Raw genomic sequence first — 288,358 nt, 5'->3', positions numbered from 1 at the left:
ACACTGGGATCGGGTCTCAAGTCCTCATGCTTACATGGCAAGCATTTTGCCCACTGAACCGGGTCCCTCATTTTCCCCTTCTTAGGAATATTTTTGGTCAATATATTCCCAAGGAATGAGACTGTGGTTACAATGCAGTATATTGAGTGGCTGGTCCTTTCTTCAGTAGGATAAGGTCCCTCTGGCTTCCAGAGTAATTTCTAAAATATATATTCCTAGACCTTTTATCCTGCTCTTTCATTTGCAAAATGCTGCTACCAGTATTGCACACTATGATCATTTAGATAGCAAGAATAAACTTGAATATCTGACTGATGTGGTCCTGGGAACCAAACCCGGGGCCTCTGTAAGGGCAGTCAGTGCTCTTAACCACTGAGCCATCTCTCCAGCCCCACAGTCCTCTCTGAGTACATGCTTCCAGAGGCCTAGAAACCACCCTTTAGGCTCTGCCTCTCAAAGGCTGTGTTATCTACTGACAGCACCATGAGCTGAAGACCAAGCCTCTAAGACATGACCTCCGGGGAAATTCTAGATGTCAGTACTCCAAGTGGTAGTCCAGGTGTTTTGGAGAGTCATAGGATATTTGACTTTTCATTTCCCAAACACATATATACCTGTTTTCCTGTTCCTTCTCCCTCTTCTTCTTTTCTCCTCCTCCTCTTTTCTCCCCCTCTCCTCCCCCTCCTCCCCCTCCTCCTCTCCCTCCTCCACCTCCTCCTTCCCCTCTTCCTCCTTCTCTTCTTTTCTCCTCTTCTTCCCCCCTCCTCCCCCTTCTTCTCTAATTGTACTGACTGGCACTTCTAGAATGGCACTGGTTAAGAGTGACAGCAGCATCGTTCCTGCCTTACATCTGATTGAAAAGAGAATGCTTTTATAGCAATGTTTCCCTGAGTTTCTTAAGGTGTTGTTTACTTTAAAAGTGAAGAGTCCTGACTACAGCTGCCCCTCTCTCTACTCCTCCCAGTTCCCCTCCCATCCGGATCCACTCCCTTTCTGTCTATCATTAGAAAAGAACAGGCTTCTAAGAGATAACCACAACACATAACAAAATACAATATGATAGATAAAACAAAAACCGTCACATCAAAGCTGAACAAACCAAGCCAACAGAAAAATAAAAGAGCCCCAAGAGAAGGTCCAAGAATCAGAGACCCACTTGTTCACACACTCAGGAGTCCCATAAAAACACTAAACCGAAAGCTATGCTATATGTGAAGAGGACTGGGTGCAGACCTGTGCAGGTCCTGTGCTGCTCCTCAGTCTCTGTGGGCTCATGGGAGCTTTGCTCAGTTGGTTTAGAGAACCGTAAAGAGTCTGAAATATCAGTAGAAAAGAGATGTGTGGTTAGCTTCTGCTTCTGCTTCCCAGATGCCTTTAGTAATCATGAACTTCTCATCCATTTTGTCTGCAGTATTTGCCTGACCAATCCCAACATGGCTAAGCATTCTATTAGCTGTTACTTTTTGTTTGGTTGGTTTTTTTGAGACAGGGTTTGCCTGTATAGCCCTGGCTGTCCTGAAATTCACTCTGTAGATCAGGCTAGCCTCAAACTTTGATTCCTATTTGACTACAATTAAATTCTAAATTTATCAGATATATTTTTAGTTTTTAATCAAGATGATTGAATATCTTTTTCACTTGCCCAATGTGCTCAATCATATTAGTATATATTTGTTATTAAACCATCCTTGAATTCCTAAAAGAAACCATTCAATGATTGTGGGTTTTTTTCCCTTACTGTCCCTCCATATTTTGCTTACTACTATTATATTTAAGGTTTTCCAATTCTTACAGTTGGAAGTTATAATAATCTCTAGTTTTCTTTGATATGTCGATATCAGCTCATACCAGCTTCATAAAATGAACTAGAGATTTCCCACACTTTGCATAAACTCCATGGGGCGTCAACAAGGTCTGGCACATGCCAGATCTCACTTCATCTTAACTCAGTCACATTTGCAACTTGGTTTGTCCAGTAGAATATGATGGGAGTAATATGTGCAGTTAAAAAGCCCAGACCCTAAATTGGCTGGTGCATTTTCTTCTTATTCTTAGAAATCTGCTGTTTCTATGTGAATCACCCAAAGCTGGCCTGCTGGGAAATGAGAGACCACATGAAGTAAGCCAGTAGCCCACCCAAGACTGTTCTAGACCAGCCTGGAGTCAGACACAGCCTAAACAAGATCCCAGAGCTGCCTAGCTAGCCAGTGGGAACTGCATGGAACAGATCACCTGACACACAGGAGCAGTAGTATGCACATTGCCATAGCTGTATTTGTTATGCAGCAGAGGCTTGCTAATACAGTTCCGTGTCTTTAGAGGAAAAGCCTTTACATAGAGACTTGAAAGTGCATTGCAATACTTTCATCTGACATTTTCTTATGAGTTTTTACAGTTTTTAAGTGAATTACCCTTCCCGGATTCTAATGGTTTTACTTGCTGAGCTTTCTGTGTGAGTACACATTTATTCCAACAAAGTTTTGTATGGTTTTAATCTTTAAAAAAAAAAACAACCAAATATATGCCTATCTATAATTTATCTATATCAAACGTAGACTTCTAATATATAATTGTTTGCTATTTTTAAAGATTTATTATTTTTATTTATTTTATGTTCTAAATAAAATTTTAAGAAAGAATAAATTTGTCATTTTTACTCTTGTGATTTATTTTGTTGCTGTTTTTCAGAGTTTTGGGTTAAACAATAGCTCCTTTTTATACTAAAAGTACATTAAAACTATAGATTTCACTTAGTTCAGCTATGGCAGAATCTCATGTTTAAAATTTAAAAACTACCATCTTTCCTCCATCTCACTACACTTGGTGCTCACCTGGGAAATACAAAAGCTTGCTGGGAGGTAACTATAAGTATGGCATAGGACAGTTGTGGACTGACCAAGTGTGGGATTCTGCCAGCGGGGCTTCCTGGGGGAAAAGTTCAAGGGTTCTCCTGTTGAAGCCAACTGGGAAGTCATGGGTTTTAATGAGAATATGTAGGTATCAGTAAAGTCCATTGATACAAGCAGCCCACAGACGACTTTTCATTTTACTCCTGGGGGTGTTCATATCCACACGGCTGCCTCTCCTGCAGGCTGGGTTCCTGATCTCTGCAGATGCGATCCCAGGCGATGTTTTTGTTGTTAGTCACATCTTTGCCAGAAAAGACTTGATGTGAACTTCCCTCAGAAAATCACAAAGAATTTCAGCTTTTTTCACTATCAGTAATGTAATTAGTTTACACAAAATTTTTGACATGCCTTCTCCAATTTTGCGAGGTTTTAAAATTAATAAACACTGGAAGAAAAGGGAATTAGTGATGGTCTGTTGATCAGCTGGGGCAAACCATTGCTTGTCAAAGTGATGATGTGAAGGAGGAAAAATGTTTTGGGTAAATAAGTATATTGTGTAACTGTAAATCTGCATCGGATTCTGACAGAGATAGGAGGGGAAATGTTTCTGATTTCTATTGGAGAGGAAGCATTCTGACACACAGTAAACCACTGGACTACCCATGGTGTCTGCTTGGCAAGGTGGAGTTTGTGACTTTAATATGCTGCATTCCTCACTAGGGGTAGGGTGCAAGACTCCTGCCAATGTTGGGTTGTATTGTTTGGTTTTTTTTTTTAACCTACTGGATGCCCACAAATATGGAAGAAAATGCTCACATGTTCAATAACCCTCTTTATCTGAGGTAGAAATCTAGAGCCCAAAGGGCTCGCTGAAGCAAGCCTTTTTGCTCAGTCCTGGTCACATAGATGGTGACAGTTGTGTACATGCACTTTAGTTGTGGGCTTCAGGAGCATGTGTGGCACTTGTCACTGTCACCTGATGAATCTATGACATGTGGCTTCCTGTCTGTCAGGGTTTGAGTGCAAGTCATAGACATGACCCTGCAGAGGGTCCTGTGTTTGATGATTGCCCCACTTCCCTAGACCACGGGGATGTTTCTGTGTGCCCGTCTCCCTTGTCTACTGGTCTTTGTCGTAAATACCTGTGCTTCCGCAGCGGACTGCCCTTGGAGCCCTGGAGTACTCTGTCAGCACACAGCACCCTCTCCCTCTCTTCACTGTGGCCGGCGGCGGCAGATGATAGTAAATTTGAAAGCCCCACTCAGCTGAGGTCCGTCTGTGAGCTGTAATTTGCCCTCCAGAGGACTTCGGTGGGTATGAGCTGGGGCCAGAGCTCTGCCTAAAGTCATAACCTCTCTCAGCTTCTTCCCTTTTCCATGGTCACATCCCCTGTCCCCTTATGGGTCACTCATGGAAACGTCTCCTCAATAAGTCACATATAAATTTTTACTTCAGAGTCTGTTCTGGGTACACTGACCCAAGGCATGGCTCAAATCACTCAAGAAAGGGGGTGCCCCAAGGCATGGCTCAGGTCACTCAATAAGAAAGGGGGTGACCCAAGGTATGACTCGGGTCACTCAAGAAGAGAGGGTCCTTTCAAGACACTGGAAAGGATCAAGAACCAGAAGCCACTATTAAATTTAAATTATAATACCATAGTCATAAACCAAAGCTCAGGAAGCTTCTGTCACCGTGGTCGCACCCACTTCTGGTAGCCAAAGCTATTGACTGGCGCAGAAGCACGCACGTGCTCATGGTTATGTAGATCTCCACAGCTGTAACTTCCTAGAAGGCACAACAGCAAGGTGGTGTCCTAAAAGGTTCCAACTCACTCTTGCAAACTCAGCTAACTGGCTGAGCCAATTTCAAATGTAGAACGTAGCTGCAAGGGAGTTTGGGGGAACATTTTCCTTTCCTGTCTATGTAATATAAGGAAACACTTCGAAGGAATCGGGCATTGAAGCTGATTGCTAGTTAGTCTTAACAGTGGCAGAAGGCAAGAGAAAATGGCATGTATTCACTTTAGCAACGTTCAATATTATGTTTCTTTGTTTGTTTGTTTGCATGCAAAGTTGTCTCTTGTTCTCAGTCCCTGGTGGGCCACAGATCTGGTTGTGTGTGTGTGTGTGTGTGTGTGTGTGTGATTCATGTGTGTGTGTGTGATGCATGTGTGTGTGTGTGATGCATGTGTGTGTGTGTGTGTGTATGTGTGTGATGCATATGTGTGTTTGTGTGCAAGCACACGTGTGTAGGAGTATGAATGTGTACATGCACCTGTGGTAGCCAGAGCTTGCTAATAGGATGTCTTCCTCAGTTGCTTTCTATGTTTTAATTTGTTTATTTGCTGAGACAGGGTCTCACTATGTAGTCCTGGCAAGCCTGGAATTTGCTCTGTAGACCAGGCTGGCCTCAAACTCACAGAGATCTGCCTACCTCTGTCTCCTAAGTGCTGAGGTTAAACATGTGGGCCACTATATCCAGCTTCCACCTTATAAAGACAGAGTCTCTTCACTGAACCTGGAACTTACCATTCCAGGTAGGCTGGCTGAGAGCTCCTGGGAGCCACCTGACTCTTCTCCCCTCCACTGGGATACAGATGCTCACAGATGACCATGTGAGCTTTTTCTGTAGGTTCTGGGAATCCCAGGCTCTCATGATGAAATAACTTGGAAAGTATTCTTTTTTGGGGGGGGGGGTTGGGACAGAGTTTCTCTATGTAGCCTTTGTTGTCCTGGAACTTGCTCTGTAGAACAGGCTGGCCTCGAACTCACAGACATGCGCCTGCCTCTGCCTCCCAAGTGCTGGGATTAAAGGTGTGTGCCACCACTGCCTGGAATGGAAAGCATTCTTTAGGGAGTAATCCCTGATCTATGTGTCACAATTCTCTTTTTAAATTTAATTTATTTTGCATCCCAACTGCTATTTCCTCTCCGTTCTCTTCTCCTGTCCCCTCCCCCTTATCTTTTTTCTTCCCCCTTAACCCCATCCCACTCCTCTGTTTCTGTTCAGAAAGGGGCAGGCCTCCCATGGGTATAAATAAAGCATGACATATCAAGTTGTGGTCAGACTAGGCACCTCCCCTTGTATTAAGGCTGAGCAAGGCAATCCAGTAGGAGGACTAGGTTCCAAAGAGCCAGGCAAAGCATCAGGGACAAACCCGCTCCCAATGTTAAGAGTCCCACAAATAGACCAAGGTACACAACTGTCACATATACGCAGGCTCCCTGGTTGTTGGCCTAGACTCTGAGTTCCTATGAGCCAGATTAGTTGTTTCTGTGGGTTTTCTTGTGATGTCCTTGACCCCTCTGGCTCCTACAATTCTTCCTCCCTCTCTTCAGCAGGATTCCCCAAGTGCAGCCTAATGTTTGGCTGTGGGTCACTGCATCTGTTCTATCAGTTACTGGATGGAGGTTTTCTGATGACATTTGGGGTAGTCACCAATTTGGTCACAGGAGATGGTGAGCTCAGGCTACATATTTACTATTGCTAGGAGTCTTAGCTGGGGTCATCCTTGTAGATTGGTGGGAATTTCCCTTCATCAGGTTTCTACCTGACCCCAAAGCCTCCCTTTTCCAGTCATCTTTTTCAGTCCTCTACCCCCAACCCCAGCTCAACTCAATCCCTCAATTCCCATCCCCACCCACTCCCACTCCACCAGGAGATCTCCTCTATTTCCCCTTCCCTGGGAGATCCAAGCATCCGCCCTTGGGCCCTCCTTGTTCCCTAGCCTCTCTGGGTGTGTGGATTGTAGCATGGTTACCCTTTACTTTACAGTTAATATCCACTTATGAGTGAGTACATCTTTTTGGGTCTGGGTTCCCTCCTTCAGGAAGATTTTTTTTTCTAGTTCCATTTATTTGACTTCAAATTTCCTGATGTTACAGCCAAGTAATACTCTATTGTGTAACTGTACCACATTTTCTTTATCCATTCTTTGGTTGAGGGGCATCTAGGTTGTTTCCTGATGCTGGCTATTATGAATAAAGCTGCTATGAACAAAGTTGAACAAGTCCTTGTGATACGACTGAGCATCCTTTAGGTATAGGCCAAGAGTGGTATCACTGGGTCTTGATTCCCAATTTTCTGAGAAACTGCCATATTGGTTTTCAAAGTGGCCGTACAAGTTTGCACTCCCACCAGCAATGGAGGAGAGTTCCCCTTGATTCACATCCTCTCCACTATGAACTGTCATTTGTGTTATTGATCTTAGCCATTCTGACAGGTGTAAGATGGAATCTTGGAGTCATTTTGGTTTGCATTTCCCTGATGGCTAAAAGTGTTGAACATTTCTTTAAATGTTTCTCTGCCATTTGAGATTCTTCTGTTAAGAATTATCTGTTTAGGTTCCATTTTTAAATTGAATTATTTGGTTTTGGGTTTTTTGTTTTTTGTTTTTTTTTGATGTCTGGTTTCTTGAGTTCTTTATATATTTTGGAGGTCAGTCCTCGGTCAGATATGGGGTTGTGAAGATTTTACCCTTCTGTAGGCTGCTGTTTTATCTTATTGACAGTGACCTTTGTCTTACAGAAGTTTTTCAGTTTCAGGAGGTCCCATTTATTAATTGTTGATCTTAGTGTCTTTGCTACTGGGGTTCTATTCAGGAAGTGGTCTCCTGTGCCAGTGCATTCAAGGCTATTCCTCACTTTCTCTCCTATCAGGTTCAGAGTAACTGGATTTATGTTGAGATCTTTGGTCCACTTGGACTTGAGTTTTGTGGTAGATATGGACCTATTTGCATTCTTCTACGTGACGAAGTCTAGTTATGTCAGTACCATTTGTTGAAGAAGCTTTCTTTTTAACATTGTATAATTTTGGCTTCTTTGTCAAAAATCAGATGTGCATATGTAGCAGGCTTTCTCTTTTAGGCCACCAACCAGCGCCCAAATCATGACACAGAGATTCTTATTAGTTATTAATGCTTGGCTTTGCTTAGGCTCATTTCTGGCTAGCTCTTTTTAACTTAAATTAACCTGTTCATCTACCTTTTGCCTCAGGGCTTTTCACTTTTCTTTCCTTCTGTATATTTTACTTTCACTGCTTCTCATGGCTGCCTGGCTGGTGGCTTCTTGCCTCAGGTGTATCCCTCCCTTTCTCCCTTGTTCTCTTCTTGAGCCTAGATTTCTCCTCCTATTTATTCTCTCTCCCTGTCAGCCCCGCCTATCCCTCTTCTGCCTAGCTATTGGCCATTGGCTTTTTATTAGACCAATTAGGTGTCTTAGGCAGGCAAGGCAAAACAAATGTAACACGTCTTTATGTAATTAAACACACATCCTTACATCATTAAACAAATGCACCATAAACAAATGTAACATACTTTTACACAGTTAAAGAAATATTCTATAGCATAAACAAATGTAACACATACTTACGTAGCTAAAATAATATTCCAAACATGCATAAGTGTGTGGATTTATGTCTGGGTCTCCCATTTGATTCCATTGACCCACCTGTCTGTTTTTATGACAATACCATGCTGTTTTTATTACTATAGCTCTGTAGTAGAGCTTGAGATCAGGGATAGTGGTACCTCCAGCAGTTCTTTTATTGTACAGGATTGTTTTGACAATCCTGGGCTTTTTGTTTTTCCATATGAGGTTGAGTGTTGCTCTTTCAAAGTTTGTAAAGAATTGTGTTGGAATTTTGATGGAGATTGCATTGCATTGCTTTTGATGAGATGGCCATTTTTACTATGTTAATCCTACCAATCCATGAGCACAGGAGATCTTTCCATCTTCTTATCTCCTCCAATTTCTTTCTTCAAAAACTTGAAGTTTTTGGCATACAGGTCTTTCACTTGCTCAGATAGAGTTACCTCAAAATATTATTATTTTTATTTTTTTTTTATATTTTTTTTTTTTTTTTTTTTTTTTCGACAGGGTTTCTTGTTACTTTTTTTTTCACTTTAGCCAGCTGTCGACTCACAGAGATGCTGCTCTGCTCATGTATTAGCGTGTACCTTCAAAATATTTTATATGATTTGTGGCTATTATGAAGGGTGTTGTTTCCCTGACTTCTTTTTCATCCCTTTTATCATTTGTATATATGAAGTCTACTGATTTTTTGAGTTAATCTTGTATTCAGCCACTTTGCTTAAGGTGTTTTTCAGCTGTAGGAGTTCCCTGGTAGAATTTTTGGGGTCGCTTATGTATACTGTCATGCCATCTGCAAATAGCGAAAGTTTGACTTCTTCTTTTCCAATTTGTATCCACTTGATCTCCTTTATTAATTATTAATATTGTTTAGCAAAAATCATAAAAAGTGATTATGCAGCAATAAGAAGTCATGTTGGAGCAGGATCCTGATGCTTGGAACTGTTTTCTAGCAGATCTCTTCTTTCTCTCTCTCTTTTTTTCTTTTTTTTTTCTTCTTTTTTTTTTTTTTCTTTTTCTCTCTCTCTCTTCGCTCTTCAAGACAGAGTTTCTCTGTATATATATTGGCTAGCTTGTATATATGACTTTAATACAGAGATATGTTGCTAGGTCTGTTGATGTGCCACTGATCTCTCCATGACTTTTATCATGAAGGGGTGTTAGATTTTGTCAAAGGCTTTTTTCAGCATCTAATGAGATGACTGTGTTTTTTTTTTTTTTTTTCTTTTGGTTTGTTTATATGATGGATTACATTGACAGATTTTCATATGTTGAACCATCCCTTCATCTCTGGGATGAAGCCCACTTGATTATGGTGGATAGTTTTGATGTGTTCTTGGATTCAGTTTGCCAGTATTTTGTTGAGTATTTTTGCATCAATGTTCATGAGAGAAATGGGTCTGTATTTCTCTTTCTTTGTTGAGTGTCAGGATAACTGTGGCCTCCTATAAAGAAGTTGGCAGTGTTCTTTCTGTTTCTATTTTGTGGAATAATTTGAAGAGTACTTGTATTTTCTCTTCTTTGAAAGTCTGGTAGAATTCTGTGCTGAAACCATTTGGCCCTGGGCTTTTGTTTGGGAGACTTTTAATGACTGCTTCTATTTCCTTAGGGGTTATAGGTCTGTTTAAATTGTGCATCTGATCTTGGTTTAACTTTGATAAGTAGGATATCAAGGAAATTTTTCATTTCTTTTAGATTTTCCAATTTTGTGTAGTATAGGTTTTTGAAGTATGACCTAGTGATTGTCTGGATTTCCTCAATATCTGTTGTTATGTCTCCCTTTTTATTTCTGATTTTGTTAATTTGGATATTCTCTCTCTCTCTCTGCCTTTTACTTAGTTTGGATAAGGGTTAATCTATTGTGTTCATTCTGCATTCTTTGTATTGTTCTTTTTGTTTCTATTTTATTGATTTTAGCCCTCAGTTTGATTATTTCTGTATTCCTGTCATCTTGGGTATGTTTGCTTCCTTTTGTTCTAGAACTTTCAGGTGTGCTGTTAACTCCCTAGTATGAGACTTGTCCAAATTCTTTATGTAGGCACTTAGCACTATGAACTTTCCTCTTAGAACTGCTTTCATAGTGTCCCATAAGTCTGGTTATGTAGTACATTCATTTTCATTGAATTTAGGATGTCTTTAATTTCTTTCTTTAGTTCTTTCTTGACCCTTTGGTGATTCAGTTGAGAGTTTTTCAGTTTCCATAAGTTTGTAGGTTTTCTGTGGTTTGTGTTGTTGTTGAACTCCAACTTTAATCCATGTTGATTTGATAAGATAGAGGGGGTTATTTCAATTTTTTTTTGTATCTGTTGAGAGTTGCTTTGTGACCAAATATGTGGTCCCTTTTGGAGAAGATTCAATTAGGTGCTGAGAAGAAGGTATATTCTTTGGTGTTTGTGTGAAATGTTCTGTAGATATATGTTAGGTCCATTTAAGTCATAACATCTGTTAGTTCCATTATTTCTCTATTTAGTTTCTGTCTGGATGACCTGTCCATTGGTGAGAGTGGGATATTGAAGCCTCTCACTATTAATGTGCAGGGTTCAACATGTGATTTAAGCTTTAGTAATGTTTCTTTTACAAATGTGGGGGCCCTTGGTTTAGAGCGTAGATGTTCAGAATTGAAACATCATTTTGGTGGTTTTGTCCTTTGATGAGTATGAAATGTCCTTTTCCATCTCTTTTGATTAATTTTGGTTTGAAGTCTATTTTGTTAGATATTAGTATAGCTACACCAGCTTGCTTCTTAGGTCTGTTTGATTAGAAAATCTTTTTTCAATTCTTTACTCTGAGGTAATGTCTTTCTTTGATGTTGAGGTGTGTTTCTTGTATGCAGAAGAAGGATGGATCCCTTTTCATATCCTGTTATTCTGTGTCTTTTTATTGGTGAATAGAGACCATTGATATTAAGAGATATTAATGACCAGTGATTGTTAATTCCTGTTATGTCTTGGAGGTGGTGGTAGTGGTGGTGATGGTGGAGGTGGTGTGTGTGTGTCCACATGCGCACACACATGTGTGTGTGTGTTTGTGTGTGTATTTCTCTTCTTTGGGTTTTGCTGGTGTGGGATTATCTATTGCCTGTATTTTCATGGATGCAGCTAACTTCCTTGTTTTGTAGTTTTCCTTCTAATACCTTCTGCATTTGTAGATAGATATTGATTAAATTTTAGTTTTCATAAAATATCTTGTTTTCTCCATCTATGATGATTGAAAGTTTTGCTGGGTATAATGGTCTAGGCGGCATCCATGGTCTCTTAGAGTCTACAAGATGTCTGCCCAGGCTCTTCTGGCTTTTAGAGCCTCCATTGAGAAGTCGAGTGTAATTCTGATAGATCTGCCTTTTATATGTTACTTGGCCTTTTTCCTTTGCAGCTTTCAATATTCTTTCTTTTATTTTGTATGTTTAGTGTTTTGGTTATTATACGGCAAGGGGACCTTTTTGTCTGGTCCTGTCTATTTGGCATTCTGTAAGATTCTTATACCTTTATAGGAGTGTCCTTCTTTAGGTTGGGAACATTTTCTTCTATGATTTTGTTGAATATATATATATTCTGGGTCTTTGAGCTGGGATTCTTCTTCTATTCCTATTATTCTTAGGTTTGCTTTTTTTTTTTTTTTTAGTGTCCCAGATTTCTTGGATGTTTTGTGTTAGAAATTTTTTAAATTTAACATTTTCTTTGACTGATGAATCTATTTCCTCTATCATATTTTTAATGGCTGAGATTCTCTCTTCCATCCCTTGTATTCTGTGGTGATGCTTCCATCTGTAGTTCCTGTTTGCTTACCCACATTTTCCATTTCCAGAATTCCTTCAGTTTGTGTTTCATTATTGCTTCTATTTCCATTTTCAGGTCTTGAACAGTTTTTTTCTCATCAACCATTTGGTTTTTTTTTCTTGGTTTTCTTGACATTTGTTAACAGAATTATTGATTTCCTCCAATTTTTGGTTGTCTCTTCCTCCATTTCTTTAAGGGAGTTTTTTCATTTCCTCTTGAAGGACCTCTATCACCTGCATAAAGTTATTTTTAAGGTTATTTTCTTGTGCTTCAGCTGTGTTGGAATGTTCAGATCTTGCTGTCATTGGATTGCTGGATTCTGGTGGTGATATATTGTCCTTCTTATTATTGATTGTGTTCTTACACTGGCATTTAGGCATCTGGATTTGGGATGATTATAGATCTAGGTGTTGATTCCTGTATTTGTCTTTGTTAGATGGGTGTTTTGCTCCTTGATTTCTGTTTCCTCTCTGGTCTTTTGGCCTAAGTGGTCAATAGTGGTGACTGTTGAGTCTTCAGGTCCAGTAGGATTTCTCCACTGTGGTTTTGGGAACTTGGGTCTCCTGATTAGGTCTGGCCTCTGGTAAGGCTAAAGTCTTCTTGGGTCTTTAGATCTTGCCTGGCCTCCAGTAAAGCCTGAGTCTTCTTCTGGGGTACCTAGGACCAGTCTGGCCTCTGGTAGAGCTGCTGGGGCTCTTCTTCTGACTGGTGTGGACTGTATGTGGGCCTATGGAGTCTGCTGGAGTTCTGGAGAAGGGTGATTGTGGCTGGTGTGGTCTGTGCTTCAGTGCCAGAAGTCTGCTAGGGTTGGGGGCATGGCCTAGCAGCAGCGGGGCCAGGGACTAGCTGGGATGGTGTTGGCCTGGGGCAGGGTTGCTGGAAGCAGAATCCAGGGAGGGGTCTATGTGTCACAATTCTTAGCACAAACACACATTTAGATGTGTGCCAAGTGTCTAGAGCACATTGTGCCAGGCACTGTGGTAATCTGGTTTTCTGTAACCTTACTACGAGTTCATAGTGACCTTTTCATAGATCTCTTGGATGGACACAAGGGAAAGGGATTCCTTTTTGTATTGTTTAGTCACTCAGGAATAACAAACAGAGTTAAGATTGGGAGCAGAAGCAAAGCAGCAGAGAAGATGAGACCCCAGCACAGACTGGTCAGGTCCAGGGAGAAAGACCCTCCTGAGACAAACAGAGGAAGACAGCCTGAGCTGCACAGAAGGCATAGCTCTACCTCACTGAGAAGGCTTGCCCCTGACTTTACAGATCTCGGCTGTATGCAGGAAGAATTCAAGCCTGTGTGCCTAGTTCATTGAATAGACAGTTCATACATGTGATTCCATGTTCTTTTTCAATAACCTTTTTGTATCTTTATATATATTGAATGTGTTCATGTGTGTGAGTGCATGTGGAGGTCAGATGACAGATTTCATTATCTTCGAGACAGGGCCTTTTGTTCTCCACCTCATGTACCAGGCTACCTGGTCCACTAGCTTCTTGGGATTCTCTCTGTGTTTTCCAGCTCACGGTGTGAGCACTGGGGTTTGAGATGCATGCTACCTGTCCAGCTTTATGTGGTTTCTGGCTATCCAGTCCTCACGCTTTAATGCTTTACCTGACTAGCCATTTCCCCAGCTCCCAACGACTCTATGTGATCCCTATTGTCTCGACGAAATGAACTCTTTAATAGTGTTTCATGTAGGTTTCTATGCAAATGTATTTCTACCAGAGGGGGGAAAAACCTCATGAGCATGGCCAGTGAACACACTCTTTCCCCTCAGGGAATTCCATTGGCGAGATGTATGCAACCAGTTGTGTTATTTTAAAATATCCTGAAAGTGAATGGAGTAGTGATTGGAAGATATATTGAAAATAGTAAAGCCAGTATATTTTAAATTCTTTTTTTTTTTGGTTTTTCGAGACAGGGTTTCTCTGTGTAGCTTTGCGCCTTTCCTGGAGCTCACTTGTAGCCAGGCTGGCTCGAACTCACAGAGATCCGCCTGGCTCTGCCCCGAGTGCTGGGATTAAAGGCGTGCGCCACCAACGCCCGGCTTAAATTCTTGTCCTGTACCAGGGACTGTGCTAGGGATATTATGCCATGAAATTCTTACCATTCTGGGGGTTTTAGCTGAATTTTACAAATCAATGTCCTCAGAAGAATGGTGAGTAAATAACCCCGTGTTCAAGAGGTAGACAGCACACAGCAATGACTCCAGCCTTGCTCTGTCTTGTTCTCAGTTACTCCACTGGCCAAAGCCAGTGGTGACTAATTGTCTAATCATGTCTCTAGCCCTTAATTGTTGCTTTCTGTTTCCTTGTGGCCAGAGATTGGTTTTAATTTTTCCTGTGGTTGATGGTCCATGACATAAGATTCCACAGTCATATACTGTAAGTGCAAATGCTTAGGTGGATGGCCAAGAAAAACTTCCTTTTCAGATCGTAATCACTTGAGACATTTGCCATTACAGACCAACCTTGTATTTACTGTTGGAATGGATAAACATTCTTAGTTATTCCTAGCTGTTCTTTTATTTTAAAAATGTTTTAAGTATGTTTCAGGCAGAGTTCTGGACACTGGCGATATTGGCAAAGCTCCTTTCATGGGGCTTCCATTCCCACTGGAAGAGGCACATGAATAAATTCTATATCAGGTCCATCTGGTATGAAAAGTTGGCCTAAATGCAGTGAGAGCAATGTTGCAGACAGCAGCAGGTTCTTACATTCATCGAGTGCGTCAGGTATCTTTTGGAGGTGGTTCCAGAAAGCTCTAGGATCGGGTGGCATCTAAGCAAGGACCTAAAAGAAACTGAGGGAGAAAAGTCCCATTGGCAGCACTTTTTGGCAGAGGTGTGCACAGGTGTAAAGGCCCTTTGAGAAGAGCAAGAAAGCTGCTTAGAAAGCAGCGGTGTGAAGGGGTGGGCTGGGGTAGAAATGGCTTGAGTTGATAAAGGCAAGATCATAGGGGGTCTCATAAGCCCTTCTAAAGACAAACTTTACTCAGAGTAAGACATTGTGGGACATGTTTAACAGGGGTAATGTGGTGTGGCTCACTTTCCAGGAAGGTCACTGTAGCTGGGGGGCTGGGGGAAGTCTCATTGCACAGCCCTGGCTAACCTGAACTCGCTATGTCAACCAGGCTGGCCTTGAACCCCCAGAAATCCACTTGGCCTCTGCCTCTTGAGTGTGTTGCCACACTTGGCTCTTTTGTCGTTGTTGTTTGAGACAGGGTTTATGCACTTGGCTTTTTAAATTTTTAAATTTTATTATATTTTTGTTAATTGACACATAATAATTATGCATATTTGTTTGATAGAATGTGACGTTTCCATATTGGTGTACGGTGTGTACCAATCACATTATAAATTCTTATTTGGCTTTAAAGATGGAAGAAATGATAGCATATTGATTTGTTAAAGGGATCCGTCTAATAGAAGAAAACTTCCCTTAGATTGGAGTGTGGATTGTCCACCTTTAAGATCTCTTGTCCTGAGAATCCGCAGTTCCACTGTTTTTTTCATTAATGGCTGGTCTGTTACTGACTTTTCTGTTACTCAATCCCCTGGGGATAGAGCCAAGCACATGTTTTTAGCATTCAACTATTTCCCCAGCATCCCAGGAAATACAAAGTATGTCACGTCACAGAGGCCTGATGCATGCACCATGGAATTCACTTCATTTAGACATCAGAATTTGTTCTCTCAGTGAGAAAACTCGCTCTACTTTCTTATTCAGCTAAGGGCAAATGGGTGATTCTCCTGAATCTTCTAGTTCTGAAATTAGACCCATATACTTAACTCCCCATCACCAACATGTACATCTAGTTCTAAATGTTATATGGTTTCTTTTACACAAGTTATTTGAAATGAATCCACATAGCATTGCCTGTTGTTGGTTGTTTCTTACTCTTTTGGGGACCCCACCACCCAGCTCCCAAATAAATCACACATGGAGGTTTATTTTTAATTATAAATGCCTGGCCTTAGCTTGGCTTGTTTCTTGCCAGCTTTTATTAACTTTAACTTATCCCATCTATCTTTGCCTCTGGGCTTTTATCTTTTCTTACTTCTGTATATCTTACTTTCACTCTTACCCTGTGGCATGCTCTATGGCTGGATGGCTGGCCCCTAGTGTTCTTGTCTCCTCGTTCTCTGGCTCTTTCTCCTTTTCTTCCCAGTTTTCTCCTCCTATATATTCTCTCTGCCTGCCAGCCCCACCTATCCTTTCTTCTGCCTTGCTATTGGCCATTCAGCTCTTTATTAGACCATCAGGTGTTTTAAACAGGCAAGGTAACACAGCTTCACAGAGTTAAACAAATGCAACATAAAAGAATGCAACACATCTTTGTGTCATCAAAACAAATGTTCCATGGCATAAAAAAAATGTAACACATCTTCAAATAAAATTCTACAACAATTGATTGGGCATCAGTTGATTCTTGCCAGGCAGACTTCATTAATTGTTCAGCCTCATTTTTTTCTTCCTCCATTGAACTCCTTAGGCAAGATGTCTTATTCAGAATTTTCAGACAAGCTAATGTAGGTAGCACTGATAATAAACCTTTGAGGGAAAAATCATGGGATTTATGTCTTGAAATTCTAGGACATCAACTCACAAGAATAGCAGGCAAATTCCATGTCAGCCATTGGAATAGTCTAATTTAAAAGGCCCATGCCAAAAAGTTTCAAGACTTTAGCTGTCAACCCCCCCCTGCACCCCCACTGGACAGAAAGAGTCAGTTTGACATAATGTCACATTTTAAGATTGCAATGAAGTGTTTCAAGGTCCTCTCACCAGCACTTGATGTTCTAGAAACTTCCCTGCCTCTTCTCATTCACATCCTTTGGACTGGGTCTTGCCAACTCGTCTTTCTCTTTGAGCTTCCCATTTCAATTGTCTCTGTTAAATCAACTGGCTAATTGTGCTCAAAATACGTGATTAATTTTTATGACTATTTGTCACTGAACTGAGTCCATTCTTTTCAAATGATACGAAGTAAACCCAGCTCGGTGTCTAGTAGAGAAAGGTGGCTGCCTTGGAGGACAGCAGGGCGGGTGACAAAGACCCTACATTCACCCTGCAGTTCTTCCCAGTGAGTCTAAGAATGCTGGGCATTAAATAACATCTGCCATTTCCCACACCCAGCAAACGGTGGTTAGCTCATTTGCCCCCATAAATCCAGGAACAATTTTCATTATTCTATTCAATTACTTTAGCTGTAAATCCCCACAAGGACCTTCAATATGTCATACATTTTCAAATATTTAGGCCATTTCCTGCAGTCCTAGCACCATTTCTGAACTGATGTTTGCAGATGCTAATAGTCTGACACAAGTATTTCTTGCTGAAATTTGAGAAACTATATTATATCTATAATTAAACTATATTATAAAGTATTTTAACATGCTAACATATATGTTTTTAGGAAAGCACTCTACCCCCTGACTCACATCCCGAGCCCTCATATGTATGATTTAAAAGGATTCATTCTTAAATGCTCGGACTGTGTCTACTAGGACATTTCTACACAACCCAGCATGGTGAATTTATCAATAACTAGTTTTATTATTAATTTAAAAAGTACAATTCCACCAGCTGGGCAGTGATGGCACACACCTTTAATCCCAGCACTGCAAGAGGCAGAGGCCGGCGGATCTCTGAGTTTGAGGCTAGCCTGGTCTACAGAGTGAGTTCTAGGACAGCCAGGACTATGCAGAGAAACCCTGTCTTGAAAAAAAACAAAACAAAACAAGACAAATCCAAAAAACTACAATGCCATGTGTGTACTATTAAGAACTAATAATTCTCAAAGCTTTGTATGTTACACTTTCTTGATTTGTTTGCAGGTGTACCAGAATTCTGCTGGTTCAGCTGCTGAGAGACTGTCGAGGGACTCCAGAGAATGTCACTAAACCCCAAGAGACAGGGCTGTGGACTGACCTCTGCCTTAGGCATGTCATCACCCCCTCCACTGCTCCCTTTCTTGCAGTCTTCTCCTCTGGAGCTTTTTATTCTTTTTCTTTTGAGAGTCAGGACAGGCTTCCCGCCCTTCCTGACCTTTTAAATCTTTGACAGGTTTTGAGATTCTTATTATAAATGTCCTGGGTCCCATCTTCCATGATCATTTTTTTTTCTTTATCTGTGTTGTATTTTCCACTCTTGAGTACCCATTTCTGTTACTAATTTTTGGTAGACATTTAAAAGGAAACTTTGGTGCTGTATTAAGATCTAGAGATCTGAGCACACATAGAAGATGACCCTGGTGACCTAGTTTATGTTGTGTGCATGAGGCAATCACTAATCATGAAGGATGGAGCCTGAAGAGATTATAAGCCTTGATAAACAACCAATGTTCTGTTTATCAGAAGAGATAGGGATTCTAAAGGCAAATCAAATCATTAGGGTAAGATGCGGGGCGGAGGGGTGGGGCGGGCAGGGGAGAGGCACATGCAGATTCTTGATAATGAATCTGGAAGTTAAGAATTAAAAAAAGAAGTGGTATCCCTCAAGCTGTGCAGAATTCCAGGGGCTGGATTTGTAAGGCAGGAATTCAAGAATAAAGCAGTAACATTCATTTCTTGCCCCAACGTATGAAGGGGCTGTTTGAGGCGTTTGGTAATTTATGGAGTCCCACCATCCCAGTCTGAGGAGAAAGGGACATCTCCGTGGCTGTTGGTGGTGACACCTCACAGAGAGGAGTGGGGACAGCCAGGGAGCCCACAGGTGGGAAGTAGGAATGGCAGTTTTCTTGGTTACATTTCCAAAGAAAGGCAGCCAACAGGGGAGTCAGGCTGCTGCTTCTGTCTGCAGGTTTGCAGGATGATTTGGCTGACTGGGGAGGCCACCTAGAGGTATAGTCCTCACGAGGAAGCTATTGGGCACACACCAGAAACTGAGGAGCTGTAGAGTCAGGGTATTGTGTCTCCCTCCCAGTCTGTCACTCAGGGCCTGTTGCTTAACTCGCCTAAAACTGATTTCAATTCTGAAGTGGGAATGTTGTCTGGAATGAACATTTGCACGTAGAAGGCACGGAATACATTTTTAAAAACCTTCAAATGTCTTGAATTCAGCTTGGTTTAAAGTTAAACAAGAAATGCAGTTATCCTTCTAAAATATTGTCTATTTACTCTTTGAGAATTTCATGCATACATCCAATGTATTTCAATTATATTTACTTGCCCCTCCAGCTCCTCATGGCCCTTCCATATTCTCTGAAAATTTCATGTCCTTTTTTTTTTAAGTCCAACTAGTAGCGTCCATGTATGTTTGGATATGGCATCATCCACTGCAGCGTGGTCAAACTACCAGGGACCAAATCCCACCCCAAAAGAAAACTGACTCTCTTTCCCAGCAGCCACTAACTGTGACTAGCTAAGGGTGAGGCTTCATGGGCCCCTTCCCTCTCCATGCTGACTGGATTGAGCTCATGCAGGTAACCACAGCTACTGTGAGTTCACAAGAGCAGTGGTTATATCATGTCCCAAAGACACCATTTCACTTGGGTTCTCCCTAACCTTGGGCTTTTACAATTTTTCTGTTTCCTTTCTCCCAATGTTCCCTGAGCCTCAAGGGAAGGGGGGTATGATGCAGATGTCCCATTTGTGGCTGAGCACTCCATATATACTTATTCCCTATACCTTGACTATTTGTGAGTCTGTGTTAAATGCTGTGCATTGCACAGAGGAGCTTTTCTGAAACTGTCCAAGAGCTGCACTGATCTACAGGTAGAGAAATGTGAATTTAGAGGGCAGTTTGATGTTACATCCATTTAGCAGAATAGTAGTAGCAGTTTCCCTCCTCAGACCCAGGGCTTCCCTAGTCAGGGGTTCTCATTCAGGTTTACAGTACCAGACACAAGTTTCCTCCAATGAAGAACCCCAGTTATTTTTTAAGTATCAAACCTTTTAGAATCTAAGGAATGCCATGAACTAGAAAACCAATTAATTAGTCATAGCCTTTGTTTAGATTGATTACATATAGCAGATATTTATATATACCACTGACCTTAAACCTTAATCTCTGTATTGTAATTGGAGAATGTCTGTGTAGATCTGTTTTAAAATATATTGAAAGAATTTTTGTTTGTTTTTCTGAGACAGGATCTCACACTGTAGCTTAGGCAGGCCTGGACTTCACTTCATAGACCTGAAAGGTTTGTTTTGATATTTCTAAGGACTATTGAATTATGGTTAGAAATGCTTATTACTGAAAATTGCATTTGTTAAAATATGTATGTGGAAACTTTTCCATTAGAAAAGCAATCATAAAAACGCTGATCTCACCTGCCAGTCACAGTAAGATCTGCCCACTTACTATGTCTGCTAACTGTAAAACTTAAGTCAACTCATATGAAGAAACTAAAAAACTCTTAGACCTATAAACATATCGAATAGCATATCACTTTGAAATTTACCTGACATATACAACTGATATGGCTACAACAGAGAGACAGGAACATTTGAGGCAGGAGTCCTGCTGTGGATTATGTTCTTTGTTAACAATAAAGCTGATTGGATGATATCTGGGCAGGAAGAGATTGTGCTCGAGAGTTTAGACTAGGAGAATTCCAGGAAGAGGAAAGACAGAGTCAGAGTTGCTGGCAGATACAGAGGAAGCAAGATGAGAATGTCATACTGAGAAAAGATACCAAGCCATGTGGCTAAACATAGATAAGAATTATGGGTTAATTTAAGTGTAAGAGCTAGTTAGTAATAAGCCTGAGCTACTGGCTGAGCATTTATAATTAATACAAGCCTCTGAGTGATTATTTAAAAGTGGCCATGGGACAGAATGGGACAGAGAAAAGCCTCTGTCTACAGAATCCTCTTTTCCTCAGTAATCAGTGATCATCTGGCTTTTCCATTGAGTCTTCAGATACCCCTTTCTTTGAAAAGTTATAGTCCCAACAGTTCACAGTCCCACCACACCCCCAGAATTTTAAATTAAATCATTTCTTTTCTTCCCTGCCATATGCACTTGCTTTCCCAGGGCTATCCTTGCTGGCCAGGCATGATTCCTGCCTTGGAAGAGCCATTCTAATTTATCTTAGGAAGAAAGACCAAGTAAGAAGAGCTCTGAGGGTTCAGGACAGTCCTAGCCCACACCCTCCAGCCATGTCCTTCCCTTATGCCCAGATGTTTTTATTGCCTCTGGGTTTGCTGCCAGCTTTGATTTGATAGGCATCATCTTCTTGTTAGGGGGATACATGGGAGCTAAGCCGATGTCTTCATGCCCAACCAGTGCTCCTGTTCATCGTTCTAATACTCATGTTCCCTCCAGCCTCTCTCATCCCTAGTACAGCCTGTGAAATGGCCCATACTCAGAAGTTACTGAACACATTGGGGGTCGGTGTTATAATCGAAACTGAGATCCACAGGTGGTAAAGACAATGGTTGTGTTGGTGTTCACCAGTGGGCATTTGTATCACTGCTTATCTTTCAGCAACCCCTTCCCTCCAGTAACGAGAAGGCCAAATAGCTGGGAAATCCTATCTAGGTACCTGGAGGGATGGCATGCTGCTGACTGGGTGAATCCTTGCCACAGCTCCCTGTAATTCTCCCTTCCAAGGCTACCTCCTGACTCTTTCCACTTCTCTCATATTTCCTGAATAACATATGAACCACAGCAGACCCCCTGAAGACGTTTGGAAGTATTTCATAATTGTGCCTACATTCGTCAGCTTTATGAAGTCAGCTGGGGGCTTTGAGCTGTTGAGTCATTTGTTTTGGTGTTGGACCACCTAAGAGGGTACTGGCTTTGCTGATATGTAGCATTTCCTATCCTCCTGGGGTGTCTGGCTTTGACTGACCTCAGAACATGCCCCCTTAAACTTTGTCCTGACCACCCAACTGCTAGTTTGAACCAACACTTGCTTCAATATCCTTGGTGGCAAGATTTAACAAGTAGATTTTTATTAATTCCTAGATAATAAAACAAAAAATAAGTCCTTAGATACATTTTAAACTGTGTCATATATTATTTTAGGCACATGAGATATGAAATAATGGCAATAATGATGTGTTTAAATCCATTAAATCATGGGGCCAACTGAAAGCACTCCATAAAGTAGAGTAGGAGTAATAACTATATTCAGACTGAAGTTTGAAAGATGACCACACAGGGACCAGGGAGACAGATGTATCTTCCTGAGGCGGGAACCATGGTAACTGAGTCCCTGAAGCTCACAGAGGAGATGTCTGTTTATAAAGCAAAGATAGCTTGATGGTCCAATCACTTAGTAATGGACTCCCCATTTACAGAGGACAGCGGGCAGTGCTGGTCCTTCCGTAAGCTGGCCATTTCTACATGTAAAAGAAGCTGCTTGGTTGGAGAACGCGGTGTGTGTTTGCTCTTGGGTACTCTTAATAGCAACATCCCAGTCAGTTTTCTAGTAAACCCTAGTGATGTACGCAGAGTGAATAGTTCTCTCACCCCACAGATGAAAATTGAACCCCACTAAGTATCTCTCAAACCTTAATGAACATAGAAAGGACCTGACGTTTCTGTCAAATGCAGGTTCAGCTACAGCAGGTCTAGAAAGGAGCTGGGAAAGGATGCATAGCTAACATGCTGCCATCTGAGGTTGCTACTCTGTAAGCCCTGAGACAAAACCAATGCACCCAGTTTGCTTGGCCAAGAAAAATCACGAACTTTCAAGGCATTGTGGAGAAGGAAGTGGGCATCGTATGTTTTCTAAATTGATAACTTTGTGCTTCTGGCTAATCTTACTTAAAAATCAGCATGTGGGCTAGAGAGCTGGCTCAGTAGTTAAGAGAATTAACTCTTCTTGCAGAGGGCCTGAATTCCATGATGGCTCACAACCCCTGTATCTCCAGTTCCAGGGGATCCAATTGTTCTCTTCTGGACTCCTCAAGCTCCTGCACACCTATGGTGCTCATAAACTCACACAGACACACATATACATAAAAATAATAATTCTAAGGAAAGAGAAAAAGAAAAGACCCCTGTAGCAGAATTTGTTGCCATGTTTATGATGACTCTATGATGTACTATTAACATCCTCACCTTCCAGGTCAGGTACTTGGGGCTATACAGGATCACTTATAGCTGGTCCTAGAGCCTATACATGTCTTGTTCAGGACAGAGGCCCCATCTTACTGCTCTTGGTCCTTTAACTGTTGCTGCAGAACTGACCTGGGGTGGCTTCTACTTTTGTGAAATGGAGACTTAATCCAAGAGGCAGCTGAATTTTCTAGTAACGATCCCAACCATAGACTAGATAGCCCTGACAGAGTGTCTCTTGAACTAGAAGGGTAATGGGCTGCTCAGGAGTTTTCAAGCTGTGTTTTTACAGAATTGTTACAGAGACAGTGTCAGGAGGGAAGATCAGACCTGGAAACTGGGTTCTGGACTTTTCTCTGCCTTATTCTGTCTGTGTAGGTTGTGCTTGAATATAATTTTCTGATGCTACACAATATGTTAAAAGACTGTAGGCTAGATGACCTCAAGACTCTTTGAAAGCTAACATTGAGTGATTTGAGCAAGTTGGTGAGTGCTAGAGTTTGAATCAGACCTGGACCAACTGCTCTTTCAGCCATGCCATCCTGAAGCCTGAGAATACTGGATTAGTATTCTCTTCTCTCAGTGGTCCACTGACAGGTCTGTTCCCAGACTGGGTGGCTTAGGAGAAAAAACTGAGAACCAAGGGATTTTAACATCAAGTGTAACTCTCTCACTAACGAGCCGTGGGAACTTGTACAACCACTTTTTTTTTTTTTTTAAATCTATCAACTGTTTGTTTTGCCTCATCAATTGGGTGCTCTTCTGTGCACTAAAAATGGTATGGTAAACAAGACAAGACATAGTATAACTCCCACCAGAATCACATGTAAATGGTGATACAGAGATAAATATAAAGGATGATTTCTGCCAGGAAGGACCATCCCATGGTCACATACAGCCAAAACATGGGATCATGGCAGGTGGCCTGGAACCACTTCAGATAGGGCAGTTAACTCCCCTTGATATTTGGGCTGAGACCTGAAGGAAGAGAGTTCACATGGTGGCTTGGGGCAGAAAACTTCTAAGGATTGGGGTGGCATTATATCCAAGACAAAGCATAGGTACAACTTTTCACATTTTGAAGAACAAAATGTACAAAAGTAGATAGGAAGAAGTTTGTAAGGAGAAAGACTGGAGAGGTGGGCATGGCCAACTTTTCAGTGCCAGGGTGTCCACACTGGCTTTGCTTAGAGTGACATTTGCCAGGAGGATAGGATGAGACACAGGGAGGGCTCATCTTGGAAGTGAGAGTGTGTCTTGGGCCAGAATAGATGTTCATGAACAGTCATCTGTTTTTCCACCCTCCAACAGCAGGAAAATCCCCTACAGACAGAAAGGAAGTGAAGATGTCCAGTATCTCTTTCCGATCAAACCTCTCCACCCCCCTCCCGTGTGTGTTCCTGGACACACTCAATGGGGAGGAGCCAACACGATGAGAACTTCTGAGACTCCACTTCTGGAAACCTCTGCTTGCACGCACTCAACGGAGGCATGCTCAGAAAGAACGCCCCATGCATAGCTGCAAATTAGTCCAGGCCCCTTCCCCCATCCCTGGTTTTCACAGCATGCCCAAGTACTGAGGAAATCTCACAAGAAGTAAAGATGAGGAACTCTTGGGACTTCCGAGAACAGAAGGTCTTATGGAAACTATCCATTTTACAGATAAAGAAACGAGATTCCAAGAGATCAACTAACGCAAGTCATTTGATATATACAAGTATCTAGAAACTTGGGTCTCATGGTTCCTGGTGTAGTGCACTTTCTCAGTGAACCACATTCTCACCAGTTCACATATGTGTTCTTCGTCTAACTGAAATGGGTTGTACAGTGCACCTGTGTGAATCCTTTGGGTGCAGCATTGGTTCTGATATGAATTCCTCTCATCCATTGGCACACTCGTCTACCCAGCCATTGTTTGCATGAATTTAAGACTCTAATGCAGAGGGTCCCCAAGATGCCTCCCAACCCTCCCTGTGCCTGACCCCAAGTCTTTTCTCATCAGGCGTTTGGACAACAGACAGGATTCCTGATGGTGAGAGAGAACCTTTTGGACTGCCTTACCTCCTTCTGGCAGGAACACCACCCATCAAACCAGAGGGGAGTAAGAAATCACAAAAGTTTAGTCATCTAAACTCAGAGAGGCCAAAGTCTGAGTAAAGACAGACTCACTCAGCTTATTAAATGTAACTTCTCGGAAACCACCCGACAAGATCAAGATGGTGAGCCCCTTAAGGGCTGGGAATAAAGGGCCCCTTTTAGCTAAGACTCCACCCTTTTGAGGGAGACCCTTGTATCACACATGCAGAAAGTATGTGAGGCTGGAACATGATGTTTTCTGGGATGGCAGCATCCCAGCAGGTCCCATCTGAAGCTCGGCGCTGGGAGGGGTGCGATTGGCTTGGCCTGGAATGAAACAGTGACTCTGCATGCTTCAGGGAATTCTAAGGATGAGGTCACCCCGCTGTGCCGGGCGGGCGGGCGCTCTGCACGCAGCATGCTATCTGTTAACAGAGGGTTAGAAAAGGCAACTGTCAACATTCCAGCAAGCCTTTACCTTGCCCCGGAGTGACACTCTTTTCCCAGCCACGGAAGGAGCCTGTTTGTGGAACGCTGGCTCCAGATGCAGGAGACTTTATTTCCCATTCTCTGCGCCGAGATGTAAGACTCCGCCCAGTTCTGCAAAGTGACCCTTGTGGTCTGAATGCCCACCATCCTTGTCCGCTCACTCATTTAGTTGCTTATTTAACAGACAGATGTATTTAGTGACAGCATTCTAGTGCTTAGGACTGATGGGCAAATCAAGAATAAAAGTCGAAAAAAAAAAAAAAAAAAGAATAAAAGTCACTGGCCTCATGGGGCTTATGTTCTCGCTGGATTATAAAAAGGTCTAAGGTTTTGCCATTGTTTTCTAAGCTACTGGCAGTCTTTCATTGGCATTAAAGTTTTTTTTTTCAAGTTTATTTCTTTTATCTGTGTGAGTATATACATGCCATGTCCTTCACACGTGGAGGAGAAGGACAACCACGCGGGAGTCAGTGTTCTCCCTGCGCTGTGTGAGTTCCAGGGGTTGAACTCAGGCTTCGAGACAAGCACTTTCATGGGCTGAGCCATCTTGCCGGCCCATACCCTGTTCATATTTTACTTTGCTTTCACTCAGTCCGTGGTTTTTAAACGGCCTCTCTAAAGTACGTTGAAACTCGATTGCCAGTGTGAGATGTGATGATACTAAGAGGTGGGGCATTTGAGTGGTGGCTAGGTAGTAGTAGATGCTGTTCCTTCCGGTACAGATTGCAGAGGTGAGCTGGTTAGAAGGGTGGTAGTTGGACCCCTCACCCCTCACCTCTTTTCCCGGGTGTTGTCTCACCATGTGATGCTTTCTACTGTGTCATGATGTAACAAGAGGGAGTCCTTGGACATGTCAGCTTCTAGAACTGTGAGCTGAATGAACCTCTAATTCATTATAAATTACCCCGTCTCTTGTTTCTGTTACAGCAACAGAAAGACTAAACTACATCATGTCGACCACGACTGAATAACAAAAATACGATTTTCCAGGTTGTTTTATTTCTCCAATCCTGTATCCCCTAGCTTTGCCATGCAAAATGGGTCTTTTCAGCTCTCTCACTTGTATCAAGATGTTTAAAAATGGCCTAGTTTCTCCATAACTAGCGGTGTACCTACTTCTGATACCTTTGTTGCCAACACCAGCCTCCCTCTCTCAATTTCCTGGTTCCACTGGGACCCTGTCTTCCCGTGTCTCTCTCCCCAGCCAGCGAGTCTGCTGACTTCTTTGACCCGTTCCTGTATCTTTGCTCTCAAGGTCACATCCAGTTCCTCATTGGATGGTACATTAGCCTCTCAGGAAACCTCCCTGACTTCAGGTGTCAGCCTCCCCCAGTCCATCCTGCATGTGGGCACCAGACAAATGTCCCCAGAACATCCCAGGGGACATTGGTCCTGCTGCTCCCTGCTTATAGCAAACAAATTTGTTGGGGCCACTGCTGTATGCAACTCCCCCTCACCAGTCCAACACTGTTCTCCACTTTCCTCAGCACATGAGCTCTGCTCCTCATCATGCAGGGGTGATATCCCTCAAAGCACAAAATTAATTTCATGTATGTTCATGCCCTTCCTCCCAGGCCGGCAGCATCCTTCCTCCCCTAACCTCAGTGGATCACACACTCCCTGAAGTGCCGCCTCCTCCCTGGGCCTTCACTGTCTGATGGCCTTCTTCCCATGAGTTTTCCCAGGACACTGTACTACACTGTACAGTTCTCTACACTGCACTCAACTCTACACTTTGGTACCCAAGGGTGGAATATAACTAAGTGGAGACAGAGAGATTTTCAGAGGGATGTAGCTAGAGTTTTCCTGCCTTGCCCACAGTCAGGACAAATCTTTGTCACCCGCCAGTCCCACAGCCGCTCAGACCCAACCAAGTAAACACAGAGGCTTATATTGCTTACAAACTGTATGGCCGTGGCAGGCTTCTTGCTAACTGTTGTTATAGCTTAAATTAATCCATTTCCATAAATCTATACCTTGCCACGTGGCTTGTGGCTTACCGGCATCTTCACATGCTGCTTGTCATGGCGGCGGCTGGCAGTGACTCCTCCCACCTTCCTGTTCTTTCTTTTCTCCTCTCTGTTAGTTCTGCCTATACTTCCTGCCTAGCCACTGGCCAATCAGTGTTTTATTTATTGACCAATCAGAATAATTTGACATACAAACCATCCCACAGCAGAGAGAGGATTTTTTTTAAGATGAAGTATAAGAGAAAGTTACCTTCAGAAAGTGTGTTTCTTTATTTAACTGTCAGATAGATAGAAACTTATTTCTAAATACCCTCAGATAAAAAAAAGTTTTCTAAAGTCCCATTACTCTGAGGTCTTCTGTTCACTGTCTTGGAGCAGTTCTGGAAGCTGGCCTCCTGGACTGCATTAGAGAGATAAATGAACTTCTCTCCATTTACCCAGGTGTGGGTGCTTTGTTATAGCCACACAAACTGACCAAGACGGTTCTGACCACCACGCACCCACCATCGAATATGCTGCTGCCGCACTTGAGGTTCCAAGTTTGAGTATGTGGACACATTATATGTTCCCACGCACAGCGGCTTTGTTCTGGTGCTTCTGACCACATAGTTTATATTCACTTGAAAAACGTTAACTAAATAAGAAGCTGGGTTCTTGCTGCACATGGGAGCAGTGGTGCACGCCTTTAATCCCAGCACTTGGGAGCAGAGGCAGGTGGATCTCTGTGAGTTTGAGGCCAGCCTGGTCTACAGAGAGAGTTCCAGGCCAGACAGGATTATATGATGAGACTGTGTCAAAAAAAAAAAAAAAAAAAAAAAAGACAGAAATAAAAGAAAAAAACTGGCTCTTAAAATATCTCCTAGTAATCCAGTCTTCTCAGAAAAAAAGCAATTAGTCTACTGGAGAAGTTCAGGCAGCTTTAAAAAGGTGTCCTTATGTCAAAGGGTTAAGACTTCATATGTATGTACATAGGAGAGAAGTCATATTGTGACTATGAACATGGAAAGGGATCTGCCTAGAAGAAATGGAATATGGCCCTAATCCCTTGGTGATATATTTAGCCTCCAACTCGATGAGCTAAAAAAAAAAAAATCTGTTCCTTGGTGAATAGAAATTGACTGTCACGAATCTGAGTGCCGGATGGCTCTGTGTTTATTTCTGTCTTCATTCGTGGGCACTATGTATTGTACAACATGACTTCAGATGTTGTAATCATCACGTGTCACATACGAGATACAGAAAACAAACCACAAGTGTCCCACTAGGTATCAAACCCAGCCAAGTCTAATTATCTTATTTTAAATAATATGCAAACCTCAGAAACTACTCCAAATATTTGAATATTCTCTTCTATAAAATCAAAGCATTGCTGTTGATTTATTATCTATAATTTTAGTTTATATTTTTGTCCTTCTTACTTTTTAATATCGCTTTGGAACAATTTAATGAATGATATGCAAGGCAATCCTCTCTGAACTTGAGCTGACTCATGAGATGGGGGTTACAGGGGCTGGTCATCATTTTAGTTCACTGTTCTCCAAAGTCAAAAGGGTGAAAGTGTGCTCCTTTTCATTCCACATGGGAGAGAAAAACCTGCCCACCTCCACCCCCAATCAGTCTAAGGCACACTAAGATGTCTGGTTATTTGAGATTTGCATGACCTTGAAGAACACCAGACCCAGAACTTGGTGGGACACAGAAGAGTGCATGATGTGGCTTGGCCACTGTGTTCTTAGTGTGGGGTGGTTATAACCACAGAGGTCAGGCGAGAGAACATGAGCTCTGGCCCATGCCTTTTTGTTCACACCCCTTAGTCTCCAGGGCCCAGGCGCTGTAACACATGCCTTTACCATAGGTCCACCCCCCCCCCGTGACACATGCCTTATGAACCCCCCACCTTCCCTGTGAACCTCAGAGTCTAGAACAAGGATCAGAGATCTGCTCAGGGGCCCTGGGTGAGCTACCTTGTGTCTAGAATAATTCTGTGCTACTCTTATGCCAGGGAAGAGGTGAAGGGCAGAGGGCCAATCAGAACTTGTCACAATCAAACCCAAAGCAGCAGGAACAAGAAGCCCTTCTCCTTAAAGGTCCTCTCTCCTTCTGTCACCAAAGCAGGGCCTCAGGCTTCCTGACCCCGATACCTCTGCTTAGGAGTAAAAACCTGGACTTGGCAGCCTGAAGCGCAGATGTTTCCTTTGGTACCTGCGGCCACCAAGGAACCAGTGGCCAGTGAAGGGCTCTCCAGCCCGCCTGTATGCAGCAGCTGTTCTTTCCAAAGTCATCTTGCCCCAGGCTTCTAGAAAAACGAACAGTCTCATGGTAGCTGTGCCCTGAGCCTTCCCAGATGACCCAAACACAGAACACTCGGAGAAGACTTTGCCAGCCTGAGCTGTAATTTTTGCCCTTTGATGACAAAGTTCTTGAAATATGAACTCATTTTACCCAGAAACGGCTCTGTCTCTGCCTCCCAGGGTTTACAAGGAATCCTGACACATTTTTGGAACAGCAGTCACTGAACAATGCTTTTCTCCTGATGTTACAATTCATAGACATGGGACAGATGAAATATTCTGTCGGTGGTTTCAAGACAATATTGAGGTAGCAACAAAAACGGACGTGGGTGGACAGTTGTTATTTGTTCTATTGACCTTGAAAGTTCCCATATTGGACATTTTATCTTTCTGGAAAGTTCCCTCAAATATCAAATCCCCCTGGTTTTGTTATAGCCAACTTAACATCTCTCTTTTGAACTAAACTGAATGTGAGTGATTTATTTTACCTGGCAAGTAATATAGAAAAACAGTGGGACAGTGCTTAGCAATCAATAGTCAAAAGACTTCAAGAACGAAAGAAACTCAGCTGTGGCTTTCACAGGCATAAATTCAAATGAATTATTATTTTTCTGTTAATTTATCTTTAGTGCATCGTGCCTGTAGCAAATCAGTGAGAGCAGTGGTTCTCAACCTTCCTAATGCTGCGACCCTTTAATACAGTTCCTCATGTTGTGGTGATCCCCAACCATAACATTGTTTTCACTGCTACTTCGTAACTGTGACTTTGCTACTGTTATGAATCATAATGTAAATATCTGGTCTACAACCCTGTGGGGGTCGTGACCCACAGGTTGAGAACCTCTTATTTGCTCAATGAAACCATCTAGCCCCACTATCATCTTATCACAAGGCAGTGTTTTGCCATGTGCTTTCGCCGTTCGCACTGTATACATGTGTATAGTCCTTGCTCTTGAATACATTTGCATGGTGTATTTGTCACTTCTAATAGAGGTTAGGGGAGGAAAGATATGCTTTGCTTCTAGCTTCAGGTTTTAGCCCATCATGGTGAAGAGGGCATGGTAGGCAGAACTGCTCATGGATGCAGCCAGGAAGCAGAGAGATGGAGAGCCCTTACGAACCGGGCTTCCTTCTTTCCTCCTCTACTTTGTCTGGGGCCCCAGCCTATGAGATGGCACTGCCTGCATTCAAGGCGGCTTCTCTCCTCTGGTTAATATTCTCTTCTCAGGAAAGTTTCTCGCAGATAGGTCCATAGGTGTGCTTTGTAAGTCTCCTAAGCCACTTCATGCTGACATTAGTGTAGTCACGCTAACAGTCAGGATCAATCATCACATATGATGCACTTCTGACTTTTTTACTCACCACTGTATTATGACCATTCCTCCACATAATTAATAGTTTTCTAGGATACGACTAAAACTAGCATATAAGTATTTCACATAGATTTAACTGTTGTCTTTTTATTAGCAGTAAGACTGCTAATAATATTTTAGTATTAGAAACACTACTTCTGTGAATATCTTTACATAAAAATCTATGATTTTGATTTATGATCTAAGGACTGATTTCTGCTGTTAAAATTCACACTTTAGGACTTTTTTTTTTTTTTAAAAAAAACTATAACAACTTAATGCATACAGAAGAGTAAAGTGACCCAGTTCTAAGCAGCACTCAGCTCAGTGTGGATTAGTCAGTAGCTAAGCTTGCTACTCATTCTCTGTGACCCATGGTCCCTCCTAGGCTATTCTAAGAAGATGCCTGGTGACTGGTCATTCCATCTGGAACTCATCTTTTCTTCCTCAGGTCCCGCACATTCAGTCTATCAGAGCATCCCTCTGTGCATCCCCCATGCATCCTGGCATGTCTACCCCCTACTCCACCATTCCCACCTCTCTGGATTGGCCACAGTTGCTTTACACTTAAGCTCAGCTGTATCCTCAGTGGGGTTGCCTGCTTCTGTCCTGGACCATCTATCTTGAGAAAAAGATCTATTACTCCTGATTATGCTTTTAAGACCATTTCTCACAATGACTCACAACAGATTTATCTTTTCCAGTTCTTTCTTTCTTTCTTTTTTTTTTTTTTTACTGAGTTTATTCTTTTTCAAAGAATTGCAAAATGTGGTCTGTTTCAGAGAGAGGCTATTCTCAGTGAAACATCAACACATTTCTTTCTCCTTCCTCTCTCCCTTCTCCACTCTCTTCTCCCTCCTAGGAAATAGATAGACAATTAGACACATGTCTCTAAATCTATCTGTGGCTCTTTTGTGGGCATAGAGATAAAATACATGGTTGACATGAGCCACTAAGTAATATCTAAAATTGATGTGTATACGGTTTATACAGTTGAGGGATAGTTCTGTCTAAAGAAACGACATTAAGCAATTCACTAAGGTTCTTCTAGATATTATTTGAAAAGTCCTTGACATTTCTTGATACGATATAAATTTCTGGTTGAAAGAATAATGAGGAAAAGAAACTCTGACCATTCCCCTTGCTCTCATTCTCTCCCCTCTTTGTGTTCTGAAGGGGTTTCTCTTGGTGGTATTTTATATTCCTGATTTAATATTTAAAAAAATTTTTTTTGAAAATTGTTTTATATGTATGGGTGTTTTGAATGCATACATGTCTGTGCACCACATGCAAGTAGAACCTTCAGAGGCTGTCAGATCCCCTGGAACTGGAGTACAGATGGTTGTAAGCCACCAACCATGTGGGTGCTAGGATTTGAACCCAGGTCCTCTGGAAGAGCAACCAGCGCTCTTCACCACTGAGCCATCTTCCAGCCCCCGACTTAGTTTTAAAGTTATTTCACCACCAGTTCTGAGTGATAGTGACTTCTGGAGTTGACATTGGCACTTGCTGACTAATGTAAATTTGAAATATGGAGGATCACTACAACCCAGAATGCTGAGGGACTCCAGGGAGGGGGGGCATTCATTCAAGTCTGGGGTTATGACAATGGGGACAGAATGGCAATGAGGGGGTGCTGATGGCTTCCTTGAACAGCATGAACCACTAGCTACATCACGGTCACTGCTGTGTTTCCTTGAGATGTGAAGCTGCTATCTCACAGGTATCCCCTTCAGCACCCACGGCACCCACGGCACCCACGGCAACCCCTGCTGGGACTCCCTTCCTTTTCAAAGCTACTCTTGCTACTGGACCTAGGTTCATATGGGTCAGAATCCTTCAGGTTGGACAATACTACTTCATTTGATTATGGCCTCCACCCCACCCTAGGAATGAATAGTCGTGGACCTAAGCAATCTCATTATTTCAAACTAGAAGAAACTGGCTCATAGACAAGTAATTTATCCAAGATAAAAAATTTGGGTCATAGTAAAGCACTTTATAACTTTCTCTTATTGGTAGGAGTTAATTCACTTTGACAATGGCACTCCAAAAAATATGATAAGGCAATACAAAACTTTTTTTTTTTTTTTTTTTTTTTTTTTGTTTTTTCAAGACAGGGTTTCTCTGTGTAGCTTTGACAAAACTTTTAATAACTTAAGCTAGGAGCTGGAAAGATGGCTCAGAATGTAAGAGCACATGTTACTCTCACAGAGGACTCATATGACAGCTTACAACCATCAATAACTATAGTCCCAGGGGATCCAATGCCCTTTTCTGAACTTCAAGGACACCAGGCATGCACATAGTGCACAGACATACATACATACAGGCAAAACCCTCATACACATAAAAAAACAAAATAAGCAAATCTTCAAAAAACCAAACCAAACCCTGAAACTTAACTAGGCTTTTAGGGACGTGCTCAAAAGGCACATGCAGCATGCTCAGCCTCCGCTCTGTGTAGTGTTGTTCTTCCTCTTCCCTTAGCTCTGCTACCTGTGATGTTTTACCAAGAATCCTCTGCTCAAAATCTGGTCTCACCCTTGTACAAGAAAAGTCTTTATGGGGCTGGAGTGATGGCTCAGAGGTTAGGAGCACTGGCTGCTCTTTCAGATGACCCAGGTTCAATTTCCAGCGTCCACTTGGAGATTCACAAATGTTTGTAACTCCAGTTCCAGGAGATCTGCTCTCTGGCTACCAGGGACACATGTAGTACACTAGCATACACGCAAGCCAAACACTCATACACATAAGAATAAATACATAATTGAAAGAAAAGTAGTTATGAATGTTGAAAGTTATTACAAAAAGTGTATCTTGAATTGTAGAATCTGGAGACTCTGGAAGCTAGGCAGGAGGAGGTTGGGTTGGAGACTGGAACTAGCAGCCCTGTTGCTTGTGGAAACTGTACCTCTCCAGTCCTCGTCTATTGTCACAGCTCTGCTCAGTGAAATGAGGCTCCCTCCCATGTGCAGTGATCTCATACTGGCTTTTATCTCAATTCCCTTCTCGAGTCACAGTGTTGGTTGAATTTTTGTGTGCCATTTACCCAAGCTCTTTTGTGAAATAGAATATCTTGTACATTTAAAGAATTAGATTCTTTTAAGTAAATTTCAAGTATTCTTTAGTCCTAGCTATTCTTTTTTTGTTGTTGTTTCTTTTGAGACAGAATCTTTCTTTTTTTTGAGACAGAATCTTTCTTTAGGCCAAGTGAGGCCAAGAATTACTCACTATGAGGACAAGGCTGGCCTTGAACTCATGGCAATCTTCCTAGCTCTACTATTTGAGTGCTAGGATCACAGACTACAGCATCTGGTGCAGAAATTCTTCCCTCACTAATTCTTGTTGCTTCCAAGTAGGTGCGGAGGTCAACTCACTGCTGGAGCCTGTGACATTGCTCTGGTATGAGATACAGAGCACCCTTCCCCCAAATCAAAGCTCTCCATCTGTGTCTGAGGGATGGGGAAAGGAGTCTGTCTTCCCACTGAAATTTGGAGAGAGTAATATTGGTGGAATAGAAATGTCTCATCACTGTGACAAAATGCCTGGTGAAAGCTCAGAGATCCAGGGGGACAGTCCACTGTGGCAGGATGCCTGTGTGTGACAGGAGCAGGAGGCAGCTGGCCAGATTGCCAGCATAATCATGAAGCAGAGAGTGATGGATGCTGCTGCCCAGCTGGCTTTCTCTTTTTATGCAATCCAAGTGTCTCCATTGTAGAATGGTACCTTTAGGGTGGGTCTTCCCACAGTAATTAATCTAATCTAGGTAATCCTTCATGAAAGATTGTTTCAGCGGAGATTCCAAGTCCACCAAGTTGACAATCAAGATTGAACACCCTAGAGGTTATTACTGAGAAGGACTTTTGTTGCGAGGGCACGTGCGTTTCCCCATTCTTCGATGAGTCTAATGACTTTTACCACTTAAGCCTCTGGATTTGAGCTGTCTGCAGTTCAAGGTTCACATGTTCCACAAGAGATCGGTAAAGAAACTCACTGGGAATTTACCACCTTGTTTTCCCTTGCGTCCCGAAGCCTGTCTATATGAAGGTCACCTTTCTTTTGCTACATGTTCGAGACTGTGTGTACCTGTAGCTATGACATCTAGGAATATTTTTAGTTGTAAGAGGAAGAAGCTGAAAGGAACAGCCTGAATGATTTTGGTGGACACAAAAATCAAGGCAAACAATTTTGAAATAGAAGTTTTAGAGTTACAAGACTTACACTATCATGAAATAAACAAAATGTGATGATCAGGGAAGTCCAGAAATACTCCACATGTGTATCAACTGCTGATTTTTGATACAAATGCTGACACAAATCAGTGAAGAAAGAACAATTTTGCCAATAAACGTTACCAGGACACCTGATAGTTCTGTGACGAAAATGAGCACTGACCCTTCCTCATATCATGAAAAAAAAATCAACTTGAAAATACTTAGGCTGGTTGGGATATGGCTCAGTTGGTAGAGCGCTTGCTTAGCATACATGAAGCCCTGGTTCTGTCTACAGCATGAATAAAAGCAGATGCTATTACATGCCTGTAATCCCAGTACTTGGGAGGTGGAGGCAGGAGGATCAGAAGTTCGAAGCCATCCTTGACTATATAATGATTATTTTTATTAGAGAATCTCTTTGTGACTTTTCTTTTTTTTTTTTCCAGAAAGGAATACTGTAAGGGAGAAAAAATAGTAAGTTGAATTTCAACAAAAATAAGAACTTCTCTGTTGAGAGACCACTCAGCAGTTAAGGCTTGCTGCTCTTCAAGAGGACCTGAGTTTGGTTCCCAACACCTATGTCAGATGGCTCACGGCCACCTATAACTCCAGCTCCAGGGGGTTCCAGGGGCCAGCTCTCTGGCCTTCTTGAGTACCTGCACACACATGGTATATAACACACACACACACACACACACACACACACACACACACACACACGAATAAAAATAAAAATACACTTTTAAAGATTAAAAACTTCTGCTTGCCAAAGACATCAACAAAATTAAAAGGCAACAGAAGAATTGGTTGTAATATACATGGTGTAGAATTTAGAATATTTATGACCAAAGTCAGGTGTGGTGGTGATGCAGGTCTCTAACCCTAACACTCAAGTAATAGAGCCAGGAAGATTGCGTTCACAAACAGCTTGGTCTACATGGGGAGTAATTCTTGGCTGCACTTGCACTGAGCTGGGTATGGTGGGTCAGGATAATCAGGAGTTCAGGCTAGCCTTTGGGTTGTAGCAAGCTCAAGGCCAGCCTAAGCTACATGAGTCTCCCTGCCACAGAAAAGGCATTGGAAGGGCATTCTATCACTATTAGATTGAAAAGAGACATAGATAGGCAAACAATATATTTGGGGACCTTAGTACTCCATCCCCTTTCAACAATTGCTAGAATTACAAGACAGAAAATGTTTGGCTATTCCAGGTCCTTTATTTTTTCCTATATACATTTAATTCCACATTCTAGTATGCATTTCTGTTGCTAAGATATGCACCAACAGCAAGAGCAACTTAGAGGAAAGAATTTATTATAGCTTTCAGGTTGGAGTCCCTCACTAAGGGAAGCCAAGCAGGAACTCAAGGCTGTTTACTGGCTCACACTCTGGCTCACACTCAACTATCTTTCTTATAATATCCCGGACCATCTGCCTAGGGATAGTACTGACCACACTGGGCTGTGCTCTCTTACATCAATTGCCAATCAAGAACATGCCCCATAGATATGCCTGCCCACAGGCCGACGGATGGGCAATTTTTTTTTGTTTTTTGTTTTTTGTTTTTTTGAGACAGGGTTTCTCTGTGTAGTTTTGGTGCCTGTCCTGGAACTCGCTCTGTAGACCAGGCTGGCCTTGAACTCACAGAGATCTGCCTGGCTATGCCTCCTGAGTGCTGGGATTAAAGGCGTGTGCTATCACCGCCTGGCCTGATGGGCAGTTCTTTAGGAGGGGTTTCCTTCTTCCCAGGTATGTCAAGGTGACAACCAAGATAGCCGTCACACTCAGTCTTCTATTTATGCATAAAACTTCACTGTGACTCTAATTGGAATTATATTTGTCTGTGGGTTACAGATCTGTAGATCAATTTGTAGAAAGAAAGGTGACCTCAGTATGAAGTCTTTCAGTCTCCAGACATCTTTCTATTTACTTAGGTTTTCTTTAATTTTTTTAGAAGTATTTTTATTATTTCCATGTATAGATATGCTACATATTTTGTTTTTCCTAAGCATTTCACCTTTTGTTTGTTTGTTTTTTCAAGATAGAGTTTCTCTGTGTAGCCCTTGCTGTTCTGGAGCTCGCTCTGTAGACCAGTCTGGCCTCGAACTCAGAGATCCACCTGCCTCTGCCTCCCAATTGGTGGGATTAAAGGCGTGCACCACCACCACATGGCTAGCATTTCACATTTTAAAAATAACATTTTAAATGTTAATAAAATACCTTTAATTTATCTTTCATCCTTGCTGTATATTTTTGATGGGTATAGAACTTTGAGCCACTAATTTCTTATTTTTTATTCTGTGTGTGTGTGTGTGTGTGTGTGTGTGTGTGTTCTTATGTGTGTTGGTGCAAGTGTACTATGTGTGAATACATGTTGAGGCCAGAAGTCACTGTTTCGTGTCTTCCTCTATCACTTCCCATGTATTGCTTTTTTTCCCTCATTATTTTGTGACACAGAGTCTGTCACTGAACCTGGAGCTCATCAATTGACCAGTGAGCACCAGGAATCCTCCTATCTGTGTCCCCCTGGCACTGGGGTTATAGGCATGTGCCCATTGGGCCTGGCTTTTTAACCTGGTTTCAGAGGACCTGAACTCGGGTCCTCAGGCTTGTGTGACAAGCACTTTATGGTGTGAGTCATCTCTCCAGCTCCCTGAACTAATGTGTTTTTCCTGTTATTGTTCAGCAGTCTAAAGATGTAACCTCCTGGGCCTGGGAGATGGCTCAGTCATAAAGCCCTTGGTGCATAGCATGAAAACCTAAGTGTTATCTCAGTGTTATCGAAACAGCTTCATGTGGCGGCACAGGCTTTTAGTCTCACACTGGGGAGGTGGAGGTGGGTAAACCCCTGGGGCGCTCTGGCCAGCCAGCTTAGTCTTTCAGAGAACTCCAGGTCATGAGAGACCCTAGTTTTTTTTTTTAAGTGGATAGTTCCTAAGGATTAGCTGAAAGCTCACATCCTTATTGGCAAATGGGAGGCAGAAAGAGAGAGAGAGAGAGAGAGAGAGAGAGAGAGAGAGAGAGAGAGAGAGAGAGAGAGAGAGAGAGAGAATTTGGGAATGGATGTGGATGTGGGTGTGGGTGTGGGCTTTTGGAACTTCAAAACCTATTCCCAGTCATATACTTCCTTCAACAAGGCCACACCTCCTAATCCTTTCCAAATAGTTCCACTAACTTGGGACCAATCATTCAAATGTATGAGCCTATGGGGACCATTCTCATTCAAACCACCACAGATGACAATATCTATTTACATCACTCTTCTTCTGTATGAATATGTCACTTATTTGGCACCTTTCAATATTATTATTTATATCAGTTTTATTGAAAAGCAAGTGGAATTTTCTTTTTATTTATTGGTCTTACATTTGGTGAGTATCTATAAATAGAGCTTTCCAAACAAGAACATTTTCTTGTACAAAGTTATTAAAATTTCTTTTATACTTTCACTTTCTTCTCCTCTCTCTGTAACTTCAAATGTATGCATGTTAGACCTTCTGGTATGGTATCATAGGTCCGGGAAGTTCTATTTTTCTTTGAATCTTTGCTCATTTCATTCACTGTCTTCATCTTAGATCATTTTTATTGATTGATATTTAAGCTTCCCGGGTATTCTCTCTCTCTTTGTTTAAAGTTGCATGTTTATTTGCTTGGGAGAGTGTGGCATGTACATGCATGCCATAGCATGGTTATGGAAGTCAGAGGACACCTTGAGGGGGACGCTTCTGTCCTTCCACATGTGGGGACCTGAAGATAAAACTCAGGCCACTGGGCTTGGTGGTAGCCTCTCTGTCCACTGAGTCAGCTCACAGGCCCCTCTCACCTCAGTTCTACCATTTCGCTCAGCTGGTACACTCTAAGTTTCTGCTATTGGATTCACCATTCTAGCCTCTGGTTCTTTCTATGGTATCTAGTTCTCTACCTTCACATTCATTATTATCACACTTTCTTACACTTTACTAAATTCAAATAAAATAAAAATAAAACAAGTTGGGGAGTGTTTGATCTACTTCTATTTTCTGAATGAGTTTTGTGAAGCTGTACTATTTCTCTCTTTAGTGTTTAAGTGGCCAGGAGCTATTGAACCAGGGCATCATGCTTGCTGGGCAAGAACCCTCTCACCGACCTATATCCCAGCCTTGGTGAAATATTTTTAATTACTAGTTTCATCCCTTTAAAGGTCCCTTTATCCATTTTACTATGTTTTCATCCATTTGGTAATTTATGCCTGGTAAGAAATTTTCCTCACTCCTTTTTAGTTGCCATATTTATTGTTTTATGTATATAGGACTTTTAGTAATGTCTCCATTTTAAATTCTGACATTGGTAATTTATGTTTTATCTCTTTTTAATCTTAAAGTGTTGAGTTATCCATAATAGGCTTTTAAATATTATTAAATAAAATAAAAAGAAACTGGGCCCCACCCTCAGGGCGTCATCTTGGGTTAGGTTAGGCAGTTCTCTGTGGCCAGTGTGGTGGTGTTCGGTGAGGGACACAGCTGGGAACTGTTAGCAGTTAACAGCCCAGAAGATGGGGGATGGGCTCACAGACCCCGCCGTGCAGATCTTGGCAAAGAACAGCACTATCTATCTACTTAGGAAAGAAAACACATTCTGAGTCTCAGATAAGGTTTGAGTAAAAGCAGGATGCTCAGCAGAACGGGATCTGTAGAAACACAGAGTGGGGCTTGGTGGGGACCAGAGGGCAGAGAAATAACTGTGCAAAGGGTCACTAGGGGAGCCAAAGAGGCTCATGATCCTAAAAACAGTGACAAGTTCCCCAGACTAACTGCTGCTCATATCAGCATCCGTTATCTTGTGCTAATAAGCACGTAGGTAATAGAAATAAACATTTCTTTCTCTTTCTTTTCCTTTTGATTTTGGGGATTTTTGCATTGATTTTGATTCTGGGTCATATGCATGCTTGGCAAGCGCTATACCACTGAGCTGTGTCCCCACACCTCTTTATACTTATTTGGGGATGGGGACTCGTTACATGACCCAGGCAGGCCTTGAACTTGCAACTCTCCTGTCTCTGCCTCCAGAGTAGCTGGAATTACGAGACTGCACCGTGTCCATATTCACTTCTACTCAGCAAATACGAAGCATATTTCTAGGTACCCAGCCATCAGGAATTCTGTTTATAACTTCTTAGTGTATATTTATTGTACAGAACAGCGGGTTCCATTAGGAGGTTTTCTATGGGTTTGTCACGCACTCTGACCGCATTCATCATTCCCTTGCAGTAATTCCAATATAGACTCAAATCTTAAATTGAAAACTCAAAATGCACCTGTGTAATTGTGTACTTTAGGCTAGTTCTAAACAAACAATTCTCTCTTCAAAGGAAAGGTGCGAACATCTTGCTTTGATTGGTAGTCTTTTGGGTTACCCACAGGCAGCTGTAGTATTTCTCATTCACAGGTTATCCAGAAGTGGATGTGATACAAAACAATACCTTATCACCTCTCCTTCTCTAGTTCTGTTGTTCTAGGTGGAGACATGTCCGTCTCTTGTCTTTTTCTCGGCCAGCAGTAGAGGCTGTTTCTGATATTTGCAGGGTGTCCCTTCTTTACTTCATAATTACTCAAAATTTCTACCCCTCACCATGAGAATCTGAAACTCAAAGAACCAATTTTGGCTGTCAAGATGGTCTTCTCTTCCAGGTCCGTTTGCAGGATTAACACAAATCAAAATACGGGGAATGCAGTTGGAAATGGCTGGTAAATACACTTCACAGATGCTTACACAGCCAAATCCCAAGTGTCTCTGCAAAGACCGCATTGCCTCTGTCTACTGGCAAAGTTGACATGTTCTCCTAAAGCCGCTGCCTTTCCTCACTGGGATCTCCTCAGAACAGCCATGGAGCACAGGGCAGACTCATCATCTTCCTTCCAAGTTCAGTTTCTCCCGCCTGCATCTCCTCCCCATCCGCTCCCCAGACGGCTGGTTTCAAATCTGTGTCAACGTTGGCTTTCCCTTGTCCGTAGCTTCTCAGATTCAATTATTCACTCAGCCATCTCGGCTCTACTGTGAAATTGAACTATAATTTCCCATTCTTTTTTCCTGTGTGCTGTCACATACTTGGAGGACATTCTCACCACTAAGACTCAATGCTGGATTCACTTTCTTTCTTTGTGTGAGATGCATGCTCAAATGTTCATAAGTCTGTCTATCTGTCGTCTGTCTGTCTATCTATCCTTTATCTATCCATCTATCCATTTATTTATCCATTCACTGTTTTTACAGACACAATCTTATGTAGCCCAGGCTGTCCTCAAACTGGTTCTGTACCTGAGATGACTGCTAACACATGATCTTCCAGCCTCTTCTCCCACCTGCTGGGATTATAGGCAACATGCCATCATGTCCACCTGTCATGTTCTAAATTGTTTTAAAAGTATGTATACCGTATTCACTTATTTTTTATGTATGTATGTATGTATGTATGTATGTATGTATGTATGTATGCACTTGTGCTGTGGCATGCATGCAGAGGTCAGAGAATGACGTGTGAAGTCAGTTGTCTCCCACCATGTGGGGCCTGGGACTGAGCTCAGAGGTGTCAGGCACCTCTCCTCAATGAGGCATCTCCCAGCTCTCTGAATTCCTTAGTGATGTGTATTTCCCTACATTCTTCAGTCTTCTGGCCTTGACCCTCTTGTAATCGTCTCTCATTCTTCTTTGCCTTTATGAAAGCCATCTGGTGTTGTCCCTGGATTTGGCCTTCCCTTGTATAAAAGCCCTTCTTCCTGTGAGAGAGGGAGGGCTCTACTGTCCAGCTGTAAATGATTTCTTCAGGTTGTCATCCCTCAACCCCTCTCTCTCCACATACACTCTTCCGGTCACTGGACCATACCGTTATCTTTCCCTTTCTGAACATCTAGAACTCAGATCCTCTGCCTTCTTGTATTTATTGCCCCAGGTTACTACCCACCCCCACAAGCTTGTTCTGGCTCTCTGCCTTTTGCTAGACTTATGGTCGAACCCATGCCAAGCAAGTGCTCTACCACTGAGCTACACACCCAACTTTCTTTTTACTGTTTATTTGTAGACAGGGTCACACGAATCTTCCCAAACTTACTTAGAAGCCCAATCAGGGCTTGAATATGTGATCTTCCTGCCTCCACCTCACAAGTAGCTGGGTTTATAGGCCTGCACTATCAGACCTGATTTTGGTGCCCATTTTCCTGATGTCCAGGCTTAAAAATCTCTTAGATGTCACTATGACCTCATCATGTTCCTTACTGAAGGTAGATCCCAGGCCAAACTTTTTCTTGAGAAGAGTTAATACCATGATAACCAAGGGCTGGTGGCTGGGTGGACAGGCTGAGTGATGCTAGGAAACAGGACAGCAGCAGAGAAGAGGCCAGGGTGCAGGCAGGTGAAGTGTGGGTCTGAAAGATTTGGAGAGAGCCTTGAGGGGCACTTGGTGTTTCTACAGCCCAGGATAAAGTCTCCCTGTGGCCTCAATGGTTTTCTCCCCTTCAGCCAAGGCCTTTAGTAAAGATGATTACCGCCTTTTACTTTTTGCTGAAGATTGTCAGATGTTTTCTCATTAAAACATCCTGTTTCCTTTGGATGTGACACTGTGTGGAGACAGGCTTTTAGGGGAAGGTAAGGAAGGCATTCGCTCCCTGCCCCTCTCTTGCTCTCTCCTCCTCTTCCCCCTCCCCCTTCCTCTCCCTCCCCTCATCATATGTCATTTGGGGGACAATATCTTGCATTTATTAATATCTTGTGGATGTCATGCACTATGATGAGTTTAAGAAGCCCGTCGTTGAGTTGGCTGTTTGCCTGTGACATTCTTCAACCTTTATACCGCTCTTTATCCAGTTCCTATGGAACTGTCATGGTCTCCAGTGGAGTGAATCTACCTCAGTGACTACAAAGAGATCCATCAGGGTTTGGGAAGAAAATGAAATGAGAACAAAATGAAGCATGGGTGCACATACCCACAAAATACTCCTTTAAGATGTTTGTATGTTTTATAACTTAATAGAATTGATGTCTAATTACAAACTGCTTAGCAACAGCAGAATAGAACAGTAAAAAGTCTTTGAGCTTATCTAAACCACAGGTTTCTATATCTAGATATTGTTCAAGGAACTAGGCACTCCAGATTCCTAAGGCATGGAAGACCCTGAATAAGTGTTGGTGTGTGTTAGAGACAGCATATGAGACTTCATCAAGCTGATTAGTTCACCCTGAAGCTACCTACCCATAGCTCCACTGTCCACTGAAGTCTAAGCCTTAAATTTTCTTGAAGGGGAAACAAAGTCTCCTCCAAGGGAAATGCCAAGACCACAGCAGATCACTAGCAAGGCAAGGATCAGGTCTTCTGTTCTCTAGTCCCAGGCTTGCTCTAGTCCTATTCATGTGGTTGACTTGCAGATGATGGGAAACATTTTCCAGTATTTCCAGACTCTCCTCATCCCCTGTTCTATCACTCTGGACACTTCCCAGGGGTTTATTATCTATGGAAAGATACCCAGTATGATGTCATGAATATGGTTGCTAGTAGAATTTTGCAGAAATTGAGCAAGATCAAGTTATAGTACAGACAGCTTAAGGTCCAGATGGAACACACAGGGAACAAATTAAGACTACTAAGTAGTGTCAATTATGATTAAAAAATAGTTAAAACAGCTGAGCTTGAGTAGATGTGAAAAACACAAATGAAGGCTGTCTGAGACACCCCTTATCAGCATAGATGAGTACATGGTGGTCCTTACAATTAAAAGATAGAATTCAAAAGAAGGAACATGTTTAGGCTTCTTCTTTTTAATTTTTTTTTTTTTTTGGCTTTCAATTTTCTAAGACAGTAGTTCTCTGTGTAGCCCTGGCTGTCCTTAGAACTCCCTCTGTAGACCAGACTGGCCTCGAACTAGAGATGTGTGCCTGCCTCTGCCTCCTGAGTCCTAGGAATAAAGGCATGCGCCAGCCACCACTTCTCAGCCATATTTAGGCGTATTGCTTAGTAATTGTTATCCATTTCTGTGCAGCAAATGGCCTCAAAATCCAGAGGCTCCAAACACTCATTTTTATTTTTTCATAATTTCTGTGGGTCATGATTTGAGCACTGCTTTGCCAATTCTTTGGTTCTTTGACTTCCATTAGCTGGGGTTACAGTGGTGTCTGAAGATGCCCAAGCTCCCCATGTGGTCCTTAGAACACAGCTCCCAGAAGGCTGTGCCCCGGGAACTCGGGTTCTCAGTGACTGGTGGCTTCTTCAGTTTTGTGCTACTGGGACTTTCTAGGTCAATTCACAACAAGGCAGCTGACTCCGTCAGTCAGTGTGACTGGGAAGAAGAGCAATGAGGGAAGAGCAGCATGGAATCCAGAGCCCCAGTGTAATATGAGAAGTGACAGCCCCTCGATTCTGCCCCACTGAGAAGAGAGGGGACCCAGCAGGCCCAGCCCATGCTCAGGGGGAGGGGATTATCTCAGGGCATGAGCACCTGGGTGGGAGTTTGGAGACCGGTTCAGAGGCTGCTGCACAATGACTTTGTCCCTGGGAGGAGTAGATGGAGGCATCCAGCAGGAACTTGGACAGCTGCATTGAAAGCTCCAGGGATACTGGGGTGGAGATACAGACTTGGGACTTAATAGTATGTTATAAGCAGGGGGTGAAATCATGGGAATAGATAAAGTCAGCTAGGAAAAAGCATTTTTTATATCCACTAATTACTAGTATCCACTAATTACTGTTAGGAGAAAATGGAGATTGAAAGTAAAAACAGATGTAGACAAAGACAGTGTTACTAGCAAGACTGCCTCACTCCTAACTGAGCTGGACTTTCAGGTTGCCCACGAAGTGGGTTAGGGTATGCGTTTCCTGGTTTAAAGAGACTAGTATTAGGGTCCTGAGAAAAAGTTCATTCTCTATTAAAATTTCTTAATGTAGGTGACTAATTGAAACCCAGGGGAAGCTGAGTGTAGTTTGCCCTCCATCAGTTTGAACACAGAGGTCAGATGGGTCTCAGTTCTTCCAGGTCTCAGTGATGGAGATAAGTATTCATGTGGTGTGATTAATCAGTCATTTAAGAAACAATACCCATGGGTCCACAGTAGCCTGCTGCCCTTCATAGACACTCAGCCCAGGGTGTGTCCCAAGGAAGGATGGGAAAATACCTCATCTGTCTCCTCTGGCCCCAATTCTTTCCTCCCTTCCTGCTTTTGCCTCCTTCTCTCGCTGTGTCTGGAATATTCTCCCAAGACCGTTCTGTGCAGCCAAACCCTACCCCTCCTTTCAAGGCACCTCTCAAATCCCATCTCGTCCATTAAATCTTCCTGACCCGACTAGTCATCCCACCCCACCCACCTCTCTCCTCTGGGGGCCCCTGTTTTGGTGACACCCAGCTTTGGGAGGATTCCTCAAGCCATTTTCTGTGCTGACCTTTGTCTTACAGGCCAGGTACTGGTAAACTGCTTACTGGACACCCTCACTCCAAATGCCTGTTTTTATATACTTGGGAGCTGTATACTTTTACATCATTGAAAAAAGATCAACAGAATGCTTCATTGCTTAAGAAAATTAAAGGAAACTCAAATGTCAATCGAGGTCTGCAGATAAAATTTGAGTTTTTGCCTATAAAATGCTTGAAGACATTTACTTTTCTTAGCCTCTTAGCTTATTGTTTGCCATTTTTGGGGACTTTGCAGATGTGGAGTCCCTTTCCCTCTTCTGAGAAAAGGTGAAGCACCCTGGAAGGGGTTTTTGGGGGAGGGGTTTTGGGGGGGGCAGCTGCAGGATTGACCATGGCATGGCACAGAGCTGGTGTTTAGTAAACATGTGTTGAATGGCACTCAGGGAGGGCATGTTTTTAATTTGTGATGGATCCAATGTTGTATCCTTTCTTGCTGGCCAGGCCTCTTCTTTATTCTCCTCTGCTGTTGGGCTGGTATCTGTTATGTCTGGTAGAAAAAAAAAAAAAAAGACAGGCAATACCAGGGTGGGACCCAGAACTCATGGAAAACACAAGCGAAATGAAGACTGAGAAACAGAGCTTTTGTTTTGGGTGGAGAGGAACTGTTGGCTTTGGGGGATTGAGGTAATGAAAGTTATTTCAATAACATAATTCAACAGTTGTACATGCTTTCTGCCAGAAGTATGGCTAGGCGAACCTCACCCAGGGACCCTCATCTGCAAAAATGCAAAGGTTAAGCCTGAAGTGTGAACAAATCCTCCTCTCTGTTCCGCAGAAGACAAAACTATTCTAGACTCCGTGGTTATGACTATGTCAGATGTACTGCAGAGACAAAGACTCGTGGGAAACGGAGAAAAGTCAATTAGTTGCTAGAATGGTGGGATTATAGGAAAATACTTAAACATTAAGTCGTTAAAGATACTTCTTCAATAAAGGAAAGTTCTGAAAAATGATGGAAATATAAATCGTCTCATAGTTGATATGGTGTTTAACAGGTGGTACTTGCCTGTGGTCAAATTGGTCAAATGAATAATGAACTAAGTAATAAAATACATACATTGGCTATCAGCCAACTTGGTTTTACTTGAAGATTCATTTCATTCACTCCCAAGGAAGTAGTGGGACAACTGAGGCACCACCAGGTACCATCAAGGCTGTCAGTGGCTAGAACTGTGTTGATCCTTTCTCTAGCACAGAGAATAATAAGGAAGGATGGGGTGAGGGTTTAAAGTTACCATCACATCGCTCTAGAAAGCAAACCCACTGGCTCATTTACCGAATATTTATGGATCCCTATGTAGAAAAAGTCCTGGGGAGGAGGAACTGAACGTGAAAGGCAGGCACACCGACTGTTGCAGCCCCTGCCAGCCCTCCACTTACTGGGGAGAACTTGGTGATCCTGAGACACATGGAACTCCTGTTGGGGTTTGTTCTGGGCTGCCAGGGTAAATGCCTCTGAAGAGCCCTGCACCCAGCTGTCCCTGTCGATTATGTTGCTGAGTGGCAGCCTCCAAGAGAGGGTCACATTGCCTCTTGCATGTCATCTGAAAACAGGCAGTTTCCAAAACGCACAAAGGGTGCTGAACAGCCCGGATACATAGGAGTCAGGCCAAAATCTTCCTTGACCTCCAGAAGCCTAGGTTCTGCTAACCCATGGTTCCTCTGCTGGGACCCCTTTCCCACCTCTTTGTATCTGGGGAACTTTGAAAAATATCCATGTCAAGTTCGACTACAGACTTTAAAAAACAGAGCCTCTGGGTCCTTATATCTGATTATATGTATACATATATATGTATATATATATCGTATAATACATAATTAATATATATCCATAATATATATAAACACATACACATTACATATGTGTATACCCTAGATCCTGTGTCTATAGTTCAGAATCCTTGCTCTCTCTGTAAGTAGTCATCATGCGATGACATTTTCCCCAGGAACGCCTTCCCTATCAGCCCTAGCTTAGGTCTAGTCACCCTCATATATACCCTCTAAGCAATGCCCTGTATTTGCTGGCATGCAACATTTGAGCTATCATTTGTTTCAAGCCTGCCTTCCCTGCAGCCCACCTGCTGTCTGAGGAGCCTGAAACTCCTGGCTTACCTGCAAGTAATTCTGATTCATCCAATGATAAGGTGGCATGGATGGTGTTCAGTATCTACTTCTTGAGCGAATGGTTATTTTATTACATTGTGTGTGTGTGTGTGTGTGTGTGTGTGTGTGTGTGTGTGTGTGTGTCTGTGTACTGTGCACATGTGCATGAATGTGCTGAGTACATCGATCAGAGGACACATTCAGGAATCTTTTCTTTCCTACCATCATGTAGATCTTGTGATAGGACTCAGATCATCAGGCTTGGCGCTTGATCTGCTGAGCCATTTCCTAGCCCTTGAATGAATGATTCTTTACTCAACTGAGCATGTCTAATCAAATCTCTGGTACATAGATCTGCTAAGAGGATTTTTGAAGGTAAGACCTTAATCAAGCCAGACAATATATTTTAGGAATTGTGAGTTTTAATTAGTGTTTTCATCTTCCCATTCATGTCTCGAGGCAGTGCAGTAAGGCCACCGTCATGAAATGTGTGGTCCATCCTGAAATGCAGATCAAGTTGCCTTGACTGCTATAATCTCATATCTGGACACAATGTTGAAAACAAGAAAAATCACCTTCAATAAGATGCATGCATTCTTAGGGTACCTGTTTGTCCTGAGCATGACAGTTGGTGATTGGGAATCCCTGGTTCCTGTGGTAGAGCCTAATTGGGTTCCCAGACCAGCTAAACTCTAGTGCAGGCGATATTTGGGTACTTGTGCATTCTGGTTATTTCTGTCTTTCTGTCTTTCTCTCTCTCTCTCTCTCTCTCTGTCTCTCTCTCTCTCTCTCTCTCTGGGGGGGGTTCTCTCTCTCTCTCTCTGTATTTGTGCTCTGTATAGTGCATGTACATGTAAAAATAGGGTTCTTCCAGGAAACCCCAATTTTAACTGAGGGTTAGGCAAGAGGATTGCTGGAAACCCAAATCACAGGCCCGAACTCAGACTTTTGCAACATCCTGGATTTAGCCCAGGCGAATGGCTTGCCCTGAGCCCCTGAAGAACCACTCCTCCAGTGGGCTCCAAAGAGCCAGTTCATGGGCTCTTGACATTGACAAGCCCCTTCCTCCACCAACCCTGTTGGTTGGCTCAGGGATCGTGGCCTTGTGACACGCCCTGCCTGAGCCTGGGGCCTGCAGGACAGCAGAGGCACATGAGGCTGGGCACCTAAGCGAGGGCCACTGCCACAGGGCCCTTCTCCATCCAGGGCCTCCTGGGCCTCGGTGACCAAGGTGTCTAGCACGCATTCTCGGTGCAGGTGGCACAGCTCTCCGCGCTTCTGATCTCGGGAATCTCGGGTCTAGACCTCCAGCCGCAGAACGGTCCAAACCGCTACTCCACTTCTTCCCATTCCCTCGCTTCCCCACCCTGGGACGGAATATCCCGGCCTGGCAGGACTGGATCACCTCCGCCTCCTCCCACTGCGCTGATCCTGCAAGTGAGGGAGGCCCCGGACCCGGGCGGTGGCTGGCAGAGGGGAGTGGAAAGGGAGGATAGATGGGGCCGGGGGTGGGGTGGTGATGGGGGAGGTGGGGGTGTCATTTTCTTTTTCTTTCTTTCTTTTTTTTTTTTAAAAAAAAGTATTTCTCTCGCGAGAAACCGCTGCGCGGACGATACTTGAAGAGGTGGGAAAGGAGGGGGCCGCGGAGTTGGGGCAGAGACTGTGGGTGCCACAGGCGGCCACGGCTGGGACAGCTGCGGAGCAGAGCAGCCAACGCCGCCCGGGAGTCCGAGCCGCTGGTCCAGTGGGTGTCTCGGGGTCCTGCCGGGGTCAGGCGGCAGCCGGGGGCTGGAGGGCTGTTTGCGCGGCACCTAGGGCATGAGGCCGGGCAGGGTGAGGGGCTGTCCCGAGCATCTGCAGCTGGCCCTCTTTGCCTGACAGCTGCAGGACCTGGGGCTGCGGTGCCCGGCTCCACGTTGGATACAGGGGACTGGCGGGGGGTGGCCGTGGCCGGGTGTCTGGGAGGAGAGGACCCTGTTTGGGGGAGCGTCAGCCCTCACCGTGCGCAATCAGTGCCATTAAGACGGTGTAGGCAGCCGGCTCGCGGGACTCTTGGGCTCCCTGGGGACACTGTACTTGGCGCCGTGAGGCCGCAGGATCCGAGAATCCCGGTCGCCTGGCTCTGGCTCTGTAGCCAGCTGGGATCGAACGGTCCTTGCTCATCCGAGTAACTGCGCCACGCGCAGGCGGCGCGCGGGCTGGGCTCGGCGGCGGCGGGGTCTGCGAGCTCCAGCATCCCAGCGCCCTGAGTGTTTCCCCCCCGCCCGCCTTGGGGACTTGTCTGTGTTGCAGGGCAAGGGCTGCCCGAAGCGGGAGCAGCGTCGGGAAAAGAAAGCAGTAGGAGCCGGGCGAGGACACCCCTGCGGCGGGACAGCAGGACCAGCGGGACCCCGGAGGCTCGGGGCGCTGGAAGGCGCAGCGGCGGCGGCGGCGGCGGCGGCGCGAGTAGCGGCCGGCGGCACCATGCGGCGAGGCGGGCTGCTGGAGGTCGCGCTGGCGTTCGCCCTGCTCCTCGCGTCCTATACGAGCCATGGGGCGGACGCTAATCTGGAGGCTGGGAACCTGAAGGAGACTAGAGCCAACCGGGCCAAGAGAAGAGGCGGTGGAGGACACGATGCGCTGAAAGGGTAAGGGAAGCGCTTAGCTGTTTCGCCCTTCTTGGACTTTAAGACCCACAGCAATTTACAGGGCCGGTTCTGGCCGGTAGAGGACCCCGGGTGAGACCTCCTGGGGGCCGCCTGTAAGTTCCAAGATTCCTTGGTCACCATCGCTTGTTCAGATAAATCGCCTTGTTCCTGCCCCAGAGGAGAGGTCCTGGTTGGAGGGAGTCCTGGCCCATTGTTGAGGCAGATTTGGGGAGGCGAGAAGGGCTCCTTGTGGAAGAAGGGGAGGAGCTGAAACCCAGAGAAAGGGAGAAGCCCACTGCTTTTGCTGCATACCGATTCCGGCAGAGTGCAGGCAGAAGTGCTTTCCGTGTGGGTATCAGCTGTTTGGGAAGCAGCGAGGAAAGGAAGACTCCAGAGACGGAGACAAGACGCATGGTCATGCTCATGAAAATCAGGGCTGTAGCGTCTGGGCTGTGTGAGCTCTACATGTCACTGCTGGAGTAACGTCGCTGTGGCTGACCCTACACGGGTTGATGTGGTGTCTACTTGGAAAACCCTTGTCCCACCAGCTTCCCACGCCCTAGTCTTGTAGCAATTTAAATTAGACAGGTTGGCTCTCTGAGGCTTGGCAGTTTCGGAAGCTGAAGGAGGGTGGAAATACAGTTCCTTTAAGATTTTTTTAAAACTCCTAATAATGCCAGTCTCCGAGATTAAGTTCAAGCCTCTATAGAAGTGGTCGGATGGAAATTGATGGCCACTCTTCTCTCCCTTGGAGGAACCTGCTCAGTGACCCCAGGCAGTGCATATGCTGAGGTTTCTTGTCATTTTCAGGGTACTTTCCCCCAAGTGGTCTGTAACTTATGTGGCCCTGGATGTCATGATGAAGGTGTTCATTGTATTTTGTATGTGTGTGTGTGGGGGGGCTGTTTTGTGTGTATGTAGTGAATCTTGTGTTTGTATGGCTTCAGTACAAGAAGCAGAAGTGGGGTGTATGGAACAGTTTTTGAGTCCTTGTCTGGACGAGGGACCAGATGAGCATCACTGTAAAGCGCTTATGCTGTGGTAATACGTTTGTGATGGTTTGATCCCCCAAATAGCTAGAATCAGTTCTGTCTTGACCTTTGTGGGAAACGGACCCAGAATGTTGTTGGGAAACAATCCAACAACATTGGCAATAAGATCTACTGATCCCGACCAAGCATCAGACAACAGTTGCCCTGTGTAGAAGGCTGGTGGAGAGTTCAGGAAATGGGTGGAAAAGCTGATTTTTAACATGTTTCAAGAGGGCTTTGTTTGGCTCAGCATTTTTCTTTCAGACTATCATGTTGGTGCATACTATCATCTTAGTATCTATTGTGATGGCATTACTCACATCTATACAAACAAACGCACATATACATATGTGTACATATAAATGAGAGATTGTAGTTTTTATAAATCTTTTTTAACCCATAGTATTAGTAGAACAGCCATTATGAGCATTCCTAGTTCTTACGTTATCTATAAAGTTTTCTGTTTCTATTTCTATGTATGGATGTGGTAAAAGAATTTTAAAGGATATACAATTAAAAGTATTTCCCTCCTACATCTCAGATACCTCAATTATATATTTTACATATATTATATATTATTATATATTATATATACATAGCCACATATGCATTGCATATATGCATGTTATATATACACACACACATATATGAACATATATGTGTGCACCTGTTTTTTTACTATGTGGATGTACTATATATAATATGGGCCTTCACTTTTTATACATCTTCAGTGTGTCCATCTGTTAACTTGTGTTCTCTTGGCTTGTAGGTTCCCATGATATTGTGGAATAGGTCCCAAATGACAGCTCTTGAGATTATAATAAATATTTTGCTATTAACAACATCTTTCTGTATACTTACATGTATGTGCATGAGCTTATATGTGGCGCAAAGTAATATAGGTAGAGCTGCTGGGTCAAGGTTTTCTTACAGATTCTAAACACACTCATTCTGATGCGGACTTCAAAATCTCAAAGTCTCTTTGCTCACTGCCGTTAGTCTCACAGGATGGTCTTTCAGCCTTGCTGTGCTGCGTAAACCATCAGAAGAGCAGGCTGTGCACGACGTTTGCACAGTTGTGACTTAAAGCTTCTATGTGTGCTCACTAAAGTTGTCCAGTTCACAACTAACCCCTGACTGTGCTGATACCTGCTCCCTGCTTTGATGGACATGCTGGGCTTCTGAAGTGCAGGTGGTCTGTAGTCCCCAAGGCTTGTGTGAGGCGGGGGCTATGACTTTTGACACCTTGCTGGTATCCATGCACCGAGGTCTGGCACACGGTGTCCTGTTGCCTTTGGCTTTTCCTCTGATGTGACAGGTGCTGGCCTTAACACCCGTGTCCTTTTCCTGTCATCTCCCTCGCTCTGCAGACTGGAGGGCCCGGCTTCCCTCACTAGGTGTGCCGCCCCAGCTGGCTTCTCTCCTGCATCCCAGGGCAGGTGTTTTCTCCCTTTTTCTCTTCTCACTGGGCATCAAGCGTTGTTCCACTGTGGAAATTTAAGGATCCTTAAAATTTTTTCCCAGCTTTTGCTGTGTTTTCTTAGTAAGTTGCCAATTTCTGCTTTTACAGGAAATCCTCTATTTTTTTTTTTGAAAATTTAAAAAGATGGAATCAACGTGTTCTCCATTCGCTCAGCAAAACAATGTTTTTCCTCAGTTTTTCCAGTGAAAATTTGCATGTTTACTTATTTTTACATTCTGTTTATTTATTATATGTGTGTGTGTAATACAGTGTGTGTGTGTGTGTGTGTGTGTGTGTGTGTGTGCGCGCGCGCGCACAGAGGACAATTTGCAGACATCCGCTCTAACTCCATCATTAGGTTCTGGGTGTTGAGCTCAGGCTGACATGCTTGGCAGTAGGCACCTTTACCTGTTACAGAGCTGTCTCGCTGGCCACAAGTTTGCAAGTTTAAAAATCATTTTCCAATAGTAAACACATATAGGAGTTTTCTTTTGCCTGGCCATTGCTTAACATGTGTGAAATGACTTGATGAGAAATAATGCAGTCCTAACTGCATTTCAGCTCATAGGAATTTTCTTGGCTAAACTTTAATACTGCAATTAGTCAAAAAAAAAAAAAAAAAGGAAGATGGCTCAGTAACACACACACACACACACACACCACCACCACCACCACCACCACCACCATCACCACCACCATCACCACCACCACCAGTACTGCTACCACCAGCAACACCACCACCTCCATCACCAATAAACCAATTCTAGTTAGAAAGCAGTAGTTATGCACCCTTTCTTTATGATTGCCTTATTGCTTTAACGCCCAAATAAGGAAATATTACAGTTTCATGTCAAAGGGAAACATTCCTTAAACTGAAACTTCTTTTCCCAAGTCTCCAGTAACAGGGAATGAGTCTTGTGTCCCTGTTGCTGGTTCATGAGTTTACAGGCTGACAGGTTGATAAGCTGACAGGCTGACAGGGTTGATAGATTTATAAGTTGACAGTTGACAGGCACAGGGGTCCCATTGTGGTTTACAAAGTTTGTCTCCCTTCTCATGCTTCTTTCTGGTCTTTGTTTATTTGTTTACATTGTTCAGAATTCTTATTACCAGAAAAACACATATGAAACAGTTCACAGCCAGGGTAGATTATGTGATGGCAAACTCCCAACTTCTTAATTATGGAAGTCTTTCTCAACGAAATTGGATGGGGAGAACAGAGGATTTGACTCAGAGCTCACTTGACTCACAAAGACAACTTGAAGACTCATCTGAAGTCACAGTCTCCTCCTTACACATGGAGGAAGCTCCTGACAATGGCATCTTTGGTTTTCACGTTAATGAAAAGAGGAAGCTAACATATTGGGACACGATTTAAAAGACAGATTTTCTTAGACTGAGGTTTATGTAATTCTACATTTTAAATAAAAAGAGATGAAATATTTATTTGATTTTTCATCTATGCCTTTTGGACAAAGAGATAATTTAAAGAAATGAGTAAGCTGTTAATGAGGTAAATGAATAAAAACATATGTCAACATATACAGTATCATGATTTGAGAGTGGAAGTGAATGGAAGTACAGACCTATCTTCACACTTAATTGGAATTTTAAATAATATTGAAAGATTCCCTTGTTAAAAAAATCAAAGCATTATATTTATAACCTATAATTACTCAAACAAAATGCTAAACAATTAAAATATACATTCAAAACCAAATAATTTACCCAAGACACTCTGGGAGCTTTAGCTTTGGTTTTCAATGTGAAATGCTTTTTTGGAAGACAAGTAAACTATTTTAACAATTTCTTTGATTCTAGACACTGCCCAGCAAATGGGCTTACTTTAATAGCATTCTTTGAGAAAGCTGAAATCAATAATATATCAAGCCTGTCATAGAAGGTCTGAGAACATTTGTTGTTTCATGATTATTAAAACATGGTTGTCTCTTGTGTGGTTATGTATGGGGATGTGTGTGTTCGTGTGTGTGGGGTGAACAGGCGCATATTGGGCATGTCTATGGAGGCCAGAAGTCTGCTTAGGGTGTCATTTCTCAGGAGCCGTCCACCTTATATTTTGAAGCCCAGTTTCTCCCCAGGGTCTAGAGTTCTCTGATTAGGTTACACTGACAGTCCAGTAAGCGCCAGAGAACCATCTGTCTCTGCCTCCTGGTGCTGGGGTTACAGGTCTGCACTGCCCGTCTGGCTTTGTAAGTTGGTGCCAGGGATGGAGCCGAAGCCCTCACTTCACTCTGAGACCTATCTCCTGACCCCCTAGACTCGATTTCCATTTCCCACTAATCTGTAAAATCGTCCAAGAGGCAAGAGTCAAATCGTAAGCATTTTACCACTAATATCATTAAATGAATCTCAAAGAATCACTAATTCCAGAAGCCTCGATTGACCAGTCTTTACTTAGCTGAGTGGAACACCAGAGATGTGTAGTGCATGGCTTGGAAGGGGCTTCATGGTTTACAGAAGACCAAGAGCCACTAACAGAGAAGCAGCCAAAGGCACAGGGTCTGGTGTTAGGCTAACCAACCACAGCTGCAGCACCAGTGTGCCTTGATTTGATGCATCTCAGCCCCGATAAATGCTGCTAAGAACTTGGAGTCATATATTGGTCATTCTCGGGAGGGGGAAATCAAAACTCAAAATGTGAAGTATAGTTTTTATTAAACATGTACCCATTTCACAGCATTATAAAGTAAGAACACCATATCTCTAAACAGTGGCTCAGGACCCTGTGTAATAATACTGTATGAAGTGATGCTTCGATAGTGTTTCTGACAGACACAGCTCCATATATGTTCTCTGTATAGTAGTTCATCTAATCCACACTGTGTTTCCAGGTGGGCCGTTTAATCCATTCCTCCTGACAAACATGAGAATGTTTTAATATTCAAGTTTCTTCACTAATTAATTTTAGTTACTGCATCTGGAGTTTTCTCCAGTCCTGCCTGGTCCACAGTCAGGACAAATCTCTCTCACCTGCCAGTCCCACAGCCACTTTGACCCAACCAAGTAAACACAGAGACTTATATTGTTCAAACTGTTTGGCTGTGGCAGGCTTCTTGCTAACTGTTCTTATAGCTTAAATTAATCCATTTCCATAAATCTATACCTTGCCACGCGGCTCATGGCTTACCAGCATCTTCATATGCTGCTTGTCATGGTGGCGGCTGGCAGTGACTCCGCCCACCTTCCTGTTCTTTCTTTTCTCTTCTCTGTTAGTCCCGCCTATACTTCCTGCCTAGCCACTGGCCAATTAGTGTTTTATTTATTGACCAATCAGAGCTATTTGACATACAGACCATCCCACAGCAAGTTACAGTTTTGATTTCTTGTGTCAGTGGGCTAAGATATAAGATGCATGACTAAGATATTGGTGAAATTCCATTAAACACTTCTAATATTCTTTAGTAAGAGTTAAAAAATCCTAAGTATGGTTAACTTTATTACTTGGTTAAATAAAAATGTTTTCTGAGACTTCAGCCAGACATTAATAGGACAGAAAGGATCATATGATGTCAGGGTCATCAGGGACCTTGGATGGTGCATGTATTTTATTTTAATATTAGGGCTGTGTTTTCACTAAGGTGGAACTATCACAGGTACAACCTTCTGTACCTTCCAGTTTCTGAGCTGAGAGTATTATGTACTAATTATATCATCCAGAATCTCTTGTTTTCAAATTCTGCGTAAGAAATGTTTCTTAGGTAGAGTTATGCAACATATATCTCTTTCCAGGGAGGCTGATGTGTATCTCACATTCTTGCTGGCAAATTAATTATTTGCTTCATTTTTTTTTTTTTACATTTCTTACCTGTAAAAATCACAGCCAATTTTTAAATATTAAATTGAGCAATTATTGTTAAAATAGCAAGCTTTGGTGCATCCATGACGATTGCACTTTGACAGTATTAATCCCTTAATACACAGCTCCTTATGAGGGAGATTAAACGTCTTTGCACATTGAACAGGTTGGAGACAAACAAAAACAGAAACAAAGAATGTAGAGTTCCAGTCATTACCCTAGGGAAATCAACTAGAGTTAGGAAACCTGGCTTCACAGAACTTTTAACTTAGCATTTTGTTGCTTCTCGGCTAAATTAAGTTTTATAGCTGGTAAATTCTTTCTTTTATCCTCTTGACACCTTCTTCTCCTGGAACGTTCTCCTGTGGGCACAGCTCAACATTTGTTGAAGGTGTCTCCTGTTACAGGCCAACAGAAGCACTGTTGGAAAGGGATTAATCAGAAAAGATGCGATAGTAGAAGATCCCTGGTCTGCAGACCATGGACCAAGCTGTGTTTGAGAAGGACGTTTTATTGCCGCATAGCCCGGACATCTATCTGAGCATGCGTTAACTCCAGTGCCGCCTGTCTTTGCAGCACTCGAGTGCTGTAGCTCTGACAGACACGACGGAACAGAATAACCGAAATATTTGCTGTTTGGCCCTTGACAGTGAGTTCCACGGCCTCTGGTTGTACAATAAAATGGTGGCTGTCCACCACAACCGAGAACCCCTCAAGGATGGGGAGGGAGATGCCTCGCATATTTTATTTCTCTGAGGACTCTTAGGAATCGGGTGTAAGGGAGGTGTCAGTAGATGGTGGTGGATGGTCAGTTGCAGATAATTTTGACTGACTGACTGGGTAAGGTCAATTATATGAATTAGGGGCTAGAGGAAATGGAAATTTGAAATAAAGGGGAAAGATGAGGGAAAAAGACACAAGGGGAGGAGGATTTGAAGTGTTTGGGATGGTGGGCCATTGGGCCCAGCGGGCAGAGTTTGTGCTAAGGGATCTGACTGGCACCGTGAAGTGTGGTCTGAGGACTGACACCTTGTGAGCCGGCACAAAGAGATGACGCCATTCAGGGCAGAGAGGGGTCAGTGGAAACATCGTGCTCCTGACTGTTGTGAGGATGAGCCGGGCTCCAGGATGATCCAGGCTGCAGGATCAGCCCCGTGTTACCGAAGCAGTGGTGTGAAAGCCGTGTGGTTAGTGCAAGGAAACCAGAGGCAGGGAGTTTAAGGAGCCATGTGGGGTTCACATAGAATAGATGGTGGTCTGAGCAAAGGCAGGGAGGTTGATGATGAAGAAGAAGAGGTTCAGTTGTCCCAGACACAACAGAGGTGGTACAACTGAGCAGTTGGTGTGAAGAGGCAAAGGGGAGGAGGCATTTAGAATGCTCCTGCCTACATGAAAATGAGAATTCCTCACACATGAAGACATACTGGCCCATCTCTGAGAAAAGAACAGGACACAGATCACCTTGGGCTCCCCACTCCCAGGAGACACCGACTCTCATTGATGTTTTGACTGTCTTTTGCTCTGTACGAAGTCACTTCGAACAACTTTATGGCTTCTCAGTTCTGTGGGTCAGGAATTTAGACAGAGACTCTTGTCCCTGTACCTCACAGTGTCTGTTGGTCAGGGTGAGTGATAGGAGGGCGCTTCCATGGAAGTGCAGGCCTGCCACTCTGTTTACCTTAGTGTGACTTATCTAAATAGAGAGATATAAGTTTGGCTCTGGTGAGGGTTTCTCGGGTTTTAATTCTCTCTCGTGTAGTCCCCTGCCTGGGACTGCCCCTTAAGATGAAGCCTTTAAGTGTGTTTTTGTCAATGGGAAAACTGAGCCCCTGATTCAGTTGGTAGGCCTTGTTCAAGGTTGCGTCTGTCGGGGCTGTCTCTTGGTGGCATGTTGGAACCCCATATCTCTAATGTAGTATGACTCAAATGGCTTCAGGCTGGCTGGCTGGGCTTGGATGGGCTCATGTTGAGTGTTTCCTGAGTTCCTCAGTTCACTTCCTGTGGTCTCCGTCTGTCCTCCATCAGTGGCCTTTCTGCATGATCTCCCAGAAACAAAGCCAGGCTCTCTATGCAGAGGTTCTGGATCTCCTTCTCATGAGCATGAAAATGGAAGCCACTAGATTCTGCTCAAACTTAGCCTGCAACGGTATGCCCTGGAATTCTTCGGGAGTTGCAGGCTGCCTTTGTTAGAGTTTTACTGCTGTGAAGAGACACCATGACCACAGCAGCTCTTATAAAGGAAAACATTTAATTGGGGCTGGCTTACAATGTCAGAGGTTTAGTCCATTATCATCATGGCGGGAAGCATGGTGATATCCAGGCAGACATGTGCTGGAGGAGAATGAGCTGAGAGTTCTCCATCTTGATCTGCAGACAGCAGAAGGAGACTGCCACACTGGGCGTAGCTTGAACATAATATGAGACCTCGAAGCCCACCTCCACAGTGACACACTTCCTCCAACAAGGCCGCACCTCCTCCACCAAAGCAACGCCTCCTAACAGTGCCACTCCCTATGGGCCAAGCATTCAAACGCATGAGCCTATGGGAGCTACTCCTGTTCAAACGGCCACACAGGCTTTGCCCAGATTCAAGGGCATGGGCAGCAGATGCTGCCTTTGCATGTGAGGAGCAGTGTGCTCTGCAGCGTGAGGAGGAACTCTTGTGACCACTGTTGGAGACGAGTGAGCAGAATGAAGCAGTGGGCTTTGAGGGGGATAATGCAACATTTCAGGTTTAACTCCAGCTTGATCTAGTCTGCCTGGCCTTGTTCTCCAGAGGCGGTGAGGATGAGGACTTGTCATTGTATTTTGCTGTGTGGTGTCGGAATAAGAATGCTCCATGGATAGCATGGCAGCACAGTTCAGTTGGATCAGCGTTTAAGAGCGGTACTCTCTCCTCACGCACAGCTCCCCGCTGAAATCACATGTGGCCATCAGAAATGAGATTGCAGTCAATGACCGGGTGCATTTATTTACATATGAGCACTAAAAACACAGACCCCCCTCCCTTCCCTTTAGAGTTGTGAAATTCAGTGAGAACTTTGATGTGCAGCCACTCTGGTTTATTAACTTAAATATTCAGCATTTTTTGTGCTTGCTCCTACAGGGATTTTACCTTCATTTTTTTTTTTTTTTTTTTTTTTTTTTTTTTTTTTTTTTTTTTTTTTTTTTAGCCACATTTTTCTACATTTGTTGGATAATCGTCCCATTTTGTTTTTGTTTATGTTTTGGTGTTGGAACCAGGGGTTGTGAAAAATAACCAACTATAGGTCTGCAGTTGCCTGTGGAGTTGAGCTGAGACCGTCAAGGAGCTGAACTGCCCCACGCTTGTCTAAAAGGAGTCGCCACATTGTCACAGAAGAAAACCAGATCAGACTTGGGTTGTGCCAATTCTACCCCGCAGCAAATCTGGCTTTAAGTTTCCTGTGACTTTGCAACTTTCTCAACTAAGTGGTATTTTTGGTTGAAGTTATCACTCAGTCTGTTTACTCAGCCCCCTCAGAGCAGAAGGGAGAAAGGAAAATTCCCCATCTCCACCATTTCCAGCCAGAAATGTATTCCAGACAGAGCAGGCAGGGTGGGAGAACTGCCCCCTTAGACAAGTGGTTTGGGTCAGTGTTTTGAAGGGCTGTGAATTCCTAGACCATCAGTCATACTTACATTCAAATATACACATCGAATTCCAAATATAGTATCGCCGTTTATGACACTGGTGTCGGGAGACAGGATTTATGTCAGCCCTATGGATACACTTGGCCTGTTGTTAAGTTTTATGACAATCTCTATATTAATAAAGCGCCCATTCCCAAGGACGTTTTTCCTTTTTGTTTTTCGCCTCTTCCTCATCACTGTCTTTGTTCCTCTATTCCTTCCACTTTCATCCTTTTCCTTTTTTAAAAGACACATTATCACTATGTGGGCCAGGCTGCCTTTGAACTCATGACCCTCCTGCATTGACTTTGCCAGGCTGAGTGTGGTGACAAGCCCGTAATCCTAGGCAGAGGCCAAAAACAACAGTAACAAAGGTGGCCGCACAAAACCAGCCCAGTGCTGGGATTGCAGACACCGCCTCCCAGCCTGGATCTGCCTTAGCTCTTACATCATCATCCACATTGTCTTCATCTCCTCTTTCTCTTCTTTTAAAAGTAACTCTATAACTGCAGCTACAAATAAAATAGAGCAGAGAGAAATATTAGAGTTTGAAAATTAAGAAAAATAAATGCATCTTAAGTAATAGGGAAACCTATTTATGTGGGAAACTTGGAATCTCCCAGAAGAAAAATACAAGTATTTTGTTTTGTTATAAGTTTTGTTATAGGAGGGAAGGGGGGAAGCTAAGGGAGGCTAGAGGAGAAGGTTCTGGAGTGAGAGCCTCTCAGCCAAGGGCTGGGGCTGGTCAGAACAGAGGCCTAGTTTCCAGGGACAACTTCCTCACTCCTGGCAGTGACCTGTGGCCTTCAGCCTTTTTAGGGCTTCTGAAGGAGAGTCAGTCCAAAGCAGAAAAGATTCCATGCAACTACCCAGAGGAATGCAGTGGGAAGGCAGGCTAACCCATGGCTTATTATGCACCTGTGAATGTGGCCCTGTGTAAATAGTGCTGTGGGCAATGGCTGATGTCCACACCTAGCTGTGTCCTCTCAGTGATGATTTATAAGGTGGCATGCCAGACCTCCACAGGATTATGTCCTTGTGAATACCTTTAAAAAGATTCCTTTAATTTTTAATCATCAGTATGCGTATGTGGCTGTGTACTTGTGAGTGCAGGTACTTAAGGAGTTCAGAAGAAGGCATGATCCTGTGAGTCACACAATGTGGGTGCTGGGAGACGAACTTGGATCTCTGTAATAGGTGCTCTGAACCGCTGTGCTCACTCTCCAGCCCCCTTGGGAATACCTTCAAAGTCTTTCTTGGTGGCATTTGTGAAAAGCATGTTTACAAATGTGTTAGAGAGAGATGAATTTTAGGAGCTTTTAGATGCTAGCCAAGACCCAGAGAAGGGCCATTCAAAAGCACCCGTGGTACAGATTTTCTTCTTGAGTTCATAGCTGTAGAAACCACAGTGGGACAGATCTGGTTTAAGTAGAAGCATGATGTTGGGTAGTGCCTCACGTCTTTCTGTGTTCATATTCCGGACAGTTGACTGGTGTCTTCAAGTCTTCTCATATTCTAGGTATGAGATAACCTCTGACATAGTGAGCATGTCACTTTCCTTCTTTTCTTTCCCTCCCTCCCCGTCTCTCTCCCTTCCCCTCCCCCACACCTCTCTCTCTTCTATCTTTCTGGAAACATGATCTCACTATGTAGACTAGACTGACCTTGAACTTGCTATATAGACCAGGCTAGCCTAGAACTTGCTGTATAGACCAGGCTGGCTTTGAACTTGTCAGCCATCCCCTTGCCTCTGCCTCCCAAGTGATGAGATTGTGTGTGACACTATGCCCAAGTGTGCTTGAGTCGTTCTTCCGTCCGTCCGTCCCTCCCTCCCTCCCTCCTTTCCTTCTTTCTTTCTTTCCTTCTTTCTTTCGCAGTGTAAACTCTGTAGGTGACATTTGGTGGGAGAGCATTCTGCAGTAGTTTTTAGATATTTACTTTTACCTGCCCATCAATGGAAGGCTCCATTAAGTAGTCTTGGGAGGAAGAAGGGTTTCTAAAGGAGCCTAGTTTAGTAAAGGCATCAGGGAGAGAGTTCGACAAAGGGAAGGTAGGAGCCATCTCTTGGAGTCGAAGGAGTGATTCGCCCCTCTGTGTCCCCACCCCACCCTCGTACTTCTCATTGACAGGTGAGGGATCTGGAGATCTGGCGTGGGCTAAGACAATTCTGGATTGCAGTGAAGCACAATCTTTTCCTTTATAACTTGCATACTCAGTTATCCAGTTACTGATTTATGCAGTTAGATTCTATGAGATAAATATGCCAACATGAAAACATTGCTTTCTGCTGTAGCCCCCCCCCCATAAGTTTAGAGAACACCTGCTTAATTTTAATGACAATTTTATTGAGCACTAGCTGTGTTTGAGTTGGACTGAATCCTTAGCTTTCAGAATGAACACACTTCTCAAGCCATTGATCGTACTCTTCTTTTCAACAAGTCTGGACAGACCTACCATTTAGAATATCGCTCTCTAGGCATATGGGTAAAGTCAGGGATGATGTGGACAAGGGCCAGGCAAGGGGAGAACCGACGTCCACCCTTCAAGTCCACAAGTAGTTTGTGATCTCCCCGGACTGCTGCTGTTTCACACCCGAGAGTGTAGGCCCCGGACCTCGAGTTTGCAAATTGTATATCCCATTACCACCCCGTGAGTGCTCTACTCCCCAGGGCCACACAGTGGACGTTTTAGCTGGAATCCGAGAAAGTGTCTGAACATTTCCTGCAGAGTTGGCTAGGAGTGATTTGGCAGTTCAGTCATAAAACCCCAGAGCTGGTGGCTAGGGGATATGCTGTAATTACCTCACACTGTTTCCTGTTTGAGCCTGGTTGTGGGTAATGGGGTAGAGTGGTATTGCTTGTGGGACTATATTTTAAAAGATAGAGGAGTCATTTTCAATGAACACTAATCACCGTTGGCCATGCTTTCAGGGAGGCTTGGGAATGTGGGGATAGACATGCTTGGGTCAGATCCTGGCTCCACCACCTACTGGGAAGAAACCTCAGACAAGTGGTGTGACCTCTGTAAGCCTCATTTATTACCTTGTAAACAAAATTATAGCACACACCTTTTGGTGTTGTCCAAGATTTAATGACACGGTGCGGGACACATTCCTAGTACAGTGCCTGGTGTGTCTCTGTGTGGCAACGAGGGTGGGTAGAATGCTATTATAGGTAACCAAATGACAATCAACATTTATTTAAAGACAATACAAAATATAAAAGCAAATATGAGTATTTTCTGTGCTTCATCAACTTCCAGGAGAAAAATGAACCTAAACTAAAATAAGTATTTCCTTTAAAACTTTGAATTTTTTTTCCGTACTCTTATAAAAATATGTAAGTCATTGTATCCTTTTGTAAGCAATCTAGACATGGCTGAACATTTGAAAGCAAGACTCTTTGAGCTCAGGCTGACTTATCTTCTCATTTGTTTTTTTCCTTGAAAACAAATTATTCCACCTTCTCACTCACCGAAGTGTCAGGAAACATTGGGGATTCCTTGCTGAGTGATGCCATCCTGCACATTTATATTCCCTGTGACTGTAAACTATGACCACTTCCAGGTACAGAAAAGCCCAAATCCATCCCCTCTAGGCCTAACACAGACTAATGTCTTTCCCTTCAAATGCATTTCTTAATGAATGGGTTCATCATTGAGAAAGATAGAGGGTGTATGTGAGAATGGATCATGGCCAGCATGCTTAAGGACTTGCACAGGTCTGCTCAAGCTGTTTGTTCTTGGGTTCCCCATCTGGTCAGCATCATCCTCACAATGGTTAGTTCTTATCAGTTGTTGGAGATGGTTGACTTGGACTCTTGTCATTTCCAGTCTGGGTCTTGGTCCCTCTCAGGACTGCTGAGGCATACACCAGATACAAATGGTTTGTCAAGGAAAAGAAGGAAGGAAACAGGCGAGGAGCTGATGATCTGTCAAAGACTGTGGCAGTCAGGATGGACCAGATGATACCGCAAAGTCACCGTGTAACTTTTCAATGTGAGGACTGTCAGGTTTGTTCAAACCTAGGGAGGAAGAGGCAGTGACGTCTTAGCTTCCCATTTCTCAATTAAAAGTCAGACTTGGGGGCTGGGGAGATGGTGCCACAAGTGAGAGCGCTCGTTTTCCCATCATGAGGACCCGAGTTCAAATCCCCAGAGCCCACACAGGAAGCTGAGTATGGGTGCATACACCCGATGGAGAATTGCTGATGCTTGCTGACTACCAGTCCAGCTCAGGTTTAGTGGGTGAGCCCTGTTCAAGGAAGTCAGTGGAGAGTAATAGAGAAGGACACCTGATATTCCCCTCTTGCTTCTGCATGTATGGGCATGGGAACTTGTGTCTATATACATCCACAGGCATATCATACACAGGTATACTGCACTTACACAACTTACATGCACACACACACACACACACACACACACACACACACACACACACATGAACTCATGTAGTTAATCTTGTTTCATCTACTCATGCTGCCATAAATTATTTTGAAATGAACCCCTGAAACATTCTTTTGTGTGTCTGAGTGTTGGTGTGGGTATCTACGTTTATGTAGAGGCCAGAGAACAACCTTGGGTGCCATTCATTAGATGACACCCATCCCTTTTATTTTATTGGATTGAGGTCTTTCCTTGTCATCAAAACTTGCAAAGTAGCCTAGACTGGCTAGTCAGCAAGCCCCAGGGAGCTTCCTATGTGCTGTTCCCCAGCTCTGGGATTATGTACACACACTACTATGCCTGGCCTCTAATGCAAGTACTGGGGATCCAACAAGGTCCCCACGTTCCCATGCAAGCATTTTATAGACAGTGCACTTTCCACATGCCCACCACATTTCGTGTATTTGTTAATATTTCAACCTCTAAAAGGTGAGCCTCCCTCAAGAAACATAAATACAACACCAATATCACATTTAACATTAGTTTTTAAATATTATATCTGGTGAGTTTTAAAATCTCCTTAATTAAGTCATACTTTTTATTTTTATAGTTCATTGAAATTGGGGTCTAAATAGAGTCCATATTTTGTAATTGGTTTATGCATCCTTTATGTATTTTTTAAAGACTTATTTATTTATTATATTTACAGTGTTCTACCTGCATGTGTCCCTGCATGCCAGAAGAGGGAGCCAGATCTCATTACAGATGGTTGTGAGCCACCATGTGGTTGCTGGGAATTGAACTCAGGACCTCTGAAAGGGCAGTCAGTGCTCTTAACCTCTGAGCCATCTCTCCAGCACCCTTTATGTATTTTTTAAAATGCAGATTGGCTCGCTCTCATTTTCTCCTGATAATCTACTTCTAGAAGAAAGTGGTAGCAGTAGAGCTGCTTACAGTGCCAGTCTGCCAACCTTTATTGGTCATCTGAGAAGAAGGATGTGTCTAGGGGTAAAGTCACTCTGCACTGAGAACATTCTTCAGTGCAACTGGCGTCTTCCCATTGTAAGACTTTCTCAGTACAGAAAGGTGACTTCCGTTCCAGCCCAGACTCCTTGCATGACTGGAGGGTGGTAGTGTCTAGACTGTGGGCCACTCACTCTTGGAGTGTACTGCTCTGGTGCCTTTCCTAGCCTAGGCATTGCATTCCTCTGATGTGGGCTTATTGTGTTTGCTGTGAACTCTGCAAACTTTTTGTTAAGAAGACTTGATAAATGGGTTGTGCTCTTTTTCTAGGAAGCACTGTTGTAATGCAAGTCTTTCCCTCCATGACTTTAGCCATCGATGTTCATCTTCTAGAACCACTGATTTATTCGGGAAATGGAATGGAAATGCTCTTATTCTGCCATTCTTTGCTTGTTTATTAATGCTGTAAAGCTTGTAAAGGAGTTTTGAATGTACACTCAAGGTTCACAGCCGGCCAAGTTTGCTTTTTCGGATCCATGACCCCCAAAGGATATAGAAAAATTGCAAAACATGGAATAGTAATGATTGGCTATCACAAGGTTGAAGATTGTGGGAAGTTTCTAAAGGGTGAACCTGGCACTTGAGGGACAAATGAAAGGAGATAACTCTGCGGAGGTCTATTCCATAGCCAGAATCCTTTGGTTTTTTGATCTTCTATAACTGTCAAAATGGAAACAAGGTTTTATTTATTTTAAAATTAGTTAATTTTGAGAAAGGGTCTTGCCATGTAGTTCTGGGTGACCTTAGTCATCTGAGTACACTATGTAGCCCAGGCTATACTCAAACTCATGGTAATCCTCCTGTCTCAGTCTCTTGACTACTGTGATTACAGATGTGTAGCACCACTCTGGTTTATTTTTATTTTAAGAGAAGGGGTTTCACACAAGGATGCTATAAAGAGTTGGCAACTGTTTTTCACTATAGTTGGAAAGAAGAGGTTTTTAACATAAATTTCACTCAGTGTCCAGAAGGAAATGTTTATACCCTCATTTCAGCATTTCTGCCTCAGGAGTTGAGATGGTTTGAATAAAAATGGCCCCCATAGGGAGTGGCACTGTTAGGAGATGTGGCCTTGTTGGAGTAGGTGTGGCCTTGTTGGAGGAAGTGTGTCACTAGGGGTGGGCTTTGAAGTCTCAGACGCTCAAGCCAGGCCCAGCAATTCACTGCTTTCCTGCTGCCTGTCAATCCGGATGTAGAACTCCCAGCTACCTCTCCAGCACCATGTCTGCCTGTGTGCTGCCATGCTACCTGCCATGATGATAATGGCCAAAACTCCTGAACTGTGAGCCAGCCCCAGTTAAATGCTGTCCTTTATAAGAGTTTGCCATTGGTCATGGTGTCTCCTCAAAGCAATAGAAACCGTAAACTAATTAATGCCTGAGTATAGCTTTCGTGATTTGAATGAGAGATTGCAAAATCCACCTGCACAGCCAGCCATCCTCTGTTAGTAAAGGACATGAGAGCCAGAGCCATCCAGGAGCTTCCTTGAGTGTTGGTGAGGGTAGTTTGTGCCTGTGCTAGGTACACTGTCTGTGTGAGGGCTGCATCTTGCAGATGGACATTGTTCCCAAAGGCTGGAGGCATGTCTACCATCCGCTGGAAAAAAAAACTCTCAGGAGATACCAGGGCTCTGTTTTTTTGTTTTGTTTTTGTTTGTTTGTTTGTTTGTTTTTCCCAGTGGGTATGACTACAAAGATTTGGAAACTCCAGAGGCATGTGGACTAATAATGTCACATTAGTCAGTGGACATTGCTTTGTTGAAGCTTTGCATTTAGTTTTCATTCAAATGAATTGTAGTTTGAAATATAAATACTGTCCCACGTGTCTTGGTCCTGGCACCTGTGGAGGCCAATGCTGCTACCACCTGGGTGAGAGAAAGCTTTCATGTTGGATTTTAGGGGAGATCTGTGGTCCTGGCAGTGGGTAGGAACTCTGATTTCTCATGAAATGGGTCACCACGACTTCATGAGGCCCACGGTTTTCCTAAGCAAGGTTAGCTAGCTGCTAGGTCACTGGACAGCGTGCCTGCCTCTACTTTTCCAAAGACAAGTCAAACTCTATGCTCAAGTGGGTGTCAGTGGGCGTTTTGGAACCAGCTGAGAGCAGATTTTGAATCATTATATTGCCTCCTACCCACCCAGACACTTGTTGCATGTTCCTCAAACCCTTACCGTTTGAGAGTTGGCTAACATTGTTTTTAATCATGGGAGCTGGCCGTGTACTCACCCTTGCAGGAACCATGTTAGTAACAGAAACACGGATCTACACCCTTCACATCAACCCCACCACAACACACGTTGTATAATCAGCCTAAGAAGAAGTGGATTTTGTTTGTTTTGTTTTGCAGACCTAATAAAAGAAAACCAGAGCACAAAAATGTTGCACAGATTAGTGAAAAGCAAGATACATCTTCTTTGGACTATTAGAGAAACATCTTTCTGCTCTTTGCTCCAAAGCTCTTCAGCACAAATCTGGCAATGTTTTATTCATAAATTCTTTTGCCTTTTACTTGGTGATTTAAGTCTCCATAGTGTAGCCTTTAAAACAAGTTATGTCCTTAGTATAGTTTTCCCATTTCCTCATCTGCAAATGAGCAGGACAGTGTGTTTTTCTTATAGGGTTTGGGGAAAAACTCATGTTATAAGTTATAATGTTCACCCAAATTTGCTAATTACTGTTTTTATTTTGTAGCATAACATGACAGGAGCTGGATAAATTGCTAAGTTAATCAATCCCCTTAAAATGTACACTACTTTTATTTCTTTTCCATATGCATATATGTAAATGATTACAACTTTACTTTTAATTGCAAGGATGAAAAAAGAGCTGTCACGTTTTAGACCATAACAGTATCAAGTGCTAGCTTCAATGAAATAATTGTGCTAACTGGAAGCCCCTCAAGACTCAGGTGGTCAAACTCTGCCATAACCGGAAAAAAAAAAGCCCCAAGATCAGGCCCCAGATTCCCACTAGTCCCAGGCCACCCTGGAAAGCTCTGCCTCTAAGAAACCCTGCATCCTGCTCAGTTTTTTGCTGATTCTCTCCTGAACAGAGGCAGCTACTCTCTTGCATCTTTCCCAATAAATCTTAAGTGAGGTTTGTTGTGTGGTGTGACTTTGGGGTATTCCTTGGCTCCCAGTTGACAGGACACTTTCTCCTTCAGAGCTGTGACACTCATACTAACTGTGAGCCTTTACCTAACTTCCTCTGACTTTTTAGAAACTTAATGTGAGGATCTGTAAACATCTCCCCTCCCCCAACCCCGTGCCTCAGGTTATAAGGACAAACCAAAGTCCCATCCCATCACAACTCACCTTGGGGAACCAAACAGAGTATTGTGCTTATTTACAGATCATGGGTGAGGGGCTACTGACAGCAGCATGGTGACCCCAAGGCAACTATATTAGAAGTCATCACCCAGCATGAATGACGGCTTCTCCACGGCAATGCACGTGGAGCCCTTTCTCATGGTCTGCCCCAGCCTGTGTTCTCCTGGGCCCATGTGTTTACATGGCCAAGTTTCCTTCAGGTTCCCTGCTATGGAATGTTTCCCACAAAGCGTTGTAAGCTGTGGTTATGTTCCCAGGGCAGCCCACAGTGGTCTATTTAGCTGATAAAGTAGCCGAGAGCCTGCTGTTTGTCTAGTCTGGGGACCAAACCACCACCTACTCCCACTGTTTCTCTTGGGAAGGCGGTTCCAACCTTCGGATACCAATAGACAGAAAGAAAGTTTTAGGGCCCCAATCTGCTCAGCAGCCAGGAGCTGCTAGCATTCAGAACTAAAGCTCGGAGTCACCTTGCACTCCTATAATCTCCTAGAATCTTGAGAGATACAACTTTGAGACTGCCTGTTTTTCTGTTTTTTAGGCAAGCTTTCCTTACCCCTCAAGTGCTAACTAGTTCCTGTTTTGGGGCTAAAATTCCTGTCTGTGAACTTGATGTGAGCTCCTTTCATGTGTCCAGAGACAAATCTGCACTCCAGAGGATAGGCCCCAGAGCATAGCAAATTAATTGTTTTCTGCTTGGACGTTGGGAGAGACTCAGGTGGCCCAGGCATCTGAGCAGAGTCCTATATTCTTAGGACTATTTATTCCAGAGAACCAGAAGCAGAAAGTGCTCGACACCTCAGAGGAATCAGGACCTGCTGCACCTAGAGACTTTCTTTAAACATCTGGACCGCTGCTTTTCACGGCCCAGCTTCGTGTTTCCTGTTATAATGAACCTCGGGGGCGTTTTGAGCTTTAAATTCTTCCTTTCTTTCCCCCACGAAAAACACGTTCATGTGGATGTTCCAATCACCGAGAGAGGTTCTAAAAGGATTAAATTAGCTGTCAGTTGAGAGTGGCCTCCCAGGTTTGGAGAAGCTGTTTGTGTCTCTATCTTCCAGGGCTGTATGGGCCAGGAGTGATGGCCTGGTGTGTGTCCCCTGTGAATAGCATCTTGCCTCTCAGGGCACATTCATTGCAATCAATGAACAAGTACTGATGCATAGTCACTTCATTTAACTCCATTTTCAGTTCTTTCCCTTGCCTTTTGCCTAATGATCCTGCTCCCATCACATCTTACCATACTACATCTTACATTTAGTCAGTACCATATTACATCTAACATTTAGTCAGTGTGGCTTTTCAAGCCACAGAGAATGTTTAAGCTCTGTCCTGTTAGTAATGACTGTAGCAGCACTGAGGATGGTCACGTGTTTCATAGACTGCCCCTTCACTGGAGTTCTTTCATGATTTCAGTCATGTTGGCACAGATGTGTTTTGAGGGATGAGAGCACAGACCTGGTTCCACGCTTGTCATATCACACTCTTGACTGGCTTTGTGATTTGGGGCGAAGTGGCGAGTTGATCATGTATCTGATATTTACATGGTGGTGAACTTGCCGACCGCACAAGAAGGTGAGCTGTGTGATCTTGGATTCAGGGAGTTGAAGGTGGTAACAAAACATTGCATTCTAGATGTCCTGAAAATGGACACTGAGGAGAGAAGAAAAGGGTCTGGTCAAAGACAAGGAGGGAAAGAGGCCGAAAAGGAAGGAAGGGAAGGAGGAGAAAAAGACACCAGGCCGTAGTTTGGGAAGAGAAGACACTGGCGTCACTAGTTGACTGGCGCCAGAGAAAACAAGCAGGGGACAAAGGATTGAAAAACCAGAGCATCAACTAGTCTTCCTGTTTGTTTTTAGGTTGTTGTAGAATAGTATTTTTGATTGATTTTTGTTAAGAAAAAGTTCTTGAAGTAAATCGGAGAGGTTGGTTGGCTTGTACCGTCCAAGTAGGAAGTCAGGGTTGTCTGTGTCCGGGCCGTGTCGGCTCAGACAAGCCAGAAGTGCGTCTCTGATCCCGAGCGTCTGGCTGAGGCCTGAGGCGGTCATGGAAGCTGCCTCCATTACTCACACTGTTGTGACTGGCAGATGGGCTGGAACAGTTACATGTGGTTTTCACATCATTGCAGACTTGACCTCTGCTTTCAGCCCAGAGGATCAGGATAAAGGTGTTAAAATAACAAAGGGAGGTGTTTGGGATGGGGGAAGCATGCTGGGCTGTGTGCTTTATGATGCGTAGTTGACTATAGACGGAACCACTTCCGGTGTTTTTATTGCTCCACAATCTAGGACAGTTTGGAGAGTGAAAGGCTCTAACTCTGAAGCTGTATGACATTAAGATATGATCTTGGTACATGTCACATGGGTCCTGGGCACCCTTTGTTACATGACAGTACAGATTTCTTGACTGTTCTTTGTGTTTATACTCAGTGGTCAAAGTGTGCTTCTTTAGAGGTCAAAATAGCATGTAGCTTGTGGCACAGAGTCAGCCTCATTTGCCCTTACCTTAAGCAAGTATCTAATTGCTGCAGAGGCTGGGAAACTCTTACATGACATAAAAGCCCTCTGACTTTGTTTTTATTACACCCACCCTATTTGGAAAAGGCTTTGCACTTGGGAGAGGAGGCAGAAAGGCTATCTTGCTGTTAGACAGGCCGAACTTGCAGAAGTGGGTTCTGGCTAGAGGAATGTGGACATCTGCAGACATCTTGCACAGAGGCCAATTCCTGCAATGATGTGGTCAGACGTGGTAGAGCCCAGCTGTTTGCTCTACTGAGAGAGGCTTTAGTTAGCCCACACAGCCTCCAAGTGCTGTGTCTGAACTGGCTCCAACAGTGAGCCTGTTGAGGCTCACCATCCCCCAGGGTAATGGAGTTGGGAAAGAGAAGTTACAGATGAAGACCTAACTATTTTTTTTTAAAGTATCCCAACGATGAAGTAGTATATATACACATTCCCCTCTTATTCCATGGACTGTAAGAATACAGGTAAAAACCAATTTATCCCTTATCTCTAGTCTGTCAGTAGATATGTTGTGACTTTTATTATCATTGAGTAGAATATCATCTTCCTTTCTGAATACATCTGTGCCCTAATTTGTTGGTTAAGAGAATAGACCCAAGTACAGACTTCCTGAGTTCAGATTCACCCATGACGCATTTCTAAGATACGGGATGTTGGTAGTTGGTTTAACCTTCCTGAGGCCCTAATTTCCTCTGAGTAGAAGATAATAACAACAGTACTCACCTCAAAGAGTTGCTATGAAAATGAAACATAAGAAAGGAATCCTAGAATTTAGTGGAAAGTTCTGTTCCCTCTGAATTTTAATTCTCCTTAACTTGTCAAAGGCTAATAATCTGCACAGAGCAGTTAGCTGTGACGTTCAAGGAGATCAGATGAGAGGATGATGGAAAGAAAGAGAAAGTCATGTGCATGCTATACTCACATTTACACAAGAGTGACTTCATTAAAAATGTGTCTTCTTTATAAATGGTGTTTGTACTGAAATCTTAGAGTAATAACCTTTATAAGGAAGATAGCCCAGTGTGTCTCCTTTTACATGTCTTACTGCCTTCCAACTAAAACAAGACATTCATTAGTTTCTAGATTAGAGCTTTTTTTTGTCTGTGTGCAAGTAGAACAAATTCTACCCAGCATGTTTAAGAAATTTCTCTTAGTTCGCAGTTCTCCAGACTGAAGTCACAGGGAAGAAATTGTATATCTATAACACTTTCAGATTAAAAACTGTCATTGGAGAACTGAAAATGTAAAAGTATGCTATTTATTATAAAAGATAAAATTATTGGCTGGGCAATAGTGGAGCACGCCTTTAATCCCAATATTCAGGAGGCAGAGGTAGAAGGATCAATGAGTTTGAGGTCAGCCAGTCAGTCTGGTCTACAACGTAAGTTCCAGGATAACCAGGGCTACACTGAGAAACCTGTCTTGAAACAACAACAACAACAACAACCAAAACACAAAAAAGAAAGTAAAAATAAAATTACCAAACAAAAAGTCATGATGTGAATTAAGCCAACCACAATCCAAAATTCTGTAGATTTTAAAGGAGCTGTTGTAAAATGATGGGATGCTCTGTTGAAAGGGCTTGGAGAAGGAAGCAGGACTTTCCCCCCTTCTAATAAAACATAATGTTCTGCCGAGAGGTGACCGCATTCACAGTTTAAAAGTAACGATGCCTGGCTTGAAGATGAGGGTCAGATTATTAGCCGGATAGTTAAGATGTGAAGCGTGCGCAGCGGTGTAAGGGCAGTGAGTGAGTGGCGAAGTACACGGTCCTCCCCACTGCCTCCCTGGCACTCTTTCCTGTCTTCAGTTCTTGCACATGTCTCTGTGGTGGCATCTACTACGCCTGCGCCACTATGTCTGGACTCAGTAGCCATTGATTTCTTACAATGGAATGTGACAGCTTAGCTCATGGAGGGATGCATACTTTATCCCCTCTGCTTCCTTTCTTTTGGTGGGGTGGTTTTTAGTGTTTTTGTTGTTGTGGCGGGGGTGGGGGGTGGGGGGGTGGGTGGTGTGGGGTAAGAGGATCTCACTGTGTAGTCCTAGCTGGCCTGGTACTTACTATGTTGACCAGGTTGGACTCAAGAACATAACTTTCATTTATCTGTTGTTCTTAGATACCATGTAATATTCTTAGCACCTGTGGTGCTTGGCTCAGTCGTCTTACTGATTTCCAAGCCTTTCTTTCCAATTTGTTCCTGAATTCATGCCAACCACGCCCTTATTTATTTATTAAACAAGTTTAATGTGTGAGTATACTTGCGGCGTATCTGTCTGTGTGCCCGTGTGTAAAGGCCAGAGGAGGATGTCGAGTGCCCTGCTCTGTCACTGTCCCCTTCGGTCTGTTGAGGTGTCTCTCACTGAATGTAGAACTAGACTGGCGGCTGGCAGGCCCCCTGGATCTCCCGTCTGGGCCTGCATCAGTGCCTGGGGGCACAGGCACGTGGGTGGTTCTACCCAGCGTTTTATGGAGATTTGAACTCAGTTTCTCCTCCGTGCACACCGAGAGCTCTTACCCACTGAGTCCTCTCCCCAGCTCGGTGCTGTGACTTTTACACTGTGAAGACTTAGAACACTAACTCCCTCTTCTGGAACTGTGGTAAATTCCGTAGCCTTCCCTGATTTGGGTGATAGAATGATTCTAAATATAGAAAAACAACGATGTTCACAGTACTAACATTTTTTGATACCTTTGGGGGACAATCTTTTGACCATCTTGCTTCGGAGGACGGAAGGGACCGACCCTGGGGCCTCTGCCGTTAGCCTGTTCACCGCGTTATACCTGCTGTCTCTCCGTAAATGGACTCGTTTACGTCCGACAGTCCTGGTTTTTACTTGAAGACACAGAGTACCTTTAACCACTGGGCACCCTGCAAAGGCTCAGGGGGCTTGTGCAGCCATCCCAGGATTTGGTTTAGGGGCTGGACTGGATCCCACAGAGCTGTTGTAAGGGGCGGTTGGTGGGGAAGGGCTGAGGCAATTGAGTTGGGCTGGACTGTCATTTTAAGCTGATAGAATTTAGAACGTTTGAGTCCCCTCCTCCCCACATCCCTGTGTCCGATTTTCCTATGCATTTCCTTCCAAGCTTTTACTTGCCCAGAATGTTCTGCATACTTAGGTTTGGGTTGCAACTTTGTCACGCGAGGGACTAAATGAGACTTCGTCACGTGCAGGACTGAATGACAAGATTCATGCAGTTAAATTATGTTTTCCTAAAGCTTTAATTGTATGAGTGGTGAGAAAGTGCACGTCTCAACTCCCTCTGCTCTTAAGGGGTCACGTACACAGAAAGCCACAGCCTAGGGTTTGTACCCACAAAGCCATTGGCAGAATGAATTCCCACAGCGTATGTATGTGTACTGTGTGCATACTTGACTCCTGTGGAAGCCAGAAGAGCCTGTCTGACCCCCTGGGATAGTTGTGAGCTGCCATGTGGGTGCTGGGAGCCGAACGCAGGTCCTCTTTCCAGAACAGCGAGTACACAGCTGCTGAGCTCTTCTCTCCTGTCTCACCGATACATTTCTAATACAATTTGGTTTCTTTCTGAGGAAGCTGAGTAGGTGAGATGACTTCATCTGGATGGTAATGGTGCTTTGTGCTTTTATTCTCCTTCTTACTTGCAGGACCTGGATGTTGATTATTTTATGGATATGCCTGCATGCATGCCCGCACACACACACACACACACACACACACACACACACACACACACACACATGCATACACACACTGGAGGCAAGGCAAACGTATGATTACGATGTGTGCTGAAATAAATGAAGACCAGAGAGGCCATGAAATCATGCCTCTGGAGTCTAGACACCCATACTTCATGTTGCTAGGTATGAAGTTCAAGGTTCTGTTCTGTCAGCTCACTGCTCCCCTCTGACCCTGACATCAGGCAGTCTGCAGTGCATATGGCATGCTGTAGATTGTTCCAGAATTTCTAGAATTATAGAAAAGGTAAAGGATAGGCACAGACTCTACCTGAGTCCCCTGCCCTGCAAGAGGTAGAGAAGGTGGTAGAGTTCACGCAGGAGGGCTTTGCATCTAGATTTTGGGTATATCCCAGCTGAGAAATATGGTTTAGCCATGCAGTTGTGTTGAAGATTTATCCTTGAGGGACTGTGGTATTTATACTAGAAAGCCTCGGAATGTCTTCTGTTTTGTGAAACTGACTGTAAAACATGTGATCCTTTTAAAGAAACAATACTCTTTAACCTTTGAGAATTTCATATTATGTGTTTTTATCACACCTACCCTTACTACCTCCCTCCAGCTCCTCCCAGACCCCCCCCCCCGCCATGTCTCTGCTCCAACTCATTCATTTCCTCTTCTTCCTTTTAGTTAATAACCTACTGAGTCCAATTACTGCTGCCCACGTGGGCATGGATGAGGGGCTGTGGCTTCCTTCCCCACAGCCATCAACTTCCGAAAGTCCCTCCACTAGGGGTGGGAAGTCCCATGACCCCTTCCCCAACCGTTCCGCAGTTTTGACTGGCTTGGGCTTGAGTGGATAGCCAGAGCTGCTGTGAGTCCGAGAGTGCCTCAACCATGCCAGGTCCAGAGGACAGCAGCTCACTGCTCTCCTCCGGTCTTCTGGCTCTCATATTCTTTCTGTCCCCTCTCCCGTGATGTCCCCTGAGCCTTGGGTCAGGGGTTGGTATAGCGGTCCCATTCAGGTCTGAGCTCTCAACCCATGATCTTTGTAGTTGGCTATTGCCAGCAACTGGCATGGGTGTTTAGCCTCGGAGAGGCACTCAGGGGAGGGCCAGCTTCTTCTCAGTCTGTGTTCCATCTTGCCTTTCTGATACAGGGGTAGCCACACCTTCACCCAGTTGCCCTCAGGAACTCTTAAAGACCTAGCCCCTGGATTCCGAATGGAGGCTTTGCTCCAGGACATGTGACAAGCTCTCTGTAAACAGTGAACTCAGAGTGACACTGCTTTTATTTTCCAGTGATTTCTGGTATTGGCTGTTTCTAAGTTTTTGCTAAAGAAATATTTATATGTTTTGGCCCCCTTTTTTCCTGACTGATGGTAGAGTTAGAATTCCTGTAATTTTTGTGAAAGGAAGAATGTGGTAACATTTTAGAGGTAAGCTGGGCCAGAGGGGGAAAAGATGTAGTTTCTGAGAGTAGACATTTACAACTTTGCCTGTAACAGATTTTAATGTGATCTTTCATATCCAGGTTTGTAGGAAGTTGGTTTAAATTGGATCTATTTACGTAGCTCCATGGGCTTTCGCATCCATGCACTGAAGTGGCGGGCCCTTTCTCTGGCATCTCTGGGTTTTCGTGGCCTGCTGTACTGTGCATATGCTGGTATTAAGGGCTTCCTACCATATCATTATGTTAAAATGTTCCAAATGCCCTAAAGTACTCAACTTGATTAGGCTGCCAAATTTTACTGCCTTCTGTTTGCTGGGATTCACTCTGCTTAATAACTTGGGTGTTCCTTTTCTCTTGTTTGGTTACATCTTATTTTTCAAAGTATGGAATTCTGTGTTTTTGTTTCAGACCCAATGTCTGTGGATCACGTTATAACGCGTACTGTTGTCCTGGATGGAAAACCTTACCGGGTGGAAATCAGTGTATTGTTCGTAAGTAAACAGATAACCTGTCATTCCTATGTTAGTGTGGCATTAGTTGCATGGATTAGTTGCATGGTGATGCTTGCTGCCGAATACTCTTGATGTCTTTCTAGCCCAGCTGCCTGCAGCTAAGAGTTTCCTACATTTTCTGGATCCCCTTTGGGAAACACAATAGCTTTCCAAAGCATTGCCCTCTTTAATCAGTGATTTCCTTTCGAACATTTCTAAATCTACAGAATGGAGCCGTGGGGACGCTTTGATTAAAGTTGTGTGCTGTTTGCACATGCTGCTCCTGGCTGCATAGATTAGTGTAATCATGCTAATGGGATTTTGAACAAAAGCTCCTCATTGCTGACTTCCTCACTGTAATTCCTCCCTGTTTGGCTGTAATATGCCCAGGCCTCCCCAAACCATGTCTATTAAATTTGAGGGCAAAAGCAGGTCTAGCTCTTAGCAAAGAGCAAAGGCAGGGACTTATTTTAATGATCCGAAGTTGAGTCCCAGCTGGCTGTGACATTACGCACCATAATCCCAGAACTCCAGAGGCTGAGACAGGAGGATTGAGAACTTGAGGTCAGCCTGGAGACCATGTCTTTTAAAACAAAGGCAGGCATGGTGGTATACACTTTAATCCTAACACTTGGGAGGCAAAGAAGTTTGGATCTCTGTAAATTTGAAGTTAGCTTGGTCTATATAGCAAGTTCCAGGCCAGTCAGAGCTATACATAGAGACCTTGTTTAAACACACACACACACATACACACACACACATACACACACACACACACTAAAATAAAATAAATAAACAAACATTTACTGAGGGGAGGATGATGGAATATGGAATTCTCTAAAGGAACTGACAGATGAATCCTTTTCCCTAGTTCTTTGGAATTCCCTGTAGAATGTTTTCATTAGGCATCAAAATAAACATTGCTGTGATTCTGTGATAGCCCATCTAATAACAGCTTGCCATATCTACGAAATCTCTTTCCATGTTTCAATGCACATTCCACCCTGTATATTATTTTAGCCTTTTACATCACATTTGCATCTTACAGGACACTTGAGTTTGGACAAAGGTGCATACTGTCCCAGTAAGTCTAAGAAGTAGTGACAGAGCCTTAGGCTGCTGTAACTCTAAGTCATCTGTCAGTTAATTGGCTTTTCGGACACTAGCAGAGCATTTGACTCTGGGTGACATTGATGTAAATGTTTCCCTGACTGTATAATCAGCACTAAGTGGTGGATTCCGGATTCTCCCCTCAAGGCTGTCAGTATAATTCAGAACAGAGTAACAATGAAATGTTTACAATAAAATCATCTGCCAAGAACACTGTTATAAGGTTTCCATTATTAAATTATAAATTAATATAAGAGCAGAGTTCTTATGAGAATATAAACATGTTTGGCTACAAGGTTTTTATTTGTTTTGTTTTCTCTTCATTAGCCTGTCCAGGGATTTTGAGCTATTGGGTCCTGTTGAATGAGCAGAAAGGCAGAGAGCTACCAATATCGATAAGGGAGTTACTAATTTCAAACCAGGGTTTCTTTACTCCATTAGATTTGCTGTATAAATGAATACCCAAAGGCCAGTGGTCCAGGCCCCTCATCTGAGCGCTGAGTTCCTGTGCCTAGCTGTGTGCTGAGGAACTCGTGTGCTGATAGACTTCTGATTTCATTTGCAGCCATTTGCCGGCATTCCTGTGGGGATGGATTCTGCTCGAGGCCAAATATGTGCACTTGCCCGTCCGGTCAGATATCGCCTTCCTGTGGCTCCAGATCCAGTGAGTCTAACATGTCATTAGAGACGATATTATTTTATGTGGTTATGCCCTATTTTCTCCTAAATTTGCTTTTAGGTTTTTTCTTTCCCTGCAATACATTTTTCCCCCCGCTAGAACATCTGCCTTCTCTACTCTGCCCAGAATTCTTGGAAAGACGCTACTGGATCTAGCCTCCCACTTCCCTCCTTCACCCTGTACAGGAAAATTGCCTCTGGGGTGTAGGAAGGGCATAAACATGATGGCCTTGTATGTCAGTACAGCCGCATTCATCTCTGTATCTCTAATGGAAACGCTGGGGGAGGAAGCCAGTCACTGAAATGATCATATAATGAACATTTTTGGCTCCAGGAAACTAGCCATTTTTTTTTTTTTGTGCTACTGAAATATGAAACTGATCTGATGAAAAACTTATTTGAAACTCAAGAGACTTGCCTCTCCATGAGGAAAACATGAGAGACAGTGACATACAGACATGACATAAGACATGGCATTTATTCTGTCTGGCCACATAAACATACTCAGTAGACGCTAGAGAGCCATTGCCTTCTGGTTTCATTGTTTCTTTTACTTTAAGTGTGGTATCCAAAGTATTGGAATGGGGAAATGTGGGGGCTGGGAGGCGAGTCCTTATTAGTTGTTTAAAAAGTTAAAGTTCATGTCTGTATAAACAGCCCTCGATATCCCAACTACTGCCAAGGCAAAACAAATGTGTATTTCTATTTCATCCCAGTTTCTGGGGGAGAAAACGCACCCCCCCTTACTGCCAGTCCACATTTGAGGACATTTTCAGGATCACTGGGGTGGAGTGAGTGTGTTCTGTTCCATCTGGTGTACGTGGAGACTACAGTGTGTCAAGATTCCCTCTCTGCTCAGAGGCCTCATATGGAGTTAGGGCTTTTATTAGCCCATTAGCTGGCTCAGATGGATTGTCTGGCACAGTGGACCATCTTGGTGCCCACGCACCTCCCTTGGCACTCACAGGGGAGCACATGAAATTGGCCTGAAAGCTTGGTCAACATTTTTCTCTCCAGGGATGATGGTCCAGAGCAGAGTAAGTGAAAGGGCTTCGGGGTCAGTGGACGCAGAATCAACTTTCAATCAGTGAGAGGTTGGTGGAGAGGGTGTTGGACCAGCGCTCTGGCTTCTGTGCTCCCAGTTTGAATAGCTCTGAGATTTGTGATGTACTGTCTCCTCTAATTCCTGACCAAGGACTTAGCCTCAGTCCACAGTGGTGCTTCCTGGAATCACTCCCAAGCAAACTACCTTTGTTGAAATTGTCTGCTTCTGCTGGAACCCAATCAAAGATGGATTAATACTAAATAAAGCTGTTTGGAGATCAGGGTAGCAATTTCCTCATGGGCTGGGTGTCTCACTCCACATACTGAGTATGGCACATTCCTACTTGATCTTAGCTTGGTTTTGCGTGTACAAGGAGAGTCTACCCATCAAGCGCACCCGAGCTGGAGGAACAGAAAGAGAGAGTGAAGTCAACTGGAAGTTTCAGGCACATACAGGACATCCCTACCTCTACCAGAAAGACCTCAGACTGCTGCCGAGGAGAGATAGCATCCGTGTTGGAAAGAGCATGATTATCAAGAGAGGAATAAAACCCTCCCTTAGACTGGCCTCTTATCTGATTAGCACTTTAAGGGAAGAAAAATTACAACTGAGTGTCCAGATAGAAAGTTAATTCAATGATAATGTGAGTGCTCTTGACTTCTCTGTGAGTAAAAATCATGAGACATGGACAGGGTTTTAACGAGACCAGAGGTGGTATCTGTGTGGTCCTGGTATGCTTCCAGCTAGCCTTGAGGTTGGAAGGAGTAGAGCAGCAAGACCCTAGGCCAGGTTTAAGCTAGAGATTTGAGTCTGCTGAGCCCTGTGGATGATGATTTCTGGAAACTTCAGATCTGTCTGTCCTGCCTGAGCACTGGGCAAAGCCCAGGAGCTGTGTGTAGATAGAGAAGAGGCTATCACTTCATCAAGATCTTTGAGGTATATAGAGTCTTAAAAATGATTGTCTTGGACTCTCAGAATTAACATTGTCTTAAGAGCTTGAAAAAAAATTAAAGATGGCACTGTTTAAAAAATTAAGTGTAGCTGAGGTTGGTCAAAATTCCCTTCTGGCCTTTTGAAACCATGTTTAGTGGAATAGGTGGGCTGTGTTAGAGAGGGTGTGATCAGCCTGTAATACTCATCAGTGTGTACAGATCACATGATGACTCTCCTGCTAACGGGATAGCCATCAATCAGCGAGATGCTTTCATACAGCTACCTGCTCTGCTAAGAGGGGTCAGTTTTCAGTGTGTCTAACTGTTTGATATTAGGCTAGAATGCTGTCATCTACAAATGTATTTGGTTGAATTAATAGCTACCCTGGGACACATATAGCCTGCAGGCTGCAGGTTGGATAGGTCTGTCTCCGATCACTGCATCACTGTAGCCTATGAAAAAAACTCTACTTATTATGTGATGGCGTGATGGAGGGCCGGCAACTGTGGGCCTCTGAGCTCTTATTGTCCTCATCTGATTGAGGAAAGGGAGGAAGGAAGCTGTTCTGACAGGTGGTGCTTGACTCGAACGCCCTGTGGAACCCGAACGGAGAGGCAGCTCTCGACAGGTTTTGAACGACAGCCAGCAAAATTCTCACGGGACCGGAAAGGCTCAGCTCCCTCAGACTCAGCACCACTCTGGCCACTGGCCACTAAGGTACAGGAGCAAAAGAAAGATTAGCCAAAGTCAGAGCCATGTCTTTTTGGTTTGTTTCTGGATTTTAATTCCAGCTCTGTTTAGAACTCCTCTTCAGTTTCTGAGGCTAGGGCTGGGTCCTGAGCAGTTTTACTTCTTTTAAAGTCCTATAATGTTTATTGACTGAGTTGACATCAACTCTTCTTAAATATGTATATACACATACATTTGCAAATATATATCAACTTGTAATGATAACTAGGATGAAGAAGTGTTTCAGGGGCTGGAGAGATGGCTCGGGGGTAAAGAGCACTCCTTGTTCTTGCAGAGGACCAGGGTCCAGTTCTCAACATCCGTAATGGTAACTCACAACTACCTATAACTCCAGCTCCAGGGCATCGGACACCCTTTTCTGGCCTCCGTGGTGCAGACAAAATACACACACACATAACAAATAAACAAGTAAACAAATGAACAAATAAATTCTTCAGAGGGCTGGCGAGATGGCCGTTCCAGGGGTTCTGGCTGTTCTTGCAGAGGACCCGAGTTCCTTTTCCAGCACTTCACCAGGGACTCACAGCTGTCTGTCACTCCAGCTCCAGGAGGAACACGTTCTTCTTGTCTACTCAGACACTCACACAGATAAACACACATACACATAAATAAAAATTTAGAAAATATTTTATCTTGAAAAAAAAAAAAAAAAGAAAACTGCTTCAGGCTACCACAACTAAATATCATGGAACTTCATTTTATGGCTTTAGAAACTGGGACTTGCAAGATCAGAATTGCCCTAGAAGATCTCATGTCTGATAAGGGCATATTTTTCCTTCGTTGTTGCCCTCTTTATGTGCTCATATGACAGTGGGGTAAACAGGCTCCTGGTCCTCTTTGGAAGGACCTGTCTCAGTTTTGTCTCCCACCGTTATAATAAAACTACCCTAGAGAAAGGATTTATCTGGCTCACATCTCAGGTTACAGTCTGTCATGGCAGGGGGTCAAAGTGACAGGAGCTTGAAGCCAATCGATCGTCACATCCCAGCCACAGTCAAGAGCAGAGAGCCATAATTTAATGCACGCATGCCTCTGCTTGCCTTGCTTTCTCCATCTCTGTACAGTCCTGGATCCTAGCAAGGGAATGGTGCCACCCACAGTGGACAGCTACTTACCTGATGAAGGACTTCTACACTTTTTCAAGGGCTAGGGTTTGGGGTGTGTGTGTGTGTGTGTGTGTGTGTGTGTGTGTGTGTGTGTGTGCGTGTGCACCCCAAATAAGCAGTTTCTGAGTTGTGTGACAGATTTAGCTTTTTAAGAACTGTCAAACTATTTTTGGACAATTGTACAGTTTTAATTTATTTTTTTGAGATTATAATGTAATTACATCATTTCCCTCTTTCCTTTCCTCCCTCCAAGTCCTCTCATAAACTTTTTCTTGCTCTCTTCTAAGTTCATGGCCTCATTTTTCATTAGTTGGTGTTATATATATATATATATATATATATATACTATATATATATATACATACACACACACACACACACACACACATATATATTTCCCTAAGTACATACATAAAACCTGCCTAGTCAGGATAATGTTACTTGTGTGTATGTTTTTTAGGACTGAGCATTTAGTACTGGGTAGCCAGCTGGTGTGAGTTGCACCATTTTACATTCTCCCCACCAAGTATGAATGATCTAGGTTCTGTGTCCTTCCCTGCTCTCAACATTGTTTCCCTACTGAGTTTCAGCTATTCTGATTAGTTTCAGGTTTGTGGTGATATCTAGTTGGGGTTGTAATTTTCATTTCCCTGAAGGCTAACGGTGTTGAGGACCATTCCGTGTGTTTGTTTGTTGATCACCCTCTCATGCGTTCATTTGCCTCTTGTGTGTCTTTGCCGGCCGGCGATGCGCTTTCATTTGTTGTGTCTAGACTCCCTTACATTGCTTCTTTGTGACTGTTTTGAGAGCTGCATAGGCCCCAATCCCAGTGCGGTCTGTTGTATGATCTCTTTCCTCGCAAGCCATCCTCCAGAGTTGGCTTTCTTGTCATCGGTGGTGCATCAGCTCTTCCGCGAAGCAAGTTTTTAGAGCCAGCGAACTCTAATTTATCAGCCTCTCTTTTGCTCTTTCACGTTTTTGGTGTCCTGTCCAAGAATGCTCTGCCTAGTGCTAGATTGCAGAGATTCTCCTCTAACTCGTTTCTACATGTTTATAGTTTTACATCTGCGTCTGTGATTACAGTGGAGATACATTTTGCGTGAAGTGTGAGGCTGAGGTGAGATTCCGTTGTTACCGTATGCACGTCCAGTTGCTCCAGTGAAATCCACAATTCTATCCTTTGGGCATTTGATTTTGCTGTGGCTTGCCTCTTACATGTCTTACGAAGGTCAAGGAGAGTGATGAGACCTCCCTAAGGAGGGGTCTTGGGGTCCCTGGATGTCCTGAGAGGTGACTGTGACACTTCAGTCCTCTGTTTGCCTTCCTTTGCTCTCTTCCCCCAAGGGCGTCATCTCACCCCACCACACACTCTTGCCAGTGTGCTGCTTCTATGCAGACACAAAACAATGGGACCAAGACTGCAGAGTGGAGTCTCCAGAGCTGTGAGCCCGAGTAACCCTTGTCCCACTACAGGTTGACTGAATCCAATGCTTGATATAGTGATAGAAATCTGACGAACGAAAATTAGTTGTGTGTTTTCGTCGACAGTCAACTGGGTATGTTTTTGTGGGTCTGGGCTCTCAGCTACCTTTACGGATCTATCCCTTCTGCACTGCCACAACCTTGATCCCTTCACCACGTGATAAAATAAGCTCACCTCTCACTTTCTTCTTCCTTTTCAGAACTGTTTTGGCAGTTCTTTCCCTGTTCACAAAAAGTTTAGCTGGATCTGATCTATACCCCCACAACCTTTGCAGATCTTGATAGGAATGATACTAAATCTGCACATCAGTTTGAGGGGTGTTCCCATCCAGTAGAAGCTCTCTTTTGTCAAGTTTTGTCATTTTCTGTTTACTTCCATTCCAGTTGAGTCTGGGACACTTGTACTTCCAGGATAGGTCTGAGAACGTAGGAAAACCAAGGGAGATGGAGAGGGTGGTGCAGCCATGTGCCAGAATGTGAGTGGGCTCAGAGGAAGACAGGTTAGTGCTGTAGGTGCTCTGGAAGGCTTGACTCTGGGAAAAGCATGGTAGGGGTCTGTAGGGTTTCCACTGACAAGGACGAGTACCTAAAAGCTGCCCAGACTTACCCTTTGGGCTGGTGAATTGTTTTGCTGTCTGCTCAGACTTTATGGAAACATCTTGTCACAGATGTCACTCAACTTGTTGTTTCCTGGACCCTTTCTAGCTCAGGTAACTTATTTTTCTGAGATGCTCTGGTCCTGTTCTAAGCTGTGTATGAGTATTTATGCACCTAAGGGAATTATCGGTTCAAATGAGAACTCTTCTTGTCTTGTAGTGACTTGGGCCACCTTGGTAGATTGTTGTCTCAGGTGTAGATCCAGGGACTTGTCTGGTTATTTCATTTACTTGTTTGTGCTTTTCCCTAAGACGAAATTAAAACACACATTCAGCCTACAGTTGCATATTTGGAATTTGCCCTGAGTGCTCTCTCTGCTGGCTGAGTCTGCCTAGACACGATGGTTGGTCTTCAGAGCCTAGTACATTCCAAAGGAACTCATTGCTGAGATGTTGAGAGCCAAATATCAACCAGCATCTCTTCCTTTCTGTGGTGCATGAATGTCATTCCTTTCGAGTTAGTCATTTTAATGAGTTTGTACTGTGCTTGCTGAAGAGAGGCTTTTGTCCTCTTCTTGATACCTTGTCAATGGAAGATGATCAGTCGGTATTTGTTGAATGATCAAACAGACTGACTGATTCTGCAATGGATGCAAATTTTATTTTGGGACCTTTTGTGGATACAGGTAAATGTTGACAGTTTCTGTTAGTTCTAGGATATGGAGCCTGGTGTGGAAAGGTCTGAGACCACCATCTCTAGTGGGGCTTTCTCACTGGGGATCTGACTGCCCAGGACAGCCTCAGCTTGCCCAAGAAAGCCCAGACTCTCCTAGTATTCCGTTTCCGGTAAAGTCTCAACACAGGTTGAGTTTAGGCCTTTAGCACATCCAGCGAAGGATACTTGCTTCTATAAGTGCAAGCAGATCTCTGCTTTCCAGTTGTGCGTATTTTCTTTTCATCACACAGGCTCTTGTCTGCTAATTATAAAGCATCTGGAATTCCTGTTTAAATTAGAGAGTAAATTTAGACTAGGCACCAGTGGCAGGATTCAATCTAAATGAAAACCTGTCTGTGGGTCCGGGTTCTCTAAACTGTTTCCAGCGTGGGTGACAAAGGTGAGGCCAAGTATCTAGTTCTTCCATTTTCTCACAGAAATGCGGGTTTGTGCCAACATTTTAAAAATAACTTTAGAGACAAAGTATCCGTCTGTATGTTACTGGAATTCACTGTGTAGCCCAGGCTGGCCTTGAACTCATGCCAACACTCCAGCCTCAGCCTCAAGTGCTGTGATGTTTCAGAAATAAGCCCCTATGCCAGGCTCACTCCCACTTCTGGAAGAAGCCCTTTTCTTTGGGCTCTAAGACCCATCCATGGTATAGCAGTGATGGAGGCCTCCATTCTGCTGGTAACCTTGCTTGAACACCGCACCCGAGGACTCACGGCCTTACCAGTCTTCCAGGGTGGTTTTGTTTTTCAAAAGAGAAATAATATTTTTAACCTGGAAAAGTTTCAACTGGAAAGAGGAGGTTTAAAGAAATGAAAGCCATATCAAGGGAGGCTTTTGATCTGTCGCATTTCAATGTACACGTAATCACTCTTCCTGGAAAGGAGGCCTCGTTCGGACTTTCAGTTTGAGCAAGCGACTGGGACGCCACCGTCCAGGCCCCTGGTAGTTCTGTTCTTTTTCTGTTGGAAATCTCGAAGTGGCTAAGTGGCTTTGTTGCTCATGTGGGAATGGAAATCAGGTCTTGGCATGAACCACTTTAATTGAAATCAGTTTGTGCACTGACTTGGCTCTAAGGGTGACGTCATTTCCTGCCTTTTCCCAATCCTCTCTGTTTTTCTAAGATAGGATGGAACTAAGCATAGCACCAAATTTTAAAGCAATTGTGCACCATTTCCTGACCCACTCAGAATAGTATCCAAAGTTTTTACCACATTTTTCCCCCTTTGTGTGCTTGTAGATAGCTTTTGAGTTAAAAAGCACTTGGCTGAGAGGTTTTAGTGGAGCCTCAAGGAACGGTTTGTGGGGTTGGTTTGCCTGACGTCTGTAGCAGGGTCTTCAAGCGTGGGTGTGGTGGTTATTAGCTTTTGTAGATGGAGGAAGAAACGATAAAAATATCTGAATAATTTTGCTTTAGCTGTATAAGCACGGAGGACACAAGGCCAGCTTCTCAGCCGCAGCTGCTCATCAAGGGCCATTACTAGGTGGCGAGAGCTAAGCCGACAGAATTAAGTGCCGCTCTGGGCACACTGAGGGAGGTAATTGATAGTCATGACACTCCCTACGCTCAAGAAAAATGAGTCAGGGAAAGGAGAAGCAAGGAAAATACACACATGTGCACACTCAGGCACGCACTCGCAGAGGCATTCACCTTTACCACCTCCCATCTGGTGTGGGAGGGAAGAGAGAACAGAAGTCACAGGAGAGCAAGGGAATGGAGAAAGATGTAAAGGGTCTTGGAGACAAGTGGGACTTGATGAGAACTTTAGTTTGGGCTCTAAGAATCAGGGACAGAAACAGAAGAGACCAGCTCAGAGGGCCTAGCCTTCACGTGACACACAGTAGGCTTTCAGACGTATTTGTCGAGGGACTGCATGATGGGTTCCCGGGTCGGGAGTGTGTTTCAGGAGCTCTGAAGGGCTCTTGGGACCTGCTGAAGAGGCCTTGAGTGCTGGGAGGCAGGGATCTTTTGGTTCAGGAGAAATGGAGCCTTCCATGATATTCTAGTAAGAGAGAAACAGTCCTGAAAAGGAGATCACTTTCAACTTGACTTCCCTTTGTGTCTAAGAGGGCGCACTGGAGTTTGAATTTTCCTTTCCTGCTGTCAGGCTATGATTGACCTCAGACTATTTGTAGCTCATTAGACAAATGGCCTCCCCCTCAACCCCATCTCCCTCTCCACCCCTCCCCTCCCCAGAGTCAAGCAGTCACTTCCCAGTACTGCTGTTAGGACCTCTCACTGATGAGGCTGGCTGTGGGGAGGACTTGGCTGTATTCTGGGGAGAAGATTTGGCCTGCACATCCCAGGAGGACAGCCGGAGAATGAGCATCAGCATAGCCCTTGGTTCCTGCTTCTTCATAGACAGAAAGCCACTGGGTCCTTTCCTCTGGGAATTGACTCCCATACTTAGGGTAGGTCAGAAGAAGCCAAACTTCCATGGCCCAACCATGGCCTCCTAGAGTAGAGGCATGCCAACAGGACTCATGCTGTCCTTAGCCAAGCCTCGTCTTCTCTAGGTAGGGTAGTTATTGTCTCTAGAGAGTGGGGACCAACTATCAGTACATCCACATTCCTGAAATAGAGACAGCCTGCATGCTAGAGGGAGCATATCCTAACTGTGACTGTTACCTTCTCTCATAGGAGAGTCTGTCAGTCATTTTTAAGACTGTACTTCTTGGAGTATCACTGTCTCAGGTCTAATGGTGTCCAGCCATAGTCTAGAGCTTGGGAATGCATACTTCTGTAGGTGAGAATGTGACACAGAATGACTTTGAAATATCAGTGGTCTTTAGATTAAGGTTACAGTTTAAATGAACAGCTCTTTCCAAGTTCAATCCAGTGAGCACCCCTAATCTTTACCCATCAAACATTCTGGCTATTTAATGCTTCTAGTATATCCTTCCATCCTACCACCAAAATGGGACAAAAATTGGCAGAATTTGTTATCTGACTGTCCCCATGGCCAGATGCTTCAGACTCTGAATCTTTTCACAGAAATCATTGCCACCCTAACCTTGTCATGTGTCTTCACTTGGGGACGCCTTTCTTATTGGTATACATTACAGAGATGACACTGAGCTGTAAGTTCTGCTAAATTAGGGAAGTCACTTAGCCCCATGGAAGCCAATGCCAAGAAAACAGTGCACTGTAAATGGTTTTATACATAACATAACAAGTCCTGATAATTAGAACCCTTCTGCTATCTGCATGATGTATCGATCCCAATAAATTATTTCATTCTCTTGTCAAATAGCTACAAATCATCTCTAGTGAAAGGCTGCCCTCTGTGCGCTCAGATTGCAAAACTAAATCGTTTTTCTTTTTTTCCTTCAAGTACAACACTGTAACATTCGCTGCATGAATGGAGGTAGCTGCAACGAGGACCACTGTCTATGCCAGAAGGGGTACATTGGCACACACTGCGGACAACGTGAGTAGAGCTCGTGGTAGATGCTGGTCATATGTAGACCTGTGGTGCGGTAGATGCTGGTCATATATAGACTTGTGGAAATCCGAGGCCAGTGTTGAGAATTTGCTTTGAGGACAGGGACACCACATTTTTGCAGATGTCTAGGGACCCGTACAGATGAACAGATCACCCCAAACGGTGCCAGATTTCCATCCTGGATGTTGATGGGAAGTTGTGTGCTTCACTTTCTTGTATTTTGCCTTTACCACCTGCCTGGCCTCAAGCCTTAGACTTACAGGTACAGATTTCTTCTTAATTACTTAATTCACAAACTACGCACTCCACCCTTGCAAATTATAGGGCTCCATAATGTTAGCTTGTCTACCAGGGCAACCATCACTGGTTTTAGAGCATTTTCCTCTCTTCAAAAAGAAAGCCCAGTGTTAGTTCCAAACACCCACCTCTGATTTCCTGACTGTCTCTACCTGCATTTTCAGGAAACAGCTCAAAAATATTTTAAAGTGAATCTCATCTTTCTTTCCAAACATTTCCTTTATGTGGATTAATAATGTCTGCCTCTCTCTTGCTCCCCAAGATAGACTCTGGCACTGCAGTGTTTACTCTGTGTGTCTGGCTTACTGGTTCACTCACGAGCACCTTTGATTGTGTCTGCACTCTACCAGTCCCTGCAGACTGCCTAGGATGGGAGCTCATCCTACGAGCTGTTTCATTACTGCAGGATGAACTACTCACCCTATAGAAAGTCTGGGAAGGGTCCAAGATAACAACAGTAAAACAATCCATAAATTTATGATCAAAATGCTCCCTTCTAGGCCCAAGATCTTTTATACTGAATATTTTTAGTGTTTTTGTGTAATTAATTATTCCACAGTTTTGTGTTAACTCCATATACATGTTTACTTAATAAATGGTTATTATTCATGTTGTTTTGAGTCTTGCTGTTTGTTGTATGTATATTTTCTATGATGAAAATGCTACCATAGATAAACCAACATTTACGTAATGCCTAGTGATTACCTTCATGCTGCTATGTGGCAAGAATATTGAGTTTTGTGCAGCCCAACTTGGAGAGAAGAGAGAATCAAGGAGGCTCAGACTGATAGATCTTGGGCTCTGTCCTGAGGGGTGTGTAGGAGTTCACCCCATCAGGTGATGAGTCAGTCACACACCTTTTAAGCAAAAGGCCCAGTGTGGGTTGAAGTCCTGGATCAGCACATTCCATGGAGCACGGGCTAGAGGGGGTGCTTTGTTAATGCTAGAGATGAAGTGTGGGGACAGGCGATGGGGGAATATGACAGACAGGAAGCCATGGGCCAAGGTTTTTTTTTTTTTTTTTTATAGGTTTACTGTTTTTTGCAAGTTAGACAGAAAAAAGTAACGATAACACAAAATAGCAGTGAACTGTGCTTGCTGAGTTACCAATGCTGCCTTACTATGCGGCAGGTACATTTCAAAGCTACATTCTTGGGGCTGGCACAGTGATTCTTTGGTAAAGGCATTTGTCACCAAGGCCTGGTGTCCTGAGTTCAGGCCTTGGGACCCACATGGTGGAAGGAAGGAATCAGCTTCCTCACGCTGGCCTCTGACCTCCATATGTGTGTTGTGGTGTGTGCGCACTCACTCACTCGCCCACTCACTTGCTCACTCACTCAGTCAATAAAATGTAACAAAAAACTCAGCCAGTACAACTGATTTAATGTAACAACTGTTTGAGCTGGAAGCTCCCCATATTGCCTCTAATGACCCGGAAGTCAGGGCTCAGATATTTCTCTGAGGATCCACAGGCAGTAATGAGCAGGGTTGGGATTGGGATTGGAGCTCCATCCAGTGGCCTCACACCACAGTCTGTGTGTTTAACACTATGATATACTAGCTTTCTAAACCTTACTTGACAAGGGTTTACAGTGAGAAAGATCATTCTGACCGGGAAAAATTGGAAGTAGGAGGGATTGTATGGTTCAGGCTGCAGAAGGAGAGGTGGGGATGGAGTCCTTGGCCTTTGGAAGGAGTCAGGAGATCTGCAGGCATCTCTCCCTGATGAACATTAGCCCAAAGCCCAGAATGGATGGATGTCAATGAACGCAACCTGGAAAACCTTTCTTAAATTTCAGCTTTGTCATCTGTAAAACGTGAGAGTTGGCCTAAGCACTTTCTCATCTTGTTTTCTCCTTCAACCTATCTATTATGCCCTGACTGTGAGTCAAGAGGCAAAGGAGAGTGGTAGACACCGGAACCCTCTCCATTTTTATGGTGGTGAAGGGATTCGTGTCTCAATTTCTGGTACTAAGAAGTGTGTACATTCAGGCCTCCTGGGGCAGAGCAGATGCTAAGATATGATGAGATGAAGAAGTGACTTACTGGTCAAAAAAGCAAAATAAAACCTGGTGGAGAAGAAAAGGGAGAGGAAGGAGGGATATGAAGTGAAGAATTTCAGAGTACTGCACTGGAAGTCAAAGCAGGAACTCAAGGCAGGAACCTGGAGGCAAGAACTCAAGGCAGGAACTGAAGCAGGGCCCATGCAGGAGCACTGCTTATTGACTTGCTCCCAATGGCTTGTCCAGTCTGTTTTCTTATAGCACCCAGGACTACCTGTCCAGGGATGGCACCGCCCACAGTGAGCTGGGCCCTCCCACATCAATCACGAATCAAGAAAATTCCCTACAGAATTGCCTATAGGCAATCTGTTGGAGGTTTTTTTCTAAATTCAGGTTCCTCTTCCCAGATAACTCTAGCTTGTGTCAAGTTGACAAAAAGCTAACCAGGACAGGGAAGTTATCCACCACCCATGAAGATCTTACAATGAGGCCACCCACACAAGAGTTAGAGGAAATGGTGCAGGGGGGGACCAAATCATGCTTAAGGAGGACTTAAGCTCTCGGTTCTTAGTCATGCTTTTTTTTGAGGGCAACTAGCATGTTCCTATACTAGTCTTTCAGGAACGCCTTACCAGTAGTGTCCTAGATCTTGTTGCAACTCTCCAATGTATCCTAATTATCCATTAAGACCATTAAATGCTTAAATGGCTGAATCCCAGCATTAACATTTGGTCACTTGCAGTTAATGGTGCCGTCAGCGGGGATTTGTTGCTCCTCAGGGGAACCCTCTAAACATTAAACATTAATCACGAGCAAGAGTCTACTTGCTCACGTGCAGTCTGCATCTGGTGAAGTCGGTTAGAAGCTGCCACTTTAGATGCAGAACTGAAAGCATTTCTCAGGGCTGCTCGTGATGAGACCGTAGAGTAACCCAGGTACAGAGTCACCTGTCCAGGGAGGTTCCTATAAGGATCTGCACCTGGAAATGTCTGTTCAAAGCAGACAGCAGGGTGATCGTCCATGCCATGTTTGTTCCCCTTTCTGGGGGGTCCAAGTGCATCGTTGTGAGACTTTCTCTCCTTATCTTGCAGCTGTCTGTGAAAGTGGCTGTCTCAACGGAGGGAGGTGTGTGGCCCCAAATCGGTGTGCGTGCACATACGGCTTTACTGGACCCCAGTGTGAAAGAGGTAAAGTGATTTTGAGTGATTTGTATAAAGGCATTCTGGTGACTAACATGTTACTGGCTTACACTGGCATTGAGTATGTAGCTACTTCCTGAAGTTGGCTGGCTGGGTGTTATGACTTCGGAATTGTCACTGAGGTCTCCAGGAGGCCAAGACAGTGGCTCTGAGTTTGTGCGCTACTCAGCAGTTCTTGGCATCAGGATGTAGTATTCCATAGTGAGCTTATATGTAAGAAGAGCGGGCACTGAGATACGAAGAGAACCACTTCCCATAAAGGTGAACTATTGAACTTCACATGACCCTGGTACACTGGAGGTATGATTCCACTCAAGCACTCATCTGGAAAGGGAAACATTTAGAATGAAAAACACACATGAAGAGCCATTGACCCTGGCAGAGTGACAGACTTGGAGTTCACAGTTCAGTGCAGGGGGCGCCTAGGGTCTGCTAAGAGTGTGCTCATGACCATGCACTCAGCACAGCCCAGGAAGTGTGGACAACCACCCTCACCTTCGCCTACAAGAAGACCAAAGCTCAGAGATGTCTAGCAATGGCCTCAAGGGCAAAGCAGTATCAATAAACTTTCATGTGAATCTGGATTTTCTGTTTTCAAATTTAATTCTTGTTGCTGCTATCAATTAAAAGAAAAATTCTGCCTGCTTTATCTAGCTATCAATGCAAATATGATATTTTGTTATGCAAGGATATATAATGTTCTTAATGTATGCTGGCTTTGTTAATAATTTTGTCTCTACAGCCATAACCATTTTCTCATCATTTCTAGTTTTAATTTTTCTTATTCTATTCTTGTGTTTTAAAACTGGCATTTAAAAAAAATTGTCTATGTGTTATATATTGTATGTACACGTATGTGCACACCCATGTTATACATGTGGAGGCCAGAAGAGGATATTGGTGTCTCTCTCTCTCCTTCTCCACCTTATGTAATGGTGTTGGGTTCTCTCACTGAGCATGAAGCTCACTGTTTTGAATAGATTGACTGGTCAGAGCGTTCCCACCTTTTATATGGCTGCTGGAGATTTGAACTTGGTGATTCTTGCTTGCTTAACAAGTGCTCTTACCCCTAGCCCCATTCTTGGTTATTTAGTGAAGGTTAAAAGGTTTGTGCTATATAAAAAACTGCAATTGAAAATTCCCCAGGAGCTGGGCATGGTAGCACATGCCTTTAACCCTGGTGCTTAGGAGGCAGAGGTAGGTTGATCTGTGTGAGTTCAAGGCCAGAGTGGTCTACATAACAAGTTCCAGGACAGCTAGTGCTCTATAGAGAAACCCTGTCTCCAAAAATAAAAACAAAAGAAAATTCCCCAGAACTTTTCAAAATTACAATGGTCACTTTTCTCCAAAGTTGTATAAAGATCTTGTTCTAAGATAGAAGCAAAGGTTAGGCATTGTGTGGCTGACGTGTGTTACTTAAGCTCTGTAGCCGAGGGAAACAAAGAGCATTGTGGTATGTGAGAAGTTCTCTAGTTTTTTTCAACTTGTCCATGTTGACCAAAATTCAGTTATTTTCTAACAAACTGATGTTTTGATAAGCAACTCTGTTTCTGTGATTGCTGGATAAATGATACAGTATTTCTGTTCTTCAGGCCACCCAGAGTAATGCCATGTGACATGTAATTGGCATGACCACTGTGCTGCATCTTGGCACTCTTTTGGAGTCTTTGTTTAAATAGTTTCCCTTTATAACTTGCACAAGTATATTATTGCCCTAGAGCTAATTACACATCCATTGGCATCCTTAGCAATAAGAGTACAACCTGTAGTAGGTAGTAGCTTTCTGTGGCCTTACTGTTTGCTTGGTGAAGATGCTGTAGATTAAAATTGTTGATGTGTGGTTTGGTGGTGAGTGAAGGGAACTCTTTAACCATTGCTCCTGAGTTTAATTTGTTCTGGAGAACTAATTAATAAAACATTCTTCTTTGAACAAAGTGATCAGTAGTTGGCTGCAAAGAACAATTGGCGCCCATAGTGGGCGGTGCTGATGCGGGCGACCTGAAGCAAGGCGGGCTGCCGATCCATGCCCACGACTACTTCAAAGATTTGATGTTTGCCAAAGATGAAGAAATGGCCCGAATACACGAAGTTGCTAAATTCCTAATCAAAACTTGTATATTTTGTTGTGGAGTCTCCAAGTTTGGGGTGTGTTTAAGTAGCCTTCGTTTAGGTGTGGAAGGATCTGGCTACAAAGTAGTAGTGGTTATGGCAGCATTCCAGATACTGGTAGAAGTGGAGGTTGGGGAGAGGAAGTGGACTTTCCCTAGCTGTTACCCCCCATTGTTCTCCCAGAAACACAGCACTGACCTTCAGCTAGGGAAGGGAGACAAGGACGCCTGTTCTCTCACAGGAAGAGGGAGTGCCTTTTGGATTGCAGAATGCATTTTCCTTTCTAGACTCTTCACTACTTTGTGCTCTTCTAGAAGTCTGGATTTTAAAGAATGGGGTCCTATGTCCTTTCGTCAATTATGTGTTTGTGATTTCATGAACAGAAGATGAATGTGCAGGACCTGTCACGACAGTCCATGTCAAAGCAGCGACAGCTTCTCTTTGTATTTAATGGAGTAACTGCTTAGGTTAGTTGTGTTGTTTTCACTGAGATGAGGCATTTTGTGTTTGGAAATGAACTTCTGGGAAGCCTTTATTCCAGCTGTGTTTTCTCTCTCTCTCTCCTTCCCTCCCTCCTTCATTCCCTCCCTCCCTCTCCCTTCTCTTCTCCCTGCCCTCCTGATAATGGCACCCACTAAATTATAATAAAACTGCAGATTGCCTTTTCCTCCACTGAATGTAGGCTCAGGAGCAACTATGGATTCAATATCCCTAGTGCGTGATGTGCAGTCAATGACCCGTGGATGTGAACTGGGTTAGTCTAATCTTTAGGAGATCTAGAGATATACCATTGGATATGAACAATATATTCTAGAAGTAAGTCAGTGTTTGTTGCCTGTGTGTGGACAGCTTAGCATTCTTACTGGTTTTATGCCAACCTTGGCTACATAGTGAGTTCAAGACCAGCCTGTACTACCTCAGACCCTGTTTCAAAAAGCATAATAATAAAAATAACATTTACTATTATTATTAAAGATAAAAAGTTAAGGCTGGGAGGGTAGTTTTCCTCTATGTTACAGTTCAGCCACGTTTCCTTTAAATAATTTGAAAAACCAAAAGAAGGTAGCCTTGACTATTGCTTGGATGTATCTAACACAGGGTTCTGGAATTTTCTCTCATTTTGATTTAAAGGCGCAAGTCCACTCTTGGAAAGAGCAAATCTGCTCTGGTTGCTGTATATATTAATGGGCTCCCCAGGACTACACAGACTGTGAGCATGTGCACAGCCTTCTGCATCTGGATGCATTTGTTCTGACAAATCCCTCCTCCTATCTCCATGGCAGTGACAATACTGGAATCTTTACCCACACCAGAAACACTTTTAGCTGTTAGCTGCATATCAGTGAAGTGCAGGGAAAGCACTGTTGAAAAACTCGCAGTGCACTTGAGGTAGCATGGTGCCGGCGCCATGACTGATGGGCCTGTCTCGTGGGGGAGCTTCATGGGTAATGCAGATGGGGAGGGCTTTATTTGTTTTTGTGATAGTGAAAAAACCACTAGGCTGCTCGATGTCTTGATGTTTGAGGAGTCCTGGTCCTCATCACTTAGCTTCTCTTAAGTTATAAAAATGGTTTTGATTAGATGTACATGTTAAGCAACCAGTAAGTATTACAAAAAGTCAAGAAGGGCAATGACCATAGTGTCTAGTGAGTGGGAAAGATGAGTGCATAGTGACACAGATTTGTGACAATCACATAGCTCTGTCTAGATACACCACATTGTCCAATAAAAATTTTATTTTTTGAGCATTTTTTTGTAATGTAGCCCAGATTGGCCTCAAATTTGCAATCCTCCTGCCTCAGTACCTGCCCACTAAGTGCTGAGGTGTGCACATAACTATACATAGTTTAAAATCTGTTTTAAATAAATCCTGTGGTGTGTATTTGGGGTTTACAAAACAACGTTCCAGTATGCATAGACACAATAGCATGACTTTTATAGTGGGGTGGTTCTTTTATCTTCTCATACATTTACTTGTTGGTAATAAGAGCAACAAAAATTTACTTGTTTAACAAAACCCTTAAAAGAGTATTATGCTTATTACAGGATCATTGGCAGTGGCTAGGGTTGTGGAAATGGCCTCATGTTCATGGGTAAGTGAGTGGGTAGAGAAACTGGCACACCTATGTGTAATAGAACACTAGCTACCTTTGGAATAGGAAACTACCATTTTTCACAAATGATAGGCCCGGAGAACATTGTACTATGTAGAAGAAGACGTACTCAAAAAGTAAAACATTTCACAGTGCCACTTGTCATGGACACTAATACAAAATCCAAAATCCAAAAATTCAAAAGCAGAAAAGAGCGGAAAGCAGCATTACATAGACTGAAGGAGTCTAGGGAGCTGGTGAATGGAGGAGTCTAGAGAGCTGGTGAATGGAGGAGTCTAGAGAGCTGATGAATGGAGGAGTCTAGAGAGCTGGTGAATGGAGGAGTCTAGAGAGCTGGTGAATGGAGGAGTCTAGAGAGCTGGTGAATGGAGGAGTCTAGAGAGCTGGTGAATGGAGGAGTCTAGAGAGCTGGTGAACGGAGGAGTCTTTTGTGCCTCTTTCCCTGACTCTCCTGGATCGTTGAAATGGAGATGACCTTCTTTTTCTCACTGGGGGTGTTTCCTCTCATGCTTCTGTGTCACTTTTAACTAAAAGGTTGTCACTAAAGATCCCAGAGTCAGTGCTGTAGACCAACCCGGGCCTTCAGGAGTCAGAGCTCTGAATGCTGCCGATTCCCCCACAAGGTGACAGGCAATAGCCATATCACTGACATGCTGAAACTTCCTGCGAGCCTCACCTTTGATATTTAATCTAATGGAAGCAACAATGTGAAGAGACAGAGTGCCCCAAGGTGACTCCATGACTAAGGTAGTTTTACAGTTGGGCAGCTGGCAGATCATCGAATATGCCCGACTTGCTTAGACTCAGTCCAGAAACTACACCTGTTGACAAAGACGTTCATGTTTCTGGTTGAGCAACTGTGTTCTAAGGGCACACATGCCCCACAGGACTGGTGATGTCCAATCAGAAATTGCCTGATTTCTATCTCAAACTTACCATGATTCTCTCTCCCACCCTAGGGTAGCTTTTCTGTTGATGTGGGGCATTTTCTGGTCCTTTCCAGATTTCCTAATGTGGGCGAAGGCTCCTGTTCTTGCTTTGGCTCGCCTCGCCTTCCTTAGGTCTCTTCCCTTTAGCCTTCCCTTTGCCTCGGCAGCCTCTGGGGAAGGATTCCAGCTCACCCATCCCAACCGTCTCTTCTAGTATCCCACAGCTAGAAATGCTTGTGCCTGTTCACTTTTGCCACCAAAAACTGCCATTTTGGGCACAGTGAAAACCCATCTTTGGAGTCCCCATCCATATAACCACACAGGGCAGTCCCTGGTGCTCTGTGTCCTCCACAGGGCAGGGCCTATGTATGTGTGTTTGGTAGGAACAATCTTGAACCCTCGTTAGTGACTTAGCATCATTAAGTGGACTCCCACCAATTTCCCCGAAAGTGCCTGGGATAGCCTAGTCCTGTCTCCACCTACTTTGGATGCTTTGCCACTCTTGGCATTCACAGAGTGAAGGGACCCTCACATCCCCCTTTGGGAATGCTGCACCATGGTGTCACACCTTGACTGTGTCACCTGTTGCTCTTGGTGCTTCACTTGAAACTTTCATCTTAACATGTTCTTTATTAGCAAAGAATTAACATTTAAACCCCCCCCCCCCTCTCTCTCTCTCTCACACACACACACACACCACCATATGCTCAAGTGCGTGCAGGTCCCAGAGGAGGATGTCAGGTGTCCTGCTCTATCAGTGTCCATCCTGCCCTGGTGAGACAGGGTTTCTCACCTGACCTGGAGCTGTCCTGGCAGCCGGGAAGCCCCAGAAACCCTCCTGGCTTCGCCTTCCAAGCAGTGCTGTGCTTACAGGATCCCCTGCAACTGTACGGCTTCTCATGTGAGATCCAAACTCAGGTCCCTATGTGTGCACAGTAAATGGTCATCGAGCCACCTCTCCAGCCCCAAAACTAGGAATGTGCTACGGCTATAAAGTTTGCAAGCTCTATTTCATCCTCAAAGACAATTAGTTTCCAGTTTTAATCTTTCAGTTCTTGTGAACTTGACATTTATTTATGTATTGTGTGTGTGTGTGTGTGTGTGTATGTGTGTACATGTTCTTGTACACATGCCACAGCACACCTGTGGAGGTCACAGGACAACTTTTGAGAGTCCATTTTCACCACCCACCATGTGGGGCCCAGGGATCAAATGCAGGAAATAAGGTTTGGCATCGAGTGCTTTCCCCACTTAGAGCCATTTTGCTGGTCCCTTGTGAACCTTTTAAAAGAGAAAACTGGTTATGTAAATGAGCAGCCACATTTAATATTGGGGGAACTTCTTAGTCTGGAATGCCCAAAAGTCATAATTTAAATTTTTCTAGTAGCCACATGAAGAAAGAAAGAAAAAGCCAAAATCTACTTTTAAAGTGTATTTAACTTTAACCCAATATATCTAATTTTAATAGATAGTATTAGAGATTATTAATGTCATATATGCCTTTCTTTTTTCTGTACTAAGTCTTTGAAAACCAAACCTACGTTTTGCCACATCTCAGTCTGAAGCATCAGACAGGCATATGTGGCTCATGGCCGAGGTGTTGTGCAGCCCAGCCCAGAGCTTTGCTTCTGGTGTGCACAGCCAACCCTAAGTGAGGTCCTCTCTCCCTCCTGCTGCTTTTTCCTTCAGCCTTTCAGAAAGCAGTGTTCGCATGAAAAACAAAGAAGGGCAGCATTGACATTCAAAATGTGAACGAGTCTACAGGTTAGGACCATGAGCCTCTGATCAGTCTTCTTGATCAGGACCATTTCCTGGAATTCAGCATGAGTGATGAACAGAGTTGTTCGCAGTCATGTCAGATGTAACAACTACAGCAAGTGTTTAATAAAGGCCTTGCATCGACCTATGCACGGTGAGGAAACAGGAAGTAATGCATGGCTCTTGTCATCAGCATACATACATACATACATACATACATATATATATATATATATATATATATATATATATATATATATACATACATACATGTGGTAGACAGCAAAGTAGCAAAGATGACAGGCAGATGGTGGTGGGAAGACAGTGCACAGATATTCAGAGACTCAGTTTGATCTGGGGCAAAAGGAGGACTCCCTACTGGAAGCATCCTTTTATGGGAGTGGAGATGGAGCCTAAAGGTCATCTGGTCTCATTCCCAAGTAGAGCTGGGTACAGGTCTCTCTGAAATCCCCTCCCCCACCCCCTGCTCATTGTGGTTCTGCATGACTTCTGTCCTTTCTATGTATAAATTGGGAGAGGTCAGTCAGTTTCTGAAACTGTTTCAGCTCTATCTTATGGACTGCAGTCTAGAGACACTTACCAGGTTTATATGCTCCGTCGGGAGTACTATAGAATGCTTGGTGCTTATATTCCCTGGCAGTCATGGTCTCTAGGGAGTCCATCTTTGGGGTTTATGAATGTATATTGGATAAACATCTAGAGATTTATGGTCCACCTGATGCACCCAAGTACTTTTTGTAGAGCATTAGTCCCAAGAGGGGTCCATGAAAAGCAGTTTCCATGGTCAATATCATTTTGGAAACCCTATACTACATCCTTATTCTTTGAGAGGCATTAGGAGTAGTAGAATATGAACTCCTGGGCAAAACAAAATATGTTGGCTCAGTTTGGGTTAAAAACTAGATATTTTCAAATCCATCCACCCAGACTCATCCTCTTTCTCTCCCTTAGCATCTTTGATCTCCGTATCCTGAAGCTCTAGATTCTGATTATATTGATGAAGGTCACTTCGAGTGCCCATGGCAATGGCTTCACCATCTGCTTCTTACATTGTCTCCATTCAGAAGAGGCAGTCATTTAAACACCTGGGCAGTTTTGGAGGAAGAGCCTCATTGTATAGACACTCATTCTTTGAGAGGGTTAACTGACCATAAATTTACATGTGTGAGTAACAGCCATTTGGGCTTGTCTCTCTTCATCTGACCCCATCAGTCTCCAGGGGTCTCCGCTGGAATCACCACCTCTGGCCTCCCACACCCTGCACACATTTCAGTTTGTTGGTTCATGCATTTATTAAACTTTTTGTCTTTGGTGTTCACTTTAAGAATTTCATTAACCCATTTCAGCCTTTTTAGTCCTATAATGACTTCTTAGTTTTCTTGAATTTGGGTGGCCAAGACTCTGTTTTAGATGATATATGCTGATGATGTCTTTAAATGATGTTTATGAATAGCTAAGGAATGAATTTATTCACCCTCTTAAAAAACTAGTATTTTTTAAATGCAAGATCTGGGAATTGCAGAAGTTGCTATAGTTTTAAGGCTGATAAAATATTGGCTTACATGTGGTGTCTCAGCCACACTTTGGTACTCCCCATAAAAGACAAAAGCCTGTACCTGAGATTCCTCCTTTCTCATCAAATAGCAAGTCTAGCACAGCCAAGCAAGTGGACTTTATTAAGTAGCAGGTGATTCACATATTCTAACTGTGGAATATTGCGGCTGGTGAGAAGAACCAGTAAATATCAACCATATCTTTGATACAATGTCCTGAGATGAGAATTCTGAACATGAGGTTAACAAATACCTTATACCCCTACGGACATGACTGTAGACACCTGTCATTGGTCTGTGTTGGGGGTAGGTTCTGTGGAGGAAATGAATGAATGGAACATTCACTAGCTTGTTTCCTCAGCAACAACCCTTGCTCTAAACTGTTTCGGAACTTTAAAAGTAGACAATGGATTGGGATATTTGTTTCCTCAGGAAATGAAAATATTCTAAGGACTCAATTTATAAAACAGGACACTGTCTGTTTCTGTCTGGGAAGCTGTTGCCCCTGCCTGCTGGTCCCACAGAGACCCCGTTGACCCCCGCTGTTTCAGGACACCGAACCAGGCTGCAAGTGAAGGCTGGCAAGTCAGGGCCACATTTATTCAAAGGGAAAGTGTTTTTTATAAGCACACGCTTGCTTTTGAGGAATCAGTTCTCTCCTCAAGTCACAGCGGAATGCTCACGCTGTCTCAGAATCCCATCCTCTAAGTCAGTCTCATGAACTTCAAACCAAAGGAACGCAAGATCCCTCAGCAGTAAATTTCGATCCAGTTGTTACTTATGTGACTTACAAACTTCACGTATACAGAGGAAAGTAGTTTATAACTTTCTCTAGTGTGGGGAGAAGAGGAGGCACACACAGCGTCTTAATGACCCAGGGTGGAGGACAGCATGCAGGAGAATTGACTTGTCCTCCTTGAGGAAGACAGCCTTTAAACACCACAGTTCTTTAGGATATTATTTTTAGAGCTCAGAACCTGGAGCAGGAGAGGCGCTGGCCATTTGGACTTCACTTAGCCCCACTTTCCTCCTGTCAGGTTACCTCTTCCCAAGCAGGACAAGCTCTCACCAAGCCTGTGGAAGGCAGCAACTGGAAGACTTCATGGCCTCCTCTCGAGCCACTCGCTACGGGCTCTCCTCAAGACTTTGGGGTTGTTGTTCTTTACTTTCTACGAATGAGAGGAAATAGTAGGGAAATCATTCCCAGAACTACACTTTATCCCAAGGGAGCCCCTATTCCAATTTAATGTTGTATGACAATCATTTTAATGTTACCATAAAATGCTAATATAGGAGATGCAGATTTTCTTAACTGCTTTACCATTCCCGGAATACTTGGGAAAGAGCCCAGGCCCCAGAGAGAAATCCTTCCATTTGCTGGCCTTGGGCAACTAACTGCCCGTGTTTCAGTACTTTTACTTCCCTGATCTGTACAATGGGTGTAGTGAGAGGACTTGCCTGGTGAAATTGCTGAGATGATTCAATGAAGGAATTCAGAAAGCACTAAACATGAACGCAAGGCTTGACGATGCATTCCTGGCGTTCTCACTCTCCTCTAAGTGAAGGTCATCTTGCCTGGGTGTTGTCTCTTCACAAATGTTCTCATGAAAGTTTCTGTACCAGTGAATTTAGACCCATCTTTAGAGGCTCCGCAGTGATCACCCCTCCTCTCCTTTGGAAGTTTTGTTATTTTATTTGAACAGTATAGTTCTTTTGGATCTATTCACAGGCAGCCAACAGTCCTCTTGACTATAATACCAACCATATGCATTTCCTGAACACACCCAGCTATCCATGCAGTTGTTACACAGACTGATACTACAGTAGGGCAAAATGCAAAAGATGGAGGGGAAAGAGGTTAGGAAAATCCTCAATAAAATGAAACGCTGATCATGGCTAAGAAGTGTTTGCTGTCTACCATCAGATAAAGTTTATGAGAGGTTTTACTACTCTTATCAACAGATACAGCCAAATTGAATGCAACCTTCCACTTCACAAAAACCAGCAGCAAAATATGAGATGCTTCGGAGCCATGTGTCTGTTTTGATTCTAGTGGCGGCGACACAGCTGAGAAAAGCAACTTAGTGAAAGTAGAGTTGATTTGACTTGTAGTTTAAGAAAGGATACAGTCCACCAGGGCAAGCATGGCGCAGGAATTGGAGGTGGCTGGTCACATTGTATCCACAGTCATGAAGCAGAGAGTGGACCGGAAGAAGGGCTGATAAACAAACCCTGAGTCCCACCAGAAGTGACTCACTTCCTCCAAAGAGGCTCCAGCTCCTAAAGGTTCCACAGCCCTCCCAAAACAGCGCCACCAACTGGGGACCAAGGTCACACAGGAGAGATTCTGGGGAACGTTTCACATTCCAACAACAGCTGTGCCACCCTTAGAAATGTGGCATTCTAAAAATCAACTGCAAAACATTCGCAACAGCTGCACAGAGTTCATACCCAGTTTTCAGTGGGGGTGATAACTCGAGTGTGCAAAGAGCACCGTCAGGTTGGTTGGGATCGAGAAAGGTTTCCAGGCACAGCACCAGAAGCCACTCTTCTTTTATTCCAAAGCAATACAAATGTTGGTTCTGGAAGACTCAAGCTCGGGAAACCAAAATACTGGAGTAATTTAAACCCACAACTTTCACATCATCTTTGCTAGTGTTAAGTTCTGCAAAGCTTAGCCTGAACAAAAAGGCATCTTAGTCCTGGAGAGACGACTCAGCAGTTAAGATGGGATACTGCTCTTCACAGAGGACCCATGTTCTAGTCCCACCACCCACATCAGGTGGCAACTCACAGCCACCACTTCCAAGGGGTTCAGCACCTTTGGCCTCCACAAGAATCTGCTCTCACATGCACACCCCACTCATATGCACACAGCACTCTCATGCACACACCACTCATATGCACATACCACTCATTTTAAGGTATCTTAAGTGGAAAGGAAATGGTTATAAGGTGAGAGGCGATGTAAACTTATTTGTGATGTATTGGTGAGAGAGCATGTGTCTGCAACAGTAGATGTAATACAATTGCTCCAGCTCCTAAACAGGTGTTCTCATGGGAGAACATGGACAGAAGGACCTGAATGCAGCATGTTAAGATACAAGCACTGGAGCCGGGTGGTGGCGGTGCATGGCTTTAATCCCAGCACTTGGGAGGCAGAGGCAGGTGGATCTTTGTGAGTTCGAGGCCAGCCTGGTCTACAGAGTGAGATCCAGGACAGGGACCAAGACTACACAGAGAAACCCTGTCTCGAAAAGCCAAAAAAAAAAAAAAAAAAAAAAAAAAGATACAAGCACTGGTACCATAGTCTGGACATAGTAAGGAGCCCTATATAATGGATTTTTTCTTCAGTACATTAATAGCCTAAGTCTCAGATTGCAGACATAAAAATGCCCTGATGAGTCTGAAATACCGACTCTGAGAAGGTAACAGAGTTCTTAGCAGTTTTCTTTGAAGTCAGAGGGGGCTCTTGATCATTTTGTTACTTGTATTGCTCTTTCTCTAATTCTTGTGCTTATGCAGATCTGAGCTTCTCCCTGGAACCATCATTAAGTTGGAATCTGGGTGACCTAAAAACAAGGACACCATGGAAGTGAAGTGTTAGGCACCACACATTCTGAGACAACGCATGCTTTTGAGTAGATGCCTGTAGAATTATCCCCTGGGAACGCCTTTGGATGTCACAACAGCAGTTCTGCCCTCCATAAATCATTTGCTATTTGGATGAGTCAAGGCCACCTCCTCAGTCACTAGATACATTTGTAATAGTTTATGTGAGAAATAACAACAGCCACCTAGCAACATACTGTTTGGTCACGTCATGTTTAAGAATGCCACATGTGGTTTTGTGGGCTTTAGAAGGACAAGTTCTTACTGTTTCTAAAAGATATTGAAAATTAAACAGCGGATAATGACCCCATTGTTTACAAGAGGAGAAGCCAGGCTTCACCGAGTGGCTTATATAGGAATGAAATAGGGGCTTGCTAGTTTGTTAGTGTGGTTCTATTCCATGAGGAGGGACCGTCTGTCTTGTTCACTGCCTGTGTTCAATGTCTAGCATCCCGTAGCTCAGGAAGCACTTGTTACAATTTTTGTGAGTGAATTAAGAAATGATTGGTCTACCCTCTGTCCCTTGTAGGTGGGGTTCTTTTAGGTTAGTATAAAAAATAACAGGTTTTATTGTGGCGTATATCCTCTAATTTTTGAAACCATGAACAGTGTCAAACACAGCCAGTGAATTCTTGGAAAGTGTTCACTTCTACCTCCATGAAGCCTATTTTACGTGGTCCTTCCATCTGTAGTGTGTATAGACATCCCTACTTCATCCCGTCCCAGGAGTTACTCCTATTTTATGACCAAGAGAAACAGGCTGGAGGGAACCCCAGAAACCAACCCCAAAGTGTGTGTGTGTGTGTGAGGGGTCTAGAAATGAGGTCTGTGGCTTCAAAAACAGCCCAATTGCCAAGTGGGATATTCACCCACCCCCTCAGCACCTGGGGCCAGCTCTCTGATTCATCAGCTATTTTTAATGAACCCTTTGGGATTAACTGTCTTTATTCCTTCCTTTCAGTCCACACCTCTTTGATTTTAGATTGACATTTTGTAATTTCTGTCCTGTGTCTCTTAGTCTGTAGATCAGTGTTTAAAATTCTCAATTTTGTATGACTAGGAAATTTTGGATTGAGTTTATTGGGAGAGGTTGTCTTTAATTGTAAGGGGCTGTTGTATGGTAGGCACTCTGGCTGAGGCTGTGGTGAATATAGTTTTCATTAAAATATAAGAGGTGTGAGACCTCATGGAAATCGAGCCATGGCTTAAGTAGGAAGAAAATGTGGTCCTGATGGATCTTGCGAGTGTGTGTGTGTGTGTGTGTGTGTGTGTTCATGTACATGATACGTGTGTGGAGGTCAGAGGAGAACGTTCAGAAGTCAGTTCTCTCTTCCCACTGTGTGGTTTCTGGGGATCAGACTCAGGTCATCAGGCTTGGCAGCAGACCCCTTTACCCACTAAGCCACCTCGCCGGCCTCCTAAGGGTATGAGGCGAGAACAGGGTTTTGAAATGAGGAGCCAGGGAAAGGCTGAGAATCAGCTTTCTTTCTTGTGATCAGTTGGGTTTGTTTCTCAGGAGATTTGGACTTTCTATTGCGTGGAAACAACTGAGAATTTAAAGCTGGAAGTCTCCGTGGGAACAAAGATTTGGGGCTGTCTTATCACATAACTAGAAAAGGCCTTACACCTAATACATGTTCAATACGTGTTGAGAGCATGGATCTGCTCTATTCCCACTTTATTCTGTGGTTCAAAGTGGAGTGTGCGAGTGGCGCGTGGCTGTGGTGATGTGTAGTTACACAGCCCAACAACATAAAAATCTCAGGAAGGCCAGGCGGTGGTGGCGCATGCCTTTAATTCCAGCACTCGGGAGGCAGAGCAGGCGGATCTCTGTGAGTTCGAGCAGCCTGGGCTACAAATGAGCTCCAGAAAGGGCAAAGCTACACAGAGAAACCCTGTCTCGAAAAACCAAAAAAAAAAAAAAAAAAAAAAATCTCAGGAAGTGTTTGCCTTGCTGTACATTGCGTATGTTTCCAGTCACTCTCCCTGTGGGGTGATTGCCTCTCCTTCCACTCGCTGCATGTGAGTATGACGTTGTCTTAGTTTATCTAGCAGGATGGTTACTGGAGCTAATCTGTGGCTGAAAAGAGGGGGTGAGAATGACAGGAATTCAGTGTGCTCCTTTGGGTAGCCTAGAGTGACATGGATTAGTATTGCTGCCAATGCTCTTCCCCTGAGAACCATTTGGTCACAAGAAGATCTGACTTCAGAAAGAAACTCAGATTCGAGTGTGTGGTGTTTGGCACGGTCTTGAATCACTGGGGCAGCCTAATGTGCATCTGGTATCCGTTTTCCCATGCTTTATTTGGGGTGTCCAGCAAGACACACTTCCTGCCTGTGGGGTTATCTACATCCATAGACTGAGTCTTACTTTGCCAAGGCACACGGAGAAAGCAGCATACAGAGTACACAGGCCAGTGTAGGGACTGGACAGAAACACCTCTGAAATGGGCACAGGATTATATAAGGCAGGTTTCCTAGGGCAGTAGAAATTGGGGTGCTTGATTGAAGGCTAACAGGCAGTGGTTGTGTTCTGTTTCTGGGGCTAGGAAGTAGCAAACATCATGAAAGATGACTTTCAGTTATCACAACTGTTAGGTTGTCAGAAGCCAAGACTACATATGTTCTTTCAGCCATGACGTGTACATAGGCAGTACATTCTTTGATGGTGTCACAGTGTGGGTAGGTGCCTGAGGAACAAGTGGAAAAAATCAGAGTAAAAAGAAAGAAAACTAAGATGCTGGGTGAGAAATAAAAAGAAGCGTGTGGAAATTTTAAGCTTTTGCTTTTAGCTTCAGTAACTGCAGAGGAAGAAGACCGGACGAGCGTTGGCATTCTCTCCAATCACCCTCCCTCTAGAGCCGTCCACACTGGTTTCCTCTTTACGCTGTAACAACAGTATTGAACACAACACAGGCAGTTCTTTAAGGCAATGCAAATGGTTGGTATACTTTACATATGCACAGCAAGAATTCTCACCCAAAGCATTGCACAGGACCTACAGGGCAGGCCCGCAGCTGCCCAGGAACAATGGAGAAGCTGTTCCTCAATGCATCACAATTCCGTCCTTTACCTGGCTGTCTGGATTCCTTTCCTCTGTTATCTTTCAATAACTTATTCCATTTTAGAATAATAATTGCCTTTATACAGAGCTTTCAGAGCTTAGAAGTTATTTTTAAAATAGACTCCCTCTTAACTTCATAAAGTTAATATTGATGACAATTCTATTAGACATCATGGTTCCTGAAAAGTCATCTACCCTGCTCTACTGAGAACAGTTGAAGCTTGGGCACACTCACTGGTTAACAGCTTGTCTTAGGATAAGCAGTCTGGAGGAGCCAAGCTTTAATTAGCTTTTCCCACCTTGAGACTGTGAAGGGATGGGCACTGTGCTTGGTTCTTTCTCAGATCAGTGTGGGTTGCCGCGAGACTTCTAGAGTAACGAAAGATCTCCACACTGACGTGAATGCTTTTCGGAAGTATTCTGACCATTGTTGTTCAGCATCCTCGTGAGTTCCAAGTGGCTTTCGATTTCAGAAGACTGGCTTTGGAGGACTTGAGACTTTGTCGAGTATTAAAATGAAGCATGCCAACTTTCTCCGTGGTTTATCTGTAAATACATGTACAGCTGTATTTGAAATCACAGCAACGAAAGGAAAATATTATAGCTATTAAAACCAAGCAGCAGCCTAATAGGAATCATATAGCTCTCTAGCTTCATAGAGTGACTCCTAAATTCAATTGGCGCAGCATTAGAAATGACCAATGATGAGTGTGTAAAGAATTTTCTCTTCTCTTCCATCACCATGACACAGAGCCCTCCTTCCTGACAGTTTTGGCTCTCTCAATGTGCTTTTCCTTCCTGTCTCCCCTACAAAGCCACAGTCTCCTGCTGGTACCAGATCCTTGAAAGCGTCTTGGAGTTTTACTGTGCTGGAGATGCATTTTCAGAGTTCACATAGTTAACTTCAAGATAAGTCACAGAACACACTTTGGAGAGTGAGCACCCATGAATGGAGCAGCATCAGAGGGAGAGTCAGAGTCTCCTCCAGAGTCTAGTTCGCAGTACTGTCCTGTGGCCCCCAGAAAACATCACCAGCAAAGGTACCAACGGTTCAGTCGTTTTCCTTTCTGTGCAGACACGGATGTAGGATGCCTTTCGGTTTTTTTACCATGGAGAAAAAGTTATCCTTTCTACGTCTCCGTTTTTAATGAAAAACTTAAAAATGAATTTGAAAGATTTGCCAACCACAAGGTTGAACTTTTAAGTAGTTTCTCTTTCTGAAATATTGGAATAACGGCCCCCTCATGATTGCTTAGACTCACTTCCTGGACCCCAGTCTTTATGTTCTTGTTAACAGCATGCCCCAGAATTGTGTGTTGGTGGGAAGAGGTGTTACTTTGATAACAAGTACTTAGGAACACCTAATTTCCTTTGAATTGTTAAGCTGCGCGTCAATCCGTGCCAGCTGAAGACTGCTTTTACAATAAGATGTGTTAAGTGTACCGATGTTACCAGTATGTTCCCCGTGGGAAGGAGCCAAGCAGGACGTCTCCTCTCCCCTGGCCAGCTTGCTTCCTTGCCCATATCAACTCATGTGCTATGGAGAGTTACCAACACATGAAATATGGAGGTGGAAATAGAACTGTTGACTAGAGGGGTAATGCAAATTCTCAGGGCCACTTAACTCTGAGAAAGCACAAGCTTTGTTTATTTAAGAGGCTGGTTTGCAAGTTTCTTTATTCCTTACTGTGAAAATGCCACAGTATATGACAACGGAGAAAATTGGAAGAGGAAAATGATAAATGGAGTGGACCAGCAAAGAGTGGCAGGAGCTGTTTAAACGCCCACCTCCTTGGAGTTAATCAGTGGTTCATAAACTTAAAATGCCTTTTTGTTTTGGGAACCAAGTTTCAGACTCAAGTTACACAAGAGAAAATGTTATTTGGCTTGAGAACGGAAGGAACTCGGTTCACATGAATTCGTAGGCAGATTCTTTTATCATGGGGGAATTGCAATTAGGGATTCGGGATCTTGAGAACATGATTGTGACCTAGTTATTCCTGTACTTGGAGTACTCATAGGAGGTATTGGCGAGGACTGAAAATAATGAATTAAGAGTTTCCAGCTGGGATGTGATGAAAGCATTCTGGGAGTCTCCGTGTCTTGGCCAGACTGCATGGGTTATAACTTGGAGGGACCCAAACTAGCGGGAGTATATGACAGATTTATGGCCCAATTGATGCTGGGCATCAGAAAGAAAGAAGGCCGAGGCTTAAACTGCCTTGAGAACTCTGACTTCTGGAAGATCTGCCATTGGGCAGCTGAAGAGGAAAAAGGTGACTTCTTTCTGTGATGGGGATGCCCAGCTTGAGACACAGAAACCAGCCGGTTTTTTTTTTCCCCCTGGTAGCAGCTCATCCTCCAAGACCCCTGCGTTGCCCTCTGTGCTGGCAGTTCTCAGTGACTCCTTCCACATTGCACAGCTTGCGTGATTCGGTTCTGTGCCGGGCCACGGGGCGTCATGAGGTCAGGAACTTTCTCCACTGGGCCCACATTCCTGTTCTTTGTTGTAGTCACGACAGAGTTGCTGCTTATCGGAGTAGCTCACAAGGTAGCTGGTGCTAAACTGGGTTGAGTGAAAGAGGGAATGGATGGAGTCATTTCAAGCCGGAAGTTCGTGTCTCTTCCTGCTTGTGTCCCCTCCATCTTCCATCAGGCATTAATTAATTAATTAATGTGCCAGGGAACTTCGGCTACCAGTAAAGCAAGATTCCTGCGCTTCAGAGATCATTGGGATGAACCTAGTGTCGGTGAGGGCGTGCAGGTGAGGACGTGCAGACACTGGGGGGGGGGGGAGGGGCTGAGACAGACTGAGAGCACCAGGGAAGTGTTCACACCATTCCAGGCGTCAAAGGAAGGTCTGTTTGCTTTCAATGGAAGATAAAGAATTAGAAAATTAGGATTCATTGAACATAGGAGGATTTTTAAGACTTGGTGAAAATAAACTGTCTTAGAAGAAAGCGTTAAGAATGGGGGCTGGAGAGCTAAAAGCCCTGGCTGCTTTTGCAGAGGACTTGAGTTCAATTCCCAGCACCCACAATGTGGTGGCTCACAACCTCTTGTAACTCCAGTTCCAGGAAGTAAGACCTTTGAGGGCCTCTGAGGTGCACATACATACACGCAGGCAAAACACTCACAATATAAAAGAAAATAAATAAATATTTGAAGAAGGCTAAGACCTTGAAGAGTGACCTACTCTTAACAGGGAAGCTGCAGGTGCTTCGCTGTGATGGAGACGGCTGATCCGACAAGTGGTGCCTTGAGGAAGTGAACGCATGGGCTTTACCAGGGGTAGGGGGGGGGGGGTTTGAGTAATTTCTTTATACTTCAGGCACGTATCACAAAGCAGCTCAGTGTGTTTGGCTTATCTTGCTTTTCTTTCTCGACTTCCCAGCTGTCTCGCACATGGATGCCCCCAGTGAGGCTCCAGGGGAGCTTGGAAGCCATGACTCCTGGTTCCTTGCTCTATCATTATTGAGTATGGAAGCTATGATGTGCGTGTGCGTGTGCGTGTGCGTGTGTGTGTGTGTGTGTGCGTGTGTTGGGGATAGCATATGCGACTGTAGGCTTGTGTGTGAAGGTCAGAGGTTAATGTTGGGTGTTTCTTCATTGTTCTCCTATGTTTTTGAGACAGGGTCTCTCACTGAACCCAGCACTCGCTATTTCTGATCTACTGCACGGCCATCTAGCCCCTGGGGTCCACCTCTCCTGCCCCTCCTCCCCTGTGCTGGGGTTCCAGATGCCTTCCTTGCTCCCAGCTTTTGTGCGGGTGCTAGGGATTTAAGCTCTGGTCCTTAGGCTTGCCTAGCAAGCATGTCACTCACTGAGTCACTCACCGAGTCATTCCCCCAGCCCCTGTTGTGGCTTTTAATAACCAAGTGCAAAGCTGTCAAAGTCCATATCAAAAGTGCCTCTTTCAGCCTAGATTCTTTGTTAGTTTACTATTTAGATTCATATGTAGAGGGGAATGGGTTTCCTGGAGGGGGCCTCCTGCATGTTTTAATTTTCTTGGTCCTGTCTCCCCAGTCGGTTCCCCTGGTTTCTTATCTCTGGCTGAGGGCAGGGAGTTCCTCTAAGAGCACACCCTGTCTGTCATGCCATTTACTGGAGTTTCCATGTACCTCACGGCAGACACAGACCATTTCCACTCTCCAATCTGAGCGTGTTCCCTAGTGGAAACTATCTTTATAGTCAGTCTGTGGGAGTACCTATTAGTAAGTGGATTTTTCTGTGTTGATCTAATCTAATAAAAGCTCTGATTTTTAATAGTTTTTACTATTAATATCTTTGTAAGTGACAGATTCATCATCAGTTATTGTTCACTTGAGTTGATATCTAGAATTATGTGAACAAAGTGATGGTGGCCTTCATGATACTGGTTGTTCTGAGCCCCTGGGAGCTGCTGCATTCTTGAGCTTTTCCATGTTCTTCATCATTTTATAACATTTTGTCAAATCTTTTATAGCTTATAACATGTATATTGGTCTGGGTTTTTTGTTGTTTTTTGTGTGTGTGTGTGTGTGTGTGTGTGTGTGTGTGTGTGTGTATGTGTGTTGTGTGTGTGTGTGTGTGTGTGGTGTTTGTGGGAAATGTTCAGGGCCCTGATGTGTCCATACATGGTACTCACATCAAATAGGTGCTTAAAATGTACTTGATGAAGAAGCAGATCAAAATTATGTTTCTAAAGCAAGTGTCTGCTCACTGCCTTTGGGCAAAAGGCCAGATTACTTTATGCAAGAGTCCCTGTGCCATTTAGTGTCTGGAGCTGGTAAGCCTTCTTTGGCCCAATCTCCTGCCGCCATGGCCATGCCCAGTCTTCAGTATATGCTCAAAGCGCTGTGTTCTCCCTTTTCCTCCACCAGACACATTTTTACTGGTTATCCGATGAGAAAGTGACCGCTAAGAATCCTGTAGCCAATGATTTCAGTACTCCCAGACCATTTGGGATGCATCAGTGGGTCATTTGTGGATCCACCTCCTCTAGTCTGTATGCAACGTGGATTCTGTTGTTGGTTTTTAACCCGTGTCTAACTCTGCATTAAATTCATAAATAGCGTGAGTAGGCCAGTGTCATGGCCTGAGAAAAATCTAGTTCGCGGTCCATGCTGTGTACACTGTGGCTTGATCTTTGTGGCTGGGATGAGACTAAAGTGATCTCATCCTGTGCTGGGGTATCACAGGGCCATGCTCAGAATTCCTTTACTCTGGGCTCTGCCTGGTTGCAGCCTGCAGTAAAGAATGACTGTTGCTGTCTTCTGGAAGGAATGTGTTGGATCCTAGCTGAGTTCAGAGCACCACCTCTGCCATTTGCTAGGAGTGACTCTCCTGAGACATCAGGATCATTGAGAAGCACAAGAGAGTTCCCTTAGTTGTCTGTCAAACATCTCCCTAAAAGAAGTAGACATTGAGAGACTGATGAGAACCCAACATTTCCTTGCTAGACCATAAATTGTAACCGAGAGCTACATCTTGGGAAGTGAATATGGACTGTTTCCTGTAGAGCTGTGATTTCACATTTGCCAAAGCTTGTCTATTGCCCACCATGTTAATGCAGTCACCACCAGGGTTTCCTTGAGTCTGTTTCTATTTTTCTTTAGCTAATGACCTCCTCTGCCATCGGCGTAGATTGCAGTCTGTATTCCACTGCTTGTCCTTCTGCACCCCTTTAAGAAGCAGTGTGACCCCACGTCTCTGTTTTGTTAAGCTTTGGGAGTCTACCCTTGAACTTCATTTTCTGCTGTGTCACAATGAGTAACATTTTCTTATGCACAGAGATTTCTCTGTACTTGGCATAGCTTCTTGAGACACAGTTTGGACACCTTAGATCACTTAGTATAACTCCTCAGTGTGATCATGTGTCTGAACATCTGAGTTCTGCTTTGGCCTCATTCCAACCAGCATGTGGTCTTTTTAAATAATACAAAGTTAAAGCCTTTGTTCATCCTACCAATAAACAGCAGATCTAAAGCTTTTGTTCAGTCTATCAATTGACAGTAGATCTTCAGAGGATTAGGTTCTTAAATATTTATTCTATTTACTTGAAATGTTTTTTCTTGATGCTTAGTTTCTGTTAGTATTCAGTTTGTTTTTGTTTTTGTTTTTTTTTTGTTTGTTTTTTTGAGAAGTGGTCCCATGTAGCCCAGGCTAGCCTTGAGCTCACTGTGTCCCTATCCCTAAAGTGTTGAGATCACTGAGATATGCAGCACTCAGGATTAAACCCAGGACTTTATTCATGTTAGTCCAGCACTCAAAACTACATCCAGCTTAATATTTAGATACTTTTATTTTTATTCACTACACGGGAATTACATGGGAATATTTTCATTGTGATTTTTATCTATTGCTCTTGAGATTACAGATCCCTTTAGCTTCCGGAGATTGGATAAATATTTTAATTTACATTCTAGTTTTTATGTTGAAATTTAAATGTAATGATGCCTTTGCTTAACTTGGATTTGCTGCAGGCTAAGCACAGACACTAGGTGGGATGCAGGATTCTGCTGTGCCTCCTCCAAGCCAGTGTGAGACCAGTGCTGGGCAAGGCACTCCAGGATCCATCTCCCACTGGGAGCCTGACTCTTACTGAAAGTGTTACTTAACGGCACTGAGTGTTGGTCTAACCTTGGACTTTCCACATCCCTACTGCCTTTCTCCTGTTGATGAGAATCTGGCATTTGTTTCTCAAAACTGCTTTCTGTTTCTCTGGCCAGGTCATGCCAAATCTTTGGCTTCTGTCTTGGACTTGTGAGCTCTGCCTTCCAGCAAGAAAAAAATGGGCGCTCAGCATTGGTCAGCAATCATTCATCCACAGGCAGAACCCCTTCCAATCACTTGGCTTAGGGGACCTGCTCACCCAATCATCCTGCAGCCTAGCCGGCAGCTGCCTCTTTGCCTGGCTTGGCCAGCACATGTAGGCCACTTCTGTTTCCTTAGCTAGCTGAAAGACCTTCTTTTCCAGCTCTGCTGTTCTAGAGTAAATGAAAATACTGTTTATAGCAACATCATCGTTTTATTCTTTAAAGGAGTTATTTATTATTTATTATCTATTACTATTTTTTTATTTATTTTACATACCAACCACAGTTTCCCCTCCCTCCCCTCCCCCCATCTTTAAAGGAGATTTTAAAAGGCAAATGATCCAATAACTGACCAAGAAAGGACTTGAGTCTAAGTAAGACTTATGCGCTGATGTGCTTCCTCCTCCTCACCCTCCTCACCCGCAACCTCTTTGGCTACAAGTGTACCTCACTTCCCACTTTTCCTGCCTTTCTCCAAGGTTTCCTGACATTTGTAGTAGCAGAGGCACAAAACAGAAATTTCAGGTTGAAGGTAAAATGTGTAGACAAGCCTGAGTGGGAAAACATCCAATCTGCCTCAGGTGGTTAGACACACAGCGCTCACTTCCTGCAAGCCCTTCGAGTGCGGCCACTGCATCTGGATGCCTAACGGTAGATGCTAAAGTTTACTGTGGGGTCTGTTGACTGTCTCTGCAGCTTCTTAGGTAAATAAATAGAAGAATTGATTCACCAGTTAATGTTTTTCAAAACAGCTGCACATTGCTATCATTTACACGCACAGACTGATTCTGTGTATAGCTCAGCACATTCTAGTTGAGTGATAGAGCCCTCACCACAGTCCAAGTTTTGACTCCTTTCACCATCTGCGGGAGTGACCTCTTATGTTCTGAGAACATCTCTACCCCATGCCCACCGAGTCGCCACTGTCCCTTTCTCAGCTTCCGAGCTTGCCTTTCCCTGAGTCTTCAACACAAAAGAACTTAGTATTTATTCTCTCTCTCTCTCTCTTTCTCTCTCTCTCTCTCTCTCTCTCTCTCTCTCTCTCTCTCTCTCTCTCTCTCTCTCTTCCAGTGTTTTGTTCTTCTTAGTTGTGGAATAATATTATGCCCTGTGGTTGCGTCACATTTTGCTCACTTGTGCAACATTGTTTCCATTTATAAACACTCGTGCAGCCAGGCGGTGGTGGCGCACACACTCGGGAGGCAGAGCCAGGCGGATCTCTGTGAGTTCGAGGCCAGCCTGGTCTATAGAGTTTGTTCCAGGAAAGGCACAAAGCTACACAGAGAAACCCTGTCTCAAAAAAAAAAAAAAAAACAAAAAAAAAAAACAAAAAAAAAAGATAATTTTGGGTTGGGTATTTAGCTCAGTGGTAGAGCGCTTGCATAGCAAGCGCAGGGCCCAGGGTTTGATCCTTAGCTCCAAAAAATCAAAAACAAAAACACTCGTGCATCTGTGTGCTTCTGTTCATTTCTTCCTCTTACTTCAAGATAAATACCTAAGCATGAAATTGCTGCTTTATATGCTATTTGTTTATGCTTAACTTTTTAAGTTGATCCATAATAATTGTATATTTTGTGGGCTACAGTGTGATGTTTCAGGCATGCATATTGTGTAGTGATCAAATTCAGGATGATTCATATATTTATTTTTTGTGATATGAACATTGGAATCGTCTGTGAGGATGGCCAGTAGGTACAGGGCTGTAGCTGAATAGTAGAAATAATGTCTAGTATTCTTTGTAGCACGGTGTAATAGTAATGCTTGTCAACAATTGATTATTTCAAAGTAGTTAGTAGAGAGGGTTTTGACTGATACTAACACAAATAAGTGGTAGAAGACTAAAGTGATAGGTGTCAATTAGCTTTAACTCATCACTGAACACTGTGTACGTGTTTTGAACACTATATTCCTCAAATATATACAAGTATATGTAAGTAAAAATAAAAATTATGAATTTTATAAATAATTTTGCGCTCCCCTCTGACATCAGCCTTCTGTGCAACAGGACACTTGAGCTTGTTGCTTTTATCTCAGCGTGGTACCCAGAGACTCACTGAGTAACTTCATCAACAAAAAGCCAAACGATGTTCAAAGGGCTGTACCATTTTCTGTCCCCATCAGCAGTGTGCAGCATTCTGACTGTTCTGCATCCTCTGAATCGCTCCTTACTGCCCCTGTTTTCCATTGCACTCATTATATTTGTGGGGAGTGATAGCTTAAACTTTCTTATTTCCCTAATAACAAATGATATTGAACATCTTTTCATGTGCTTACTCATATACATTCTTTGGCAAATATGTGTGTGTGTGTGTGTGTGTGTGTGTGTGTGTGTGTGTGTGTGTATATATTTAACTATTTTGTTGATTTAAAATTTTTTTTCTTACTGAATTTTAAGAGTTTCTTATTTCAATAGAAGTCCTGTATTAAATGCAAACATTTTCCCTAGCCTGCAACTTGCTTCTCTTTATTGCCCTTACTATAAATGTTTTAAATGATAAAATATTGCTATTTTTATTCTTTGACAGTTTCATACACACATAGTACATTTTAATTGTTTTTAAACCCCATTACAGTCTACTCTCATCCCTATCCCTCGTCCACTGAAAGCCTTCTCAGTGTCCCCTTCTACTTCCATTTCTTTGTGTGCGTGTGTGCTTGTGCGTGTGTGGCACACTGAGTTTAACTAGTGCTATTTGCACGATTATTGGCACAATCATGGCCTACAGTATTGAGGAAAGTGATACCTCCTCCCCTAGCAATCATTAAGCTCCACAAATCCCTCAGGGAAGAATGAGGCCCCACCAGCCCCTTCCTGACCCATGATGAAGTATTGTTGGGTCGAGTCTTCTGCTGGTCTTCTGCAGGTAACCTCAGCTGCAGTGGGTTTCTAAGTGCAAGAGCCACCTCCTATCTAGAAACAGTCGTTTTTGCTGCACATCTCCCAATCCTCCAGCTCTTGCATTCTTTGCACCCTCTTCTGTGATAATCCCTGCGCCTTGGAGAGGGCGATAGGGATATTTCACATAGGTCTGAGCACCCTGCCATCACTTACTATTGGTACTTGGGTCGATTACCAATTCCTGCCTTGACTGCTTCTCCATCCTGCTGCAGAAAAACAAACACAACAAACAACTTCTCTGATGAAAGCCGGTAACAGCCTTAATCTGTTGGTAGAAACACAAATATCTAGAAGGTAGTTTGACATGTTCATCAACAAAACAACAGTAGGAGGTTTCCCGCTGGGCTTAGAATCTCCTCATCCATGGGCTTTTGACCAGGTGTACAGGATCAGGCATGAATTCCTTCCGTGGACCCTCAAGTCCAATCAGAAAGTGATTGGTTACTCCACCATAATCACACCAGGATTGTACCTGTGATGCATCTTGTTTGGCAGTTGCCGATTGTAGCTTGTAGAGGTCATAGCTGGGTAGGGCTGTGGATGGCTTTTCCTCCCCGAGGGGTCTGCACATAACTTCCAACACTAAAAGCCTGCCTGCAGGGAGAAAGCTTCCAGCCCAGTGCCAGCTTGATGTCTTGTGTCCGGAGGCCAAGGTGTATTTGAGGTCTTCAACGATAGGATCTTACCATCACATTCCGGTGGGCAGCCAAGAGCAGTATCCTAGCCTTATTGTTCCAGAGGCCTCTGAGTCCTCCCTTTCTACAACTCACAGGAAGGGGTCCTACAACACTTGTGACTGGACCTTCCCTCCATCCTCCCTCCCCTCCTCTTCCCCTTCCTCCCTTTCTCATGTGAGTGTGTTACTGGGTTTGATCATGATAGTCAAGCTCTCTACTACTGAGCTACATCCTCGAGCCAGGTGTACACACATATACACACATGTACATGACAGAGTCTCATGAAAATAAGTGGACATTAGGTTTGGCACGTGCTTTCTCTGCATCTATCAACCTAGTGGTGTTTTTCTCAATGCCCATTCATATCGTACATTATAGTTGCTGCTTTTCAGATGCTAAACCAGCCTTGCATCCCTACAAGAAGTCTTGCCTGGTGTGGCAAATAATGCTTATAATGTATTGTTCTTTTACTTCAGTTGTGCTGTGTTCAGAGTCTTTGCATCTCTGGTCACAGGAGATGAACTGTAGTGTTTCTCTCGCTGTCTATCTCTGGTTTTCACATTAAGACAATACGGGCTCATAGACAAGTTGAGAAGTAAGTCAACTGTTTTCCCAGGGTTTCAGTTAGGGGAAGGAAGGTTGGTGTAGATGCTTCTTACTCTGTCTTTGGTGAAATTCCATTAAAATTATTTCTAATTTCTTGTGAGCTGATATTCTTATAAAATAAAATAAAAATGAATCACCTGAAAAATTACACAGATACAAATACAGCTTATAAAGACTTCCTCTTTACAAGATAGATTTAGCCTGTCTGAAATTACTGGGACAAAGTACAAAGACGTATGTGTTTTGTTTTTTCTCCTTTGGTATTATGAGCTGGTGTCTCACATAGCCCAAGCTGATCTTGAACTTGCTGTAGAGGGGACAATGACTTTGAACTCCTGATTTTCCCAGCTCTATTTTCCACATTCTGGAGATCATGTGTGTATGCCACCATGCCTGTCTTCTAAAGGTTTATTCTTAATTGTTGTTACTTACCTCCTCACAGACAGGAAATAATTCTGATAAATTTGTGAACTAACCTGAAGTAGAATGGATATAGGCTTGGGCTTCTTCAACGTGGATATACGTAGAAATCATCCAAGGATTTTGCTAAGTAGAAAGCAATCCTTCTTGAATAGGTCTGGGAGTCTGGCCTGAGCCTCAGCATGTCCATCAAACTCCAGGTGCTGGCACTGTCAGCATACTGTACTTAGGTCCATGGGTATGAAAGAAAATGGAAATAGTAAAACATATATGTGGTGTAACTATAATTATATGCATGTATCTGTGTGGGCTTTGTGCACATATGTGTGGGTACCTGTAGAGGCCACTAGCTACAAGTCCCTGGAGTTGGAAATAAAGGTGGTTGTGAGCTGCCTGCTGTGGATGCTAAGAACTGAATTCAGGTCCTCTGCAACGATACTACATGCTCTTAACCTGAGAAGCCACATCTCTGGCCCCTATATTTGGATTTTATATTGCTGCTCAGCCATCATAATTCTCTAAACAACGGTTGTTTCTCTTGGTTCCTAGCCTTCCTGGGCTCCAACTGCAAATTTATAGATTGAGGGATTTGAACAGAGAAGGTCTCTCAGGTCCCTTCCAAATCTTCTGTCTATGATCTTAAGTACCTATGTCAAGGGAGAATTATGACTAAACTCACATTTCCTTTCTTATAAACCTAGGAAAATGTCAACTCAAAGTATTCTATTGTAACCGTTCTTCACATGATGTGAAAAAATAAGAGTAAATATGCTTTACTAAAGTTAGCATGATACAGAAAGATCAATCAGCAGCCAAGCATTGTTCCATGTTAAATGTCTGGAAGAAGTGGTGGGATCTTGTTCAACCTTATAGTTGGAAATCTGATTAAAACATAATTAACTGTGCTTAAGCTGTGGAAAGACAAGTTAAGTAGGTGTTTGTATTGTGAAATTCAAGTCCACACAAAACAGCTGAAAGGATTCCAGCCAGCATGCAATGATGTCATTTTCCTTTACATTTGGTTTCATTTATGGAGACATTTGAAACATTCTCCCTCATTCCTTACAAGCTCTGGGGCCTGGGTACCCAGCCTTCAGCACGTGTGAGTGTGATTCTGCTCTGCACTGATGGATGGGGACCTTGGGCAGCCTCCGGAGAAAGTGACTAATAACTGACATAAGGTGCTGGGCACATAAATAACGTAGTCTTTGGGTAATAGAACAAAATACTGGTTTCCCCGGTGTATGAGAGCTCCTTCTTCTTTCTTCAGTCCTTTCAATAAGGTTTAAAATATTCAGCCACCCTATTAAAAGTTTTATTTTCCTGACTCAAGTACAAATCAGCTCTTACATGCCATCATCCATCTAAATTGAAGAATAGACATTGGCAGAGTGCATATTTAACATACATGAGGCTCTGGGTTTGGTCCTCAGCACAAAAGAGCAGAATGAAAATCTTGTTCTAGAAATTTCTCAAAAAACTTTAGGGTCTTGGAGAGAAATATCCATTTGCTATTATTTTATTTGGGTAAGCTTGTCAAAGTAAGAAACACTTTTAATTTCACACACCACTAGCATTTTTATCTTAGTGCAGAGATGTGAAGACTCTAAAATATAAAATTACAGAATAGAAAGTTAGCATTTTCTGTTTTCCAGTTAATACATTGAACACTTAATTAAATGATAAAGATACTGTATTTCTTTTTTTTCTTGCCTTTTCTGTAAGATATTTTAGGTGTAGGCTTTGTGTAATCATTTAGTAATAATGAGATCATTATGACAGACAATTTAATTTTTTATTTGAACATTTTTGTTATTGATTTTATATTTATATGTATGGATGTTTTGCTTGCATATACATCTGTGTACCACATGCATGCTTGCTGTCTGTGGGGACCAAAAGAGGACATCAGATACCCTGGAACTGGAGTTATTGATGGAAGCCACCATGTGGGTGCTGGGACTTGAACCTAGATTTTCTGAAAGAGCAGCCCGTGTTCTTAGCCACTGAGTCATTTCTCCAAGCCCAGACCTTTTTATTTTAATTAACTAACACTGCGTATGTTCTGTGCTAACACACTTCCATTAATGTTAGGGCAGACATGGCTCAAAATGTTTCCAGGGGTTCTCCCTGGCAATGGAATTAGAACAAAATTTTATTTCCTCTTTTTTAATTTCCTATATATGTTTTGAATCTTCTAGACAGGCCTTGTTTATTTTAATTAAGGGCTTTATATGTAAAAATTTAAGAAAAAATCTAGGGATTTTGACTTTATTTTTCTCTCGGGAACTTTTCATCCACCTGTTTACCATATGTAGTGTGTATACAGTATGCCAGCATATCTGCTTGAATTTAGGGAGAATAGGTAGGTAAGAGGCAGCCATTTCCCTTGAGCTCAGGCTGTGGTTCATCATCTGAAATCTGGTCAATGGGGAACATGGTACCCTCAATAAAATATTACCATCTGAAGTAATAATTCTGGAAGGGTGACTGAGTTGTGTGTGTGGAGCACTTGGGTTGATACTTAGTTCGTGGGAAGTGTCGCCATTATTGGGGTGTACAGCACAGTCAGTGTTGGGCACAAGGCATTATTGCTCCCCTGCAGTCCTCGGCTGCTCTTCCCTGGTGCGGGATTCTAAATGACAATGACCAGAAGTTTGTCTAGCTAAGTTTCTTAGGGACTTTGTGAATGCTTTTCTAGCTTGATGATAAGGGCTTTTTTTTTTTTTGATAGTTATGTAACTATATTTTTATTTTGTAGACATTTATTTTATAGATATGTGAAGATCACTTAGATTTAATTAATCACTTTTATGCTATTAGTAATTAGATAGTAAACATCTGAAGGGAAACAAATCAATAACTAGAAAAAAATATGTCCTGGTTCATCTGAACAGTTCAGATGTAGACACTGAGTCAGAAAAGCATCTCTCCTGTGATGTCATAACAAATCACACATCAAGCCTCCCTGACTTTGTGTTGCAGACTGGCTCCATGTCCCAACAGATGATTCCAATAAGCTCGTTTTATTGATTGCTTGCCCAGGACGCTGTCCAGCCACTAATTGTGTTCAGTAAAAAGCCTTCTTGGGTGATCACTGAGTGGCAGGGTGGAGCTGGCCTATGTGATGATGAGGACGATGGGTGAGGAAAGTTGGTCTGATCTCAAGTTCCTTGTTCCACAGCGAAGCAGTTATAGCACCAGCCTGGAGCATTCTGCATGCCCGCCTCCCAGATCAAACATCATTGCCTTCCCCTAGAATTTCCAGACCACCCACTGGTACTCTATAGCATGTAAAAGGATCCAGATGCTTAGAAAGAGTAAGGCTAAGTGTAGAGTGTGCATGGCACTCTCCCACTGGTCTCTCCAAATCTAGAGCCCTGTTAACATAGCTGGCTTACTAAAGAAGCCAAATGTCATCTCACAGCCCCCATTTCTGACGGTTGTTTTAGAAATGTATCAGGATTAATATGTATCATGAAGTATATGCATTTTAAGAATATGCTTGATTTGAAAGTCTCTCTGTGTCTTTCCACTCTGTATCTCTTCAGTAGTCCTCTATAAACAGAGGGGAAATGGATTATTTGATGTGCATACATGTTAACCTTTGCTGACAAGAGGCAGAGAGAGGCCGAAAGAGCAGAGGATGTCATATACATGAGAGAGAGAGCCACAAGGAAAGAGTACCAGACCCATGTGGAGACTACATTTGCACTATGGTATACACAGATGACTAAATATAGACAATGTACAGTGTACAGCCTACTTTCTTGGAAATGTAAAAAATGTTTCATTTTATACATGTTTTAGGAATGAGTAGGTAGTTGGAACTTCAACCACTTGGCAGCTTCACGGCGGTTTAACTAGTGGAATATGGTTTTGAAATAGCTCATTCAAAACCAACTTTATAGAAGTGGCTTCCTCACTCTCCCCTAGGATAGCAGGTTTATGGGAAGCAATTAATTCCCCTCACAAGACACTCATTCATTAATTTATTTATCATAAACCCTTCGTTTCTCTCATCATCCTTTTTAATGTTATCCCCCAGTCCAAGTTCATCACATAACCTTATTTCAAAAATATTTCTCCCAAAGTATGTTTCTCTTCTGAGCTGAATCCCCACAAAAGCCAGACACTGTAGCTCTCTGTAATTCCAGTATGCCACTGTGGGGAGATGGAAGGCACAGAGAAGAATGCTGGAAGATCATGGGTCAGCTAGCCTGGTATACACAGAAGTATGCAACAGGAGACCTTGTCTCAAACAAGGTGAATGGTGAGGGCCAACACGAGAGGTTGTCTTCTGACTTCCATGGGCACTGCGACACATGCACACCCACATTCACTGGGGAAGGAAGGGAGGAGGAAAGAGAGAATGAGAAGAGAGAGGAAGAGGAGAAGGAGGAAGAGAAACAGAAGGAGAAGGAGAAGGGGGAAGAGGAAGAGGAGGAGGAGAAGAAGAAGAGCAAGAGCTAGTTAGCTGTTACTTTCGATTGTATAATATCTTCAATGCTTAAAGTAGCTCGTGGCAAATAGTGGAGACTCAAGTTGTACAAGACTCTGAGAATACTCGATGGATGAGCGCTCAAGTCCTAAACATGGCGTTAACACCCTCAAAGTTCCGGGAGTGAAGAGGGAGTAGAATGATTGTAATAGCTGGAAGATAGGGAGGAGGGCGGGAAACTCTGTCTTCTGGACAAGACCACCTTTGTAATCAGGAACTCTCAGCACTGAGTCTGCGTAAGAATGAAGCCCATCAGTGGCAAGCAGGCCTGGATAGAGGAAGGGCTCGGGGGCCGCTACCCGCACTGCGGAACCATTCATTCTCTATTGATGGATCCAGGGTGAGAAGAGGTCCCTGCCTTGAGTTGTGTACCCACTTGTTACCCCACCAGGCTCCTATGGATAGTTCCAGTTGCAAAACAAAATCAAAAGTCACAGATGGAGGAAAGGTAGCAGTAGGGAGGAGGGAAGATAATAAGTGTGGGAAGGAGGAAAAAGGATGGGGAGAGTAAACAATGCATTGTCTACATGTGTGAAATGTCAAGGCCTAACTTAATAAAAAAAAAAAAATGAAAACAAACCAACCAAAACCAGAAATCCTTGGTTTATAGCAAATTCTTGACAGGAACATGGGGAGCAGATATTTTCTTGGGTCACTGACACATTGCCCTTTCACTCATCTATCCCTCAAGTGTTTATTGGGAGTTTTGTTTGTGCTATAAACTATAAGGCTGGGTTCTGAATGCTGGAGTTGAAATGTTTCATTAAAAACCCCAGTCTCTCAAAAATGTGCAATAGTTTAAATTTCCCTTCTGTGGTGGTTTGAGTAAGAATGGCCCCATAGTCTCACATGTTTGAATGCTTGATTAGCAGGGAGTGGCACTATCTTGGAGGGACTGGGAGGTGTGGCCTTGTTGGAGTAGTTGTGGCCTTGCTGGAGAAAGTGTGTCACTGGGGGTGGGCTTTGAGGTTTCAAGAGCCCAAGCAGGACCCAGGGTCTCTCCTTCTTCCTGCTGCCTGTGGATCCAGATGAAGAACTCTCAGCTATTTCTCCAGGACCATGTCTGCCTGCATGCCCCTGTGCTTCTTCCCATGAAGGTAAAGGGACTAAACCTCTGAAACTATAAGCAAGCACCAATTATATGCTTTCTTTTATAAGAGTGGCTGTGGTCATGGTATCTCTTCACAGCAGTAGAACAATGAGTAAGACACCTTCCTAACTGTAGCCAGTGGGTTTGTGTGGGCTAATCTGTACCTGGTGGCCCAGCTCTACTCCAACCATAGGCTGTAATAGTATGAGCTGGCGTGCTAATGCTTCAATGGCAATGTGCTGTTTACTGTCACATCCCCAGAGCCATCTGTAAAAATAGCAGACGTTTCTCCTTGAGAATGGAAGTGCTTTGGTCTGAAAGATATTCTTCTGTTTTGGATAAATCCCAAGGCATGGGATAGCATTTCCCAGGCTGCTGGCAGAACGTGGTATTTCTATCCCAGCACAAAGGACTAATCCATTTGGAGGCATCTGATACTGATTCAGTTCCCATTTGTAATACACAAATTTAGCAAAATAATGACAATAATAATAAAGCAGAGAACTGGAGGTCAGCGTGCTGCCCTTTGCCTATGTAGTCTTCCTGAAGTAGGTGTATCACACAGAGTAACACAGACTCTCTGGGATCCACTGTCTGTCAAAGTTGTCCAGGGTGCCTTGCTGTATAGACCTGTATAGGGGGGGGGATTATTGCCACTTGTCTGCTGTCTGCTTTTGTCATGGATCCTGTGGTAGTCTAGTAAGCCAGAGTTACCAGCAGGGGCCATGCACTTGTTGGCAGGAGTCAGGCTTGAACTTCCTGTCCACCTAGTCCATTCCTTCCCCAAATGTGGTCTATTGGCTCACTGCATCATCATCACATGGCCATCAGTAAACACGATTCTTGTATCCCAGGAGAATCAGAGTTATTGGGGGGTCCAGTTCAGGAATTCAAATGTTTGTATATAATATAGCCTCAGGACTGCCTCCCTGAGAAAGCCACTTGCCCAGTGGTTCTGGAATGATCTGCCTTCCTGCTTCTTCTCTTCGATGTATATATTGACTGTATAAACCACTTACGGGTGAGCTTTGAAGATGGATGGTACCATTCAGAAGCAGAAATCCCTCATGAAGAGAGAGAACTTTCTCCCACAGGATTAAGATTAAGAAAATTCTTACCACAAGGTTGTCAATTCAGGGGATCAGTTAGGATTGTTGATAAAGAATGTGGATCTTGGATTGATGGTGAATGTGTTTAACTTGTTTGTGTTTTCATAAAAAAAAAAAAAAACAACCTTTTCAGAGGAATGGATGGGCATTAATAAAGCTGTTCCCTGTTAAGTGAGAAGAGCTATGCAGAGGGTGGGGGAGAATTTTCAGTAAATACCGTCTCTACTTCTTGGTCTTTGGCCCCTGTGAATGCACTGCCTACTCACAGAATTTAGGAAGGCACAATTTAAGCATTGAAATTCACTATAGGGCTTGTAGCTAATTTCTCTCATGTGGCCCAGTGTTCTAGAATCATCTTCCCACAAAACAGGGGGTAATGAACACTGCTGATGGTCAGAGGCAGGAAGGCAGAATCTACTGATCCAGCTTGTTTGCAGGAAGTCACTAATTGTCTTAAAAACATAAATCTTCGTAGTTTGGCACCCACAAGCCCAGAGCCCCTCCCTGACAGACCACTCATCACTGGAGTTTTGAGTGACCTCTGACGAACCTCTCAACTCTTCCCAGATGTGGTTCTCCAGGCTGGGGGCACTTCCGTTGTTGTCTGTTGTGAACATACTGTTTTAGGCAGCCCTTGAAGCAGCTTTGGGTGTGGGCGGTGTGCTGCTGTCTCTCCTGTTTGGATGAGGAGATGTGGTCAACAGGGTGACTTGGTTTAAGAAGGCTCACCCAGGAGTAGGAGGATGTCTACTTACTGGGTTCTTTCCACTGTGACTTGTTGGAGATGGTATCTAGGGCTCCTCCCATCGCTACAGTCCTATAATCTACAGATATTTGGAGCTCAGCCATGATCCGTGTCCATTACAGAAATCCCAAAGAAACTGAAGCATGAGGCCTTGGGGTTAGGAAATAGCATTGTATGTAGAACAGCATCCTACAAAGACTAGGGGATACATACTAATGTCTGCAAATATACCAGATCTTATATCACACAGCACAAATTCTGTACTTAGCTACCAAGAGACTTGGGAGCCCCAATTTCCCCCCAGAATGTCATTTGCGTTTTCAATCCATCTCCTAAATGATAATAGTGACTGGTGTTTGGTCCATGAAATTATTTCTCACTGTTAGCATCTTCTGTTGGGGAAAGAGGCCCCAAAATGAAGTTCCCTTCCATATCCCTGTATGACCCTTCTTAAACCTTGGAACCACTGTAGGTGGTATGTCCTCATCTGAAGGCTAGTGGTGGCCAGTGTTATATATGACTACACCCAAGCCTTACCACAGCCTTCTGAGGAAGATGCTATTTGACTCGTAGGTGGCAAAGTTGGGTCATGAAGGAGGAGTCTGTGTTGATTTGAGATATGTCATATATGTCTCCATTCCTGTCTTCTCTTCATGCTTGAGAAGTCATGGGCCTGACAGACGGGCATCTTGAGAAGATAGCTGACCTCTGTAGATGTCCATGGCAACACTGGCTTCCTACAGGAGCAGTTTGAGTCACCATCAGTGAAATGTCTTTCCTCATTCTGGCTCCAAAATTCACCTTCAGTATGTAGTAAGTAGAGATAGGTGTACTTCATTCTTAGAGATGACAGGTGACTGAAAATGACTGTTGGGCATTCTAAATGACCTGACAGCAACCTATAAAAAAAGGCTTTGTTAGGACCGAATACTTTGACTCTTTCCCTTCAGTATATGTTACTCATTATTTCCCGATACTTAGATATGAAATTTCCCCTATCGCCCTCACTTTCTATGCCATTATTCTTTCATCCCCTTCTCCATTGCCAGAGTCAATCCATTCTGCCCTTGAATGCTGCAGAAACCGCTTGGCAGCAGAGACTCAGCATTTGCTCTGGGAAGCCAGGGGAATTTGCTTTTTTTCCCTTATTCACATGGACACAGTGAGGTACGCAGCTTGGCTGGGTTAGCAGAATTCACACAGATTGTAAAATTGTGCTTTGCTTGGGACCCTGGCTCCTTTCAGAGTCTGTCTGCTTGTCTGTCCTCCGCCTGTGTCCTCGGCAGGCCTTTCACTGGAGTCAGACTCTTCTAATGAGAGTCTTGGGTTTCAGTCTGGGGGAGCCCAGCCTTCATCAGCCAGGCTTTCTGGAGAGCTCTCTGCTCTTGCTCAAAAGTGCTCAAGCCTGGAGAACTGGTTCCAGCTTCCTTTAGAAGGGGTCTCAAAATTCCTTAGACATAATATATTTGTGACTACAGTTTGTTAAGAAAGGAACAAGGCTGTTGTAGCCAATAAATTGTGGAAGGAGCATATGCCAGAGAGAAGGGGGGGGGGGAGAGAGGAGAGATGAGACGAGAGGAGAGGAGAGAGAGAGAGAGAGAGAGAGAGAGAGAGAGAGAGAGAGAGAGAGAGAGAGAGAGAGAACTGGTGTGGAAGGCCCACACCCCACTGCCTTCCCCTGAGCCCCCCATTTGGTATTTCCAGTCACTTAAAGCAGAGAGCAGCAGGCTTCTGCACTTGGTCGTCACTGGTGTGGTGTGAAGTTGTTGGTGTAGGGTGGTGAGGTGTTTTTATTTACCTGTTTCAGACTTGCTTCCCGAGTGGATGCAAATGTCTCTCAAACAGCTGCCTTTGGGGAAATCAGGCGACTGAGATTTCTCAACAAGGGTGCTGCATTAGTTACTTTTCGGGCTGCCATGAAGAAATACTTGAGAAGATTAACTCACAGAAGGAAAGGTTTATATAATCAAACAGTTTGAGGATGTGGTCCATCGTGGCAAGGATGCCACAGCAGCAAGAGTGGCTGTGGCTGTGGTAGATGGACTCCGAGGTGTTGATCACGTCGCATGAACCGTCAGGACACAGAGCGGCAGGAGCCAGTACTTAGCTGGCATTCTCCTTTTTATTCTGTCTGGGACCCCAGCCTATGGGAACCCACCCCATATTCAGGGAAGATGTTCTTTGCCTGGCAAAAACTTTCTAGAAACAGTCTCATAGCTACAGCCAGAAGGATGTTTCCATGGTGAGTCTGAATCCAGTCACCTTGGCGGTGAGGATGAGTCATTACAGACGCACTCCTGAATGGCTGCACACTGCTCTGCAGCTCACACTCTCTCACCACTAAGGCAGAGTTCTCTGGTAACTGTAGGTCGGTCTCCTGTATGACTTCAGAGATGCTCGTGGCATTGTTAAGTAGCTCTCGGGAAACACTCAGCCTTCTCTTCCGCAGGTACCGCTTCTCTGAATACACATTTGATAGCCCTTCCTACTTAATCTCCTCTTTGAGGCTGCTGAGCTCTCCCACTCTTACATTTCTGGTTTGTTATTAGTATATACCGAAACCAGATATTTTCCTAGCTTATTTGATTTTTCTTTGTCTTTTTATGATTCTACCCAACTTCTTCAGTAGAGAATCTCCAAAGCAATTGCCAGTGTGCCAAAACAGCCTTCACCATAGCAAAACCACTTGGTGCTCTGCTTGGCTGGGCCATGGGATGACTGAGCTGGTTTTGGTTGCTCTTCACCACCCCGAAGGGAGTACCTGTTTCAAAAATTTCTGTCTTGGCTTGAAATATAGCTAATGATTTAAACACTCTCTCCGGGAATTACTAACATATAAAACTAAGTCTCGTGCTAACAATGTTGACATTGAATTGATGTTCAAAATGGTACCCCTGTATCAGTGGCTCTTTACATCCCAAACTTCCTTGTTTGGATAAACTGATAGAAGAACAAGGAAATAGTTGAAGGAACAGAAAATGTGTGAATGGGGGTGTCTGAAATGCGTCATCAGATCAAAAATTTAACAGCTCTAATGGAGGAAGAATTCAAGTAGGTTGCAGGATCCTAATTATTGTTTGTATCCATCTTGATTAAGAAATCTTTTCCATAGGACATCCAATGTGAATGGCTTGGCCACTACAGGAGAAGTCTATTTATTCAGACTGTGGAGCCTTGATTTTGGCCAAGTCAGCTCCTGCTGGTGTCTTGACTATATTTTAGACATACTATTTAAATCGAGGGCTATGTGTTCTCTTTAAATGTGAACATCTTTGCAAGTACATACATATCAAGTGATGGAAAGTAGCCTGGGGACCTTCCAGAAGCAGTGTGTATGTTCAGAGCAGCCCTGGGCTAGGAAAGGGGCCCTAGAAGGACTCAGTTATCTAGAACCTTCCCTTCACCCTTCACCTAATCATTTTCCCGTCTTGTCCTCCACCTGGACCTAGCTTGCCCAGGCTCCTCAATGAATTCTTGGCTTGAACTCCATTAGCTCAACTTTGTCACTGACACACCCATCGTACTGACGGAATCCTGGCTGGAACGGCGGTTGCTCAGCTGTGCTTTAGACAAACCCTGCTGGCTGACCTGGTTTAAACCTGGCTTTCTTGACGCCATCTCTGGTGTGTGCCAAGGAGAAAAAAAAATTAAAAAAAAACAAAAAAACACACCTCTGTTGCCCCCTCCATTGCTCCTCTGGAGGGAAACAAGTTGCCACCTGGCAGCAGAGTTCATCAGGCTTGCATCCAAAGCAGTAACATGAGTTAGTGAGAATAGTCCTGGGCAGGGAAGCAAGAAACTCAGGTTCAGTGTCAGCTCTGCCTCTCAATAGCCATATTGACCTTGGGCAAATCATTTCACTGCTCAGCTTCAGGGTTTTCTTCTGTAGGGATAATTGGGGCCAGATGTTCCCCGTGGGCCTTTCTGATCCTGAAAGTGAGGGATTCATTTAAGGTTAGCAAACTCTTGAATGAATAGATATTTGTGTTCTGCACACTGGCTGTTCTTTCTGCAAAGCCCTGCCTCTTCCTGCTGAGCGTGGCCACTTCTGTGTCGACTCCTAGTCTGTGTGCACCTCCTCTCTTTCATCTCGGGCTTATTGTCTCAGAGCCCTTCTTTGTCCTGAACGGTCCACACTGAAGAAGGGCATCTTAAAGTTGGAAGGATAGGGCAGGTGCAACTTATTAATTGTCTCTCATGGTTGGTCCACATGGAGTTTCTTTGTTGGATTCTTCCTGGGCGATACTTACTCAAGCATCATTGAAATCCCTCATGCTTGAGACAAGGTGTTTTATGTCTTTCCTAAACCTGAACGACCCGAGAAGGAACATCTGTGATATACATGGGTTCCTATGCTGACAGTGGTAGGCTGTATTCAGGTCACCCCCATCCATCCACAGCCTAAGCAATGCCTACGGTGAACCTGGCACTCGGGATAGAGGTGTCAGGAAACCTTGTGAGGGTCTCAGAGAAAATGGTTTCTTGCAGCTTTGTAGAAAGATACCCTGAGTCTGTGCCAGGCAGCACTTTTCCATTTAGTTTAAATCCAGCTTTTTTCAGGGGAATTTAACTCACATGGTTCCGATGGACTTGTACATCACTCATTGCAAGAGGGCCGTTTAGCAAACCTCGTCTCCGCCCATGAGAATTTTCCAGCTCGAATTTGGCTGCCATTGGCTGGAATTTGAATCTGACAGAGTTGAGACTTGACTCTAAGTCCTTTCTCCAGTTGCTGCTTCATGGTGGTTTCATCTTACAAGTGGATGGCAATTAAAGATGAATCATGACGTGCCTTCTAAAGCTGTACCGTCACAGAGAGACTCTGAGGCTTACTGCACTCACCTCGGTCTTACCGTCCTAAGTGACTGGATTGTGTAGAGATGTGATCCATGAGAAGAAAACTACATTCACAGATAATCCATTTCCCCTTGCAGATGTATTGAGCAAAACTGTCCTTGCAATAGAAGGAAATTGTGCAGGTTAGACATGTTGGTGCTCTCCAAAAGCTGTTCAATGGAGGACGTTTCACTCTCCAGATCCTAGAGTGGTATATGTGGTATATCTAATGCAAAGCTTCCTCCAGAAACCCCCACTCAACATGTAGAAGGCAAGAGAAGCCCACGATCTGTGCTGCTGTGACTAGAAAGGGCAAGGACGCTTCCTCTGCAGTGGTTGATGACTGCAGCGTCACAGTTGAGAATGAGATCCAGAAGGCTTCTGTGACCCCCACCAAAAGAAGCAGTCTAGACAGGAAGCCATTGAAGAGACTCTTTAAAGTTGTGATAGAAGATGCTGAAGTGTAGCTCTTCACAGTTGTTGGCTTCTGGCAGGGGTGTGATTGGGGAAGGACTCTGTTTTCTGTAAGGGGCTGGCCACCGGGAGTTTGATCATGCTCCAGTGAGCATATGGGCAATACAAATGGGACTTGGTATTTTTTTTTCTTCTTCTGTTTTGGGGTGGGTCACAAGCACCTGGGAGGACTGGGAAGTGACTGTGATTGGGGTGCATTATGTGAAATTTCCAAATAATCAATAAAAATATTATGTTAATAAAATGTTTTTAAAAGTGTGTTTGTTATCTTTGCACTTACGTATGTTGGGGACATTCAGTTTCTGATAACCTGCTCTATTGGAGACTTAACTAACTTGTCTAATTAACTTCACATGAACTCACCTATGGAATGTGTACTCTCATTGGTAGTTATGAATGACCCAGATGGATATAAGAACTAATTCTGTACCCAGTTAATATGTTTGATTCCGCAAACATTTATTGAATGACTCTTGTTATTGACAGTTGGAAATAGAGGACAAAAGTCCAGAGATAGCCGGGCGGTGGTGGCGCACGCCTTTAATCCCAGCACTCGGGAGGCAGAGGCAGGCAGAGGCAGGCAGAGGCAGGCAGATCTCTGTGAGTTTGAGGCCAGCCTGGTCTCCAACGCGAGTTCCAGGAAAGGCGCAAAGCTACACAGAGAAGCCCTGTCTCGAAAAGCCAAAAAAAAAAAAAAAAAAAAAAAAAAGTCCAGAGATAAACAAGAGACTTTCTCTCTTCCTAGAGAAATTGGTACCCAGGAGGCTGTGGCCTATGCTCTTTACTTTGTACCACAAGGCAAGGTGGTATGGCCCTGTGCATAGGTACCTGTGAATAGTACAGTGTGAAAGCTCAGAAGATAAAGGTTCATCTTCCTTGAGCATCAGATTGACCGGGTTGCTCCTAAAATGTAATATTTAAATTTAGTCTTAAAAGATGAAAAGGCTTTGGAGGAGAGACGGGAATTCTGGAATGAGGCAAGCCAGATATGTTCATAGGTAATATCAGCAATGCCAGTGCCAGACTGTGCCTGCCCAGATTGCTGCCCTAAGTGGACATGGGTGAATGAGTCTGTAGATGTAGATTACCACCCTAGAAGCTCTTGCTGAGTTAAGGGGGTTGTGTTCCTCGATAAAAAGCAACCAGGTTGGCAGAGACTTCGTCGTGGGACAGTTCAGTCTAGGATCAAGGAGGGGACACAAAAGAGGGACGACAGAGAGCGAAGGCACGCAGATCGAGTGAGAGAAATTTCTACGTCCTTGTTGCTTGCCATGTTTGAGTGGGCGATGCCACGTAACTTCTAATCTGGCTTTATAGTAGAGCAGTGTGCTAGTAAAGACAAATTCAATCTGATGTCTCAGAAACCAATAAAAGTATGTGTATTTGGCAATGGATTCTGTTCATATTATGATGGCATGCAATAGCAAGACCTACATTTAATATTTTAGTACATTTTCTCATATAATTCTAACAAATATCCCAGTGTTATCCTTATTTAAGAAAACTGATGATCAGAGAGAAAATAGTTTGCCCACATCACATAGGTACAAAAGGTGCTTCCATCTGTCATGGCACACAAATGTGTTTCTATGTATGTTGCTTATTTTTTGTGTTTGTGTGCATGTTTCTTAATTTTTCTTTGTTTTATAATACATGATTTGGCATTAAAATATACAGCACATATCTGTTAATAATAGTATATTAAGAAGACAAACCCAACTTAAGAGCTAGAACATGAAGGCATGCTGCATAGACTTGGACTTCTTCACTGTACCCCCTACTTCCCCTCAAGACGTAACTTCTGTCACATTTCAACATGTGCCTTTTTTCAGATGACATCAAACTGATTCCATGTTTTTATTGTTCAAGGTCAATAGTAAAGCAAAATCAGGATAGTTCGTAAGGCAGACAACGGCTGTGACTGCGCTGAGGATTTAAAAGTAGCTAAAGATTTAGGACATGATGTATACAAGCATTGCTTTGTTCCAACAACTGTGATGCAGTCCCTGGGTGCAGGGGAAAAGGAAGACTGGCGAGGATCGATAAAGACAAACAGGGCTTGCTGTGAGATTGAGAGATCTGGGTTTTATTACCACATACTTGAATTTGTCTGGTGACACCGAGAAAAGTAACCCCCATGCATTGAATTTGCTCTTGTGTCACTAGCCTGATCTCCTTGAGAAAGACAAAGTATTGGGGAAATTGTAGCTTTAAAGTCAGAAACATTCCAGTCTGAATTTCTCAATCTGGTGCTGACTCTTGGGCAAGTTCTTCAATGTAACTCTGAGCCTCAGTTTCCTCTTTTGTAAAATTGGACAAGTCTCCCTGCAAGGACTCTGAGAATTCAGTGAGACAGCGTGTGGCGCAGCCAGCACTGTGTCCATAAATGTCCATTTTCTTCTCCTTCTGTATTTCTTTCCAATTCTAAAGTGAGACCATCCAAAGCTCGTCTTATACATAAACATTAGAAGAACAAACAGCTCATAATTATGGCATTTCCTGTATTAAAATGCTCAGCGGTTCTCTCCAATCAGACTTGTCATCAGAAGGCCTTCTGAGATCTGGATGAACCTTTCAAATTAATAACAACATCTGGGATTGAAGTGGGAGGGGGTTGGTCCTCTCACACTCAGAGTGAAGACAAGGAAGTGGAGAGAAAAATCCAATAGCTCGTTCACACACACACACACACACACACACACACACACACACACACACACACACCTTGTCATAGCTAAGAGTTTGGTTTTTGTGTGTTTGTTTCATGGGCCATCTATGCTTATGTGAAGTGTCTGTCGCCCATTTAATGACTGAATAATTCTCTGTGTTCCTGTGATGGTAACAGGTACCTTTTGGTACTGTGTCTTCCCAATGCATGAATGTCTGAAGACATTTGTATAGACCTTTGCTCCCTTTTTAATCCATTCTTGCTGATGCACAGTTTGAGCTTGGCCACTGTTTGGGACCAGCTCTGGTGCTTCATTTTTTTCAACATATCCTCTATATTTGTTTATGTCCTTATGATTGTAATGGTATCGAATTCAATACATGATATTTGGAAACCCAGGGGAGGGGTTTGTGAGTTTTTTTTTTTTTTAATTTCAGTTGAGAGCACTATATAGGCATATCACATTCAAATATCTCAACTATTTAGGAAATAGAATGGACAAACATGATGACTGAGATATTACAAAAATTATTTTCAAAAATGGAATGTATTTTACAAAAGAGAGCTGGTGGGAGTGAGGCATATGACCATTCTTCTGTTGATGTAACTTGAAAAATAGGCATGTATCAGAGAGAAGTATGTTAAAGTGCGTTATCAGAATCACGTCCCAACACAAGCCGCCTTCCCTGGGTTCCAGGAAAGAACATTCAATTGATTCTCAAAATGCAAGCTGATCAAGAAAGTGTTGGGATTCTCACTTGCGTTTTGTATGAAGTTTGCACAATGGACCCACCTTGCTTTTTGCTCTCAATCTTTGACAATTCATGCTACAGGATTTTCAGAGTGGTAATGTCTTATTCTTGAATCCCTCTCATACGTAAAGTCAAAGGGCAGCAAAACTCACAGACTGGTGTCTCAGTCAGAAATGAGTTTGGATGGGAGTAAAAACTGAGAAAACTCAGCCACAACTTAAACAGACAAGGTGAATACAAAGCTAACTTTGTTTTCAGTGTTAAAGGGCTAAGAGGTAGCTCAGTGGTGGAGTATTTGCTCTGAGTCAGGGGAGAGGTAGAGACAGAGATAGAGAGGAGGAAGGAGAAGAGGGAGGGAGAAGAAACTGAGAGGGAAGGAGGGAGGGAGGGAGGGAGGGAGAGAAGGAGGGAAAGAAGAGGAAGGGAGGGCAGCAGAGGGGAAGGGGCACAGGGCAGTGAAGGGCAGTAGGTGGTGGTCTGGGTGCTCAGGAATGCCATCAAGGAACCGAGTGCTCCTTTCCTTCTGTTTATCGTCCTAGGATGCAAACATTTGTCCTCATGCCTGCAAGCTGCTAACGCACTCCCAGGCATCATATCTTCTAGAAAGATGAAAGAGACAAGGGCAGGGTAGTCTGGATGGACTTATCTCGTTTCCTCAGACAGTGAAAAACATTCCTGGGTTCTATCCTCTTCAGGCCTCTCCCTGCATCTTATTGGCCATCCCTGGGCAAAAGTCCACTCCTAACTGGAAGGTGGCCAAGGAGATAGGGATTGTTTAGGTGATGGATCATCTGTCTACTTGTTCACTGAAAAAGAGGCTTTTCTGGGTAAGGCTGAGGATAGCATTTGTCTGTGAATATCAGCATAAGTATTTAGAAGGGAGTTGGATGCTGTGCCAACTTAACTAAACGACAGTATTCAGTCCCTTCTGGGGGTGGGGTGTGTGTGGTCTTTATGGGCATGGGTTTTGATCAGGCTCACAGTACTGGCTGTGGGGACTCTCCTGTGGAGTCAGCCTTGAATCCAATCAGAATTCCTGTTGCTTATATTTTTGCTGTATTTTGAAATTCTCAACTGTTGGGGACATGAGAGGGCCAACAAGAGTGGAAAGATTACTTAAGATGACTCCTGTAGACTAAAGGATATGAGTCTCTGAATCTCCTTGGAGTCTGAGTCGGTGATATCATCTGTTTTTTAAGAGTGACAGAGTCTGTAGATGATAAATTTGGGTTAAAGAAGACAGATGAATATGGTAGGTATCATAAATACACAGTTTCACTCGCTAGCTCGAGACAGAGAAAACTGATGTAAAGGCTGATTTTGTCCACAGCCTCCATGAAACCCGAGAGATAAGTGGGACAGAGCATGGATAGCTGGTTATGCCTGAGTAAAGAAAGAGAATAATGCAAAAAACTGGGGGAATTTAGATTTACTTAACATAGATCATTTGCCATCCTCTATGTTTGTGCTTTTTATGAGCCTGCAACCCCTCTGGGCAGTTGAGATGCATAGTTTAATAAGGCAGAATTCTCATCAATAAGGCTCATAGTCTGATAAAAGATAGTTCTGTTCCTGAGTGATTCCCATAGCGTTTACTCAGTGCTACAGAGGGTAAGGAGGAAGTAGTCAGAGAAATCTTCCAGGAGGAGGAGTTTTCTAGAAAATAAAGAGTGGAAAGGAGATGACATGTGCAGAGACCTATGGGTAGGAAATGGTCACATGGGTTGAGGAACCACAGTTCACCCAGCGTCTCTGGAGAGGAGCTGCAATTTAGGGAAGAAGCCAGAGCTGAAATGGAAGGACCGTGCACCAGGTACCTCAGACTCTGATGCCAAGTACGCTGTCTTCCACAGGTGACAGGAAAGGGGGCGACCTGCCAGTGACCAGTAGTTTATAAAGGAAGGATAGGTAAAGATGTGGAGGCAATAATTTTTCTGGGACTTGTGGGTCACCAAGTGTGAAGGATGCTGTGTCCTCTCACAAGTCTGTGGCCTGGAAAACTGACCTATAGTGATCTATTTAGGGAGTAATCAAATGTGTGACAGAAGCTCCTGTCAGCCGTCCGTCTACACACCGTCCCTTCTGGAAGACAGAAATAACTCACCTTCTGCCCATCCACTGTCCGCTGCTCTCCGAGCTCAGGCCCACAGAAGGGCCTGCAGCACCCACCCACAGTTCACCTCTTGGCTTCGCTGATCCCAGCAAACCTGTGGGTTGTCTAACTCAAGCTGACCTGAGACTAGCACACAGACCTCCTGACTTGACTATACCTTCTAGCTTTTCCTATAGCCTAAGTTGGCCAGGTAAAACCATCAGAAATCACCTGCTGCTCTCGGAAAACCAGCTGCCACGTGTTCTGAGGTCAGCGGCTGAGCTACTTGTGGTAACACTTGTGCAAGTTTGTTTCTGTGTGGCCCTCTTGGGCTATGAGTCAGGGAAAGAGAGTGCATATGTTCCTAACTGGGACATTGTATTTATTTATTTTTGTTTAATTAATTATCTATCTGTCTGTCTGCCTCATCTCTATCTATCTATCTATCTATCTATCTATCTATCTATCTATCTATCTATCTATCTATCTATCTATCTAACAACTTTCCTTTGAGAATGAAAAGAAGAAAAAGTTCTCTCCAAGAAACTAGGGCAGCTTACCTAGGTAGTCTGTTCTCTTATCGACTGCTTTTTTTTTTTTTTTGACTGCTATTTATTAAATCACAGGGTGCTTTATTAACCCCGCTGAACTGTGGGATCTGAGTCAGCTGAAAGCGGTACATGGCACTCACCCCATGGGATATGCTCTCTATTAGATCACATTTTGAGCTGGAAGTAAGTCAGTAAGTAAGCAGAAAGGATTTATCTCATGCCACATGGGACACGCGGCTTCCTACATACTTGAAGAGCAGGTGTGAGGCCTAGCATTGCTGGATGCATTGCCTCCCCAAGCAATAGATGCCCTCTAACTCCCAAAGTCCCAGGCAGGTATGAGGATGAAAAGCAGTGTGCCTCCATTGTTATTCCAAAGCTCTAGGAAGAACAGGTGACTATCACCTGCACTCAGAGTTATTAAACCTGTGCATGTGTTTTATGGATTATTTTAGATCTCAGAGTTCCCACTATGCTCTTTAAGTGACAGCTCTTGGGTTGCACAGAATTGGTGCTGATAGTCCAATAGGGCTACTTTTTACCCATAAAACGTGCAGAAACTTGAAGATACAAGTTAGTAGGGAAATTTGCACAGCCATATGGCATAAAAGTACTTGTTGCATCCAGAAGCTGTGAATTCTGTGTATAGGAAAGCTTGCTGATAGAGCACCTGTCTAGAATCCCAGTGAGGAGTGATAGCCCAGGACAGTAATGCAGAGCATGTGGAATTAGAATGCTTTACCAATGGTGCATTTCTAACTTTCAAAGTTTGGAAATTTTAATGTTAGTTATTGTTAATGTGCCTCATAAATATCCAAAGGTATACAATGTAGACCTGTTACTATACCCAGAAAGCCAAACTCTCCTACAAGTAGAGAGAATTATGGTCTTGTCCCTTGGGGCATGTTAGACTACTTTCTTTCTTTTATTTATTTATTTATATTTGGTTTTTCGAGACAGGGTTTCTCTGTGTAGCTTTGCGCCTTTCCTGGATCTCACTCTGGAGACCAGGCTGGCCTTGAACTCACAAAGATCCACCTGCCTCTGCCTCCCAAGTGCTGGGATTAAAGGCGTGTGCCACCACCGCCCGGCTAATGTTAGACTACTTTCAATGGGGTCTTTCATTATTTTCTAACCATATTCACTTTTCTCCCATGGCGTTTCATTTCCAGAAGTTTCTGAGCTACACACCGTTCTCCTACTGGCTACAGGGAAACCATCTGTCTGTGCCACTTATTGTTACTATTTGCCTCCTTCTGACCCTTTACCTGCGATGTCTGGGACACAGTGACTAATTCCAAAGGGCAGGGTGCTTTGTGTAATTTCTGATCGAGAACAGTTATCACTTACAACCAAGTCAAAATTTGTTTGATTCTAGTGAGGCCTCACAGAGGCCATGACAATCCTGTAGTGACACATTCTCAGTCCAAGCACCTATGTTTAAGGGTGGATGGCCATGAATCAACACCAACATCAGCCACCAGGTTCCAGTGTGCCCAGACTTTAAGAAAGTCCATGTACCAGATTTTGGTGACTGAGCATGAACAGATCTTTCTTAAGATCAGTTTTGTGGTGTTTGGGAGTGGGTTTGTTCGTTCGTTTGTTTGTTTGTTTGTTTGTTTTCCTAACTGATTGAATCTGCATCACTGGATTGGGCCGTTGCTTATCCCATCCCTTCTCTGTCCACTCCTGCACAGTTCACTTAGGTGGCTGTGATGTGGTGCTTTCTTCCAACGTGTCTTTCTTCCACTGAGTTCAGCGCCAGGTCCTGAGCTGGAAACAGTGTCAGGAAATTTCCTTTATTGGGCATTGACTTCCAAAGAGAAGGTCTGAGACTGGTGGAGCTGCCTTGAGAGTTACTTGATAGTATATTAATATGAGAGAGGAGAGAGAGAGAGAGAGAGAGAGAGAGAGAGAGAGAGAGAGAGAGAGAGAGAGAGAGAGAGAGAGAGTGAGTTAGTTATAAACTCCATAAGCAAGTGCATATTTGGTAGAAATGCCAACTCAAGAAATAACGCTTGCCAACCAGTGTATGTAAACGGTCTCACAGCCGTTAGTCTGGCTTGATATTACAGAAAGTCCATATTTATGTGAGACGTTTCTCAGGTGCAGTTAATAATGGCCGAACTTTTGTCCTTGATTTATGCTTTCTATTAGACCTCTCAAGATTAATGATATCATGGGAATGTGGTGTGTATCCGTTTACTTCGGAATGAGCGCTGGGCTGGCAGCTCACACGCTAGTGGTCTTGGATTCCCATGCCTGTCATTGTTGAAAGCAGCAGTGAAATTGCTCTGGAGGCAGTCCGTCCCTCCCACAGCGCCAGGATTCCATCACACATCGCTGGTCTGTGCTTAATACTCAGATTTCTGTGAGAAATGGCCAAATGCGTTTGAAGTAAGAGTCTCAACCATACATCTATGACATGAGCAAATGCTTATTTACTAGAAGGAAAAGAAGGAAAATAAATTTAGCGAGACAGTTAAAGTATATAGGTCAAGATATGATTTAATAAGGTTTTCTTTTGTTTTGACAGCATCAGGGTTTACACACCATTGCCTTTCACTCAGGGCCAGCCCTCTCAGCTCCCATCACTGGTCCTGTAATAGCTCCTTTGTTATAAAAGGGAACAATTTTTAATACTTACTTTTACCAGAATCTAGCCTCTCAGTTTCTCCATTTAATAAATGAGCTGGAGGGTCAGGCTCTGAACTGTCAATTTCCTCGTCCCTCACTTCCAATCCACCGGCAGCCTTGTTGATCCTGTTACCCAAGAACATCTGCCGTCCATAGCCTTTCCTCATTCCTACACACCAGTGGCCAAGCCACTGCTGATGTCTACCCTGAGTCCTTCAGTGGCCCTTCTTGCAAAGCTTCCTGTTTCCCCGTGGGAGCCCACCAGGCAGCGCCACTTTAAAGTAATGTCCAGTGGTGACTTTCTGCCAACTTAGAGATGAATCCAAACTCCTCACTGTGGCCTGGAGCCTCCTTTAAAATTCAGTTCCTGACTAGTGTGCCAGCACGGTGTTCCCTTAGCATCTGTTCTTGTCACCCATGAAGCCAGGCTGCCTGCCAGCTCGGGGCGACCACTCCCGCTGTTGTGATACCAGGGAGGCCTGTGCTCCGTTCTCTGCAGCTTGTTCTCGTCCTCTAGACTTGTGCCTTTGTCACCAAGACTACCACCATTTGTAGACCAAATCACAACTTCATGTCTGGAATTCCTTTTTTAATTTTTAGAATTATTCTATTCATTGTTGGAGTGTGTGTGTGTGTGTGTGTGTGTGTGTGTGTGTGTGTATGATGTATGATGTGTGTGTGCATATGATGTGTGTATGTGTGTGTGTGTGTATGGTGTGTGTGTGTGTGTGTATTATGTGTGTATATACGATGGGTGTATGTGTATGATGTGTGTATGTATGATGGATGTGTGTGTGTATGATGTAAATGTATGATATATGTGTATGATGTGTATGTGTATGATGTGTGTGTGTGTGATGTATGATGTGTGTGTGTATGATGTGTGTGTGATGTATGATGTGTGTGTGTGATGTGTGTGTATGATGTAAATGTATGATATATGTGTATGATGTGTGTGTGTATGATGCATATGTGTATATATGGGGAGATGCGTGTGCCATGGCATGGGAATGGCAGCCAAAGGACAGTCCCATGGAGTTGCTCTCCTTCCACCTTTATGTGGGTTCCAGGAGTCAAACTCTGGTCACTAGGCTTGTACAACAAGCACAAATCTTCCTGGCTCTGAAATGATTGTTTAAATATATTTACCTATTTCTTGACTGCTGCGAGCCGCAGAAATATGAAGTAGGAATTCAGCTGACAATGGCAAAGCTATTACCTGGAAGAACCAAGAACTCTTCCACAGGATAAAGCCAAAGGAGGATTGGTGATACTGACTTCTGAGTGTGTTTCCTGCAGTGAATTTCTTGTGTGCTGTTACAGCTTTCCCATGTGAATCTTTCCCCAAGCACTCCTAACAGTGAGGTTGATCATTTATTGGGCACATCTTCCCCAATGGGGTATTTGAATAACATTTCCCAGGTGTGTTTGATGACCACAGTCAATACCTGTTTCCCACAGCCATCTCTGGACAAAAGTATTTCCTCTGAGATACTTCTCTACATCCAAGGACAGACTGCAGACAGATAAGCATTAGCTCATCTCGCCTACAGATAAGAGAAAATAACCACTAACAATTAGATCCTTAACTTCTTATCTTCACCCAGGTTTATTAACACAAGACGTTAATTTAAGAGATTTACTGCTTACAGTTCTGGGATGGTGGTTTGGCCACCTGCTAGTTACTGAGAAAAGGTGAATATTCCCATTGACCCAAGGAGACTACAGCAAGGCCAGGCAGATGATAGGTGCCAAGCTTTGTTTCTTGTGCAAATTCAGCTAGCCCAGGTGTTACCCCCAGTTCTAAAGATTTCCCTTCTTTAGATATTAACTCAAAGCGAAAGCACCTCTATGAACCAAATACTACACATTGTGATGCAGGTTGCCTAGCAACCAAGTAAACTCCCCCTCTCCCCGACCAGAAAGCAGCATAGCCAAGAAAGTTGAGACAGAAATGGAGCCAAAGGAAAAGAAGACCGTTTTAGTTTACTAGTGACTTATAATGACATATGGACTCCTAATATTTCACCTAGCTACTTCTAAGATTATACTCGGAGCACATAAATTCCTTTTTAGAATCCCCTAATTGATTTTAGCCCTTAGTTGACCCTACCAGAGAACTCCATTAGTCACTCCCCTTTTGAGGTTGTAGAAGAAGCCTGACAGTCACTGCCTGGTGTAAACTCTTATCTGCCTTTATGACCCTGAAAGAATTCAAGCCTTGTGACCTTGCTTTGGCCAGAGAATTGCTGATTGTGTGTGTGTATAAACCGGAAGCTTCAGAGACTAGGGGGAGAATGAAGGTAGAGAGAACTAAGAACAATGAGAGAACAGCAGAAGAAGGGCCAGAGAGGAGCTAAGTGTGAGAACAGAAAAGAAGCTGTGTAGATGGAATTGACTTAGAATAAAGTGAATGGACTAAAGAGCTCGGTGTGCTTAGATTCTTTCTGTATCCCTAAGTTTAATCCTCGGCTGGTTGTTAGATTCTTCCACAGACTCTGGGAGAGGGCTATAGAGGCTGGACCCCTGTAAGCGTTGATACTTGATCACCTCCTGCAGTGGACTGTGAATTCCATGTGCGCAGGGACTTCACTGCACTCCTCACTGATACAGCATAGCTACTCTGTAAAGATCGTTGAATGAATAAAGAAGCCCTGATTCTAATGGTCACTCCTTAGACCCATACAGTCAGATTAAAAAATGCTTTGTTGTATGTGGCATGGTCTTTTTATTATCCTAAAATGCACATAAAATAAAATTTACAAATGTGACCATTTTAGATGGACAGTTTGGTGGCTTTCAGTAAATTCACCTTGTAGGGCAGCCATCACCACCCTTCACATCCATCCACCTTGTCACCGCCTTTCACATCCATCCACCTTGTAGGGCAGCCATCACCAGCCTTCACATCCATCCACCTTGTCGGGCAGCCATCACTGCCCTTCACGCCCATTCACCTGTTGGGCGTGACTTAGAGGCGTTCAGTCATAATCCCACAGATGGTAGCTTCGCCCCATTGGCTCCTCAGCCATCACCACTGTCCATCTCCAGAGCTTCCCTTTTACATTAAATTCATTTTTGACAGTTCCAGACATGTGTGTAATGCATTCTGGTTGCACTCATCCCTCCACCCTCTGAGAGCTCTCTCCCACCGCTGACAAGCCCCTTCTTGAAAGTCCCGCTCTCATGTTTACGTCCTTTGTTTGATTTTCGTGTCTGTGGGCCAGCCGTATGGGCGTGGCGTTGAGCTATCCACGGAGGCATGGGGAGCTGACCAATGGCTAACCACTGAAGACAATGTCTCCACTCTCTCAGAAACTGCCAACAGTCAATAGTTCCCCAGAGAGAGGCTAGGTTCCACGAGATCCTCCGGGACTGACAGGCCCAGCCCTGTGCAGGCCCAGTGCAAGCAACTGCAGCTGCTGTGAGTTCAAGATCGCGCTAGCCACATTATTCCCAGAAAGTAATATTTCATAGTCCTCCTCTCTATCATCTGGCCCTTACATTCTTTCCAACCCCTCCTTCAAGATACAGATACCCCTCTTGGGACTGAGAGCTGGACAGTCCTTTGTTTTTAGCACCGTGAACAGCCACAGACCTCTGCATTCATTTCTGCAGAAAAGAAGCCTCTCTGATCAAGGTTATCTATGGATATAAACATAGGAGACAGTTTGACATCATGTCCATTTAGCAAAATGAAAGCAATAGATTCACCCCCTCGGGCCTGGGACCTCCCAAATCTTGGGCCCTTGGCCGGGTCCACGCTCTAGATATGAGCTTCCTCCTATGGAGGGGACCTCAGATATAGTCAGGAAGCAATTGGTTATCACCACAACAGTCACGCCGCTATGGCACTGGTGTGCACATCTTACCTGGCAGGTTAGTGTTGTAGCAGGAAAAGTTCACAACAGGGTGAGACTGTCGATGACTTTTCTCCCCTGGTTGCCTGTGTCGCACATTCCAGCATAGGAAAGCCAGCCACCCGTGAGGAAGCTTCCACTCCACTTGCGGCTTGATTTCCCTCTGTCTTCTAACCAAACTATATGGTGTCTTCAGCAATAAGATCTTACCATTAAGTTCCGGTGGTCATCCAAGACCAAAGGCAATAGCCTGCGTTCTTCTGAGAGCCTTTGGGGCCTTCCTGACCAACAGCTCATAAGGAGGTATCCCCTATTAGGCACTGGGAAATTTGTTTGATAACCCATGGCTTCTGGAATTGGTATCATCCACCCATGAGGGTGATCTCCACGGAGAAATGTTTGGTATTTTCCCAGACTGACACTCTGTACTCACTAAACACAAACCCTCCATTCCTTCCTTCCCCATGTCCCTTGCAACCACCATTCTGCTGTCTCTCCGAAGCTGACTCCTGGTGCCACACAGTGGGTGGATCTGCAGAGGAATGTTTGTAAGCAGTATATTTTTATGACGTCTCTGATAGCACAAGCAATTATTTTTTATTTTATTCTGTTTTAATAAAGCCTTCTACTGAACATCTCACTTATGGGAATAGTTTAATAACAAAATATCCCATGACACACCTTGTAGAGTAAGAGTCCGCAGTGAGGCTGGTTGGAACAGGGACAGGGCTCCCAGTACCACTAATTTGCAGAAACTTCTTTTGTTTTGTTTTGCTTTGAGACAGGGTTTCTCTGTATAGTTTTTGAGCTTGTCCTGGAACTCACTCTGTAGCCCAAGCTGGCCTTGAACTCACAGAGATCTGCCTGGCTCTGTCTCCCGAGTGCTGGGATTAAAGGTGTGCGCCACCACCGCTTGGCTAGCAGAAACTTCTTAAGTGATCTGTGATGTGCCATGGATAAGTGGCTGGAATCGGAAATAGCAACAGTAGCAATGAAGCTGCTTCTGCTTACGATCCTGGGGCTTTCTCCCTTTTGTTTTCTTTAGATCAGAAGCTTTCTGAACTCCCCTCTCTAAGGGTTGACTTGAAATCCTATTGGCCAGCTTTCCTAGCAGGAACATGTCTGCTCTGACTTCTCTGTCATGAATAAATTGATATCTTAATCTTCTATATATAATTTTTATGAAAGGAAGGGTTTTAAATAATTGGAGCCTAGTACCCAAAATTATATCCTTCTGATTCTCCGTAGCTTGTGGTTCAGTGGCTGGGCATGAGTGACAGGAATTTACTGACCACAGGAACACTTTGCCTGTCAAGGACGAGTTTGCGTCAGGGTGAAGTCTGATTATGGAGGAAAGAGAACTAATCCTGTAGTTCAGGCTAACAGAACTGCAGAGCGGGGAGTGAGCTGAGCATCAGGGAGCACAGCTATATGGCCAGAACTTAAGCATAGGCAAGGTGGCTCAGTGGGTAAAGGTGCTTGCTGCCAAGTCTGATGACCAGAGTTCGATCTCGAGGAACCACGCGGTAGTTGAAGAGAACTGATTCCCACGAGATGTCCTCTCATCTCCACATGTGTGCACAGTGGCACACTTACCACACCCCCTCCTCCAATAAATCTAATAAAAATTTAAATTATTTTTAATTATAGATGTGTCTATATGAGGGTGGCTGTGTGTCCATGAGTGCAAGTGTGTCCTGAGGCCTGGGGCATGAGACCCCCCTCGAGTAGGAGTTGCAGCTGGTTGTGAGCCACCTGACTTCGGTCAGGGGTCCTTTGACCTGAGAATTGAACTGGGGTCCTCTGAAAGAGTAGTGCATGCTTTTAATTTCCGGGCCTTCTTTCTAGTAGAATAAAAGTAAAATAAAACAACACTCCCTCCATCCTAGAGGCCAAACTGATGAGACTAGAGGGCAACCCTCACGATGGATCACACGGAGGCACGATGTCCCAGAGGGATACAAACTAGAGCAAACTCGTTGAGAACCACCAATTTTGCATTTTAACTTTGGGAAGGGCTGGCCTGGTGCCCTCGTTCATGGAGATCTCATAAGGAAGTAATTGTAGAGTGGTATGCAAATAGAAAACCTTTCTAATAACATGTTTTACCTATATTAAGAATAATAATTTCTATGGAGGACACCAGTAAGATATTACAACGGCGTCGATGAGACACAGTCTTTGTCTAGCATGGACCTAGATGTGGGTTTGTAGAGCTACCTGATAGACATGGCGGGAATTAACAGGCATCCTCTCTGTTCCCTGTACTTCATACTGTTCCGTATATTTCAACATTTTGTATTGACTCTGGAAAATGTTAAGAGCGTCTAAGCAAGAATTCACATCTGAGGTCTGGAACCAGTGTTATGCAGGGCTGAAGTGGACTTTTCTTGGCATCATGTGATGTTCCTGGCCTTTGCTGATGCTACCCGCAAAACATCATGTTCAGGTTACTCTGAATGCTTGCATCACTCATGTATATGATACTCCAAATAGAGTGTTATTGGAATGAGTACAGATCCAAGCAGTGATGAAGGAAGGCTTGCTAGTTAAAGTTCACATTCCATTATGCTGTTGCAAAGAAGATTGGAAATGCGTGCTAATACAAATCTGTGCATCTGTGCTTGCCTCAGAAAATTAGCAGGAAAGTGGAGACGAGCCTACATTTTCTGCCCTGTTACATCACATAGAAATATTGTGTGACTCTGGCCTTGGTTTAAGATATGTAAAATGAGACAAATCTTGATGGTTGTTGCCTGAGTTAAACACACTTAACACTTTGTACAATAATGAAGAATTGGAAGTGATTTCAATGACACACAGTAAGAAACTGATTGAATAAATTATATCATAGCTTGATGAAAATTAGGCAACACTAAAACTCATATTTTGGAATAATACTTAATTACTTGGAAGAATAGTTTGGATAACATTTCCTGAAAGAAAACCAAGATTCTATCTTGCAAAGAAGATTATAATCATATACTCATTGTGTTGTGGTTTAAATAACAATACACATTTTACATTATATGTAATGTGATCATATGTAATCAAGAGTTTGTATACAATATTTCTTATTTATGTGTCATTGCCGTTTCTTAATGGTCTAAAGTAATTTCTTAATTTTGAATAAAAAGTACATGATAAAATATTAAATTATAAAAGAAAAAAATTAATGGAGTAAAGAGATAGCCTGCAGGGAATGATATTTATAATATATAAACAACTCAAAAAACTAAGCCCCAAAAATTGCCAAATCATTCAATCAATAAAGAGGTGAATTAACTGATGAGACAGCTTTTGAAAGAAGTACAAATAGCAAACAAATACAAGTGAAGAAAAGTCGCACATTCTTTAGCCGCCAGCAAAATGCAGATCTGTACTACAACACGGATAGTCCATCCCACCCCAGGCAGAATAGCTATTATTGAGAAACAGAAAAACAAGTCACTGGTGAGGACGAGAGGGAAGGAACCTCTACATCCGGCTGGTGGGAGAGTCGATGAACACAGTCACTGTGGAAATGATCACAAAGCTGCCTTCCCCAGTCAAAAACAGTGTCCAGTGGTACCCCTCCTGGGTACATGCCCAAAAGGGCTAAGTGAGCTCACTACAGAGACACCTGCACACTGGGTTTATCGAATAGCCGAGTTGTAGAATCCACTTACAGATCGGGAAATGTGGTATATACAAACGGTGGAGTTTTATTAGGCCATAAAGAAGAACACAATTATGTCATCTTCAGGAAAATGGATGGAGTTGGAGATCTTATGACAGCAAAATAATAGGCTCAGACAATGGTTGCATGTTTTCTTTCAGATGTAGAATCTAGACTTTTCAAGATACATATATATGTGAACAAGAGAACAAGAAAGAGTAATGGAATAATATATATATATATATATATATATATATATATATGAAAAGCTTGTTATGAAAACCATTATTTTGTGTGCTAATTTTTAAAATCATAAATAAAATAGATAAGTATTTATTAGATGTCTATGGGGCCATGTTTGTAAAGATGATTTCAGTGTCCCCTTTTGTCCACATAGTTGTTGCATGTGGATGGCTTTGTGGCAGTCTACCCCAGAGTCCAGTGACCTCTTTTTTGGGGAAAAAAAAAAGAAAGGCTGAGATTTTAGTCAGTAGGTCAGTGGTAAATTTTTGAATCACCTTTTAAACTTACTATCAATGGAGGATGACAAGCTTTGAAGAAGTCCAGCATATTGTGTGGAGTATCAAAGTATACCTAGAATTCAACTACATGCAAGTTTAAAAAGCCAGCAGAGTGAAATAATATGTACCCATGGTATACCTCGGTGGGTGGAGGCGCCTTCTGCCAACCCTGATGACCTGCGTTTGACCCCAGGGATGAACTTGGTGGAAGGAGATGACAGACTCCCACAGCTTCTCTGACCTGCACATGCATGCCATGGCATGCCAGCCACCCCGTCCCACACCCCACATAGAAATAAATGTAAAAAATACTGAATCACTTAAAACACGTCCTCTTCATTTAGCGTTTCTTTCTGACAGACACCTTCAGTGCACTCTCCTCTGGACTTGGACACGCACATTGCGTTGCTGTTGTCTGTAGTCCGCTACTGTACTGACTGCAGCCGGTACCGAATGATGACCTCTCCCTCACTCCTCCTCTCCCCCTACTTTGCCAAGCCTTTGAGAACCACTCTTCTACCCCCAACTTCTCTGTGATAACTTTTTAAAGCCCACGTATCAATGGCAGGATGCGGGTCTCGTCTCTCTGTGCTGCCTCAGTTAGTTTACCATAGCCATCTGCACCTACCCTGTTGCTGTTTCAAATGACAGGATCCCATCCTTTTCAGGGCTGCATAATACTTGATGGGGTGTATGCACCCCGTTACTTCATTCATTCATCAGCTGATCAAGACACATGGGCTGCTTCCATTCTTAGCAATTATGGGAACTCTCAATGACAATGGGAGTTCAGACGTTTCTTTGACACATGGTTCTCCTTTCACTAAGTACCTATGGTACATGAAGGGGCTGATGTGACATAGAAACCTAGATATTTTCTAGACCGAGTGCTTGGATAGAAATGCCAGGATGCTGATTTGCCTCAGCATTCAGTTATAAAGAATTACTCTAAGCTCATCTGACCCTAACAAAGGCATCTTCAAAGTGAACAGGACCCAATGTTACTCCCTTTTGTAGGTGAGAAGAATGGGGTAGAACGGTCCACTGGGACTTTACACAGTCAATGATGTGGGAGCTGCCCAAAGTTTGTGTCTGAGCTTGGAGCTTAGCAGTCCCGGGCACAGCTGCCCCTCTGTGTACCGGTCCTCCTCGGTCTTCTGGACATTGACGAAAGTCTTATTCTTTATTTTCAGATTACAGAACAGGACCATGTTTTACTGTGGTCAGCAACCAGATGTGCCAGGGACAGCTCAGTGGGATTGTCTGCACCAAAACACTCTGCTGTGCCACAGTGGGCCGAGCCTGGGGCCACCCGTGTGAGATGTGTCCTGCCCAGCCTCACCCCTGCCGTCGCGGCTTCATTCCCAACATCCGCACCGGAGCTTGTCAAGGTAATGCAGCGGGAATAACAAGGAACACGTTCTGTTCACTGGAGGGCCATTCTCTAGCTGTGGAGAATGCCCCGTCCCCTGCCTGAGGGTACTGCCCAGCAGCTGTGAATGCCCTGTCCCTGCCTGGGGACACAGCCCAGCTGCTGTGAATGCCCCGCCCCCTGCCTGAGGACACAGCCCAGCTCCTGAGAATGCCCCGTCCCCTGCCTGACAGTACAGCTGAAGCCCTCAGTAGCATGGTTCGTAAAGCCAGCAAGGTTGGCTAAGACTGCCTTGTCAGCGTCTCTTCTGGCCTCAGGAGTGGTTCCCTGCGCCTCTGGCACAGGAGTAGCAGCTGGGGGGAGGGGGGGGCGATGCAGGCCTGACGGCAGTGCTGTGTAGGAACACGGCAAACAAGGTAGTGGTTGTTGTTTTCTCTTCATTTGAAACTCTGAGTCCTGAGCTTGAGGTTGTACTCAACTGACCTGAAGAAAATTGCTCCTCTGGACATTCGACATGCTACATTATGCTTTTTTTTTTTTTTTTTTTAACAAGTCAGAAATAAATTAGAATTGGTTTCTCTGTTTTAAATACCCCCAGATGTTGCCTCAACACTCTTCTGCCCTCCCCTAGAATCCTGGTTTTGGCTTGGACTCTGTTCCCCCAGCTGTGTAAATTCTTTCATTGTCTGGATGTCTGGCAGGAAAGAGGAGGAAGTGAGCAGAGGCCACTCCACACTGAACTGATGGGCCCCAAAACTCCCAGGCTATCTCTGCTTCCTGTAGACGTCTGAAGTACTTTTTCTAAAAAAAGATAACTGCAATATTTTTGTAAAATTCAGAAACTATGCTTCTCTGAGGGAAGTAGGTAGTAGTTTGGCTCTGTCCCATGTGTTCATTCTGAAGGTTAGGATGCAGAAAAGACAGGATTTGAGCGAATCTCCCCTGTGCTGTGGGCTGCACTAAATTGAATGTGCCTGGCTGCCAGGCACCACTCCTCTGGATGCCCTTGAATGTGTCCCCCTGAATGTCAGGAGCAGCCAGAAGAGGTTGTTTTGAAATCCTAGATTCTCAAGGATTGCTAGGAGTAAGCCTCTCCTTTGATGTCTTATTTCTCTCATTCTTAGAAAGTCTTGAGTCTTGAGGGATTGGTTGGTCATTGTGTTTTGAGGTTGCTAATACCCATGAATTGTTGACAGTGACTAGAAAGGACGATCTCCAGCTCCCAGCTTCCTGTCAGTGAGTTTACCGTCAAAGGTTTGGGCGCCAACAGAAGTGAGAGAAGAGGAAGGAGAGGAGAGGGAAGGGGGACTCTCCTCAGCTTGTTACTAGCTCAGACGGTCTGGATTTTCCCCAAGGTTGCTTCCTGTTCCCTCATGACTGTCCTTCAACACCTAAGGCGGGGAAGACTGAAAGTAGCTTAGTGAAAATCCATGACTTCAAAATAGCAGTCTATGTGGATCACTCGCAAAAAGAATTTCTTCTTTTGCTGGGAGAGATTCTCAAAGTGTTATATGTGGCCAAGGTGTCTTCTTGCTGGTGTTTCTAGTCCTTGGGCCGGATGTAGGCTGTGGGCAAATGGGTTGATAGAGGCCTGTATATAGGTGTAGTCTGGGGGCACATGGTTAGTGGGGAACTGCCCTCATACACATTTCCTGTTGACCAAAAATCAGAATCAACAAGAGTATCTAGAATTGTCTATCTGACTTTAGATGGTGATTTCAAGTAACATTTTAATAAACATTTAGAAAATCCTGGTCTAAGATAAAAATGAATCTGGCTGTAAAACATAATCCAATTTTTTCAATATAGTCATTCATTTATGGGTCAGCACATTCTGTTAAAATAGTGGTGTTTTTATGCCCAAATAAATATTTCCTCTCTAGTTCCCATTTTACTGTGGGTGAGTTTTCCCAGCAGCACAGGCTGAGAGCCTGCAAATGGCAGTTGCTTTGTTGCTTCTCTCAGCATCAGGACTGAAAGAGGGTACTGCACTCACGGATGTCTACAAGACAGTCCAAGAGGAAGAAACCTAAGACTCCCATGTATTAAACCAGGATTTTCTGTGTTCTGGATGAAGAAATGGAGAGAATACACTTGTATACGCTGTTTTCACAATGGAATCCAGACAGCCAACATCATGGAGGAGGAGGTTTCTGTTGGGAAAGTTAATTTGGGACTATCTATAGGACCAGAGGTTAGTCCCTAGGTTCTTGGATAGAGCATTGAGCAAGGTGGACCGAGTCTCTGCTGCAGGGAAGCCTGTGTGTTGAACCATGAAACAGATTCATTATTAGGATGGTCGGTGTTGAGACCCAGCGGCCAGATGTTGCTATACACTAGCTGGAGCAAAGTGGCATTGGTCCAGAGACTAAAAGAGGAGTCAGGATGAACCAACCTTGAAGCTCCAACAGGGAGAATATTTCAGAAAGAATGGCCACGATTACAACACTTCAAGGCAGCATATCCATGGTGTGTCTGAGGAAACCTGGAGAGAAGGGGGAAAAGGGAGGTGAGAGCAGACAGTGGAAAGGCATGGACTTTCTCTGACTTAGCAGTGACAGGGAGGGATGTGCTCTGAGCTTTGGAGGGTCCTTCCTGGATTCTGCTCTGGTTGATGAGCCCACACATTATCCAGCACAGTTTTCCCTTCCAGCCCTGATGAGTTTTTCCTGCACAAGACAGTTTTCCAGAAGGTAAAAGGACATATGTATGAAGAGACTAGGCTAGCTGTTGTGGCAATCTCAGGGTTCTCAAGTAAATTTCGTGTTACCTTTGACATTCATCGTAACACTTAAAGATGGTTTATGGACGTATATCACATTTTGATTTTGAAGTGTATCTTAGATACTTTTGATTATTATTTGCCAATCTGAATGTGAAAATGACACAGTAAAAAAAAAAACGATCATTTTAATCATTATTTGTTTTACTTTGCTGTGTATAAAAAAACTCCAAAATTAATAGAAATAGTCTCTTTTGCTTGTGGGAAGACAGGCCTCCTTCTTGTTGAGCATTATTGACTAAGCTGTGTTAATAACTTATTTTACATAATGTAATCATAACAGTTGCTATCATCATATTCTGGAAACTGTGATGGATGCCTTGACATAAATTTGGTAATATAATTGTGGATAAACTGTTAAATTTTCTTCTGCAATGAGTCTTTCTGTTTTCCCAAATCTGACAGATGTGGACGAATGCCAGGCTATCCCTGGGCTGTGTCAAGGAGGAAATTGCATTAATACTGTTGGGTCTTTTGAGTGCAAATGCCCTGCTGGACACAAATTTAATGAAGTGTCACAAAAATGTGAAGGTAAGCAACCTCATGCTTTGCAGCTACAGGGAATTGGGGGAGGGCAGACAAGGTGGCATCAGCAGCAAGCTTATTTGCAGATGATACCCAGGACCTTCTGTCTTTGTCATTCCCGTGAGAGCATAAATATGACAGTCCAGTAGGAATTGTATGCCTTTGGAACTAGAAAAATCTTTGCAGCTTCTTCTACTTTTATTTTATAGACACAAAATAAGAGGCCCAGCTGAATCAAATTAAATATTAAAACATGAAATATTTTAGGATGATATTTGGTTTAAAATGTTCAAGATGCATGTTTTGTATAGTTTTAGGGGCATGGATTTAAATTTGGTCATTAGATACCATTACAAATTATACCACTGATATTTTCCAGTTAACATGCAGAATTTGAGGGAGTGACATATTAACATACACATGTGTGCTCCTAGTTAGAGCTTAGGATTTCCTTTTCTGGACCATGACATATTGTCTACCGAATGAAAAACTTTCCAGTGTTCACCAAGCAAAAGGAGAAACCTGAAGTAGATTTTTCTGTTTGTGTTTGGTTCATAGAGTAGGCTTCTACAATGTATACACAGGAAACATGTTTACATCTGGCCCTACTGTTATATGCAGAAGTGGACTGGCTTCCAGTGCAGTGATTTGTTTTTGAGATGGAAGCATTCAAAACATACGTAGACATCTCTGACTTCTTTCTGCTGAGTTCATGGATATGGTCTGACAGCCTTGGGGCAACAGTTAAAGACTCATCTTATCTCAAGCTCAGAGAAGGCCCCTCCTTTATTAGCTTCTCATCCCACCAGGTGTGGCCTGAGGTTTCAATCCCAAGTCTGTGGTTTTTGTTGAACACGGTTGTGTTATTTACCTTCTTAAGCTCTAGCAAAGAAACACTTCACTCAGAGTAGATCTTTCCTTGGGTTCTTAACCTCCTTGTAGATTCCACAGTCTGTCAAAGCAATGGAAGACAGCTTCTGATGTAAAGTACGATCAATAAGCTATAGTCAGGCGTTTACTATGGCTTGCCCAGAATGGAACTACCTAATTGTCATAGAATCGCCTTTGTGGGTTACAGTGGTTTCTAAAATAGCTAATTGACATAATTTGTAATTGCTGCTGCAATCAAGAATATGTTATACTCAGTTATTTCAACTGTTGAACTATGAAATGGTCTTAGTTCCTTTTGGAAATCAGGCTTCATCCCATGTTTTAAAGAACAGTAATGGTGGTTTTCTCTAGGAGAATGGAGTTTAGAAACTGAGATGTAACTACGCACTAGAGGGTGTTGGTACCGATGGGGGCAAAGGCCTGTTCCACTTTTCACCATTATAAATGATGGGAGCGTTGAGGATGTTGAGTGAGGCCATTCAGGTATCTGCAGGGGCTTCTTCATTTTGACTCTGGTGCTCATTGAGTGGATTGTATTGACATTTTTTTCATAGATGAGAACTATTATCTCTAATATTTCTTTCTTTCTTTTTCATTTTTTTTTTTTTTTGTGTGTGTGTGAGACACTTACTTTGTAGCCCCGGCTGTCCTGGAACTTGCTATGTAGACCAGGCTGGCCTCAATCTGACAGAGGTCCACCTGCCTCTACCTTCTAAATGCTGGGACTAAAGGCATGGGTCACCATACAGAGCCTTAATTCTAATTCCTAATACTTGGAACTATGTAAAAATATTTGGATATGGATATTCAGTCATTATTATGGATATCTTTTGTGACAATATAATGAGGTTTCTTGCATGTAGAATTCATATCAACAGTGGGCTATGTCTGACATTTTTAAGTATTTTGAACAACTATGTACTCTATTACAATCAGCTCTAAGATTTAGGGCATTGGAGACCATATGGCCTGTCTGGCCTGTATTTTGCCTTCTAGAGTCACAGTAACTTCCAGCCTGAGCAAAAATGGAATTTTCTGCCTTTTGCTTTTTGCTTGATTAAAATAGTTAACAGTCAGGAATAGTCCATGGGTGTGCTTCACACAGAAGATGCAGAGGTAAAGTTCACACTGAAAAACAAATACAGGGAACTCAGATATGTTTATTAATGCTAAAAAAACTCCTACTTTGTGATCTATCTCATACATTAAAAATTCAACCTGAGAATTATTTAATATTCCTGACAACAAAACCAAATTCTCAACTGTACATTGGAACCTGTAGCAAGACAGAGAACAGAACCCTTGGGCTAGAGTTCATCTTCCCTCTGCCATCTGCAGTTACATTAAATTTAGGTGGTGTTTTTTTTTTTTTCCTTCTCTATTTTTCTATGCAAATTGGCATTAGAGAGGATATTTTCTTGTTAATACTACATGTGCTCTGACCTGGGATTGGATGGAACATTGTTGACCTGTCTTGCCCTGGTAGAAGCATCATCAGAAGGTCTTTCCAGACCCTCTGCAAGCTGGGTGCCTTCCTTCAATCCTTTTACTGTATTTCAGTTAGAGCAGCAGACTAGGGGAATGGCACCATTTGGGCACAGGCCGTCCTCTGTGGTCAAGGGAGGGAGCCTAGCGGATTTGGCACACAACCACAAAGAAGTTGACAGATCCTCTAAGTGGCTAGGGAAGAGGGCCTGGCATAACAGAGGCTTCATTCTGTGCCCATGTGTGTGAGTCAGCTTTTCATTACTGTGACGAAACACCTGAGGTAATCAGCTGAAGAGGAGGAAAGGTTTCCGTGTATGTGTGTGTCCTGTACCCACGGCACACATGTGGAGGTCTGGGGACGGCTTGCAGGAGTAGGCTCGTATGTATCCTGTACCCGTGGCACACATGTGGAGGTCTGGGGACGGCTTGCAGGAGTAGGCTCTTCCCTCCCATTGTGGCGGTCCTAGGGTTCAATCTCAGGTTGGCAAGCTTGGCAGTAGATGCCCTTACCTACTGAGTCATGTCACTGGCACTGTAGCTGGCTTTTAAAGTGTGTTTTCCCTTGGCTTAGAAATGAAGAAATTGTGTAGTTCTTATATTACCTTAAAAATAAAAAAGCTGCTTCAGTCCAGCGGGTGTTAGCAAATTCCCAAGATGCCAGCCACCACCGTTCCACCGCAGGATGGCTTTATTCAAATGCTTTTCGTGAGAGCGTCCTCTTCAGAATTCTCCCTTTCTTATTCTTTCTTCCTAAAACCCCAATAAAACTCTATAGACTATGGCTTAATAAGCACATACAATTTAGAACAGTTAAAATGTAAATCAATAAGCCAGAGCTGTTTAATATTAGATTTTTAAACATTTTAGAAGTCAAAGATGGAGATTCACAGCTGTGGGTTGAGTAAGGGGATCAGAGCTCGCAGGCACCTTTTTGCTGGTTTTTCTGATGGCGGTGGGGCTCGCCTATTGAAGGAGCAGCGGTACCTCCCCCTCTGGAAACCGAGCCCATATTTGCATAGGTAACTGTGGAAGGAAGTTAAGAAATAAAAAAAATGTAGTTAAGGGATTAAGTTTTATTTCTGGAAGGAGTCCCGTGAATTAATAACTAACCTTCAATGTTTGGGGATTTAGATTATCATCAGCACAGCCTCCAGCAGTCCTAAGAGCATGGCATGATGCACAGGAATTTTAACCTTGTGGTTCTTACATCCGTGCACTCCCTGATACGTGAGTTGAAGTGCTTAGGACTCCTCTTTGCGGCAGGAATGCCATGTTTACCTAATGGCTACTTGCTTTAGGGCCTCCTGTCCTCTTGGGCACCAATGAGCATCCCTGGGGCTCTTTGATCCATCACTGCAGGTGGGACTCCTGGCCACAGTGCTCACCTTTCTGCTCAGTGTAGCTAGCCCCTTGCACAGTTGATGGAGAAGTGGTGTAGAGTAAGGTGGGCCTGGGCCTGGTAAAGTCCCTAGTTCACTATACGGTCTTAGTGACATCACATGCCAACGCTGCGAACAAGATGATACATAGAGGCCCTTTCCAGTTCTGTAGTCCAGAATCTGCCTCTCCACTTAGTCCTTCCCAGTTGTGATCCCGTGATTGATGGTATCATGGTATGACTAAAACAGCACTGAGTGTCTGCTTGTCAATTGAAGGTTTCTTATAGGCTGCATGTGTGCAATAAAACGAAGTTTACGGGTGCATAAATCTGCAGTGTCGCCTGATTCTTTTAAAGAATGCCCCCCACCCCCACTTGAGCAGCAATGGAGACATCCTGGATCAGGTAGTTGGTTCCCTTGCCAAGCCACTCTTGTGGACTGAGTTCTCGACACCTGAGTGAGTGTCCAGAAATATCTTCCTCAGAGTTGAGACAGACTCCATCGAGTCTCTTCTTCCTCAGAGAGCCCAGGATAGGGAGGTGGAGATGCCTGATGAGAGCTGGTGAGGCCGAGGGAGAACTGAGGCAAAGGACTGACAGCCAGCAGGGAGGAGGGAGCTGCCAGAAGCTACTGTGACCGCTGCAGCCACACTGGGGAACTTCTCACCAGTAGCCCGGCCTCTCCCCTCCAGCCTTGAACCTTAGGGAGGTCTCCAGACTGCAGAAGTAGCTCTTGCCTGCCAGTTCCTGCTGCACCCAACAGGCCTCCCAAACTATTGTATGTTTGTGGCTGGCATTTGATAAAGACTGATTTATGAAAACCATACTCAAGTCACTGTTGTTGGATTCTGTTACTTAGGAGATGTGAAATTTTAGTAAAAGAAGGTAAGTGTGGAGTTGTAAGAGCCTGGGAGGATAATGCACCAGGAGGAAGAGGTCCAGCCCAAGACTCTAGTTAAACCTTTGCACATAGCCCTTCCCATAAGGCATTTCCATCATCTGATGATGGTGAGATCATAACTCCAGCCATTGTCATTCTGTAGCTATGAAACTGAGAAGAAGGTGGTTCGTGAGTGTAAAAGGCAGAAGTAGAACAGATCACTGGGGAGGGAACATTAGGGAATTCAAAGGTATTTACACGCCTTCGTGTGTGACAGTTTTTTTTTTTTTTTTTTTTTTTTTTTTTTTTTTTTTTTTTTTTTTTTTTTTCAGTTTCTCTTTAGCTTTGCGCTTTCTGAATCACTTGGTAGCCCAGGCTGCCTCGAACTCACAGATCGCCTGCTCTGCCTCCGAGTCTGGATTAAAGGTGTGCGCCACCACCGCCCGGCGACAGTTTTATCTCATCCTGTTTCAGCTTCGGGAGTGAACATTAAGGTGTGTGTTCTCAGACAGCCCCTGACTGGCAGCATTTGAGGACATATAGCAAAGGTGGACTTCTCAAGTCCTAGCCAGTTGGAGACTTGGGTTTACCGTGACTATAAATGAGGAGCCTGTTTGCTTCCCCTGACTCTTGGGTTTGACCTTGGCCTAAGCCTGTCAGGAACACACTCCACCACCACCTTTTGTTTTACTGATACTTCTGAGGCACAATTTTACCAGGTTGCCCAGGCTGGCCTTGAATTTGCTCTGTAGCCTAGGCTGGTCTTTAACCCCTGAGTCTTCTTCCTCTGACTCCCAAATAGCTGGGCATAGAGGCCTGCCCCTATAGGCCTGGATCTTTTCCTATTTCAAGGTTTACCTCTTGTTAGTTTTCTGCAGGCCTCAGTCATGAGAGGGGGCACACCTGAGCATCAGACACATGGAAATCAGGTCCCGTAACCACACCAACAGAGTGAGGATTAGATGAGTTAGAATTTTCAACGTGGCCTGGCTCTCAACACACTGAGACTCTCATTGTCATCACTGTTGCTATTTTTAACAAATGATGCCAGTCTCACTGGTTGGCAGGCGGAAGACATGCCCACGGCCTGCCAAAGTTAGTTATGTTTCCAAAATTACTTTTTCTTTTATTGGTTGTTATCTTAATTTCTTTTGATACTAATGTATTATGCTAAGTGGCTTAAACAAAAATGCTAGCATTTGTCCTTGTTAACAGATTGAAAAAGTATTTTAACAGATCATCACATGATCTTTGTTAAGCAGTATGTGATATTAACACTTGAAGACCCTTTGGAAAGGCATGCTAAGTAATTGCCCTGACAAAACACTATGACTGAGGCAACTTATAAAAGAAAATGTTTCATCTGTGACTCAGAATTCCAGAGGGCTGGAGTACATAAGCATCTTGGTGGGGAGGGAGCGTGGCAGCAAGCAGGCAGGCATGGTGCTAAAGAAGTAGCTGAGAGCTTCCATCCACAAGTACAAGGAAGAGGGAATGGGAGAGAGACTGGGAATGGTGCAAGTCTTTTGAAACCTCAAAGCCTATCCCCAGTGACACACCTCTTCCAGCAAGGCCACACCTCCTAATCCTTCCCAAATAGTTCCACCCACTGGGACCAAGCATACAAATATGTAAGTCTGTTGGGGCCATTCTCATTCACACCACCACAAATGTCTTGCCTCGCAGTTATGTCTTCCTGTTGTTAGATGAGGTTTGGAGTTTTGCAGGCTCATTATCATTAGTACACTGATTCTCTGTGCCCAGAATAAGCGGGGCAGCAGAAAGACAGGAGGACACTGAAAACTGAGCTGTTGTAAGGAGAGTCTTGGGGGATGGTGCTGGGTCTTACACTGTGCCATGGCAGCATCCCAGCCAGGCTGCTTCTTTCCTGGAATACCTTTACTTTTACCAATGGCAGATTCACAGTGATGATGCCAGGTACCATAGCTTTGACTCTGTGCTCAGTGAAACATTGCTTCAGTCTCTAGGCTAGCATGGAAGAAGGGTAATTTTGCTTTTCAAGAGGCTAAACAGCATGGAGATGGTGTCACTGCTGACTTTGTGACTGGAAGGGTCAACTTGAATGCGAGTAGACTTGAATGTATGAGAATGTACTTGAATGTGGTCCACTCAGAATCATGTTTTGTTTTTTAAATGAAGAGGAACACATGGACTGGAAGGGAAGGGTTTTCATTTTGTGGTCCGAAAGCCTTCTTGAGTGTCAGCAGTGCCAGGCTGGCTACAGTGGTTTCCCGAAGAGGCTCTTCCTGACTCTCCTTTCTCTATGCATAGAAGGAGAGGTATGGCTATCCTTCTAGCTTGTCTTAGACAGCACACTGCACGCTCCATTTCTTCTTCCTCCATTCCCTAGCCACTACCGATACATGTCAGTGAGAGATGTGGGCTTTTGAAAAACTCTCTTTGAGGAAATGGTTAGATTTTTTTTTCCCAAAGGGGATGCTTACTGTTTCCTTGGAGGAGACCAGTGGCTTCAGGCCTTAGCAGCTGATCCACTTTGGCCTCTGTAGCACTCAGGATATTTGTTAAGGAATGTCCTTAGGATGAGTGTGTGAGAAAAAGAAGACAGATTGGGTGAGCTGTGGCACATCCCAGAAGCAGTATCAACTGATCACAGAGGGCGGTGTGGCATCATGTGGCCTTTAAAGAGGTCCCTCATTGGGTTAAGATGACCAGACTTTTGCCCAATTTTCCATGATTTCCTATTAGATATGGGGTACCTGGGCAGGGTGTGACCTCAGGCAAAGCAGCTCTGTGCAGCTCAATGATTCCTGACAGGACCGAAAGTCAAAGCTTGTTGACCACATCTCCAACAGCAGAAGTTAGTCCTTCCCTGAAGAGGAAGCTGACTGGAGCACCCAGTGTCTAGTGGAGTTCACTCACCAAATACACATTCTTCCAACATAGGACCATCGTCACGGCCATTTGGATGTGCTCCTGAGAAAGTTGGTATTTCCTAACTCTAGTCTGGTCACCCCGGGTCACCAACTCCCAAGCAGTGCTCAGGCTGTGAGGTCTCCTCTGAAGGATTGAAGTATCTGTCCTGTGGGTAATCTGAAAAGGAATACAGAAAATGTGAAGGAGTACATAATAATTAGCAGAGGAGTTTAATATAGTACAACATATGCATCGAAAGAAAGAGCAAGCTTTCAAAACAAATGGGTTTGGAATAGCAACACATTGCTGGCCTGTCAGCTACAGGTTCTGAAGAGAGTGGGTTTATTTGGCTCCATCTCTTGAATTTGGTAAACCCCCAGGAACATGCATCTGAATCGGCTCTTCTCTGGGCAGCTTTTATTTGGCACAGACAGGTGTGTCTGGGGGCTTGACTGCACAAGCACTCTGTCTGCATCCCTGTACCCGTGAAATTTCATGTCGTGCCCTCCAGATAACAGAACCTCTTTTACATTGCAGATATCGACGAGTGCAGCACTATTCCTGGAGTCTGTGATGGTGGGGAATGTACAAACACAGTCAGCAGTTACTTCTGCAAATGCCCCCCTGGTTTCTACACCTCTCCTGATGGCACCAGATGCATAGGTGGGTTTAATTATAGACAGCAGGCATGGATTTTATACATCACCCACAATGAGCATCTCTCTGGATAAGTTTGTTAACGGGAACTGGGAGGAGGGTGAGCGTTTGTGGAGATGTATTCAACAGTGGAACACCGTGTTAAGCAGCAGAAATGTCTGGTGTCCTTGTTTGTGGATTTGTTGCCCATGTCCTCAGTCTGGGAGTTAAGGCACAGCTATGACTACCTTTAGTCACTTCCCAGAATCTATGTTAATCTAGGTCTGACGTTTTGTAATAATAGTTAATTGATCTTGCTTCTACACAATCTACTTTGCCAGATTTACCTTCCTAAAATAGTGATTTAGTTAAATAACATTCTTTCTCAAACATCTCAGGTATTTTTCACGAGGACATGCAAACTAGTGATCTCCAGTCTGTGTCCAGTGGTTCTACATACACAGCAGCCATGTCAGTACCTACATATATACATACATACTCTGGGTAGCGCAGTACAAACACACACACACACACACACACACACACACACACACACACACACACACACACATCATGTGGTATTTTGCTTACATGAAGAAAGAAATTAAATAAAGGTTTAATATATTATTTTTAAAAAATGATTTATTTTAATGATTGTTAATGTTGTGTGTGTGTGTGTGTGTGTGTGTATGTGACTTCATGAACTTGTGAGGACAAGTGCCAGTGGAGCCCAAAAGAGGATATTGGGTCCCCCAGAGCTGGGGTTAACAGGCGGTTGTGAACTTCCTGATATGGGTGCTGGGAACTAAACTCAAGTCCTCTGCTGATGCCGTTTGTAAATCAATGACTGTCAGTAACCCAATAACAGCTTGTAATTTCAGCCCCAACAGTCTTCATTTTACCACACTGATCAAGAGTCTTTGATTCGTTGATTTAGTATACTAATCAGCCAGATCTGTAACAACATGGTATCAGTTAATTTTCAAAATAATAGTCATTAATCCCATTAGGAGTTTACCATGGGCAGCTGTGGGTCCCAGCTTTGCTCTGAAGGAGGAACCATCCATCTGCAAGTTATATGCACACATTTTACAATTTGGTCAAGTATTTACAACTGGGTTTTGACCACCAAGTCCATTTGAAGCTGGGATACAAACCATGCTTGAGAATCTCCCCATTCTTTATAGTCTTCGGGTTCCATGCCCCAAACATTTACTAACATAGCATGTAAAACATTGGAAGCAATGACGCTCTTAAAGTTAGAATGAAGGATTTCCATCTCTCCACCATTTCCATGGAGAGATGCCCGCCCCACCGTGGGCTTCACAGAACAGGCTTATCTGCACACCCTCTGTAGCTACTCTTCCTGGATCTGGCTGGAATAAAACCCATTCTTGCTGAGACATCTGCCCAGGAACCAGATCCAACATTTTCTGGGAATTGCATCTACACTTACTGGTGGCTATAAGTACCACTCAGAAATCGCCTTGTGTCTGTGATGTTGACCCTCAGTTCTTTTTTATGGTTTGTTTAGGTTTACCTTTCCCATCTTTGCTTAAATAATGGAAATGTTCCTAAATTATGCATGTTTATCTTTATGTATTTCACCATTAAAGCCATCAATATTTAAAGGCTTTGTATTCTTAAGACAAGTGTATGTGGACAATCCTCTGTGGCAAAACTTGATGCTTAATATTCAGACTTATGGCACTTAGGGATGGGGTTTTGACTGCAGAAATGTCTTCACTTTGCAAATGCCATCTGTCAAATGAGAAGCATATTTCAGATATTATTTGTTTTTCACAACGTGATTGTGTGTAAGGCTGCACAGAGATGTGTTTCACTTGGAGAGACACACCCTCCACTTGTGTAGACAGAGATAGATGTCTGCACTTTGCTATGTGTCCTCTCTTTTCACAGGGACGTCTCAAAGGTTTTCGCTGTGCTGTGAGCTCTTTTTGGTAGCTGAGAGTTGTACTACAGTGTGTCAGCTGTTGTCATGACAATCAGACATGATGTAATCCAATAAAAGCGATCTATAGGAGTGTGCCTCCCCACGCAGCTTTCACAGGAGGCTTTTCTGCCAAAAAGAAAAGAACTCATCTAGAACTGTTGGATCCTATAGGACTAGAAATCTGCAATCATTGATGTCTTGGAATTTATTAATAATAAACCTTTTGAAAAAAAATTAGTTAAGGCCTCAGGACAAAAGGGAACCTGATTAATAAGCATTAGATCTGGCTGAAAATTGGCTCATCCCATCAAGACAATCTCACAAGTCTGAGGCACAATTTCAAACTAAAAACCCATGCCACAGATTAATGTTGTTTTCGAATGCATTTAGATAAATCTTTGCCTAATGTAGCTCAAATTAAGTAGTTTAAGCCAAAGACAACCCAGGCTGTCTTTAATATAGAAACAAGTCTTTAGGAAAAGTGTCTGTCACCACCAGTGATTTTCTTAGTTTTTTTTCCCCCTATGGCACATTGATTTTAACCATTTCTTCTCACCTTGGGTGTGGAATGTGGAATTTTGGCTAAGTGGCCCAGTGTCAGAGGCAAGGGGAAAGACAAGGCATTTCTGATTGCATACTGGGCCAGTGGGATGTTCAAAGCTTCCTTTCCAGAGCACATGCTCATGGGTCAGTCTGTCATAGCCCGGGGGAGGTGGGGTGGGAAGCATGGGAGTATAGAGGCAGAGGAGTGTTGTCTCAAGCTCAGTCACAAAAGCTATGTGTGGTTTTTTTTGGTTCTCTCAGATGTTCGTCCTGGTTACTGCTACACGGCTCTGACAAATGGACGCTGCTCTAACCAGCTGCCACAGTCCATAACCAAAATGCAATGCTGTTGTGATGCTGGCCGGTGCTGGTCTCCAGGGGTCGCTGTCGCCCCCGAGATGTGTCCCATCAGATCAACCGGTAAGAGCCCATCTACAGCATCTATAGCATATCCCAACTCAGCCATGGCAGAGTGTGCACTACAGATCCAAATGAAACCCAGGTAAATAAATAAGATTCCAGAAAATTGAAGTGTGAGCATGCAGGAATCCCCCAGATGATGCACAGGTAAAGGCTTGTTTCTATATCTGCTGTCGACTTAGTTCTCTCATTGCCATGGAAGAGCAGTCTTCTCAGGAAGCCTCTGTTTTCTCTTATTCTCATTGAGGGACTTGGTGGCTCTCCTGTGGGTTTACCAGTTCAGTGGGATAAAGCCCAACTCCTTTACCACATGCATCTCCTCTTTCCCCAACAGTATCACTTTTCTCTTCCTTCTGCCAAGTCCTGATTTTTTTCTTCATAGCTTCTCGTTGATCTGCCATATTCCCTTCATTTCCACTAAAAGTGTATTGTTCTGCAATCTGAATGAGTGGGGTGGTTTCCCAAGTGGCCAGTGGGAGATCCTGCCGCATACAATTCCCAAAGTATAGCTCACCTGACAATAGCCTTACAGGTGTCTCAGAGGGTGTAGAGAAAAATGCCCAGGATATTTTCATTAAGATGACCACAGGCACTATTTGGTGGTCCAAATGACACCTTTTCCTACAAAGAAATATTTAAGATTTGCCACAGCATTCCGAGTCCCCGAATCAGAACCCAGTTATGTTAGTTGTTAACGTAATGCGTTTTATTTTCTAATTAAATTATACGTTATGTTTCCCTTAAACAGTCTTAGTATTTCTAAAGTAAACAGGTTATTCTTTTCCTAAAATATCTGCACAGTTCATGCCTTACCTTCTATTCCCTTCTCCTACAACCCTTGCTGGTCACATACACTCTAGAGGGTCAAGGATCTGTGCAAACATGGCCTGATCCCCCAACATGCCAAGATAACCACAGCAGGAACTGTGGCCTTACCCTCATGACACACTGGTTCTGGTTGGTACTTTGGCTGTGCTCAAGATCTGTGCTGCTCTGCTTTGTGCCTACTTGTGTTCATGTATTGCTCTGTCACTAGTTAATAAATTTCACTAGGAGATCTTAGTCATTACTGTAATCTTAAATTTCTCACACTCTCTCTACTTCCATAGCATTTGGCAAAATCATGCTTGTAAGAGACATTCAGTTAGAAGGTACAGCTCATTAAGTATGCTTTTCGCCACAAATTACAACTAAAAACTGACCTTTTAGCTCTGTTTAATTTGATTCCTGAAAGGCATGTTTAAATCAGGGAATTGAGAGTCAGCAGTGAAATGGTGGAGGAACTCAGAGTTGATGAAATGCTTTGGAGAGCGCTGTTCTTAGGACATGCAGTTCTCATCACAGATAACAGGGTTGTTCATGGGTGTCAGTATAAAATGCTGCTCATTACTGAGAATTGTATGTGTGGATTAAAGAAGTAATGTAATCTTCCTGTCTCTATACATACATATGTATGATTAACAAGTCATGCATTTTGGACATGATGTCTATGCCCTAAAAAGCTTTCCTCTTAATTTGCTGCAGACATATTCACTAGATCACTATTTAGAAGCACATGGCTTTCTACCAAGATGCATGACTTGGGTACCAGAAGAATTGCTTCTTAAATGTATATGTCAATTTGGGGATCAATAGCATTGATTGGATTCCTTGTGTTGAGACCTGGAGTAGAGGAGGGAAGACAGCAGATGCAGGCAGGAGTCAGCAGGAAGACCTCGCACAGGAAGACTTCATGTGTGACTTTGCAGAGAGCTGAAAGGCAAAGCCTAACACAGGCTTAGCGCAAAGCAGACTGATCATGCAAACGAATTTGCAGGTCAGCTTTTGTTTGTTCAGACCTTTCAAGACAGTGCTATTGAGCTCTCGTCTGTGGAAAGCGGTGATGTGAGAAGGACGGCCTTTCACTCTTTTTTTTTTAAATTACATCTCATCTCTAGGCTGAATGGAGACAGAAAAGGTAAAGATTGTTGAGAAAAATTATCCCTGGTTGCTGATCCTTAATGTAAAGGGGCTCACAGATAAAATCATTAGTCTATAGAAAAAAAGGAGTGTAGGGCCCAGTAAGATACATTTCGTACAGGGCTAAGGTGAATTAGCAGAATAAATTAGCAGAAATGCTGATAAGCCATCCAACCTCTCTTACAAGTCATGAAAGAACATTGAAACTAGGCTGACCTGGTGCTTACAAGTGTTTGGAAACAAACTGTTTCCTTTAATATAATCAGGATTCATTTAAATCCAGGACATACTGAAATGCTCTTATATGTAATTAATGGGGCTATGCTGAGAGTAAGACTTGGTTATGGTAGATAGATAGATAGATAGATAGATAGATAGATAGATAGATAGATAGATAGATAGATAGATGGTCCAGACTTAAAGAGCTGCATAGAAATGCAGTGAAAACATCCTCTGGGAGCAAGTGATGTGGTGCTCTAGGTGATAATTCTGTAGGAAGAGTCACTATGGTTTAATAAAAGGAACTGTAGCATCCTGAGTCAGGAAAAATACAGACAAGGAAAAATCTCTTTCAAATACAGTGAGATACCAAGAATTTGTGGGTCAGAATTCCAGATAAATAATAGAGCATAGTAATGGAATTCTCTGGAAGCTTAAACTAGGTCTGTGTTATAGGTGTGAAGTAAGACTGAAGAATGTACAGAAATGGACTAGCTAATAACGGTAGAGTACATGGAGTTTGGTGTGTTTAGCCAAATGTAAATTGGCAGGATGTCCCATGAGATTGAGTTATGAATGCATTTCAGTAGTCCACAGGTAAAGGAAAACATTAACCTAATTTATGTTAATCTCTAACACTATGTAGGAAATATCTATATAAGAATCACTGTGACTGTGATAATAAAGTTATCGACATTGTAGACAGAGAGCAAAGATTAAAAATCAACCAGTCTGCTTGTAGAAGGGGACCGTGGTCACCTGCAGCTGTGCAGGGAGGCTGCAAATGGATAAAACCAACATACCTGAAGCTAGATGCTGTCTAAAATACCGTTCCAAAAACTCAGAAAAAAGATGCCATGTGCCAACTCAGATTTATTCTAATAGATTCCTGGCATTGTTAAAAATACGATTCGACCCCAAAATGTGCAAACCCAGGGAAAGACATGATGGAGGCAGGGAGCCCCAGCGTACAAAATCCTGTGCTGCACTCACACAGCCACACTACTGTGACCTCCCTTCTCCGTTCATCTAGTTGTTTTTAACAGACCAATCCTCGGGGCTCTGCTCTGGACTTCCTACCTTCCACATTGTTTAGAAGAACTCATCCATCTCGTGGCTTTACATGTTACCTCTCTGCTAATAAATGAAAAATTTAACTTCTTCTCTGGGCTCCAAACTCTCTTCAACAACTGTTGTGTGTTATCTCCATTTGGCTGCGTGACATCTCCTAACTCAAATGCTCAAGTTGAAGTTTGGCTTCTGCCCATCACACCAGCCCCTGTCTCCTGACAGCTTCCCTCTCACAGTAAAGGACAAGAGCATTTAGCTATCTGAGCAACCAAAACTCTTGTCGTCAATCTTGATTTCTGAGTCCCGTGGCTCTGGCATTTATCCCATCACCAAACACTACCATTTATTTATAAATTATCCTTGAGACAGGTTGTGGCCTCTGTCAATTCCATCACTACCTCCCCTGTGCATCCATTATTATCTTGTCCTTGGTTTTCCACACAAGCCTTTCTTCCCTCTAGTACTTCATATATCAGCAAGAGTGATCTGAAAGGATTCATGTGATCACATCCTGCAGGAGATGGAACTGGATTCCCTTTGCACATAAAATAAAATAAAAACTGAAGTCTTACCCCCCCAAAGTGGGGGGGACGACAACATATAGCCCAGGCTTTGAACTTCCTCTTCTGTTTCACCCCTTGTGTGTCTTGCTAGCCCTTACTCTAAGCGCATATGAGTTTTAAAATTATTAACGTACGATGTAATGAGTTTCATTATAGCATTGTCATTCATCTATGTCATTGTGCTTGTCTCTAATTAGGATGCAAGCCTTCCAATGTGCTTTTTAGATCCCTGTGACAGCCACACTGGGGCTGGGCAGAGAAAGTGGCACCTGATATTTTTCCTGGTGAATTTCAATGCGTAAATGTCTTTCTGGATTTTGAAAGGAACGCATGGTGCCTGCTCTGGAGACATTTTTTGTTTAAATTTTGAATTACTGTCTCAATGTGCTTATTACATAGATATTAAAAATATGATGAAGTGTTTATTCCGATTGGCCAGTGCACTTTGATTTCTTTGAAGGGGCGTCTTCTCTGGCCTCCCAACAGCCACGCTCTGCTGACTGTGTCGTGTTATGTTGTATTCTTCCAGAGGATTTCAACAAGCTGTGCTCTGTCCCTCTGGTAATTCCTGGGAGACCAGAATATCCTCCCCCACCCATTGGCCCTCCACTTCAGCCCGTCGTTCCTCCTGGCTTTACTCCTGGGTCTGTGATCCCAGTCCCTCGGCCACCACCAGACTATCCGTATCCATCTCCATCGCGGGAACCACCGAGTAAGAATTCAAAAGCCACCTTGTTATTTTTTTTTCTTGCATTAATCAAGTCATATTTCTGGTTTGTGCCATGTCCATCATTAAATATTTTTACCAGTTGTTAGTAAAAAAAATTTTACATTGTTTTTGCATGTTTCTAAGATTTCCCATTTTATAAATAAGAACGGGAGCCTTGTATGTTCCGGAGATGAATGTCCTTTTGTTATGGATATTTTCAATTAAATATGGGAGGGTATGGGGAAGACTGAAATCTGATTCGGAGAGCAAATTAATGGCAGAAGATGCATGACATTATACTTTAGGTCATTTAGTGTACAGCACCTCTCTGGCATAGTTATTTCCCCAAATAACTGGAACTTGAGAATGAGGAGGTGGATGGGATGGGAGAGGCAGGCAGAGAAGCCTCTGGGCTACAGCACCTTTCCTGTGCTGGGGCTAGGAACCCCCATTCAGCTCTGAAGGCTGAATGGGACTGTGCTCTGGTGACTGGCTCACCCTTCGTGGCTCTTCCTTTAGGACTCAGCATCTTGTTCACTATTAGCAGACTAAGCGCTGATGTCATAGGTGTGAATAATTTTAATGGAGTCCAATGCTGCTTCTTCTAGGGGTGCTGCCTTTCAACGTTACAGACTACTGTCAATTGTTCCGCCACCTCTGTCAAAATGGGCGCTGCATTCCAACCCCTGGCAGTTACCGGTGTGAGTGCAACAAGGGCTTCCAGCTGGACATCCGCGGGGAGTGCATCGGTATGCCATTGATCTCGTGATTGACACTGAGAGATACTGTGAATCTTTTGTAATTGTCTGTGTCTTAGTCAGTGTTCTGTTGCTGTGAAGAGACACCGTGACCACAGTAACGCTTATAAAAGAAAACATGCAATGGCGGCTGGCTTTTAATTTCAGAGGGTCAGTCCAATGTCATCATGGAGGGGAGCTGTGTGGGGAGGCAGACATGGTGCTGGAGAGTAGTGGAGAGTTCTACATCTGGATCTGAAGGCAGAGAGACACTGGGCCTGCCTTGAGCATTTGAAACCCCAAAACCCACCCCTAGTGACACACTTCCTCCAACAAGGCTACACCTCCAAATCCCTGTCTAATGACCAAGCATTCAAATCTGTGAGCCTGTGGAGGTCATTCCTATTCAAGCCACCACAGTGTGTATCTGGTGATCTGTTGCTGTTGTAACAAATCCCCTTCAACAGTGGCTCCAAACAGTAGAACTCTATTATCTTTGGCTTCCAATACAGGACTTAAAAGCTAGTATTTGGTAGGGTGTGTCTTCAGAACCTCAGAGAGAAGATTCCCTGACTTTCTAGTATGTTTCAGACTCGGGAGGCAAGCAGGGCCTCACGGCCCTTCATCTCTACCTTCAGGAGGGCAGTGCCTTCAGAAGTCCAACACAAGCACGACTGGACTGTTGGGTCTGACGACACCCAGTTGGCATGTGCTCCTTTGTCTTAAAAGAAATTTGTTTCTTAGTTCTGCTAGTTCTTGTTTTCTCAAAACCTTTTGTTTCCTTCTCATACGGGAACTCTTCTAGAGGTTACCCAAAGTGACACCGGAGAAGGAAGGAGTGTGTGGCTCAGGGTCAGGCCTGACTCTGTCCCCAAGAGACTTGAAGATCAATAAGCCTCGCTGAACCTTTGTACCCATAAACAGCAATGTAGACCAGTGGGCCCAGGTCCTGAGTATTTAAAGTGCCTGGAGCACTTTGGGTCTCAGGCTACCGAGACCACCTGGTGGGTGCTACATGAGAACCCCCTTTGAACAGCCATCTAGCTCTTCATGTTTTGTTCTCACATTCTTAATAGAACAGATGCTTAGGCATGAGGCATACTTAAATAGGACCCATGAAGGAAATGGTAATCTCTTTGTTTCTGGGTTTGTTTTTTTTTTTCCCAGTATTGGAGTTGAACCCAGAGTCTCGTGTGCCAGGCCAGTGCCTGACCACACAGCAACATCCCTGTTGCTCTTCTCTTAATTTTTTATTTTTGAGACAGGGTCTTACTAAGTTGTACAGGCAGGCCTTGAACTTGTAGTTCTCCTGCCTCAGACTCCTAGTAGCTGGAATAACAGCCCTGTGCTTTCATGTGTCTGTTTGATTTTCTTAGGCCAGACTCACAGAAGAAAAAAAAAATGTTTAAGAAATAAGAAACATATTCATATTCTATGAAAATGACTCGAGAAAAGAATGCAGGTGAACTGCCTAGCTAGTCTCACAATGGGTAGAGACATGGTTTATTGTAGTGGGAAGGGAAAAAATTACTTTGATTATGCAATTCCCTTTCTTTCTTTTTTCAAGTTTTGCTTTGTTGAGAAAGGGTCTCACTGTGCAGCCTCAGCTGACCTGGAACTCACTATGTAAACCAGGGTGTCCTCAAACTCATAGAGATCCACCTGCCTCTGACTCCCAAATGCTGCCTCTGACTCCCATGCCCAGCTCTGCTATTTTCTTACCTTAAAGGAAGAAGTTTTATATGTGTAAGAAACCTATAAAGCCTTAGAATTGTGAGCTGTTACAACTTTCATGACGATACGCTGTGTTTTGCAGATGTTGACGAGTGTGAGAAAAACCCATGTACTGGTGGAGAATGCATCAACAACCAGGGCTCATACACGTGTCACTGCCGGGCTGGCTACCAGAGCACACTCACCAGGACGGAGTGCAGAGGTAAGGGCCTCTTGGGGACTGAGAAGCATCTGTCCCAAATGAAGGCTTTGCTTTGAAGGAATCCAGTGAGACATAAACGCAAGAAGCTAGTCTCCTCATCCCTGCCGCTTTCTGAGTGCCTTATTCCAAACATCACTTCTTTGAGGATGCTGCTAACAAACATGGCAAACACTCAGTTATTTTAAAAACTATCTTTGCACCTGAGGGAATAACTTATTTTCACTTTTTTTTTGAGTTATTTCTGCTGGTGGTTCATCTGAGAAGTAGGAGATGTGGTCACTCTGTGTGACAGAATCTGGGGATAGCCTCTGGTAGCATTGTATGTCATTAGCTTCTCCATAGAAAGGAGGTTTCAGGGGCTCTGGTCCTTGCAGAGGTCAGCAGCCAACAGCAGTATCACCTGAGGATTACCTGAAATGATTCTCTAGTTCTTCCTCAGACCCGCTGATTAGAGGCAGCGTTTGGCAGGATCCCCCAGCCATCTGTATGCATGCTGAAATCTCAGAAGCACTGATGTAAATGTCCTCTCACAAAGGTCGCCCTTCAGGTTTATTTCTTTCCCTTTTTCCAAAACATAAAGATGAAAAGCAACGTTTGGAGAGTTTGGGACATCAGTACTGTATAATTTCCACCCTTCCCTCCCCCTCCTCTCCCTTCTCCTATCCCCTCCCCCATCTCCTATCCAATTCGTGTGTATATGTTTGGGGCTGGCTGCTGGGGATTAGATAACTCATCTAAGCTGAGGCCCTGAAGAATACTGAGTCCCCCTCTCAACAGCCACTGGATTCCTGTCGCTCTTCATGTAGAGGTGGGACCTTGTGAGAGTTCCATCCATGTTGCCTGTCACAGGTTTAGTTCTCAAATCATTTATTGAGCTGTCCAATATGCTTTTGGTTAAATATCACTTATACAGTAACTTTCTGGAGTGGAAATGAATAAGACATTGTGCCCACCCTTCAAGAACTGAAAGCTTTATCTATATATTCAGCATAGACTGACTTGTGTCGTTAATCCAGTAAAACTAGATAAAGGTAAGTGAGCCCTATTAAACACAAGACAGGTAGGGAGCTTTATACCACTTAAAAATGTGAATCTACTAATATGAGATGATTTTATTTGCTTCCTTTGGCAAACGCCCTTTGTCTGAATTGAGCAGGTTTGATGTTCATCCCTGAACTACTTTCAAAATCTTAGAATTTGCTCAAATTTAGAGATAGATCACCATCACTGTAAGCACCATATTTCTACATAATTCTAAAGCCTAAATCTGAATTATAAATCTGAATAGTTTGAGTATTTAGTTGAGTTGAGAATCTTAATACTTTAGCTATTAGTTAAAATAATTAGCATGTCAATAGAATTTTCAATAGAATAAATCACTGTTAAGAGACTTTGCTGCTAAATAAGCAAAGAGAAACAATTGTTGAGAAAGGATTGGCTGGAGCAAGGACTGGCCAGGGTAAAGACATGCTGTTCCCCTCAAACTGGGGCCTGGTTACAGATGAGGTTGACCCACAGCTCCAGTACCATCTTCTACATGGTATTAAAAACACCCTGAGTGTAAGAGCGAATCTGTGGTATTTGGAGGATAGGAGTCTTTTTAGTGGGATCCAGAAGGCTGCATCCTTTTGGATGTGCTTGGATCAAAAGAAAAAGAGAGAGAGAGAGAGAGAGAGAGAGAGAGAGAGAGAGAGAGAGAGAGAGAGAGAGAGAGAGAGAGAGAAGCAAGTTTGAGTAATAAACTTTTATACTGTCTAGATTGCTAGAAGTACACAGTATCCCCCATGGCATTCTGTAGTGAGAAGGAAAGATGGACTATTTTTCTTGTTTATTTTAATCTCAAAAAATTATAGAATGCTAAAGTTGGTTCAAGAATATGTGGATTTTTACTATTTTTCTTTGTGGAGCAAGACAGATTTTAGTGAACATTAAGAATAAAGGAGGGGGAAGAAAAGAAATCAGAGATTGTTGGCACAAAGATCAGACAGAAGAAAAGCCCAGACTACTTCAACTAGTCCAATGGCTCATGTAGAAACCACTGTGGGATCAGCCTGGAAAGAAAGTGCGTAGGAGGGTCAACCACAGACACCGTGCAGACGCTGGGCAGACAGGATAACTGGACAGACCGTAAATGCACATTCCTCTCTAGGGTGTGCAGGATGCTCACCCTCAGGCACTCAGGGCCTCCACTCCACATGGATGGGTTGCTCTCATCCAGCTCTGCCTGTCTCCGTATCTTCTGGGAACAGGCATGGGAATGATTGTATGCTGCAGAGACAAGACTGTCTGAGCCATCCTCTTTGATGTTCATCCTTTTGTAGTCCTTAGGACAGAAGGACCAGACCAGGCTACCCAGTCTATTAGGGGTGGATGTTTAGTCATGGAATTAGAGATCAGGTACAGGTTATTTGAGTTTATGTCATTTTTTTTAACATTTCTAAGTTCTATTATGATTATTACAATTATTATGATTATTAATTTGGGAAGGGGACATTGCTTTGTTTGGTAGGGAGAATAGTCATAGAATTTAGACTAAGAGTTGTGTGTATATGAATGAAACTATACTTGGTCCAGAACCGCTTGTAGTTATATGGAGGACTATTAGAAGGAATTGAACAATTTCTAAAAAAACCCAGCATTTTCTGTTATTATTTCTCTTATTGTTATAAGATTTCCCTTTTAATCATGCTAGAAATGATAGCAGCCAAAGTCCAATATAAATAATAATATAATATGCTAATATATATACCACTCAATAAATTATCTAGAAAAAAATCTTGAAAACTCTATTTTATTCATACAGTTGAGGTCTGAGTAGCCTTAATAGGAAGTAAGAGTGATTGTGATCATGTAAAGGTTTTTTTTCTGTCTCATATATTCCTGATACTGATGATCCCACATACCTTGTTATTTGGTATGACATGTATGGTGATGGGTATTATCAAATCGTTGAGATCCAAGATTAAGGTCATAAGTTTGGAAACAGAGGGGAAAGAAAATAATTTCATGTCCTCCAAATGATCTTCATCCTTTTTACTTTTAATCTCAGACATTGACGAGTGTCTGCAGAACGGCCGGATCTGTAACAATGGGCGCTGCATCAACACAGACGGCAGCTTCCACTGCGTGTGCAACGCGGGCTTCCACGTCACTCGGGATGGAAAGAACTGTGAAGGTAATGGCCGGGCCGTGAGGCGGCTCCCCTCCCATTTCAGCTTCAGCACCAGGAGCCTTGCACAAGGCAGAGCCCAGTGCTGCGGGAAAGGTCAAACTGTCAAATGTGTCTCACATTACTTCCATCTGAAAGGCAAGCCTGAATTTCCACATTGCCGTGGCCACCGTGACACTTGTATGTGTCAAACAGCGTTTACACACGCTAGCAGCAGTGAGCTCTCGGAGCTACCCAGTGGTGGTGAAGCTTTTGTAGAATGTACCATTCCTTCCTGTCTTTATGCAATCCAAGTTTGTATATTGTGTAGTTTTATACAATAGCAAACAGAGCGAAATCACGATGAAACCACATTTAAGCCCATATCTTCCATAATCACTTGTAATCCTTTTGTGTGAAATGCTTGCCTAGCAATAAGACCCACGGATCAGTGTCAGGGCATGTAGAATTGCTTTGAGAGAAACGTGGGTATGGAGAGCCAGCCTTTTATATTGACTTCTGAAGCTCATCGTGAGAACAGCTTTTCCTTGCAAAGTAAATGTGACTGCTGTGGATGACTTTTCCACTTTGTGGGCCGTTAGCAAAAAGTGGAGCATGCTTCTTATCATGTTTTCCAACTTCTTTAGGACAGAGCCCAAGAATCTGTTAATATGTTGAAAGAATTTCAAAATTGTTCTTAGGAACATGTTTGGCAGAATATTATCTCAGTGATTCAATCCACAGACTTAATGCCAAAATTCCCAGTTAGGGTAAAAATCTTTTTTTTAAAAAAAAAATAAAAGAAATAAAGAAAAATCATAAATTACTTGAGTCTGACTAAAAGCCTGTAAGTGAAAACAGGTCATGTTGAGAGGTGCAAGCCTCCTGGGATACCTTCAATAGCTCACAGACCAGCATGCCCATGAAATTAAGAACTGTCTGTGTGATCAAAGGGGTCTAAATATTAGTAGGCTCAGCTGGATCCCATAGCCGAGTCTAGCACTTACTAAATCCATCTTTGCAATATCTGCTTCAAATTGCTTAAAATGACAAGCTTTCTTCTACTTGTTATTATTCTTCAGATTTTTTTTTATTTTTAAGAATGTCATACTATGTATTTTATTCATATTTTCCCCTCCACCCACCCCTCCCAGACCCTCCCGACCCACACAGCTTCATATTATTTCTAGGTATAGCCTTTTACTTTTGAAAAGTACCAGGATTTAGCCTACATACATTTTCCTTGCCAGTAGCCACAGTTTTGTTTTATTTTCAGTATATCAGAACTAAGTCGGATCTCACTAAGCAGGTAGTGCTCCTGTTCGTTTGTGGAGGGCGATCCTCCAAAGAGCCCACTAACCTCGGCAGAGTCAGCCTGCACCTGAGACACCTGTTTCACATGCCTTGTCTTCTCTTTGTATTTGCCATCTGGATGAACATTAGCCTTGGGCTTTAATAACAGAAAATAAGAAAGAAATGTGGAAAGCCGGAATTCTATTCGCCCGGCAGCCTTCCTCTCTTGACCGAAGGGCGTGTGTCTGCTTCCAGATATGGATGAGTGCAGCATCAGAAACATGTGCCTCAACGGGATGTGCATCAACGAAGATGGGAGCTTCAAGTGTATTTGCAAACCTGGGTTCCAGCTGGCATCAGACGGGCGCTACTGCAAAGGTGTGTGCTAGAAAACCCCCACGTGTGGTCTTTGCCTCCTTTTTTCTTCTCTCTACACCTTCCGTGAAGAGTCTTCTTCCCATGTAGATTCCCTCAGGTTCTGATTTTGAAACCTGACTGATATTCCTTCTTATGTTCAGTGATCCAGACAGCCACGGTTAGTGAAACAAGGCTAGTCTTATTTCAGAGAGGGCATTTGGGTTCTTCTCAAAGGAGCCTGGAATCAGCTGAGGTGGAGCGATTTTAGGAGCTGAGGTGTCGACATGTCCCAGTGGATCTGCTGTTCTTTCTGATCTTTCCGAGTTCTGCCTTTTCCTTCCAGTTGGGGACCTTTCTGGTTATTACCTTGGGCCACTCACTGCATCTTCCCTTGGAGGTAAATGCTGACTTACTTGTGGTGCTGTATTCCTTACTGTTTCATCTAGCTATAACCATGAATTTAGGCTTTACCCAGTCACATAAGCAAAAAAAAGGAAGAAGGAGAAAGCAGAAGAACTAACCAGGAGTCCTGGGGTAGCCTGATAACTTTTGAACTAGATCTCATTGCTTCAAGTATTGGAAGCAAAACTTGGAAGTTCTGTTTGTGCTGTTGGGTACTAACAAGGGCTGTTGGTGACAAATTTGTTCCTCTCTCCTGCTGTATGGAGCCAGGGATGGGTAACTGTTGCAGGTAGGTACAAGATATGAACTGGAATCAAACTTTTCAGAACTTTATATGTAACGTTAGCCCAGGAAGTCTATGAAGTTGCCAAGAGCCGCTGCTCACAGTTTTTTGCTTCAGAAATGTAGCCTCACATGCTGAAAAGGCAGGATAAAGTCACAGGGCACCTCTTCTGAGTGGACCTACTTCTCAGCTCTGGTTGAGATGCCATGGAAGAAAGCCTTGCATGTCTTAAGTTCTTGGCAAAGTGTGCTGCCTCCAAGCTTTTAAGAGCTCCCAGCTCTTGGTTCTTTCCCTGCATTCTCTGTGAACTTCATGTTGATGGCTTATTGTGAAAACCTGTGTCTGCTATTGCTGTGAAGAGACACCATGACCATGACAACTCTTCTAAAGGAAGACATTTAATTGAGGTGGCAGTCTACAGTTCAGAGGTTCAGTCCATTACCATCATGGCGGGGAGAATGGTGGCATGTAAACAGACATTGTGCTGGCTACATCTTGATCAGGAGGCATCAGGAAATCCACTGTGACACTGGGTGGTATCTTGAGCATAGAAAACCTCAAAGCCTGCTCCCACAGTGACACACTTCCTCCAGCAGGGCTATACCTACTCCAACAATGCCACACCTCCTAAGAATGCCACACTCCCTGTGAGCTTATGAGGGCCAATTACTTTCAAACTACCACAACCTGTCTTCAGTTGAAAACAGTTGAGGTTTTCAAATTTTGAAGTAGGGAAATGGTTTCTATGCACACTGAACTCTGGCCATGAGGATCTGACACAGGGAAGAAAGGCCCAAGACACAGAAACGGTCAACAGTAAGGTACATCATCAGGTTGTGCAAATTAAGTGCTGCACGTGTGAGAAAGAAGAGGAAAGGATATGATTGCTGGGTTATCTGAAATGCCAAGGTCTGGTGACCCACGTGGCAGCCCCTTGGCATTGAATCATGCTGTTTCCTAGGACATTATGACCTCGAAGATAAATGGAGGCTCCAAAGCTGTTGATATTCATGGAAACTGTGTCTTCTCCATTGAGTAGAGTGTTGAATTGTGTGGAAGAACTGATAACTGCACTGGTTCGCCTGGACTTGGCATTCTGGAGAGAGGGAAGGAGGAAGAGAGAGAGGAAGGGAAGAGGAGAGAGACCAGTTCATGTTATCGTCCCCATCTTTCTCCCCTAGTGTACAGAGCTCAGATAAACACACTTAAGAGGGAAAAGGAGGCAGCCATCGCATGCTGCTTTTATCTACCTCGTGTTTCTCTTTTGCTGTGGAATGAGATTTTCTTTTCATCTGTCATCCTGACTGAACCCACGAACTCATGACTGCCAAAAGCCCAGTCAACAGAGCCTCTGCCGACTGAGGGACTTCATGTCCTGCTGGAAAGCCTCCAGGCTGCTTTTCAGAATATATGCTCCACTGGTGTACTGTAGGGCTCTGCTTGAACAAAAAGATGCCTGACACCAATGAACCAATCTGAGGTCACGTTCTTAAATATAACTGCTGTTCTAAATACCATCTGAACATGAAATCTTAAACCATCGGAATGTCTGTTGTGAAGTGAAAACACTTCACAAGTGAGGTGAAACCCAGAGGTGCCTCACTCTCCATTTGCCTCAGTTGAAAGTGAGGAGGAGAAAGGACGTAGTCTCCTACTCTAGTTGTATACTTTAAAAGGACTATTAGAAAGTGACTTGTTTCTAAGCATCTTTGTTTTCCAAACCTCAGTGTGGGTACCCTTCCTACTTTGACCTATCAGTGGGGGAAATCTCTGCTATTGTTAATATGGATCCAATGACACCCTTTTCTACTCAGTCCTCAACAGTGCTCAAGAAAGACTTTACTGGGTCCCAGTGGCTTTGAGTTGTGCTGACCGGGGGCTGTCATCAAAGTCATCCTGTATTCCTCTCTCTTCTCTCTGTGGGCTCCTTCGGGCATTGAATGTCTGCCTCTCACTAATTGTCCCAGAGGACCAGGCAAGGCTGACACTCGAAGGGATGCCAGCCTGGGGGTTGGCTGCGGAAAGGAAAAGCTTTTGGACCTCAGTCAAAGATGCGGTTTATAGTCAGCCTATATCCCTAGCATGGCTACAGTGGGATGCGTTACGGAGTTCTTTGTCTAGTTCTAGTGGTCATTTTCCTTCCTCCGCCAGTCCTGTCTGGCTTTTGCGTTTTTTATTTTGATATGAAGCATCTTTGGAGGATTCTATTAAGATGGCTTTTAATAGAAAAGCAGCAAGCTCAGTTGATTTCCTGCATTTCCCATCTTTAGAAGAGCACTGAGCAGCATCCCACTACCATGCTCCTATGGCTGTTGGGAGTCGTTTTCCACAGCACCTGTGTTCCAGTATTGTCATAGTGAACTTGATCAGTGGTGTTAAGGAAATGCCTCTTCCCTCTACAGACATCAATGAGTGTGAAACCCCTGGAATCTGCATGAACGGGCGCTGTGTGAACACTGATGGCTCCTACCGATGCGAATGCTTTCCCGGACTGGCTGTGGGTCTCGATGGACGGGTGTGCGTTGGTAAGAAAAGGCCACCGCCCAGTGTAGGATAAATACTCCAGTAATCAGCAGTGCATGTCAATAACTAATGTGTCCTACCCAAGCAGATAAGATACAGTGATTTTTGCAGAACAATAATCTAACCAATTCAGTTCTCTTCTTGGATAAATTTGGTACTCATGTTAGGAACAGAAAGATAAGGTTAAATAAAGGAAAGGCCAGGGAATCTTTGCCTTTTCTTCCTCCTTTTCTGCCCTGAATATATACCTGTCTTCAATTTTCTCCCACCGTCCTTGGTGGATAATGATCTTTTGAGTTGGTTTGTATAGGTACACCATTTCATGGTGTGCATTTTAAATTAGAACTAAATGTCCAAGGAAAGTGCATGATGCCATGCCATGGAAACATGGATAATTCAGAAACATGCAATGATAATTTTATGTGGCTTTGAGATTTGTTTAATAACAAGACTTTTATCCAAATTACTTTTAAAAGACACTCAATAAGCCCTTTGAATTAGGAAAGGATTGGGCAAAGCGGGAAATTCCTTCTTTAGAGATAAAGATAACACAGCTTAGTTGACCAACATCTGCAGGTTTATATAATGACCCTTTTACAGATTAAACTTTCTCCTTTTTGGAAAGCAAACCCAATTTAGTCATTCAATAACTGCATGTTTATTTTCAAGTAAGCCACATTTCTAATAAAGGTCTTATTTATCATGGTGTTGAGACCTAACCTTCATGCAGTGTTTATAAAGTTTCTGCTCTGAGCATGCCTGGGAAGACAAAAATGAATGAGAAATAATCCCAGCACTTAGAGGCCTCACAGTTTGCTCAGCCACGATAGCCGGGGGAAAATGGTCGACCCTGGCCACTAGTCCCCACTGCTCGGAAGCTAATGTGTTTTGGGAGTTTTGTTTTATTTTTGTTTTCTCGTTGTTGAGTTCTAAGAACCCAGGCATTCTCTGTGAGCTAGAACAGGGACCATGGAGAAATAAAGGCAGGCAGCTTTGGCTCTGATGTGGGGCTTCTTATCTGTTTAAAATGGCGGTGTGATGGCAAGTACTTCCTCCGGTCTAGACACACACATGCGGAGCACGTGCTATGGGGGCTACAGGAGAGGCCAGTGTGTGAAGCCCCTGTTCGGCGCTGTCACCAAGTCCGAGTGCTGCTGTGCCAACACCGAGTACGCATTTGGGGAACCCTGCCAGCCGTGTCCTGCACAGAATTCAGGTGAGTGATATGGGGGTGCCCTCGTACTGCCACTTTCTGCTACCATCCATGATCTTTGCTTTCGTAGAAGTCACTGGGAAAGGCTGTTGTTTCATGCTTCCGGGGTGTCTCGGTTACACTCCGGGGGTCTTTGCAGTGGCTAGCCAGTGTTTAGACACACGTTCCTCTCCCTGTCCTCACAGTCCTTTGCCATAGGCCGCGCATGCGCCTCTGTAGGAACCACCCCACCTCAAGCCTGGTCACACTCCCTGGAACACATGCAGCTCCAGAATGCTCGCTTTTTAAGCAGGGGCTATTATAAAAGCAGGATTTTACACAGTGTAAAAGTAAATAACTTTCAGATGACCTGAATATTTCCAACAGCTTCCCAGAAGGCCATTTGTGAATTTTGTTCACATCCCACATGTTGATTTTGGTGTGCTTTTCTTAAATGGCTTTATTCAACCTCAGGGAAACAGGATTTTTCTGCATTGAGGTGGCACACGTAGTGGAAAGACAACCAGGCAGTGAGTGAAAATTCTACTCCCCAAATCGCAGGCAGAGGGATTTGAGGGGTTTGTTATTCATGCGTATTTTTGCTCATTTAAATATTTGAGAAGACTTTCATTAATAAAGATAATTATGAAATGGAATTATATGGGCAAGGAATTCTCAATGTTCTCACCCATAAAATAAATTTCATTAGATGTAACTAGACAGTCTTATGCAGATGTAATTATTTATGTTTATAAAGAAGAAATAGTTTATTGAAATATCTCATCCTGTCTCCCATATGCAAATCATGTGTGTGTGTGTGTGTGTGAAACAGAGAGAGAGAGAGAGAGAGAGAGAGAGAGAGAGAGAGAGAGAGGAGGATAGCAGAAAGGGGCAGTGAGATGAGAGGAGAGAGAGTAGTGGGACATATATGACCTGAAAGCAGAAACAAGGACTTTGGGAGAAAGAAGAGGACCGGAGAGAGGGAAAGAGAAAGATGCTGGGGGAATAAAGCTGACATGCGTTTAGGAAGAAAGAGAAGCTTACTGAGGTGAAGATGGTGGGTTTTTACTGTTTGAATATGACCTCAAAGTAGCCCGGCGACTGACTTTTATTGTCCTAAAATAAAGCTTGGACTAAATTAAAAAACACACACACACATACACAGTTGGTGAGTTTACGTGTAAGATTCAGTTATTTCATCTCCTTCCTAAGTAAAATTCATTGAAAATCAACCTAAGTATGATCTCCAAGGATTCATATATAAAAATAATCTTTGAAATTACAGTGTTCAAAATTAAATATCGTAAAAAGCTAGATAAAGGGAGGACTTCAAAAAAAGAAGAACTCCATTGAAAAGAAAGAAGGATTATTTTTATGTCATCAAAAATCAGTTAAATACACATTTAATACACTTCAATCATATATAAATATTATTCAAACAGAATGATGCACAAAACCGTAGTTAGCTGTGTATTCTGTCGTTGGTTGCACTAAGTTTTCAAGGACGTTTCTCACAGACTGTGTATGTATGAGACAGGTGTGTGTCAGCGTAGCTGGGAGGTGACTGTGCTTATGTCCGGGAGTGGAAGCAGCAGATATCGTTCTTTAACGTTTTCCTCTCTGGACCATGAGCATGTCCAAAGAATGCTTGTACTCAGAGAAATGACCTGGGTTTAGGAGAAGATCACTTAAGAAACCCAGTTTCTTGAAGCAGTAAGGCCTAGCGGAAGCTGAAGCACCAGCCCGCGGCCACTAACTTCTGGCTAATATTTATGCTTTATTTATGATGGTTTTTTGTTCTGTTCTTGATGTTGTCTTTCAATGTCTGGCTTTTAAATATACAGTAGATGACATGGTTCTCTGTAGCTAAAGTTTTCTCTGGTCCTGCCCAGCCCCGTGGACCCCACAGCTGCTTATAAAATAACCACTCAGAAGCTTATATTAATTAAAACTGCTTGGCCATTAGCTCAGGCCTACCACTGACTAGCTCTTACATTTAAATTCAGCCCATTTCTATTAATTTATGTGTTGCCACATGTTCCGTGGCTTTACCTTGTGCCATTATATGCTGCTTTCTGGATGGCAGACTGGTGTCTCCTCACTCAGCCTTCCTCTTCCCAGAATTCTCTTCTCTGCTTATCTTGCCTATACTTCCTGCATGGCTACTGGCCATTCAGTGTTTTATTTATCAACCAATCAGAGCAACACATTCACTGCATACAGAACATCCCACAGCAGCCCTCCTTGTTCTCTTTTGGCATCCTTTTAAATGCTTTTTTTAAAAAAATAAAAACATTGACTGCTTTTCTCAAATTACCATTTGTTACAATACACACACTTTGGAGGATTCATTTTTAATGCTGTTTTCTTGTTTTTGTTTGATTGGTTGGTTGTGCGTGCGTGCGTGCGTGCGTGCGTGCGTGCGTGCGTGTGTGTGTGTGTGTGTGTGCTGTTTTTATTTTTGAGGCAGGGTCTCACTATGTAGCCCTGGCTGTCCTGGAACTCACTATGTAGATGAGGCTGGCCTCTAACTTACAGAAATACTCCTGCCTCTGCTTCTCAAGTGTTGATATTAAAGGGGTGAGCCACTATGCCTGGCTAAAAGATTAATTTTTCATTTTATGTTCTCAAAACGCATTTATATCTAGCACCATCAGAAATATAGCAAGTGTTTGCTCTCTCTGCTAAAGTCCCATTCCCCCTGTGCAGGTCTCCTGAAGACAAATGTCTGTGACCCAGATTCTGACTGCCAGAATCCATGGGCAGGCAAAGGTCTAGCTCAGCCTCCTCCTTTTATAAAGTGTGATTCCAGCTTGCATTTCTCATCATTCACCATTTCACTCCTCTGACTGTTGTTAGAGTGGTTTATAAAACTTTATACAATTACAAGCATTATAAAGCTGATTCTATCACAGGTGTGGGGAGTGTTTCTGCACCGGTCAGTGTACGATGAAAGATTGCATGATTTTAGCATTTTATCAGAAGTTTTCCTGTGGATTCACCATGGAAAATGAACATGGTATCCCAATGATTCAAAAAATACACTTGCACATGACATTAGATGCTTTGTTGTGTCCTTGTGAGGAGAGCCCAGAGCATCTGCAGAGAACTGAGGAAACGTGAGAACTTGATTGTCCTGGAAAAACAGCTAGACCTGAGAAACAGAACTATTCCCAGGATGGTGGGGAAAAGTTTTATTAACAGCTAAGAAACCACATTTTAACAGGCACGTTTCACTGTATGTGTAAAGTGTTCCCTGGTGAACAAATTGAGTTGTAGGAAAAAACACCTTTCCAAAAGTGCTTTGCCCAAGAAAGTGCTATGACTTCCCTGTATCCTTCAAAGTCAATTTCCTCGGCGGCGGTGCTGTGGAGCCCTTCAAATGAAAGCCCGGTATAAAGGCAACTCCCCCAGGGGACTCCTCCGCCTTCTGTTACCACTCTAGCTTGGTTCTCCTTACTTTGGAGGAAATGATGTGTGTGAGCCAATGGCAGAATTGACCTGTTCTGCAAACAAGGGACTCATTTACTGTCTGGTAATTTATTGCAGCGGAATACCAGGCACTCTGTAGCAGTGGGCCGGGCATGACCTCAGCAGGCACTGGTAAGGCGTCATTTTGAAATTTACTGACTTAAGCATGTGCAGAGGCAGTACTGAGTCCCCTGTGGGTATCTAGTGACTCTGCGACAGTCTGGCCTGACACCTTACGTCACCACAGGGCGATAGACATGGGATGCCCAGAAGCCCCCATGGCAGAGCTGCTGTGGCACACGGATGACTGTGGGTGGGGGGAGCTTTCTCACTGGCCTTTCCTGGGGCAGTCGATGGGAGCTGTAGATGGGACACAATGGCTGGCATGGCCCATTCTAGAGAAGTGGGGGCCTGAGCCTTTCATGGATTTCCAATGTCAAATCAAAGCTGAAGGTGTTGGATTGGACAAGCAGTTAACCCATTCACAATCTGAAAGATTTCCTAATTCTCAACGGTTCAGTCGTAAGATGCCACTAAATTTTGTAGCAAAAAAAAAAAAAAAAAAAAAAATTACAGCAACTAGCTAAGTTAAAAGAAAATGAACTCTTTGTTTCGGAATTGGAGAAATGTTGAGTGTCATCAAAAAGACTAGAACCGAGAGACTACTGAGATGGGCGTGAAGACGATGAAAAGAAGAAAGGACTTCCTCACTCACGAAACTAAGCAATTGGACTAGGGAGTCTGGGGGGGAACGAGACTGGCCAATTCACTTCATGACATGAGTGGATAAAGATGAGGAGAGACTATTGAGGGAGAGGGGGAAGTAAGGAAGCTAGTGATGAAGGAGTCAGTGGGAATCAGATAAGCTCTGATAAGGACATGGAGATGAAGCAAATGACCACCCTGACTTACAGGGACCATCTGTCCACATATTGTCATTCTTCCCCCCTCTCTGCCACTGGAGAGGTCTGCTCGGTATGGGAGAGCACAGAAGAGGCAATGCCTGGCCTCCTCGGGGCTGAAGCAGAGACTCCAAGCTTCCTTTCAGTCTGTAAAGGGACCTGCTGAAGGAATTCTCCACACAGTGGTGTGGGGGCCTTGCATGAGCACCTAATTTAGAGCCAATAAGCACACTATTCATACTTTAATTTGAAGATGCTGTTGAGCTTAATAAAAATCTTAAGCAAGGCCATGATGCAATCACCTTGTTGGCAGTATGGGCAACATCTTGGGCTCTGTGCATCATCCACTTTCCATCCTGGTGCTCAGACCATCCAGGGCATCTTCTTCAGTTTAATTCAAGGATGATGGCTAATCATATAGTCACAGCTCAGATGCCAGCTTCCCTCCAGGGTCTGGATGGGGGAATATTTGACTCATACTATCTTACAGTGAAGAAAGGAAGGAAAGGAAAGAAGGGAGGAGGGAGAGAGAGAGAGAGAGAGAGAGAGAGAGAGAGAGAGAGAGAGAGAGAGAAAGAAAGAAAGAAAGAAAGAAAGAAAGAAAGAAAGAAAGAAAGAAAGAAAGAAAGAAAGAATGATTCTCTTCCAAGTGAACTCAAACCCCAGTGAGAAATCCTAAAGTCGTTGCACATATTGTACTGTTTTGTTTTCATTTAATGATTGTTTTAGAATGTGATTGACTTTGAATATTTTTGATGCTGTAGATATAAATGAATGTGCATTAGATCCTGATATTTGCCCAAATGGAATTTGTGAAAATCTCCGTGGGACCTACAAATGTGTATGCGATTCAGGATATGAAGTAGACATAACTGGGAAAAACTGTGTCGGTAAGTTGAACTTGCTTTCTGTGACATTTCTTGACAGCTTGTTAAGAATCGTACACCAGATTCACTTGGTAAAAGAGGAATCTGTCAGGTGTAGGAAGCACAGAGTGTCAGGAGCCTTTCTCACATGGCTCTAGATCCATTCCCAGTACACCTAAACAGTTCTCCGGCCACTCCTTTGATTTAAGCAGAGAAGGCCCAGCTTGTTTTCAGTCATAATGATTGTATACTAACTTTAGCAAGCACCCTGTCCATGTGATAACAGCCTTTAGTGAAGGAAAAATCCAGAAACTAAGTAAATCATTTAGTTGGGAGGAAAACAGTCAGCCTAGGGCACTGTATTTTTCTTCAGCATTCTTTAGTTGCTAGGACTATTTTCTGTAAACCTCTTCTGTGTGGAATGCACACCTGTAGCCCCAGCTTTGGGAGGCTATGTGAAGGCCATGTGGAATTACTCCAACCACAGCAGTGAATGTACTTAAATAGACAATATGCGTGTGCGTGCACACACACATACACACACACACACACACACACACACACGCACACGCACACGCACACGCACACGCACACGCACCATCATATTGAGGCTTCTTTCTATTTATTTAGTTCCTTGAGCCAGCGAGATTAGTCCTTTTAATCCTAATGCTATAAAACAACTACCAAAGTAAAGGTTACTAATTTTCAGAGAATCCAAGAATTGAATTAAATAGCACCCAACGGCTTGAGGCTTTGTAGATACCTAGTTTGGACAAGTAGGAGAAGCTCCTATTTGGAGAAAACCGGTGGAACAAGCGTCTTGCCTCTTTGGTTGACTTGATTTACCATTAGGAACTTGAAGGCCTAACCTAAAAGAGAAAGGGGCTGCCTGGGAGGGAGAGCCTCTTGCAAATATTCCCATTTGTTGTCTTTCCAGATATTAATGAATGTGTGCTGAACAGTCTACTCTGTGACAATGGACAATGTAGAAACACCCCTGGGAGCTTCGTCTGTACCTGCCCCAAGGGATTTGTGTACAAACCCGACCTAAAGACCTGTGAAGGTAACCGGGCCTTTGTTCTCTCACTGTGTACGTTACTCTGTCTGGGAAAGCTCTTAGACAACCTGAGGAGCAAAGTGGAGTCTCTTCTATTTCAGAAAATCAGACCAGTTGTGTGGGGACTTTCTGTGCAAACTCTAACCACAGATGGTATTTACTTGCATTTGGCATCTTGCTCACCCTTTCATGGTGGTTTTGGGGCATTCATTTTCATTTGCCTCTAGCTGGCATTTTATTTGCCATCACTCAATAGATGAAGAAAATGTTGTGCATGTATAATTTGAATCCATAATTTTCTCCAGATTTTTCTGAATACGAAGACTTAATCATATGCCAGTTTCTATACTAAAGAAATATGCTCAATTAGTATTTTGACATTCCTTCTAGTTTGGAAAAACCTGTCTAGGCCAGCTTTACTATCTAATGAAGAATACGTGGTAACAATTAAGGCCGAAATCGGGGGTATGCATTTTATGCCTAAGAGCAGCTTTCAGTAGTAATGGAGACTTTCGTTTCAGACATTGATGAATGTGAATCAAGCCCTTGCATTAATGGAGTCTGCAAGAACAGCCCTGGCTCTTTTATTTGTGAATGTTCTCCTGAAAGTACTTTGGATCCAACCAAAACCATCTGCATAGGTATTTATCCTTTTGAGGATGATTGTTCAGTGTTTATCAATAGTTAATTCAGTGCTACTATGCTTAGTGGCTGCTTTGACTGCAACAGAAGTTTAGATAGAGGAGAGACATTAAAAATGACCATTGTTCCTTGTTTTATAATGCTGTTCAAGCTTAATTCCAGTGTATCCCTGAATTTTTGATAAGCTTCTCTTCACCGTCCATCACCACCCTCTTTCTGCAGAAACCATCAAGGGCACTTGCTGGCAGACTGTCATCGATGGGCGGTGTGAGATCAATATCAATGGAGCCACCTTGAAGTCCGAATGCTGCTCTTCCCTTGGTGCTGCCTGGGGGAGCCCGTGTACCATATGTCAAGTCGGTAAGAGAAGCCACCACATCATTGGTTACTTCACTTGTTTAGGTCCACATGGGATATTTAAAGATGACCTTGATAAAACATATTCCTGAAGGAAACCAGAGAAGTATCAAGGATATCAGTTTTAGGTGATTCTGGTCAGTTTGCCATTTTCTGGCTCCATGTGGTCATGTGGTTAGCATGCAGCGTTTTTCCTGAAGCACCAATTCCCGCAAGCTGGCCTTTGCTAGTGGAGTTATTCCATTACTGCTCTTCCTTATCTATGCAGTCCCATGCTCATTCATAGCAGCAAAATCCAGCTCCTGTCCCAGGCACTCCCTCATGTTTCTTATGTTTATCATTACTGGGAAGCATAGGTAGATGTTAATCTTGTTCTGTTTCCCCCACAGATCCCATATGTGGTAAAGGCTTCTCAAGAATCAAAGGCACACAATGTGAAGGTATTTCTTAGTATTTGTAAATCATACATTTTTGTGTGTATGAAGAATGCTTGTGTTAGCTTAGCCTGGATAAAGGAGTGAAGGAACTTCACAGTGAGAAATACACTGCAGAGAAAAAAAAATAACTGAGAACCAGAGAACAGAACAGATGTTAAATGCACAAGCTGTTGCCAGAGTCAGATCACTACAGCCAAAGGACAGCGTGGCTGGAAATGCTTTAGAATGACCAAACATCGTTTGGAGTGACTGCATTTTCAAAATCCTATCTGCAGATCAGGAGCGAGAAAGCAAGATTTTCCATTTTTTAAAGACTGTCGAGTTTGCATTCTTGGTTAGCCCTGTTTTTTATTGTCATTGCTTGTTTATCTGTGTCCCATTCATGGGTGACTTGGAGGGGTGAGCTCAGTTGCCTGTTTCCAGGGTCCATGGGCACCCTCTCCAGTTTGCTGTGCTTCTTTCTCACGGAGGCCTGAGTAGATATAGGTCACAGTGACTAACGCAGCCTAACATGACACAGCAACTGAAATATTTAAAAAACAACAGTTAGTCCCGTATGTGGGACAACATGAATCTTTTCCCTGGTAAAACAAAGAGAACTACTGCAACCCCCACCCAAGGGCTTGCTTTCCAAATGATGACTGAATCCTTTGGCTTTTTTCTGGTTCATAACTTATCTGAGCTTTAACAGCACGTTTTGTAGACAAATGGCAGAGGAAAAGCCCCAGGAACAACCCCCAAAAGTAGATTCAACTTCATTTCCATTTAGTTTTCCTTCAAGAAAGCAGTGAGACTTTTCCTCAAGGCCCTTGGCTTGGAGAGTGACCTCTTTAAAATAAACACTGTGTGTGTGTGTGTGTGTGTGTGTGTGTGTGTGTGTGTGTGTGTGTGTGTGTGTGTTTCTTAACTAAGGCTCCCTCTTTTTGGCATTTGGATTGCCTTTCTTTGGATTAATTCGATGATGTCTGTTTTTCCAAATTAAGTGCAGAGAACACACTGCTCCATGAGGCAAACTGGGAAGGATTGGTAGGTCTGGGCAGCACTGTTGGATGATGAATGGATGTTCATGTGTGTTGACTCTCCCTCAACCAACCAACCACCTGGGCTCAGTACTCCTGGACCGGCTCATGTATCCCACAGCAGGATTTGATTTTTATACACTCTAGCTCAGCCTTTTCTTCTTTGATAATTTGGAAGGCCACACTTCGTTTGTCTGTTTCCAGTCATCTTGTCTCCTAAAGCTAACAATAACTCTCAGAACCTTACTGGCCAGAGCAGTCCCCCTAAACCCGTGAGCCCCATCTCTATAACGCAAACACTGTTCCCAGAGGCCAGTGGAGAAGCTCCTGATTTTAGTGAACAGACTCATGGTTGCTATTTAGACACATCAGAAGTTCGTATAAACTGGTGGGACGCAAGCTAGTGTTCTGAACTTTTCAGGTTCAAAAGGCCCCTTCTTTTGTGATAATCATTGTGAATCTATGAGTGGGGTAAGCCAGGATTAACTACACAAATATATTGACTTAATGCTCTTTTTTTATTCTTCTTTAGATATCAATGAATGTGAAGTGTTCCCAGGAGTATGCAAAAATGGCCTATGTGTCAACTCCAGAGGTTCATTCAAGTGCGAGTGTCCCAGTGGAATGACTTTGGATGCCACAGGAAGAATCTGCCTTGGTAAGGATAAATAAGATGCAGCGCATGCACATTCACGTTCACACACACACACACACACACACACACACACACACACACACAGGTCTAGCTCATCTGTTAAGCTCTATGATGGCTTTCCTGACAAACGGACTTCCTAACTGAGAGTGAGGAAGCATGGAGGAAAGGCTTTAGTCTTTCCTTGCTGTTCTCTCCATTCTTTGAATCACTGCCACCACAGTTGCTATGGCAGCGCTGCCCATATGCCGTGAGCTGTAGAATGCATGCATGCTGAGTGGTACAGAGAAGAACATTTGCACTTAATGGGGTGCTGCACCCCATTTCTTCTAGGCCTGTGCTATAACTGATCAGATAGGTCCTTATAGGAAATCCCTGTTGATGTCAGGAGCAGAAATCCTCCCAAGAGAGGGAGGGAAGGAGGGAGGGAGGGAGGGAGGGAGGGGGGGGGGGGAGGGAGGGGGGAGGGAGGGAGAGCACAGCACTATCTCTACTGGTTGTCTGGGAATCTCCATGCCAACTGCTAGAGTCCAGGGGGTACTTCACATCCAGTCATCCCATCCCAGTGACATGGAAGAGATTAGACATAGAATCTAGACTTGCAGTCTTCCGAAGGCGGCCCCATGCCTCTTAGCTGTGGCATCTGCCTGGCTCCTAGTGTCACTACCATGGCGTCTCACTTCCAGGACGATGTCCAGAAGCTCTCTGGTTTCTTTGACGCTGGAGATGACATCACTTGTAGTACATACCTGACGCTGTATCACTTGGAAGAATATCCCTAGTGAAGACCACTTTATGTGCATAAAAGACACGCTGTACAGTTGAGGAATTTTGGCCAGTTACAAATGAGAGCAACCTGGAGAAAAAAAAAAGTGTAGTCATGGATATAGAAAATTAGCATGTGTTGTATTTTCCCTGACAAAAGTTGGTAGTTTTGGACTGTGAAGGACAGCTGTCCTCAGTCTCCCGCCCCCTTTGACAGACATCCGCCTGGAGACCTGCTACCTGAGGTATGACGATGAGGAGTGCACCCTGCCCATTGTTGGCCGTCACCGGATGGATGCCTGCTGCTGTTCAGTTGGGGCAGCCTGGGGAACCCAAGAGTGTGAGGAGTGTCCGGTGAGAAACACCCCAGAGTATGAGGAGCTCTGTCCCCGAGGTCCCGGGTTTGCGACAAAAGAGATTACGAATGGGAAACCGTTCTTCAAAGGTGCGTGGCTTCCGTGGCTGACTGGTTTTCTCTGTAGCCCAGTGTGCTGCATCAGTGTGGCTGTTCCTTCAGCGTGTCAGTATCTGAGAAAAGCCCTCTCTCCTGCCCCTCTCCAGTCCCTGCCTCCTGCTCTCCTTCCCTATCCCCCCCCCCCACCCCGGCCTTTGTCAATGGTAAGCTCCCTCCAGTGCCCACTTCTAGAACTTCTTCAGGTCTCCTACCTCTTCTCTCCACTAACTGGTAAAATAAACCTGTAATTCTATCCTCGCTGAGAACTGAAGGGAAGTCAAATGCCACCTGCCGAAATGCTGTGATTTGACCTTTTGTCCCTCGCTGAAGCATTCCTGTTGCTAGTGAGTGGTGCGAGAACGCACTAAGAGGTGCCCTTTGTCCAAATGCAGTGAGTCTCATTTCTGTAGCTCACTGTGTTTCAAATGTTTTTATTTTTTTCTTGTCATGCCATAATCTGAAGTCCATGTCAAAATAAGAAGTTACAACTTTAATCTAATTCTAAGACTAGGTTAACTTCTATGGACAATGGTGTAGTGGTTGTTTACTTTAGTATATGAAAAAAAAGATGTTACCAAGAATTCTGTTTATCCATATGAAGGCCAGAGGCTAAAATGGGTGTCTCCGTGTCTTCCTCCACCTTATTTCTGAGACAGTGTCTTTTCCTGAGCCTGAAGCTCACCATCTTTGGCTAGCTGGCCAGCCAAAATCATTGGCCAATGATTGTGAAGTGCTTGCTGTGTCCCAGGAAGTGACCAAGGTGCTAGAAGTCCAAATCAGCACACCTAGCTTTCCTAACAGTGTTCTCTTGAAATGTAGAAGTCAGGAGGGCTAAGGATGTTTATGGAGTCCTTCCTAGCCCCCGGATTATCACACAGTTTTAAAGTTGAATATTAAATCAAGGCCCTCCAGCATTCCGGGTTTAAAGTGTGGACCCTGAGATGCCCTAACTGGTTGCTCATAGGCTTTTCTTCCTTGCATCTTTTCTTTTCCCGAAGATATCAACGAGTGCAAGATGATACCCAGCCTCTGCACGCACGGCAAGTGCAGAAACACCATCGGCAGCTTCAAGTGCAGGTGCGACAGCGGCTTTGCTCTGGATTCTGAGGAGAGGAACTGCACAGGTCAGTGTGGGGGTCTCCCGCGGTGGCATGCGGGGAGTCTCTTCAAACTCCCCCTCTTTCCCATGCCGCTTCACGTTGTCAGGCTGTCCCTACCCTCATTATCACTGCCTGCCGTTTTTCACGCAGACATCGATGAGTGCCGCATCTCTCCTGACCTCTGTGGCCGAGGCCAGTGTGTGAACACTCCAGGGGACTTTGAATGCAAGTGTGACGAAGGCTACGAAAGCGGGTTCATGATGATGAAGAACTGCATGGGTAAGTGTGTGCTGCTTCAACCAGCATAGGACGCCAAGGACTTCGGGAAGCCTGGAGCCCTCGTAGGAATCGTAGTGTCCCAGGCAGTCCTTGCTACTCAGCCTTCTGACCAGGCAAGGCAGTCTGTGGCAGAGGGAGGCTCATAGGAAGACACCAGGGGGCTGAAGAGTCGTGGATGACTCCCATGGCAAGCTGTGAGACCTTGAGTGACTTCAACACCTGACGGATTGAACTGAGAACAATTCAGACATAAGCTATAGTAGGACTCCCATCTCAGGGGTGTCTGTCCGACAGTTCTAGAAGGTAGTGTTAACTAAGCTACCTTAGGTCAGGTCCCCAATGAGCAGAGTCGGAGATGAGATTCCTGCACACGCGTGTGGTGGACTTGGGTATTGGTTTGGATTTTGGTTTGTTTGTGTTTTGGTTTGTTATGGGGTTTGAAGGACTGTTCTGAGGGAGGGACCCCTCAGAATGGCAGAGAAGCAGGATAGTACAGAGTCTGGCTGCATTGCGGCACACTCAGATCCTACAGGGCACTCCAGAGGTAGGAATGGCACCAGGATTGAGACAAGGTCAAGGATTTTTATTTCCAAGCCAGTCAATCAATGACTGACTGTGGATTGCTTCTAATGTGGGAAAGCGTCGTGACCTCTCACTTCACAGGCATTTCTGAGTGACGTGGACAGCAGTTCTCCCAGAAGGGAACTCATAAGTCAGCAGTAGTCAGGACTCACAGCAGCTGGGGGGTGGAAAAGGGCACAGCCTGGTAAAGGAGAACAGGGCACCAGCAGAGGAGAACAGGGCACCAGCAGAGGAGAACGGGGCACCAACAGAGGAGAGCGGGGTACCAGCAGAGGAGAGCAGGGCACCAGCAGAGAACAGGGCACCAGCAGAGGAGAGCAGGGCACCAGCAGAGGACAACAGGGCACCAGCAGAGAACAGGACACCAGTGAAGACGAACAGGGCACCAGCAGAGCAGAACAGGGCACCAGCAGAGGAGAACAGGGCACCAGCAGGGGAGAACAGGGCACCAGCAGGGGAGAACAGGGCACCAGCAGAGGACAACAGGGCACCAGCATCTTCACTGTGGCGCATTTCCGTTTTACAGACATTGATGAATGTCAGAGAAATCCTCTCCTATGCCGAGGAGGCATTTGCCACAACACAGAGGGAAGTTATCGCTGTGAATGCCCTCCTGGTCACCAGCTGTCCCCAAACATCTCAGCCTGCATTGGTAAGGAGGAACTCTTTTAGACCACTTGTGTGAGGTCAGTTGTTTGGCCTGTACCTCTGCCGGATTCGGACACTTACGTTTCTATGCTGTTCTTTGTTTCCACACAGACATCAATGAGTGTGAACTGAGTGCACACCTCTGTCCCAATGGTCGTTGTGTGAACCTCATAGGGAAGTATCAGTGTGCCTGTAACCCGGGTTACCACTCTACTCCTGATAGGCTCTTCTGTGTTGGTAAGTTCTAGCCTTCTTTTTATTTCATGGTGCATTGTATTTCCTCCCTTTGTAGAACACCCTAGTTCCTTTATCATAGCTAGAAGCTTTTCCTTAATCTTTCTTGTTTCACTGGAAGTAAAATCTCATAGCAGCTCACCATATTTACACCTCACTTTTCAAAGAAGCAGATGAAGGAAGGATATGTAATCTGATGCATGCTTTTTGAATAATGAACATAGCATATGCATGTCAAAGCAATTAACCCTGAGATGAGCTAAGCATGGCAAGTGCCAGGGAAAACACAGGAAGACATGAGGTGAGGTCTCTGCCCCACGTGGTGGAGGTCATCTCACGACTTCAAATAGAGACCATTGGCAAAAAGTCCATGGAATGTTCATATCTTTCCTTGAAATAGAGGCCATGTCTGGCACTCCTTAAGTATGGGTTTTTGCGGGACAAGAGTTTTGCTTTGTGGTCGGTCCTCTGTAGGTTTAGTCCTGCTGCGAAGAGTGGCAGAGGGGGCCCTGTGGCTTTATCATGCCCAAAGTCGAAGTGGGATTGTATAAATGCTGCCAGTCTAGGGCTGGCTTGGGATGGGCACCCTGTGGAGCTGCCAAGTCTCAGATGGTTTCCACCCAAAACCATAAATCAGCACAAATTCTTTTGAAATCTAGCCAAGCACAACTCAAAACTTCAATTCAGGTTCTTGCAAAGGATCAGAAGCCTTAGCCCATCGAGCCATAATTCAAGTTTATAACTGAATCAATGACCATGAAGACCGCCACAACTGTGAACACAAAAGAAGGTGTCTCAGCCGGTGTTTGTGTGCTGTACTGGGACACCTGAGACTGGCTAATGTATAATGATAGGAATTCTTTGCCCCGCAGCTCTGGAGGCTGGGAAGCAACAGCAAAATGCTGGCATTGGGCATGGGCCTTTTTGCTGCACCAAAATGGAGGAAAGGCAAGAGAGAAAGAAAACAAAAGTGTCCAAATGAACCCATTTTGTAATGGCACCAATGCCATCCAGAGAATGGAGTCCACATAGCTTAATGACCTCCGCAAAGTCCCATCCCTTAGTACTGCTATGGCGGTAATTAAATTCCCACAAGAGTGTGGGAGAGAACAAACACTCTAACATTGCCCCCTCTTCTCTTAGACATCGACGAATGCAGTATAATGAACGGCGGCTGTGAGACCTTCTGTACAAACTCTGAAGGCAGCTATGAGTGCAGCTGCCAGCCAGGGTTCGCCCTCATGCCAGACCAGAGATCGTGCACAGGTGAGCGAGCACCTCTACCCTCTGCTTCTGTCCTTCAGTGACAGCTCCCCCCAGCGGAGTTGCTCAGGGCCTGCGCTTTGGAATCTAACAACGTTGGGTTCAAGTCCTTGTCTGTTGCACATTCTAGCTGCGTGTCTTAAGCAAGACACTTGGCACCAGATCATTATTTGTACAATGCAGTTGAGATTGTATGAAAGAGAAAGAAAAGTTTGTATAGCACTGGAATAAATGCAATAGAAAGCCTTTTTGTCATTAAACAGAATCTTGGAGAGTTGGATCTTGAACCTAATCTGGTGCAATTCTAGGTGTGTTTTCTGCAGTAGCCACATTATCCAAAGATTTATAAACATACAGGCTCCCTCCACATCTACTGAACTGAAAAGTACTGGGGTCATCTTGCTGATTCATGTGTTTGGATAGATGCTGCAGTTTGTGAATCCCTCTCCTAACTTACACTCCTGCCTTCCTGCCTTATGCTGAAGGAGTCAGACAGCCGAGGACAGATAAAAAGTAGACTGGGTGACTCAGCCTTTGATTCTGGCTTGGTTAAGGACAGAATTCAAACTTAGGAACCACAATGATTTTATTTAACCTTTAAAAGTCCCCACCCAAACCCACCTCTACGTAACTTTGACTATCCAAAGTAAATGTTGAAAGTAACTATTTGTAACTGGACAGTGACAAAATACGATTTACAATCATTTTGAATGACAAATTCATTTGTTTAAATGTTTGTTGCTGGTCTTTTAGATCAGTGTGGGGTCTGTCCTGTCCTCAGATCGTATACTGAGAGTTTGAGATTGCCTGCCTCCTCTGTCTGCAGGATAACTTGATGGGGTCTTTTATACAAAGCTAAGGAGGCGTTCATTTGATTCAAGCAGACTGAATTTCTTTAAGTTGGGTAGCTGCTGCTTCCTCTCTGGATAATGGAGCCAGTATCAATGTCTACAACACGTTGTTGATTTTCTTCTCTTCAGACATTGATGAGTGTGAAGATAACCCGAATATCTGTGATGGCGGTCAGTGCACGAACATACCTGGAGAGTACAGGTGTCTGTGCTACGATGGCTTCATGGCGTCTGAAGACATGAAGACTTGCTTAGGTAAGAAAGAAGGCGGCAGGAACAAGTATTGTGAAATCACGCAACGATCGGTTTGTCCAGTCTCCCTGTTTCATCTCCTGCCTGATCTTTTTTTTTTTTTTTTTCCCAAGATAGGGTTTCTCTGTGTAGCTTTGCGCCTTTCCTGAAACTCACTTGGTAGCCCAGGCTGGCCTCGAACTCACAGAGATCCACCTGGCTCTGCCTCCCGAGTGCTGGGATTAAAGGCGTGTGCCACCACCGCCTGGTGCCTGATCATTTTTTATTGTGAGCCAGTCATGTTAAATTCCACCTTGGGAAATGAGGCTATTGCCTGTGTTCTAGAGGTATTGGTGAGCCTTCTTCCCCTCTTACTATGAAGCAGCACGTAGTCCAGAACTGGTTTTTTTTTTTTTTTCCAGCATTGCTGAGGCAAGACCCTTCTGGAGCTCTGCTCGGGTCCCTGGGAAGTGTAAGGTTTTCTAGTTTAGCTGTGGGCAAGGGGCATCATTGTACGCCTTCTCTGAAGGCCGAGGATTGCTGGACTGGATGAACAGTGCCTCCCCCAGCCTAGGTGATGTGTGTCTTGGGGTGGGTGAGTGAGCTCAGCAATGCTCTGGACAATGCTCCGCAGAGGTCACCTGCACGTCACTGGGGCCCTCTCTGTGCCTCTTCCTTCTGAGTTTTAGCTGGGTCTGTGATGTCATCTGGCTCTGTGTGGTATCATCTCCCACAGGCTCAGGCCTAGAATTTGTTCCTCGGTAATCTGAGAATAACGTAGAACCCACTTAATTTAGTTTCTTTATTTTAGGAATTGCTGTATGTTTATTGTTTAATGTCCAGGCCCTAGAAAAGCATTCTTTCTCTCTATAGTGCAATTTCTTTTTAACTTTTTTTAATTGTTTCTGGTGAAAAGGTCATTCCCTCTTGGCCAAAAGTAGGGGCCTAGGATGAGCCATGTGCACATTCAGTATATGGATGGGTATTTTGCTGGCATGTCTGTATGGGCACCACATGCATGCTGGGTGCCAGTGGAGGCCAGAAGCAGGCAATGAATCACTTGGGACTGGAAATACAGAGGGTTGTAAGCTGTCATGTGGGTGCTGGGAATCAAACCCTGAGCCTCTGGAAGAGCAGCCAGTGCTCTCAACCGCTGAGCCATCTCTCCAACCCACTTCTATCCTTTCGTTTTTAAATGTGGAAGCTAGATTGCTGGCATCACAGTCAGAATCAGCTATTTTACCACAGAGAATGTGGCTCCTAGAGAAACCATCACATGAACAAGCTTCTGTTCAGCGGGAGTCAGTGCGTTTACTGACCACCTGACACACCCCCACCACCCCCCCACCCCCCCCCCCATTGTGGGAAACGTCAGAGCCAGGTTACACAATTAGACAGCACTAAAAAAAAATGCCAGTGCACGTGGAGTTCCATATGTATTTTTTCTGAGTAAAAGCATTATAATATTTTATAGCGTTTACTTTCAAGATTTTTTTTTTAGTGAAAAAGCATCTCACTTTTTCTTAATTTTCTATCTTAGTTCTTTTTTCTCAGGAAGGAAGTATCCATTACAGCAGAAACATGGATATATGAATCACATTTCTATCTTACAGATGTCAATGAATGTGACCTGAATCCGAATATCTGCCTCAGCGGGACCTGTGAAAACACGAAAGGCTCGTTTATCTGCCACTGTGATATGGGCTATTCAGGGAAAAAAGGAAAAACGGGCTGTACAGGTACGCTTCCTTTTTCATACCAATCAAAAAAATATCAAGTCGCTAAGAAACTGCCATAACGACTGCAGTTTAGCACAAGTTTTTAGACTGACCATTCTAGCGCCATTGTAGGCATTTCGTATACTATATTCATCAATTTAGCTTCTGTGCCTTGAAGCGTCCCATGCTCTATGAGACCCAAGGTGAGGTCTGTTCTATCCGTGAAAATAAAGATGTGTTGCATTGGATAAGTTAACATGACTAATGATGTGATTTTTATGGGTTAAGAATCGTATTTTCAGGTCACATTAGTGACCATGCTGGCTCCTGAATGCTCACACTCCTTTATCAGAGCAAGATCTTTTGATAATCCTCTTTGCCAAGACTTCATTTTACAACTAACATTGTCTTCTAAAGAAAATGCCCTATATTTCACCAGTTCTTATCAGTCTTCCCTTCCTCCAGTTAGAGTGCCTTCGACACGTTAGCTTTTTATCCTAAACGAGTCTTTATTTGTGTGACTTAGCTAATGTCATGAGAGAATTGAACCATTCACAGTCTTCTTGTTCATTATCAGTAGCACTTAAGAAGAACCTTGCACAATGATTTCAGGAGACTATACAATTAAATGCCAAGTGGAAGAAGCTACTCTGTGCCATGATGTTGTTTTATACATGTTTTGTTGTTTTCAAACATGAAATAATGAAATTAAGTACATGGAGTGGCAGACAGAGTAAAGTTTTACTATAATAACTTATATTAAAGTTACCCATTGTTGCATATAACATCATTTAAAACATCATGGAGATCATGGTGAGTTTGAATTAGATAACTGTAAAAAAAAATTAACCAGTAGTGGGCTAGACTTGAATTTTAAAAGCTGCTGGGCAAGCCCTTGTGACTTAAACATTGATATTGGCAGTTAGAGAATGTGTGGGTCCTTCTCTTAATTATATCATTGTATTTCAAAAAAGCATCAAAATATATTTATCAGTTATAAAGTGACTGTGTTAATTGTCAAACTTGCTAATACACAGCAGTAATATTATTGGTGATTCTTCAAAAGTGTCAGCCTGCCCAAGCCATTAACAGAGGCATAATACTGAAATGCTTTTATGCTCCCTCTATTGCTTTTCATAGAAAGGTTGGCTAGGGGTCCTTTCTGGTAAATGGCAGAATGCTTAAACCCTCAACTCGTCCATTTAGGCACTCAGAGACAAATGATTGTTAGGTTCAACATTTATTATCAGCTGCCAATGTCAATATAAGGCTTGCTAAGGTCTGGCAGCATGAAGAGGGAGGTAGACTAATTCTGTGCTGCTTTGTAATGAATAAAGGCAAAAATCAAACTCACTGAAGTTCAGGCAGAAGATCATGATGATCCCAAAGAGACAGAGTCTCTAGGGACAGTGTTCATTGACTCGAGGGAAAGACTGTGTAGAACTCCATTATCCTGAGTCCTTTCAACTGGTGAAATGTGCAGTGGATGGTTATTTGAGGGTCTTTACCATGATGGAAAGTTATGTCCGTGCTGGAGTCATATCATAGGTACAAGAGATACCATGTTCCGTAACTTACCGCTATTCCGGATACAGTGTGTAGAGGCAACATGACGTCTACCCAAACTTCTGTGAAACTGTTTGCCACACATGCATGAAATCCGCTTTAAAAGAGAAATGTTTACTTTGTGTGCAGAAAGGCTTGTTTTTATAATTGAGTTTGCAGAGATGCTGAGACTGTGGGGGACAGGAAGTACTCACTGCGTGCTGGAGAGACAGTACCAGTGTTACGGTACAGCAGTCACCTTTTAGTAAACCCCGCGAACAGAAATGTACTCAGAGAAATACTGTCTTTTCAGAAGGGCCAGTACCTCCCTATTCTTTCCAAATGCACCCTAGAATGACTTTTCAGTTTGACAGCATCCAGCAAGTACTATAGGAAGAAGCCCTGAGGTGTGTGGCTTCTTCAGTATCATGGTGGGATGACTTATGATATTCACATTTGATAGAGCTTCCACGGGTTTGTGATCATGAGCAAATAACCAGGGTCCTCTGCCTTTAATCAAACAATCTCCTTGGACAAAGAACTTGGCAGTGACCGATGGGAGGAAGGGGCTGCGTTAGGGCCAGAAGAAAAAAAATCCTCTGTGAATAATCCTGTTAGTAACAGCCAAGGGTATCACACTGGACCGGAAATGACTTCCACAGACAGGAACTGGCAGGAAGCCTCACACACTTGAAAACAAGTTTTAAAAATTCAGCCAAAATGTCTTTTCAGTCCCTCATAACTAGGGCCCTTTCAGGCTGGTTTCAAATCAGTGTTACTCACAGCATTGAGCGCCATTGGGTCACCTTGGAGACGGCTGTGTTAAAGACAAGTGTTTATAATATCCTAGACAACTAATGTAAACGGAGATACTTATCTTGCCTAATTGGATAAGCAAGACATGCTACAAATAACAGAGACGTTTCAACTGTATCCTAACCATACACACACACACACACACACACACACACACACACACGCACACGCACACGCACACGCACACACACATACCCTTGCTTATTTAGATAGGATTTTTAAAATGAGTACCCTGGGAAACGATTATTAAGAACACTTATGCTGTTTCCTAAGAAGGGACTTTGTTTCATGAGAACTAAAATCACCCTCTGGGCTCCATTACAGCTCTGTCTAAATATTCCAGCTCCCTTGTCATTACTGATTGTTTCCATTTTAACAAATAAACATGTTTTCTTCTCCCAATCACATAGGCAGTGTTAAGAATCCACCCACTGACTCACATTCCCAGCCCACACAGATGCTAAGAGCTTCGGTTTTTTTTTTTTTTTTTCTTCTTAAGCTTTGTCCAAATTGTGGATACTGCTAAGGGGAATGTTTGATTTAATGGAGAGAGAATGCACGTTCGCTTGAAACCTAGGACGCAGCTCCTCTGTCTCTGGCTTAAGTGGGTGGGGTCACAGTTTTCCTGTGACCTCTGCTGCTCATGCTAAGTGACTGTAATTGGAAGAAGATAAAGAAAGTCATTTCAGGGTGCCACCCAAGTGGGTCTCGCCTTTCACAAGCTCAATTTTAAGAACCTACCTGGCATCACATGCACACTTTACCAGTGGACACAATCAGGATTGTTGAAATAGCTAGATTTCTGGATAAATCCTTTTCTCAAACTCTCTGTTCCTTTCACATGAGAACTGTTCCTGGTGGGTCTGAGACATAGGCCTCTGCACCAACAGCCAGCCATTTCCTCCCGTCTTATCACTCTCCTCCGCTGGCTGTCAGCCTGTGGAAACTCCATGGGTGTTCACTTCAGTCAATAGTTTTGGCTCAAATTTTGACCCAAATTAAGAAATCCAAGTAGTCCTTGCATTTAGGCTGCCACACCCTCTTCCTCAACTCCTAATTCTAGAGATTCCTCGTATGTCAGTACGCTTGGGGCAGATGGTGTCCCGGAGGCAGAAAGGCAGGCACGTGTGTGGGTGGCATGGCCTCTCTCTCTGTATGATGGCTGTGGGAGGTTACAGAAGATCACCACACATCCCATACCTGGGCGACAGGTTTCTGGGCCAGGCAGAGCCCTGCCATGGAATCTGCTTGCAGCTCACTCACCCTTGCCCTTCAAGGGGCCCTGCACAAAGGACCCGTGAGAGCCTTCGCGACAGAGGACCCGTGAGGCTGCAGTGTCAGCCTGAATTTGAATTGCTTTGCTTTGCTTTGCTCCCATTAATTCTGAAAAATGAATTTTCTGTCTGGAGCAAACTTGTGGAGCAAAGAGAACATTTGTACAGAGAGATGTTCTTGGCAAACGCGCGCTGTTTCCTTCATGCTGTTGAGGAGAGTTTCAGCACAGTGCTTTTGTTTGCTTGTTTTCCCTGCGGCTCGGTTTCCCCTCTGTTTGCCAGTCTGCGTGGAAACAGTTCATCAATAAGAGTTGGTGTGTGAGTGTGTGTGTGTGTGTGTGTGTGTGTGTGTGTGTGTGTGTGTGTGAGAGAGAGAGAGAGAGAGAGAGAGAGAGAGAGAGAGAGAGAGAGAGAGAGAAAGAGAGCTGCTGCTATTAACCCAGAAATATGGTTGCAGTGTGTGTGACTTGCGGGCTTTCTCATCTGCTCCTTACACACCGAGCACGGAAGCTACTCAGCATCATGAGTCATACTCACCATGTGAGACTTGAATATGACCCTTGAACTGCCCTTTCCAGGTATTCCAAAGCCCACGACACACAGCCTCTTGCAAACAGAATTTCTTTCCACCTTGAAAGCATGATAAAAATCTAAAAATATTTTCTTGATTTAGAATTTCATATTACATTTTATAGTAATAACTAAAGGAGATTCCTCTATCAAAAGAAGTGATCGTTTTCTTAAAAGCAAGATTAGGGGAAAAGGTAAACGCATGTGAACATCGTGCTGCCTTTGACCAGTAGACGACTGGACAGAGGGAGAAAAAAGAGACAATTGGGGCTTGAATGGTGGAAGAACATGATGCAGATATATGTGAAAATATAATCAGACCCATTTTATACAATGAATGTATGCTAGTAAAAAGAGAAAATTGGAGAGAGAGTTCAGAATTACAGATCGATAGACTCTGATTAACTGTGAAATTGTAATTAGTAAAAGGTTTGTGGATGTTTCTCTGAGTCTGACAGTTCTCATCAACATTTCAGTCTTTAAAATGAAGTTTTAGTTAGTAATCCCAAAGCAATTCAAATTCAGGCTGACACCGCAGCCTCTGCCGCCTCACGGGTCCTCTGTCAGTTCATGTGACCTTTGAGACCACACTATAATTAGCCTAAACAACTTGAAATGATGGTAAAAAACACTCTCTCCTATGTATTTTCATGTCCCGATTATCGGTGACATAACAAAAGAATTCTATAAAAGAAACCTGTTGTTACTGTATGTTGTGCTTGTACCCAAGACCATTCTAGGCTTAAGATGAGGTGTTTTGACAAGCCACCTGTTTCTTAACACTTCAGAGCTGTTGAACCGAGCTTCCTGAGTAAATGAAGGGCAAACACAGCTCTTTTACCTGGCGTCTTTTTCAAGCCACTGTTCAAGTGATCACTGGAGATTCTTGCAACATTTCCTGTGCCTGTCTTCTTCTTGACCCAAGTTTGGTGTGAGGCATTGGTTTACATTTCAAAATCATAGATTCATATCCATGCGTATTTGTTCCTAGTGAATGACAGAGTGAATTGTGAAAGTAACAACTTATATGTTGAGTTTGTTTGAAGAACCAAAACAAAAAATCACCATAACATTTTTATATAGTCTATCTTGGCCAAATTTGAAATGAAATTTCAGAGAATGGAGAATTTTGAAACCATTTTTGATCTTTTACTAACTTCACCTACTCTGGTATTTCTTAGTCTTACCCAAGTTCTCTCTAGTTTGACTTGAGTTGTACATGAAATATGCAAGAAGCCTTAGGCTGCCAGTGTGCTGAGACTCTCGGGAAGCTAAGAAGAGTTCCATATTGCCTTACGCAACATTTTCTGCACATGATTGAAGTAATAATACCTAAAATAGGGATCTAATAAGAGCAAAACATAATGGAATAACAATGCTTTAAATTTAAGAATAAAAAGTATCACAGACTTCAAAAGTTTTCTGATATGTCAACATTATATTCCTTTGCCTATAAAGATGTGAAAACGCGTAATTACCTATAGTTGTCTTAAAAAATATATTGTCAATAAAAACATGACTATGATCACTAACCAGAAGGACATAGGCAATTCACCTTTTAAGTTGTCACTTGGAGAGAGGTTCGCTTTGCTGAGAGGTGCCTGGGTGCTCCCATTAGAAATACAGAGACGAATGGATGTTACCAACAGCAAATGCAACGACCACATCATCCCTTCCTCGTAAATTAAAACGCAAAGCTGCTCATCAGGGAGGGATCTTAGCATCTATGTGGAGACTAAGTCGTCTGTATTATGCCAGGGTGAGGATGAGAGGGAATCCACTTTTGAGTATTGCCAAGTCATTAAAAAGACCACAGCTGTTGTTCTAAAGCACTGGTTATGTATTTTCCAGACATCAATGAGTGTGAGATCGGAGCACACAACTGTGGCAGGCATGCTGTATGCACCAACACGGCGGGGAGCTTCAAGTGCAGCTGCAGCCCGGGGTGGATCGGAGACGGTGTCAAGTGCACAGGTGAACTGGAAAAATAACGGAGGCCGCATTCATGAACTGTGTGGATTAGAAACACGAGAATATTCATTTTATAAAGTAAAATTTAATTTTAATTTTATTTCCGTGTAATGTCATGGTATTGATAATGCTGTAACCTTTGTTCCTAAGATCTGGATGAATGCTCTAACGGAACCCACATGTGCAGCCAACACGCAGACTGTAAGAACACCATGGGGTCGTACCGCTGTCTCTGTAAGGACGGCTACACAGGAGATGGCTTCACCTGCACAGGTAGGCTTGCTTCGGAGACAACTGGGTGACTGTGTTGATAAGCACATGGCCCACATCAGACCAACAATTCCTTTTGAGGACTGGGGCGTGTCTGTGGAGTAACAGAAAAGACTACTTACTTCTCTGAGATTAGATCCCCAGGGAATGAAACCTGGAGGCAAGTCACCAAGGTGCCTCCAAAAAGTTAGCTCAGTGTATGTGTGTGTGTGTCTGTCTGTCTCGCTATCTCTCACATCTCATATATATGCATACATATGTACACATACGCATTTATATGCACATATATACATGTACATACGTATATGTACACATATACATTTATATGAACATACATCGATCTAGATAATGGCATCTCTATTCTAAAGAAATCATATTCCTTTTTATATGTGTTCACCTTTGTGTTTTGGTGACTTGTTGTCTGTGTATCTGTGTATCAAACCCAAGGAGAAACTTGCTGTAGGAAGATATGAAAGGGCAGAGGATATGGTGTTCTGTTGGAGGAAAACAGTGCAGACTTTCACCACATCATCACCATCGCTGCCTGTTGGCATAACAGCAGTTCAGAACTGCTCTATCAGGCTTTCTCTCACTTTATGATGTACTCATGAAATTGCCTTCCCTCTTAGCTCTAATTAAAAGTCACAGAATTAGCATAAACTTGCTATGTGAATTTAAATATGTAGGATCTCATAAATACATGATTGCATAATTTATGCAGGTAGTTATATGCACATGTCCACAAAGATAGTACCTCTTGCGTCAAGGCTTTGGGATTAAATAAGATAGACCCATTGTCCATAAAGTATGTGACTTATAGCATAAACTTAAATTAATTAAATAAATTGAAGCACTAATTTCTGCCTGGCACTGTGAAATTAATAATGAGATGCCAAGTAAGTACGAGAGAAGCTAACGCTCACTGAGTGGCTTACTGAAAGTTTTACCATAGCTGAAATCATCTCTGCCCAGCCCAGGGGTGCTGTGTCTCATTATCTTGGAGAAAATATTTAAATTACACTTATTGGGTATCGATGCTTCACATGCTTGGTATTTAATGCTTGTGACCTTGCCACTCCGCCTCCTCTGCCACCCCTTTGAGCTGAGCCCAGTGCCTGAGAAATGGGCACGCACTGTGACATGTTCTTTCGAATATGTCCTTTCTGTGGGTGACCGTTCTTGTGAAAAGATCCTAGCCTGAAAAATGGGTTTGACTCCATATTCACTTTGCAGCACTAGTGATAATTTAGCCTTCAGAGTTCTTAATCTGTATCCCATACTGCTGCATATTCAATATTGGCATTCAAAAGAGAAAACCAGTGAATTTAAATTTGTCAAACAGGAATTATGATGAAGTACAGTTACACTCAGGAACTTGGCAGTGATGAAAATTATAGGACCTGAGGCATTGGAAAGTGCTCGACTGCAAAAGCATAACTTGTGTTTCTGTCTGCAGACCTCGACGAGTGCTCGGAGAACCTGAACCTCTGCGGCAATGGCCAGTGCCTCAACGCCCCTGGCGGGTACCGCTGTGAATGTGACATGGGCTTCGTGCCCAGTGCTGACGGGAAAGCCTGTGAAGGTAACCAACCACGGGGAAGCTGTAAGGAGCCTTCAGGGCTGGATGAGATTTACCTATTCAAACATGACTGGCTTTTATTTTTCTATTTTAAACTTAAAATACATTTTGCCTTCATATTTAAGCTGCTTAGTTCAGTTGGTAGAGGATGTGATGGTTAGTATTGTTGGCTTCAGAAGATTTAGAAGGGCTAAAAGTCAAGCCTTCCGGCATGCTTGTGAGAAATTGTCTAGATTAGGTTAACTGAGGTGAGAAGAATCAACTCTGGTGGCATCATTTTATAGGGTAGGGTCCTGGATTAGCTAAAATAAGAGCAAGTGAACTGAACGCTAGCGTTCATTGCTCTCTGCTTCCTGACTGTGGACACGATGTGACCAGCTGCCTCAAGCTCTTGCCACCGTGGCTTCCCTTCCATGACATGCATGAGTTAAAATAAACGCTCTTAACTTTGCTGCTTTGGGGGGGTATTTTGTCACACCAACAAGACCAGTGACTAGTATAGGGTGTGAGCCCTCAGGAAGACCATTTCTGTTGATGCAGAGAAAATCTAGGCCAAGTGATCTGCAAAGTTAAACCATAGGATGGACATAAGAGAAAGAATGACTGTGCACAGTTAATTCAGTGCAACTCAGTTATCCCTACTTCTGGGAAAAAAAGAGCTGTTAAAACACAGGACCCCTGGTGTTCTGTTTGAGGGTTTTCTATAAATATAGAAACATGGCTGTTAATCTCTGCCAGCCTTTGGTTTCTATAAGTCAAGGCTTCCGGATAACGACACCAGAGAGTGTGCTCCTTGTGTGGAGTAATGTCCTAACGATATCTTCGAATAGTCTCTAAATATCTCACATATGTAGACAGAGAACGGAAGTTGACATGTCCCTGGAGGAGCATGCCCTGGAATAGCACTACTTGCTTTTGTCCTTTGGCTTCAAGTTCTGTCTTTCTGGGGCATGCTGGCCAGACAGGAAGAGTCCTGGAAACCCCATGACTCAAGAAGGATCCAATCAGGAAAGAACAGGTTCTTCTCCTTCCTCACACTTGTCAAATCTGAGCACACTGTCTTCATTAAAAGTAATTAGGATCTACTGTGAACTAAAATGATTTCAGGAGAAATAAACAAATGATAAGGACTGACAGACATTTAGGCAAGGCCCCATTAGTGCATTAGCCAATAGCTCTTCGTCGTTAAGCAGATAGGAATTCAGACTCACTGTTCATTTGTGTGTACACACTGATTTCTGTACTACCCACAGTTATGGAACCCTTGGGTGTTTTCTTTATCCTGTTCCTGTTAAAAATGCAGCCCTGATATAAAATTTCTAAGGCAAGAAACTAGATTATGGTCATGCTGGTGAGGCCAAGGCCTTGTTTACTTCTGTGCTCCCAAAGCCAGGGGAAATAGGTACTGTCCCACCTCTCCTGACAGAGACAGGCACAGGGCAAGTGTTGCTTCTCTTAAAACTCACAGGAAGGTTTTTGTTTGTTTGTTTGTTCTTAATATAAATCATCCCCGGCAGAATGGTCACGCCTAGTTAAAGCAGTCTCCAGTCTGAAAGTGGGTGTATTCATCACAAGCACAGCGCTCAGATGAAGCAGTGGTGTGGGCCTGGAAGAGGCGTCTGCAGTGTGTGGGTCTCCTATGGACCACAGCAAGCACACACCGGAGGACCCGGGACAGAGGATAAAACTGAATTTGAAAGCTGCCCCAAAAGGGCCTTAAAATTTTAGTTCTCCACCAAAATTGGGGGAATATATAGATAAGAACACAAGAATTTAGTCTACCTTGTTCTGTTTGGCTCTTGCTTTACAATAGTAATGTAGACCCATATCAAATGGCACAAAGAAGATGTTCAGCCTATGGCCTGGCATGTGATGGGGCCCATCAGAGCCCCTCACTAGCAAGGCTTCTGTGTGTGGACAAATCCCCCAAGAGTCTGGGAAACTGCTTAGATTGATATCAGGTAGAATGCGTTTGCTTAATGCTAATATTCATTGCTTAATTTTATTGAGTAGCTTTTAAAATGGAAATTTACAAAAAAAAAAAAAAAAAAAAAAAAAACCTCCCTCTTTTTGTACTCCTCCAAGATATCGATGAGTGCTCCCTTCCAAACATCTGTGTCTTTGGAACGTGTCACAATCTCCCAGGCCTCTTTCGTTGTGAGTGTGAGATCGGCTATGAACTGGACCGAAGTGGTGGGAACTGTACAGGTAAGGAGTCACTCACCTTCAACACGGGCTCTCAGGTATCCCAGGGTGCCATGGCTGGGGCCCTCACCAGGACCACACAAGCTGCAGAGGAAAACAAAGGAAGAGTAAGGCATTAAGAGTCGAGGGTACAGCTGGGCGGTGGTGGCGCACGCCTTTAATCCCAGCACTCGGGAGGCAGAACCAGGTGGATCTCTGTGAGTTCGAGGCCAGCCTGGTCTCCAAAGCGAGTTCCAGGAAAGGTGCAAAGCTACCACAGAGAAACCCTGTCTCAAAAAAAAGAGTCAAGGGTACGTTTTCTCAGCCCTGAAACTGATGTAGCGTGAGGAGGCACAGGAAAGAGACAGGTCTGCAGGCTTGGACATGAGTTTGTGGCTCCCCAGGGATGTTTTCTGGGGTGCTCTAGCTGTGGCTTCTTGAGTATGTCTTCAGAACTTCCTTTCAAAGGCCATGCCCTGGCATCTCTGGTTTGCTTCTTGTATATTTCCGATGCAATCCCCATACCTTCCCATCCTGTTCCGGGTACTGAACCACCAGAGTGCCTGATACACAGGGGCTGGCCATACATTTCTTTTATATGTGGCAGTGGTTGGGAGTACAGGTGGGTGGTTAGGAGTCTATGCATAGGTGTGTGGAGGTCAGAGTCACCATCCAATGTCTTCCTCTATTGCTCTCTGTTTCATTTGCTGAGACATGCTCTCTCATTGAACCTGAACTCACTGGCAGGCATGAGTTCCTGGGACCTTCCTGCTTCTTCCTCCCAGTCCTAGGGTTATGTGGGTGTAGTGGATCTCACCTCAGGTCCTCACACTTGCAGAGCAAACATTTCGCCCACTGAACTATCTCCTTAGCTCCATTTAATACAAAAGATCATTTTTTGTAAAGCCAAGGATTCCCAAGGAGCACAAGAAAAAAAAAATAGAAAAATTACAGCTGCACAGCTCTCCTTGGTACCAAGAAAAGGCTGACAATCATGGCCAGTTTCTTTGTTAGTCTGCCCCTCTACTCAAGGTACAGAGAAATCAGGTCCCATTCTGAGGACATCAGGGTTTCCAGACCATAGGAAACACCACTGGACAAGTGTCCTGATTCCTCAGGCTGTCCTCTCCACGGCCATTTGTCTGGTTCAGGGGATTTCCTAAGCATTGAAAATAGAGAAAAGAAAATAGAGAAGAGGATTGTACACAGTTAGAGCCTGTCAAAAAAAAATCCATGTCCTAAATATCTGGAATGTTGTAGATATTTTTGGAATAGAAACCAAAAGGGAAATGTCTGGGACAGCATCTGTGCAGGCAGAGCCTCCGTGAGTTAAAGAAACATGCCAAGCCTCCTGCATGTGTGTTCAGAGAAGACCGCGCACACAGCCTGCTCCCAAATGTTCCCTGGGACATCTTGCTCTAATCTGACAGAATAACAAGCCACACATATTAAATGTATTGTTTTTATAAACCTATGTCTGAAATTTTGGTTGACCGATGTCAAAACAATGTTTTGCCGTTAGTTACCTTGATTGGGATATTTTTCTTAGCTCCAAAGTTACATTTTATTCTGGTGACAGATGCGAAGGTAAACATGTTCGGGGGTGGGGGTTGGATCAAGGCTGTGACCCAGTTCCTTCCTGGGGAAGCGCCTCTCCGAGGTGGGAGGTTGGCTCACTAGGCATGATCGCATCTAAGAATTGATGAGTTCTTGTCAGGGGCCCTAAACTAGGTGCTCCTGCCTCTGGTGATGTCAGTCCACACCGACGCTGGGTAATTCCGCCCGTTTCTTTGGCTGTAGATGTTAATGAGTGTCTGGATCCAACCACCTGTATCAGTGGGAACTGTGTGAACACGCCAGGCAGTTACACGTGCGACTGTCCACCCGACTTTGAGCTGAATCCAACTCGGGTTGGCTGTGTTGGTAAGACCCTTAACACTTCTCTGAGCCATGCACTGTTTATTATTTTAAAAGTCTAACTGAATGTTCATTTCTGATGTTTTCAAAAGTAATAGCATAGACATTTAAATATTTCTCAAAAACATACTGTATACTTTGAGCATTTCTGAAGGAAAATGACCAGCACATATTCTCAGGCACTGTTCAGCTCCTAACAGAAGTAATTACGATTTTTAAGCACGTTCAGAAATGAGTTTTGACTCTTCACTCCTCCTACACCTCCAACAGGAAGAGTTTGCCTGATGTTTTGGTTTGTTTGTGTCTGATAAATAGATACGCGTTCTGGAAACTGCTATCTGGATATCCGGCCCCGAGGAGACAACGGAGACACAGCCTGCAGTAATGAAATCGGAGTTGGTGTTTCCAAGGCTTCCTGCTGTTGTTCGCTGGGGAAAGCCTGGGGAACTCCATGTGAGCTGTGTCCTGCTGTGAACACGTGTAAGTGGACAGCCTCCGGTCTGTCATTACTCCACTCCAGACCAGATCTCTCTAGATCCGTAAAGCAGAAGTCACTGAAGGAGGAGCCGAGGGTGTCTCTGTTTATGACAGAAAAAGGCAGGTCATTCCCATCAGGACACTTTGAGTACAGAGCAATCCAAAGACTCCCTCTTCGGCTTGCTCTAAAAGCTTATATAGGGCAGGGAGTGTCTCCTATCCTAGGAAGAAGATAGAATTACTGTAATGTTCCAGGGCTAGGTCTTCAAGTATATTTGAATGGAAGCTTCAGAATTCGATTTGAAGGCTGTAAAGAATACATCTCTTTTAAAAGGGGCTTCTATCTTATACTTTGATTTATGATCAGGCGTAGCCAGTCTGGCCAAAGTCAGTACCTGCTGCTTCCAAGGTACATTGGATAAACGTTGAGTCATTTCTTGATGAAGGGTCATGCATTTACTTCTCAAAATATTCACCAGTTAATTTGAGAAGAGAAAGATGAGGTAGTCAGAGGCCTGCCCTCTGAGAATGTTCGGTCTGTTAGGCAGAATGGGACCCAAATGTAGGAGCTCTGATTCAGCATGGGCCTCCACCATGAGGGAAGAGGGAAGGCACAGAGTCACATTTGATAGGAAACATGCACTAGGTTCAAGTTCGGAGCCTCTGAGGGGCGGTTCTGTGACCTCGACCAGGTTAGCCTCTTAGGTATGGATGCAATCACTCCAGCAAAACCGAAGACACAGCCTGGCAGACACCACCTCTTCTTTCCTCTTCAGAGAGGGCATAGTTCAAGTCGGAAGTGGGTGCGGACTGCTTTGTGAACTTCTGAGCTTCGCTTTGGAAAAAGGACATGTCCTAAGTGAGGAGACACCCAAAAGAGGGGAAGAAGAAAACTAAAGGGGGAGGGACCCGATGTCACTGATAGTAAGAGATTAGGAGGAGAAAACCCAGATTTGGACTTGGGAACATGGAATTCAGCTTTATAAATTAATAATGATCAACAAAAGGTCACTAGCTCAACTTAGAATGGGAATTTAAATATATATGAGTCCACATGGTTTCACAAAGCCAGGGCAAGAGTCTAGGGTTCTTTAGGATGATTTTTATAGGCTGCATCCCTGTCATTCACATGCTGAGGCATGACACTGAAAGAATTGTTCTATGTGGATCTTCATGGCTTGATGGAGGAGTTAAAAGATGCTGGGAAAGACGGCTTTTTAAAAAAACATCTGGGTTTTACATGTTTGGAATAGAGGAGTGAGAAAGATATCTAGACATCAAGGAGGGCAGTGGGCTGGCTTAAAGTATGAGTGAAGAATCCCCTAAGCTCTGTTTGGAAAGGGTCTTGGGGACGGGCTGATGATCATTATTAAGGGAGATGGTGACACCCAGGAAGGACTGATAAGTACAACCAGGACGGAGTCAAGTGTGCGGGGAAACAGAAATGGAAGGGAACTCTGTTTTTAAAAGCAGCGACAGAGATAGAGCATGAACTACCTCACAAGAATGTAGGACCGGGAGAGCAACTGCAGGTTCCCAAGATCAGCACAGCGGCCTTACGTTTAGGCCTTACATGTACGCTAAGATGCTCACTTGCTTTAAATGGCTAAATAAGAGCGGAAGATTCTGGAAGGTTAGCATTGTCTGTCAGATGTGTCAGCCTTTCTCCGGAAGGTGTTAGGAACTCACGTGGAACCTTTTGTTTCTACAGCTGAATATAAAATCCTTTGCCCGGGAGGAGAAGGTTTTCGTCCAAACCCCATCACCGTTATATTGGAAGGTAAACGTTTCTGCTTTGCCTCAACACACACACCTTTTGGATGACCTGGGTTGGTTCGCATCCTGAAGACATGCCTTGTTTTCCTTCTGATAGACATTGATGAGTGCCAGGAGCTTCCAGGGCTGTGCCAAGGCGGGAAGTGTATCAACACCTTCGGCAGCTTCCAGTGCCGCTGTCCGACTGGTTACTACCTGAACGAAGACACTCGAGTGTGTGATGGTGAGTGATCCCTTGTAGGAAATGTTCTTTCAAATACTGAGGATGACTAACACCCCAAACCAGGATACAGTTACCCGGAAATTGAGGGGTTAACGGTATAGCTTCATAAGCCAAACTTGAGCTAGACCATGTTCTTTAGAAAACCCATTTTCACGAGACTAGCAAGCCTCCTGTCTCCGTGTTCAGGGCAGTTCTAGGCTCTCCTTCTTGTCCTTTAACTACTTGTCACCTGTGCAAGTGTGTTCAGATGAGCCCACCTTAGAAGGCGGGGCTTTGTCTTTAAGATACAACAAATGGCCTTATTCAACTTTTTAAAGATGAAGAATCTTGATCTTTTTTTCGATTTGAGAACAATTAGCCCAAGGACTGGGTATGGGGGAAGGAATCCATCTATATCCAGGATTCAAAAGACCAGTTGGGGAGAGATCTCTTCAGTAAGAATTATTTAAACATCACGTGCATTAGCATCAGTGCTCAGACTCGCTGCCAACAACTACTCCTATGAGCCACCTTGTTTGAAAATGGAGAGGCACTAAGCATCCCTCCTACATTACTTTACAGTGAAGATTTAGGAAGCCGACTGTCACTGACGGCTTCAGTCTAGATTCTATCTACGAACATAGGAAGTATGTCATTATCTTTCTAAAGATTCTGCCCCATTTCCATCTCTCAGTGCTTTGGGGGAACATTAAGGACTGATTTATGAAGCCCTCGTATCAGAAGGCATGGGTCCCTTTGTAGACCTTCTTGGCTGAAAATCTGGACACCCATAGGCTGAGTCCCTGCTGTTCACATCTGGGATTCAAGTCCCCCAGTTGGAGGGTTGGCTCTTGGCTGTCAGCACCCGCACTGACACCGGACACCTGCCCATTCCAGAGTGATGCATTCATAGCCACGTTACACCCTCTCTTCTGGGTTATAGATGTGAACGAATGTGAGACCCCTGGAATCTGCGGGCCAGGGACATGTTACAACACCGTTGGCAACTACACCTGCATCTGCCCTCCAGACTACATGCAAGTGAACGGGGGAAACAATTGCATGGGTGAGTCTCAGTGCGTCTCGGGACTGTGGTTCCGCTCATCCGAGCGCTTCCCTCCTTTGAACTGTTGAAGTTCGCTTCACCCCGCCCTGCCCCTCCCCCCCCCCAACATGCCCCTTGCAGACCGTAAGTTTGGCATGGTCACCACTGTGGGTGGGTGGTCGAGGGTTTTTCTGTAAAATGTGCTGTTGGAAGGTGCCGAACGCTTTCCTTTGACTTGTAGGTGTGTCTTTATACACTTACATTACAGCACTGACCTACAGCACTAACATACCATGAGTCGGAAATAAGAGTCTCGCTGCCAAACGGCAGTGGAGAATTGTTAGGAGGAGCGTGGGCGGAGGGCCGGGTGGCGTTTGCTAACGCCGCACTCCATGACGCACTACGTCATTCCGCGGCACAGAACACCAGCGAGTGCATTTCTCCGGGTGCCTTGCCTGTGGCAGCATGGCTGGCCGAGAAGCTGTGTGCGCGCTGGTCTGCCGCTCTTACCACAGCTGGACCGGCACTTGGGCTTCCTTTGGAGACTCGCGGCAAGCTCTGCCGTGTTGTGCAGAGCCCGCGGGATCACCGGCGCGTTTGTTCTCCTTTTCCTCCAGACATGAGAAGAAGTCTGTGCTACAGAAACTACTACGCCGACAACCAAACCTGCGACGGAGAGCTCCTGTTCAACATGACCAAGAAGATGTGCTGCTGCTCCTACAACATCGGCAGAGCCTGGAATAAGCCCTGCGAGCAGTGTCCGGTCCCGAGCACAGGTGACACTGGGTTTCATGGCTACTGCCATCGAGACATCGGCTAGGAATGACTTTGTCTAAAAAGTCGACCTTACTAACGAGAGAGGAGAGTGTATTCTTTCTTTTCAGAGGGAAAACTTGACCCGCAAGGGCAAGCGTTTACCTTACCATTGACTGTGGTCCTGTCGCTGAAAGCCAAGTGACAGAATGAATTTCCTAACTTGCATCCAAATTTATAACCAGACCTGTAAATTCAACATATCACAAAAACATAAACCTTGCTGGCATTGTTTATATTAAGACATTGGAAGCATCAGGGAAACCAGTATGATAAATAAATGAACATAATTTCTTATGTGTTTAAAACTAACCTTGGGCTGTGGAGAAGACTCTGTGTATAAAAATCACTTGCTACGGAAGTGTGAGGACCTGAGTAGGGATGTTGAGAACCCACGTGAAAGCCAGCCGCAGCCACCAGGATGGAGAGGATAAGGAGACCTGTTTCTCCCACGGTGTGGTGGGGGTTCATTTTTCCTTCAGTGTCTGCATTACAGACAAGGTTACATCTGCAGTATTTCCAGATGGAAACGTTTTCACAACTGTTTACATAGTTATGTCTCTCCCTGAGTTCTTGCTCATCCCTGACCTCTGCCCCTTCTTTGTTTAACTCTTGCAGATGAATTTGCTACCCTCTGTGGAAGCCAAAGGCCAGGCTTTGTCATTGACATTTACACTGGCCTACCCGTGGGTGAGTTTCAGCCTGTGTGCTTGTGAGCATGATGGGGGTCCTCTGCTTCAGCCACTGAGTTAAAATTGGGGGGGGGAGGTTCACACCGCCATTTTCCTAGGTTTGCTTTTCCCTTTTCTGAGAAGGAAAAATTGTTAAACGATGCCTCAAGCAGTTTCAAAGTCTTCATTTGAAAAATCGATGAGACGCCCTTTGCAGCACCACCTAATGGATAGAAGCCTTCACTGCTCATGATGAAGGGGCCTGGGAAGCTTTTCAGAAAATCAGTCCAGCTTAATGAATCTTAGTGAATCAACAAAGGGATGACAGGGCCAGATGCTGTTGGATTTACCTTAATTCTTCAGCCTTTCCTTCTAAGTTTATCATGACCTTTCAGTTCTTTTATGAGGGTTTGTTCCACAAAGCCTCTCTGCTTATCAGTTTTGCCTCCCTGACCTCTCTTTGGGTCCCTCCCTTGGAGAATTTCATGGGTCTAAAAATCTTTTCAGAGCCAGGCATGGTGGTGCATGCCTGCACTTGGGAGGCAGAGGCAGGCAGATCTCGGAGTTCGAGGTCAGCCTGGTCTATAGAGTGAGTTCTAGGACAGCCAGGGCTACACAAAGAAACCCTGTCTCGAGAAAAACAAAATCTTTTCAGTATGAGGACTCACGTGGGAGCTGAAGCAGCCGCTGTGGCGGGATAGCAGCTTGGACTAGATGGAGCATCACCGTGGATTGAGAAGCGGTGCACAAGGTTCTCCAGCATAGGCAGGGCCCTTGCGGTTTAGAAGCAAACACCACCAAAGTCAATGGACGCTGCTGCGTTCTCGCTGTCTCCCCGCTGTGATGTATACCCATCCCTAGATGCCCCCTAAGCCTCTGCGACTGCGTCTGGTAGCAGACACCACCACTTGCTTTGTCTTGCCTTATTCCTAGTAAGTAAAGCCGAAATCCACATCAGCCTTTCCAGTGACCTTGTTTAAGAAAACAAGGACCTGGGCCAGCAATCAGCAGGCTTTCATAGCGCCAAATCCATATGGCTCCACAGGCCGGTCAACATCCAAAGAAACTTCAAGGTTTGGAAAGAAAAACTGCTAAATGACATTGGCATGGAACACCTGGCCTTAGCTACTCTGTTTTTCTCCTTCCCAAAACATCTTTTAATCTGTCTAGAATCTATGATTGGGAGGTAAGTGGCCTCTAATGGTAATGGGTCTCCATGGGCAGTCCAGGCATGTAACCCAGCAAGGCCTGGCCCCCACAGTTGGCAGTCAGCAAAGACTTGAAATGGCATTAGCACCATCCACTAGTAGACCTGGGAAGACCTCCAACCATCTTGTCCAAATTCCTTGCTTTCCAATGGAAGAAACAGAGGCCCAGAAAAGGGAAGGGACTCACCCAAGGCCACCTAGCTAATTAGTAACAGAGCTGGGACCAGAACCCAGTCCTGACTCACAATTTGCTTGGCTTCTATCTCTGGGCAACTAGAAACATGGTATTTTGCAATGTACTTAGTGTTACCAAATTCTGCCACGACAAAATAGTTGGATGATTATAAGACCTTGTTTTATTTGAGCTTATAGCCTCCTTCTGAAAGGTCTTGGAACTGTTAGTATATATATAGCGTCCATTCCTGGGTGGCTAAAACTATATAGCATGTTTATTAATCTTGTCTTAAAATATAAACTTCTCCAAATGGAAATAAAATCCAGACAGGAAAGGAAAAAGAAAACATTTAATAATATCCTTTTGCTATTTTGTACCTAACAATGACTAGGGATTTGGTCCAGTCTGTTTTTACTAAGCTGAGTAATAACACATTATTCCTACTTAGAACTAACGGATGTGGGTGACCATATTTCATGTTTTAATCTATACTAAAAGAATGGAGTCTAAATTGGTTCTTGTTTGCACATAAAACATGATGGTGATGTTACCTCACATGGCTATTTAACATTGGTGTCAGAGGCATAAGAATCTAAAGACAAAATTACCTTTATTCGAAATAGTGATGTTTTGAAATTGTACCCTTGGAGATTTTGTTTTAATTGGTTGTTTAGATTAGCATGTAAAACAGTGGGCTTTATCACGACAATTTCTATACACATGTGTGGTTACACTTCTCACCCACTCCTCTCCCCTGTGCCCCACTCCCACTGTGCCTTTGGCTGGTCCCCTCTCTCCTTCCAGTCAGCCCCCCCCCTCTGCTGTCTTGCTACAGGAATCCTACTACCCTGCTTCACCTCCCTTGAGAATGTTTCCTCCACTCTCACCATCCCCCTCCTAGTTTCACAGCCTCTGTCTCCCTTGGAGATGCCAAGCTGTGTTTTCCATTAAGGAGGTCAGTTTGCTTCAAAGTCAAACTCCTAAAAAGGGGTCTCGGCCAGGTTGGTTTCAGGGTGTGCTATTCTTATAAACTCCACCTTAGGGCTAGAGAGATGGCTAAATGGTTTGGAGCACTGGCTGCTCTTTCAGATGACCCAGGTTCAATTCCCAGCACCCACATGGCAGCTCATCACTGCCTATAGCTCTTACTCCACTAGATCTGACAGCTTCCCACAGACATGCATACAGGCAAAATACCCATGCACATAAAATAAAAATAAACAGACTCCACCTTAGCTCATGGCTGTCTTCTTACAACTCTGGCAATCAAATACCCTACGGAGCCTCCTGACTATCATAAGAAAACAAAGTTTCTCTGTAGAGTAACGGAAGCCTCAGGAACTAGAAACTCGTGAGTGTAGCCCCATACTTTACATGCCTGTCCAACTGACATGGTCTGTCAAACTCTGACAAGCAGTAGAGGAGCCTTCCAGAAGATGCTGACAAGCTCAAACCTCTGACCTTAGGAAACACAGTCTTCAATCAGTCCCTCCTCATCTGGCGTACAAGTTGCTCAGTAGTTGATCACTCAAATGTGGTCCCTACCTTACAAATAAGATGCTTTGCAACAAAATCTAACCCCCAAAGATATGGAATCCACATAAACACACGTGGGTCTGTCTTTCCAATCCTGTCTTCAGCTTTCACAGGATCATGGACCACACTGTTGCTCACAAGGGGCTTCTCTGTTTCTAGATATTGATGAATGCCGGGAGATCCCAGGGGTCTGTGAGAATGGAGTGTGCATCAACATGGTCGGCAGCTTCAGGTGTGAGTGTCCAGTGGGATTCTTCTATAACGACAAGTTACTGGTTTGTGAAGGTGAGTGTGACTGTACCACATCTACAAAGCGCCTTGCAAATTCTACACCACTGGACTCAACTCAAGAGCTAGAATAGAAAAATACATCGTAGGAAGTTCTCCCAGAGTTGACAAAAATACGTTTTAGGAATGTATTAATTAAGAAAAGCACATGGTAGAGACCAACATGAGATTTCATGAAAAAACAACCACACTTCTTTTTTTTCATTAACTCCTGGGGGGAACTAAGATGTTCATTCTAGAGCCTCTTCCCCAACACATGACATATTCGTTTCCCAGCTGATAGAGAAAACCTTTGAGTTCCTGGGTGGGTCCAATAGATTGCTTTTGTTTCTTTTTCTTCAAAGCAAACACAAGAGGATAGTTATCTTTAGCTAAACGTCAAAGCCAGTGTTCTCTTCAAAACAGAGATCTACTTACCTAGTGTGGAAACAATGGTAAAACCAATATTCCAAACACCTAAGAGAATTCTAAATGACAAGAAGAACAAATTTGATTTTATATGGAGAACGTTGGCATGCAGGCAGCAGATGGACCTCCGGTTGCCTGATGCTGGCATATATATAGACAGAGATTTTTGAGTCTCCCTTACAACACGTCATACTTTCCCCTTCCAACAGGAAAGATAGCATTCTTTTACATTTTAGTGGAAGAAACATTGCTGCATATTAAATATATGATGTTCTCTGGGATAACTGGAATCAGTTCTATGCAATACTTGAGGGGCAGGCCTCTAGCCAAGTTTTACACATTATAGAAAGGTTGTTATTACCCCTTGGAGCATGTGCTATGGCACACACGTCAGTATTTTGACATTAACAAAGCATTTCCTCTAAATCAGGAACAGTTTACGATCCACACATAGAGTTACGTTCCATTAGTAACCACAGGCTTATTAGACTCTCTTGCCAACTTTCAACCACTGTGGCCAACTGGGCACGCATCGCTTACCCTGCTTGTTGTGTGGGTTTGTGGGCAGAGGTGATAGCCAGTCTGGGCCTTTTTCAGGAGATAGCCAGTTCAGAGCATGGTCCCAGCTGGGTGGGTGGGTGAGGGTTCCCAGGAACCATCAAGAATCGGGTTACTGCAGAGAAAGCTGATGTAGGAAGAATAGGGAACAGCAGATCTTATCATGCTAATGGTGGCTGTCCTCTTCTTGGCTGTTCCCTTCCTTTCTGGTATGAATCTAAGGCTGCCTGCCACTTTTTCCTTGTGTTTTCTCTTATCTCCATTTAGAGGCCCATTGGATAGTTATCCAAATACCCCTTTGCCACTACTATTTGCCAAAAGTGCTGCCCTTGGCCAGGACACATAGGCAAGGCCACCCATGAGCAAAAAGTCAACCCAGACCTTGCAACATACGCGAGATAGAAACCCTGCAGCTGGGCCAGGGCAAGACCCCTTGTTGTCAGGGAAGACCCTGCATGCTCCACCCACTGGCTCTGCCTAGAAAGGTGTCAAGACACAGTCCCATTCAGAGAACATTCAGAAGATTGGGTGTTCCGATTTGGGGTTCCCATTTCACAAATTCTTCATCTCCGAGGTGAGTGTTTAAATGCGCTCAGCAGCTTCCCACCACATTCTTAGCCTTCAAAATAAATCAGAAAATGAGGGTTGATTTCATGCATGTCTTAGCCATTCTGAAACTGGAATGGATTCCAGGAATGTTTCTGGGGGACTTCCATATTTATACTTTCCACAAGGAAGTGCATGAGCAGATGTCAGGCTCGCATGTCACAGAAGCGCCTGCCTGTCACACCACTTGGCTTCCATGGCGTGGTTGAGTCTGTGTTCCCTTACAGTTTACAATCAGAGCAAAACTGGTGGGTCAGACAGCTGTGTCCATCCTGACACTGACACTGCCCCCTCAGACAGACATTCGTACTCCTGGAAGCTCCCCCCAGTGGTGGTCAGGTTTTCCCATCATAAAAGCACAGGCCTGAGAGACATCCGGATGTATTTCTGTTGTGGCTTTTCCTGGGGAGGTCTGAACAGACATCTCTTCACTCAAGGTAGGGCACTGACAGCACACCAAAGAAGAGAACTAAGTTTACCAAGTTATGCACAGGAGCGTGGATGAGGAAGGATTCCAAACAGGAGCATGGATGGCCATAGGCAGCTACATCACTGAAAAGCCTACCCTCCCCCACCATGGAGGACAGTTCATGCAAGCTGATTGCTAAAAGGCTCACAGGCAGCTTGGCTGCCCTCAGCCAGGCTCCTCTTCCCGGGCACTGTTTCTGCCTTTCTCCCTTGGGACTTAACTCTCTTCGAAGTTTTGTTCCCTTCCTGGGTTGTTATATCTCACCTCCTAGGGATTAGGGTCCATCACTGGTAATGGACTTGCTGGCGATGGAAACTAATCTATAGTGACATGGATATCTACCATGGTTTTATAGTGATGCACATCTACTAGGATTGTGTCATAGTTTCTCAGCCCTAAGGTGTCTCTGTGTTTTACATACCTGCCCCCACCCCCACCCCAGTCTAAGCCCTGGAAACCACTAATCTCTTTCCTAGTCCCATAGTTTTACCTTTTCCAGAAATTCAAATAGTTGGAATCCGAACAGTATTCAGCCTTTTCATCTGGCTTCTTTCACTTTTAAATCCACATGTGAATGTCTTCCATGTCTTCTGGTAGAATACTGGCTGATATTTTAACCATCTCAGTATATCACAATGCATTTATAATGCATTCACCCACCAAAGGGTATCCTGCTTGCTTGCAAGTTTTCGCCATTATGAATGAATCTGCTATAAATTTCCCTTGCTGAGCCAAAATAAGATATATGTCACTAACTCAACACCAGACTCTGTTCTCCCTCGAATTAAACTCTCTGCTGCTTCCAGATATCGATGAGTGTCAGAACGGCCCCGTGTGCCAGCGCAATGCTGAGTGCGTCAATACCGCAGGCAGTTACCGCTGTGACTGTAAGCCAGGCTATCGCCTCACCTCCACAGGTCAATGCAACGGTAAGTAGCATCTGCTCAGAGCCTGCCGCCATCTCTGTTCTGATACCTGATCTTCCTCAGCAATTATAAAACTAAGGAATAGAAGTCAAGGTTTAGGTTGATAAACCCAAAGTAGCTAAAGAGAGAGAGAAAAAAAAAAAACAGGAGAATTGTTGGAATATGTAAACTTAGCTTTATAAATGAGATATTTGCAAAAGAAAACAGAGGTCATTTATATAATCGATGGCCTATATCCCTACCCCACCCAGACATTCCCACCTCCCCACATATATAAAATCAGTGTTCATGACCAAATTATTACTATTATTATTATATTTGCTTCTACATAATCTCCCTCAGGCTGGGGAGGTTTTCACCACCTCCATTTATGCTAGAAGGCTGCACTCCCTTGAGTTGGAGCAGATCTTCCTGTATAAACAGATTTCACATACACACACACACACACACACACACACACACACACACACCACTACCACACACCCTTGTCTTTCCAAACATCTCACTGACAAAAAAATCTCTCCCTGAAGGCAGCATACACCGACAGTCTCATCAGCTCCCCATTACCTACAGTAAACCGGTGGTTTGGAAAGTGGACTGACAACCTTTGTCAGGATGTGGTATAAGTAAGAAGGGAGTGTGTCGTCAACTTCCATAGGTGGTAAACTCAGTCAACATTTGATGATACCCATAGCTAGCCACATGACAATGCAGACCCTCGTGTTTCAGCTCAGAGGCAAACCAGTATTTCAGCCTGGTCTTCATGTAAGCTTCAGCATGGTTACAATCGTTGCACTTTTAAGGTCAGGAAGAATGTGTCACCCTGCTCAGGGCTCTCTTCCAAGTGGGTTTCCTGGGGTTTTGTGCATTTGTGAATGAAACAGCTCGGGGGAGACCATGGTCAGGTTTTCCTTGGCTCTCCTGGCCAGCCGTGATTAAGTGGTAGGAAGTGTGCTGCTCTCTGAAGGGTGTTTTCCATTGTTTAATGAGACCTTGGTGGGAAGAGGGTGTAGGGACAGAACAAAAAAATCACTTCGTGAATCAAGATTTGTTTTGTTGGGTTTAAAGGAGCATGTGCGAGTCGTCAGCATTCCCTCAATGGAGCTGAGGTTATCCATAAAGTAAACATACAGAACAGGAAAAGTGCGGCTCTTGCTGATAGGAAGCACAATACCCCGGTGCCTTTGACTCTAGCTCTACTTCCCTGCATTTTACTTTTAATTTATATTTCTTTGGAGCTGGCTGAAGTAAGTCCAGTTAAAATAAAGAGTGGCTGGTCATACTGAGTGTGCCATTTTAGACCATTTACTCTGGCCGTTAAGTTGGGCTATTTATAGACCAACAAAAGTCAACCAGCTAGAGCCTACTACAGCGTAAGCCCTTTGTGTTTTCTTACTGAATGTTCACATAGACTGCATCTGGGACTATCAGGATAAACGTGGGTGAGCCGTTTATATAGCCCACAATTCAGCTTCCCTCAGTTATTGGAGCCCATGTGTTTTGTAACTCTTCGGCTTTGAGGGTGGAAGATTTCATTCTAGAAACATCTCCATTTCCATCTCACTTTTGTTCTTTATTTTTGAGATAGGATCTTACTGTTTAGCTCAGGCTGGTCTCAGGTTCACAATCCCCCTGTCTCAGCTCCTGAGCACTGAGATTACAGTTGCTGCCTATCATGCCAGGCCACCATCCTGCTTTCAAACATTTTTAAGCACTGCCTTATCCTGGTAGTTTTCAGGCATAATGCAAAGCATTCTCTTCTGCCTCTATTTAAAATAAAAATAACATGCTCTGAGATTTTAATTTGAATTCATAGGCACATTGTTTCAAATTCCAAGTCACACTGGCCCTAGCTGTGATTAGAGGGGGGTGCTGAGGGGGAGCTCAGGTCACATTCTGACCTCACTAGCAAATCCTACCCCTGTAGAAATGTCTCTCCCAGCTACACCCCCAGCCACTTTCTTCTGATGTTGCTCTTTCTGCTTGGGATCCTGCCCCTACTCCAAAGTTTGGCCAAACCTCCCAAGAAACCTCAGATGTAACCTCCTGGGGATGTAACTTCTGTCTGGCTCTTACAGATTGCTAGTTCTCTAGACCCAGAAAAGGGAGCACCCCACTAGTAGGTTCCCTAAAATGGTAGCTTTTGCTTTATCACCAGAACCTCCAAGTACTCCGTTTTTTTTTTTGTTTGTTTTTTTTTTAAGTCATAAAATGGCATAGAGGAGAGACCTAAGATGAAATATCTGATCCTTACATACTCCCAAATCCAGCAACGCCTGATGGTGACCAGCCTGCCTCAAGGGCAGCTCCCTTTTCTGTTCATGAAAGTGAAAAGCCCCCCCTTTTTTTTTTCCCATCCATTCTTCATCTTAAATATTTTCTCAAATGAGAATAGTGAGATTTGTTAACTGTTTTCTCTATAGGCTAGCTTTAGTTTCTGAGCTGTGTGATCCCAATACCTCCTGCATTTGAGACTTTTAAACAGTGTCTTGGTTGTTCTGTTTGAAGATGGCTGTGAGAAAGATCTCTGCCAGAATCAGCCTTGTTGCTCTGATGTGATGGTGAATGGTGGTTCTGTAGACCCAGGAGATAAGCAGCCTGGATTTGCAACTAAAACCAGGATGTGCTGGAATGAAAACTCTCGAAGGGAGACAAAGCAGGAAGGCTGTGAGCATCTATTCAGTTATGACGTTGTCCCATTTCAGTGACAGCGTAACGTGTTGGACTTCACCATAAATTTTCAAAGGAAGCCCCACAGTGTCCATGATCTTTAGTACCAAAACCTGGAGATATTAATTCCACAATCTGAGATGCTGTTTAGGCACCTTATAAAACACTTCTCCCCATTCTAAGTTGTTGTTCTTTTGTTTTTTTCCTTTTTCAAGATACTTTTGGTAGAGGGAGCTATTTCATTGGTTGACTTGGTACTAAAGTAAGATCTAACCGATTTCAAAGTGAAAATAGACAGAATACTTGTGTCTGCTTCACTACCTCCGTTTCAAGTTAGGATTAACTCTCAGGACACTGCCTGGAAAAAAAGCTGTGCAGTGATTTCATGTCCTCAGTCTCCGTGTAAGAAAACATGCAGGTGTACATAGTGTCCACCTAAGATGCCTTTGATTTACAGATCGGAACGAGTGCCAAGAAATCCCCAACATCTGCAGCCACGGGCAGTGTATCGACACGGTGGGAAGCTTCTACTGCCTCTGTCACACCGGCTTCAAGACAAATGCAGATCAGACCATGTGCTTGGGTGAGTGTGTGCTCACGGTCCATGCTTTTCTTCGGAGCTTATTGAAGGACTCACATCTGAGTGAGTGCAAGATTTAATACCAAGTTGTTTGTTAATTAGTTCTTTTTTTTTTTCAACAAAATAAAGATAAGAGTAGCCATACTGTGACACAGCACTTCATCTTGGGCAATCCGAGCACATTAACCATCTTCCGTGATATTCATTAAGCTGCCAGTGTGTAGAAATCCTCTTCTTGCAGTTTGGGATCAAACTTACGGCCTTAGGCACTCTAGGGGAGCCCTCGATTGCTGAGTCACATTCCCAGCCACAGGAACAATGTTTAACTAACAAATTGAGAACTGTATTGGAACAACAACTTCATTTGAATTAATGTTAACAGTGTGTGGCTTTGGGTAGTATTCATGGAGGGCTCACTTATCAGAGCAGACTCTCTCCATTTGAACTTTCTGGAAACTGCCAATAAAGAATATATCTTAACAAAGAGCTTAGCAAGCCTGGCTATTGGGTGAACACAACAGATCTGCGGTGCCTTCCCAATTCTCAGGGGGCTGGTGAAGTGGCTCACTTCTTTGGATGTGATGCTCAGACCACATTCAAGGCCCTGGGAGCTAGCAATAACTTTTCCATCAGATTCACAAATAATTCCCTTTTTCTACTTCCCCCTTAACATAGTGTGTAAGAAAATGCTAGCTGCTGTAGGGAAATGCAAAAATACTCAAGTTGCCAGAATCGGCTTCACAGTGCACCAAAGAGAAGAGTCATAGGCCAGCAAGGAAGACAAACAGCGCCAGAGCCTCTGAACTGAGCCAGATTGAGTACCACCTCATCCCTTAGCTGAGTTCAGAGGGATGGCTAAGTTATCACTGATGGGGAAAAGGAGACGTGTCCAAAGTGGCGGGTTAGCCTGATGAGTCACAACGTTGGGGTAACTTGGAGTTCCTGAAAGCTGAAGTATGCCAAAGGTGGCAAGAAATGAAGGTCCAGATGCACACAGAAGTTTTTCCATTTTCAAGTGAAAATATTTGCGCAAAGTGGCAAGGGTGGAGAATTTGAGAAGCAAATAGAACAAAATTCCTGTCCAGTTCTCATGTCCTCATCTCGCCTCCTCCCACGTGCCAACCGAGGAAGCACTGGACTGCCAAGGTGTAGGCTCTCACCTCAGCCTCTCCAGGGCACCGATGCCATCAGCCAGAACATTCCAGCCCCCGGGGGAGATTCTGTGTGGCCCCTTCTGCTCTTCAGCAGCAGTGACCACATCATCACTTTTTCCTTTCATCATGGTGTCTCTCTCTGGCTTTTCTCCCTCCTAGACATAAATGAGTGTGAGAGAGACGCCTGTGGGAACGGGACTTGCAGAAACACCATCGGGTCCTTCAACTGCCGCTGCAACCATGGCTTCATACTTTCTCACAACAACGACTGCATAGGTGAGTGTGCTGGAGATGTCATCAAGTCATGCGCCTGCCTGCATTATGACCAGGGTGCGTGTGCCTGCATCATGACCAGGGTGTGCCTGCCTGCATCATGACCAGGGTGCATCTGCCTGCATCATGACCAGGGTGCGTGTGCCTGCATCATGACCAGGGTGTGCCTGCCTGCATCATGACCAGGGTGCATCTGCCTGCATCATGACCAAGGTACAGGCCGCTCTTTAGTGTAAGCAAGCTTCTACCCAACAGTTCAGTTGGTCGCATGACTGTCAAATGTAACGTGTTAATTAAAAGTCATGTTTAGTAACCCTATTGCCTTTATTAAACTGTGTATCAGCTGCTATGTAGCTACTTCGATTTAAGTTAAATTTCAAGATAAACGCTTGAGGCTACAATAGGCAAAAGCAGGTCTCTAAATCACACATTGCGGAAGGGTGTGGATCTCCTTGCCTGGTTGCTTCTCTGCAGCCTCTCTTCAAATCAACAAGGCATTAAGTGTATCACATTCCCTTTATAAGACACGATAGGCATTTTCTCTCAGATGCAGAATCTAGATGTAGCTCTATGCACGCACTATAGAAAACACATATACATAAGACATGAAGCAGAAGGGAGAAGGTTTGGGATGAGGAAGGGGCCGGTGGGAGGGCAGGAAGGGGACTAGGAATGTGCATGAGAGCAAGGTGCAAGGATAATATGCATGAGACCAGCATAATGAAACCCACTGTTTAGACTAAATAATTTAAAGACGGGATGCTAAGGAACAACAGCAACTCAAATACTGTCTAGAGTTAGAGGCTAATTATAAATACTTCTAATTGCAATACTAAAGTATGGCTTCGTCTGAATTATGGGTCTAGTAAATCAGTTTTACCTTTTAAAAATAAAATCTAAAACAAAGAGACCAGAAATAGGGGGACAGAGGGGTTGAGGAAGCATGAAGAAGGCAGAGAGTACACATTAGGAATGAAAGCCAAAGGTCTGGGGGTGGAAGGAGCCTAGGGGGAGCCCTGGTGGGACAGAAAATCCACAAAAACAAATTCTGTTTGAAAATTTCACGTTGAAGCCCAATTCTGCGGATACTAATTACATTTTTTAAATTAAAAAATGCAAAAAGGCAAAAAATATACAAGATCTAGGCAAAACTGCTACAAAATGATCATGCAAATTACCAGCTTTAATATGATAATGCAATCTTTTCATCATATTTGGATGGGTTCCTGCAGCTGGGTCTGCGGCTGAAACCAGACCTTCACTGTAATTTCTTATGTTTGGCTAAGTCCACAGAGGCCACCAAAGTTTAGAATGAGGGCTGGGATTTTGACATTTTCTTTGGAACTTAATGAAGATTTTTTCTTTTAGATGTTGATGAATGTGCAACTGGAAATGGGAACCTTTGCAGAAACGGCCAGTGCGTCAACACGGTGGGGTCCTTCCAGTGCAGGTGCAATGAGGGCTACGAGGTGGCTCCCGACGGCCGGACCTGTGTGGGTGAGTGCAGGGCTCCCTCCGCAAGACCCTGAGAGGGCGAGAGGGGCAGGCCAGTCCCGAGGGGTCAGCTGTCACGTGCAAATAAGGAAAATACTAAATGGCATGGGTGTGTGGTGTGGTATGTGGTGTGTGTGTGCGTGTGAGTGTGCGCGTGTGTGCGTGCGTGCGTGTGTGTGTGTGTGTGTGTGTGTGTGTGTGTGTGTGTGTGTGTAAAACAGAAAAATAAACATAGAATTATGAATAAGGGAGCATTGTTGGGAGAACATGGAGAGGAGTTGGAGGGAGCCTGGGAAGGTGAAAAGTATGCAAATACATTGTACTTGTGAAATCCTCAAATTAAAAAAAAAAAAAAGCAGGAAAATAGTCCCTGAGAAAATGTCCCCAGAGGCCCAACACAGAATCAGGCAGTGTCTGTTCTAATCCTGCTATGGGCAGCTAGAGAAAAAAAAATCACTGTAAGATTACAGTAATCTTACCTGTAAAGACTTTATTTTTTTAATTTTAAAAAATACATACATATATCATTTCCCCTCTTGTTTTAAAATTAGATTATAGTCACAGAAAACATTTTAACTGTTGATTGTTACACATAATAGCTGTGATTCATTATATTTAGCTCAGAATACCTCTCCAGAGGTAAGTTCACAGAATCTTTTAAGTATCTTTTAAAACCCCTTTCACACACTATATTTTTCTTGGAATACTTAGTTTGTGGCAGATAGAATGACATGTGGCTGTATCGCACACTTTGGAAAGCTTTTAAAGCAATTGCTTTCTCCTTGGGAGACTTTTGTGGCCCTTCAGGAGCTGTGTGCTTTCTCTGGTTTGACTCCGGTTCCTTTGACGAGTTTGCGCTGTTTGATGGAAATCATACCAGCAGAAGCCTCTCTCCGGCTTTCTTTTGTCTGCAGATATCAATGAATGTGCTCTGGATCCTGGGAAATGTGCACCTGGAACCTGTCAGAACTTGGATGGCTCCTACCGATGCATTTGCCCGCCTGGGTATAGTCTACAGCAGGACAAATGTGAAGGTAAGGGACTGCTGATTATAAATGAGGAGTATTGGGGCATTGCACTAGAATCGCTGACGTCACAAATATCTGCAATGGCGGTTTCAGTTTGGAATACTTTTATATTTATTTTTTAAAATCTAAGTCAGAGGCTATGACTTATGATCTCATCCTCTGTCGAGACAGGAGCAGCTAGTTCTTGTCCTGATCACTGTGGGTGTGAGTTTTCTCCATGAACAGGCTGCTTTGGTGACCCTGGCTCTTTCCCATTGATGGTGTTCCTGAATTTGGTGATTTTAAGTGGCCATAGTTGACAACTGAAAACAGCTCCCACATCCACTTAAGCTCCTTAGGTTGGGTTTAAGCGGTTGTATAGTTTGTCTGTAATTTCTCCAGTTGTAGATGTAGAATGTGTTTAGGGAATAGATTCTCAGCAGATTTTACAGGGCATTCCATTTCTCTGCTCTCAGCACAGATTCCTTCTCATTAAGTGAAGGATAGTCATTACAGGAACTTCATAAATAAATAAGGTTGTATGGATTCTCAAGAAGTCACATAGTTCACAGCCCTACCTTTAAACAGGTCTGCCAGTGATTACAATGGGTTGGTTTTCTCTACTTTTAATACTGTCAGTGAGAAATTTTATTAAAAATCCAATTTATACCACCTTTCAGTGGTGATATTTTAAGCAAAAACATTTTATTAAAATGAAGTCTAAAAGAGTTGTTGAAATTTTTTTTGAAAAGTGTTTATTTTATATAATGGGTGTAAATACATCTTGGTGTAAGCAGAACTGCACAGATCTGAAGCACAAGAGTTCCATGACCCAAGAGATGTTTAATATATTTGGAAAAAAATTTAACTAAGACAGTACAGCCCACATTTAAGACTAGTCCCTTCCTTCACTATGAATTCTGGCTGAAAATCACAGGAAATGGGTGGGTTTGTTACAGTAGAGTGGTTATGCTTTTCCCAAAAGTAGAACGATCATGTAACTTACTCACTAAACCGAGATAATTTTGAAAGAGAAAGGGGATATGTAATTACACAGTCAGGCCAACGTACACAGGCTAGGAGTCTCTTGGGAAAACTCTTAGGACACATTGATTGCCCAAGCCACTCTGAATTCTCAATGGGTTACCCCTTACAGTGATAGGATATACTTAGTGCTGAAGAAAAGAGCCCTTAATTCATATGTCTCCCTTTCTAGTAGCTCCGTGATGAAGGAATAGCCCTGGTCTATACAAGAAAGGGATTTTCACATCTTCAGAAAAACTATCTTGCAGATCAGAGTCATCTTGGATGGGATTGTGCTTATTTATATGGCTATTAATGTTTTTAAGGCTGCAGCATGGGGTGTTGGGGAAGGCTCCATCAGTGAGTGGAGGGAAATCAGCTTACACTGAGATCAGCCATGGACTTGTGCTGTCCAATGATGAGGCAGGGTGTTGGAGTTCTGACCTCTCTCCCAGGTTAATGTGGTGTGGAGTTGGTGCAACATCTCTGATTGGTTGTGCACACCTCCATGAGTAAGGGATTTGTCATTTCTGTGACTGGCTCTGCACCTCCACAATTAAGGGGTTGGTTATTACAACTCTTAGAAGGTTATTACAGATTCTATTTTACATCAAGATCTGTCCAAAGTACCTTCTAAAAGTCCACTTTAAAATAATATCACAGGCAATCACGTCCCTGTTGGAAGGGTTCTGAAACCACTCAAACACTGAACATGTATGTTTTCAATTTGGTGAGTAATGGGGTCTCCATGACGTTCTGACTCTGACATGTATAACTCTTTTAGATATCGATGAGTGTGTTGAAGAACCCGAAATCTGTGCCCTGGGGACCTGTAGCAACACCGAGGGAAGCTTCAAATGTCTGTGTCCAGAAGGGTTCTCCCTCTCCTCAACTGGAAGAAGGTGCCAAGGTAAATGCCTCTGAAAGCTTCGGACTTTCATTATTCTGTGTTTATTTGTTGTGGTCTTATGTTTTAAACATGGCAAAGCTCTGACTCTTCGTGAACGGGAAGATGTTTCATTCACCCACAGGTCTAATGATTTCCATATGCCCAAAGGTTCATTTTTACTTTTGAGGTTAAAAACTCATCCATCAAGTTTCAGTCGCTTATACAACTTCCCTGGCACTTGCAGCCCTCTCCCTCCTCCGAGCACAGATGCTCACAGGCTTCTTGGCGGGGTGTCCTCAAGAGTCACCGACACCCCAAAACCTGGAGATCAGCTAGAGAAAGCTGCAGTCTACATGAACGTGGGTGCAAACCGAGACCCTCAGACAGAGAAAATGCAAACTAATCACCTGTCCCCAGAGAAAGACGTCCATCTTTACCTCACAGATTCTCTGGGGAAACAGAGTAACATTTGTCAGTGGCAAAAATATTCAAGGGCTTGCCAGATTAGCTTTAAAATAAAAGGGGGAAAAAAAAACTTTAAAGGACTCTGAAAGTAAACACAAAACAATGTTTGGTTAAAACCCAGAAACTTGTTTAGACATTCCTAAACAATGCAATTGTTATTTGGCTCTACTTATACAAACTAGTTCAGTGAATTATAGGGTGGGGAAGGCCCATAAATATTTACATTTAGAATTTCTGTCAGTGTCCATATGTTGCTTTGTGCTTTTATTTGTTTGTTTGTTTTGTGTGTGGGGTTTGCTTCGTGTCACCAAATAATAGGTTTAGAATATAATTTGAAATTCTAAAACAAGGCTTTGGGGTTCTAGGCCTGCCAAGTTTTAGCCCAGAGAAGCCATTTAATGGTGTAGAAATGCAGTTTGCTCACCCAAGACATACCAGTACCCACCCAAGCAATCCTCCTGTGTACACCACCAAGTTTTATTGTCTCTGCATCTCCTGTGAACGCTTGTCATTTTTTTTGTTTGCTTGCTTGTTTGTTTTTCGAGACGGGGTTTCTCCGAGTAGTTTTGGTGCCTATCCTGGAACTCACTCTGTAGACCAGGCTGGCCTTGAACTCACAGAGATCCGCCTGCCTCTGCCTCCCGAGTGCTGGGATTAAAGGCGTGCGCCACCACCCCCAGTGTTGTTGTTATTATTATTCTGTCTGGTTATGGTTTTACTTTTTCACTTGATCATTGCAGAAGTATGAAGGGGAAAGTCGCAAATTCCCCGGTCAATTTGATCTCGTAGTGCACTATCAGAAGACCGTAAGACTTCAGAATGGTGATTGGGGTACAGCTGTATTCCATAGGTAATCTGCCTGTCTGCTACAGGCCAGTCCAGATCCAGCCCGACTCCTGCCCCCTCGTTTGTGTCTTTGGCTTGGCCTGCACTCGGAAAGAAAGCAGTGAGAAGCCAGGTGCGAGTCTGCTGATGTGGCAAGCCAGGGGAAACTCCAAGGCTATTAATTCAATTTGCACTGGCCTGTCACAGGGCAGGCTGACATCGCAGGCAGAACCAGGCCAGCTGCGAGAACCCTGCCACATACTCAGCCAGAACTGAGGAATGCAAGCGGGGACTTTCATAATTCCAAAGAAATCTCAGAGGTCAGAAAAGGCTGTTTGCAGATGGACGGGTAACAGGCATCCCAGTGAGCGCTGGCTGAAGTGTCCTTGCGAGCACAGAGCTGTTTCTCCGTGGAGGGCACCTTTGAGTGATAAACTCACCTCGAGGATCAACACGACGGAAAGAAAGCAAGTCTCCTGCTCAGTGCAGGTTCTGCTAGAACCTGAAAATTCGAAACCGGGATTTTTCTTGTAAGGTGACAATTTTTTCTTGTAAGGAATCAGGCTTCTATTAGCCATAAAGTGAGAAAGTTCCACAGAACAACTGATCGGGGGTTTTGCAGCACCAAATGTCACTGTACTCAGGGAGCAGACCCTGGTGCTCAACGCTGTATTAAAAAGTAAGAGTCTTACCTGCAAGATTCAGGGGAAGGAATCTGTCGTTTTGATGGACCTGGGGACTTCATGCATTTGAGTCTCCGTCTGAATCCAGGATATGTATTTTCTTTTGGTGCAGAGGAGAGTGGTGGAGGAGATAAAACTGGGTGTAGAGTAAGGCCAGCAGTCCAAGGACAGTTGTAGGAAGACGTGGTAAAAACAACATTGTTTATGCAGAACAATGGCCGTGACAAAGAACTGCAAGAATAAAGCACATGAAAAGGGTGTCCCCAAGAAACGAGCACTAGTTGAATCTTGACATTCCTCCACAAAGGAAATACTTGGTGGCAAGCACTGCTGTGAGAGGATGCTTTCCGGGCTGAAAAACGGATGGGAGAGAATGCAGAAATCAGAGGTGGTCAAAACTAAAGAAAAAAAAAGGAATGGTACGAACGGGTGCAGGAGCCTGTCCTCAGACCTGCAGATTTTAGCCACCGTGTACTGAAGGAGGAGCTGTGCAAGGCTCTGGAAGTCAAGTTTGAAGAAGAAGAAGAAGACACATTCCAGACCCCTAGATGAGCTCACTGCTCAGAGCTACTCAGTCTGTTCTGTAAGCACTGGAAAAGTCGGCTTCCAGAGTGATGTCACGCGACATTGGAGCATTTCATAAGAAAGAGCCCTCCTCTTCCCTGGTGTTGCCAGAGCAGTAATGAATATAAAGCAATGCACATATTCTTTGAAAGGAAGGTGACTCTGCCTGCACCCACCCATAACCCTGCCTCCTGCCTTCCTTTTTCTTCTTTCTAGGGCATTGAACACGTTCCGACTGGAAATTTAATTTTGATGGAGCTGTGCGCATGAGTGTCAAGTCTGCAGAAAAGTCCCACTTGAGTTTCGTTTTCACAATCCCATGGGTAGCTACTTCAGCGAATGCTCGCTGGTGGCACAGTTGGCCAGTCCACACACTTAGCACTTCTTCGTTTGTTCTGTGCTATGATGTGGGGTTTTCTTTGGCTCTGGGGTGTATAGGATACGGAATGACGATATGTCTTAGGACTAGGGGGCTAGTCTCCTGACGTAGTCTGCTTGCTGAAAGTTGTATAAAATCCATACCAGAAAAGCCATCGTGCAGGGACTTCTTCATGAGTCATTCTATCTGGGGATGTTCCCGTCCTGAAGTCGTCATTACTGTTAAGACTGACGTGGTTGTAGTATTCATATCAGCTTACTTTGAAGTAGTGGGTAAACCGAGGAATAAGGATAAAACAACATAAATTTGCCCATCCTATCTTACTGTTGGTTCCCTGTGACATTAACAGTCTTGGCTCTTTCGTAATTCCAGTCACTTATGGAATGCAGCTATGGTTAATGAGAGCGTGCATTGACCCGCTGTCATACAATGGAGGTTCAGTAGGAAAGCAACTGAAGTGTGCTGTGGATGTGCGTTGCAGATCTGCGAATGAGCTACTGTTATGCGAAGTTTGAAGGTGGAAAGTGTTCATCACCCAAATCCAGAAACCATTCCAAGCAGGAGTGCTGCTGTGCTTTGAAGGGAGAAGGCTGGGGAGACCCTTGTGAGTTGTGCCCCACTGAGCCAGATGGTGAGTCAAACACCCTTGTTTCTCATTGCGTGATCCCATGTACATAGGACCATGAAATGAATAACAGTGTAAGCCTTTAAGGCAATAGGATCATCAAATTCCAAGTGTAATCAGAATGTCTGTTAGACATATTTTTATCAAAGGAGCCTGGTAATTATTTTCTTTTTTTAATTATGTTGCAAATCAGTCAGATGAAGAATAGGCGCATCATTTGGAGTCTTGGTAATATCTCCTTGTTTCTGGGTGTCCTATTCAATCTCTCAGTGTGTGCAGCATGTGGCCAAACTACACAATGGATGGGGGGTAGGAAGCCTGTTATTGGCCCTGCTCTGCCCACTAATGAGTGCATGTCTCCACCACAGAGGCTTTCCGCCAGATCTGCCCCTTCGGAAGTGGGATCATCGTGGGCCCTGATGACTCAGCGGTTGGTGAGTGCTCCACGCTAGGTCCTCCCTGCCTCTTCTTTGTCCTGCCTCCAGGTCTTATTTCTCCACATCTACCTGGGAGGAGTAATCTCTTCTAGTTGTTGTTAACATCTCTTGGATGATAGCTGTATTGTGATATTAGATATTCACCGAGTGAACAAACCGAACTGACAATAGTTTAAGAAAAATACCTCGTTTTTCACTGTTTTTTTTTTTTCTTCCTCCCCTTAAGATATGGATGAATGCAAAGAGCCTGATGTCTGTAAACATGGACAGTGTATCAACACAGATGGTTCCTATCGCTGCGAGTGTCCCTTCGGTTACATTCTAGAAGGGAATGAATGTGTGGGTAAGTAGTGGCTCATCCTCCTCCTTTGGAATTCTACTATGTAAGAATTGAGCTACTTGGCTTTTACTCTACCAAGGTGGAAGTCTAGTTTTGTTCCTCCGTTAAGGAATTCTTCAATTAGATGGTTAGCTGAACCCTACCCTGTGCTAGGTAGGGAGCTACCGCAGTGAACCAAGCAAGGACAGTCCTTCCTTGCATGGCCCTTGTAGTCTAACTTGGACAGCAGATAATAGACGTGTCCTAAGAGATACTGAAAAGGACAATGGTAAACAGAAGTCTTAGGACAATAAAAAATGCACTGTCAGTGGCCATAATTTATACTTCTGATATGTAGAAATACAAATTTTAAATGCATCTTGCATATTTGGCAATATGAAAGACCACCCACCCCATTCAGTTTCTTGTTTCAGACTTTTCATTAAGATGTCCAAGTATGGCTCCTATATGGACCATTGACTCTTAACTACATTGACTGTAAGCTAGATTCAAGTGTTATAGACAAGGACTCTAAAGCGATGTTGCCGTAATATGGATTAAGTGTGATGTCAACACTGAATGTCTGTCTGTGCAAATTAAAACATACTGTCTTCACATAAGGAGTGGAGGTCTGAAGACTGCCGTGCAGGCTGAGGGCGGGAACCTGAGTGTCGTAGCCACCCTCTCCCACCCTTGACTGTGTCATTGTGCAAATGAAGTCATTTGTTTCACATTATACTGGCAGCTCTAAACTGCAATGACACTGTCGTTCTTTATGAAATCAAAGGAGACACAGTATTCTTGGCCCTAAAGTGTGGTTTAGTAGCAAAACAGAAACAAATTTTATCAGTGTTACCTTTTTGGAATCTTCAGTTTGCTGCTGTGTATGTGCAAAAAGAGCCTCCTTGCCTAGAAGTAACCCTTACCAAGAGCTCACTATTTTCCTGGTCTTCAGATATCTAAAATAGCAGTGCCGTTTCTAAAAATATGGCTCTTCCTTTCCCAAGGGAAAATGTTCTCCCTAAGGCCCGAGTCAGGAATAAGAACAGTGGATGTTCCAGGTGGATGGGATAGAAGACATCTGTATTTTTTAGAGATTTTTTTTTTTTTTTTTTGTAAAATGTGTTCTCTCTCCACAGTTGTTTAGAAAGGTCATGGCCTAAACATATTTTCTTTTTTTTTCCCTAGCCTTTTTTTCTGTCTAATGTAAAACATCTGGTTTTAACAGATTCAACAAAATCTACTTGAATGTTGGTTTTTATCCAGTATATTAATTCTATTTAACCTTAGGTCTCTTATTTTGCGTAAGTTTAGTCTTCTATTTTATATCTGGCGAGACTCCATCGTATGTAAGCCTTCTTGTGCAGTGATGTAATATGGGGACAGTTGGAGATTTTTGTCTTCAAAACAGCAGAAACCCCTGGCTGCATGTAGGAACTTTATTCTAGTCATCAGAGCATCTACTCCCAGTGAAAGATGCACTTCTTCATAAGGCCAGGCTGCAGAAAACCACATTGGGAAATATAAGGGCTAGACATTCAGCTCTCTTATTGTCTCTGCCATTGAGCAAGGGCAACTCCAGGTATGAATCTGTGATCAGAAGGCATGCACACTCCCTCCTGGCAAGAACGGGAGAACTAAGCAAGATGATGCAGATCCAGGAATGAGGACAGAATGAAAAGTGATACCTGAGTCCATTTTGTCTCCACTCATTTTATCTCCACTTGGATCACTTGCAGATACTGATGAATGTTCCGTGGGCAATCCTTGTGGAAATGGGACCTGCAAGAATGTGATCGGAGGTTTTGAGTGTACCTGTGAGGAGGGATTTGAGCCCGGTCCAATGATGACATGTGAAGGCAAGTACCTCCAGTACAGAAGACTTTGTTGCCTATGCTGATCATGGGAACTGTTGCTTGACTATAGTTCTTAATCAAATAGCTTTCATAATTAATTAAGAATCAAGAACATCTGAGCCTAGCATCATTTCTTCTCTGTGTGGCCTCATCTTTGCAGGAAGTATAAAAAAAAATAGTTGGCTATTGACAAAAATACTGTCTATATAGGGTGCTTCCCAGTGTGTCTCTGTTGCTTACATTTCACCACCTTCTGTCTTATTTTTTATCTCCTCTCTTTGTTGCTGTTGTTTCCAAGGGTTTTTTCCTCTTCTTTTGTGTTGTCCTTTTCTCTTTTTAGAAACATCTGCACACAGAGCTAGATAACCACTGATGTCCTGTGGTCGTCTGGAGGCAATCCCAGAGAGAGGTTGCCTAACCCACTGAAGCATCTGAAAATTATTTGTCAGTATGACTGCCTAGAAGGGAGTATGGAAAAGAAGGAAAGGCTAGGGAATGCCAAAGAGTGGTTGGTCCCTAGACAATTTGCCTTAGCACGCTCCCCTCCCCCGGGAAATTGTGAGGAATGCAAACTTTCTGGCCTCATTCTAGATCAGTGAATCACAAACTCTAAAAGTAGGGCCCAGCAGCTGCCCAGAAGACCCATGTGCTCTTCAAGATGAGGGTCACTGGGGTCAGAGAAGAATGGAGGGGAACATTGGTGCTGAAGGGAGCCCTTCCCCAGAGAGGTGTGAGCCTTTAGAAGTTATGAATAAACCGTGACCTGGATATTCAGTCCTCTTCTGCATCCACATCATTGTTCTTGGGAAGAAACATGATTACTGGGGTGGTTTGTTTTCACCCTCTTACTTTTGGAAAATGCATCCTGATATTTCTATACCATGAATTCTAGAAGAGTAATTTTGCCCAGTAAAGGTAAAGCCATTCTTTAATCAGGGCTAGAACCTGGGCATCTGTGTAAACTGCATTTCTTTAAGTATATAATCACCAGAACACTCTGTTTGGGCAGAAGAATCCCTGCTGTCCCATAGAAACCTTTGTTTGGGGAAGGAGAAGTGGCTAAGAGTATTAGAGGACTCAGCTTCTCTTCTGACCATAATTGCTTTAGTTGAAGGAAGCAAAGGTGCTCCATAGTCCATGTACAAAGGAAGAAGCAACTGGTCAACCTGAGCCTTCCAAGTATGCAAGGTGGACCTTTTGTTTCTCATCCATGCAAATTCATAATTGCATCAGGACAATAAGCTTGGGAACGAAACTGAGAGATGCAGACATATAGCCACCATATTTATGCCAGAAATAAAATAATCAACACATTTTTATAACTTTCTGGAAAGGAAGACTTCCAACTTCTAAGAAAAGTACATTTCTCTCTTTCTGTCATTTTTGGTGTCATTGATCAACTATTTTTACTTTCTTTTACTGCAGATATAAATGAATGTGCCCAGAACCCTCTACTCTGTGCCTTCCGGTGTGTAAATACCTATGGGTCCTATGAATGCAAATGCCCTGTTGGATACGTTCTGCGAGAAGACAGGAGGATGTGCAAAGGTGAGGGTCCTGTTAGAGCTCATTCAAGCCAGAACATTCTGTCTCTGTGCACGAGGGCAGATGTCCCAAAGCGTCCCTTGGTAGACCAGGGCTGGGAAATGAGTGTAGTCTCCTAATCCATAGCAAATGTAAGGGCTGCCATTTCTTCCTTTGCCCCTAGATTGTAACAAGAGGCACAATAGGCCCAGTGAGGGCTGCACTGCAGACCTTGCATGAGTTTGCTATGTATTACATGTCTATGATATGTCAGTCATCCTATGAAGTTGTACATATTCTCTGTACAAAGATAGTTTCCAGTATCCTCAGAGCTCAATATGTAGAAGTAGATACAAAAGATGAAAATATAAATAAATAATCCTAGCATCATAAATATGATGAGAGTTGTATATACCAAATATTCTGAGAGGGGCTGGAGAGATGACTCAGCAATTGAGTGTGCTTGCTGCTCTCGCAGAGGACCGACAGTTCCTAACACTCTCATCAGGCAGCTCTCAACTGCCTGTAACTCCAGCTCCAGGAGAGCTGACATCCTCTTCTGGGATTTAAGGGTACCTGGATGTAGATACATACATACACATTAATAAAAAGAAATCTTAAAAAACAAAAGAACAAAATGCTCAGAGGATATAACATAACAGGTATCTGAGAACCGAAGGGAAGAAAGAGATACTTCATCTCAAAAACTGGGGACAAGCCTATGTTCCTTAACATAAGCATTTTCGTTAAAAAGTCTTACTGAACACTGGCAATCTCCAGAGTGTGGAACCAGGCTGAATCATGGAAACTGGTTGTTCTTGAAGAATCCAGACTTGCTCTTTTAATGAGTAGACATCTTGTCTCTCAAAATGGCTAAAGTCCAGTTTTGTATGAAGTGGAAGCTCCCCTACCTGAGAGCGCCTCACCATGCAGAATCAAGTCCAAGTACCTGAGCTTCGAATGTGGAAGCAAGAAGGAAGAGGGGAGTGCAATGTTATTAAAGTCAGAGAGAGAGAGAGAGAGTACAACCAATCCAAAGAGACAGGAATGAAGGTGGGAAAGCTTAGATGCTCTCTTAGAACTCAGATGGAGAATAAGATGCTCAGGAACACTTGTCTTTTCCTCAAATTAAAACTAAAGCTTCACTTACACAATGACTCTTCTGATATTGTATTATACTAATTAGGTTAGTTAACACTACCATATTAAAATAATACCATATAATATATTGCATCATAATAATTATTATGTAACAGGTTTGTTTTGTTATTATAACCCATGATATTTATAACACATAACATCACTATGTTATCACACTGCAGTTTTAATACTTTTATCATTGTTATGAAATAACATTGTATTATAATAAATAACGTAGGGCCCTTTTACTCTATTTAGTCATAAGAATTTAAATGCTTCAACAAGCAAGTATGAAACATAAAGCAAGGGAATCCAGAAAGGGCCTGCATAGAGCATCATGCTTCTGATGAGGCCATCAGCTGTCAGGAAGCATTTTCTTCACCAAGTTCAAAGGTGGTTAGAATATTCCCTCCCATTTTTAATATATCAATGCCCAACAGATGCCAAAGGAAATAAAGCTCAGTGTTAAAATAACAGAGATAATCATCTTGGATTTAAAGGGCAATCATCCAATGCCGCTTGTTTGTAAGTTGTGATTATGCATTCTTTCCAGATGAGGATGAGTGTGCAGAGGGAAAACATGACTGTACTGAAAAGCAAATGGAGTGCAAGAACCTCATAGGCACCTACATGTGCATCTGTGGCCCTGGGTACCAGCGAAGGCCTGATGGAGAGGGCTGCGTCGGTAAGATTATCTCTGTACAAATGACTCATTATGAACTTGAAGTAAGAGAGGCCAGAAATGACCTGAACTCTGAGTCTTTGCCTCATCTCATAGCTCATGCTGGAGAGGCCTTGCTGTCCTCTCCTCTAGGTTGGCCTTCCCCTATTCTCTTGGCCTGTATTGATGCCAGGGTTGGGTCACCCATTTTTGACCCTTGCCCTTTCGTGCATGTGACCATCAGGAGATAGCTCTTTCCACTGATTGCCCTCACCACTGTTGACTCAAATTGCCTTACTGACATCCTGTGCTAGAGCCCTCTGAACCAGGACTGTCTCTAAGCCAGGGGCTCTAACTTGAAGAAATCTGCTCTTACCTTGAGGTGGGTCCAAGCATGGGTATTTAAAAGCTCCCTGGGTGATACTAATGTGTATCCTCTATTGAGACTCACAACCTTAGACTGGGGAATGGCAAACTGCCACTTCTTTTGTGAATAAAGTTTTATTAAAACACACTTTTAGCAAACCATGAGCGTGTCATAGTGGTTGTTTCTATGCCACAGAGGCAATCAGGTAGTTGCAGAAGAGACCATAGGGCTTATAGAGCCTAACATATTTACCATCCAACCTCTTCTAAAAAGGTTTCTTAGCATTTGCTTGAGACAGCAAATATAGGAGAAAATAGGACGTTCTCACGTGTACTTTTAGAAGTAAATGACATCAAAAGATATATTTTATGTTGTCAGTGACAGAAAGATTGTTTCCCATTGTCCTGGTATTCTCTAAGATACGTAACTGAATGGTAATTTTAAGAGCAGACTCTGAAAGCTCAGAGGAACCAATTGGGGCCCAGTGGTCACATACTGAACCCTTCAGGTCCATAGGTGGCAGGCCCAGCTGCAGTTTGAGCTTCCAGAGGAGGTGGGCCTCCTCTCACACATTCAGATTCCTTTGGTCTGAGGTCAGCATGGGCAGTGGGACATTTGTTTGTTTCCATTCTGGGGGTTGAACCTACAGCTTTCCATGTGCTAGGAAAATGCTGCAGACTAAACTACATGCCCAGGCCATTTTGGTTTTTATTCCACGATAGAGTTTACCTGGCCTTGGGGTCCCCCTAGAGCCTTTGATTTTCTGTCCTCACACCGCAGCCTCCCAAGCCTGTGCCGTCAGGATTGGCTGAGCGTTGGGGTTTGTAAGCAGTTATCACACAGCTCTGGTGTCATTTCCCCATTCTCGGCCTCTGTCAGCGAGATCCCTGTGCCCGGGACCGTAAGCTGTTCTCAAATGGAAGACACACTGGGGGAGTTAGTTCATGATCTTCAGCTCTGAACAATCACCAGATCATCCAAAGATACTCCAGCTATTTTAGTGTTTTGTTTTTAATCGGGGTTATTAAATTATGGCTCATCATTTCTCAATAATATTACTTAAGTGTTACAAACAATCCCTGTGGAAGCTGAAGATCAATCCAGACAAAGGCTCCTGGGTCAGCACAACTTCCTGACATTATTCTGATGAAGTCATAGATCTTTTTAAAATGACAATCCAGCTTCAGTGGCCCCTCCACTGTGTCTACTCACCTTTCAGGAATCTTCTCTATGTACAGATAGGGCAAGAGTTAAGTTAAAATGTAAGTGTGCCTAAAATGCTGCTGTTTGACTTCAGATGTATCAACAGTATGCTCATGGATGCCTTACAAGAACTGTGTGTGTGTGTGTGTGTGTGTGTGTGTGTGTGTGTGTGTACTTTTATGTGCAGAATCTATCTCTGGAAGGGCACGTCAGAAATTGGCAGTCTGGGGCAGGGGTGGGGTTGGGGGGTGCTCGTTATTTGGTGGCTGAGGAATACAGAGGAAAAGGAGAACTTGATGGACCTTCTTCCTGGCCTTCCCTGGATTTCCAGTTTTTAGCCAGGTGAATAGGTTACCTGTTTGCAAAGTAGAGTGAGAGAAGAGAAAGAGGGAGGAAGGGAGGCAGGCAGGCACCAAGGAAAACACAGTCTTTCTATAAAATGTCTGATGGTTCCTGTTCTCTGTCTCCACAGACGAGAATGAGTGTCAGACCAAGCCCGGGATCTGTGAGAACGGGCGATGCCTCAACACCCTGGGGAGCTACACCTGTGAGTGTAACGATGGCTTCACAGCCAGCCCCACGCAGGATGAGTGCCTGGGTGAGTACCCGCCTGCCCCTGCTGTTGCCTTCCCTCAACCTCCACGCTGGGACACTCGAAAACAGTATTTCTGCTTTGAAATAAGAGAAAACATTCCTCCCTGGGAGATGACTTAGTGACTGAGTGTCTGTTGGGCTCAGGACCTTCCCACAGCAAAATTCTTCCTTTGCCAGTTGCACACAGAATTGCTAGCTTGGGGTGTCCTTCTTGCTGCCTTTTAAAGCCTCGTGATCAGGCCCACCTCCGTATGATTTCCTGCCCCCTTTGCTGTAGCATGGCTTGTTGCGACTGTTCTTCCATAGGTCTGGGGGCACAAAGAGTTATAAGCTTGTCTCTGCCGATGCCTTTCTGCCAACTCACGGATTTCTTGTCTTGTTTCCCTCAGACGCCTCCTTTCTCTCTCCCTGCTGTTTCCAGCTTTTCCTTCTTGCTCCTCTTCGCCCAGGGTAAAGTGTTACACCCTTTTTATACCCAACCAAATTCCTAACCCCCCCCCCCACGCACTCAGGAAAGTCTCTCAATTCCTCCTTGCCATGGAATGTCTCTTCCAGACAACCGGGAAGGGTACTGCTTCACAGAGGTTCTACAGAACATGTGCCAGATTGGCTCAAGCAACAGGAACCCTGTCACCAAGTCCGAGTGCTGCTGTGATGGAGGGAGAGGCTGGGGACCCCAGTGTGAGATCTGCCCTTTCGAGGGCACTGTGGCTTACAAGAAACTGTGTCCTCATGGCCGAGGCTTCATGACCAATGGAGCAGGTACTTCCTTTTTTTCTGTTGTTGACAAAAGATGCAGGCTCTTCTTTCACGGTGCAGAATTAGTTGCAAGGAATCTGTGTGTTTCACTATGGGAAACGATGGAAATGTGGAGTTGACAGTGTAGGTTTGTCTTGTCTGGGTGACTGAGAGCGACAGAAATCCTTCTAGAGCTGTAAACACTCAGGCCCTTTTGCCAAGTGGCCTTGGCCTAGTTGACTAAGTTTGGTATGTTTGGATCCTTGCCTCCGCATTGCAAGGGTCCAGCAGAAAACTGCTATAAGATAGTTTATAGATGATATAAAACATCATTTTCAAATTTTAAAAATAACATGAAACAAATGGTCGTTCTACTCCGCCAGCATTCATTGTCACTCAAAATTAGCCGAGATGTATTGTGTCAAAGAAGCAAAAGACTGCTGGTGTGCTAGGAATCAGCTGGTGTGCTAGGATCAGCACACTTGTGTGTGAAATGCACAAGCTGCTTTCAGCTAGCGATCTAGATGTGAATGGAGGCCAGGGAGGTGTCTGAGGCAGCTCTGAAGACCTGCCAGCCTCGTGTGAGTCCCACTTTTATAAAGTGATCACAGTCAGATTTTAGTTCATAGAAGGACCGAGAAAAGGGTCCCATTGGTGCTCCATTGTGCTCCTTGGGGACGGGGGGTTAGAAGCAAGAAAATAAAGGAGAGTTAGGAAACAATTGTCTTTGGGAAGATGTGGCTGATGGCAGGATGAAGGAACTGGGTAGGTAAAGGAAGAAAGGGCCAGAGAAGATGGAGTTAGAGGAAGCAATTCCTGTTTCTTGGAGGATGCTGAAACAAGATGGTGGAAGACACATTTCCTGAGACCAGTGACAAAGTGCTTACTTGGACCTCAGGGTGAACAGGGTCAGGCACACTCATCTGCGATACTAGATGATTATTAGGCAGTGAAGGGCTGATAATAACTCAGGCAAGTTGCTTGTGTTGGTGCCCTGTGCTAGCTGGGTGGAGAGGTGGGGGTGAGTGGCTTTAATGCCATCAGTGCACACTGACCGAACCTTTCTGTCTGTGATGCAGACAGGAATAAGGATGTCTCTTTGTAGCCAACTGCAAAAACCCGACTCTGTCATCTACCCCAGAGTCCTGTAATTTCCAGTCAAAGAGGGAACTTGACCCCATTTGCCCCACCCACCCCATGTTGAGTAATTTGATATTTTTTCAGGATTAACTTCAAACAGGACAAAGAGGGTATTAGAGAGCATTCCTTATTTTGAACAGGCAACATTAGAAAGGAACACTGGACTTTCCTGTCCAAAGGACCCTCTGCTGTGACTTGCTCATGTGATGCCCGCAGGAGGCAAGAGTGAATACAAGATGGAGCAGAGGGCCAAACATGTCTCGGTGGGGTGTTGTTTTAGGAATCCAAGAGAAAAATAACACAGATTTTGATGGCCAATTATTGTCAACCTTTCCCTTTGTTTGAGTAGCTTCTCATCATCAGCTCACAAAGTCTTCATTAGCTGTTCAATGAGTTACCATCGCCTATGACATTTGCTCTGTCTCCTTTTGGTTTAATACTTTGGTCCATGATATAGTAACATGATCTATGAAACTTTACATTCAAGTGACCCCTGTTTATCAATGTTGCCCGTTATATATTTTAATGCATTTATTATTGTGATTTATATCTGCCCTAGATATTGATGAGTGCAAGGTTATTCACGATGTTTGCCGGAACGGGGAGTGTGTCAACGACAGAGGGTCCTATCATTGCATCTGTAAAACTGGCTACACGCCGGATATCACAGGGACCGCCTGTGTAGGTAGGTGCTTTGTTTTTAGTGGTTTAATCCTGATTGAAACTTCGGTTACAGGAAAGAAAACCCAACACTGAAAAATCTAAACTGCACCTATACTTAATAGAAAATTATGAGGCAATGATCAGATGCTTCACAGAGTTTATAGGTCTAGATGCTGAGCATTCTAAAAATCTTCTAAATGGGCTTTTACTCTGTCTTTCTTTGATCACAGATCTGAATGAGTGCAACCAGGCTCCCAAACCCTGCAATTTTATCTGTAAAAACACAGAGGGGAGTTACCAGTGTTCCTGCCCAAAAGGCTACATTCTGCAAGAGGACGGACGGAGCTGCAAAGGTGAGGGACTTGGGCTTTGTCTACTCGCCTGCCACAGGTGAACATGCCTGTGATGTATCGGGAGACAAGCTGGAAGACTTGCTTCCCTGGGCTCAGTGCCCATGTAGAAAGTGGGTCCCTGGGGATGGGGGTTAAGCTGAGGCCAGGGAGGCTGCTGAAGGATGGTAGCAGAAGCTACCGTTGCTCGATACCATGAGCATCATGGATGCTGTCCATGAGGGGCTCCTTGGTACCAACTCTCCAAGGTTCTGGTGAGGCTGATTCCCTATTGATTTCCTCTCCTTTCCCATTGGCTTCATTTATTCACTGTCTGTTCAACAACGGTGTAGTCTAGATCTTCATGCCATGATCTCAGAGGTGTGTCTGATTGATTAAACTAGTGTTAAACTATGGGTCTTGGCCCCTTTGTGGGTCGCATATCAGATATTTACATTACAATTCATAACAGTAGCAAAATTACAGTTATGAAGTGGCAATGAGAATAATTTTATGGTTGGGGGTCACCACAACATGAAGAACTGTATTAAAGGGTCACAGCATTAAGGTTGAGAACCACTGAGATAGATTTTAAGTTTGCAAGAGTTTCTGAGCGAGGTTCATGCAAGTATGGAAATAACACAGTGAAACCCCAACTAATTTGTACACACAACTAAAGTGTGTGTTATTGATTATAATAAAAAGGAAAGAGGGGTGAAGATAGAGAGAAGACGTTCTTGAGGATGAGAGCAGCTAGTGTTGCTGTACTGAATGGTTCCCATTAGTGGAATAGACAGCTATGAGGGACCGCGGCTCTGTCTCCTCATCAGCAGCTGGTCTGCACACAGACATCAGTCAGCCTCTCAACTGTACAAGTCAGCCTTCTCACAGTTCAAGAAAGGCTCCATCTGAGAGGCCTCCATGCTGGGATGGACACAGGGAGGTCCTCTCAGGTTAGGACAGGTGTCCTTCCAGCCAGGAAGGCCACTGTGGAGCAAAGGCAGCCACCAGCAAATCTAACACCACTTGTCCTCTGTGGAGGGGTTGAATTTGTGATATCTCTTGACCCTCAAGGGGGGCAGGGTGTCAAATGACCTTTCACGGGGATTGCCTAAGACTACTAGAAAACACACATATTACATTACAATTCACAACAGTAGCAAAGTTACAGTTATGAAGTAACAACAAAAATAATTTTATAGTTGGGGGTCACCACAACACGGGGATTTCCAGGCATTTAACACCCTGTTAAAGTGGGAGATTACATTGAGATGAAAAATAGCATTGGGTCAGTAGTAGAGGTAAGGATTTTTGTTTGTTTTCAGCTCATCAAAATCAGACTTTTTTTTAAAGTCTTTCCTAGATGTTAAATTTTATTTCATTCAAAGAAAAACTGCTAACCAAAGAAGTCATACTCATGACCTCATATGAGTTTGTTCTAAATGCAACAGAAAGGAATTAAGGCAGTGGTTCTCAACCTTCCTAACGTGGGGACCCTTAGTACAGTTCCCCATGTTGTACTCTTAGGCAATCCCTGTGAAAAGGCCATTTGACACGCCCCCTTGAGGGTCGTGACCCACAGGTTGAGAAGCAATAATTAAAGGACCAAATAAATTTCCAGCCTCAACATCACTTTTGACTTCTCTCCTTAGATCTTTCTGCTGTTGTGGAAAATGTTCAGAATGAATTTTTACTTCATTTTATCACCCATTTAAACATTTAGAATGTCTTTCAAATAAATTTGTGGAGAAATTCCTACGTTTCTTTAACTAAAGGGAACTGCTCATCCTTGGCTCCCACAGAGCTTCTTTCCCCTCTCTGTCCAAGTCCATCCCCTGCCTTCTTGCCAGCCCTTGGCTATGGCCCCACGTTGCCCTGGTGTCCTTTGAGGCCTAGAAGAGATGCTTCCCGTCCCAGCGCGTTGGGCACATGTGAACTCCATCTTGCATTTTCTTGCAGATCTCGACGAGTGTGCAACCAAGCAGCATAACTGTCAGTTCCTGTGTGTTAACACCATCGGTGGCTTCACGTGCAAATGCCCTCCTGGGTTTACCCAGCACCACACTGCCTGCATTGGTAAGTAGGAAGGAAAACCCTGTCTGGAGCACAGCTGTTGGTCTTTTTGGTCTAAGAGACTTTTCTACTCCCTCTGCTGTCCGGTAACAGTACACCATGTCCCTCTTGGGGCGGGGTGGGTGGGGTGGGGTGGAGAGTAAGGGGGGTGGGGGGTAGGGGGGTGCACATGTTGGACTGTGCACACACAGTGTGAAGTTACTGACCCGATTTTGGACTCCTCTGGGTCAACCTCCTCCATTCCTTGCAAACATTGCAAAGCGGCTTTGGAATGTGTCCTCTCCTGTCTCCCGTGCTTCTCCCAGATAACAATGAGTGCACGTCTGACATCAACCTGTGTGGCTCCAAGGGCGTTTGCCAGAACACTCCGGGAAGCTTCACCTGTGAATGCCAGCGGGGGTTCTCACTCGATCAGAGTGGCGCCAGCTGTGAAGGTAGGGACGAGACGCTCTTTGCAGAGGTGGCCTTTGTGGCTGTCAACTTCTGTGAATTGCAAGAACTAATATCTCCCTAGCACTTGGGAGGCAGAGGCAGGAGGATTGCTACAAGTTGGAGGTCAGCCAAAAATAAAAAACAAATAAGTAAACCAAAGGGCAAAAAAGAAGGAAAAGAAAAAAAGACTCTGAACAAAGAGAGCAGCCAACTGAAGCTGGGGCTGTTCACACGGCCCCCAGTTTTAGAAAAAACCTACATGCTTCTTCCGTGTAGATCAGGATTTTGTTTAGTTAACAATCTAGCATAGTAGGAATAACTCAGCAAAAATACCTTGACTTCTGACATTTGGGGCCAGAGCCCTGAGATTTCTCCAACATGGACAATACATATAGGAAGTAACTCTTCTACAAATGTATAATTAAATGTTTAAATTTTAATTCTTAGGATTTTATTTTCTTATTTATGTTTCTAATTCCAGTACAAATAAACAAACATAATTTCCAGAGCTACCCCACAATGCTCTGTGGTGAATTGACATCATTTTGATCTGTAGACTTTACCAGGAATCTCTGAATATTAATGTAGATATGCCTGATGTTTTGCTAGAATAGTTTTTTAGGAGATTCATTTCTAGAACTGCCTTTTGGCTTCCCAGGCCGATGAATGAGGCTTCAGAGGGCCTGGGAGACAGCTGCTGACGGGGCTCACGGGAGGCTCTGCTTCTTTTACAGATGTGGACGAGTGTGAGGGCAACCACCGCTGTCAGCATGGATGCCAGAACATCATCGGCGGCTACAGGTGTAGCTGCCCCCAGGGCTACCTCCAGCACTACCAGTGGAACCAGTGTGTAGGCAAGTAGCTCCCAGTCCTTAAAGAGGCGTGGTTGCTGCCTCCTCAGAGAGCCGGTGCCTTCCTGCTGAAGTAAGGTTACTGAGCCAACAACGGCCCACTGAAAGTTGCTCTACCCCACTTGAAACCAACGGGAAGTAAAAATCTCTTAGGAAAAAAAGCACATGATGAAGAATGCTTTGGGAATAGCTGGGATGAAATACCCTTAGCCTTTCTCGATACCATCAGCCTTCCTAGTCCACTACACTGTTAGAACTCCACACTGCACTGTTAGCACCCCACACTGCACTGTTAGTACCCCACACTGCACTGTTAGCACCCCACACTGCACTGTTAGCACCCCCTCACTGCACTGTTAGCACTCCACACTGCACTGTTAGCACCCCACACTGCACTGTTAGAACCACACACTGTACTGTTAGAACTCCACACTGCACTGTTAGAACCACACACTGCACTGTTAGCACCCCACACTGCACTGTTAGCACCCCACACTGCACTGTTAGCACCCCACACTGCACTGTTAGAACCCCACACTGCACTGTTAGAACCCCACACTGCACTGTTAGCACCCCACACTGCACTGTTAGCACCCCACACTGCACTGTTAGAACCACACACTGCACTGTTAGAACCCACACTGCACTGTTAGCAACCCCACACTGCACTGTTAGCACCCCACACTGCACTGTTAGAACCCCACACTGCACTGTTAGCACCCCACACTGCACTGTTAGCAACCCCACACTGCACTGTTAGCACCCACACTGCACTGTTAGCACCCCACACTGCACTGTTAGAACCCCACACTGCACTGTTAGCACCCCACACTGCACTGTTAGCACCCCACACTGCACTGTTAGACACCTCCACACTGCACTGTTAGCACTCCCACACTGCACTGTTAGCACCCACACTGCACTGTTAGCACTCCACACTGCACTGTTAGCACCACACACTGCACTGTTAGCACCCACACTGCACTGTTAGCACCCCACACTGCACTGTTAGCACTCCACACTGCACTGTTAGAACTCCACACTGCACTGTTAGCACACCTGCACTCCCACACTGCACTGTTAGAACTCCACACTGCACTGTTAGCACCACACACTGCACTGTTAGCACTCCACACTGCACTGTTAGCACCCCACACTGCACTGTTAGAACCCCATACTGCACTGTTAGCACCCCACACTGCACTGTTAGAACTCCACACTGCACTGTTAGCACCCCACACTGGGGATCTCTCTACAGTATCTAGTTCCTTGAAGGTTTTTGGTTCCAGGAAGATCATGGCCAGTTCATAATAAGTCAGGTAAGAAGCTAGAAGGAGTTTGGGGTTCTTGTTCAACCCAAACCCCAAACGGGGCTCAGAACTCTCAAGAAATAAAGTTACCTACAATGAGTGCTGTCATGAGCTGGAATGGTTCCCTCAGGGTGGGGCTATCCAGAGCAGATCTCTTGGACCACCCACCTGGGTGCCCATTCATAGCTTGTCAGAAGTTCACTCTTCCTGGTGGCTGAGTTAGAAGTCAGGGGCCATTAACTCCAATCCTTTCTGGAAGCAAATAGCAGATTTCAACTCTCAGCTGGAGTGGAAACCATTTGGCCCTACCAAAAGCAATCAAAGAAAGCCTACCCTACATTTAGGAGTTTCCTACTGGCAACCGATACCACCACTAACCTGCGTCATGTGACCCTGGTGCTGCAGGTCAGGGTGGTGGGTTTTAATCTGTCCTATGGAGTGGTTTTCAGGGGCTTTAATTGATATTTTAATTAATTAGAATGCTTTTTTTTATATAAAAAGGAGGAAACTCTCACCAATAAAATTGCAGATAGAAGAATGAATCAAGGTATTGAGAAGGATAGAAAACTAAATTCCTTGTGGAGTCAGTTGCCCAGGGTATACAGGATGGACGGAAGGGGTCAGGGGTACATGTCAACCAAACTATTGCATTTGCAGACGGCAAAGGCCACATGTGTGAGCATGTTGTTCTCAGGCTGCGGACACTGAGCACTGAAGACTGCTGATCTTCATTTGTGCCCTGCCGCCCCAACACAGTTGAGCAATATGAATTTAAATGTTTATGAAATGTTATCAGAGAAGAAGTAAAATAAAATAAAAAGTCTATGAAAAGGGAGGAGAGTTCTCCACCAGAAGGAATATTTACAGAAGCCCAGGGAGAGGTTAAAAGGACTGTTGGAGACTCTCCAATTTGGCATCTGCCTCAGAGAGGAACTCTTCCAGCCTTCCAGACCAGGCCAGTTCAGCTTGCATGCTGAGAGGCACTTGGTTTCTTTCCTGATCGTCCAGTCTAGGAGCAGATAGAGTTAATATTTACAAGCATCTTTTTTGTGTAATGAATTACTTCCCTTCCTCTAATGTCGATCTACTTTGTGCCTATTAGCAAAAAGCAAAATAAATCTAGCGATAGATTGACAGGTCTTGCCCTGTATCTACCCATGCCTCATGGCTTATTAGTCTGGGTCCCATGAGCCAAACCCATGTGGAGAAGAAGAGATCAGAGGCTCTGATGCTCCACATAGATCGGTTTTGTGCGGGCTGAGAGCAGGTGGAGAGGATAGAGGCCATGGAGGGTCAAGAAAGAATGGTCGTCCCAGATTCTCCTACACTCTTTACTCTTTGCTTAGCATAAGGTCTGGTGCTTACGGCCTCCACTGGTATCTATATCATGCTTCATTCCTTATTTAAAATAAGGGAAAAGAACAGAGACAACATTATATTTGATTTTTCTATTTTAGGATCCCTGCAGCCTAAGGGACCTTGGATTTAGACTTGAGTTCTTTGAATGTAGAGAATCTTCAAATAGGCAGTCAGGCTAGTGACTGGAGAGGAGGGGAAGGATACATGCCCATGAATAATACTAGACACACAGACACACATGATACTAAGCGTTTGTATCACCAGCAAAAACCCTAGGCCTTCCACTTTTACACACCTATGTACTAACTTCACATACATGGCGTGAGAGAAGAAGGATGAACAGGGAAAAGGAAGGGGTGGTGGTGGAGACGGGGAGAGGGGAGGGGAGGGCGGGGAGGGTGGAACTGCACAATACACTTGGATGATAGTGTATGTATTAGACTCATCGCTCACTGTGTACATGAATATACACCAACTTAGATAAGTGTTTGAGGCCGGCGAATTGGCTCAGTAGCTGCCAATGCCAGTGACAAGAATTCAGTCCAGAGGGTCCTCAGAGTAGAGGGAGAGAGCAGACTCCCACAAGTTGTCCTCTGTCCTCTACACATGCACCGTGACACTCTCGTGTGTGTGCTTGTGTGTGCATGCATGCACACACGATAAATACATGTTTTAAAAAGTGAGTTATTTAGAGCATTTGGAGAAAAAGAGAAAGAGTGCCGTTCTCTCTGAACAAAGAAGGTCAAATTAATTACAGGAGAGAAGAAACACGGTTTTCAACATAGCTGTGCCCTCGCGGGCCACTATGGTATAAAGAACATGGTCCCTGCAGTCAAGCAGCCCCATCAGGGTCCTGGCCTGGCTGCTGCTCTGTGTAGGGTCCTAGAGAAGATTCCTAAAGCTCCTGGGATGGAATAAAGGAATGTGAAACACTCCCACATCCTATCCATCCCCGTATGGCTCCAGGGAGCACTCCTTTCACTCCTTGCTGGAAGTGGCCACCCGAAGAGGAATGAAGGCCATACATACTCTAGAGAGAGTGCTGTAGCTCTGAGGACAGCTTTTAACAGCAAGTTCCCAGCATGCCCACAATGGCAGGTCCAGGGAAGAATCGTAGAGATTTCAAAAGTATGTAGACTGAAATAATGAGAAGGTCACAGTTTTCTTCATTTGAACTGAAGTTTTTGAAAGTTAGATTTCTAGGGCTGGAGAGATGGCTCAGCGACTAAGGCTTACTGGCTGCTCTGCCAGAGGACCTGGGTTCGAGTCCCAGCACCCACACTGTGGCTCACAACTGTCCCTAACACCAGTTCCAGGGGACCTAGAGCCCTTCCTGGCCTCTATAGGCACTGTATGCATGTGGCATACACATGTACATATATAAATAAAAGTTAAAAGACATCTTTAAGAGTTATTCTATTTTCCTATCTCCTCCAGACTATGTAGGCTTCTGTGAGTAGGCTGCCCTGCAGAATGTGTGTCTCATAGATGTCCCCTGTCACTGCCTGAAAAGTTTGCCACACTTAGCTTTAGTCATGGCTCAGATGCTGGAATCACAACTGGTTTGAATAGACATTCAGAGATTAAAAACAAAACAAAACAAAACAAAACAAAAAAAACCAGCCATACCAAGAGGTGAGGCATGGCCTAAGAATGAGCACCTAGAGGCCTTTGTAGACTTTTTGAAAAGAAAGTACAAATGAGGTGGATTCCCCTGTAGAATATCAGCCTTCCCCCGACCTTCATTCACATCCTGCAACAGGCAGGCCCATGGGCAGCATCAGCAGAAGTGGTGGGTCCCTGCTTCCGGGATAGCCATCCTGCAGACGCTTGTGAAGCAAGAACACAGATAACTGTATGGTCCCTTCCTACCTGCCCTAAAACCCCAAATTATAGCTGTGGTCCTGCCTCTCATGGAGCAGAACATGCTGGCACTGGCTTTCAGTGAGAACTGAAGTCTGAGGCTCCTCACAGTGCCATCCTGGATGCTCCCCCTAGATGCATTTGACCCCCTCTACCATATTTAGTCAGCATGCCAAGAGGCTCCCTCCATCTCCACAGCTTTCTCTCTGGTTCTCTCCACTCTGGCTACACTGCCTGCTTTTTCTCCCTGAGACCCTCCTTTCCTTCCTCCCTCCCTCCGTCCCTATAGGCCAGTTGGCGAGTCATGAGGAATATGACCCAAATTCCTCCATGGAAGTCTATGGCAACATCACACATGTAGTGTTCTCTTGTTTTTGCTGCAGATGAAAACGAATGCTTGAGCGCACACGTCTGTGGGGGAGCCTCCTGCCATAACACCCTGGGGAGTTACAAGTGCATGTGTCCCACTGGCTTCCAGTATGAACAGTTCAGCGGAGGCTGCCAAGACATCAATGAGTGCGGCTCATCGCAGGCCCCCTGCAGTTATGGCTGCTCCAATACCGAGGGTGGCTACCTGTGTGGCTGTCCTCCAGGCTACTTCCGGATAGGCCAAGGGTAAGTATTTCTCTTCCTGCCCTTGATCAATGACTCACTAAATGTGCATCTCTACATAAGTACCTGCCCTTCTAGAGAACTACATTTTCCATAACCATCAGAGTCACTCCAGTTATCCCTGAGAAAGTTTGAGAGGAGCATCTGTAAGGGGTGTATCCAGATTGCTAGAAACTCATTGTTTTGTTTTTTTTTTGGTTTTTTGAGACAGGGTTTCTCTGTGTAGTTTTGGTGCCTGTCCTGGAACTCACTCTGTAGACCAGGCTGGCCTTGAACTCACAGAGATCCGCCTGCCTCTGCCTCCCGAGTGCTGGGATTAAAGGTGTGTGCCACCACCTCCTGGCCTGCTCTTACAGTTTTTAAGGCATCTTTTGCCCTTCACTCTTGAATTATATTAGAAATGATCAAAAAGCACATTAAGTATGAATTGGAATAATTAACTATAATTTCCGGGTAGAAAATTTTACCGAATGATGTGAATATGTATGTGACAGTTGGGGCAGAAAGGAACACTGTTTTTCTCAATGGCTTAAAATTTTAGTAAGTTTTTAAAGTTGAGGTCTTCCCTAATGACTTACGCACATCTGGTTCATGAATCTTAACTTCTTAATTCTCTCTCTCTCTCTCTCTCTCTCTCTCTCTCTCTCACACACACACACACACACACACACACACACACACACACACTTATATGAACCCAGTGGTCCTGTGGCACACTGGCTTTCAGGGACTTAGTCCAGTCTGTATAAACGTCAAGGTAGAAGAATGCTTCGTGGGAAGCTCTCAGGATGCAGCGGTAGGACCCAAATCCCAGATGTCTGTCTGGCTCTCAATTGACTCCTTTATTTTTTTACAGTTTAATGCCAGAACCATTTTTCCCAGCCAAAAAAAAAAAAAAAAAAAAAAAAAAACAGTGACACTCCAAACTGGCCCTTTGCCCGTGGGACTTGGTAGTCACATTTCTTATAAGTGGTGCTCCTGGGACAAGGAAATCCTGGAGGAAAGTTCTGAGGAAGAAGCCAAGCCTGTCGATTTGGGCTTGCCTCCCCCTTCATTCTCCTCTCTGTTTACCTATGTTCTGTGCTGCTAGGTGAAGAGGAAAGGAAATGTGTGCACCCAGGGAGACCCTGGGAAGTAGAGGGAAGCGCTAAAGGGTAGTGACAAACAGCACCGAGCCAGCCACTTGCTGGCGTGTTTCGAAATCCGTGGACAAACAAGGAAATGAGCTGTAAAGAGTAGGTCAGTCATCACAGAGAAGCAGCTTAGCAGGGGTTGGTGTACATTTCGTGGTAGAAATCCGCCCGCCCTATCATGATGGCTTTGGCCCCTCTGTGATGTCACTTGAGTCAACTTGACCCCCCAAACTAAGGGTTGGTTCAGGATAATTCCTAGGTTCTCAACACATTCAGAAAGGGAGCCTGACAAAAACAAATCAGAGACTGTGTGAAGCCCCTTTGGCTTCGATAACTGAAAAGCAAGGAAATAAGGATTAGATCTCTCTTGGGTCTGGGTTTGTTTATCAGCCTCCCCGCATGAGTCAAATCCACTGGCCTTAGTGGTTTTCAATGACTTGAAACTGTTTCCCACAGTTGGGCAAGTTCTGTGCTGGTTCATGCTGTATGTGAGAATATAGTGTGTAGCCGGGCGGTAGTGGTGCAGAGCTTTAATCCCAGCACTCAGGAGGCAGAGGCAGGTGGATCTCTGTGAGTTCGAGGCCAGCCTGGTCAACAAAGCAAGTTCCAGGATAGCCAGAGCTGTTACACACAGAGAAAACCTATCTTGAAAGAGTGGGAGAGGGAGAGGGAGAGGGAGAGGGAGAGAGAGAGAGAGAGAGAGAGAGAGAGAGAGAGAGAGAGAGAGAGAGAATGAAAATACTGCATATCTTCACATCACAGGACTGTATCAAGCCTCAGTCACCACCTAGACTTCTCTTCCTGCAAGAGTAAACTGTCAAATAGATGTGACTGCTTAGAAAGGGGTTGGGGAGGCGTGGTAGTGCCACGAGAGCAGGAAGTGGGTTACGAGAACCCCAGGAAGAGCACGCCACGCTTCCTGATACCCTGTTGGGCCAGCAGGGGGCAGCAGTGGTGGTGAAGGCAGTGGTTAGGCCACGGACATAAACCAGAAACAGGGGACATGAAACGGTAAAAGACTGGGATGGAGGGCTGGTAGGAGCAGAGGTAGCAGCAGGAGGGTGGGAGACATGGGAGGGAGAAAGCCACTGAAACACTCTGTCCAGAATATGTCATAAGAGCATCTGACATAGTATGTGCTGATTTTAAAAACTAAAACATAAAAATCAAGGTCACAGCATAGAAAAAAAAATACGTTGTCCAGGAAAGAGGCCCCAGATCTGGCCCACCTGTCCACTCACTGCTCTCCCCTAGAGGTACAGCTGCCAGGGAGCTTCCTTACTCCCATGGGGCCTGGTTCTTAGAAGAAGACATGTTTCAGTGAGCCACCAGGTCACGTGATCTTCAGTTTTCAGTGTGTCCCCTCTCTGCAGAGTACTGCAAAGGCTTAGGCCGGTAGGCTGGGAGATGAAGGGATCAGGGAGTACGCACACCAGTGTCTTGAGAGAAAGGACCCTGTACTTAGGGGATTGGGTATTTGGAGCTCACAACAGAGGGCATCTGTATGATTTTTTAGAAGCAGACGATCGTCCAGTGGAAAATGGGATGTTACCAGCCAGGAGGCTGGACATTACTGATTCTTATGCAAACTGTCTGTGTGCTCCTTTGTATGGTAGGCATTGTGTTTCTGGAATGGGCATGGGCAGAGGGGGCCCAGAGCCACCTGCCAGCGGTGAGATGGATGACAATTCACTGTCCCCAGAAGCCTGCTATGAGTGTAAGATCAATGGCTACTCCAAACGAGGCAGGAAACGGAGAAGCACAAACGAAACAGATGCCTTGGACATCCAGGTAGGTCGGGGTCTCTCCTTGTCTGATGATACGGAAGGGCTCTTGTGCATTCTTCCAAGGTCACCCCAAAGTGTGAACACTCTCCCCCGACAGCTAGCCCAGTCATTCTCCTGGCTCTAGCAGCATTTTGCAAGAGGCTATGGGGCTTTGGGGGTTTGTTTTATTTTATTGATTTGTTTGTTCTGGCCGCCTTTGGAGAATGGCAGTTTGAAAGGTTTTCACACACTTGCTCATTTCCTGTCTCACCAAGAAGAAAGTCAAACGCCCACCCAGTGTCTGCAGAAAGGACAGCAAGTAGGCAGAGTGGCATGCACACACAGTAGTGCTCCCCACACAGGAACGCCGAGGTCTGGAAACTAAAGACTCCTCTGCGGGAAAAGAGCGACAGGGAGTGTGGGGGAGCTTGGGTGGTGAGCAGGAACATATGATGCTAAGTCAAGTCAGACATGCAGCATTCACCCAGTTCTCTGACTCCAGGCTAGGAGCATTTAGCCTACGTGGTTCCAAAGAGGCAAGCAGAAAGCTAGGTGAAAGGAAAAAACAAAAAACAAAAAACAAAACAAACAAACAAACAAAAACCCACAAACCTTAACAGCTCATCACAGCCAGGAAGTAGGTCCATAGGTGTGTCCTTCGGAGGGGATGGTTTTTGTGTCAGTGAGCAAAATTGAAATAGACGAGTTCTGAGTCTGAGTAACCCCTCTGCAACCCACCTCCTGTGGTTTGGGAAATAAGTCTTTGGAAAGAAAACAATCTATGAACAGTGCTTCAAAAAAAAAATCTCTGCATCTGAGTCACCGGAAGGCTTGTTAGAATGGATTGCTGGGAAGAGCCCCAGGGTTTCTAATTCAACAGGTCTGAGAGGGGCTAAGCTTTTGCATGTCTAATGGTTTCCAGGCGATGCTAAGGCTACTGGTTCAGGGACCACAGTTTAGACCTACTGAGAGCCTCCTCCTCCCCCAATACAACTGATTTCAACCCCAGTTTCTTCCTCCCATCAATTCTTTGAAAGCACATTTGTGATTTCCACAAAGTACTCTGAGTATGCAGCTTCCTCACAGTGGACACAGCCTAGGCAGAAACCTTATTTGTCTTGAAACTTGAATGGCGTTGTCTTTAGTATGAGAACTAAAGAACATATTTAGCTGGATTTAAGGCATTGCCACATGTCTTTCCAGGATGGGTCGGAGATGGAAGCCAACGTGAGCCTCGCAAGTTGGGATGTGGAGAAGCCAGCTAGCTTTGCTTTCAATATTTCCCACATCAGCCACAAGGTCCGAATCTTAGAGCTCCTGCCGGCCCTTACAACTCTGACGAACCACAACAGATACTTGATTGAATCTGGAAATGAAGATGGCTTCTTTAAAATCAACCAGAAAGAAGGAGTCAGCTACCTCCACTTCACGAAGAAGAAGCCAGTGGCTGGAAGCTACTCCTTACAAATCAGCAGTACTCCACTTTATAAAAAGAAAGAACTTAATCAGTTAGAGGACAGGCATGACAAAGACTACCTCAGCGGTGAACTGGGCGATAACCTGAAGATGAAAATTCAGATCCTGCTTCATTAATTCACCATCCAAAGACCAAATAATTAAAATAAAAGCAACTGTAGGTAGGTAGAATTCTATTTTCCCCAAACCAGAACCTTCACATCATGGTACAATCATTCACCAAGTCAATCTGTATAAATGAGCACTATTCTTGAATGACATCAAGGTACAGTGATGACCCTAGTTCAAACAACCACTTTCTCAGGCTTCTCATGAGTAGCTCAGCTACCTTGTCATATATGTTGATTCCTGGAAACTGGGACATGAATATCCACTGAGGTTGGCCATTCATGCCGACGGCCTACCTACCTTTCCAGCTGCCGCACGGGAACGTGTTTCCATCTGACGGTCATTTGTTTTCAAATTTCGAAACTTGGCTTCTATGAGTGCAAGCAGTAGGTTGGTCGTTTCTGATGTCTATTTGGTGCTAGTAAATTCTCAAAATAGATTTATCGATGCACTGTAATAAGTACACAAGTTAGAAACCAAAATGCCAAGTATTCAGCTCAAATACTTCATTTCAATCAACCAAAGTTAGTTCAGTAGCTTATCTCACTTATGAGTATAATACATTACATGTAAATTAAGTGTGTGTATACTGTAATCGTGTTATTTTTATCATTGAAACATTTATAAACTAGAATAATAAAGCCCTTAATGTGAGGGTTTGTAATGGTGCTTATTGAGACCAAAGACTTGTTCGACGTCTACACCAAGCGGAAGTGGAATCTGTGACTGGCCCGCTTGTGCGCTGAGGTTGGAGAAGACAAGGAAACAGCCTCAGCCGCCAGAGGATCGCCAGTGCACCCTCCATCACCCAGCATGTGCAATCTGCCAAAGTCACTCTCGGCCATTCCTGTCAACAAGGGGTTAATGTCATAATGTCACAATAAAGTGATCCTAGCCTCCCTCCCTTTTTTAGTTTACTCCATGGTTTTGTGTTCTTGTGCGGATTGGAGGCTGGGGTGGGGGTAGGGGACTTTCTGGAGGGGAAATAAAAGTCTCCTGGGTTTAAAGTATCCTTGGTCTGTTATCTATGGCTTCTGTGGGCATGCACCATGAGCACCAGGAGAAGAAATCACATCATCTTCAGTTGGCCCTTTGTATAGTGATTACCGATTGCTGAGTGCTTGGTTCCTTATCTGGCTTACTAGGAAGACATTTAGATTGCAACATCATTTCTAAACTGTGACCTAATCAATCGCGTGACTTCTAAACTCCCAGATTTAAGGACTTCCAAATATAAAATTCAGTCATTCTCTTAGAGCATTTGACCTTTGTGCCCTCTCCCATCAAGTACACAGCACTGGCAAGGTGTTCCATCTTTCCCGCTGAACATCTGTTGTTGGGCAGTGCTAGGCTAATTACAGAGAGCCGGTGTTCAATTGAATCCAACGGAATGCTGCAACTCTTGGTTTTCAAATGTCCTAACTTGAAAAATGCTGGTTCGTTTTAAATGCAATATTCAATATTTAACTGCTAATCTCATTCAGTTAATAGGAGAAAAAATGTTTTAAAGCCCTCGGGCCAGCAAAACAGTTTGTGGTAGTGAAAATAAGATGAATTCAACTTGTTGCATGAAGAGAGGACAGGAGTGGAATTTTCCAAGCCATGGGAAAGTCCTCTCCAATTCTGGGAAGCTTAGGCTAAAGCCAGGGGAGTAGGCTACCATTGATGCTTTTCCAGAAGGCAAAGCTAGTATCAACCCCATAAGCCTCAGTTTAACATATACCTTCCTAATTGGGGATGGGCTTCCTTGTGATGTGTTGAGTTTAGCTAGGTTAGACAAAGTGAAAGTGGGCATCTGTTTAATGCCCACGGATAGGTTAAGGAGTTCATTGTTGTTGGTTGGTTTGTCTGAGGCTCTTTTTTTTTTTTTTTAAAAATCTCTAATTTTGCTATCCAGAAGAATCTTGATCATGATTGTTGCTCAGTAGAGATGAGATGAAAATGAGCGGGATCAGTGCCTTGAAGAGGTGGTCAAAATACAACTTGGAATTCCCTTTTAACCCTGCACCTATCTCTCTGTGATAGAAGTATATTAAAATTGCTAGAGAAGAATTGATAACACATGTCAAACTATGGTTTGCATATGGAAAATGTCTTTGATAATTTATCCAGGACTGTATCCCATTCAATAATAGATTTTCTTCATAACAAACAACAGAAGAAAATGGAGTTGGCACGTGGCAGAGCACTTTGATATTTTTAATAGTCTGAATCTGGATTTTATTTATTCCAGAGCCAGCAGTGTTGAACAGCATACTTTCCATGTTTCTGACTGTAACACAACATTTCCCTCATTCTTCCATTGAAAATACTCTCTTGTAAAACCCCCTGTGCCCCCAGGTTTCACCCTGCACCTTCCCATCTTCCTGGACCTTTCCATTTTATTTTTGCTAGTCGAAGAACTGATGCTGTGCACCCTTCAGAAGCTTGAAAAATACCTTGTCTTTCCCACAGCCCATTTCATTCGCCAATAATTATTCTGTAAGTAGCATTGAGATGAACTCAGCTGCCCTTGTGAAATGTTTAGACTTGCATAAACAGCTACATTTTTGTGCAACAAACCGTGCTTCACTCAGCCAAAAGTGCTTGGATGCTGCCATGACAAATACTGTCTCACTTCAGAAATCATGCTTGTAAACTAGATGGGCCAAAATAAAGGACAATTGGGTTGATGATACAAATATGTACATATCTATAATCTGCTGGGGTTTTCAAATAACAGGTCAGCTTTGTCCACATCATGTACTTTATTCTAGCTTTAACTGTAGTTTTTAGAGACATAATAGAAACAGTTATTCACCGGCTTGTTTTTAAGTGGTAGGAGAGCAATACTACTAGAAATACTGGCTTTTCACATGTCTGCATACCCATGTGTTTAGACCATTTGAACTGCAGGACCTGACAACACCACAAAATCTGTGATTTCAACGAATCACTCATGAATCCAATTTCTTTTTCTGAAAAAAAAAAAAAAGCCATGACCATCTTTTTAGAAGGGGGGCTTTTGCACCCTTGACCTTTCCATGTGCATGTAAAGGTCATTTTTGATTGTTGGAGAATGAATGGTGTATCATCTTTGCTAACTGAGTCAAGTCCCAGCAGGTAAGTTGTGGTTCATGCTGGCTGATTAGCCATTATTATTATTTTTTACCCCTGTGATTATTCATATTTCATGCAAGTATTCAACACCGTCGTTCTTCTCTGCCCCCTGGGATCGGTTACAGTGTCAGCTAGAAGGCGCCGAGGTTTCTCAGTAGTTCTCCAATCCAGACCAGAGCTGGGGTTCAGGATTAAGTAGCACAGAGGTGGGGCGTTTGGCAGCAAAGATGTCTTCATTCATCAGTTCCTGCCTGACTTCCATCCCCACCTGACCTCTCTGCAGCTGTGCTGGGAGTTGTAGAAATTCGAAGAGATCCGTTTCCTCTTCACCCTAAAACACTCGCTTGGGGAGAATTAAGTTGAACCTAAATGATTAAACTTTTTTGGTCTGGAAATGGAGACATTTGAAAACATCCTGATCATAATCACACCTCCCATCCACCCTTCCCCGACACTGACAGAAAGGGGTCATAGACTTGTGGAGTTGTGTCTACGCGGTGAGCTGAACTCTGGGGAAGAAAGCCAACTCTGTGGCAAGGATTAATGGGATCTTCATATGTCCGAACTGTGTGTTTTCATAACTGCACAAAGCCAGCTTGAGGCGGCTACCTTTATGTCTGCCATTGCCTCGAGACTATCCTTTCTGGATGTGTTCTGTGCTTCTCTCAGGTGGTCCCGAGATCAAGCCCCAGGGCTGCAGGCCCCAGCAGAGAATAGACCCCTTCTGGCCAGTTGCTTCCTGTATTCTCCTGGACTGGCTGCTCCAGGGTCATTTGCAGGCTGCATGAACTCCCAAGTGGAGTCAATACCTATGCCCCAGCACCCCAGGAAACAATGTCTCTAGATCCTGCCCAGTGTCCACCCACACAAGACCTCACACCTACTGAAAGACCAGGAAGCCTGGTCCACTGTTCTCAATGTTCTTCATTGATCATTGACAAGATTTTTCTCCCCAGAGTTCATGATTTTTGACCTACAAAGGAAGTGCATTGAGAGAGCCAGCCATCCGACCCTGTGGGAGGGGCTGAGTCTTGCACCTGCTCAACTCCATCCCTTTCCAGCCAGTGGGCCTGGGCAACTCCTTTGTGTTCCTGAGTCTGGTAACTGGTAGTCAACAGCATCACCCTCTTTGTATTATCCTGCCGTATTTATTACCCCCTGTATATGTATATTTTTTCTAAATTTAAGCCTTGGATCTGTGCCTCTCTGGTTTTCCTCTCTGCTTGGATATTTATTGGAACACAAGTGAGAGAGACTAAAAGTTTCTCACTTTGCAGAGGTGGAAATGAGTCTAAAGCACCCTAATCTTCAACAACACAGCGTGTACCCAATCACTGTGGGGACAATGAATGACTAAAGTGCAGGATGTTCATGCAAAGCAGAAATCTGTCAAGCTAGAAGTTGACGTATCACTTGAGACCTGAAGTGCCAGTGTGTTATGAACATCAGTTTCACATCCCTAGCAGACAACATGCAAGAAACAGGAGTGTTTACCATGCACATCTGAAAGGGTGTATGTCTGGACTCCTATCAATCACCACAGTCAGCAACCCATATCTACTGTATCACCCCCAGCAAATACTATGGTGGTCTGCACAGAAAGTGGTGAGCTCATTTATAAAATTAGATCCTGTCAGTCCCTGCTAAAAATTATAGCCAAAATGACCTTCAGAGTATTATTGCCTCTATATGCATAGGAGGAAATTGCTATGTAAGGTTAATATTGAACGTTAATATAAGACATGGTCTCAAGTTAGGGGTCTATAGACACCATTTACAAAGAAAAGATGTTTTCAATATTTTCACAGTGTTTATCTGGGGCAGAAACTAAGTAGTTACCAATCCTGCTTCTTCCTCCTGAACCCACAAAAAGATCATATCTCAACAGATGGTTTGGGGCCATGTGCCAGGATGCTTACCAAGAGGATCATAGAAGAACTGATATATGTAGATGGAGGTTTCTCTCCTACCTGCCAGTTCCCAAATAACCCCTCAGAGGCTGAATATGAATTATAACTGCTCGGCTAATAGCTTAGGCTTACTGACTAACTAGTTAACCCATATTCCTTATTTATGCTCTGCCATGTGGTGGTACCTTTATTAGCATGGCACATTCATCTCCTGTTCCTTCTACATCTGGCTAGTGACTCCTGGCTCTGCCCTTCTCCTTCCCATTATTCTCAGTTTGGCTTTCCACCTAACTTTATCCTGTTCAACTATTGGCCAGTCAACTTGTTTATTAAACCAATCACAGTGACAAATCTTCACAGTGTACAAAAGGATTTTCCACAGCAAATATATACTATCTCCAGGTCTATTTGAAAACAATAAACAAAAACACACAGTCCTTCCCACAAGAAATCAAGTTCATTGCCTTAAGTCTCTGATAGCTTGGGAATTTTTGTTACAACACAGGCTGTTGATTATTCTAATAAAGACATGCACACATCTACACCTTTTACCATGAAGAAACCATTCATGAATGGATTTCCACCTTGGCTGCACATTAGAACCATGATGGCTCTTTAAAAGGATCACTGGTTCTAGGCTGCATCCCTAACCCATTAATTCAGAATCTGGGTGTGTAGTTCAGCCATGACCAGTCTTAGAAGTTTTCTAGGTGATGCCAGTTTGCTGCCCTGACTAAGAACCACTGCTCTTGAAGATTTAGATCCTTTGTGAAAATCAGTCAGACAAGGGTCTACTGTTCTGGGTAACTCAGATGTTCCCCCTTTCTACTACCACTCAATCTCTGGGACCTTATGTTATCACATAGTAACACAAGACATCTCCTGCCTCTGCTGACTGTAACTTTTCACTGGACTTTTGTGATACCAGCTGGTAGCTCACAGGCAGCAGTGAGTTTTGGTACACATTGATGGGTACTTTGTCTGGACTCCAAGTACAATTTCCATTTTATACTAGCCACTATGAGAAAGTCTTGTCCCTGTGCTGGTTTATTCACAGGAAGCCAATGCCTCTAACATGAAGTGTGGTCCTAGCAAAATGTCAAAGAAACCTTCTGAAATATGTATCTCAGAAATATCATCCAATTCCTTCAAAGTAGACAGTTCTCTAAGGAGAGAACAAACACTTTCTTTTCCAGCCATCAATTGCTGCTAAGAATGTGCAAGTTGCATGGTGGGATACAGGCCAGGCCACACCCATCCCAGCCCTAGTGGTTCCATTTTGAAATGTATAAATTACAGGGTGGTTTGGGCAATGCACTAGATTATTGAATGTAAACTTTAATATGCCTCCCAGGAAGCCTTCTGATTCAGCAAACCACACATAAAAAATACAAAGCAAAACAAGAATTACAAAAAAAGTAGGCTGCCATTGCCAACTGAGAGTTGGAAAAGGGAACTTGCCTACGTGCGTTGAGTGAAAGCAGACAATTGTGTGGTAACAGATCACTAAAAAGATACGGTACAGAAATATCACCTTTCAATGCTATTCCAGGCATGAGATGAGTTCCCTTTATGTTGGATATGAAGAGAGACCTGTTTTAATTTTTTCAGGTCCTTAATAAGCCAATGATAAATAATAAGTGTTTAATGAGTATCTGCTTGAAGGCACCAAATCCTGCCTGGAGCATGCACAAGTCAATACTGCCTGTCTGTGTTCAAGGCTCCTGTGGCAGATTTTAATGGACACAGACAGCTATAGAGCTGACACAAGGCCCGAGAGTCTGAATTTCTAACGCTCATAAGATGGTCACACTATGCCAACGAACTCACAGCCAGTTAGCCCATAACATTAGAGCCTGCCATCTGCACACCTTAAGTACAGATTTAAAATATCCCAAATCATGGTTCTGGTGTGTCAGGCAGTGTGCCAATCATATCTTGCCCTGTCTTTAGACAGCACAGTTTTTGTTTATACTTCTTAATCTAGGGTCTCTTTGGACTTCACCTTAGAAAGCACCAGTTAGTTCTGCCTCGCAGCCTGCCTCCACTCCTCATTCCCTCTTCTCATATCACAGTAAATATGTTCAAAGGCCCAAAATGCCAGAGATACTGGAATGCATGCTAACTACACCAAAGTTCTCTCTGAGATTTAGCTCTCCTTAAATGCAACTCCTCCTAGGTCGGAGAAATGAGTTTTAAATACTTGACTCTAGTTGAAGTTGCCGATTCCCAGGTGGGCTTTTTATGTTTGTGCACATACACTCTTAAAATGAAGGCTACATGTTTAAGACATTTTTTTAAATTGAGTCTCATGAAAAGATTTTTGAATTGGGTGGATATTTATTCTCCACATGTCAACAGATTGCTCCTAGAATCCTACCTTTTCTCGGAGCCTTTATAGAAGAGGTGAGGAGATAATATGCAAAGGGCATGTCAAAACTGCCAGTCTGAAGAGGAGCTGTGCATGCCTTGCCGACACTGGAAGACAGTGTCTGATTTCTTTTAGATTACTGAATCGTGTTGGCTTAAGGCGACACAAAATAATCCATCATTCATTCCTTCTTTGCTCTTATTCTTTGAATATGTGTCCTCTTTAAAAATGCCTTGACACGATGCCTAAGATTGCAACATACCAAGATGATGAGATGGTTGATCCTCGTCAATTCGATCTTTTATTCTGGGCAGGAGGCTTTAGTGACATAGTCCAACTTAGAGATTTCATCACATAACTCATGTCTACAGCTCATTTATAAAAATATAAAACAAGGTCATCTCTAGCATGGTGTCCTCCAAGAACTCAGTCATCGACTCCCTCCCTTCCCTGCCTGGCTCCCATCCATGTGTTACAAACCACGAAGGCACTTTCATCCAAGGAGACACACCCATTTACTCACCCACTGGGAAGCAGCCATACTCAAAAATGCACTTTAAAGGTGTTGTTCTGTGGGAAAACAGAGGACAAACTGGCGCAGCTGAAGGTCATAGGTGGCAGAGAATAAAGAGAGCTGTGTGATGGGCTGGGAGTTACCGAGGCCCTGTGTGAGTTGTACCGGGCCCTCTGGTGTCTACAGGAAGTCAACAATATTGAGTGATTATTCAAAGAACATACAATCCAGTGGCATGATTGAGCTGTGAAACTGCGGTATAGAAACATGCATAAACACATGACGCATAAGACAGAGCACATATTTTGGCTCCACAATGTTGCAAGCACTTCAGAAGCATCTTACTCACGCTCCTCACACCCAGTCTGCACAGTTGGGTATGAGTTGGGGCTCTCTCTTGATCAGTTTCTATCATTGGAGAGTCTGAACCTGGGCAAGTTCAGCCACCTTCCCAGCATGCAGCTGACAGTGGCAGAGTGGAACTTAGTCTCCTTTATCGGTTATGGTCAGAAAACAAACACAACTCATTGACTCAACACAATGCAAGTCTGTTTCTTGCCCTAAGTCCTGTGCAGCTGTCCCTGGCCAGCAGACTATTTGGAGAGGTAGTTCTCCAAGTGGTAACCCAGGAATCAGGTTGAAAGACATTTGCTAAGCCTTGTGTTTTGATAGTTCATGTCAAAACACATCTTGAAGCTCCTGAACTTCAACTCCCAGCGTATGGCATCCAAGACCGTGAGAAGAGGAAGAGCCAGTGCTCCAGGCACACAGGATGCTGCGACAACCTATAGCAGAAGGGAAAGGTTGCCATGGGGAACAGCCTGCCCTAGAGGAGGACAGCCAGTACCCAGCTTTCCCTCCCGTGGACTCCAAACCAAGCAAACCTCACAGCTTCTCAGTCTCTTTAGCGGCAGTGCTAAACCGTGTGGCGCTAAATCAAGAACAGAGAACATTTTTAAGGAGTGGGGGATCATTGGAATAAAGTGGAAAGAGGAACTTGAGTGAGGTGCTGAAAAGGGGGTGTGAAGGAGGCCCTTGTGGCCGGGAGACAGAGAGTAAGCCAGGGAGACGTGTGAACAGCTGCACCATGGCTTTCCACAGGTAAAACACACTGCATGAAGTGATACATATTCCAGGCTGCATTCCTGGGGAGGGACAGATTTGAAATGGGGGTTGACGCCATACCCTTTCCAGGAACTTCTCCAAATGTCAACGGACAGAGGCGATCTGTGTTACGCTGCTTGTATCCTTCCAGACACGGCTTTTCCACTTGCATTTTGCCACGTGGCCCCCATGATGCAGTGATGACTGAAAAAAAAAAAGATGAACTGGGAATGCTTGACAGGCGTGAGCTTACAAAAATGTGCTGAGAGGTGAACAATTCCGGGCCTCCCAGCTTCAGTCTGTCTCCGAGGGGGCTTTTCATCACCCGGAGGAGCCGTAAACTTCCCCCAGTCGTGTGGTGCGTCTTTTCCACGAAAGAAGTCTTCAACTATGGTATGAAGACTTAGTAGTACATAGTAATCTGTGGTCAGGGATTCTGGGGAACCCTTCATGGGGCCATAGCAACCCAGCTGGGCTTCTACATGGAAAGGATACCTGGAATGGCTAGGCAGGGTGGTCTTTGGCCAGCTGGCAGGTTGGATGTGGAAAGGGAATAGGGCTATTGGGTGGAGTTAGCATGACTGCTGCAGTAATTTGGCTACCAGGGTTGCTTCAGGAACATTTGGAACATTAGTCTATATGGAGTGGGCAGGCGTATGTCTGAAGTGAGAGGCACTGAGATGACAGGTCACACCGGGAAGGTCCTGACTCCTCTCTCATCATTGCTCATTTACAATCACTCGGCTGGCCACGCCTGCTTATCCCACTGCATGATAAAGCATGAGGAGGGTAGAAGCTGTGTTCACTTCAGTCTCTTGTTGAAAGGAACAGTCCTGTGCAGGAGGGCCCCAAGAATGGAGTGGTTTGGGAAGTGCAAGAAAGAGGCACATTGACTAAGAGACAGTTTCCCTGATATGTTATCTGGTGACCCAGGGAAAGTCACTTCTTTCTGGGACCCAGAGTCTCTACCTTTACCCAGTTCCCTAAATGTAAATATTGTGAAGATAGAGTTATAGAGGGGACTGTGGAAGATTAGAAATAGCAAGGTATTACGTAGATCTTGCTAATTGCAAAGGGAGAGGATGCCCATGCACACAGTTATTATGGTTCACAAGCCCTGGACTTCTATGTCTTATCCAGAACCTGTCTGTGCCCTCAGAAGCCACACATCCCCGACCTCAGACCTCTGCCTCTTCTTCCCGCGCTCAGTCATTTCCTGTTATCTTCCTCACTTTAACAAACATTAAAGACTTTATGTTCCAGCCGCGGTGGCAGCACATGCCTTTAATCCCAGCGCTCGGGAGGCAGAGCAGGCGGATCTCTATGAGTTTGAGGCCAGCCTGGTCTACAGAGTGAGATCCAGGACAGGCACCAAAACTACAAAACCAACAAAAGAAAAAAAAAAAGACTTTATGTTCCTCTGTGTTCCCTTGAAGAACCAAAGCACCCCCATTTCAAGCAAGCCCCTCACTTCTGCTTGAAACAGGCCTGAGTTTCAAAATTCTCAGAGCTGTTGACATAGGTCCCAGGAACCCAAAAGTACAAAGTCAGGATTTTTGAAGAGCCATCTGGTAGCAACTGATTAACCACAGAATGCCCTAATGCCGGAGATGGTCAAAAGTACAAATTTCAGGATGTTTGAGGGACTCTCTGGTAGCAACTGATTAACCACAGAATGACCCAATGCCGGAGATATTCTATAAAGTTTGACAAACAATCGATCCAAACTGCAAAGTAAGCTAACACAGAAATTTTGGAAAGCCCCTAAAACTTGAGCCAATCAGAATTGTACCCGTCCTAGCACCCTTAACTGATGTAACCTTGTGGATTCTTGCCTTTTAAAACTGAGCTTGCAGAGGGGCGGACACCTCCTCTAGTCTCCACTGCATCGGGGTGCTTGACGTGGTCCCTGCCGCGCAGCTTGAACTGCTCCAATAAACCTTGCTTTTGCATTTCGGTGAGTTCGTGTTTCCGGTGATCTCTTCGGGGGTCTTGCACCCAGGGTACAACACCCTTTTGCTCCCACCATGGCAAAAACACATATGAGGATCACCAATGTCCCATAAATAGAGGGAACAGATATGGTTCCAGGAGGAGATTCTTTAGCACCAGAGGCCAGGTGGCGTGTGTGTGTGTGTGTGGGGGGGGTGTCTGTGCCTCAGTTGGAGCTAGTGAACATTGCCCAGGGTTACCACCCTCACCTGCCAGCCCCCATGTCCTTTGTCTGAAACTAACTCATGCGTGGCTCCACCCAACTTGGCTTAAATGCTGAACATGTGAACACCCACTTTGAGAGAAATGTCATAGAAGCCCATGTTTGACAGTTCTAAAAGTCCTCCAGCTGGACATCATGTCCAGGGTCTGCTTGGTGGATACTTTCCACTCAGCCCAGCACTGACGTTATGGTCTCTTCTCCCCTAACTGAGACAATGAATTGCAGGGTGACTGTGACCCAGCTGGTCTCCGACCAAGGGAAGGTCTTGTGCCCATCAGACAGAAATTGCAGCCTCCTGGCCCCAGGGAGGAGATGAGCTAAGGTTTAAGACTTCCCTTTGGGGATCAAGTTCTGTTTCCCTCTTCCTAGCCACAGGCCATTATGAAAGTTTGGGCTTAATGCTGGAACAGGGGGTCTCAGGAGAAGAGCCCAACAAATTGGGTCAGACTTCTGTGTTGGGGTGGAAGATTCCAAGGAGGATCTGGGTGTGTGTCAGCTAAGTAATTCCATTCTCTTCTCTGGCTTCTAAGGCACCGCCCTCTCCTTAGGGAGCTCGGGCTGCCAGAAAGTGCTGTTCTGTGCTGTTGGCCCCAAGGCACGTGTGCTCAACAGTAATGAGTGTCTCTTATGGAGCCTTAAAATGGGCCAGGCAGCCCACTAACCACTTCACAAATGTAACTGATTCACCAGCCTGGGGTACACAGTGCAGTCGCATTCTATCCAATGTGCGCCCAGAAAGCCTAAGCAATCATGTGATGTCCATGTAAGGACCCCAAGGCCCAGCAAGGCTTCCCCAGTCCAATAGGCCGATCCCGAGGAATATCACTGGAACTGGAACGCATTAAGCAGAAGGACTAGCTAGCTTCTTAACTTTTTTTTTTTTTTTTTTTTGACTGTAGTTGCCACTGGTGTGGTTACATAGTATCCCCTCTGATGGTGCTCCTTCCATGAGGACAGCTCATGTCCTGGTCCCAAAAGCAGCCCCTGCTTATCCAAGGAGCCAGAGTCCTTAAGCAGCAGTGGGGATAATGTGTATTAGAATGGGCCGAAGCCCTGTGTGTATTAGAATGGGCACCTGCTGCGTTGTGCCCTGACCTCCATCCATACCGCTTCATCTCAGGACCCCTCAGTTGTCAGAGTCTGAGTGCCACAGCCAGCCCTGCTCTATAAACAGCCCTGCTCTGATCTACAGTCACGGCTCTGTCCTCATCTACCCACCACACACACTGGGTTTTTTTACTTCTGGAGACCGAGTGCAGGGTTTTATGCATGCTAGGCAAGCACTCTACTATTGAGCTACACACCAAGCCCTGCCCCCTTTTATTTTTCTTGTGAGCCAGAGTCAGACTGGCCTTAAACTCCTTCTGTAACCCAGAAAATCCTTGAACTGGCAATCTGCCTGCCTCCGACTTCCTAGCAGCTGGGTGACAGGCCTGTGTCACTGGCCCAGTGTCCATCATACTTTAAGTCATGGCATGCATTGCCTCTGGGGCAGAGAAGGCCCTGTTTCCCACCTCAGGACAGCTGTCCGCTTTTCAGTTACTCTGCCTTAGTATTTGTGGTAATCTTTTTATTACCTCTCACACCTCTCTGCACAATTTGCTTCATTTTGCTGATGAGGACCCTACAGAACTTTCAGGGAATGTTTCAAGGTCACACAGCTGGAACAGCAAAACTGGAATTCGAACTCTCACCCTGAACACAATTGCCACAGTACTGCCTTATTTTGCTAATGTGTTCCTTCTTGGGCTGCCTGAATTGAAGTTATGGGAAAAGGCTTCTGAAGCAGTGAGTGTATTTCTTCTTGGAGCCACTGGACCTGGGGAACATGAAAAAACCAGGTGGAGGAAGCAGAGCTTAAAGTCCTTGTCTGAAATGAACCCTAGCTGAGATGAGCACCTGAGTCATTTGTGAGTAACCAGAGCATGTCATGTTACATGTGATCTGTGGTGGCTTAGGCACATCCTGGCCTTCAATAGTGGCTGCCCCATCAGTTACTCAGCTAACACTCAGGGTTAATAAGACCTGTGAGGATGAACCCCAAAGGCACATGTGTCAGCAGGAGCCTCTTTCTACCCCTAGGTTGCTTTTGGTCCCCAAGTTCATCTCTTGCCTCTTTGGACATAGCTGCCTCCATAATGGGCCTGATGGTTTTGAACAGAAACACATGGGAAGAAAGGCTTTTTCCAGTTTCACTTTGAAGCATTTTAAGAGGTGAACTTGAGTTTTCCAGTACCATCTCCAGGTGCTCTTTTCTGTCCCAAGAAAGGCCAGTCACAGTGAAACAGTATCAGCTCCCAAGCAGAAATTCAGATGGAAACTATGGGAACAGAGGTCAGATTTGTGTTGTAGGCAAGAGTCAAACAATGGATGGAGAAATCAGAGCTAAGACTAAGAAAAAGGAACAGGTAACACAGAGAGAGACACCCATCGTCTGCAGTGAATGACACAGGGTTATTAAGAGGACAAGTAACCATGCCAAAGGTAGAATCCGAAGCTGCCCATGTAGCATATCCACAAAGAAGCTTGCCAAGGTGGAGTCTAGCAAGGGGAGAGAGCTGAAAGATTCCTCACTCAGCACCCAACCCCTGCAGAGGCAGTGCTGGTAAGGAGGCAGTGCTGGTAATGCATCGCAGGGGTTTTCTCGAGTGAACATTCCAATGGAACATCTCTGTCCCTGAGATCTGGCACTCCAGGCTTGCACCCCATCGCCACCACTCCCCACCCTGAGAACATCCGGATGCTCCCCCGGTAGCTATGAATTCATAAGGCCCATATTTTAACCATCCTTAGTCCCCAAGCTCCTTTCCAGTGAGTTGTATTTGACATTCACCATGTTGACTCACATATATGAAACCCGACAACCTCTACCCTCGTCATTTCCAAAGTGGGCTTCCAAGAGTTTTAGTTAGGATTGTGTTAATCGTATTTTCATTGCTATAAAAATATCAGAGAGAAATCAACTTAAGAGAAGAAAGATTTGTTTTGGCTTGTTGACCGGGGAATTGTAGTTCCCTGTCGGTAGTTTCTGGGTGTCTGGTACTGTGGTGAGGCAGTTCCTCGTGGTAGAAGTAGAAACTGCCTATGCCATAGCAGCAGGAAGCAGAGAAAGCAAGAGTGAGGATCAGGAACAACACACACCATTCTGAGCATGTCCTTGTCCACCTTCTTACTCTACCTAGGCTCCATCTTTCAGTCTCCACCACCTCCCAATATTGCCATCTAATTACGACTCCTTCATCACTCCACCGATGAGGCAAGAGCCATACTCTCACCAGTGATGAGTAGTTACTTGAAGGAATTCTAAGCTATGCTTTCATAGCTCAGTCTTCCTTGCAGTAATAGGAGAAAAAGGAATCTTAGTGTGTACCAAGTGACCGCAGGCTAGATTCCCTCTCCCTGCAGTCAGTCCTATCCCCTTAACAGCTGTGCTTCGAGTGCCCTATCACAGCCTTCAACACATGGCCCGTTGGGGAACATTGCAGATTCAAACATGGAGGGCGAGGAGAGATGGAAGAGAGGTGTTTTCTCTACTGTGCAAGGCAGTTGTATATATAACAATGTTTTATATGTATAGGTTCTTGACTTTGGGCTTTTTCAAGGGGTGAAATGTATAGCTTGTTTCTAAATATATGTCTCTGTCATCTTAAGGATTGACATTTAAGACACTTCCCTGTTCCCTTGTTAAGAAAATCTAGGTTTTGTCAATATTTTCATTTGTGAAACTTCTTGCCCCCTTTGATGAGTATTTATTTTAAGAAATTCTAACCTATACTTTCATGTCTTGGGCATCCTTGGGGTGATAGGAGAAAATTAATTTTAGTTAAAAGTACCAGCTGATCCCTAGTCTGCGTTCTGTCTCCCTACACTCAATGCCATCATCCTAACATCCATAATTCAAGCTCCCACCACAGATGTGAACTGTGCGGTAAGTCGGCTTCCATATCCCTCCCAAAGGGCCCGCCTGAGGCAAATCTCATCTCCTTTTGGCCACCTCTGCCCTTGGTGCCAGCACAAAGCACTAGTGTGATCAAAATATATTCACCGAAGAATAAAGGAAGGTAAGAATGAAAATGAATTTGGATGCACTCAGTGTTCCTGTTTTGCTCATCTTTGAGAATGAATCCATCTCCTCCAGGGAAAGAGCCTTGGAGACTAGAGACAGCAGGGATGTCCCAGGAGATGTCAAAAACAACTGTGACAGAGAGCAGTGAGGACAAGTTCCCTTCATAGTATATGACTCGGAATAGACACTGAGAATCAGTCACCAGGCCAGGACCAGGAGTTCAGACAAGATGCCATGCTGCTCCTGAACAGAGAGAAAACGTGTGCCTGAAAGTAATACAGAATTATTGGAAGAATGGTCTTCCCACTGAAAAATACAAGCTTTGAGCTGGTGAGATGGCTGAGCAGGTAGAGGGATTTGCTGTGTAAGCCTGGCAACATTTTTTGTTTTGTTTAATTTATTTATTTATTTTACATCTGAACCGAATTTTCCCCTCCCTCTACTCCTCCCCTAACCTTCCCTCTGCCCCTCCCCCACCTCAATCCACTCCTCTGTTTCTGTTCAGAAAGGGGCAAGCCTCCCATGGGTATAAACAAAGCATGGCATATCAAATTGTGGTCAGACTAAGCACCTCCCCTTGTATGAAGGATGAGCAAGGCAATCCAGTAGGAGGAATAGGTTCCCAGGGGCCAGCCAAAGCTTTAGGGACAACTCCTGCTCCCATCATCAGGAGTCCCACAAGTAGACCAAGTTACATAACTGTCACCTATGTGAAGAAGGCCTAGGGCAGTTCCATGCAGGCTCCCTGGTTGTTGGTTCAGACACTGTGAGTTCCTATGAGCCAGATTAGTAATTTCTGTGGGTTTTCTTGTGATGTCCTTGACCCCTCTGGCTCCTACATTCCTTCCTCCCTCTCTTCAGCAGGATTCCCTGAGATAGGCCTAATGTTTGACTGTGGGTCACTGCATCTGTCTCTATCAGTTACTGGATGAAGGCTCTCTGATGACAATTGGGGTAGTCACCAATCTGATCAAAGGAGATGATCAGTTTAGGCTCCATATTCAGTATTGCTAGGAGTCTTAGCTGGGGTCATCCTTGTAGATTCCTGGGGCTTTCCCTTGCCCCAGGTTTCTACCTCACCCTGAAGTGCTCCCTGTTTCTAATCATCTCTTTCGGTACTCTCCCCTCCATCTACCCCACAATCTGAACCCTCATGTTCCCATCCTCATTCACCCTCAGCCCACTCAGGAGATCTTATCTACTTCCCCTTCCCAGGGAGATCCATAGGTTCCCCCACCTCCCCGCTGGGCCTTCCATAGCCTCTCTGGGTCTGTGGATTGTGATGAATTATAGCATGGTTATTATCCTTTATTTTGCAGCTAATATCTACTTAGGAGTGAGTACATACCATGTTTGTCTTTCTGGGTCTGGATTACCTCACTCAGGATGACTTTTTTTTTTCTAGTTCCATCCATTTGCTGCAAATTCCATGATACCATTGTTTTTAACAGCTTAGTAATACTTCATTGTGTAAATATACCATGTTTGCATCTAGGTTGTTTCCAGGTTCTGGCTATTATGAATAAAACTTCTATGAACATAGTTGAGCAAGTGTTCTTCTGGTATGACTGAGCTTCCTTTGGGTATATGCCCAAGAGTGGTCTTGGGGTAGATTGAAAATTTCTGAAAAACTACCATATTGATTTCCAAAGTGGCTGTACAATTTTGTACTCTCACCAGCAGTGGAGGAGTGTTCCCCTTGCTCCACATCCTCTCCAGCATAATTTGCCATTTGTGTTTTTGATCTTAGCCATTTTGACATGTATAAAATGGAATTTCAGAGTCATTTCATTTTGCATTTCCCTGATGGCTAAGGATGTTGAACATTTCTTTAGGTGTTTCTCTGTTATTTGAGATTCTTTTGTTGAGAATTCTCTGTTTAGCTCTGTAGCCCATTTTTTATTTGGGTTATTTGGTATTTTGATGTCTAGTTTCTTGAATTCTTTCTATATTTTGGAGATCAGTCCTCTGTTGGATGTGGGGTTGGTGAAGATCTTTCCCATTCTGTAGGCTGCTGCTTTGTCCTATTGATAGTGTCCTTTGCCTTACCAGTTTCATGACGTCCCATTTATTAATTGTTGATCTTCGTGTCTATGCTATTGGTGTTATATTCGAAGTTGTCTCCAGTGCCAATTCATTCAAGACTGTTTCCCACTTTCTCTTCTATCAGGTTCAGTGTATCTGGATTTATATTGAGGTCTTTGATCCACTTGGACTTGAGTTTTGTACAGGGTGATAGATATGGATCTATTTGTATTCTTCTACATGTACACATGCAGTTATGCCAGCACTATTTCTTAAAGATGCTTTTTTCTTTTTTTCAATTGTATAATTTTAGCTTCTTTGTCAAAAATCAGGTGTTCATAGGTATATAGATTTATGTTTGTGTCTTCAGTTTGATTCCATTGACCCACCTATCTGTTTTTATGCCAATACCATGCTGTTTTTATTACTATAGCTCTGTAGTAGAGCTTAAAATCAGGGATGGTAATACCTTTGGAAGTTCTTTTATTGTACAGGGTTGTTTTAGCAATCCTGGGCTTTTTGTTTTTCTGTATGAAGTTGGGTGTTGTTCTTTGAAGGTCTCTAAAGAATTGTGTTGAAATTTTGATGGGGATTGCATTGAATCTGTAGATTGCTTTTGGTAAGTTGGCCATTTTTACTATGTTAATCTTGCTGATCCATGAGCATGGGAGATCTTTCCATCTTCTGATATCTTTATGGTGATATTTTATTTGTGCTAAAATGTGATTTTATTTGTATGTTAATAAATAAAGTAGCCTGGGGGTCAGAGCTAATAGCAAGCCATTTAGCAGAAGTCTGGCAGTGATAGCACACACCCTTAATCTGATCACATGGCAGGCAGAGTCTGTGTGTTCAAGGACATAGCCAGCTTGGAGACACATGCCTTTAATCTCAATACAAACCATAGAGACCTGGAGGTCTGTATAGACAGGCAGTGATGAGGAGGTCATGTGGTTGGGTTTACAACCAATGAGAAGGCAGAACAGAAAGTCAATAAAAATACAGACACACAGGAAGTAGGCCTCTTTCTCAGGGGAAGGACGGCAGTGGCAGCGGGTGATAAGAAGGCTGTTTTAGTCTCAGTTCTTAGCTGCTGCTCTGACCTCTTGGGCTTTTAACTCTGCATTTGGCTCTGTGTTTCTTATTTAATAAGACAGTTACATCTACATATCTTCTCCAATTTCTTTCTTCAAAGACTTGAAGTTCTTGTTGTACAAGTTTTTTACTTACTCGGTTAGAGTTACATCAAGATACTTTTTGTTGTTTGTAGCTACCGTGAAGGGTGTTGTTTCCCTGATTTCTTTCTCAGTCCTTTTATCATTTGTATATAAGAATGCCACTGATTGTTTTGAGTTAATCTTGTATCCAGTCACTTTGCCAAAGGTGTTTATCAGTTCCCTGGTAGAATTTTTGGGGGTCGCTTATGTATACTGCCACGTCATTTGCAACTAGCACTACTTTGACTTCTTTTCCAGTGTGTATCCCCTTGATGTTTTGTTGTCTTATTACTCTACCTTAGAAATTTGAGTACTATATTGAATAGATATGGAGAGAGTGAGAAGCCTTGTCTTGTTCCTAATATTAGTGGAATTGCTGTTTCTCTCTATTTAATTTGATGTTGGCTATCATCTTGCTGTATATTGTTTTTATTATATTTAGGTATGTTCCTTGTATCCCTGATCTCTCAATACTTTTGTTTGTTTGTTTGTTTGTTTGTTTTTTGAGACAGGGTTTCTCTGTATAGTTTTGGTACCTGTCCTGGATCTCACTCTGTAGTCAGGCTGGCCTCCAACTCACAGAGATCCACCTGGCTCTGCCTCCAGAGTGCTGGGATTAAAGGAGTGGGCCACCATCACTGGCCTCTCCAAGATTTTTATTGTGAAGGGATGTTGGATTTTGTCAAAGACCTTTTCAGCATCTAATGAGATGATCTCGTGGTTTTGTTTCTATTTTGGTTTGTTTAAATGGTGGATTACATTGACAGATTTTCATATGTTGAACCATCCCTTCATTTCTGGGATGAAGCCCACTTGATCATAGTGGATAGATTTGATGTGTTCTAGGATTCAGTTTGCTAGTATTTTATTGAGTATTTTTGCACCAATATTCATGAAGGAAATTGGTCTGTAATTCTCTTTGTTTGTTGAGTCTTTGTGTGGTTTGGGTATTAGGGTAACTGTGGCTTCATAAGAAGAATTTGACAATGTTCCTTCTGTTTCTATTTTGTGGAATGATTAGAGAAGTACTGGTATTAGCTCTTCTTTGAAAGCCTGGTAGAATTCTGCACTGAAGCCATCTGGCCCTGGGCTTTGCTTTGGTTGGGACACTTTTAATGACTTTTCTATTTCCTTAGGGGTTATAGATCTGTTTAAATTGCCCATCCAATTTTGGTTTAATTTTGGCATGTGGTATCTATCAAGAAAATTTTCCATTTCTTTTAGATTTTCCAATTTTATGGAGTACAGGTTTTTGAAGTATGTTCATTTAATGATTGTCTGGATTTCCTCAATGTCTGTTGTTATGTCCCCCTTTCCCTTTCTGATTCTGTTAATTTGGATATTCTCTCTCTGCCTTTTAGTTAGTTTGGAACCAACTCCTTGTTTCATTGATTCTTTGTATTGTTCTCTTTGTTTTTATTTTATTGATTTCAGCCTCAGTTTGATTACTTCCTGCCATCTACTCCTCTTGGGTATGTTTGCTTCTTTTTGATGTAGAACTTTCAGGTGTGCTATTAAGTCCCTACTATGAGATTTCTCCAAATTCTTTATGTGGGCACTTAGTGCTATGAACTTTCATCTTAGCACTGTTTTCATTGTGTCTCATAAGTTTGTGTAGGTTGTACATTCATTTTTATTGAATTCTAGGAACTTTTTTTTCATTTCTTTATTTTTTTTCCTTGACCCAGTGGTAACTCAGTTGAAAGTTGTTCAGTTTCCATGAGTTTGTAGACTTTCTGTTCTTTCTTTTATTGTTGAACTCCAACTTTAATTCATGTGATCTGATAAGATACAGGGGGCTAGTCAAATTTGTGTGTGTGTGTGTGTGTGTGTGTGTGTGTGTGTGTGTCTGTGTCTGTTAGGACTTGCTTTGTGACCCAGTATGTGGTCAATTTTGAAGAAGGTTCTGTGGTGGTATTGTGTTCCCCAAAATATTGTGTACCTTAATAAACTTATCTGGGGTCAGAGAAGAGAAAAGCCACTAGTTAGCTAGCAGTGATAGCACACGCCTTTAATCCTAGCATTCCAGAGATAGAAATCCCTCTGGATCTCTGTGAGTTCAAGGCCACATTGGAAATAGCCAAGCATGGTGACTCATGCCTTTAATCCAGAAAGTCAGCCTTTAATCCCAGGAGTGGTGGTAGAAAGCAAAAAGATATATAAGGCGTGAGGACCAGAAACTAGAAGATTTTGGCTGGTTAAGCATTCAGGCTTTTGAGCAGTAATTCAGCTGAGACCCATTCCGGATGAGGACTCAGAGGCTCCAGTCTGAGGAGACAAGACCAGCTGAGGATCGGTGAGGTGAGATAGTTGTGGCTTGTTCTGTCTCTCTGATCTACAGCATGGACCCCAATAACTCGCCTCAGGTTTGATTTTATTAATAAGAACTTTTAAGATTCATGCTACAAGGTTCCACGAGGGCTGAGAAGAAGGTATATTCTTTGGTGTTTGGGTGAAGCATTCTTGTTGCTGGAGGCTTCTCTCCAGCTTCTACCAAGCCCACAGTCCACAATCTACATATAAAATAATCATTCAGACGCTTATAATACTTATAAACTGTATGGCGTGCAGGCTTCTTGCTAACTGTTCTTTTATCTTAAATTAACCCATTTCTATAAATCTATACCTTGCCACGTCGCTGGTTGCTTACCGGCGTCTTTACATGCTGCTTGTCTGGCGGTGCTGCAGTGTCTCTCCCCTTCTTCTGTTTCCCAATTCTTTTCTCTCCTTGTCCCGCCTATACTTCCTGTCTGGTCACTGGCATCAGTGTTTTATTTATATAGAATGATATCCACAGCACATTCTGTAGGTGTTTGTTAGGTCTATTTGAGACATAAGATCTGTTAGTTCCCTTATATCTCTGTTTAACTTGTCCATTGGTGAGAGTGGGGTGTTAAAGTCTCCCACTATTAATGTGTAGGGTTCAGATATGTGATTTATGCTTTAGTAATGTTGCTTTTACAAATGTGACTGCCATTTTATTTGGGGCATAGATGTTCAGAATTGTGATATCATCTTGGTGGATATGTTCATTGATGAATATGGAATGTCATTCTCTGTCTCTTTTGATTAATTTTGGTTTGAAGTCTATTTTGTTAGATATTAGGATAGCTATACCAGCTTGCTTCTTTGGTCTGTTTGATTGGAAATCTTTTTCCAACCCATTACTCTGAGATGTCTGTCTTTGATGTTGAGGTGTATTTCTTGTATGCAGCAGAAGGATGGACACTGTTTTTGTATCCATTCTGTTATCCTGTGTCTTTTTATTCATGAATTGAGTCCATTGATATTGAGAGATATTAACGAGCAGTGATTGCTAATTCCTGTTATCTTCTTGTTGGTGGTGGTGATGGTGTGTGTGTGTGTGTGTGTGTGTGTGTGTGTGTGTGTGTGTGTGTGTGTTTCCCTTCTTTGGGTTTTGCTGGTGTAGGATTATCTATTGCCTGTGTTTTCATGGGTGTAGCTAACTTCCTTGATTTGTAGTTTTCTTTCTAGTACCTTCTGTAGAGCTGGATTTGTAGATAGATGATTAAATTTTACTTTGTCTTGAAATATTTTGTTTTCTCTATGGTGATTGAAAGTTTTGCAGTGTGTTGTAGTCTGGGCTGGCATCCATGGTCTCTTCAGTCTTTTAGAGCCTCCATTGAGAGGTCCAGTGTAATTCTGAAAATTCTACCTTTATATGTTACTTGGCTATTTTCCTTTGCAGCTTTCAATATTCTTTCTTTATTCTATATCTTTAGTGTTTTGATTATTATGTGGTAAGGGGACTTTTTTTTTCTGGTCCAGAAAAAAATTAGTTGGTGTTCTGTAAGCTTCTTGTACCTTTATAGGAGTGCCCTTCTTTAGGTTGGGAAATTTCTCTCCTATGATTTTGTTGAATGTATTTTCTGGGCCTTTGAGAGGGAATTTTTCTCCTTCCTCTATTCCTATTATTCTTAGATTTGACCTTTTTATAGCGTCCCAGATTTCCTTAATGTTTTGTGTTAGGAATTTTTTAGATTTAACATTTTCTTTGACTGATGAATCTATTTCCTCTATCATATTTTTAATGGCTGAGATTCTGTCTTCCATCTCTTGTATTCTGTTGGTGATGCTTGCATCTGTAGTTCCTGTTTGCATGCCAAGATTTTCCATTTCCAGAATTTCCTCAGTGTGTGTTTGCTTTATTGCTTCTATTTCCATTTTCAGGCCTTGAACAGTTTTATTTGTTTCCATCAACTGTTTGTTTATTTGTTTTTGATATTAAGAGATTTATTGATTTCCTCCAGTGTTTTTTCTTTTCCTCAATTTCTTTAAAGGATATTTTCATTTCCTCTTTAAAGACCTCTGTCACCTTCATAATTTTTTTAAGGTCATTTTCTTATGCTTCAGTTGTTTTGGAATGTTCAGTCTTGTTGTTGTAAGATAGCTGGGTCTGGTAGTGACATATTGCCCTGGCTGTTATTGATTGTGGTTTTACACTGGCATTTAGGCATCTAGATTTGGGATGATAATAGGTCTAGGTGTTGATTCCTGTGTTTGTCTTTGTTGGTTGAGTGTTTAGTTCCTTGGCTTCTCTTTCCTCTCTGGTCTTCTGGCCTACGTGGCCAAAGGTTCTGGTGACTGGTGAGTCTTCAGGTCCAGCAGAGTGTCAGGACCAGCTGGAGTTTTTGAGGCCTTGATCCAGTCTGGCCTCTGTTAAAGCTTGCCTCTGGTAAAGTCTTCTTGGGTCTCTAGACCTGGCCTGGCCTCCAGTAAGGCCTGAGTCTTCTTCTGTGGTACCTAGGACCAACCTGGCCTCCAGTAGAACTGCTGAGTCTGTTCATCCAACTGTGTGGACTGTCCTTGGGCCTAGGGCGTCTGTTCTTCCAACTGGTGTGGACTGTACTTGGGCCTGCGGCATCTGTTCATCTAACTGGTGTGGACTGTACTTGAGCCTAGGGCATCTGTTCATCCAACTGGTGTGGACTGTCCTTGGGCCTATGACATCTGTTCAATCAACTGGTGTGGACTGTACTTAGGCCTAGGGCATCTGTTCTTTTAACTGGTGTGGACTGTGTCTGTGCCTAAGGAGTCTTCTGGAATTCTGGGGAAGGGCTGGCTGGGGGAAGATCATGAGGTGGAAGGAGTTGGGATGCAGTGTGGGTCTTGGGGAGCAGAACCCAGGTGATGGCACCAGTCAGCTGGTAGACAGGTCACTCACCCATTTGTCCACTGCTCACCAGTGGCTGACCAGAGCAGCAGGATTCATCTGGAGTTGGGGCAGGGGCCAGCAGTGGTTCTGGTGCTGTGAGGGGAGGGGGCAGGCCACAGGACAGGAGGGTCACTCACCAGTTGTGGCTGGTGTGGTCTATGCCTCAGTGGCAGAAGGCCTCTGGCATTGGGATGAGGGCCCAGCTGTGGAGCCGGGGACTAGTGGGGTGGCTTGGGCCTGGGAAAGGGTCGTGGGGGTGGGGGCAGAATCCAGGAAGAGGTGCAGTTCTCAGCAACCTGAGTTTGATCCCAGGAACCAACCAAAGGTGGAAGGAGAGAATTGACTCCTCAAAATTGTCCTCTGGCACACACACACACACACACACACACACACACACACACACACACTTAATAAAAAATGTTTTTGAAACATTTGAATTTTTGCAGTTCAGTTTTCTCAACCTAGAGTTAAACAAAAACAAGAACCAAAACTTTAAAGAAATGACAAAAATTCAAAACTTAAAATTCTTAGTTCACTTTAAAAATTATTACCAAAATTTGGAGAGCCTTAAATGAAAAGTCTATTTTTTCAGTTGTTTGTCTTAAAGCAAGAGGCCATTAATTGCTGGTGGCTCTTGGTTTTTATATGCTGAATTGAAAAGTATTCTAAAACCTCCAAGGCTTCTACTCCCACATAGTGGAATCAGGAACAAGTGACAGTTTGTTTGAATAGAAAAGCAGGAAAATGGCTGGGTGGTGGTGCAGACAGATCTCTGTGAGTTCAAGGCCAGCCTGGGCTACAGAGTGAGTTCCAGGAAAGTCACCAAAGCTACATAGAGAAACCCTGTCTCAAAAAACCAAAAAAAAAAAAAAGAGAAGGAAGAGAGAGAAAGAAAGAAAGAAGAAGGAAGGAAGGAAGGAAGGAAGGAAAGAAGGAAAGGAAAGAAGGAAAAAGAAGAGCAGGAAAATAATTCACATATCTTACTTAAAACTGTGTTTATGTTAAAAAACAACAACAAAACTCTTCTGTAAAGAGACAAAATTGTGCACAAAGAAGAGTTGAAAAGTCTCCGGTTCAATATGAGTCAGTCCCGAGAGTGTGCCCAAGGTGCTAAGGTACTGCGAACTTGGTCGTTCTCGGAAGTTCTTTCATGGCTGCTCCCTGACAGTGATCTGGGAGTCTTGCTGAACAGACTTTAGTGGGAGATCAGCCCTATTTCCTGGCTTTGGGAGCTGTGATCATCTGCACAGTGTTCTTAGGTGCACCGCCTGCCTTTGCCGTTGCGAGATGCTTCTAGGACAGTATCTCCCTGCAGGGAAGGATCTGTGCACAATGGAATGTTATTATCTCAGCCTCTGCTTCCCACCCAGACCTTTCCCCTTCTTTCCCACATGATGCAAGCTGCTGCAGCTGCCAGCTTGCAGTGAGAAAGTCTCCCAGTTGAGGGGAACTCATCCCCTGGCTTCACACTTCCCTCCTGCCCCTTCTCCCTGTTACACACTGCCCTTTCTTCCAAAAGGGAAAATGCTTTTGACAAAGATTCTTAATCCTTAACAATGTGTCCCCTCAAAGATGGAAAATGGCGATGGTGAAGAGTAGAGATGATGCATTCTGTCTTCTCAGCCACGGCCATCCAGATGGTTCTGCAACCTTGGGGCTTTCCTGGTGCCTTCTTCTGTTGAGAAGGTATGGCCCTGTATGTAAATCACTTATATGTGCTTAACTGATGACGTCAAGGCCTGCTTATTCCCAGTGGATTTGGGGTGTGGAGAACGGGTACTGAACAGTGCCAAAATCCCCAGGCAATGACCCTAATCTAATTAGTAACTCCTCAGCTTCCCCTTAACTCTGAATCCATTTAGTCGTCCCAATTGTTCACGTAGTTCAAAGTTAATTTATCTGTTAAAATAACGTAAGTGGTGACTTATACCTTCTGAACTGCAGTGGGGACAGGAGCTGCTGGAATAGAAAAGGGGGTCATATTCCTTTCCCAGGCTCAGAGCTGAGCAGACACAAGCATATGATCAAAGTGCTGGTCATGGGTCAGGACTGGGGCTCAATAGGCAAAGTGCTCACCTAACGGACATCAAGTCCAGTTCCCATCCCCAGCACTGTATGGAACAGGACACGGTGGCACAGACCTGTAATCCCGGCACTTTGGGAGGTAAAGGTTGGATGATCACAAGTTCAAGGTCATCCTCAGCTACACATGGAGTTCAGGGCCAGCTTGAGCTACATCATGAGATCTTCTCTCAGAAAAATAATGCTAATGAAATAAAAATAAGGGGTTGGGGATTTAGCTCAGTTGTAGAGCACTTGCCTAGCAAGCACAAGGCCCTGGGTTCGGTCCTCAGCCCTGAAAAAAAAAAAAGAAAGAAAGAAAAGAAATAAAAATAAAACACTGGTGTCTAGCTGTCATCTCATCCTGGGGTGGCAGTGGGTCTTAGTGGTTTCTATACTCTTCCCTCACCAGGTCAGTTTAAATGGAACAGCAGGGTGAGAAGGGCTGCCTCTACCCGAGAGTGTGCCCAAGCTGAGAGGCACTGAGAAGTTGGTCGGTCATTCTCTGAGGTTCTTTCGTGGCTTTATGTGACTCCTAACAAGACTTCAATGCATCACTGTGTGAGACATGCCTGTGATGTGGCCGCTAGCTTCCTCAGGATGGAATGTTGGAGAGGGATGGCCAATGGAACATAACTTGAATACATTTTAGCAAGAAAAGCTGCCAATAGTTTTGGGGTCTGGATTATTTGCAAGAAGTCACCATGAGACAAATTACCCTGGCGTTTTTCTTTTCTTTCCGTTTCTTTCTTTCTTTCTTTCTTTCTTTCTTTCTTTCTTTCTTTCTTTCTTTCTTTCTTTCTTTATTCTTCTGGTTTTTTGTTTTTTTTTTTTTGGTTTTTCGAGACAGGGTTTCTCTATGTAGCTTTGCGCCTTTCCTGGGACTCACTTGGTAGTCCAGGCTGGCCTCGAACTCACAGAGATCCACCTGGCTCTGCCTCCCGAGTGCTGGGATTAAAGGCGTGCGCCACCACCGCCCGGCTTCTTCTGGTTTTTTGAGACAGGGTTTCTCTGTGTAGCTTTGTGCCTTTCCTGGAACTCGCTTTGTAGACCAGGCTGGCCTCGAACTCACAGAGATCTGCCTGCCTCTGCCTCCCAAGTACTGTGCCACCACCGCCTGGCTCTGGCGTTTCTCTGTAACAAAGATTTGGCTGCTCTCTGGGGAGAGGGTATGCTGCTCAGTCCAGATTCAGAACATGGAGGTTTTGGTAGGGATCACCAAAATTAAGGCTTTTCTGAGACATCAGGACAGTTCAGACAGAGGCTCCCTAGAACATCAAAGGTCTGAACAGAGCCAGGCAGTGGTGGCACACACCTTTAATCCCAGCACTTGGAAGGCAGAGCCAGGTGGATCCCTATGAGTTCGAGGTCAGCCTGATCTACAGAGTGAGATCTAGGACAGGCACCAAAACTACACAGAGAAACATTCGAGAAGGAAAGAAAGAAAGAAAGAGAGAGAGAGAGAGAGAGAGAGAGAGAGAGAGAGAGAGAGAAGAAGGAAGGAAAGAAAGAAAGAAAGAAAGAAAGAAAGAAAGAAAGAAAGAAAGAAAGAAAGAAAGAAAGAAAGAGGTCTGAACAGGCACCTACCCAGGTAGGAAAGATGAGTCCTGATGGATGGACAGGGTAACTGGTTCTTAGGAACGTCTGACTTGGAGTCTAGTCTGGGCTAGACTCTTACCTGCTCATCCCAGGAAGGTTTGATTCAGGCATTGAGAATCCATTTCTGAACCCATTGGTTCCTTCTGAAGGCTGGTTCAGGAATTATATCTTTTTTGTTCGTCCATTGGTTTGGTAATGGTTGTGTTACAAACAATTTAGACTACTCATATAATGGTGGACTCAGAAGGGTTTTTGTTTTGTTTTCACTTCAAAAAAGCAACATAGGGAGGGAGGATTCTGGCTTCTAGTCTCAGAGATGGATGTTTGAGAAGTTCGTATTTGGGGCCCTCTGAACATCTGATCTCCAAAAGATAAGCATGGGACAACTGGTGGCTTGGCAGGATGACTCCTTGGACAGAGCCATTCTCAAAGAGGGCAGAGTCCAGCACACAAGGTCTACAACTAAAACATCTCAGTCAACACAGATGCAAAGGGACTCCAGGAACAAAAATATCTGGAATGAAACTCAGTGGTAGAACACTGGCCTGCCACCTGCTCAAGGCACTGGTTCAGTTTCCAGAATCACAAAGACCACCAGGGAGGACAAGGAGGGGGAGGGGGAGGCTGTAAGATGGCAATACCATCAAACAGCACAAAAAGGGCATGCATCGGGATGGTGCATCTTGGCCCAACGCAGCCTTTGACTGGCAAGAAGAAGATGCCACATTCAAAGTCAGTTCCAACATCAGTGAGCATAAATAATTTCCACAGATGTCACTATACCATATGCAGAGACTGGGGTGGCACAGTACTCATGGTGCTGGAGGGACAATGCTGGAGGCCAGACCCTGGCACCCAGCCAATAAAAAAAAATGACAGAACGTTGTTGGTCATTCTATTGTTGTCAAGATCTATTCTTGAGGTTTCCCAGTATTCCCTTGGGGATACTGTTCTGGAGTCTGAACACTACAGTGAACAAGCATCCCATAGCATCCTTGACTAGCATTCTCCAGGGAAAGGTAGATCACACCTGCTAGACAAAGCTGCTCTCTTCCCACGCTCTTCAGAGCTCTGGCTGTGGGGTATGCTTTCCTGCAGGGCATGCTTTGCTGCTGGACGTGCTGGAGTCTGGGCCGCTCTCTTTCTTGGCCACTGTTTTCTTCAGTAATCTTCTTGGTCCCCAGGACCTGCCCCACAACTCTCTTTTATGACTCCAGTTCCATTTTATTTTTAGAAACTTAACTCTTATTTTATTTATGACCTGTCATTTTCTCATAATTCTAAAGAGCAGATGCTCAAATATCTTGGTTTGCATTCTCTTCTCTAAGGATGGCGTGAACTGTCAAGATTTGAACTCAGCTGACACAAAATTTGATCTATGATATCTAAAGAACCAGTGGGTATGTCAATGTGAGGTACCTCAGAAGTTATACCGGCTAAGAGTATGAAGATCCGTTTAAGCCTGCACATCTCTTTCCACAGTTTTGAGATACACATAGGCAGGAACCCTTCAGAAGAAGTTGTGATTCACAGGAGCTGGGCTACTACTTTAGAGTTTCCAGGGCACCAAAATCTAAATCTTGGGTTATAGTTTGGGGGTACCCCACCCTACAGCCTGTTCCCTAGCTCTCTCATCAATATCCATGCCTGCAGCTCCCCTAGCAGCTTCCATCTACATGGGCAGATGACACGCAATGTGGTCACAGATGACCTCGTGTAGCTCGGGAGTGTCACTGGGCTCTGAGGTGACCCTGTGCTTTTGAATGTCCTTAGTTAGGCCAGTACTTGGTAGCCCAACTTGAGAATCTTGCCTTTTCTTCCAGGTTTCCCTTGTGGGCAGCAGAGCTAAGAGAACTGTGTCAGGAAAACTTGGGTAAACAGGTTGTAAATCACTGTTTACATTTCAGCAAGAGGCCACCTGCATACACAGAATGTCCTCGCTGTCATCCAAGAACAGAAAATGAAGGCGTGCAGGCACTGGGGATTTTCTGCCCTCTTGTCCACTTCCAGCTTCGCAGGACTCAGTAAATAAACTGCCTTCTTGTTGGTCAGGAAATCCCAGCCTTAGAAACAGTGATGTTTGTTTTCTAAAGAATGACTTCCCACTGCAGATGTTGGTACCTTAACCATCGCATTCTGGAGGCTACAGAGCAAAGAGAGGGAGAATGAACACGGTGCATGGAAAATGTAAAAGAGAAAGTTAATCCCGGTGGCTGCTGAGTTCGCTCTGTCCCGGACAGGCACAAAGAGACTGAGGCTTTACTTAATTTTAATTTCGACTACTCCCTTCTCTTGTAAACTATAGCCACAGACATATTTTTTTACACCACCAAATCAACTAACGCTTACTTATGCTCAGTTGTGGAGCATTTGTGCTCTGTCAATTGACTCCTTTTAAAAGACTAAAAGTCAACATACCAAGCTGGCCATGCTATTGTGTGCTATAATCCCAGAGCTGGGGTGGGGGGGCGGGGGGGGGGGGGAGACAGGGAACTCAAAGTTATGCTTAACCATCTAGTGAGTTCTAGAGCCACCTGGGCCTGAAGATCCTGTCTTCAAAAAGGAAAACAAAACAAAAAAAATCTTAACAAACAAAATCAACATACAGTATTTATATTGCTTTGTCTGAGTACATGTT

The 288,358-nt window shown here is 43.9% G+C and overlaps 1 protein-coding gene across 2 annotated transcripts; it reads left to right on the top strand.

Annotated features, from left to right (window-relative positions):
* The first annotated feature begins 49,578 nt into the window (after positions 1–49,578).
* On the top strand, positions 49,579–259,373 carry Fbn1 (fibrillin 1). 2 transcript variants are annotated; one of them, XM_028858264.2, is made up of 66 exons: positions 49,579–49,688; positions 50,237–50,571; positions 77,306–77,388; positions 79,064–79,162; positions 89,148–89,243; positions 92,650–92,745; positions 150,004–150,201; positions 153,370–153,495; positions 161,559–161,684; positions 164,416–164,574; positions 168,916–169,098; positions 169,704–169,844; positions 171,649–171,768; positions 174,818–174,943; positions 176,465–176,587; positions 179,654–179,776; positions 180,838–180,990; positions 184,516–184,569; positions 186,104–186,229; positions 187,143–187,268; positions 187,784–187,903; positions 188,127–188,264; positions 188,651–188,701; positions 190,250–190,375; positions 191,352–191,579; positions 192,587–192,712; positions 192,839–192,967; positions 194,076–194,201; positions 194,309–194,434; positions 195,575–195,697; positions 196,675–196,800; positions 198,390–198,515; positions 204,551–204,673; positions 204,821–204,943; positions 206,397–206,522; positions 208,605–208,727; positions 210,504–210,626; positions 210,936–211,100; positions 212,809–212,877; positions 212,971–213,096; positions 214,019–214,141; positions 214,738–214,896; positions 215,552–215,623; positions 218,683–218,808; positions 221,659–221,781; positions 224,906–225,031; positions 226,342–226,458; positions 227,824–227,952; positions 228,864–228,983; positions 230,764–230,889; positions 234,266–234,415; positions 234,778–234,843; positions 235,073–235,189; positions 236,905–237,024; positions 238,447–238,569; positions 240,239–240,370; positions 242,389–242,514; positions 243,066–243,272; positions 244,948–245,073; positions 245,282–245,404; positions 247,340–247,456; positions 247,759–247,887; positions 248,620–248,739; positions 253,652–253,883; positions 256,630–256,804; positions 257,983–259,373. In XM_028858264.2, the coding sequence occupies exons 2-66, from the start codon at positions 50,408–50,410 to the stop codon at positions 258,370–258,372; spliced, it is 8,619 nt and encodes a 2,872-aa protein (XP_028714097.1). In that variant the 5' UTR covers positions 49,579–49,688; positions 50,237–50,407; the 3' UTR covers positions 258,373–259,373. The 2 variants fall into 2 exon arrangements, with proteins under 2 accessions (XP_028714097.1, XP_028714098.1); XM_028858265.2 differs by lacking the exons at positions 49,579–49,688; positions 244,948–245,073; positions 245,282–245,404; ... (4 more) ...; positions 256,630–256,804; positions 257,983–259,373 and adding an exon at positions 242,900–242,960 and having other exon boundaries at positions 50,364–50,571; positions 243,066–243,262.
* The last annotated feature ends 28,985 nt before the right edge of the window (positions 259,374–288,358 follow it).

The sequence above is a fragment of the Peromyscus leucopus genome, chromosome 4 (genome assembly GCF_004664715.2).
Source record: "Peromyscus leucopus breed LL Stock chromosome 4, UCI_PerLeu_2.1, whole genome shotgun sequence".
Classification (NCBI taxonomy): Eukaryota; Metazoa; Chordata; class Mammalia; order Rodentia; family Cricetidae; genus Peromyscus; species Peromyscus leucopus.
This window is presented reverse-complemented; position numbering and strand designations above follow the sequence as displayed.

What these genes read in the sequence shown, in the direction of transcription:
- Fbn1 (XM_028858264.2), top strand. Translation starts at nt 50,408, where the DNA reads ATGCGGCGAGGCGGGCTGCTGGAGGTCGCGCTGGCGTTCGCCCTGCTC. An exon ending in AGACATGAAGACTTGCTTAG is followed by an intron (nt 196,801 to 198,389) that starts GTAAGAAAGAAG and finishes TCTATCTTACAG; the next exon opens with ATGTCAATGAATGTGACCTG. An exon ending in CGACGGCCGGACCTGTGTGG is followed by an intron (nt 227,953 to 228,863) that starts GTGAGTGCAGGG and finishes TTTTGTCTGCAG; the next exon opens with ATATCAATGAATGTGCTCTG.